The sequence below is a fragment of the Sciurus carolinensis genome, chromosome 1, assembly GCF_902686445.1.
Source record: "Sciurus carolinensis chromosome 1, mSciCar1.2, whole genome shotgun sequence".
Taxonomy (NCBI): Eukaryota; Metazoa; Chordata; class Mammalia; order Rodentia; family Sciuridae; genus Sciurus; species Sciurus carolinensis.
Genome location: NC_062213.1, coordinates 137,070,671 through 137,320,621, shown reverse-complemented (window position 1 = coordinate 137,320,621; position 249,951 = coordinate 137,070,671). Strand labels below are relative to the sequence as shown.

General features: G+C 38.0%; 2 protein-coding genes, 2 long non-coding RNA genes and 1 pseudogene across 6 annotated transcripts; 2 read left to right on the top strand and 3 right to left on the bottom strand.

Moving 5' to 3' along the window:
• Positions 1 to 2,526: 2,526 nt before the first annotated feature.
• On the bottom strand, positions 2,527 to 15,065 carry LOC124980245 (uncharacterized). Its single transcript, XR_007107763.1, has 3 exons — positions 14,933 to 15,065; positions 13,372 to 13,457; positions 2,527 to 2,658 (listed from the first exon to the last, which is right to left on the bottom strand). It is a non-coding gene; the product is annotated as an uncharacterized LOC124980245 (long non-coding RNA).
• Positions 15,066 to 55,630: 40,565 nt separating this feature from the next.
• On the bottom strand, positions 55,631 to 104,878 carry LOC124958479 (uncharacterized). Its single transcript, XR_007103893.1, has 3 exons — positions 104,643 to 104,878; positions 56,513 to 56,707; positions 55,631 to 56,400 (listed from the first exon to the last, which is right to left on the bottom strand). It is a non-coding gene; the product is annotated as an uncharacterized LOC124958479 (long non-coding RNA).
• LOC124958476 (small nuclear ribonucleoprotein G-like) lies at positions 78,309 to 78,532 on the top strand (annotated as a pseudogene).
• Positions 104,879 to 107,261: 2,383 nt separating the features above from the next.
• On the top strand, positions 107,262 to 110,160 carry Ccn1 (cellular communication network factor 1). Its single transcript, XM_047557386.1, has 5 exons — positions 107,262 to 107,560; positions 107,849 to 108,062; positions 108,411 to 108,764; positions 108,887 to 109,095; positions 109,208 to 110,160. The coding sequence occupies exons 1-5, from the start codon at positions 107,498 to 107,500 to the stop codon at positions 109,508 to 109,510; spliced, it is 1,143 nt and encodes a 380-aa protein (XP_047413342.1). The 5' UTR covers positions 107,262 to 107,497; the 3' UTR covers positions 109,511 to 110,160.
• Positions 110,161 to 112,301: 2,141 nt separating this feature from the next.
• Positions 112,302 to 226,796, bottom strand: Znhit6 (zinc finger HIT-type containing 6). Of its 3 annotated transcripts, none has more exons than XM_047560823.1 (10): positions 225,990 to 226,796; positions 224,826 to 224,891; positions 224,626 to 224,732; positions 224,455 to 224,540; positions 215,977 to 216,080; positions 196,096 to 196,164; positions 194,668 to 194,748; positions 193,150 to 193,227; positions 170,379 to 170,503; positions 163,180 to 166,697 (listed from the first exon to the last, which is right to left on the bottom strand). In XM_047560823.1, exons 1-10 carry the CDS (start codon positions 226,655 to 226,657, stop codon positions 166,657 to 166,659), a joined length of 1,425 nt encoding a protein of 474 aa, XP_047416779.1. In that variant the 5' UTR covers positions 226,658 to 226,796; the 3' UTR covers positions 163,180 to 166,656. The 3 variants fall into 3 exon arrangements, with proteins under 3 accessions (XP_047416795.1, XP_047416779.1, XP_047416786.1); XM_047560830.1 differs by lacking the exon at positions 163,180 to 166,697 and adding an exon at positions 168,193 to 168,956; XM_047560839.1 differs by lacking the exons at positions 163,180 to 166,697; positions 170,379 to 170,503 and adding an exon at positions 112,302 to 114,110.
• Positions 226,797 to 249,951: the final 23,155 nt, after the last annotated feature.

The window sequence follows — 249,951 nt, the reverse complement described above, 5'->3', positions numbered from 1 at the left end:
ATCTAAAGGTAATAACTTTCTCCCTTCACATTCTGTACCACACTACTCATTTTTTATGGGTCTTTTGTTGTTGTTGTTGTTGTTGTTGTTTGGTATCTGGGATTGAACCCAGGGACATCTAACCTCTGAGCCACATCCCCAGGCCCTTTTTTATTTAGACACAGAGTCTCGCTAAGTTGCTTAGGGCCTCACTAAGTTGTTAAGGATGGCTTTGAACTCACTATCCTCCTGCCTCAGCTTCCTCAACCACTGGGATTACAGGCATGTGCCACCATGCCCAACACCATATCACTCATTTAAAGATTGCTTACCGCATAAAATATTGGAAACCCTGTTCTCTAACTTCCTACCCAATGTCTTGAATTTCACCTAAAACCTCTATAACTGTCCTTGAGTCTTTACTTGAATATTTTAAATCTTGCATATTCACAAAGTCTACTCCATTTTTGAAGATCTATAATGGTCAACAAATTCACTTTAAGCTTAAATCCCACTGGTCCCAGTTCTGCTTTCTGGCATTACCTAAAGTGCCAACATTCTTTGACAAAATAGTATTCACATGCCTGAAGATAGTTGGAATATTTATGGTGCTCGCTTCCCACGCTCTATCTGACGCCCTCAGTCCTGGAGCCTGAACTGCCAGAAGAAAAAAAAAAGTGATTTGGTTTCTAAATCCCTTCAAGATTCTGGTAATCTTCCTTTTGATGTGCACCAATTTGCCTGTATCTTTTTTAAATCGTGGTATCGGAAGCAAAATAGTTCTTCATGTGTGGTCTGACCAGCACGACTGGAGCAGCACCCTTGTTCCAGGTGCTAGGCTTCTGTTATCACTGTCTAAGACCACGTTCACCTTTTCAGAGTTCTAGTGCCAAGTCCCAGGCTACAGTCTTCTTGCCAGCTGTCTGATCCCAGCTTTCAGGAAGCAAGTCTATCTGAGCATTTGAGAATGATTGTCCCAGCTGAGCCCAGAGAAGAAGGGATGTGCTTTCTCATCTCTCTCCCAAAGGTGACTTGAGTTTACAAATGACAGTATTTGCCAGCTTCTAAAATTAGGCAACTTAAGTGAAGGACAACTCTAATCCTGACACCTAGGAGGAGGATCAAAAGTAAAACAACAAACCTTTAAGACTAGGTTCTACTTCTAAAACAAAACTTTCAGGGGACCAAACCTGCCCTATTAAGTCCAATTTAATATCAGAAACCACTTAATGATATTCTCAGATAGAGGAGTCCCACAAACTTTTCAAAGGTGAAAGTTGACCCATACATTTAGCTTGCCCAGGTTAACATGTAGATTTTGTTCTCCTTTATTGCGACTTTATGAAACATGAGGTTCCATTCACTTCCATTTGGTCACCATCCAGCAACCTTCATTCATGCCTGTGCCTTGTTGGAGTCTGAATCGTTTGCCAGCCACTAATAGTTTGCTAGCCCTCATCCTAACTATAAACAGGGTTCTGTGTACCACTCTGGGCTCATATCAGCCTAGCATTCAATTAAAACCTTAAAGTCTCTCCCTGTAAATTGGTGTTAATCATGTCATCCCGTACTGAAATTGGACAGCTGGTTTTTAAAAATGCAATTTTGTAGTTATCCCTATTTAATATTATCTGCTTCATTCCAACTTATCTAGTTTTCGTTCTGTCATTTTGTGCATTTTTTATTACTTATAGTCTGTACCATCTGAAATTGGAAAAACATGCCTTCTGTCTCCTCTAAGGAGTTATTAAGAGTTAGAATGTGTATATTGGTGAAAAGAATAATAAAAATACCAAATCCAGTAAATTATAATTTACATGGCTTCGTGCTTCAGTAATGAAGGATGGTTCTTAGGAAAATGGACTTTATTGAACTTAATACACTTACAAGTTTCTTTTCCCTATAAATATTAATGGAAAATTCCCAAGGCACAATACCACACCATGCATTTTAGAGTCACACAGAAAGCATAAAAACATGATCTTTGACCTTGAAGAGCCCACACACTCACTAGGAAAAGAAGACATGCAGAATTGGAGCTACAATAAGTGCACATGAAAGGTGTAGATAGCAAAGTGCTACAGGAAGCTGAGAGAAAGAGCTATCACTGTGACTGATGGGAGTGGAAGAAAGGTACTTGATGGTGATTGCACTTGATTTAGGCCTTGAATAATGTTTAGAAGGTAATTGAAGGAGAGTATGTGAATTCCTAGAAAAAGTATGTGAAAAAGCAGAGGCATGTGCAAAGTACTATAGCTAGATCAGTTCGATTCTGGTATTTGTTGAGGTAACTCTAGCTGCTAAAAGAAAGAGAAAAGAGAGAGGGAGGGAGGCAGGGAGGGAGGGAGAGGGAGAAAGAGTGTGTGTGTGTGTGTGTGTGTGTGTGTGAGAGAGAGAGAGAGAGAGAGAGAGGGAGGGAGGGAGGGAGAGGGGAGGGGGCGAGAGGGAGAGGGAGAGAGAGAAAGAAGAGAAAGGGAAGGGAAAGGGAAGGGAAGGAGGAAACCTACTATATAATGATGCAAATCTGGCAATGCTTATCTCTTGTTTGTTTAAAGTTGAACACACACTGTTTGTTTCTCAGCTCTCCTCCAAACAACATCTAGGGATCCAGACTTCTGCTCTGTGACTCCAGCTCTTCATCATGTGGCATCTAAGTTCACCATGCTCACCTTCCTCATGCTGAAGGAAAGGGAAAGAACATACATATGGCACCAAATGTGAAAGGTTTATAGGCCAGGCCTGGCAGGGATGCATATCACCTCTGCTTACATTCCTTTGGCTACATTCATTCACACAGCTTCAACAGCTGTGAAGAAGGGCTGGAAATATAATCTATGCGCCCAGAAGAAGAAGAAACGAGATTGGGAAACCGCTAGCTAGTTTCTACCCTAGATAGTAGAGTGTAGGCATACAGTGGATCAAATAGGGAATAAAGGTAGGAAGGTGGGCTAAGCTTTCATCACGAGCAATGGAGACACATATGGTACAGAAATTAGGATCGTGGGTTTGGGAGCCAGGCCAGTGGGTGAAAGCTTGACTCTGCCATTTCCTTATTGTATGATCTCAGATGTTACTTAAAAACACTTTGCCTCACTTTCATCTACATCTGTAAAATGAGGGAAAATGAACCCATTATCTGAGGGTTATATTGAAGGTAATATTTCAAAGTGCTTAGAAAAGTGTTTAGAATAGTACCTGCTGCCCAGTAGGTGCTCAATGAATGTTATCCATTAAAACATTTTGAACAGAAGACTTTGAACATGATTTCTTACCAAAGGCCAAACCACATATCCACATCAGTGGAATTATCAGACTCATGCAGGTGTCCTAATGCTTTCCAACAGAACTAGTGGCCTTCTTAGGTGGACAACCCAAATCTCATCCACAAGTGCAATCATGGATTCAATACATATTTATTGAACCATTGCCACATGCTAGGTACTGTGCTAGGTACTGGGAATGTAATTGTGAATGATAATGTAGGGCTTATAGTCAAATTGCTTCTTTTGGGCTTCCAGACATTTCGACACCTTTACAACCAATTTTCTGTTTAAAGTTTCTTTATTTGAAATGTCTAGAGCTGTTTTTATTTTTCTGAACTGGATGTTGATGAATATAGAAGCAATTTTTCTTTTACATTGATGACATTGCTGGTACCTGAATTTTGAAGTCAATTTACATAGCAGATACAAGATTTACTTTCACTGAAGTTGGTGTTTGGGGATGGGGATGGGAATCCTAAAACAGATGGAAGATTCAATGGTGTTCTTGTCCATCACAAGTGCTAGAAATACTGAGAGAGTAAGCACCACAAATCTTACACTAAATCCTGAGTGTTTCAACATAATAATTATTACAGAAAGTTTTACTGTGAAAGAAAGCCATTGCTGAATATTTCCTTTTATACCCCCAAGGAGTGAGTGATGTTTTGTGAAATGAGCAGCAGGTGGTGAGTTATGGGTAGGGAGATAGTTCCAGAGTAACCAGAGCTTGAGTTCCTGAAGTCAAGACACATAGCCCCCAAACTTGGTTTCTTCAACTTTCATCTGGGATTTTATTCATTGTTTAAGTATTTACTAAGCAGCTACACTGTATACGTATGGTGGAGAAACACGTAAAAACAGTGGATGAGGCATGGGTTTTGGATGCAGACAAACCTGGTCCTGCTGCATTAACTGTATAACTTTCATGTGCTCAAGTCCAAGTTCAACCATTTTCTGTCTTGCTGAAAGCGCTGGAGAACTGACTTTCACAGACTGCTTCACCTGGAAATTCATTTTCCCTGTTTTTGGCTAATGGGGTTCACTTATAAAGGAAATTGAAGGTGAAAGGAGAGAGAGTTTGAAGAACTTACTCTTTTCTCTTCTTGATTTTCCATAATTCTAGCAACAATTGCATCCTTCTACAACCACACCTTCTGCTGATATCTTCTTTTGTGGTTCTGCTCTCAGCTGGATTCTGATAATGCCATTTTTCCCCATTATCCCTATCTCAGCATGGTATTAGTTTTCAATTTTTGATAGTCCCTGGGTACCTCAGTGTTCCTTGTTAGTTCTCTTTAACCAGTAATACCTCTAAAACCATTTCTTTTTAAAAACATTGTATTTAAAATTCTTAGTTAAGTACATCATTCGATTTTTACCAGGGACCTCCCCTTGGATGAGTCACTTGAATTTATTTGTAAAGTGGAAGTTATAATACTTTGTTCTTAGGGCTGTTATGAGGCTGAAATGTACAAAGGGCCCTAGCATTACTGCTAGTACACAGGAAGTATTCAGTAATTATCGCCACTAACATTAACAGCCATTGTACTCTTACACCGAGTGCTACGATGAACACCAAAGTATCCATCTGCCTCTGTATAAAATGTCCATTTCTACATTCACTATACCTAAGTTCTTCAAATGAGAAAACACATAAAGTGCTACCACAATGACAGGAACACTAAAAGCACTCAGTAAATGCTGTTGGCCCTTCAAAGCTCAGCCTTCCCTGCTCTCCACTTCTTCCCATACAAACAACATGTTCCTTCTCTGAATTTCCATAATTCTATTTCCCTTCTTCTACTATCTTATGGTTTAGGTATGAGGTGTCCCCAGAAAGCTCATGGGTGACCCAAAGCAAGAATGTTCAGATGTGAAATGATTAGATGATGAGAATTGTAACTTCCTCAGTGGATTGATTCACTGATAGAATTAACTGGGTAATAACTATGGGCAGGTAGGGTGTGACTGGATGAATTAGGTCACTGATGTCATGACTTTGGGGTTCATATCATATTTTGTCCCTGGTGAGCACAGCTTCTCTCTCTGCTTCCTGGGCTGTCATGAACTGAGTTGATTTCCTCTGCCATGCCGTTCTACCATTGTGTTCTGCCTCACCTCGAGCCCAGAGCTATGTAGCCAGTAGATGGTGGACTGAACTCCTGAAACTATGAACCAAAATAAACTTTTCCTCCTCTAAGTTGTTCTTGTCAGTTCTTTTGGACACAGCGACGCAAAAGCCGACTGAGACATACTGCTATCACTTTCTCTTAGCACAGTGCAATAATCCATGGCTGCTCAAGTACCTACCTCATTACAACCACATTAGAAGCTAATGAGATAAAGTATCCTGGAAAGTACAAAGTACCATACAAATGTGTTAAATTTTAACAAGTTCATGATTTATTATAAGGATATGCAGAGGTGAGCATGGCTCCAAACTTTCATAACTCTTTTTTTTTTTTTTTCAGTCTCAGAGTTTTTCATGACATTATCTTTCCGGAAGTATTTTTTAAGGATTATTTCATACTCGAATGTATGCTTGTGGGGAAGAAATAACTTGAGAGAAAAGACCATTCATATTTCACTACAGTTAGAATTGTCATATGAGTATCTACATGTTGGTACATGTGTACACACACACTATAGTGCTCTGATAACCTTCTTCATTTTCTTATGAAATGAACTTGCTTCATTTTCTTACAAAGACTGATGAAACATCAGATTTGCTATACCAGGATATTATCATGTTTGCACTTGTAGCATTAACCCACAATTATTTTAACATAGAATCAGTACACATGTGTCCCAAGATTTCTCCTTTGCTTTAATGATACTTCTCTTTCCTGGCTTCTTTTCTTCTGTCTGCCTCTGTCTCTCTCTATTTCTGTTCCATTGCTTTTCTTCTTTCCTACCTTTTAAATGTTGGTATTTCCCAGAATTCTCTGGCCCAGCTTTTCTTTTCTTCAAATTTTACATGCCCCTTTCTGTGGGTGAGCTAAACTAGTTGTATGACTTCAAATACCAACTTGTTGACACCAATGTCCAAACCTCTGAGCTTCAGAAATGCCTATGAAATAGTGCTGGTTGACTGTCCCACAGACAGTCTGAAGTCAACATGCTCAAAGCTGAGCTCATGTTCTACCCAGGATTTCTCCTTCCCTTCTTCCAGTCCCTATTCCATTGGTACATGTAGTTTCTCAAGTCAGTAATGCAATGGTTATCTTTTGCCTTTCTTTTTGCCTCCATGTTTAATTGAACGCCACTTTCTGATATTTATCTCTGAAAAATGACTCAAATCCACCCATGTTTCTCCATTCACTCTGCCACCCCCCCATTCTGAACGCAATCATTGGATTTCTGGATTTCTGCAACAGCCATATTATCCAATGTGGTCTTTCTAAATGGCAAATATAACTGTTTTCTTGCCTAAATCCTCCAGGGGCGTCCAGTACCCTCAGAATAAAGTCCAATCAGCCCCTTTGTATGGCCTTGGTACCATGAACAGGAGCAAAGACTTAAATGACCATGACTGAGAGTATCAAGGAAAACTTCCCTGCAGAGGTGACTTTTGAGCTGAGGATCAAAGATGGATAGGTGTTGATTAATGAGGACAGAACACACCAAACTGAGAGAACATATAAACAAAGACACTGGGTGAGAGAGAACTTGGTGCATTTGAAGAAGTAAAAGGAAAATCCAAGTGTTGAAATGTCAGGTTATCATAAACCTTGTTTTAAAACTTAAGGGTCAGATCCCAGCTGAGAGCCCTGACACATACAGGTGCTTGGGCTCTACATAAGTGTGCTTCTTCAGTCACAGGGCATTAGTAGAGAGATGTGGTCTGGCTTCTTCTAGTTATGAAGGACTTTTCTATAGTTTTTACAACTGCAGGAATGTCTACTACAATTTATATGAGAGTCAACCAGATTCAGCATCAAAAGCTAATGTACAAAAACATTGTCTGCAGAAAATACAACATATCCTGGTAATATTATAGTGTGTAGTTTGAATGTAAATAAAAATCAATTCATGCCAAGATTATCTAACTCTTTGGAAATGATATATGCCTCATACCACTATAGCCACTATGTGTGTGTGTGTGTGCTTCAATTTTGATGTAAAAGCTAGAGGAAAATAGTAATTTGTGTTCATACAGGTCACATATGCAACTACTTACCAAATTTTTTTCAGGGAATTTATTTAAATATGCCAACCATCAAATTAGTATATGCATAAATAAAAATGTTCTATAGATTATTCATAATTTGGTGAACCAGGATATCTTATGCTTTTATCCCATAGTATGTGAGCCTCAAGTCTCTGTTCAGTTATTTTATTGTATTTGCTATAACTGAAAAAAGTTAATGATGCCACCTGCCAACTCAAAAGTAAAAAAATAAATAAATAAATTGAAAGGCCTTTAAAGAAAAAAGACTTCAAAATAATAAAGAAACAAGGAAAGAGATGCCTTGGAAAGCAAATTTCTTTTCTGCAGGATTGCTAGGATAGATATGACATCTTAGAGGGAAGGTGGGCAGAATACTATAAAAATCAGAATTGCATGTTTATGGAAAACTTATGTGTTCCCACTAAAGATCATGTAATACATCTTTAAGAAGGAAAGAGGTTGCAACACTAATTCATATTTTGCCAAGAATCCTTTCCGACATCTTAATTTTAGGAATTATCTTTTCAGCTGGATTATCCTTCCCATTGTGACTTTGTTCCTATTTCTTAAGTTTTACAATACTCACCTTGTTGCAATATTTTTCTGATTCACCGGAAACTGTCATTGACAGGTAAGTTAGAGATTAGAGAAAGGAGAACGTTGTCAATGAAGAATAATGAACATTTTGGAGGACAGTCTTTGGGACTTTATATATTGTATAATTCTGTATACTATATAATTCTATGTCACTTCATAATATTTATTCTAAGGGGTATGTTGAAACTAATATGACCTTTAAAAGAAAATATATCTTCCTTGCCTTTTGATAGTCTAAACATAATTTTAAATTTATTTTGCATTTTGCTTTTTAAAGATTCATGATTTGCTTTAGCCCAAGATTTAGTGACTGAAAAACTTAAAGTAGTTAATAATCTGAGATTATTTTTCCTTCTTCTTGTTTTTCTTTTATAAATACACCAGATGGAAATTAACTGTCCAATTAAATTAAACAAATTAGGTGAACATTAATATTACCATGACCAGCTTCGGCACCACTAATTGCTTACTGAGTATTGCAACAGTGTTCACTAGTCTGAAAGCAGAGTAACTTTGCCACAAATCAAAAAAGGCAGTGTTAGATGTTACGGTAACCCGCCTTCTGGAGGTGGGGCTCATGTGAGGAGCATCAGAATACCAGGCGATTAGAAATGGTTAGTGGATTTGCTAGACCTCGTCCTGCTCCCTTTAGGGTAAAAATGGTGCTTCAAGCATCCATTTCCTTGGCCCTGCTTGAGAGAGTCATGCTGGGCCAGACTAACCACATCTTAGAAAAGTTCACACAGGTCTGACTTGGGAATTAATAGAAATGACTATACCCATCATACATATACTGAAATCTAAGAAGATAAAATTTCCTTGTCACACTGTTCTAAAGCAGACATTCAATTAAATTCAAAGAGCACATGTCTGCTCTCATAGGAATGACTATGAGCAATTAAAAGAAAAAACAGAACATGTGACAAAAGAGCTACTTCTTCAGAAGCGTGGGAGAACTAAGCCTTAGAGATGGTTCAACACTCTGTCAGTATGTTAAACTGTGACACGGTTGAAATTCATCTTAGAAATTCTTTTATGCTCCCCTCTCCCCACCCTACACACCCTTAGCAATTCCCTATCCCTCTCCTCTTTCAGCCCAGGCTTAATTACTCTCTTCCTTACCCAAATGTATCTACTCCAGGACTCTTCTTTCAAATTCCTCCTAAATGTCTAAACCTAATAAACCAATTCAGGCTAAAATCTTCATGAAAATAGCCAATTCAATAATTTTATATTAAGTGACTGATAGACATTGTGACTAATAATCTGATTCAAGCAGGTTCTCTCTTCATCATTTTAAAAATTGGAAACAATTGGAAAACCCTACAATAAGGGAGTAGTTATATAAAGTATAGTAGAAAAACCATGTCTGTGGAATACCTTATCTCTGGGTTATTCTGTAGCCATCAAAAATAATACTTTTGATTGCGGGGTATGGTGGCACACACCTGTAATCCCAGCGGCTTGGAGGCTGAGGCTGGAGGATCACGAGTACAAAGCCAGCCTCAGCAAAAGTGAAGTGCTAAGCAACTCAGTGAGATCCTGTCTCTAAATAAAATACAAAATAGGGCTGGGGATGAGGTTCAGTGGCAAAGTGCCCCTGAGTTCAATCCCCAGTACCAAATAAATAATGCTCTTGAAAACAACATTGAGTATTATCACAGTTTGAGAACATGCATAGGAAAAAAGACAATGAAATGTAATAGTAATTTAGGTTATTTTTTCAAAGTACAATTATATGTGATTTTTATTTTTTCAAACTTTTAAGTATTTTACAAAATTTCTTCAATATAATTTTCTTGTGTTATATAATCAGAAACAATGAACATTGTTTTTAAAGACAATTTCTCTCTAGAAGAGTTGTAAGTCTAGTCCAAATTGAAAGATTTAAAAGGAATTATTCCTACATTATTATAAGCATTATAATACAGTTATGTACACAGCATTATGAGAACAACTAACCACCCATATCAGAGATGTAATATTTAATATGCTACCATCCCCAGTGATTTTTTCAGAAGTCTTTAGTATTTTAAGGAAAGGTCTAGTTAATAAATTATTATCCAAAATCTTTTGTGCCACATGTATTTCAAAACTGACTTTCTGATAGTAGAGTGAAACAGACATTATTACCTCATGTACATATATGACTGCATGACCCATGTGATCCTACAATATATATCATCAGAAAAATGAGATTATACTTTATTTATGTATGATCTATCAAAACATATAAATGCATTCTACTGTCATGTACAACAATTTAGAACAAATTAAAATTTAATTAAAAATTAAAGAAAGAAAGAAATATTTTTGTTACATATTCAGAAAAGAACCTGACTTTTGTGGATTTTAGGAAAATAATGTGGTAAGCATATCTTATGCAGCAGTCCATAATCAAACACAGTAATATTCCTATTGAGTGAGGTGAGTCGGGATTATAAAGCTTTGTCTCAAATTTGGCCACCAAATTTGTTACTAAAAAGTACTCCTTTTGGTACTCCTTTGGATTTTTGAACTGCAGATAATGGATTGTGAAACTATATGAAATATGTGGGGACTCAGAGCCTATGAAAGACGCTTTCTTCCTTATCCATTCCCAACTCAACCAGCTCATTATGCTCAACACCAGCTCTAATTTTAGGAGTCAAAACTAAAATTCACATTAGCACATATCATGTTTGATCACAGACACACACTCCAGTAGTGAAAATGCTCTAATTCTATGTCTTAAAAACACAAGCACCTCAGGGACCTGCAGTTGTTTTGAAGGAAAAAGAAATATTACCATAAATTCAGTTTGTAAACATTTAAAAACATCAAGAGATATGTGAGTCATCTAGGTAGAAGTAATGTTAATGAAGCTAGAAAAATGCACTTCTTGATACATTTTAAAGATCATCTCTACAACAAATTCTTCTTAATCTCTTTTGGAAGAAAAGTAGGGGCAAATGACAAAAAGACTGTGGTTTCAGAACTTAACTCTAAAATGGCTGAATTTGTTGACGCATAGTTTGGGAGAGATTTTTATCTATCTACCTATCCATTTATCTACTATTCGTCTATTCTAATATATAATATTACTTACATATAACATATAATGTGGGATTTCTTTCAATTTTTTTTTTTTTTTTTTTTTTTGTGTAATGAATTATGTGCAATGTCTGAACTACCGGTGCATATCACTGAGGGCAAGTAGAAACTTCCAAGAAGTGACAGATAAGTGGTTTGGGTCAGGGTTGCTGCCAAGAATGATTCACTTGAAATCAACCTTGACAGTTTTCCTGCTGACGAGGCTGACAGGAGGGAGGACTAGAACAAAGGTTAAATTTTTCAGTTCTAAAAAACTGTGCTTTAAGGCTTGTTCCTTGCACTCTGCTAGTCCATTAAGATGAACCATTTAATTTCCTCATGTGGACACAAGATCTTCTGTCAAACGAACCATACAGAGCCTTTGACAGAAAAAGAATGTCTCCACAGGTTTGATGCCTGTTGATTTATTGATGCAAGCTGACCATCAAGATCTAAATTGAACAATGACCTCTAAAAGTAGTTTAGTGATCATTACCATCTTCTCTCTCAGCAACCCTATTGCCAGAATGACAAACTTACAGAAAATTGGCTAATTTAACCTCCTGGATATCTGTTCAGCTTCTGACTGGAAAAATAAAAGTTGAAATATAGCCCTTGAGCAAAAGCAGGTGAGCAATTGAAGGGACACGTGCACCCTATGAGTCACTGGAAGTTGGCTATTTTGAACATTTTCATCACTGTCTTCACATACTAAACTTCTTAGTAACTGATACAGATTACTGTGTGCTATGAATAGTACAAACAGAGCTTTGAAAACTTTTTTTCTATGTTAAACTCATATTTTATCAGCCTACTAGAATTTCCTGTTTCCATCATCATCATGCTAAAATAATTGTTCCCTAATTAAATTAATTAAATGTTAATACCATTTAATGCTATGTGTACTCACAAAAAAGGATATTCAGGTCTTGCCTTCCAATATCTTATAATTTTGTAAACACAATGATAAGGTAAAGAGACACAAGTTATGTGATAAATGATTGCATAAATTAAAGAGGTAAAACATTTGAGAACAAACAAGACACCTTAGGTAGACCTTTAGTTCATGAGTAAAGAGACAATTATAGGAGCAAACCACAGGAGAATCGCTGGAAAAGAGCTTTTCTTTTAAGAGAATCTCTTAAAAGAGCTTAATTAACTATTTAATCAAGACAGTGTTTCCTTAAGGACAGCAAATCTAGAGAGTTTGCAGATTCTGTGACTGTAAAATAATGAAACAGGTAGAAATATTCCAGGACTCCTATCACTTTTATTCTCAAACTTTGCAAGAAATGGCTTCAGAACTAAAGCCCAGCAAATTCTTTGGATTTGAGTTTTGCCTTCAGCCACATGTCACTAAGATCAAATATGCTACTTATTTGAGATTAGTGCCAGGCTTGTGCTCAAAATGTCTACTGAACTCAGTTCAATAGTGACAGTTCTCATTACTATAGAAAATGAGTACCAACACATTAGATATATCATTTGATACATTTTAATGGCATCCATAGGATAATTGAAGTTAATAGACATGTTTGCTTGTTTTCTGAAACTTTCACAATCTTTTAAAAGAATACCTTTGAGAAAAGCATCTAACTACAAAGTGGTAGAGTTCACCCAGCTGCCACTCTTGCTCTTTAGCGAGCAAGTGTGGATTTAAGGTTCTAGCTAAAGACTAGTTTCTATAGCGTGATTTCAATAGATGTATAACTACCAGAAATCATAAGAAATGTGGTATTCTGGAGATAAGAATGTAAGTCTACTGGATTGAGAGCTGTCATTAATGCTTCAGAATGTTAAAAGTAAAATGTTGTTAAAACATATGAATTCGTCAAAGAGATGCCTAGTAGAGTTTTTAAACCAAACACACATACACACACACACACACACACACACACACAATCTACAAAACCAAAAGCTTTCCAAAAAATGGAAAGGATCATGGAGAATTTTCCAGACAGATTTTGTTTCTTGAAAGTCAGTTCAAGGTTGAATAAGACTCTGAAAGTGCAGAGAATTAGAATCTTCCTGCCAAGCATTTTCCCCAAGACTTGGTTTTGATTTTGTTATAGGTTACTATAAAATTTCTGCCTTTAAAACTTCAGCCAGACTACATATTTATTCATTCATTCAACCATCAAGTGCCTACCGGATGCCAGTCTCAGAGATACAAAATGAACATGCAGTGACTCCTGTACTTCATAAGTCTGATGGACAGGAAAGAGCACATTGAGAATCTCAAAGGCATTCAATAAATATAAGGTGATACAAGGGGAAAAACCCACTTACCTCAATTTGGAGAAGCATAATATCAAAAGTAACAAACAGAAAGGTGGTCCAGAGAATGGAAATGGCATTTACAAAGACACAGAAGCCTGAGAAAGAAAGGTACATTAGGGTTAGGATAAAATAGCTCAAAGTGACTAAGTGGGGATAAAGAGATAGGCAGAAATGATCAGGGATTCCAATATCATATTCTGAAGTTTAAACTTCATCCTGAAACTAATGGAGACAAAATCATTAACAGATGTTAAACAAAAATGAAATGATCAGAGACCAGATGTGGTGGCACACACCCATGATCCCAGTGGCTCAGGAGGCTAAGGCAGGAGGATCACAAGTTCAAAGCCAACCTCAGCAACTTAGTGAGACTCATATAAAATATAAAAAGAGGTCTGGGGATGTGGCTTACTCAGTGGTTAAACACCCCTGGTTTCAATCTTCAGTATCAAAAAAAAAAAAAAAAAAGTGATCATTGCATATGAGAGTAACACTTTGGAGTAGTATCAAGTAATATACCTGATACAACTGGAGATTTAACTGGCCAAAGTAATTGTGAGAAGAGTTACATCTGTTTCCTTAGAAGAGACATCAACTTCTTTCAAAGTAAAGACTAGATACTTTTCCTAACAGCTTTTGTCCTTGTATGTAAGACCACCACCCAAAGCAAGTTGAAGGAGAAGGCTTTACTGTCAGAGACCATCTGGGAATTACTGACAGTACTTGAGATTTTGTGTTCATCACCTTCCAATCAAATGCATCCCACGTGAGGCCCTTTAAGCTCTGCTTGCAGTAACCCATGCAGATGCAAGAAACAGCAGTAGACAATAAGAACTGTCTACATGATAAAAGAACTAAGAAGCAATTTAATACAACTTTCTCGTAATCATTTATCTTGTTCAAATCATATCTGCAACAAAAGTAAACTGCTATAATTATTCTGGTAATCCACAATCTTCTTTCAATATAATCACTAATTTTATTCTTTCAATATAATCTTGTTTTTCCAGAAAAAAATATTTTTGTTATTACTGCAAATAATTTTTATTTATTTAGTTTCTTGAACTGGTAGCACATTTACATAGTTTGTTCAAAAATTAAAAAAAAAAAAAAGATAAATAGCAATGGCTCCTTTCCCCCTCTGTCATCTATCTGCCAAGTTCCTATCCCTATAAGACAGTTCACGCATAGTCTCTTCTTTCTTTCTCTTTTTTTTTGGTGGGGAGGGGACTGGAAATTTAACCCAGGGGCACTTTGCCATTGAGCCACATCATCCCCAGCCGTTTTGTTTTTTTTTATTTTGAGACAGAGTCTCACTAAGTTGTTTAGGGTCTCCCTAAATTGCTGAGGCTGGCCTTTAAACTTGTGATCTTTTCATCTCAGCTTCCCCAGCTGTGGGATTACAGGCATGCACCATTGCACCTGGCTCTTCTATTTTTTTACCCTAATTATGATATTATTTTGGCACTCTTCTCCCCACTTAAAAATACATCTTGGAGATGATACTAGACAGTTCAGTCTGCCATAACAAAATACCATAGACTGGATGGCTTAAACTACAGAAACTTACTTTCTCACAGTTCTGGAGACTGAAAGAGCCTGCATGGTCAGGTTCTGATGAAGCTTCTCTTCACAGCTTGCAAAAGGTTGCCTTCTCGCTGTTGTCCTCACATGATGGAGAGAGAGCCAGCAAATTCTCTGGCGTCTCTTCCTATAAAGGCACCAATTCCATCATGAGAGTTCTGCTGCACAGCCTCTCCTAACCCTAATTAGCTCCCAAAACCCATTGCCAAATATCATCACATTGGGTTTAGGACTTCAATACATGAATTTTGAAGACATAAGCATTCAACCACTAACAGAGATCTTTCTGAGTAAACACATAACCGACTTTGCTATTTTTTTCTTTTTTACAGCTGCATGGTATGCTATTGTTATATTAAACATCCTTGATGTCAAAACTGGGAAAATGAAACTTTCATTAATTATTCTTTGTTATTAGGAGCTGCAGAAATAAAATGAGAAGACTTGAATCCTAGAGATTGAAAACTGATGTTTCTGGTAAGATTAGACATAAACTGGAATTACATTCTGATGATTGATGGGAAAAGTATCAAAATTCAAGCAATATGTTCAGTGCATATTCATTAACACATCTTTATATTCTCAAAACTTCAGCTTTCTGAATCAAATATGATTGAAAAGTTTTGATAAGAAGATCTGACTGTATTTGAAGATGAAAATCATACTAACAAAGACATATAGCTATGAAATATATTTTTGTCATATTATTGCTTATAAGTAATAGTCAACTTACACCCAACTGCTATTTGCCAGGCTTGTTATACAGACCTTTCTAAACATATGTAGTGCATATTTAGGTTCTGAGAAAGGTATTAGATAGAAAAAGATTTAGTGCTTTATATAAATTAAGTTCAGATGGTTATTCAGTCCAGAAAAGAGAAAGAACCAAGACTGAAAAAGAGAAAAAGTGTGGCCACAAAATTCTCCTGGACAACCTAAGAGCAAAATGCAGAGGTCTGAACTATTGCTCTCTGAAGGCAGAGTGGGGAGACAGTAAAGTGAAGAAGAGAACAGCATATCCTTAAAATGTGGTTAGAATCTGATTCCTGGTTAAGGGAGAGAGAGGACCCATCTAAGCTCAGGTTTCCAGCTTAGAAGACTGGGTAGAAAAGTAACATTTGGCTGAGAGAAGGTGGAAAATATTTGTGTTAGGTAGGAGTTCGGGGACACTAAGATGGCAGAGATAGGGTATTAGAAAGAAAATGCTGGAGAACAAGACAATAAGTTCCATTTCCATGACAACTCCCACCACAGGTCCAGTATTTTAAAATGACTAATGGGGGTTAATTGGGAAGTATTCTAATTAGATTTTCTAAAGTGACCAATGGGGGAAAATTGGACAATATTCTAATCAGGTATCATAAGGTAACCAATGGGAGCACATGGAAGAAGGTCTTTAATCAGGTCTGCACAGGGAAGAGAACTCCTCACAGCTCAGGATATAAGATGCTAATTTCCAGAGATTGAGGCTTGAGCCTCTGTCTTTGTCTCTTTCTCTCTGCCCACTCTACTCTATCTAATGGAGAGCTATCTTCACCTTCAATAAGTCTGTACTTTGCCTGTTACTTGTGTTTATCTTTCTGAAGTCTTTCTTCAGGACACCAAGGACCTGGACCCCAACTGGACATCCTGACCATAACATTTGGAGTGGGGGTAAGAGTTTATTTTAATATACAATACATTTTGTTTGGGTGCTAGTGAGACTTCTAGGTTAAAACTACAAGACGACATTTAACAGGGGTTGAGAGGAAAAGAGATCTGTAGGTGGCTTCAAAGATTTATAGGAATGAGAAAGAGCAAGGACAAAATCATGGAAACCACTCACATTCAGAGGTAGAAGGAAAAGGGTGATGGTTGAAGGAGAGAAAAGAGTGTTCAGAGGGAAAGGAGGTCAACCAAGGAAGAGAGAAAACAGAAACTAAGGAAGGAGGGTGTAGTTAACTGCATCCAATGCTGGCAGAAAGATAACAAGAAGGAACTTCAACATAGTATTTAAGGAGGCAGAAGTCAGATTTCAAGATACTAAGTAATAAGTTGAACAGTGATGAAGTAAAATTAAGAAATATTTCATATTGACAATTTTTAGATAATTTTGGAGTGAAGAAGAAAGACAGGATAATGACACTATTCCATATTTATATCCCACTTTAGAATAACAGCACACTTTCCGAACATGATCTCATTCGATGATATCTCAAGGGGGTAGTCCTGTAGGTGGATAAATGAAGAAAGATGCAGTGGAGGGTGAAAACGGAAGATGCAAACAGAAGATGAAGTAATGGGTGGAGTAAGTTTCCTAAGGAGGTAGAAGTGAGAAGAATTTAACGTAGGAAAGAGTAGGAATCCATCTAACTTAGAAAAAGTGAGCTCATAAAAGGAAGGAACATTCTGAGGTAAAAACAGTTTAGAAAGATTCAGGACCAAAGACCTGAAACTAATCAAGGTAACCTTGAAGTTAAGGGCCAAACTCACAGGAGAAATGTGAAGCAAGTGGAAAATGATGATGTTGGCATAAAGAGTCAAGACACTGACTTGCCACCCAGTCTCTAGCCTTCTAGATCTCTATCCCAGTGTAATGATCCTCCCCCTAAGGTAATGGTGAGTGGCTGTTGATCCAGTGGAGACAAGAGCAAACAGTTCAATGTCTTAAATAACCCCAGCAAAGACATTAAGAAAAGCTCATGCACTGTACAATCCAATTTATAAGTCCACTCTTCGTTCCCACTCCCACCCCACGCTTCAGGAAGACAGAGTATTAAGCAATCTGTTAGAAAAATGCTTCTCAACAGGACAAGACATCCTGTAACTATTCAGATCACAGAGATGTCAGTCTGTGGTCCAGTCTCTTTGAAGAGTTCTGCTTTCTCTAAGATATTGCCTAAGCATCACAACTTTCTTCTTTAAAAAGTAGGCATAGTAAGAAAGAAATTTAAGTATTCAGTCGATAAGGTAACACATTTGGGAAACAGAAGTATGATAGGTTTTGCTTCTTGGCCGAGCAGTGCAAACATGTCCTCTCAGGCCTCAAGGTATCTCAGTTGGATATTTTGAAATTCTAGGGTCTTGGCTCTTTGAATCAATTCTACCTTTTAAATTAATTAATTTAATTTCTCTATTACATCTTCTTTTTTTTTTTTTTTTTTTTGGTACTGGGAATTGAACCCAGGGACTTTTAACCTCTGAGCAACATCCCCCGTCCCCTTTTTTAAAATACTTTATTTAGAAACAGGGTCTTGTTGAGTTGCCTAGGGCTTCACTAAGTTGTCAAGACTGACTTTGAACTTGATCTCCTCCTTCCTCAGCCTACTGAGCTGCTGGGATTACAGGCCTGTGCCACGGCACCCAGTTTTCTATTACATCTTACAGAAAGTAAATGTTGCTATTTTTGCTTGCTCATTATAGCTCTATCTAGCCTCATGACAAGGATGACATGTGCACTTAATTGACCCAATCTCAGAGTAGTCCTAAAAGTGTTCTTGCCACTGAATCTAGACATCCATGGGATCACCTTCCCACATCCTGTGTTTGGTTGATATCTGCCAGCAAACTCTCCCTTTTGTGTAAGCAACTTGAGATTCTGTCATTTGCAACCCACGCTGGCCCAAATGTACATGGAGTGTCTTTTAATTACTAGGTACTTAATAATGTACCTGCATATTGATCACCTGGTTGATTCAATGTCAGTTCTTATGTAAATTTGTTTCTGCACTTGTGTCTTTCACGCTTACTGTCAAAAAGACTTGGTTAAAACTAAGGTTAAAATTTACCTGTAATAACTGGGTGCCACCCATGATCCCCCACCCTGAAACTGGCCTAAGTATTCTGTGTTTCCCAGTTTATAAAATATGGCCAATAAAAATAGCAACTACTTATTTAACATCTACTATATTCCAGGCACTAGTCTAATATTCAACATATATTATTTTAATTCTTACAGCAGCTTTGTGTTACTTTGTGTGTAGAATGATCCCATTTTATAGCTGAGTAAACTGAAAAGCAAATGAGGTTAAATGAAGTGACCAAGATCATATAGCTCGATTGGCAGAATTCAGATTCATAGCCAGGTTTGTCTGAGTCTGTGCTTTTTCCAGTGTTCTTTGATGTCCTATTTCTTCAAAAGTTTGTGTGTGTGTGTAACAAGATAATGCAGGTGGAAGTGATCTATTATAGAAAATATTCCAAAATCATTCTCTAATTGACAACAAAAAATGTGAAATTGGACTCAAATATTAACAAGATTTAAGTTAAGGAGAACAATCTGACTACCCTAATTATGGTATTAGAAACAGTAATTGAAAAAAAATAAATGCCGAATCTCATCTAAATGAGACATTTTATGAAGAGGGAAAGTGCAGCCAAGATTCGGTTCCATTTCTGAAGCCTCAATAAAACTCAAATGACATTAAGTAAGTAAGATTTGCTCAGTTAGGGAAAACCATATTGCCTTCTCATCTTCCTCATTGGACCATTACTACCCAGGATCCCAGATTTCCTTTGTGACCTTATTGGTAAGTGTCTCTTATAAAATATGAACATTTTGATTTACTAATCTGGATGGCAGTATCAGCGGTGTTTGAGACAATCATATGTAGTTACACTGTCTATGCAGTATTATATATACTTTTTTATAAGTTTGTATAAGGTTAACTGAAACTTACACAAAGTAAACTTAACTCTTGTTTAAGTTGAACTGAAAGGACAAGACCACTTTATGTGTTAAATGATATTTTATAATAAAATCTTTATGTCCTTCAACCTATAACTGGTCCAATTTTAGAAAACCAACTGTATGAAATATATCTATAACTATATATGTGTGTACACACACACACACACACACACACACACACACACATAATGTCCGTTTTATTCATTAGACTCTAGGACTGAGTACTTTGGGTACACGAACTGTGTCCTAATCATCTTCTTACCCCAGACTCTAGTATAGTAAAATTTACTGTATAGTACTTTGGGTTGCACAGTGACTTTTGTGGCACCTGGGAACTTTTGTCTTCAAGGGCCCTTTCCTCCATTAAAAATATTAAAAATTGCATTTTATGACCATATAAATATAATTATAAATATATTAACGTTGTATACTCATTCCTCTGTATCCATGGGTTCTGCTTCCATGGATTCCACCAACTTGGATCAAAATTACTTTTTTAAAAAAATACATCTGTACTGACCATGTACAGACATTTTTCTTGTTCTTACTGCATAAACAATACAGCATAAGAATTATTTACACAGCATCGTGTTAGGTATTATAAGTAATCTAAAGATGATTTAACATGCAAAAGAGAATGTACATAGATTATACACAAATCCTATTTTATTTCATATAAGAGACTTGAGTATCTGTGGATTTTGAGATCCAGGGGTAATCCTGGAACCAATCCCCCAAGGATAACAAGAGATGACTGTTTCTGAACATTTTCTTTGACCCCAAATTTAATTTTTTTCTTATGATTTTAAAAGAAACTAAAACACTTTCATATGCCCCATAAAGTACTGTGAACCCCTGAGGCTATACCTACCTTCCTCATCTTCTTAGTCCTTTTTCTGTTAGAATACCACAAGCTCGATAATTTATAAAGATTAGAAGATAACAGCATTAATCTGTTCATAAGGGCAGAGCCTTTCTGAATAATCACCTCCTAAAAATCATAGTTCTTAAGACTATTACAATGACAATTGAGTTTCAACATGCATTTTGGAGGGAACATTCAAACCACAGTTCCGTTTTGAATTATGGATGAGTCAGTCCTGGTATGTATTAAATATATTTTTACTGAGTGAGTGAAATTAATAAATGACTTAAAGTTAACATTTACCTAGTAATAGTGATTCTTAGAGCTTCTATTCTGGAGTAACGTTCTGCTTAAAATATTTTTCAAAAAAACCTAATTAATAAAATCATCACAAATATTAATATTTTTTTAATCTGAAGCCAACTATTGAAATGTAGTAATGTAAACAAAATTAAAACTCAACAGCAAGGTAGAAGAAGGCTGTCAGAGTGGCAAAATAAATATTTTAAAATAATATCAGAGGTTGCTGTAATATTGAACAAATATAGCACACCTTTTAAATAGTGAAATCCAAATATTTTCTTTTTAAAATTCTGACATTCCAAGAGAGTAAGTTCATAAGGTAGATACTTTAAGAATGTGAATTTATACTTGGAGTCACATGGTTATTGACCATAATTTAGTTAAATACGTGCCCGGATTGCTAAACCTGTCGCCCTTCATGACATTGATTTTGGAACTTGGCATTTCTTCACTGTTGTTTCCAGAAATATCTTTTTTAAATGGGCAATTGATTGATGAAATCTTAGATCTGAATAAATGCTAGCACATATAATTAATTAAAATTTTGTCATTTTATAAGAAAGGTTTATTGGCTAACTATGCTTTTCTTCTAGTAATTCAAAATGTAGTGTTTAATTTACAGAATGAAATTCAGAAGCCAATGACTTAATTCATAGTTTGGTGAAACTGATTATCAAAATTATGTTTGGGAGGCAACCAATTTCACATCCATAGATCTAAAATGTAGGGTGTGACATCTGAGCAGTTTTCCCACTTTTGAATGTATTCAGCAATGTTCACCATATAAGGAAGTATCTTTGCATTGTCTAGAGTTAAGTATAGATTAATCTCTGGCTCATAATTCAGATTTACCCTTCCAAAAGGATATCATACATATAAAGTAGAGCCAATATTTATGTGATGGGCATTTACCAGAATAGCTTTTAAAGGCTACATAATAAAATTACATTAGAGCTGCCTAAATTAATTAACCACAGATTCTGGGTTCAGCTAATGGATTCTGCTTCTCCAGAGAGTGGCCTCTTTTTAAATTTTTTTTTTTTTTTTTTTTTTTTTTTACTTTTGTAGTTGTCAATGGACCTTTATTTTATTTATTTATATGCAGTGCTAAGAATCGAACCTAGTTGCTCACACATGGTAGGCAAGTGCTCTACCACTGAGCTACAACCCCAGCCCTCCCTCTTTTAATAATTAAAAAAAAAAAAAGGAAAAAACTCATGTTTTTCCTCCTCTTTTTCACAACATCTGACCACCTGACCAAGAGTGGGTAGGAGGGAGACTCCCCACATTCCCTGTGAGGCTGCAGGTCATCAAGTGACCACACTCTCGCTTCTCCTCTCTAAGGGCAAAGCAGCTGACACATCCTGCTGCCCTTTGAAACAGGAAACCAGTGTAGAGTTTCAGACTTATCTCCTGAGTTACATTACCAGATGGGTCAACTTTGCCAGACCTTTGTAAATGCCTTTTATAGTTGGAGGAGATGAAGGAAGGCTCCATCTGAGGGGCTGGTGAACAGGAGGGCATTTGTGTTTGGGAGAGGGCTCACCCAGGTTTGGCTATCTGCCATCTGTTGGATGGTTCTGGAGAAGAAACAAGGAGGAAGAGGACAAACAAGGACATTTGGTTCATCTCATGTGGGTAGGTAGGATCACGTGCCAGTGCCCAGTTGAACAATTAAGGAGTACTGTGAGGTTGCTAGTTATCCAAAGGCACATAATGAGAAGTCCCTAAGATCTAGGCTGTGGACTCACAAATTGGGTATTCAACTTGCTTTTCAGTGAAAGAAGCCCCCTGTTTTCCATTCCCTTACGATGTTCATGTCTTGCTTTGGCCACCTTTCTAGCAGTTCCAGCAGAGGGCAGGCAGGAGAAAGGAGCCAAACAAAGCAGCAGAGCTTGAGTCTTCTGAGCATGTTTAGGCAAATTTTCTGGACTCTTTAGAGTAAAAAAAGGTCTTTCGATTTATCCCCCTATCCCCGTATATCTGCCTATATGTGTTTCTAATTCTGAGGGTCTTCTCTGTCAAGGAATTTACAATCTGGTTTGGGAAAGCAAATTAAAACATGAAATAATGAGAAAGCCATGTTATAAAGCCACCCCAATTATCACATGAAGCTGAAAGTCTTAAGGAAAACAGGGCTTTGCGTGCTGGAGTTGGTGAAGGCATTTGTAGATTAAAAGTACAGTCTGTCTCCAGATCCTCAGGTTATGCATGCTTGGTTTCAACCAACTGCAGATCAGAAATATTTGGAAAAAAATATTGTATTTGTTCTGAACATGTACAGACTTTTTTGTCATTATTCCCTAAACAATGCAGTATGACAGCTATTTACATAGTACTTACATTGTATTAGGTATTATAAATAAGCTGGTGATGATTTAAAGTGTGTGGGAGGATGTGTCTGGGTTACAGGCAAATCCTATGCCACTTTATATAAGGGACTTGAGGATCCTCAAACTGTGGTATCCAAGGGTTGAGCTGGAACTAATCCCTAGAGAATTTGAAGGGACAGCTATAGCAAATTGAAGTGAATAATTAGTGCAGAGAAGTGAGACTCAATATATGGTCAAATGTAATTTTTGAAAATTCCCTGAGCAGGCTTGAGTGGCAGACTCACAGAGAAAATTTGAAAGCATCCTATTAGATTTTGGTTTCTGTAGGAAGGGTCTCATGAGATAACCAGTACCATCTTTGTGGCAATCAGCCAGAATGAATGGGCTGAGAAATTCAAGATTGGTTGCCATTTCAGGGGAAAATTATTCAGTATCTCTCCATATCATTCATTAAGGTTTGTGTGACAATGTCATGAGCAATTCACTACTGGGAGGTCTTCATCAGATAAACAGGGCTGCAAAATTCATGGCCAAGGAATGCAGGCTGGAGAGGCACTCCCAGCCCCAGCTGCTACCTGCACACCCAGGCTGGCTGGGAACCAAAGAGACATGCTGAAACCAGGAGCCCCAGCGACGAATGGCAACGTTACAGCGCTTAATCCTGAAATGAAAAGTAATTGCTTCTGGCTTAAAGAATAAAGGAAAAACAAGATCAGCCTTGGCTGAATTACATTTTTCTTTTCTTTTTTTCAAAAACATCCATGCCTAACACCAGGTTCTGAAACCTGCTTGGTATTTGAAAATGTGAGGAAATGAATGTTTTCTGTCAATATAATTTAAATCCATCCAGAAGTACTGATATATAAGAACACTTGAATGCAAGTACATTTTGATTAACATGATTAAATCAAATGTGTTTACTTTTAACTATAAGGGATGACATCTCAAAGGTAACTTACCTGAAGATAATTTTAGAAGGTCTGTCTTGAAAATAGCTCTTGGTTTATATTTTGAAGCATTTCCTATTGAAAAGTCTGAGCTGAAGCTACCAGAATTCTCTTTCTGTAAAGAGGAAACTGAAACAGAAATATGGAGGAAGGGGGAGGAGAAAGGCATTTCTACACTGCTAATATATTCCTGTGATGGATTGTCTCCTCTATAGAAAAAGAGAATTCATAAAAATGCATAAAGGAACAACTGCCAATTCAAAGTATTATTAGAAGATTTTAAACATGTCTTTAGCTCACAATCAAATAAGTAATATTTATGTTTTTACTTGCTTGCTTCTCAAGGGGCTACAGAATGGCGGATATCAGGAGATGTTCTGTAGGGAGTCTCCATTTTCCTTGAGAGCATGGGAGTAGTGATGCTGAGCAGAAACAGCAAGAATAAAAACAAAACAAATCTTGCCTTTCGAGTTTCGGTTTTTAAATTATATGTATTAATTTAAAATATTTGCAATGCACTCACAATGATATAGAGGGAACTAATTAAAATATGTCTTGTCTCCTAGAACTGAAGCTGCTTCATTGAACCATACCAAATTGTCTACACAAATAGCAATTTCATGTGGTTTAACATAAGACCATAAACCCTCACAGGAATATCATTAATCAAGACTAACCAGTGAGAAATAAAAACCCATCTTGTTTTCCAACCATATTCTGCACAAACACTAATATTATAAAACTAATATATATCTTCTTGCAGGTGTTAACATTGAGGACATTCTACATAAAAAGAGCAAAGTCTATTTACAGACCTTGCTCACAGCTTGAGTTTCTGCTTCATTAATTCAAATCAGAAAAAAATAGTTCTTATACCAGAAGTGTTTTGGATACCACCAGGATGATTTAACCTAGGAGGAGAGTACCATGACTCTGGCATCTGTGTGGGCTTCTCACAAGTTCAGGCCTGTGAATAGCTGGAAGGTCATCCAGACCCAATAGCTTGACACACAGCAGTCACAAACATGAGACAGAATTAGAATGAAAGGTGTCACACAGCCCAGGAGGTAAAGAAACACTGTCATAGACAGCTCTAAGAATGCAAAGAATGACTATGAGTTGTGATCTTTATTGGGATAAAACACGCAGTGTTTCCAAAGAAATACTATGAAACTTAGTAATGCTTTAAAGATTAAAAAGAAAAAAAAGAAAAGAAAAAATAAATAAAACAGTGCTTACATATCAGTGCTTTACCACTCTATGCCAAGAAAGGGTACTATTAAGATGGCCCCAATTTTCTTTTTCACACTGAGCATGATTTATATGTTAACAAGGTTTCCAATCTCATTATAAAAAAATTCTTTGAGATAAGTTTTCTGTTCTTATAAAATTCAAGAAAATCTAAATACAAATTTACACTGTCATGTAGACATATATTTTAATTGAGATACATGGTCATTGCAAACAGATGATTGGATAGTACATATTTAAATGCAGTTTCAACTCAAATGTGGTATTTGCAGTTTTAAGGCAATCTCCATTTTCTACATGAAATATAAGATCTCAAAATGGAATGTAATTACAAAAATATAATCCCTCATGTAATATATTATTAAATCATCATTGGGTACATGACCTCAAGAGGAACAAATTTCTTTCTGCCCTCAGAGGTTTTAAGTAAAGATTTATTCTTTAGTACCTGCATTTTGCTTTTTGGAACTAAAACAAGAATTACTGACAATTCAAATGGAATTATCAGCATCTCCCTGGATGAACTAACTTCGAAGTGTCTTACAACTCACTTTGTAAAAAGAAATATACCTCTTCAAGTTATACTTCACCAACAAAAGGGATGCTTAATGAAAAGTTTAGAAAACAGACAGCCTGGTCTCATTCTCCCCAGACCCTGGCCAGTATTTTCCCTCTCTAGCATCCTGCTTGCCTCTTTCTTCAGTGTGAACTTTAAAGACACTCTAAGGAATAGCCATCAGGACAGTAGCACTGACTTCACTGAAGGATTTCCTCACTGCAGGTTAGCAACATTAAGGATTTTACATGCTATGCTTGGGAAATACAGTAATCAGATAGTATTTGAAGGAAGTTTTCAGAATTGTTCCTACATCAATTTTCTTTCATTTTTAAAAAATATCAGTTGAATATTTAAAGCAAAAAAACAAAAAAATTTACTGTGGCACTTTTAACATACACAGAAGTATAATAGTAGTACGTGCTTTTGGATAAGTACTGGACAAGTTTGGGAACAAGAAGTACATTTTTGGAAGTTTTTTATACTACACGTTTTGTGATGTTCTGTGAAGTCATAGTAGATTCTGCTATGTTAAGGATGTGTCTTTCAATTCCTATGTCAGTCATTAAAAAATAAAATGGAAGTATAGTTTTAAGCCAGTAGTAGAAATAAAATGTCATATGTAAAAATTCTCAACAAGTCAAAAGAAGAAAGAAAAGGAGAAAAAAGGAACAACGACAAAACCCAAAAATCAAAAAAATCAGATAGGACAAAACAAATAGAGAAGAGAAAACAAATAGCAACATGGTAGATATAAACCCAACTTCAAAATTATGTAAAATGTAATTGGACTAAATATTTCAATTAAAAAGCAGAGATTATGAAATTGAGTAAAAAGAAGAACCAAATCTATACAGTTTACACAGTGCTTGATGTACAAAGTACAATTGTAAAGGTTAAAAGTAACAAGTTAGAAATGAGCGTTACAAAGTGATATATTTTCTTTCTATTCTGTTGATCTATTTATTTGTCTTTTTATTTTTTTATATTTTTTACCAAAACCACAAGCTTCAGTAATATGGCTTGCATTTAATAAGATTCCCAGGTGATTTCATATGCATATGAAAACTTGAGAAACATTGGCAGATAACCCTTTTAAGGTATTTGGCAATGATAAAAGAAACTATTTCTTGAATGCTTACCACTGAGAGAGGAGCATCCAGTGTTAGAATCCTACATGGCTCATGATGAAATCATGAATGGACTAGATCACAGTTTTCCTGACTTTCAGAGTATTGCAAGGACTACCAAGAACTCAGCTGTGCATCTAATTCTTACTCATTAAATAATGACTATGGAAAAAAGTAATTTCTGTTTACCCGCATTTACCACTTCCAGCCATACTAATTTTTCATGTCTATCTAAGTTTCTGTCTGGTATCACTTCCTTCAGCCTGAAGAACCTATTTCAACTTGTCTTATGATACATATGTATCACTGACAAATTTTCTCAACTTTGATATGATCAAGTTTCTCTCATCTCTTTCTTTTCTTCCCTTCACTCTCCCTTTCCTTCCTTCTTATTTTATTTCCCCTCTTCATAAAAAAAAAAAAAAAAAAAAAAAAAGTTTTTCTCAGTTTCTCTTTCCAGGTTAACAGGTTTTATTTCTTTCAGCCTGGAAAGATGTCCTCTATTGTCTTCTAGCTTGTTGAGAAGTCACCATTACTATTCCCTAGAATCTTGTGCAGAATGGGTTATTTTTCTGTGACTTTTTTTTTTAAGACCTTTTTCCCCCTTCTTTTCCTTTTTTGGTACCAGGGATCAGACCCAGTGGCACTTAACCACTGAACCTCATTCTTGGTCCTTTAAAAAAAAGGAAATTTTATTTAGAGACAGGGTCTCCCTGAGTGGTTTAGTGCCTTGCTAAGTAGCTGAGGCTAGCTTCGAACTCAAAATCTTCTTTCCTCTACCTCCCTGCTGGGATTACGGGTGTGCACGACTACAGCTAGCTGATTTTCTTTTTGATCCTTTATTTTCAGAAGTTTTACTACAATAACCTAGCAGTGGTTTCTGTTGCTATTATTGTTTTATTTTGTTTTCATCTTGTTTGGGGTTCACTGATATTCTTAGATTTGTGGCTTAATATTTTTCATCAAATTTGGATTTTTTTCAGCTATTATTTCTTCAGACATTCTTTCTGCCCCAGTCTTTCTCCTCTTGCTGGAACTTCAGTTTCATAAATGTTACACCACCTCATACTATCCTACCAATCAACAATGCTCTGTTCTTTTTCTCCAGCTTTTTTCTGTGATTCAACTCAGATAGTTTATATTGCCCTTCTTCAAATTCAGTGATTTTTTTCCTCTGTAGCATCCAATTTGTTGTAAAGTCCATCTAATGATTACTTTTCTTCATACCATGTATAGAATATTTTGATTCTAGACTTTCCAGTTGGTTTTATTTATATTTCCACGTTTTTAGTGAAAAATTCCCTCTTTTCCTTGAGCCCATATTTTCTTTTAAAACTTTAAGCATTTTATAGAAGATGTTTTTAAAATTATGATTATTAACATATACATAATTGTTACATGATGACATAACAATGAATTGATGGATTCACTGTGATATTTCCATACACATGTGTTATGCATTGATTGTGTCCAACTACCTTTCTCCTCCCCTCTTTTTACTCCCCTCTCTCTTCCCATCTTGAAAGCCCCTTCCCATTTCTATAAGAGCTTTAAAACAAGCCCTTGCTTGCTAATTCCAACATCTCTGTCATGCTTGGCTATGTGTTGATTGAATTCTAAAAATCTGTTGTAGTTGTGTTTCTTCACATATATAGCAACTTTAAAATTGTATGCTGAACATTAAATGCTATATTATTGGGTTTGGATTTAAAGAGTGTCAAAGGGTTGGGGATGTAGTTCAGTAGTAGAGCACTTGCCTAACCTGCCCTAGGTTCAATCCACAGAACCACAAAAAAGAAAAGAAAAAAAAAAAAAAAAAGAAAGAAAAGAAAAAAGAGTGTCGAATTTTGTTAATTTCCTGGTGGGGCAACTTGGTCTTTACAAGGCTGTTTTAAAGCTCTAAGGTTCTATTTGGATAAGACATGATCCTAGGGTTAGAGTAGCTCTACTTCTAAGGTGTGGCCTGTCTTGTGTCTTCACTGCAAACCCCAGGGCATCACTGTGATCTCAGAATGCCCACACCATTTCTGTGCAGCTTTGGAATCTCCATTCAGCTTGCAGATCCCTTGTAGTAGTTTTCTTGTAGGTTTTTTGGAGTCCCACCCAGATAACAAGCAGCTTAATATTCAGCCAAAGGCTTAACAGTGGCCTGCATGGACTTCGGGACCTCTTTCTCTGTGCAGTTCTTTCCTCCTCCTTACCCTGGCCTACAAATTCCAACCACTCAGCAGCCCTGAGTTCTGATCTGTACCTCCTCAGCTCAGCCAGGCAACTGTTATCAACTGGGGCTCTACTTTCCTGTGCCTCCAGAAAGAAAGACAGGGTGATCCAGGGTTCGTCTCACATGCTTTCCTTTTATCTGTGATCAAAGTCCAGCACTGCCTGATTTCGGGTGACTGAAAACAGTTACTTTGTCCAATTTTATGGCTATTTATGGCAAGAGGGCTATACTTGTAATTTCACCACAACCAGAAGTCCTTTGTCTTGGATACTTTAGATCATGTCTCCTGTTTAAAACTTTCCCTCATTTAACTTCAAAATCTCTTAGATTTTATCCTAAATTTCTCATTATTCCTTCTCTACCTCTTCCTTCTTTTAATTCTATTGGATATATTTGCTTCATAAAAGTCCAATACTTTTTGTCTTTGGTCAATAGTCTCCTTTCTGGTCATTCATTTACAAACCTATAACTCCAGGCCAGATCTACTTTCCAAACCCCAGGTCATAATTCCAGATGTCTACTAAAACTGTGTACCCGTGGTCACTAACCCAACACACCTGGTATGTTGAAAGTCAGCACATTTCTTTCCTTCAAAATTCACTTTTGTTCCTAACTTTGATTCTCTCCACCCCCACCCCCACCTCCTAATGGCATTTGGCCTTGGGACCACATTTACAGTCATTTTGGTTCCCTAATCTCTGGTTCCACCCACAGTTATTTGCTGAGCTCTGTTGATTCTATCTTTAGAGTGTATCATGTCTTGGTTCCTTTTCTCTAACTCTCTGAACCTACCCTACTTTGGATCTTTACTATTTCTAGGCTAAACAAATTCCGAGTCTCTTTGATAAACAGCTAGTCTTTATCTCACCCCAGACAACACTTCCTACAAACCACCTCTGTGGTGCATGAGCTCCTGCAGCTCAGGGATTTTTGTCTGTTTTGTTAATTACTGTATCTAGAACCCAGAACACTGCCTAGCACACAGCAGGCACTCAAACAGGTTGTTGAATGAAAAATTCTTTGGTTCAATTTTTTAAAAGTCCATTTTGAAAGTTTCAATCTCCTGCTCAGAAGGTTGAATGTTATTCCTTTGAGTAACACCTTAAATCTGATGTTCTAGATCATCTGTAACCTTTATCTGTCTGCTTTTTCCCCTCAGGATGTCTTCTCTCTTGCCTTATGCTTCAGTCAAACAGGACTATTTTCTATAGAAGTTATTTATGTGTTGTCTTTCCTCCATGACTAGTTTACACTATTCCTTCTATTTGGAGTATCCTTCACCCAATGTTTTCTTTTTTGTTTTACATTTTTAAAAATTTGTTCTAATTAGTTACACATGGGAGTAAAATGCATTTTGACACATCATACATAAATGGAGTATAACTTCCCATTCTTCTAGTTGTACATGATGTAGAGTTACACGTCGTGTAATCATAGACTGCACAGAGGAATAATGTCCCATTCATTCTACTATTATTCCTAGCCCATACCTCCTCCCCTTCCTTCACTCTCCTCCATCCAATCCAAAGTACTTCCATTCTTTCTAGCCCCACCCCCTTATTGTGAATTAGCATCTGCATATCAGAGAAAACATTCCGTCTTTGGTTCTTTGGGATTTCACCCCATTTTTTTATTGTTTGTTTTATTTAGTTATACATGACAGCAGAATGCATTTTGATTCATTGTACACAAATGGGGTACAACTTTTCATTTCTCTGGTTGTACAGCATGTAGAGTCACACCGTTTGTGTAATCATACATGTACATAGGGTAATGAGGTTTGTCTTATTCCACAATCTTTCCTTTCCCCTACCCCCTTCCTTCCCCTTATTCACCCCTTGCCCTCTGTTATGTATCAGCATCCACTTATCAGAGAAAATGTTCAGCCTTTGGTGTTTTAGGATTGGCTTATTTCACTTAGCCTGATGTTTTCCAACACCATCTATTTTCCTGAAAATACCATTATTTTATTCTTCTTTATGGCTGGGTAATATTCCATTGTGTATATATACCACATTTTCTTTGTCCATTCATCTGTTGAATGTCACCTAAGTTAGTTCCATAGCTTAGCTATTGTGAATTGAGCTGCTATGAACGTTGATGTGGCTGCAGTGTAGCATGCTGATTTTAAATCCCTTGGGTATAGGCCAACAAGTGAGATAACTGGGTCAAATGATGGTTCAATTCCAAGTTTTCTAAGGAATTTCCATACTGCTTTCCAGATTGGCTGCACCAATTTGCAGTCCCACCAGCAATGTATGAGGGCACCTTTTTTTCCACACCCTTGCCAACACCTATTGTTGCTCGTATTCTTGATAATAGCCATTCTAATTGGAGTGAGATGAAATCTTAGGGTAGTTTTGATTTGCATTTCTCTAATTACTAGAGATGCTGAACATTTTTTTCATATATCTGTTGATTGCTTGTAGATCTTCTTCTGTGAAGTGTCTGCCCAGTTCCTTAGCCCATTTATTGATTGCCACCCCATTCTTTTCATGCCCAAATTATACCCATTGTTCAAGACCCATGGCTCATCCATAAAGCTTACTTGGCCCCCACCTGGGCATTTATACCACCGACACAAACACTCCTGACTTTTTTGGCGCTGCTTTGGGCGGCATTTTTCATTTTTCTACCTTTTTGGTGGATCAGGTCCCTAGCATATTGTGAACTCTCTGGAGACGTGGGCAAAGTCTAACTTATCATTGCTTCCTCCAAAGAGATTAACAGTGTTTACCTATTTGACCCTAATTTTGATGTGACGCTGCTGGTGCTTGCCTGGCAATGAGAGGAAACAGCATCCCCTGGCTATGTCACATGCTTTGTGCTTTTCCTGTTATCTTGCTTCACCCTTGAGAATGCTACTGAGAGCTGACAGAACACAAATGATGGCAAAGTCAGTATGTCTGATGGAGATCACACGTGACATGCTCAGCTGTGGAGGTCCAGTTCCTTGAGACACTTCCTGCTACCTGGGAGAGTACAGGAGGTCAAACGCCCTCCTGGCCGCTGCATGCTCCTCCCTGAAATTGTTGCCCAATTCCCAGTCCTTTGTGGCTTGAGCTTGGTGGGAGACTGCTTCACAGGTCAGCACCTCCCGGAGATGTTCCTGTGGCACCACCATCACTACCTCCACCACTGTTGCCACTTCTACCTGTCACTGCCATCCTTCCTACAGTGCTACAGTCACTGGTTCAGGCTGCTCGGGGCAAGGAAGCGTCTCCTTGCATTAAAAAGTCCTCTTTTGCTGATTCTCCCCTCGTTCTCCAAATGACTGCCTCCCCTGCTCTCTCTGAAGAGCCATGGGGAAGCTCTCAGGGAGGTATGTTGCAAGAACATCCAGTGCCTCTTGCCTGCCTGCCCTTGTCCCCTGGGGTCAGGTTGGCTTCGCCTTTGGTCAGGTTTATCTCACTGTCTACATCTACTGATCAGAGGACGGATTTCCCCCTGGTGGTGGCTCTCATACAGCAAGAACTCTTGCTATGGATTTGCTAGAAGCTTTTTATATGTATAGGATTCCACTAATTGTCAAGAAAGAAAAAAAGAACCAATCAAATAAATTAATAATTGAAAACCAAACATTTTGTTAAGAGTTCCTTGTTTTGAAAAAGGTGAAATCTACTGGACCCTGTAGACATTCTTTATCTGTAAAGTTCATTCATCAATTTGACAAGTACATACCAAGTCCACAAAAGTAACATGTTCTGGTCCAGTGGGTAGAATAGACTGGAAAAGACAGACAAGATGCCTGCTCTCATTGAGTGTCCAATAAAGAAAAAATATAACTTCAGCTACTAGTAAGTGCAGTATTGAACAGATGAAAGTGATAAGAAGAAAATAAAGCAGGACAATGGAATAGAAACTAATGAAAGGAAAACATTAAGGAGGAGAGTGAAGGTCTCTGAGAAAGTGACATCTGGGTTGAATAGCATGTGAAGATGTAGGGAAAGGACAGTCCAGCCAGGGGGAGCAAAGATGTATTGACTGTTTTGTTGTTATTACTATAATGAAAACTGAAGCTGGGTGGCTTTATAGAAAAAAGAGTTTCATTTATTTCACAGTTCTGGATGTTCAAGGACCAAAGTCAGGCAGCACCACTAGTTTTACCTCTGGTGAGGACCTAACAGCAAGAGCACATGTAAGAGATTAGTAAAAGTTTATTTGGTACCAGGGATTGAACTCAAGGGTGCTTAGCCACATCCCCAGCCCTTTTTACTTTTTATTTTGAGACAGGGTCATGCTAAATTGCTTAGAGCCTTGCTAAGTTGCTGAGGTTGGTTTTGAACTTGTGATTCTCCTGCCTCAGCCTCCTGAGTTGCTGGAATTATAGGCACTCGTCCCTACACCCCGTGAGAGGAAAAGATCTCTCTTAAAACTGGGAAGGCATAGAGCAATTCAGGTGTGGGGCTTGCTCCTATAACAACTCATATCATGAGAGTTCAGGGATCCCATGAGTTCTACCTTAATCCTCTCTGAGGGTATGCTCCCAGTGATCTAAGGACCTCTCACTAGACCCCACCTCTTAAAGGTTCCACACCTCCCACACTGTCACACTGGGACTGAGCTTCCATAAACCTTGGGGCTACACATCATATCAAACCATATCCAAAACATAGCAAGTGGTGTGGCTGGAATATAATGACCTAGGAAGTGAATCTCAGGAGATGGAGTCAGACCAGTACAGATCAGAAAGTGCTTACAACTCCAGGGTAGGGAATTTGGATTTTATTCCAAATACAGTGAGAAACTTTGGAAGATTTTGAAATGGGAACAACATGCTTTGATTACATTGTTAAAAGCTCACTTTGACTGCTGTGTAGAGAATGCCTTATAGGAGAGAAAAAGGATAAGACCTCAAGAGTCATTAGGAGCTATCGTAACCTAAGTAAGAGATGATGTTTCTATAATTACATGAAATAAGTGTGTGTTCTATTAGATATGCCCCTGCTGATGGCCCACTATATAGGATATTAGCTCTACTGTATAGCAAAGCTCGATGGCAGGGTCATGGCCCTCAGAGACTTTTCTATAATTGAATGGAGATGACAGGTAAAATTAAAGTGAACAAATGGTGATACTTCACTGAGGCAGTAAAAAATTGGCAGAGGTTAGCAAGCTCTCAAAAAATAGTCTTTGGCAGAGGTAAAATCTTATGAGTTGCCCTGTCCTAAATAACCATGGTGCTACAGAAGAATGGAGGAAACCATCATTCTGACCTTGAATCATAGGAATGTAGCCAAGAAAATTACAAGCAAATATAAGCATAACTTTTCTAACATTTGCTGAGCACTCAGAATGTTCCAGGCACTATGCAGATGCTCTACCTGAATTGTTTACTCTCCAGAACAACTTTGTAACAGTGATTAACATCTCCATTTTCTAGATGAGAAAACTGTGGCTTTGGACTTGTTGACTTGCATGTGGTTATACACAGTAAGCACAAGAGCTCAGTTTTAAAATCTGATCAGTCTGAACCCAAGTCTAAGCTTATAAGGATGGTGCTAGTATTTTCCGGGGTTGCCTGATGGTTAGTATTGGCTGCCACATTTGTTATAGACAAAAATACATGTACTCATTCCCCACCTCTTGCCAGATCCTCCATATCAGCATCTCCAGAGGAGTCTGGGAAGCTATTACTTTTACAAAGGCCCTCAAGTGATTCTTATTATATTATCTTGTTCTAAATATTATAATTAGTCTTACTATCCTCTAGGCCATACCCAACAAAAAAGAACACCAATCAATGGAGAATACAATATAAGGAATAATCAAGGCAGATAGTATTTTTCAGACACTTCTTGGAAGAAATAAGTTTGGGGCTGGATTTTGATGGGAATGTTTAGTGAAAGGAAGAAGTCATTCTAGAAAAGAAAAACACAAAGGAGACAAAGATGAGTCAGGTGTGCAGGGCTCTGATAGGAACTGATGTCCCAGGGAGAGGAGGTGATTTGGTTCAGCAGACTCCCTACCACTCAATGAGGTTCAAGCAAGTTTAGAGCACTTGCTGGTGACTGAGGCTGTCTAGGTCCTTAGACTGATCTTGGCAGAGACTGTTCTGGAAAGACAATCCACAAAACAACACTGAATCATCATTCTCTTGAATTCCAAGTGTCAGAAAGAAAACTAACCTTGCTTATCCGACTTTCTACAACAGATAAGTGACCCTGAAAGACAATTTTACTTGGAATATAATAATAGGAAGGTTTTGTTGTTTTTTAAATGAGTCAGAGACATTCTTAAGTTTGTTTCCAACTGGATGTTTAGAAGCCATATCCTAAATTCTTCTACAGCATTACCTTTAAAACCCTGTGACTCAATCAACAGACATTCACCAAATGTTGACCACCAGAAATTCCGAGCAGTACAAAGACAAAAATGAATGAAATCATGAGGATTCAGAATCCAGTGGGAGAAGACAAGATAGCCAGATGTGTAATTCTATGACAATCCTGAAGCAAGATTGTGCAAATGGCTTGGGGCCTACAGCAGAGGGAGCACCTCCCTGGGGCAGTCAGGGCAATATGAATGGTTTTCCCTGCTGGGTTTTGAAGGATCCACAGGATTTCACCAGGAGAAGGAAGAAGAAAATATTCCAGGCTAAGGTGACAGAAGGAAGAATGACCCAGAGGTCAGTGCCTATTTCAGTCAGCTTTTTCATTGCTGTGACCCAAAGACCTGGTGAGAACAACATAGAAGAGGAAAGGTTTATTTGACTCACAGTTTCAGAGGTCTCAGTGCATCATCAACCCACTCCATAGCTCTGGGCCCAAGGTGAGGCAGAACATCATGGCAGAAAGGCATACCAGAGGAAAGCAGCTCAGGCATGGCAACAGACAGCAGAGAGAAAGAGAGCTCCACTCACCAGGGACAAATTATAAATCCCGAAGACAAGTGCCCCCAGTGACCCACCTCCTCCAGTCACACCCTATCTGCCTGTAGTTACAACCCAACTAATTCTTGTCAGTGGATGAATCTACCAATTAGGTTAAAGCTCTAAGCAAATCATTTTACCTCTGAAACTTCTTCAGTGGTCTTACACATGGGGGCACCTCATATCTAAAAGACAGTGCCTAAGAGGAAGTATTCAGTTCATGAATTATTTCAAAAAGGTCACATGGTGTAGTTCATCATTTTTTCACCCCTCACAGTGTTTTAAAAAATTAAATTATTCATTATCTTTTAAGATAGGGGATAATTCATAAACAAATCTTTATTTTTTTTACTTCTTGGAAACAAAGACTTAGCAACATTGGGCCCACATTCTCTAGTGGCTATACTCAACTGTTTCCTAGTAACAGTTGCTCCCTTCAGAGAGGGCTCCTGTTCCCCTGTCTACCTCAGACCCACACTCTCTAATATTTGAGTCTGTGACCCTGGCAGAGTACATGAGGCGGCAGGAGAATATGTTGAGCAGGATTACTGTGAGAGTCAAAGGTAAAAGCCTGGCTTGCTAAGCTTACTCACCCTTTACCCCAGGGGCGAAGAGGAGGGATGGCCACCAGCAGGTGGGGGCATAGTGAGAACTGACTTTTATTCTCTCACTCTTGACCTCTCTGGTAGATGACTTGGAGGCAGTTAGACTGAAAACAGAAATTATTCAGGAGACCACCACAATATCTCAGAGAAGAGGCAAAGAAGAGTTGTGGTAGGAGAGAGGCCATGGGAATAGAGATGAGGGGCAGAGCCATTAAACTTTTCTGAATTGTTTCATATGAAAATATTTAAACATCTAGAAAAATTGAAAGAATAGTAAAATAAATACCTACACAATCTCCACCTAGATTCCACATAGATTTAATAATTGTGACTATTTGCCACATACAAGTCTCCCTTATTCAAGGTTTCACTTTCTGTGGTTTTGGTTATCCACCACCAATCTTGGTATGAAAATTACAGAAATGAGCAATTCATATGTTTTAAATTGCACGTTATTCTGAGTAGCTTGATGAAATCTTACACCATTCTGCTCTGTCCACCCAGGATGTGAATCAGGCTTTTTTTCAGCATATCCATGCTGTGTACATGACCCAAAGTTAAATCACTTCAGCAGCTATTTTGGTTATCAGTTTGGTTCTTCCAGAACTGGAGTGCTTGTGTTTAAGTTATCCTTATTGTACTTAATAAGTGCAAAAGTGATACTGGCAATTAAATATGCCAAAGGGAAGCCAGAAGGTAAAAGAGAAAAGGTGAAAATTCTCAACTTAGGTAAGAAAAATTGAGATTGCTAAGACCTACTCTCAGATCAAAACACAGCATAGATAGCTAACTAGCTAGAGAGAGAGAGAGAGAGAGAGAGAGAGAGAGAGAGAGAGAGAGAGAGAAATTAGTACTATCTGCGGTTTCAGGCTTCCACCAGGGAGTCTTGAAATGTATCCCTCGGGGATAAGAGGGATAAGAAATATATATTTGCTTCATATTTCCAGACATGTGCATGAACTCATGTGCATACATACATGTAATAAAGTTGTTGAAATCATCACACTTCATATCTAAAAATGCATCTCCTAAAAATAAGAAATTTCTTACACATAACCAGTATCACATCTAAGAAAATGGGTATTGGTTCCTTAGTATCATGTAATATCCATATCAGTTAATATATAACTCATATTCAGATTTTTCCCAATTATCTCTATAATATGGTTTGTATATTAGGTGTCCCTCAAAAGCTCATGTGTGAGATAATGCAAGGTTTATAGGAGAAATGATTGGGTTATAAGAGCCTTATCCCTGTGATCAGTACATTAATACACTCAAATGCATTAACTGGGTGGTAACTGTAGGCTGATATAGTGTAGCTGGAGGAAGTTGGTCCCTGGGGGTGTACTTTGGGGTATATATTTTGTCCTTGATAAGGGGAGTCTCTCTGCTTCCTGAGTCACTTTCCTTCACACTCTTCCACCATGATGTTCTGTTTTATCTTCAGTCCTCAAGGAATGGAACTGGCCTTCTATGGACTGAGACCACTAAACCCATGAATCCCAGAATAAAACTTTTCCTCCTCTAAAATTGTTCTTGTCTGGCTTTTTGGTCACAGCAGTGCAAAAGTTGACTAAAACACTCCAAAATGTTTTTTAGTAGTTTTGATTAAGCTAAGAATCTCGTGTGGTTTATACATTATATTTGGTTGCTATGACTCTTTAGTTTCTCCTTTTTTTAATGTTTGGAAATCTATTATCTTTTTATTGTGCTAAAATACATCTATAAAATTTACCACTCTTAAATGTACAATTCAGCGACATTAAGTTATACTCATATTGTTGTGAACCATCACCACCATCCATCTTCACAGCATATTCTTCCCAAACTGAAATACTGTATCCATTAAACACTAGTTCCCTCCTGCAGCCCCTGGCAACCACCATTTAGCTTTCCTTTCTATGAACTTGACTACTCTGAGTACCTCACAGGTGTGTAATCATACAGGAGTTGCCCTTTTGTGTCTGGTGTATTTCACTTATCCTTATATCTTCAAGGTTCAGAAATGTAGAATATCCTTCCTTCATAAAACTGGATGATATTGTATTGTATGTACATGCTGCACTTTGGTTATCCACTCATCATTTGATGGGCACTTATGTGACTTCCATCTTTTGGCTATTGTGAACACTGCTGCTACCAGCTACCTGGACCTGTTCCATTCCCACCTTTCACTTCTTTTGGGTATATGCTCAGAAGTGGAATTCCTGGATTGTGTGGCAATTCTGTTTAATTTTTTGAAAACTGCCCCAGTATTTCCCATAGTGGTAGCACCAGTTTACACCTCCATGAACAGAGCACAAAGGTTCCCATTTCTCCACATCCTTACCAACAGTCATTAATTTCCTGGTTTTGTTTTTGTTTCATTTATTTTAGAATAGTCATCCTAATGGGTATGAAGTGATATCTTACTGTGGTTTGGATTTGCATTTTCCTAATGATTAGTAACGTTGAACCTCTTCAAGTGTTTATTGGCCATTAATATCTTCCTTGGAGAAATATCTATTCAAGTTCTTCAGCCATTTTTTAAAATTTTTAATTTTTATTTGTTCTAATTAGTTATACATGACAGTAGAATGCATTTTGATTCATTGTACATGAATGGAGCACAACTTTTCATTTCTCTGGTTGCATACAATGAAGTCATACCATTTGTGCAATCATACATGTACCTAGGGTAATGATGTCAATCTCATTCCACCATCTTTTCTTTAGTTTCTATCGATCTAGGACAGACAGCCTTCTCTCCATTGATCATGACTTTTGGAGAAATGCAAAAAAAGTTGTCTTGTAGAATATCTTTTATTCAGGATTATTCTTCAGGTTTTTTGTTTTGTTTTGTTTTGTAATTTTATCACTCATTGATTCCCTGGAATGCCTATATTTGAATTTATATCTGAAGACGTCATTGTATTTAGGTTCAACACTGTTGGCAAAAGTACTTCATAAATTCATCTGTGACTCTCATCTGCATCACACCAGAAGGATCATTATGTCATTTAAACCCATGTTATTGATTCTAAGGTTGATCACTCAGTCAAAGTGGTGACTGCCTGATGTCTCCTTTGCAATTGGGAAGTAACCTGTGTGTGACGATGCTTTGTCACTGGGTGTATGTCCTGTTCTATGGTAATCTTTTCCCACAGATGATCTTTGCCTGAGTCAATTATTACACTGAGAGTTGCAAAACAGTGACTTTCAAATATTATCACTCCTTTGACATCCTCTAGAGATGAGTTTTCCTTCATCAATTCAGATAATATGCAATTCTTCTTTAAAAGGCAAGGTAAATGTCTAATTCTTTTCCTTTTCCTTCAATTTAGAGTAAGGAGTTATTGAATAGTGTTCTCCAATGATAAGTGAGGTTCCCACCCCTCTTTCACTTTTTTTGAGTATCACTGTGAACTAAGATTTTTATATAGTCAGTGTTTTACAATCAATACAGACAGGTTTGAATTGTACAAAATTTGACTAGTGGGAGTTCTTCGGACTAGCTCCTGTGTCCTTGTAACATGCTCCCATAAGTCACTGAGTACTCTCTTGCTTTCTGACACAAAGACATGCCCTAAGCTTACCTTGTACTTTTCCTGTTCAACACCTGGAATTAGCAATTTCTCCAAAGATTCTGGTTGGTTTAAGTAGATAAGAATAAGTAGAGGAGCTGGGGTTGTGTCTCACTGGTGGAGCGCTTGCCTAGCATGTGTGAGTCACTGGGTTCGAGTCTCAGAACCACATATAAATAAATGAATAAAATAAAGGTCTATCAACATCTAAAAAAATATTAAGAAAAAAGAATAAGTAGAAGCCAAAACCTGAGTTCTAGGGGTGCTCGTTACTAGAGGGATGACATTAATTCTATGTTCTTTCAGTGGATAGAGCTATACATACTTTTACAAACATTTTAGCTCTCTATACATTACACACACACACACACACACACACACGTTTATATTTTAATTCATGAGCCCATATTGATGTTTCCAATTCAAATTTAATGTTATAGTTTAAAATTTAAATTTTTTTTCCATTTGATGTTTTAAAGGAAAAATGAACAGAAGTAAGTAATAAGTTAGATGTCAGAGGCAAGTAAAAAGAAGGAGCTGAGAATAACCTCTTCAGTTCCTAACTTGAGGACCTGAGCCTGGATGGATGCCATTTTATCCAAGACAGTGAGTACAATCCATAGAGTGGCAGGGCTGGGAAATGACAAACCAACTGTCTATCATTCAGTGTTTTATTACCTATAAAATCATGCTAATCTCACCTATTTGAAAACTGACATAAAAGAAAGAGAGCAGTGATAAGACAAGGATTTCATGGATGTACAGAAATGTAAGCTATGTTCAAAGTACTCATCAAGAATGATGATAGGTTCTCTTCAAATACATTAACAATTGTGAAATCTCTGTACCTCAGTGTGCAGATAAAGCTAGGTACAGAAGTATAACTTATTAGAAATCTAGCTCAGGTGAAGAAGGAAATAAATTTTTAAAAATAATGAAGATAAAGAACTTCTGGAAAGTAAGGGAGAAACTTTAAAACCATCTCAAATTTAAAACACGATGTATTCATTGACTTGCACTGTAATAACAAAATACCACAGACTGGATGGATTAAATAACAAATGTATTTTCTCTTGGTCTGGAGGATGGAAATTCAAGATCAATGTATTGACAGGTTTGTTTTCTTTTGACCCCTTCTCTTGTTGTCTTTCAGATGTCCACTCTTTCTCTTTGTCTCCTCCATGATTGTCCCCAGTCTATGCATCATCTGTGTCCTAATCTCCTTTTCTTATAAGGACACTAGTCATATTTGATTAGGGGCCACTTACAGCACTTCATTCTACCTCAGTAACCTCTTTAAAGACCTTCTGTCCAAACAAGGTCACATTCTGAGGTTCTGGGGGTTAGAACTTCAACATATGAATTCTGGGGTGGAGTGGACATCATTTAACTAGTAACACATAGGATAGAAAAAGCTGCCTGATAAAGATATACACTTGGAAATGTTAGCAAGTCTTCTCTGTGGCTGGTCTTGCTTCTAGCTGGACAAAGTTTGGTAGCATTATTTCTCCACGATGGCTTTAACACATTTGAGATGATGAATGATGAGTCATATGTTCATCCACATTTCTATGGTCAATGGTGATATACACAGAGAAAACTGAAGACAGAGGAATAGATCCACCCTGCTTCCACCAAGATTTTCTAAGGCTTTGGACTTGAGTCATTCTGCTTAGTTTGCTTTCTGCCAGAGGGTGGCATTTAATCATTGCCTTTTCTTTCTTTTTTTCAGGACAAGTGCCCCAATGCCAACTGACTCATCTGATACCAGCTTTAACTGTCACAGATGATATGGGAGTGGCATATTTAATCTATCTTTGTATAGGAAAAATTAAAGAAGAGGAAATTGAGTTTTGTTAAGGATGCTAGAAAACTGGCACTCTCACAAATGAAAAAACCCCTGGCTGGGCTGGTGAAATGACTTCCTTGCAGACTTGTTCAGCTTGTTGAAAATACAGCCAAGACTCACTCCTATCTCCCATCCCAGTGTTCTTCCTACTTCACCACAACTAACTAGCTCTGTGTTTAATTTTTCTGATTAAAGATATTCCTGGAAGTATTGCTTACCAATAATTTGAAATGCCAAAGAACACTGCAGTATAGTGGTTAGGAACACAGCCTGGTCCAAAAAAGCCCATGTTTGAATCCAGCTGTATCATTCCACTCCTGTACAGCCTTAGGCAGGTTATACAACTTCATGAAATCTCAATTTCATCAATGGAAATCAATTTCATCAGTGGAATGGGGGTAACAATAGCACCTACCTCACAGAATAGCTCTGAGGACTTAAGTGAATTTCTTAAAAAAAATTAGTAACGTTGAATAAACAGGTGTTATTGTTCACTATAATTGCCCTGAAATGATCAGAGTTCAAAATTTACATTCTGATTTCTTAGGTAAAATGAAGTAAAAATAGATAACAAATATCATGAATTAGGCATCTTTCCATTTCACAGTAAAGCGGATGTTTATTATAATGTCCCAGGATCAAGCAGTTGAACACAGGGCAAAAAGCAAGTATAACATGCAAAGGGTTCCACAACCCAACCCCAGTGATTAAAAATCGCTGCCTAAGGAGAAAACCAAAATCCCAGAGGCAGTAGTAAAGGAAGTCCTGGGGCAAAGGAAGAGCATGGAAAAAAAGAAAGAAAGGAAGGAAGAGAGAGAGAGAGAGAGAGAGAGAGAGAGAGAGAGAGAGAGAGAGGGAGAGAGGGGGAGAGAGAAAGAAAGAAAGAAAGAAAGAAAGAAAGAAAGAAAGAAAGAAAGAAAGAAAGAAAGAAAGAAAGAAAGAACCCTATAAAATCTACAAGCTCCAGCATTGGTGCAAGTCAGGAGTGAAAGAAATCACTTCCCAGCTTACACACCTGTCCCTCTCACAGCTGAAACCAAAGCAAAGGCTTTGAAAGTCAAGAAGGCCATGCTGAATGGCATCCCCAGTCACAAACAAAAAAGGTCACATCTCACCCACCTTCAGCTAGTCCAGGACACTACAGCTCCCAAGGCAGACCAGACACGTTCTGAAGAGCACCCTCAGGACCCACTGTGCCAAACAGTTTCCTCTGACCATTGAATCAGCCATGGAGAATATAGAGGAAAATGAGCAGCTTGTGTTCATTGTGGATGCCAAAGCCAAAGCAGGCTGTGAAGAAACTGTGACACCAACATGGCCAAGGTCAGTGCCCTAATAAACCTGCTCAGAGAAGGCTTATCTTTTACTGGTTCCCTATTATAGCATTTTGGATGTTAACAATAAAATTGAGAGCATCTACCCTGAGACCACCTAGCAAGTTCTAAATGCCAATTTTCTCACCATTTAACAAAAAAAATAGCAAGATCACTTTCCAAATAAAAGAATGAAGTTAATATACCCAAGGAAAGTAAAAGATGTTTTCAGTGAGGAAGACTCCCTGTCTTTCAAAGTCTGGGGTCAGTTAACATGAAGAGGTTTGTGCTGATGAAGGAACTGGCCATCCTCTTTCCTTGACTCACATGAAACACCAGCTAGTCACTGGGTCCTTGTACTTGAGTTGGCTGCTGTGTTAATTTTCATTAATATGTGATTTCTCTAACATTTGGAATCTAGAGCCCAGCTGGAAAAGCTGTCATTTAAAATTAATGGAATGCTAATTGTATTAGTATCTAATTGTGCACATGTGAAACTCTAGCCTCCGCTGAAGTAATATAGACCTTTGAATGGATATGTAACAAAAGGGATATTTACTCAAAAGGCTATTTATTTTTGTTAGTCTTCAATACTTCAAGGGTCAAAGAGCATGAGCCAAAAGTAAAAGTACAAAGAAACGAATTTAGAACAATACACAGAGAGAAGACAGCCAGAGGGATTTTTCTGGAACAGAGGTGGGCAGACTTTCTAGCTAAATTGAAGAAGAAAGTCATTTTTTGTTACGTGGCCATTTCAGATCTATGCTTTGCTAAAATGGTCATCAATGAACCACATCCCGAGACACATCCAGCCATATCCTGTAGATTTTGGTAATTCTTTTCCTACTGATTTTGGTTCTTGTCTATGAGCTGCATGGAACATTTTGCAAGGTGATGTGACAATATTTATTTTTAAAAATGTTTAATGTATATATCCTTTAACCCAATAATTTCATTTTTAGGAATTTTCCTACCAAAATTCTGATTGAAATATATAAAGATATATGAGAAAATCTATTCCCATGTCTAAAATACTATAAATTGAAAATAACTTAAATGACCATTAATATGAATTGGTTACATAAATTATGATTTAGCCATAAACATGCCTTAAAATCATACTGAGATCTCATTCACTTAAACTTACTAATTGTGGTCATCTGCATTCATTTTCTATTGCTGCACACAAACTACCACAACTTTAGAGCATAAATTTATTATCTTGTAGTTCAGTAGCTTAAAAGTCCAGTACAGACTAAAATCTGTGCGTTGGCAGAGTCATGTTTCTTCTTGTAAAGTCAGAGAGAATCTCTTTCATTGCTCATTCAGTTGTTGGCAGAACTCAGTTCCATGTATTTGTAGAACTGAGGTCTCTTTTTCCTTGATGGCTATCAGCTGAGGGCCTCTCTCAGCTCCTAAACTCTTCTCACTGGCCCCTGCATGTAAGCCCCTATATCTTAAAACAGCAACAGGGTGTTGAGTCCTTATCATGCTACCATCTCTTTAACTCTGTTTCTGCTGGCATATTGTCCTCTAAACCAGTGGGAAAGGTTCTATTTTTAGGGACTCAGGTAATTAGATTGGTTCCACACTAATGGTCTACAATACTCTCCCCATCTCAAGGTCATTAGTCTTAATCACATCTACAAACATATTCACAGTTTCCAGGGATTTGGATGTAGACATTTATGTTGGCTGTTATTCTACCTACTATACCTCTCAAAGCCTCAGCTTTCTTATCTCTAGAACAGGATTTCTTCGCACACTTATTGGTTGTGAACTTCAGATGAGACAAAGCCTTTAGTGCATAGTAAGTAAGGACTCAGTGAATGTCACTAATCACCAATTGCTATGTGTTCATTAAAATAAAAGAAATAGAACTACATTACTGACATAGAAAGATGTTCAAGTGATATAACAGAAAGGTAAACTATAGAAGAGTACATATAGTATATCCACTTTTTAAAAAAACCTTTATATTATTTATTTATTCTTATGTGGTGTTGAAGATTGAACCCAGTGCCTCACACATGCTAGGTAAGTGCTCTACCACTGAGCCATAACCCCAGTCCATATAGCCACTTTTTTTATAAAAGAAGGGGAAAATATATTTGTATTGGCATAGGGGGAAAATGGATGGATATCGACATATTAAGATGGAGAAAGTAGATATAGATTGGAAATCTTTAAAAATAATGTACAACTATTATCTTTGTATTTAAAGTGGTAGTAAGATAAGTAGATAAATAGAATGTTTATTTTTCAAACCAGTGTGAAAACCAAAGGAAACAAAGGAATTGTTACCTATAAAATGACAAAAGAAGAGAAATAAAGCATTGAAAATTTTTAGTAAATTAAAAAATTCCAAGTAAGGTACTAGAAATAATCCTAAACATATCAACAATCACAATGAATATAAATGTGTTACATCTGCTTATTAAGATATATAGGTGCTCAGTTTGAAGAAAATAAAATCCAAATGTGTGAAGATATCATCTAGGCACAATCTTAACACACAAACATTAATAAATAATATTGATTGTGAAAGATACATATTTAGTAAAAGACTAGGAAGAAGATGGACAATAAATGCCCTAATCTCAGGTTTTTGGTTGCATCTATGAAGAAAAGGAAGGAAATAGTGTGAGAGAAGTTCACAAAAGGGTGTCAACTATATCTGTCATATTTCATTTCCTTTTAACAAAAAGTAAGTATCTGAAACGTATATGACATGGTATTTTTGAAAATTCTGGTTTGTTATATTCTGTACTTTTCTGCATATATAAAATATTTTAAATAATTTTTCGAAGAACTGAGAAGTCAGAAATAAGTATGACATCTTGATGGCACATTTATTTGGGTTCCAGAGAAAAGGTCTAAAATATTAAATGCAAATATGAAATTAGGGCAGACAGATGGAAATGTATTGCCACTGTCTGTCCATTAGTTAAGGTTATCCTCTACTGAACACACATACCACCATTAGATACTACTGAAAATGCCTAAGTAATTACATGAAAATGTTTAATAAGACTTAAGCAGAAACATCTATGCAAATTTAATACAGTTCACAAATGATGTCAAGATAAAAAGAAGTAATTGGAATAGAGACTACATTTCTCAGAGAAATTTCATTTTGAGGCAGAATCTGAAGTCAGAATGTTTATGAATTTCTGAGAAGGAAAATAAGAAAGATAGGAAACCATCTGTGCCAAGGCACAAATAAAGAACCTCATCCCTAGAATGCAGGACAGCAGATCAATGTGACTGGAGCAGTTTCCCCTCCTGGATTTTTACAGAACTATGAAAACAGATATGAATATGAGCACAGAAAAACTTCACAATATGCAACCAAATAGAAGATGAAGCCTACCAGAAAAATAGATCTGACATCACAAATTTATATTGACTATGATAATCCGTTTCTACCCTATATCCTTGCTGGCTCCACCATAAAAATGTAAAGCATAAAGAAAATATTTATGAACTTCTTTGAAAGAAAAAGGGGGAAAGCTGATGGAGAACCATGAATGAGTCTCTGTTCCTTCCCTGTTGGAAGTGCTACAATGACCTCTCTAGGGTTACATACAATAATTTGAAAATTAACACAGACAAATATCCTTCCCCACTGAGGACAATCTATTTTGAAAATATTCTTCCTAATGTCATCAAAATAGTCTAATACTGGGCTAATTTTCACTTTTCTACCTGCAAGTTCAATTGAGTGCAAAGCTCAACCTGAGTTCTATTGGGGTGAAGCGGGGGTCATGACCATTAACTGGAAACCTGAGGTGGTCTAGATCTGTGGCTTCCAGCACAAGGGCACCCTGTGACCTGCCTGATCACTAGGTCTCATTGCCTCTTCTCTTCACCACCTCTCACATCCTGATTCTCACCACTGCTGCTCCAGATCTGTACTTATCTTGATTTGCAAGAACACTGAGGCAGCTTCCCCATCAATGGTCTCCCTGCCATTACAGATCAATTGGAACAGGTCCCTGCTGTGCTTAAAGTCTTCCCAGGCAAGGGATTGTGGGAGGGCTCACAATGGGATTGACTCACACTAATAAGTCTCTGTGAGTTGTGTGTGAGGTGGATCATTTGTTTCATATAATAAAGTCCCAAAGATACCATCCGGTCTGTATCACTCCTGGGTCTAGAAAGCCTTTCTGCATTCCTCAGTTACTGGTTCTGCTGCCTAGCAAATTCTTGACCCTCCAGCAGGCTCAACTCAGATGCTCTCTCCTCTGTGAATCCATATTCCTGACCATCCCCACCCAGCCTGCTCACTTCCTTCTCCAAGAGCTTTGCTTCGCCTTTGTATAGGTTTCCATGGAAAGAATGGTTTCCTTGCAATTGTTTATACAACTGTCTCCATCTCATTGTAAGCTCCTTGAGGACAGAGACCAAGTCTTAGTTCTTCTTACATCTCCAATAAAGCAGTTGCTGTACATCCAAGGCACACAGAGAACATTAATGTATGAATTAATAAATTAGTAATGTATTATTTTAGAATTCTAATTAATTTATTCATGTAAGCCGCTCATAGATTCCCCAGTTAATCAGAGCAACAATTTTTTTTCCCATTCCCACACATGGCAATAGAGAAAAACCTCTCTCCCTGATTATTTCATATAACAATGTTTCATTAAGTACCTGAATTTTAGGAGTAAAGACTGAACGAAGTTATTTTTCCATTATAAAATTAAAGAATTCAATTTTGGCAAAGAGAAGATACTAGATTCATTAGAGAATGGACTGGACTAGTGATTTTTTTCTGTGTTCCAGTAACTAGTTATGGATGAGTAATTAAAAAAAATTGGTATCCATAAAAATCGACCACAAACCAATAAGGATGATGAGTTGAATCATAAAAATTCCATGCTATTTATATTTCCTCCACACACTGTGCATTTATTCTAAATGGAAAAGTACAAATATTGGGATAAAAACATTTAAATGATAGAAACAAGAAACTCCAAATGCTAATCCTGCCTAAAGGGCAGAATTTAATTCTGTGCTGAACTACTGTATGAGGGATTAAAAGGCGTGGCTAACCAAACATTTGAGAACAAGTAATTACCACTGCGTCTCTCTATCGCATATTCGCCTTACACATAATTTACACAACAAGCCCACAGAGGAGAAAAACAAAATGCTGTTGAAACAGTTTTTCGGCCACATTTTTTTTTTTTTTCAGGCTTACTTTTTTTCTCCCTCATCAAAGATTTTTTATTCCTATGTTCTTGGTTTGGAGAGCAGTGGGACATTTTCTCTCTGCTACATAGGGACAGACAAATAACATCTCTAACCTATTATTCCTGGCTGTCACTCCTGCCAAATTGTGAATATCTAAAAGCGGAGATACACAGTCCTTGTGTTGGTTTATATAATATTTTTAGAGTGGAATGGACATGTGAAGGAACAGCTTTATTTATTCAATCATTTATTTATTCAGTGAACAGTTATAAGGCACCTTATCTGTGTTCACCTTATCCTTAGGACACCAGAGACTAAAACAGAGTCCCCACCCTTGATGAGTCTGCAGTCTAGGAGAGATAATTAAACCAATAATTACAACATAGAAGCATAGGAGCCATGGGATGAGCAGGGAGCTGTATAGCTCCTGACTGACACTTGTCCAGGACGGTCAGGGATGACTTCTAGCAAGAAGTGCCATCTAATTTGCTTCTCAAAAATCCCAAAGGTTTCAGGCAGTTGAAGGAGGTTCAGAAAGCAGAAAATTCAGAGCTAAGGGAATAGCCAGGAGAGATCAGAGTAAGAGATGGACAATTAAAGAGGATGAGGTAGGGCTGTGCTTACTGATGGAGCAGAGTAGACATTTACAAAAGTAAGTGAGTCTGAGTCTGTAGGCAAATATTTTCTGGGCTCACAAAGAAAGCAGCAGTTTCTCTAGCCCTTTATCCCCCTCTGTCTTGGGCACCTGCAAGAAAAGGCAGTTGAGAGCTCAAGTATATTGGAGAGGGCCACTGAAGCCTCTGCACAGCAGCATCTTGACTGTACTGATTCTGGCCTTTGCTTTCATTTCAGTCTTTTGAATGAAACATGGAGAAACGTGACATCAAACCATAAATCCTCTGCAACTCCAGCCTAGCTGTTTACAAGATGCTGTTTGTCAAGAGCTTGACCCGGAGAAAGGGAATCGACCTCATTGTATCTTAGGGCCTCACCTTTAGGAGAGACTGCAGCAAGAATTAAATAAGTGAGCATACATGAAGTTCTTAGAACAGAGCCTGGCTCAAGCAAATATCCAAAAAGAATTAGCCACAAGTATTTTACTTCTCATTAGGAAGTATCAGTGAAGTTTGTTGAACAGTTATTTGAATAACAAGCAGATTATTTATAGGAACTGGGTTCAGGAGTAATGTAGTTGCTACTGTTAATGTCTTGGCACTAAAATATTAGGAAAGTTAACCCTATGAACACAAAAGCTGAACTTCAGTGGCCTTTCCGGACTTAACAATGAACTTTTTGGTTTATTTCCATTGATTTGACATTCATTATCCTCACACTTATTGCCTACTGACTGTCAGGCATGAGGTTACCATAGTTGAGAAGGATTGACAATCTATTGATTATTCTCTCAATACATGTTTTCCAAGTGCCCAGGAAGTGCAAGTCGCTACTAGAGTCAAAATGATGTGTCAGGCTCTCCAGTAGCTTACTGTCCAGGGAGGGAGATAAATTGTGCAGAAATAACGGAGGCACAAGGCAGGGTCAATAATAATGGGCACTTACAGAATGCTTTCAGTACACAAGACTCTGTTCTAAGTGCCTTGTATGGATTATCTCAGAATGCTGTGGGAGTTGAAAAGATGGAAACATAGCTCCTACCTGGGGCAATCAGGAAAATTTGCTGGAGGTGAAGACATAACAACTAGATCATGAAAAATACTTTGCTTCTGGAGCGTTTAACTTAACCCTGTTTATACCGCCCAATAGGTCCAATGGCTTTTTCTAAAAGTACTCGATACAAAGTCTATTTTAAAGGAAATATCTGATAAAATGGGATTGTTTCTACTGAACTTTCATCTGGCTATAGAACAGAACTACTACCAACCTGAGTCAGAGTCCAGCGATTGCTTAAAAGTTAAAACTTCCCATTCCATCCTTGGGCCTGAGAGTCATCTTGCCTTCGTCACAATTCCAATTCCAGATCTCCCTGTGCCCTTCCTTCCCCATGTGTCACTGGGAAGCATGTTTGCGGCACACACTGGAATCCTGTTCCCAATTATTGGTTGTGTAATTTATTGATAAAGCAAAGCCAAATATGAGTAAGAAGGAAAGTTTAATTAGAAATGAAGTACTCAATGTCCCAACAAGAAAATTTCCAGGGCTCCAAAAATAGAAAATCAGTGATGCATAATTTCTTCTGTCACTGAAGAAATCATCTCAGTACTTAATAAGCCAGAAAATGGATGAAACAGATGGGGGGATGTTATCGGCGGCCACCTATGGAGAAATAGAATTATTCAGAACCAAAAGGAGTCTGGCACACACTAAAGAATATGTGTGTGTCCTGAAATGAATGTTAGAGAAAAATCTGTAGTAGGTATAAAAAGGAAGACAAAACCAGCCGCAAGAGAGAATATGGTAGACTACGGGTGGATATAGAAAAACTGGAGTCAATTTTCACTGGATTGATTAGCCAATGAAGTTAAATAGTTCACTTACCTGACTTTTTAAACTATTATTGAATTGACTATGTGAAGGAAGCAACCAAAAGAACAACTTTAATTATTATGAAGATGCAACTTCATTCTCATAAATCTTCCATTAAATATAAAGGAAGCCTTTTTTTTTCTTAACAGAAACCACTCCAATAGCATAGATATCTACAAATTCTTCTTTGCCTACACCTACCTATAAGTATTTCTAATAAGTTGATTATTGTCCCTTAGGTTAGCTGATAGGACATGTTCTCAACCTTATATGAGAAAATCACTATGTTTAAACATCTTTGAGGATTATAAGTCTAAACATTCAGTTTTAAGTGTGAGTGAGTTGCTGGATGATTCTCACCAGGTCACTTAACCTGTTTTCTAATTACTGCATCACACAACCAAAAGAATGACTTCCTCTGAATGGATAAAGAAAATGTGGTACATATACACAATGGAATATTACTCAGTCTTAAAGAAGGATGAAATTATGGCATTTGCAGGTAAATGGATAGAACCAGAGAATATCATGCTAAGTGAAATAAGCCAGTCCCAAAAAACTAAAGGCAGAATATTTTCTCTGATAAGTCAATGCTGATCCATAGCAGGGGATGGGTAGGGAAGAATGAGGAACTTTGGATTATGTGGAGAGGAGTGAGGGGAGGACTGGGGTGGTGGGAATGGGAAGGACGGTAGAATAAGACAGACATTATTACCCTATACACATGTATGGAAAAAAATTAAAAACAAAGACATAAATAGAAGTTGGTGCATGGAGCTTTCAGGAAAATTCCTCAGGAACTGAGTTGACTTCAGTGTGTTTCTTAAGGTAATGTTCCTCAGTTGGGTCTGCTCCTTAAAGGTAGAACTTCATTTTGATGTTATTCTTAATTGTAATCATAGGGTACATATTCAAAGAAAAGTATCTTTAGAACAAAATCACACCCTGAAATGCATTTGAATTATGAAAAGACAAGAAGATATAAAAATCATTCAGCCTCCTGCTGTATGTGGATGACTCTCCCAGGAAATGGAGAATGTTCTGACTCTACACGCATCTTTGGCATCATCTTACCTGAATCCCATTCAACATGCCTGAGGAGTCACTGGATACAAATTGGCTAAGTGCTTCTGTAGATGTTAGAGAAAAAAATATTGACAAGTCAAAACTTAGGTTCATTGCTTCTCTTTTATTGCAGGTAATTTTTGAATTATGGGGGAGGGTCACTTATTTGGGTTTTATTTTGTAGTTGCAAGAATTTCTATTGAATAGTAATTAAAGTCTGACTTAAGTGGGCAGGGGAAGAATGGCTTTCTCCCATTCCCCCGCCCCCACCACACACACCCTACTCTTGAGCACTGGACAGCAGACCAGTCATGAAGCTCTTACATCTGCAAGAAACAGAACTGGAGACAAGCAGGACACAAGTTCTGAGTGATGGCATAACAAGTTGCTATTTATACCCCATCTTCCATCCGCTGATGTGAACTAGGGGTCTTTCCTTGCCAGAAAGTAATTTTAGGAAATGAGCTTCCTAGTGAGCTCACAGCTTAACACTGCTTGTATCACCATCTTGAGTCAGCAGCAGATAATGCTGTGCAGAATAAACTAATTTTAGTCATCTGTGGGATCCTTGTAAACACTCTATAGTGACTCTTTTAAAAGTCAGTGTGAACTTGCTATCTCTGCTTTATTTCTCGCTCCCAGTAATCCATGAGGGGTATTTTTAGGTGACAACATCTCACAGGGCTTGTCTAGGTGATTGTCTCTGTTTCAGAATGGTCATCTGAAAATTCTGCTGTGGATTCCAAAGCAGAGGCCATCTGGTTAAATGGATCCAGAAAAATAGGTAACAAACGCTCTGAAAATGTAAGTGTGTTGCTCATGCCAGAAGAAAAACCACCTCTATTTTACTCTCATTTCAGGAACACCTTCAGCGAGCCCCATGGAAGTAGAGGCGAGGAAGCCAATGCTTATTCCTGAAGCTGAGAGCTTCCCTCTAGCTCTCATACTACACATCAAGAGTGTGAACTGATCTCAAAGCTTCTGAATCATCCCCTCATTTTGTGGTGCATCCCTGGACTCTGAGTTACATTTCATCCACAGTTAGTCACATACTGAATACAGAGCACCTGTAATTTGCTCAGTGTCTCATGGGTCACTGAGAAAGTATAGAGCCTAATGACTAATGCCCAGATCAAGGTGTGTTATTACAGTTTCTAACTGTTGACCCCAAACTCATATTTCATGGAGTGAGAATTGTGTGTGAGACCTTGCACTAGGGTTTGGCATTGCTGAGAGAGATGTTGGATTTATCAAGAAATGTGGGAGTCAGTTTGAAGAGCTAAGTTAGGAAGAAGGGGTAAGAATTTTAGGCAATTCAAATGACTGAGATTGGCAGTGAGTATTTTATTAGGCTGAAAGAGTGTGAAGACATCTAGTCACTTGTGAAAGAAGTTTCATGGATGTTTTTCTTCTTTTTTTTTTTGAAAACCTTCAACTCTGGAATGTTTGATATCCATTCTGGCTGGCCTAAAAAGAGGATGAGAGAATTTCAAACAAAGGGTATGTGAAGCGAAGTGAGGAGAGAAGGAAAGAGGGAGGAAAGAGGCAAAATGGGAAATATTAACAGGGAAAAAGAGGGAAATGATGTGTCCTGTAATATTTTTGTGTGTAAGAAAGGCAACTAATAAGAGTTCCAGTGTAGGATTTCTATTTCTTGAATTCATTAAATGTAATTTTGAGACTTTTGGATTTAGGGAGCAAGATTTTGCTAAAGGAAACTTCATTTAAATACCTGTTTCCAAAGAAAACACACATCATACCAAGATATACAACCTATGTGTAGCTTCACTGTGCTGCTGGAAATTCAGCCTCACTGATGGGATTCTTCTTTACTGAGGATCCCAGTGTCCTCGGCTACCCCTCTAAAGGAGAGTTTGATGGAGTCCTGGCCGAGCACAGCAAGCCTTTCAGAGGAGGGGAAAGGCGGCCGTGCTGTCTGCTAAGGGAAGGCTAGAGCAGCGGTCTCTGTGAACCATGTGGGCAGTGTTCTTGCAGGAGCCGAAGAAACCAACCTTTTGAGGAACGTTGTGTTAAGGAATGTCTGGAATGTTTTTAGCCCTGAGAGTTTCCGGGAAGCCTATATGGTCCATGGTGAAGAATGGGCAAAGCAGTATTGTAATGTTCAGCAACACTGGCTCAGATCAGAGAGAGAGAGAGATGGAGGAAGAAGTTATTAAGATGAGGGATAGGGTTGTCTCTCCTCAAGTGTTAACAGTTTGAGGATTTCTTTCTGGATTCCAGCTGCTATCATTGCAGGCTGAGGAGAGGGCTGCATGTCAATAAGTGATAACCTTTAGAAAAACAGCTATCTGCAATTTCTCTCATGCTAGCCTTTAGTTTAGAGTATATGAATTAGTGAATGCTTAAAATATCAGTGTACTTGCACCATAATTTTACAAGCATTCATAAATGCTATTTCTGAAATTGGGAAGTTTTATTTTTAATCATATCTTAAAGGTTTTAAAAATTCCATTTATAGATATGTGCCTCGATACATGTCCATATACACATATAGGAATATATGTTGCCTGAATGCCTCTTTTGTTTATTAGAACTATAAATCTGTTCAAGCTGAAGACATTGTTATAATAAAGATACATAGCATTAAAATCATATTTATTGTGTAATATGGTCATTTGTTTTTGACTTTTATTTAGAATATTCATCATTTTAGGATTTCTCTAAGTTTTTGTCTGCATTCCACACTAAGTAAATCACATGTATGTTTTATATGTTTTTATTAACATACATATGTAAGTGTATATAAATGCGTACATGTGCATATGTGTGTGAATATAAACCTGAAACAAAATTTCAGGAAACGAAACCTATCTTTACCAAGTGTGTGATAAATTTTTATATTTTCTAATCTATTTTGTGCTTCCTTTGTTTAAGCTATCGATCATGACTATGACTCATTTTCATTTTAATTTCCCTGCCCACTGACAGGTCATGACCTGGAGTTTGAGAAACACTGTTCTGCCTGGTTCTCTAAATGATCTCACAGTTGTATTAAACAAAATAAACCATTATAGTGCAGAAATATGGGTAGCTATTTAAAATGATTCAAGGAACTGAATAAATACTAATAAAAGGACTCTATCTTTGACTTAAGTTAGTTATGTTTATTTTTGTTACGTTATATCTGGTGAATATTAAGTTTTTAAATAAGATTGTCATGTCTCCCCTTTCTTCTTTTTATAACTTTTGTCACAACTTTTCAAACTTAAAAACTAAGCTATCTGCTTTCCTTAGGCTTCCCCCATACCACCCTGATTTTTTTTTTTTTTTCTTCTTCTTTTTTCTTTTTGTGGTGCTGGGGATTGAACCCAGGGCCTTGAGCAAGGTAGGCAAATCCTCTACCACTGAGTCACATCCCCAGCCCAACCCTCATTTGTTTTAATGAAGATTGTGATAATGGCATAGACTATGAAATTAAGAGTAAAGATCTGTGTTTTAGAGCGAGCGCACTTTCAAATTTTATAAGATGATCATGTGCAGCATGAGGACAAATACAGAATCAGGCCCTGGGCACTGGTGGTTTCTTAAAACCGATGTGTCAATCTAACTTTTGAAGATAAGAACAGATATTTATTACCCAAAAGGGGTGAATATTTGAAGAAACTTTGGTGATCACATCTGTGACGATGAAGAACCATCTGTAGTATGAATGCCGATTTCCTAGTTCAGAAGCCTTTTCTCTACAGTGACGGGCTGCTCAGAACCCAGAAGCCAAAGACAGTCATAGACCACATATGCTGCCTTCACATTTGATTTATTTTGATTTTTGTCTATTGAACTGAATTAAAATGGGACCCTGCCAGTACTTTCTCTTGGCGTTACCTGCAGAGTTCACAAACTTCATTGAGGGATACATATTTTAAAACCCCAAATAGGACAATATGAATTTCCTGGACAGCAAAACAGACAGACTTATCCAATAACAGTGACCTTTCAAGAATCTCCTTACTGAACCCATCCTTACCTAGTAGCAAGTAGGGTGAAATCACTGTACAAACACCAATCCCACTCACAGCAGAGAATTTCAAACACACACAACTCTCCATATGCCCTCTGTCCCTGTGCCCACGCGACTTTCTTCATATCACTTCCCAACTTATCCACCACACTTGATGGTAAGTTCCCTTGCCAGACTCCAAGCAGCATAGGACAAATGGCATAGACCCTGCTCACTGATGCATTCCCAACCTGGCACGATGAGCTGGGCTTCACCACAACATGTTGAAGGAAGGAAAACAAATGAGTGAATGGATATTAAATAATGCCTTGCTTTGACTGGTGGTCCCATTCAAGAGTCAGCCTTCTCTGTACACCTTACCCAATATGAAACAAGGGCAGACCTTCTCCTTCACTGAAGCCATCAGGGAAAACTCACTTCCAGAAAGGCTCCAGCCAGTGTCTAAACTCAGCCTTGGCTTCCTGGGAGGAACCCTGGGAGTCTCAGAGTCAGTAGAAACTGTTGACTCAGGCATCTGGAAAATCCAGAAGCAGCAAATCTGGTGGCAACCAGGATCTGAAAGAAAAATCCAGATGTCATCTTTTGGCTTATCTTCCTTCAAATATTTCAAAAAAAAGATTGCTAAAGTGAGGGGAAGGAGATAATAATTTTTCAGATAAATTGCTGTAAACAATGTCTGAAGTGTATAAGCTTTCCATAAATATTTGATTGATGAAGGTACAAATGAGGAGAATCCAGTCTCCACACATTAATTGCCCTCCTTCAGGTATTATCATGCAGGAGTACCTTAACCAGCTCGACTCCAATGGATTTGTCCTACATATTAATTAGAACCATATGAAATTCTTTTTTTGGTAGGGCAAAAATAGTCAAATATCAGCAGTTTCATTTAGTTCAACGTATTACACCTTTAAATGTGCTACCTCATCACTAAAAACAAGTCAAGACTAAATCCTGCTGATGATAAGAAAGTCTAAAGGATAAATCAGGTCATTAGCAGTCTTTTGGGAGAACAAAGAACCGAAATGGACATGAAGGATGCACTATTGCCCTTGGTCTGTTCTTCTCTAAGTGTATTCTAAGGCATTCTAGTTTCATAAAATGTTTTATGAGAACAAAAGAAAAAGATTCATTTGGGAAATTCTGCAAAAAAAATTCTTTTCCCAAAGTTTCACAATGCTTACTTAAGTATCACATTAGCATGTCAAAGAATCTGAGGGGTTCTACAATAAAAAAAAATCATTTAACCATGTTTAATCCAGGATATTCCAAATTTATTTGACTAGTGAAACGTTTGAAAGTATGTTTATCATCACAGTTGACAGTTTGGGATTAGCAGGACGCGCCTCTGCCCTGTGATCAAAGTGCCACTAGCCTTTCTCCATCCCTGACTGCCAAGGCCTAATTTCACCTCACATCCAACCCCATCTGAACACAGAGGCCCCTGACCAAGGTTCATTTCAACTCTTCCTAACTGTTTCCTAGTAACTGGAAGAGGGCAATCCCAGATACCCCATGTAGTAATACACAGATTGTACTCTACAGATTTTAGATACATGTGCATGTCTCATAGTACCATCAGCCCAGTACTGATGTATGTTAGTAAATAAAATTCGTGGAGATTTGGGGAATAATATTACCTACCGTTTATTGTACATCTATCTGTGCTCTTCACACTGCACTATGCCTTCAATTTTCTTATCTCTCATGTTTATTACATTTCTCACAATGTGCCCAAGACATGGCTGTTTTTGCCCCCATAAACAGGCAATCCTCAAAGTTTCAAGTTTATGGTCTAATATCCATATGTGGGATCAATGCCTTTATTCCCTCCACTGCATTCATAAAAAGCTAACACATAATATTTACTATAAACTAGACACTGAACTTTAACTGATTTAACACATAATAAACCAACAGGGGTATTATCACTATTGTTTTTTTCTGAAATTAAACAATCTGCCTATAATCACACAGGTAGTAAGAGGCAGGTTGGAATTTGGACTAAGGCTGACTAGTGATTGGTTCTATAATCAAGAAAGCTATTTAACTATGTTCAGACCAGGACTTTCCAACCTCTTTTGAGTAGGGAAGTATTGTTTGTAGGTCATGCCTATAATTACAGTTAGCAGTTTTGCAAACAGAGTTTGGGAATCACAGAGTTGAATCCATTTAACTTCTCCCAGGCTGCAGTCCATACTCCTTACTCTCCACACTCTTTGAGACTCCACAGTGTCTGTTTTCTGCCTGTCTCCTGGCTGTACAGGCTAGACGTCAAAATCTGCCTGCTTGTGCTCTTGTCTCTCAAAGAAACAAATCAATAAAACATGTTTGTAAAGTTCAGTCTAAAATAAATTATTATAGAACATAAAATATTTTCTCTTATGTCCACAGAGAGACAAAATCTTTTGTGCTTTGAATAACTAAAACTACCAAAAACCAAAAAAAAAAAGAAAAAACAAACAAAAAAACTACCAAAACCCCAGAAGTCTCTTAAACCATGAAGTTATGCATTACAATATGAATAGCAAATTCTATGAAGAATTGAGTTCAACAAAAGCCACCTTCAATTTCACCACTGTCCGGACAGATGAGACCTAACATTTACTCAGTGTTTCTTACAGGTCAAGAATTCTGCCATGTGCTTTGCATAGATTATCTTATTTTACAACATTTTTTAAATTTTGTTTTTAGTTGTGGACAAACCTTTATTTTATTTATTTCTATGTGGTACTGAGAATCGAATCCAGTGCCTAACACATGCTAGGCAAGCACTCTACCACTGAGTCACAACCCCAGTCCCTTATTTCACAACAAATTTATGAGATACATTCTGTTGATATTCTCATCTTACAGATGCCAAAACCAAGGCACTAAGAGTTTACGTAAATTGCTCAAGCCAACACAGCTATATAGCAAGTGATAGACTCAGAAAAAGGACAGGGAAAACCCAGCTTTTAAGTGTTCCCAGTTACTTTAAATGCTAACTCCGTGGTACACAGAGTAGAGTCAACCATGAGCCCCCAGGTTCTAACAAAGTGATTGTTTGCATTTTGAAAACCCTGCATTAAAAGGTACATAACATCTACAAATGGTTATCCTTGGGGAACCATCAGAATATGTCAACTGGAAATAAGATTCCCTAGGGGGAAACCCCAAAACCTTTAATTGCTCCAAGATGATATGTTGGTTTGTTAGATCTGGCTCATTTTAAAAGGATGTTTTTTTGGAAGGTATAACTGGCATTAAAGAAACATGATTCGAGTTCTCATCCTTATAAAATCATAGATGTCCTTTCTAGGTTTGCTGAAAACTCTGTTTTGTAGTCTCTGACTAAGCTCAAGAAAACCAATACTGTACACATTTAGGTACATTGTGCACTTTTCTTCCCTTTACCAAAGAACCTCACAGGGTTTGTTGTATTTTTAGATACTCAGAGCACCAGGGATTATTTTTCTCTATATGGATGTTAAATGAAAAAGTCCCTTTATATTCTAAAATAATTTATTTTATGTTCTCCTTTAAAATTTGCCACATTGATTTGGTCATATTGTAATGTCTTAAGAGAGAATCAAGATGGCATTAAGAAAGTATTGCAAAATCTAAAGTAATTGGAGATTTGAGTAGTTTATTGCTTTCTTTTTTTTTTCCCCCCCACCCCTCCTACCCCTCCCACCCCTCTTTTCCCTCTACACAGTCCTTCTTTCCTTCATTCTTACCGCTCTCCTTAGCCTAACTCTAAACCTAACCCTAAACCTAATGCTAGCCCGTCCCACCCCCCATTATATGTCCTCATCCGCTTATCAGCGAGATCATTCGTCCTTTTTATTGCTTTCTTTAAAAACAATTATAGATGAAATTCAAGGAGGTGAAAGAGATGAAAACAGAAGGTAAATATGGCAATTTAATGAGGAATAGAGGCAGCCTTACAAATTTACACCTAAACAAATCATTTAAATAAAAATTTAAAAAAACAGAATCAATCATCCTGGGAGACAATACAGCATGAGATTAAGAACAAAGACTGAGTTAAACAATCTGGGTTCACTCAGTAGGTATGTGACCTTGGGCAACATACCTGTCCTGCCTGTACTTGGCTCCTTCCTATTTAAATGAGGTGGCTAATAAGACTTACTCATTAGGTTACTTGCTGTGAAAATTAAATAAGACAACATATTAAAAGCCCTTGGACAATGTCTGTTAAATACTTCTTATGGTTTGGATCTTAAATGTCGCCCAAAGTCCCATAAGCCAAAGGTTTCATGACCAATCTGTGGCACTCTCAGGAGGTGATGGAATCTTTAGGAGGTGGAGCCTAATGAAAGGAAGTTAGGTCACTGGGGGTGTTCCCTTGAAGAAGATAATGGGACCCTCATACCTTCCTCTCTCTCTTTGCTTCCTGGCTGTCATGAGGTGAACAGTCTTCCTCTACCAAGTGCTCTCACCTCCATTGCCACCATAGGCCCAAAGCAACCAGTCCAAGTGACCATGAGCCAAAATAAACCCATTCTTTCACATAAGTTGAGTTTTATTGCAGTGACAGAAAGTCAGCAAATATAATGCTCAATAATTGTTAGCTATTAAAAGCAGAAAATGTCATTACAAAACACAGCATGCCTGGGTGGGTGTGGAGAAGGCAAATTAAACAGAGAAAAGTTAAAACAAAGTAAAGATGATCATAAGTGTATTGCTAAGGCCTAAGTAATAGCACTTTGTAGGTGCTTAATGAATATTGAATGAATCAATCAATCAGTGAATGAATTAATGGATGGAGTCATAGAAAGAAAAACTTACTCTTAGAAAAGCTAAATTATTTGCCTTCCATGGACTCCTTAATTCCCCTCTAATCCAGCCATAAGCGAGAAGTTGTTCACTGTAATTCAGAATAGGCTTTCTATGCCTCATGTAGCATCTCAGTTCAGTGCAGAACTTTTTTTTAGGTAAATCTATTTCTTTTATATTCAAAGATATAAACAATTATTTTCAAATAACAGTTTCCAAAACTACTCTGAAATATACACAAGTTATAAACAACTTTAAGCGATCTCAATGCTCTGACAGGAGAAAATGGTGTTTAAAGATGAAGTTGTACTTAACACCTTTTATCTCTGCCCAAGAAGTGTGGTTTGAGGTATATGAATGTGGTATGGAAACGCATGCACAAATAATATATATGTATATACACACCCAAAGATATAGTGCTACAAAAATAACTACAAAAGAAAAGGAAATGTGTTGGACAAGGGAGTGGGAATGGGGAGTCAGGGATATCAGTTATTTCCCTGCCACTAGGAAAGGTATTATTATTCTATGTTCCTTCAGTTCAGTTATGTACCTTCAGAAATTTCTTTCGGATTCTTTCCAATTCTGAACCATGAGCAAATCACAAACACATTTGACAACAATATGTTCCTCTTGCGTAAATGTCTCTTCTAGGCCACATACATAATTAAAATCCTGTTGACTCAGGAGTAACGTCTCAGAACTGAATGTCCAAACTCTGTAACTTGCTTCCTTTTCTAACCAGACAGCACAGCTGCCAAGAGCTTCTGGGCCCTCTGCCTCTTTTCTCCACGTATAATTATTTTACATTACGTATAGATAGCATATATTTGATTTGCCGAAGCCTGCCAAAAAAGGTTCTTGTGACTACTTATTTGAGCTTTTTTGTGTATTCATGTGACCAAAAACACAGTGTACCAAGGAAAAGAAAATGTAGAAGGTGGGGTGGGAGTGGATGTACTTAGCAATTCTTTTTTTCCATGTGATAGAAGCATTAAGGCAAAGATGTGTGTGTGTGTGTGTGTGTGTGTGTGTGTGTATCTTTGTAAAGCAAAATTCACTTAAGGTGAAAGAATATTTTCAAAATTAGTGATGTCATTATATAACACAAATCCTTGGTTTCCAACATTTGAAATGAGGAAATAAATTTCAAAAGTTCTTCAAAACATATGAGGCATAAAACAATGCTCTGTGAATTTCCTTCACCTTTGAGCAGTACCAGATTTAAATTAGACATAGAAATCAACCTATTTTGAAGACCTCTAGAGAAAGGTTACACAGTTCTTAAGTTGTTCCAACATCCCTCCCAGTTATAAAACTCTTACCTTCTAATTTAAACCCCTCACATTCGTTTCAACCATTTCCCTTTTCTCTGCCTAAGTAGGGTTGAAGAACAGTCTCTCACTTACAAACCAACATTATGAGAATATCCCTACTGCTGTGTACTTTCTTTTCAACAAGGGAAATTAAACACACAGCCTATAGTTGCCTAGATCTCTCCTATTCCTTCAAAAACATTTAGATATGATATTGGTTCTGTTTTGGTCTTCTGAAACTTCTCCATTTTCCCACAAATTTTCCAAAGATACCCGTCCATCTTTTGAAGTGTTTACTCAACTATTTTAACACATATCTATATAAGCTACAAATAATTGTAGATTTTTGTATATCTAGTTAATTTACGTTTTAGCTGTATAGCTTACTACTTGTGCTCACACTTATCACTTATTTCAGAAAACATTGATCCTTAAACATTGGAAGATTAGGGAAACTTCTTAAAAATAAGATGTTCGAGTTCTTGAATTAGACTTGATAAATTATAATCTTTAGGGCCTTGGTGTCTCTCATTCAAAAGTCTTCATCTGATTTAGTTACTGAGTACATTTTTTAAAAAGTTTATCAAAGCCATTGTTGACACCATAGCCAGATTGTGGAACCAACCTAGATGCCCTTCAGTTGATGAATGGATAAAGAAACTGTGGCATATTTATACAATGGAATATTACTCCGCAATGAAGAATGATAAAATTATGGCATTTGTAGGCAAATGGTCGAAATTGGAGAATGTCATGCTAAGTGAGATAAGCCAATCTCAAAAAACTAAAGGACGAAAGATCTCGCTGATAAGCGGATGAGGACATATAATGGGGGGTGGGAGGGGCTAGCATTAGGTTTAGGGTTAGGTTTAGAGTTAGGCTAAGGAGAGCGGCAAGAATGAAGGAAAGAAGGACTGTGTAGAGGGAAAAGAGGGGTGGGAGGGGTGGGGGGAGGGGAAAAATAAAATAAACATCATTACCCTATGTAAATGTAAAAAAAAAAAAAAAAAAAAAAAAAGCCATTGTTGAAAAATAGAAACAAAACAAAACAAAATCCAGTAAGCAGATTAGTATACTCTCTTTGTCTTTGGTAAAGCCAATTCTGATTTTGCACTTAAAAGTGACACATTCACAGAGTCAGGTATTTAGTGCTGTCCTGAGGGGAGACATCATAATCCCCATTAGCAGGAGAATCAAAACCAAACTTAATCCATTCCTACAAGTTTCCCACACCAGAGCTAAATGCACTGCCAATGGGCTATTGATGTTTAAACATTATCACATGAAAATATGATTATGGCAAATATGAGAGTACCACTGTCTACAAGCAGATAATGTGTTGTGCAGTAATTTTCTCAAAATCTAAGCTAATATATAAGGATATGAACTCATACAAAGGATTTAGAATGGCAGGGTAAATACAGAACTAATTACTGTATAAAATAACATGAAAACAGAAACAACAACATAGTGGGAAGAGCTGAGGAGGAGTTGGAAGGTTTTATGTGAAAGGCAACAGCATCTTTTCCAAGAAATTTTAAGGTGAATCCGTGTGGGTATGTACTCAGATCCTAAACCATCTGGTAATATTATTATTACTGTTGGCTTACCCTAAAAGTAGAACACCCAGGGGCCTGTCTCAATGATTTGCCCAGGTGGGCTTGGTTTCATTTCTTTCTCTGACATTCTTAAGCTTCAGTGTTGAGCTACCTTAAGGGGCTGCCTCAGATATGTGCTCTGTGTTTTCCCACAACTACACAAGCAAGAGGGGGAAAACCCACTCCAAACTACTAAAGTGACCACAAAAATGCAGGTCAGAATGAAAGGGCTCAGAAATTGCTGAGAAAGGAAAGAAGTGAAAGCAACAAAAGATGGCAACCAAATGCCAAGAGATCTTCAAGCACAACTCAGATGTGCAAAGAAAGAGGTCTCTATCCTGCCGATTTGCCGTTATGTCCATAAATGTGTGACAGTGGGATCAGTTATACTTGGCACTGTTGACCAGCTTTTCTTTCTAAATTCAGGAACATGAACTTTTTCTGGTTCTCCAAACTTTCAAGTCCATCTTTTTCTGGTTCCATTGTTTCCTTTTGAATGAATTCTACAAGTTGTTTTACTCCAGAATTTCTATCCTTCATCCTCTTTTCTTTTCCCTCTATTTTCTTCTTTTAAAAAAAACTTATCTGCATCCATGGTTTCAATTATCATCTAAATGAAAATCCTGTAAAGTTCATTCAGTCCCATTTCGTCCCCAGAATCAAGTTACAGATTTCTAAATGCTTCCTGGATATCTCCACCTAGATTTGGATTCTGTGTGTCCAAAATCCAACCTATCAGTTTTGCTTTCATACTAGCTGCTTCTTCCAGATCTTCTACTTCTATTAATAATAAAGTCTCTCATTCATACCTACTTCTCTCTGCAACACCCCATCAGTTGGCCAGGCCTGACGATGGCATCCTAAGGCAAGGCACATGTCACTCACTTTTATGCATTCTTCCCCAAATTATCCCTTCATTTACTCATCTAGTCTATTATAATAGTTCCCCAGGTGGCTTCTATCCTTTCATAAATTCTTCATATTGTTGAGAGAGTGATTTTGATGGCCGTATTAGCCTATTTTCCATCGATTATAATGAAAAACTAAGACTGGGGTAAAGAAAATCATTTTTTTTTTTTTTCAGGCTTGAAAGTTCAAGCACACAAAATTAACATCTGCTTGGCTCTGGTGGAGGCCTGAAGGTGATGGCATCAGACTAGTGGGAGCTGTGAAAGGAAGCGATCATAATGCAAAATAGGAAGCAAAAGAGAGATTGGGTAAACTGGGCGTGGTGGCCCACACCTCTAATCCCAGCGACTCTGAGGCTGGGGCAGGAGGATTACAAGTGCAAAGTCTCAAAATAAAAAATAAAAACAGCTGGGGATGCAGCTCAGTGGTTAAACACCCCAAGTTCAATCCCCAAAAAACAAAACAGAGAGAGAGAGAGAGAGAGAGACAGAGAGAGAGAGACAGAGAGACAGAGAGACAGAGAGAAAGATATCTTGAGACTGGGGTTCCAGGAGAACTGCATTAATCCTGCTGAGGGCACTCCCACTAAGGTCCCACCTAAGGACTTCCCACCAGATCCCAGTTCCTAAAGGTCCACTACATCCCCCACATGGGGACAAAGCTTCCAGTGCCTGAACCCTTGGAGACAAACCATATCCAAACCATAGTATTGACTCAGGCTCATTGTCTCTCTCTCTTTTGAAATTCTTTGGTAATTCTCCATTGCCATCAAACCTAGTTCAACTCTATTTTTGTACAACTAGTAAGTTTATTGAGTATACTATGTGACCAGTGATTTACATAGAAGATTGTATTTATTTATCCAAAAAGGTTATAAAGTAGGTATTATGATATGTTCTTGGGTATGAAATAGATTCATAATTATGAAAAATTAAAATATTTCCATTTACTATGAATGTCATTGATTCAATAACTCTTTTAGGTGATGAAGAAATATTAAATGTACATATTAACAGTAAGTTGTTTCTTGATATCAAAAAGCATTAAAATGAGGAAAAATAGTTTGAATTTTAGAAACACGGAAATAGGTTATCATCCCTACTTTGAAGTAATTCAGTGATATTTCCAATAGATTATATTCTCTTTCCTTGACCTATTTTTCCTTCTTCCTCTTCATGTTCCTTACACTTATTTACCTGCTCCTGTGTACTGGCCTTGATTGTTCCTGTACCAGGACTATGAGTCCCTCTTTTCTCCACATGTCCAAAAACAGTCCAGCTTCCAAGCATAGCTCAAAACCCCCTCTTTCATGAATACTTTTCTGATTCCCCCAAACTAAAACGATCTCTTATTCCTCTACACTGCCATACATTCTTCACTGTCCTACGACACTACTCTCTGTGGCTAGGCACACTCTACTAGAGGATATATTTCTCTGAGATCTAGATGGTAATTCACACATCTTTGCACAATCGCCTCCAACACTTCCTTCCTGTCTACACACAGGAAGACTAGCAACTAGCCAGGGCCTAGAGACCTCTCTTAACAGACTTTAAAAAATACTTAGGGGTTTGGGGCATAGCTCAGTGGTAGAGTGCTTGCCTAACATGTGTGAGGTTCTGGGTTTCATCCTCAGCACCACAAAAAAAAAAAAAAAAAAAAAAAATTATGATTAGATGACTAATCGGAACACATTTAATGATTTGTCTCTATTATTCATTATGACAAAATGAAGACTGCTGGTCCCCAAGCATTTCCACTGTTCAGTCAAGAACCAAGATGTTGTCCTTCAAGAGAAAGTCATTCTCCTCTCAATATGTCCCACTGACAGACCTACACAGCAGCACCTTCTCTGAAGGAAAGCTATTTTATTTCTCCAGAATCAAACTTTTTTGAAGAAGACTCTTTAAGTACTTAATACTTAGGCTAAACTCACCTTCCTTTTTAAAAGTATCAAATCCTTCTAAATAACAAAGAGAACTTCCCTGTGAGCTGAAGTAAAAATGCTATTTTGTTCTTGTCACTGCCTAGAGAAGGAGTTATCAGAACTCTAAATACACCTTGGTCCTGACTTTAGCACTTCATAGGAAAGTGTTACAGCTTAAATTAAAAAAAAAAAAAAAACAAGTATTTCACAGACATTTGTTTGAATTATTATAGTTGAAAACATTGGTAAATAATACTGTATGAGTTCTTGTATTCACTTGTTTATGTTTATAGGTTATGGCAGGACTTATGATAATCTATCACCAAAACCCTTCATTTGGGTGATTGAGTTTGCAAAAATATTTTAAATGTTTTGCTATAAACTGAATGTTTGTGTCCTCTCAGAATCCATTTGTTGAAATCTAAACACCAGTGTGATGGGTAGAGTCTTTGGGAGTGATTGTCATGAGGGCCGAGCCCTCATAAAGGGGACTGGAGCTCTTTTAAAAGAGATGCCTGAGAACTCCTCTGGACCTTCAACCACATAAGGGCACAGTGAGAAGATGGCTGTCTATGAACCAGGAAGCAGACCCTCTCCACACGCTGAGCCTCCTAGCACCTTGATCTTGGACTTCTCGCAGTCTCCAGAACTGAGAAATAAGTTTGTTGTTAAAGCTACCAGTTTATGGTATTTTTGTTATAGCAGCCTAAGTGGAATAAGACACACATTTTCTCACTTAGTCCTCAAAACAACCCCTTGATGCAGACATTAATATGCAAACTTTACAAATGAATAAAGTCTCAGAGTCTCAGAGTTTTTAGAAATCCTTCCGCCCAAGATCGTAGAGCTAATGGATGGCAGAAGTTGGTTTTCATCTGGACCACTTCATTCCAGGGCCTGAATGTTGTCCATAATATTATAGGGAATTCAAATCAGAACGGGACCATTCACAGAAGTCTGGCAAGCTGTTATGGCATGACCTTTGAAAAGCCAACAAAAGTGAATATTCCTGGAAGAAATTCTCCACCTTCTCAAACTTCCCCTATTTCCAGATATCTGGCCAGGAATTCCTGTCACAAGAAAACATGCAGTTAGTGTCACCTTGTATCTCAATTTCTAAAAATTTCCCAACATCATAAATTCTGATAAATAGGAATAAGACTCAAGGGTCCCGGGGGTGGATGAATAGTTTTCCATTCATATTCACAGGAAATCACCCTGTGCCCATTCACACTCTCAATCAATATACTGATGTGTGAACAGTCACCCACAAACAGGGAGAGAGTGACAGCACCAATGCTCAGACCCACTGACTGACCCCAAAGTACACTTTCATAAGTATGCCCTCCAGCCATCCTTCAGTCCCTTTCCACCATGGGTAAGGTTGCTATTTGGTCAATAATTGTTAAAGATGAAAAGAAGAGATAAGGGTTTTCAAACCACACCAAAGAAATCTTTGAAACAAACCTATGTGGGTTAGCTAACACTGAGTGGTTTCACAACAATTTTTAAAAAAAGTTTATAATTAATCTTTATAATGATCTTGAGAGATGGGCATAATTATTTCAATTTTATGAATGAAGATCCTGAGGCTCAGCAAGGTTAAATATCTGATCTAAGATCACACAGCCAGAAAAGCAAACTCTTTTTGAGCCTGGGGCTTCATGCATGGAAGGCAAATGGTCTACCACTGAGCTACACCTCCAAACTTGCTACCCTACTACTCTTTTTTTTTTTGAGACAGAGTCTCATTAAGTTGCCCAGGCTGGCCCCAAACTTGGGATTGTTCTGACTCAACTTTCAGAGTAGTTGGGATTACAGGCATGCACCACCACACTCTGCTTTAAGTCTTTTCCTTCCTCCTCTCTGAAATTACTCTTAAATTCATATATAAAATCCATATATGTCCATATCTATGTATATATAGAGAGAAACTTTTTTAAAAAGTTCAGACATTCTATTGTTTTGAAGAAAACAAATACAATACATACAGTATGTGCTGTGCTCTACCTAATGACCAGTTTTTCCCAGACTGATGTGAAGCAAACTTGCTCATAAGGTACCCAGGAAGCCAGCAACAGCCTCTGAACCTGTCTTCCATCAGCTCCTGTGGCTCTGGACCACTGACCAAGTCCAAAAAACTGGTCACTTCAGGAAAACATACCCACAACAGCATGCAATCTTAATATCTGATAACTCCTGGAATGGGTTAGGCAGGTTGAGGGAACACTAAAGAGAAGAAAAGCCTAAGTCCTCAAATTGGTCATGGTGAAACTGGATTTTGGCAGGTACAGCTGCTCTGTCTGGGCTGCATGCACCATCTTTATACAGGAATACTTGCTATAGTAATGGTTTGAATATTTTGATGAACTTTGCCCATATACATCTATAAAACTGAGTCTGAAAATGGAAAAATAAAAACTGATGCTATTGATAAGAAGGAGAAGTCACCCAAACCTAACACTACTAGGTTGAAGATGAAAAGCCAAAGCAGAGTTGGGTGCTGGTCCAGCTTCAGTCAGTATTCCACATGACCAGTGGTGAATAATAATAATTAAATTAAAAAACAGATAAAATACTAGAAATGGGCAATTATACTCTCTCTAAAACCAAGATATTTTCAGGGATTTTATAGCACTTTTAGTTCTTTGGTACTAGAACTATATTTATACCATATAAGTCCATTATTTGGTTCTTGCCGATTTTTCACATTTTCAGGAATGTGTTATGTACCGACAAACACAGAGGACTGCCTGTACCTAGTGGTTTTGTCCCTACCCTCATTCTTTTAAGGTAAACAAACAAATTGAATGTCAGAGTGATGAAGACTGCAGAACAAGCAAAAGAAAACTAAAACAACTTTAGATCCAGGAGCTGGGGCCAGCATCCAAATGTCTGCACAGGGAAGAGCTGAGGTTAATGCAGCTGCAAACCAACACCCAACAGAGGCACAGACACATGCACACAGCACCGCTTGACAGACGGCATCAGCCTTTCCAGGATTTTGCCTTCTTTCAGATGTTGTGTACATGAATTGCATTTAACTTCATATTTTAAAAAACAACTCCATAACTACCAGAGCAGGCCATCCTACTCCGGTCCCCAGAGATATCTTGAATTGGGATGAATGCTTGTCCGTGAGTGGCCAATTCTGTCCCCCATCTGCAGTCAGTTTTTTCTCTTCACTCAGACACCCAGAAACCTTGTCAGGTGTGATTTTGTCCAGCCAGCCCTACCTATCACCATCAGACTGTCTTCCCTCAGTAAATAAAGTGGAGAGGACATTTCTAGCCACCCATTCAGCAGGGCCTTCGAGACCCAACTCTCATCCCACAAAGCGTTGGAGTGGAACACGAATCCTTTCAACTACCTGGGTACAGTAGCTGACTATCAGGAAACTGCCTGTGGCCTCCACACATTGCTGCACTATTTACACAGCTGATGGAAGTTTGCCCTGGTTGAGGAATTTGGCTCTAGAGGATTCCCCTTAAAATTCCCCAAGGGCCTGTTCACCCTGTCACACCCTCACAGGCGCCTGTGGAGACAGCTATAGTGGGTTCATTCTCTAACCTTCTCTGTACACAACTAGAATTCTACACATTTATTTAAAAGTAGGGGGTCAGAGAAGAGCTAGGGGGAGCTACAAAACCTAACATTATAGGAGATATTTTCAAGTTATATTTTAAGTAAAGTCAACAACCCCTTTCCTCTGCCAATCAAACATTCCTCTGCTTCACCAGCAGCCTAAACTCTGCCCTCCTTTCTTACAGGCACAAAGCAGAGCTGAGTCTCAACTCCTGACAGAAGGTGACCCTTTCCCGGAGCAGACAGAGCCATACTCAAAAAGTCAACCAACTCTCAAGGCAGCGGGGACAGAAGCAGCAGCAGAGAAAAACCCTAACATTCTTCTTTAACCATTGAGAGCCCTCTTCTTGCTATCGAAGGAAAAGAAAATATCAGGCTGGTGATTTTGTCATGACAGTAAGACACAGCAGTGGTCCTAAGATGGAAGGAGTCATTTCCTGAAGCTTTTATGCTTTATTAAAGAAAAGGATCGATTTTTATTCTTTTAGTTGTTAAAATGTGTTAGAAATGTCAGTGAACTATTAATTTGCCCAACTCACTACTAACTGCATGGCAGGGGCAGCCCAATCCTGGCAGGCCTGGGGCCTGCTTTTCCTCACAGTGAATGACTTCTTTCACTAGGAACATTGGTCAGGAAACAACTCTCCATTTGAGAAAGAAGCATATATGAGATGTAAATGTATTTTCAAAATGTTTCCTTTCTTTGTTTCCTTCCCTTGCTCCTAGTTTTCTTCTGGTCTAAATAATTAATTATTTAACATTGTTCAAATAAACCCCATTTAAATACATTCCATCTAAAGGAGAAGAGTGGGGAGGAGGAGGTTGAAGAGGAAGAGGAAGAAGAAACAGATCTTGCTACATATTTCCCACTTCTTTACTTCGGGGAAGGCAAAGGTGTAGTTTTGAGTTTAAGGGCTTAGGTTGTGTGCCAAATACTCTCCGAGTTTGACTGATTCTGCTAAAGAACTAATTGTATGACTTTGGGAAAATCACTTTCCTTACTTATAAAGTGGTAAAAAGAGTAGTTCCAAACTCCTGGGGTGGTTGTAAAGATGAACACCTCACACTTTGAATAATACCTACAACAAAATCAAAATTCAGTAACAGTTCATGGTGACTATTTGCTATGGTATTCCTATGTCCCCCCAAAAGCATGTGTTAAGTATCAGGTGGTGGGAACTTGGCCAGAGGGCTCTGCCATCACTGTGGGAGTTAACCAGGGGATATAGAGGGAGTGGCTTCCTGAAAAAAGGATGAGTTCAGCCCCCTTTGGGCTCTCTCTTGCCCTCTGGCCTTCTGCCATCTGATGTCATGAAAGAAGTCCTCACCAGATGCCAGTGCCTTGCTTCTGGACTTAGCATCCAGAAACTGCAAGCCAATGAATTTCTGTTCATGATGAACTGCTGGTCTGTGACATTCTGTTACAGCAGCACAAAGTATACCAAGATATTATTTTTGGCTCTTCTATCTCAATTCTATTAGATTCAAGGCAGACCAAGCAGGGACAGAAAGCAAACAACACTGACCAGAGAAAAAAGTGAAGCAGAAGCAAATGGAAAGTCAATATAGTCATACTTCTGTTAAAAGTCTAAACATAATATACTGGTAGTTATTTACAGGCTTAGGACTTCCTGGAGGTGGGGGAAATGTTTGTTCTCCATATGTGACAATAGGCAGAGCTTTATCTGAGAAGTTAAGGTGAACTTAGAAAAAAACAATTAAAAATGACTAAAGTATTTTTAGAGGGAGGAAAGAAAGAAAGAAAGAAAAAGAAAGAAAGAAAGAGGAAAAGAAAAGAAAAGAAAGAAAGAAAGAAAGAAAGAGGAAAAGAAAGAAAGAAAAGAAAAGGAAGGAAGGAAGGAAGGAAGGAAAGAAGAAAGATCAGTGTATAAACAAGGAATTGACTTCATGTTCAGCAGATCTCCATAATAATGCTGGTGCTTGGGGACAGAAATAACTTCATATTATAGGTTTTCTGGGATTCAGGGAGGGAGCTGCACTATAAATTACCACATACTCTGAGGATTCAGTTAGACCCACAGTGTAACTCAATCTCTGCCCTCATCCATTTCAGAAGGTCCAGCTCAAACCCTTCCCCATCCCCTCAAAAGAGAAATCCTGGCTTATGATCAAGAGCAAAGAGGCCAGAGTGGAGAAACCCTCATGGGAGCACCAGAACCACCAGTCACTAGCTCTGTGTTAACAGGCTAACAAACTCTCTGAGCCTTGATGTCCTCACCTGAAAATACGTCTACTAACAGTGTGCACATACGTGGCTGTGTGAGCCCTCAGTGTGAGAAGGTATGCTGGCGGTAAAGGTCTCCCATAGTGAGCTGCATCTTGCAGAACCCAATCCAATCTCATGTTTTATGGTCAAGAACACTGAGATCTAGAGAGATTGTGATAATCCCAAGATCATACAGTGAGTTTGCTTCAAAACCTGGAAACCTAAATCAGAGCCTAAATCTTGATTCCAGATTCAATATTTTGGCACTGAACGTGCTTTCTTCTCAGAGCTTCGCAAGTGTTCTCCCACACTGGTTTTGAACATTGGGGGCATTTTCATCCAGTGCCATCAGTATAGCATTTAGATACTCTCTAATCGTAAATGTGTTCCCCTGACTCCATTAAGTTCGTTGAAGGGACAAAGCAAATTTAACATGTCTTTTGTCTATCCATATCTACTCAAATACTGGGTGTATCATTTTGTTGTTAATTTCTTTAGGAAGAAGTTTTCACTTGGAATAAAATATTACAGTGAGGAAGATGCTGACCAGTTAATCATCTAAGTCTGCAGAAGATTAGACCAAAGAAAATGGGTTTCAAACAGACACAAAGAAACCCATAAAAAATTACTGCAAAGGAACTTAAGCACAGGGTTAATGGAACAAAGAAGGTTCAAGACTCTTTCCCCATGTACATTTTTTTTTAGAATAGACAATCTATTTTTAGACAAAATAGGTTGACACAGGTCACTGGTTCCTAATCTGTCTTCTGTAAACCCCAAATGTTACAGTTATTCCCAAGAATCTGCAAATTTATCTGCACATCACATATTGTGAAATAATAAATAACATTTCATACCTATATGCAACACATTTTTCCCCAAATGCATATGAAGAGATGTGCCTATTTTGATTTAATAAAACATGATTTCTTTGAAAGAATTATGGGTGTTGTTACGACTTTTGTTCATTATGTATTTTTAATCAATCAATTAAAAACAGCTAACATCATTGAGCATTTATAGCGAATTTTTTTGTTTATCTCTTATTATACCCAGGAAATAGGTACAATCACTATCCTTATTTTATAGGCAAGAAATTTGAGATTTAGAGAATTTAAGTGACTCATCCTTTGGTTTTGCTGACAGAAAGTAATGGAGCTGGAATCTGACTCCAAAGCTTATCCTATTTTTGCCCTGTGCAAGGCTACTTTCTAACTGATTAGTGTAAATCATTTCACCTATTTTCATTCATGTATACATGTAAAGGGGGTGGTATTTATCCCTGAGATTCTATTTTTTAAAAAAGATTCTCTGTTTAGCATGAGTGAGATCATCCTGGGTTTAACACCTAGGACCAAGGGGTTGGGGGAACATTCTCATATTTGCAAGGGTTAGTAGCAGCACAAACTGTGGGTCAGAAGTAGTTCCAGAATAATGAACTCTGTGACTTTAGGTAGGTCAGGTGGTCAGAGCTAAGGGATTCGAATGGTTGAACTCTATAGATGGCTCCAAGCCAGAAGTTCTAGTATTCTATAATTTAGATTAACATTTTCCAAAATGAATTCTTCAGAATTCTGGTTCCAAGAGATGCTCCACATAAAGTTTCCATGGTTAAACAAGTTTGAGATACACCATAAACTAAAAGACCAACCATACACAAAAAAGAATATCCTCCTTTTGAGATTCATAATTACACATATATATTAAAAGTGCCAAGAAGTCAGCACTGGATCACACAAAATTATACAGGTTCTCTTCTAGTAATATTTCTTAGTAAGCAAAACTTATTTTTGTTTTGTGTAGCTCAGGGTACCCTAAAACTATTTGAACATTAAACCCCTTTTAAATATAAACATTTCTTGGAATGAGTTCTTTAGAACAGTTTAGGTTATAACTCAATTTGGACTGTTAAATCATTTCTTATATGCTGTAGGCCACAAAAAGTGACCTTTTGAGATTCTTCCAAAACCTCATTCTGTGAGAGTATTGGCTTTTGTAAAGCTCTTTAGTAAAAAGGTATATTTATCTAAAGATTATACAGACTGCTAATTTTTTTTTGTTCTGTCTTCAAGCATGGAATAAAATTTTTATAACAATGACAGAGCTAAACCACTCCACAGGCCATGTCTCTCTATTCTTCAAAATCCATTCTATGCCATCATCCAAATCACATGGAAGGCTTTCTAAAATGAAGATTGCTAAGCCTAACTCCCAGAGTTGCTCATTCCAAAGATCAGGAATGAGGTCTGGGAATTTACACTAACAAATCCCCAAGATGACGCTGATGCTACTGGATGGGGACTATGCCACTCATCTAGACGTTTTGTATTTTGTTTCAATCATGAAGTAGAACATGGAAGACACTTGTTTGGTCTCTGCTGCATCATCAAAGCTTTTTCTTTCTGTATGCCAAATATCTGTGGCATTTTCTTTGTGCTTTAAATTCTTAAAATTGTTTTTAAAAACTTCATGAATAAGAAGAGGAAAGGAATTAGTAGAATAGAGAGATTTTTTTAAAATCAAGCTTTACTAATAGAGGGGATTTTCTGAAAATATTCAGTATTCATTTCTTTAAAAGTTAATCCCTTCTTTTTCATCCAATCATGTGGATTAAATTTAGTAGAATAAATTTGTTTTTCTTGCCTTGGAGGAGTGAGTAAGTAATAATTTGTAAACGGAAGTAGACTGTTTTTACATCACTGACACTTGGGCTGGTGTTCCATTCCCCAAGATCAATAGCTCTTCTAAACCATCAAAATCTTCAGTAGAAGATTCTATGATACTGGAGAATTTTATAGCTTCACAGGACTCTAGAAAAACAGTGACTGTAAATGTAGTTACAGAGTCATGAAATCATGGCAGGTCTGCTATAATAGATGAGTTTGCAGGAAATTTCAAGTCAAATTGTCATTAATTGGATCCTTTTTACAAAATTTAACTTTAGATATGAACAATTGACACTACTTCCTAATCCTTTAGCTTGAAATTTCTGCTCCTTTTGTCCCTCCCAGACCTAATGAACTGTCAAGAAAGCAAGGACAGAAATTAATCTTTACTGATTATCTTCTAAGGACTACATCATTTCACCTATACCAAATCTCTGACAAGTATTTAATCCAAAGAAAGTTGGAGGCCCATAGAGGCTCCTGTCACATGGATTAGTGGCAGTGCTCGGAAAAAAACCAGCAATGACCACTCACTCCAAGGCCACTCTCCTTTCACCCCTCCTTACCAACTGCTCGGCTCCAAGTCCTAGTGATCCTGAAATAAGAGAGCTCTCCCTTTAAAGGACAACAGTAAGCAAGGATTCTTTGGTGTCATAGTGAAGGATCCATAGTCTATAACTTTTAAAATATATATATTTTTAGTTGTAGACGGACACAATACCTTTATTTATTTATGTGGTGCTGAGAATTGAACCCAGTGCCTCACATGTGCTAGGCAAGTGCTCTACCACCAAGCCATAACCCCAGTCCCATAGTCTTTTAAAAATTATTATTTTCATATATAGGTATGACACCTTAGAGGTGAAAACATCTAAAAGTGAAATTGAGAGAAGCAATGTGGGTGCTAATAGGTAAAATTAAATTAAGGTGTTTTAGGCAGAAGGATGTAATATGTGACGCTTTTACAGACTATTTAATAAACTCTGTGAACTTTCCAATCAAGCAATAAGGGAAGGATTTGGAGATCCTCCACGAGCACATATACACTGGGGGCTTTTGAAGGCACATGCAGCGTCTGTCTGCTCTGGCCACAGTGAAAGCAACAGCGACTTGCTAACACTGACTTGGTTATATAAAGCAGTTCATGGCAGGGTTCTGGGTGAAAAGGAAAACATCCCGTCTCCCCAGGCTCTGAAACCCTATGCAAACAACATTCTCCCAAGGAAGCTGAGCTCTGCCCACGGAGCATTCTTGAGGGCTTAGTATATATATAAGCTGAGTTCCCTGCTATTATCCACATAATGTCAGGAAGGATTTTATGAATGCATGACCTTAGGTTTTAAAAGGAGACCACAGAAGTTGACAATGACCTAAACTACCCGTGAATGTCAGTCATTCAGGGAAGAGAATGTTACTAACAAATCCAGGGGACACACGGGTCTGCTCTGCGCTCAGAAGCCAGGCAGGGAACTGCCAGTTTTAATAGTTGCTGGGGTGTGAGAGACATGGCAATTGGGTCACTTATGGTTCCTCTGGGAAACAGTTTGTTAGAAATAAACAAGGTTTGTGAATAGAGCTCTACTACACTGGGATCTGCTGGTTTTCCCTGGCTGATTTCCCAGCTTACTTCGGTAGCTTTATGTCAACAGAAACTCAGCATCTTCTGACCAGACTTAAACACCACTGTTCTGCACAGTATGGTTCCAATACTGCTCATGCAGAGTCAGGATTTCTAGAGCAGAAACACTGGCCAAAATCAGTAACATGAAGCTCCTACTTGCCTTCTTTCACATAGCATTTACTGATCACCTACTATGTACCAGGTCTTAGGAGAGACACTTGTGATACAAAGAGGAGGTCCCCCCAAGAGGCTCAGTCTAATGCACAAAATAAACATTAAACACACATGATACAATGGGATTGGTGTTAATGACAAGAGAGAGAATCTGGTGGGAGATCAGAAGGCAGCAGCCAACTGCATCATGCTCCCCAAAGGCCACCTTTCAGCTAGATGTTAAGGGATGACTAGGAAGGCAGAGATGACCCTAGTAGTGTGATGGAAAATGACTTACTCACCACGGAGTGGTGAGAAGTTCTGTTTGGTGGTAGCAAAGACAGTTTGAGGGCATGTTGGAAAAACAACTGAGAGTTGAGATTTACTTAGCTAGGGCAATGGTTTTGCTTGGACTGGGGAAACTGAAGGTTTCCAGGGCTGCTGAAGCATTAGATTCACTAGGATAGGGGACTGGGTAGTTGGGTGGCATGAAGTCTCTAGGGGTGACTAGTCCTACCCAGTAAACTACATGAATATATCTGGACATGTCTTTGCTGAAGTCTAGTCTATGCCCAAGTCTAGTGATGAATGGTACCTACCAGTTTAAGAAATCATCTCTGGAGAGTTATAGCTACTATTTTTCTTAGAAATCAGAAGAGAAAGAAAGCCCTCTCCTTTCCACTCAATAAGAATGCATTATTTCCATACTGTCTTAGGCCATTTTCTGTTACTATAACAAAATACTTGAGTCTGGATAACTTATAAAGAATAGACGTTTATTTGGTTCATAGTTCTATATGTTGAGAAGTCCGAGAGCATCGTGCTGGCATCTGCTCAGCATCTGGTAAGGGACTCTTGCTATATTATAACCCTGTGGAAGGTATCACATGAAAGACAGAGCAAGCAAGCTAGTTTTGGTTTCTCTTCCTCTTCTTAGAAAGCCACTAATGCTATCCCAGGGGTGCCATCCTCATGACCCTATTCCCTCCTAGAGGCTCCACCTCCAAATACAATTTTTTTAATTGCTATTTTTTTAAAAATAATGTTTTAGTTGTGAATGGACACAATACCTTTATTTTATTTATTTTATTTTGATATGGTGCTAAGTAAGCACTCTACCACTGAGCTAATACAACCCAACCCTCCAAATAGTATTGATATATGACTTTGAGGGATTAAATTTCCATCACATGAATTCTGAGAGACACCCCCAAACCAAGGCTCCTATGCATACTGTTCCTCCTTTGTTTTCTGAAATCTTAACTCTCCACTGCATCTTCCACACTGCTGCTCATCTTAAAACACAGCTTAAAAACCTGGCTTCTTGGCCAATTCCATTTCAAAGCATCTCTGAACCTACAGAGTAGACAGCATGAGCAAAGCTCACCCTCCCAAGCTGAAAAAATTATGGACAAGAAGTTATCATTGATATTAAATGGTGGCAGACATGTCCAAGGAATATTGCGGGGAATTGACACCTTCATGAACCTTGTGATGGATGAATGTGTGGAGATGGCAACTAGTGTGCAACAGAACAGTATTGGAATGGTGGTAATACGAGGAAATAGTATCATCGTGTTAGAAGCCTTGGAATGAGAATAAATAATGGCTGTTCAGAAGAGAAATCCGTGTCCTCTCTCCACAGGCTTGTTTAACTGTGACATAAAAATTGGGTCATGTACATTTTCATATTAAACTTTTTGTTGAATAAACTTTAATAATAAAACAAAACAAAACAAAAAGCCTGATTTCCCAGTGGCGATCGACTCTAAGTCCCCAATTCTTTAGCAGTCTGGACTTTTCCTCATACAACACATGTTTCCACACTTCTGTGCTTTTGCTCCTGTAGGAATGACATGCCTGCATCCCATATTCTCAGCCTATCAAAATGCTCCTTGTCCATCTGTGTCCAGCACAACAGCCACCTTCACAACGAAGCTTCCTTAATTACTCTTATCATGATTAGTGCTTCCTTCCTGACCTATATCATCTTGCTGGTTCCATCCAAGCCTTTGCACTCTGCCTTGTCTTTTAGTGGTCTGTGGCAAGCTTCTTTGGAGTCAGACAGGGTGGAAGGAAAAGAAAGGCAAAGGGAAGTGAGGGAAGAAGCTCAGCATTTGAGCAGACACAATAACTAACCACTAGACAAGACTCAGGTATTCAGAGGCATTGGAGTGACAAATAAGGAAGAAAGGGCCAAAGGTCAAAGTAAAAGATTATGTTTTCTAAAGATAACCTCAGCAAAGCTTTTCTATCATGTGGTCTCCCATCAGGAAATGGAGCCCAATTTCCCATCCCTTGACACTGGAATGGCTTTATGATTTGCTTGTAACCAATAGAATGCTGCAGAGGCAATGCAGCAGAATTTTGGAGGCTAGATTTAAAAAAAAAAAAAAAAAAAAGCCATGCAACTTCTTCTTTATTTTTTTAGAATTTTTGCTCTGAGGAATGTCAGGCACAATTAAGATACCCAACTACCAGAGACCATGGTGTTAAGGAGACCAAGCATAGATGCTCTAGGAGATAGTGCCAGCTGAGCTCACACTTCTAGTCATTTCTTCCTAAGTACCAGACGTTGAGTAAGGTCATCATGGACACCCTCATCTAGCTCAGCTGCCAGCTGAGTACCATAGAGTGACTGACTGCAGTCCTCTCCAGGAGGAGTGGGGCTGGCCCACACTGCAGCCCACAGAATCCATAAAGTAGGGTTCAGTGGACACTATTTTAAGTTACTAAGTTGGAGATAGTTTGTTACATAGCAGTAAATATTAGAAAAGCCAGGGAATGATTTTCTGCCCTTGCCTTTTATTCCTAAAGCTAACCAAACTTCTGAAAGAGTCATAATCATCAGACAATTTGAAATGAACACTTCTGGAATTTCCTGAAACCATGTCCAGTGCTGGGTGAGAAGCAGGGAGTACTTCAGGTCCTACTGTGAGCACGAGGCCAGAAGTGACTGGGGGCCCAGCAGAGGACAGGACTGCCGACCTGACCGGTAGAAAGTGTTCCTGCAGATACTCATGCACTTTGTAGAAACACTTATCAGAGGTTAGAGGAATAAATAGATTCTTTATGCCTGGCCATCCGTGGAGACTAGAGATTCCATAAATGTTTGTTTTATGAATTGGTTGAATCCAGAGACTGTCAGCAATATTGGTGATACTGTTTCCTGTTCCAGCAGTGGTGGGCCCCTGAGGTGTCCCACATGCCATAGTGAACCTGTGCTTAGATACATGATGCAGATCTGGACTCTCCTTCCTTCTGAGACATTTTGGTCAGAGTGCTCAAGGGCTGGAGAGTTGAAGTGAGGCTGCTGAACTCTGGATTCTGTGGAGGGACGTTGTTAGGATCCTGTCTGGGAGTTGTGTGTCTTGTCCTCATGAGGTAACCCAGCTCTCTGTGCCTGTCTTAGACAACTCAACTTGAAGGCTGTGCTTGTTGCTCACATAATGTTGCATTTCTTTTCCCACTGTCCTGTGGAACTCCTCAGCTGAATATCACCCACAAGTTTCCCTAATAGTTTTCAACCATTATTCCAAGCACTAGATGAACCATTACTCTTTTCTAAGCTCACAATAGCTTCTTTTTCCTAAGAGCCATATTTAAGATCTCTCACGCTGATTTAAATCTACTAATGCCTGAAGGAGAGGCAGACTCAAGACCAACGTACAGCCCTCATAGATTTCCTGAAAAGGAAATTGTGAGATTTCTCATCTCTAAAGCGGCTTTCTTCTCCTGGGAGAAGAGATCAGTATCGTGTCCTATATTTTCATAAGAACTTTAATATTCTCATCCAAGGAATATTTTTGAAGCCATAATCCTGCCTGAGAATGTGTTCTAAGTTAGATTTTTACAAGAGTTATGATTTTGTTGTAACTTTCAAATGACCAGAAATTTTCTTTAGCCAGATATTTTCAGATATTTTAAATTTACAACAAAATGAACAATTTTCAGGATTATAACTGTGCCTATTTCCCTCATGTTAGGATTCTTCGGTCTACCAGAGAAATCTCAACTTTGTCTCTGCTTTTAGAACAGAATCAAAGATTTACTACGCTGCAACTAAAATGTTAAACAAAAGATCCTTTCACTCAAGGAGTCAGGCAAAGAAAGCCTTGAATCAAAACAAATGAAGATATTAGCTTTGGAGCCAGACAGGATCAATTGTTTTCAGGTCAATTTTGGTTTAGTGAGTCTAATGAAGACTGATCACTCAGCAAGGACTGGGATGAGTGCACTGTCAGTCACTGTTAGTCACTGCAGGGCCTCAAAAATCCTGACTTGAGTCAGAACACCTTGACTTTCCCAAGCATTTGGCCATATTTTTGATCAAAGACATACATTTCAATTAGTTTATTAACAGACTTGTGCATGTTAATTAACACATACATTGTTATTTAAATGTTTAAGAGGAACTGCTAAATCACTTTTTAATGACATATTATGCTCAATTATGCAATCATTTGAAGCTAAATTAGAGAAGCCAAGCAGTGAATTTTTCAGTGGTTTATCTGCACCTTGTACTCTAAGTTCCTTGAGGGCAGGATCTGGTTATGATTCATCTCTGAATGCGTCTTGGTTCCTGGCACAGTGCCTTACACACAGAAGTGACAAAGTAAATAGTTTGGAATGAATGAAAAGAAGCCTCCTTGAATAGGATTCAGCTTGAAGGTATAGACTGGTTCTCTGACAACCTTGTGATTGAAGAAACCATTTGTGTCTCAAAATAAATGTACCTCAGCAGTAGAAGGTCCCAAGGTTCAATCTGTAGTACTGAAAAAAAAAAAAAAAAAAAAAAAAAAGAAAAAAAGAAAAGAAAGAAAAATGTACACAGCACTGTATAGTTGGCAAACACTTCCATACATTTATTGTCACAGACACATGTTAATTGTCTTATTTTACTATTGAGGAAATTGACCTTTTTTTTTTATTGTAAACAAATGGGATACATGTTGTTTCTCTGCACATGGAGTCAAGGCATACCATTTGTGTAATCATAAATTTACATAGGGTAATGTTGCCTGATTCATTCTGTTATTTTTTCCCTTCCCCCCCACACCTCCCACCCCTCTTTTCCCTCTATACAGTCCTTCCTTCCTCCATTCTTACCACCCTCCTTAACCCTAACCCTAAACTTAACCCTAACCTTAACGCTAACCCCTCCCACACTCCATTATATGTCCTCATCCACTTATCAGCGAGATCATTCGTCCGTTAGTTTTTGAAATTGACCTTTTTTAAAAATTTTTTTTTTAGTTATAGATGGAAACAATACCTTTATGTATTTATATGTGGCGCTGAGGATCAAACCCAGCACCTCACACATGCTAGGCAAGTACTCTACCTCTGAGCTACAACTCCAGCCCTGGAAATTGACCATTAAAGAGTCTATGGGCCAGGTGCTGTGGATACCTGTAATCCAAGTGGCTCAGAGGCTGAGGCAAGAGGAACCAGAGTTCAAAGTCAGCCTCAGCAAAAGCAAGGTGCTAAGCAACTCAGTGAGACCCTGTCTCTAAATAGAAGACAAAATAGGGCTGTGATGTTCAGTGGTTGAGTGCCCCTGAGTTCAATCCCCAGTACCAAAACAAAAACAAAAACAAAGAGAGAGAGAGAGAGAGAGAGAGAGAGAGAGAGAGAGAGAGAGAGACTGACTATGGGATTTAAGCCAGTTCTTTTGATTCCTTTTGTTTATGGAATTAGAAAACAAAACACACACACACACACACACACACACACACACACACACACACAAATGCCAAAATTCATTTACAACATACATGCTTTTAAGAGATCTTCATTTACCTACCTCATTATTGTCAAAGCTAGATTTGGAAAGGAGGGGTTTGGACAGTACATTTAAAATGTTAGTTTCTTCAATGGCAGTCAGATACACTTATACCCCACCTCACAAAACTCACAAGTGGCTATTGGAACCTGACGTGGTTCAATCTATCTATGTACTTGCACAAAAATTCAGTGTTTAGCAACACACACTTAATAACAAGGTGCAACTTAGACAATGTAAAGTCAATGTGAACTTGCAAAAGATAAAAGCCTGGTCTACAAGAAAGCTGAAATAAAGAATTCTTGATCAGAAAAGTTAAGACCTTCCTTGTAGTATTAGCAATATGGCAATAAAAAAAAAATTCCCCATAATGTTACTTGTCTTGACATGACTTTCAGTATTTTATAGGCACGCTTTGCATCAAAATGATTTAAAGGCAGTCAGCACCCAGGACTGAAAAATATGCTAACCACCCTCCCACCCCCTTGAATTTCCAACAGGCTATGAGTGACAAGTAGAACAGAAGGCATGAGAAGGCAGGGGACAGCTCCCCCACACACCTCCTGGGAACCAGAGCCAAAAAACGTCCCTCCTCACCACTGGTCCTTTGATCTCCTGCTCTCTATTTTTAGAACTCTTCTGTCCAACATCCTCTGCCCCATTGCCATGACCTTTCGTGACACACTTCTGGTGGTTATTTTGGGATCATATTCTTTTCCCAAAGTATTACTACAGCTAGAATTAATGTATGAGGTAGAAGTCCTTGCTTGGAAAAGTACCCAAAGCACATGTTCCCACATGAGGTTGAGTGAGCTAGGGTACAAAGGGCAGACACAGCATCCATATTTTTAGTCATCAAAGCATTCTAGAAGGATTGCTTAATTAATTAGATACCACAACCTCCCAAGACAGCATTATGTAGCTGTAGAATTTGGATGCATGGCATTAAATAATCTTCCCAGAACAACTAAAGGGGTATAAGTGTGTGTGTGTGTGTGTGTGTGTGTGTGTGTGTGATTTAAGAGAAAGAGGAGATATAACCATAAAAGAGACAGAGGACTTATTACTTGAGCTTTCTTTTTCAGACTTTACCTCTCCCTAAATCTACAATCACACGTAAGAATCAGTGCCTATAAGAGGAAAGGTCAGGGAGATCAAGCATGCTTCAACTGTTCAGTATTCCTTAGGAAAGTATTTCTACATAGGATTTTTTAAAAGTAGGGACCAAAGCTTCCTCACTAGAAATCAGACCAACATCTAGATGAAGAGGAATCTCTCTCTCCAGTGAAGAGACAGGAGCCACCTTTTATGTTTGTGGCTGTATCTCCTGTGTCAAGTAGAGTTAATGGAATAACTACATTAATTAGGTAATCTGATACAACAATAACAGTTAATCTTTACTGAGCAGTTAGTGTGTGGCAATGTAACAAGCCCTGTTCTGTGACTTCTGCATAAATTAAATCCTCCAATGCTTACAATGACGCTATGAGATATATACTTGTATTGGCCCATTTGAGTGATAAGGATATTGAAACCAAGAGAATCTAGATATCTTGTGCAAGGTCAAACAGGTCTTAAGAGAGTCAGAAAGCAACAGCAGGCACTTTGGACCCAGAACTTTTGCCAGAACTTTTGGAGACTTCTAGCTTCCAAAATTTTGAGAAAGTAATTTTCTATTGCTTAAGCCACCCAGTCTGTGGTACTTTGTTTTGACCACCCTAGTGAACACATTCAGTGTTAAAATGTAAAACAGGAGCCAAGGAAAAGGCACTTGGTCCAAATTAGTCAAAACAAATATAACCAATCCAAGACAGATGGTCCTTCCATTCCACGGATGTAAGTTGGCCAATTATATATAGTTTGCAAGTTCCCAGTTAGGTGAGATGTTCTGTCAAGACATTCTTTCCAAGACCCAAACAGCTCCTTGATGAAATCTAGAGAAAGAAACATACAACTCCAGTCAATGTGGTGAGAATATGGTTTCTATGTCTGTAGGTTTTCTTGTCCTCAAGTATTTCCATGTTTAGAGTGTAGCCTTTCCTTTTCAAAATGTTCATTTATCAGATGACTCAGATTTCACTATAAAAGATTTTGAAGTTACACAGGAAGTAGCATAAAAATTTTACTAAAAGAAAATAATGAGAATATAAAAGTCATCATAATTTCATTATCCAAAGATAAATGCTATTAGCATATGAAAATATAATCTTGATGTGCATAGAATTTATAGCACTAGTTTTGTTTAATTAACATTGATATGAGAGATTTTCTACCAGTCATTAATTAAATTATCTTCAAAACTTGATTCTCATTGGTTACAAAATTCCTTCTAAGAGATATACTTAAATTTATTAAACTCAAAGGTAGCAAGGGTATTATTGTAAGGCAGGCACTCTTCTCCTTTTTTTCTTTTTGTAGTGCTGGGATGCAACCCGGGGTCTCATGCACTCTAGGCAAATGCTCTGAGCTACATTCCCAGTCCAAGCAATCTTCTAAATTTTTGGTAGAAATATAAAGCACTATGATCTTCTGAAACAAGTTTGACATTATATGTCAATATTAATTTTTTTTAAAATCCATACCCAATGCTCAGTAGTGGACGGTATAAGAGAAGTATTTATGTACAACTGTTACCTTCTCAGTGAAGTCATTCCTGATCATCTCATCTTAAATAAATGCCTGACTTTTCTTCTTTTGACTAGCAGAATAGATATCTTAGTGATATCCTAGATCATTCAGTAGAGGTATCAGTATAGTGACACTTATTGGGAAGGTCGAACTGTCTCTTGAGTGCGGTTCCACTAGTCCTATTCCAGAAAAGCTTAAAAATAGGTCTCGAATGGGCAAACAACTGGTCTGCATGTAATTTAACTACTTGACAAAACAAGCTCAACATTGCTTTCAAAAAAAAAATCAATAAACTCAACAACACAAAATTCATTGCACTCAGCTTCCAACATAAAATTCCTAGACATGAGAAGAAGTGAAAAAATATAATAAAATAAGGAGGAAAATAATAAAGTAAGGAGGAAAGTTAATCAATAGAAAGAGACCTAGAAATGACAGATAATGAAACTAGAAGATACCATTAAAACAACTCTTAGAGCTATGTACACAAATGTAAGGTAAAATATAAATATAATGAGAAGAGAATGGAAAAATAAGAAAGTCAAATAGAACTTCTAAGGATATAGTATAATATCTGAAATTTAAAATGTTTCATCGAATGAGTTTAATAAGACACTACAGAAAAAAATCAGTGACTTTGGGGGCAAAGCCAATTAGAATATTTCCCCCATTGAAGCATACAGAGGGGAAAAAAGAAAAAGAAAAAAAGAGGGGGGGGACTATAAAAATTAATAAGACTTTTGGCTTGTGGAGTAATAATAAGCAACCTAATATATGTGAAATTGAAGTCAGGGGAAAAGTAGAGGAACAGAAAAATATATGAGGAAATTATGATGAGAAATTTTTTCAAATTCAATAAAACACTATAAACCCACAGATCTAAGAATCTTAATGAATCCCAATGAGGGTTAAAACAAATTAACACCAAAACATATGATGATCAAATTGCTGAAAACCAGCAAGAAAGAGAAAGGATCAAAAGTAGCCAGAAAAAAAGACTCATTTCTGACAGAGGAACCAAGATGGCAGCAGACTTCTTTCCAGAAGCATGCCAAACAACAATGGAACAGCATCTTTAAAGGGCTTATAGAAAGAAGAAAAACACTTGTCAGCCTAGAATTCCAAATGGGAAACGGTTCTTCAAAAAGGAAAGAAAAATAACCACCATTTTATTTTTTATTTATCTTTTGAATTATGCTTTTATTTTTATTGGTGCATTATAATCATACACAACAGTGGGATTCATTATGCCATATTCACACAGGAACATAATGTGATCAGTCTCATTCCCCGGTACTTTCCCTTCCTCCTTTCTCCGCATCTGCTTGCTCTGCTCTATTGACCTCCCTTCTGTTCTTATTGTTATTAATATTTTAATTAGTGCATTATAATTATAAATAATAGTTGAAATAAACACCATTTTTAGATAAACAAAAGCAGACAGAACTTACAGTCAGCAGACTTGAACTATAAGAAATATTCAAGGAAGCTCCTTTAGGGAAAAAAAAATCATATAAGATGGAAATTGAATCTACAAAAAGGAATTATGAGTACCGGAACTGATAAATATATGAGTAAATATGAAATACTTTTCTCATTTTAAATTTCCTTAAAAGACAATACATTGAATCAAAAATAAATTATAATGCACTGTGGAGTTAATAACACATGTAGAAGTATATATGATACAATAGCACAAAGGTCCACAGGGGGGAAAATCAAAATACATTGTTGAAGGTTCTTACATTTTGCATAAATCAGTATAAGAGTACTTGAAGAAAGACTGTGACAAGCTAAAAAAATGCATTTTGCAAACAGTAATCGATTTAAAAAAATGAACAGAACTAGAATGACTTTTATACTGCAATTATACAGAAAATAATGAAAAGAATGAGACTTAACTCCCTTGGAGAAAATAAGAATCAATTTTAACTTACTGATTATTGTTTATAAAAACATTGTCAACCAACCATCAAAAAGTGTTTGATATCCAAGGAATATCTTTAATTATTCTAAGTCATATTAGTATATAACTTTGTATACTTCCAAGTAATATTAGTATATAAATTTTGTTATGTTTCCTATTAATTCTGTATTTTGGGTGGAAAATAAATGAATGGGCATCTTGAACACAAAATTAACTGAGGTTTTTTAAAAAAATACATGTTTATACAATAAAATTTTATGATGTTATTCTGTATTATTAAATATCAGTTTACTCTTTCTCACATACGACTATAACAAAAAGACAACATCACTGCATTTCAGGTATTGTACCATTGTGATTTGCATATAGACCCTAGTCCCTGACTGCCTGACTGCCTGGGTTCCAATATCAGCTTGACCACTTACCAGACATAAGCTTGAGCATGTTTTAGTTCCTGTGAGGTAAGGATAATCGTGCCTACCTTACCGAATTGGAACCACATGAATTAAAATATTAAAAGTACTTGGAAATTACTAGAAAGAGAATGCTGAGTGTTAACAATAATTATTCATGAAGATTATTATAATGTTGAAAGAGAACTGAGATTCAAAGAGATTATAAATATAGATGTTGTAAAGAAAACTACTTGAGACCTGTGAGAGTAGTTTTAGTTCCACTCTATCACTCACTAGTTGTGTGGCTGTAGACATGATACCAACCTCCTTGGGGCATCATTCATTCATTTTGTCTTTCCTTCTTCAATTTTCTGCTGTCATCTCTAGTATAGATATTTACTGAGATAGTATATTAAGTACCAGGATATTTGTTCTCTCAAGATTCTAGGTAGGAAGAAAATCATATTTAAAATCAAAACTAAAATAGTGCAGCATATTAAAAGTAATGAGGGTGATCTCAGAATTGCCTTCACTACAGAAAGTCTGTGCATTCACAGGCATGATTAAACACTTATTGTTACACTAAGGAAAGTCTATTGAAACTGTAAACTTTTATGACCTCTATTTTGATCATGCCTCCATCACTGGTATTAGCTCATAGAACTACACTCTATTAGCTGCTGGAAGAGCAGGTGAATGATTCCCTCTGTGGCTTTTTTTTTTTTTTTTTTTTAAAGAAGTTATAAATGGAACCAAGGGTCAGCATCTTTGACTGAGTTGCTTCTAATCCCCCCAAATAATGAAGCTATAATTGACTACATATTTTTATCCTTAGGCAAAATGATACTTTAAGATAGCATCACAGCAGCTAACCTCTACAATTCCCAGTTTGAACTCCTTCTAACTCCTAAATATCCTTCAGATAAATCAGAATTCCAAAAACAAATAAACAAACAAAAAAACCATTTTTTAAAAATAGCAAAAATGAGAAATTTTAAAGCAATAATCTCACTGTTTTAACAAATCATATTTAAGAAAAGATAGGTCTGGAGCTTATTTAGAAATTAATCTGTCATAATACTTGAAGATATTTAAAAGCTGATTAATCATGCAGGGTATTTTAACAGTTTACTGCAAATACCAGTCATCTTTGTTCCTCTTTCAGATATTATTTAATCATAAAGAACACAATTTTCTGTTACAGGTTGAATTGTGCCTCCCCTCTGCCAAAAAAAATATATGTTGAAATTCTAATTCCTGGCACCTGTGAATGAGATCTTATATAGAAATGGGGTGTTTGCAGATGTAGCCAAGTTAAGATGAGGTGATATTGGTTTGAGGTGATTCCTAATCCTTTGGACACAGAAACACAGGTGCAGAGGAGTGGGCCATGTGCAGACAGACAGACAGATTGGAATGAATTTTTTCCTAGAAGCTTTAGAGGTAGTGTGGCCCTGCTCACGCCTTGATTCCAAAACACTAGCCTCTAGACATGTGAGAGAATATACGTTTGTAGTACTTTGTTACAGTTGTCTCAGGGGACCAATGGTTTCTTTAGCAAAGTTCCATTTACAAGACTTCCCCTTTCAGCCGAAATGGAGAAATGATGGCTAGACTTACCTTCCTGCATGAAACAAAATATCTTTTACCCAGACAAAAGATATAAAAAGATATAAAAACATTTTGCAGGCATAGGACATCAAACAGCACAGGACAGTGATTGCTTCGAGGGGGGAAATAAAAGAAGTAAGACCTACAATCACTCCCAGTCGACTGCTTGAAAATTGTACCTGGGCTGCAGCACAGTCAGAGGGAATCTGGTCAGCCATCAGATTAGGCCAGCTGATCAGAGAGCTGGCTGCTTGAAGCCAAAGTGTGTAAGTAATGGCAGAGTACTGGACAAGAAAGAACCGCACACAGAAAAAACTCCACAGACCTGAAAAAGACACCCCTCATGTTTTCAACTAAGTATCCATCAGTGCATCCGGGTGAGGAGACTACCCTAGGCTGGGGGACAAATTACCTAAAAGAAACAGAGGAAACAATACTTGGAACACAGATAGAGTTGGAAATATTTTGTGTTCCCAGCATCCAGAATGGAAAACTTCATAAACTATGGGATATCAGGTGCAGTATTCAGAAGAGTTTTGCCTTAGTAGTGGGGACAAATTAACCCTAGACTAAATGCTGCTCTGTCTCTAACAAAGCTTAGCAGCAAAACTTGAAAGGATTAAATCGTTTCCAAGAAACTTAACTGTGTTCCAGAACAAAATCCAGGATAGTTTTAGGAATGTAAATATACCTAGCACTCAATAGGATAAAATTCACAATGTCTGACAGCTAGTCAAAGGTTATCAGGCATGCAAATAAGCAGAAAAAATATGTAAAATAAAAGAAAGTTTAATCAGTGCAAACAAACGTATAAATGACATACACAATAGAATCAGTAGACAAGTACATTGAAAGAGTTATTATACATGTATTCCATATATTCAACGAGGACATGGAAAGATTCAGCATGTTAACTAGCAACATGGAAGATATTTTAAAAGATCTTAATCAAGCTTCCAGGGTTGAAACTATAATGTCTTTGATGAAAAATACAACCAAAGTGATTAATAGCAGAGTTAATCACTGCTGCCATTTAAAAAAATAATAATAAGGGCTAGTGCTGAAGATATAGCTCAGCATGCACAAGGCCCTAGGTTGAATTTCCTGGCACTGAAAAAAAATAGATAAACTTGAAGACAGAGCATTAAAATTATTCAGAATGAAACACACAGAGAAAAAAGAAAAGGCTAAAAGTAAAATAAACAGAGTTTCAGTAAGCTAGTAAAAACTATGAGAGACCTAATACACATGAAATTGGAGTTTCCAAGTGCAATCAAGGGAATGCACTTAAGTAAGACCCAAAACTGTTTGAAAAAAGTAATAGCTGGATTTTCCCCAAATTTTAATAAAAATTTAAAGTGTACAGATCCAAGAACACCAAGGGCAAAAACATGAAGAAAACTGCACCAGGGCACACACCATCATCAAATTGTTTAAAACTGGTAATAAATTAAAGTATTTTGAGGGCTGGGGCTATAGCTCAGTTGGTAGAGTGCTTGCCTCCCATGCACAAAGTCCTAGGTTCAATTCCCAGCACCATAAAATAAATAAATAAATAAATAAAAATCTTATAAAGAAGAATAAACTTTTGAATGGCAGCATATTTCCATTCAGAACAACACAAGCCAGAAGCAATGGGGCAACATCTATAAAGTAATAAAAGAAAAAAACTGCTAACTTAGAATCCTATATGCAGTCAAGAATGAGGGTGAAGCCGGGTATGGTGACGCACACCTGCAATCCTAGTGGCTCGGGAGGCTGAGGCAGGAGGATTGCAAGTTCAAAGTCGGCCTCAGCAACTCAGTGAGGCCCTAAGCAACTCAGGGAGAACCTGTCTTTAAATTTAAGAAGAAGAAGAAAAAAAAAAAAAAAAAAAAAACGGACTGGGGCTGTGGCTCAGAAGTAAAGCATCCCTGGTTTCAATCCCTGGTACCAAAAAAAAAAAAAAAAAAAGAAGTTGATGAAGGTCTGTAGAATAGTTAACAAAACTACTTGTCAGTTTCCTAGCTTTGATAACAAATAAGATGCCACCAAGGAGAAAGCTGGATGAAGATTACACAGAATTGACTCTATGTACTGTTTGTGCAATTTCCTGTGGCTCTGTATTGTTTCAAAACAAAAAATTAAATGAAACAAAACATTCTTAAGACATGCAAAAGGTGACAGAGTTCATCACCAGCATACCTGCACAAGAAACATTAAAAGAAGTACATAAGGCAGAGGCAAAAATAATATCAAGTGGATCCAAACAAAGGAATGAAAAGCACCCGAGAAATGGCAAGTTGATGGGTAAACATAAAAGACTTTTTCTTACTTTATATATCTTTCAGAAGATAATTGACTGTTTAACAATTAAACAATGATAAAATATCTAAAATGTATTGTGGACTCTATAATCCATGTAGAAATAAAACACAAAGCAAAAACTGAAAAGGCTCCCGTGGTATGGTCTTTTTATGTGAAACAGTAGATGTCATTTGAAGGTAGACTGTGACAAACTTAAAACGCATACTACAAACCCTGAAACAACCACTGAAATATTAAAAAACTTTACAAAGTAAAGTTTGTAAGCCAGTAAGAGGAGTAAAATGTAATAATGTAATATTAAAAAATTCAATCCAAGAAAAGTGAAAAAACAATAAAAAAACAGATAGAACAAATAGAAAACAGAAATAGGATAATCCTAACTATATTAACAATCCCATTAAATGTGAATGGTCTAAACACTTCAATTCAAAAATGCAAAACATCACTTTGGGTAAAAAGGCACAACCAAATTACAAGAAACTCACTTCAAATATAAAGATACAAGTGGGTTAAAAATAAAGGAATAAACGCCAAAAGAGAACCAGAGTAGGGAGCAGATTTCAGAGTAAAGAGTATTGCTTGGGATAAGGAGGGTGTATAGATTAGTCAGGGTTCTCTAGAGAAATAGAATCCAAAACGTGTGTGTGTGTGTGTATACAGTGTTATGGTTTAGAGATGATGCGTCCCCCTAAAGCTCATGTGTAAGACAATGCAAGAAAGCTTAGAGGTGAAATGATTGGGTTATGATAGGGTTAACTTAATCAGTGCATTAATCCACTGATAGCAATTAACTGGGCCATAACTGTAGGCAGGGAGGGTATAGCTGGAGGAGTTGTTCCCTGGGGGGGTGTGCCTTTGTGGTATATATTTTATTGAGCAGAGCTGTCTCTCTGCTTCCTGGTGTGATGTCCTGAGCTGCTTTCCTCCACTACACTGTTCCACCATGAGGTCCTACCCTGAAGAATGGGGCTGTCAGCCTGAGACCTCTGAAACCATTGGAACCCAAATAAACTTTTCCTTCTCTAAAATTGTTGTTGTCAGATCTTTTGGTCACAGCAGTGAAAAAGCTGACTAAAATAGAGAGGTAGACAGAGGCAGAGACAGACAAAGGCTTATTACAAGGATCTAGCTCATGCAAGTATGAAGGCCAATAAGACCCAAGATCAGCTGTTGGCCAGTTGCAGCCCCAAGAGAGCTGATGATGTAGTTCCAGTCCCAAGGTCAACAGGTTTGAGACCCAGGGAGAACCAATGTGTCAGCTTGACTCTAAAGACAGGGAAAAAAATCCATGTCCCAGCTCAAAGACAGTCATGCAGGAAGAATTTTCTCTATCAGGAGGGTCAGTCTTATTCTATTAAGACCTTTAACTAATTGAGAAAGCTCCACCCACATTGGAGAGGACAATATGCTTTACTTAGTCTACTGACTTAAAAGTTAAGTTTATCCCAAAACATCCTCACAGACACACCCAGAACAATGTCGGATCAAATAACTGGGTATCCTGTGGCCCAGTCAAGTTGACACAAAAATTAACTAGCACAGAGAATACACTGGCTAATAATTGTGGAGGGCTGGGCATGGTGGCACACACCTAAAACCCCAGAGACTTGGGACACTGAGGCAGGAGGACTGCAAATTCAAAGTCAGACTCAGCAACTTAGCAAGGTCCTGTCTCAAAAAAATGTATATTTAATGGAGATGAATTTTGGAGGATTGCTGAATTTTCAAGAACATCATAATAGCTTTAATGAACAAAGAATATGTCAAGAGATGCTTTATTCAAAATAAGGTAAAACCAAGGTTGGTGGCACATGTCTGCAATCCCAGTTACTTGGGAGACTGAGGCAGGAAGATCACAAGTTTGAGGCAGCCTCTGCAACTTAGTAAGACCCTGTCTCAAAAATAAAAATAAAAAGGGTTGGGGAGGTAGCTCAGCAGGTCGAGGGCCTCTGGGTTCAATCCCAGTACCAAATAGTTAAAAATAATAATTTAAAAGGGGTCAATTTATCCAAAGGACACAGTGATTCTAAATATTTATGCATCTAGGAACAGAAGTTGAAAACACATCAAGTAAAACTGACCTGAGTAAAAGGTAAAACAGAAAAATTCACAAATGTAGTCAGAAATTTCAATACTCCTCTCACAATTATCAAAACCAATAGGTACATAAAAAAAATCAATGAGTATATAGAAGACTTAAACAATACTATTTAACAACTTAAACAAATTGACATTTATAGAACACTTCACCCAAAACAGCAAAATAGACATTTTTTCAAGATAGACCATATTCTGGGCCATAATACAAGCATCAAAAAATGTAAAAGAATTCAAAAAATATATAGTTTATTTTCTGATCACAAAGAAATTAAACAAGAAATAAATAACTGACACATAGAAAGTTTCCAAATATTTGGATCCTAAGTAACACACTTCTAAATTCTCCAAGATTCAAAAATAAATTAAAAAGAAAACTAGAAAATCTTTTAAACTGTACAAAAATAAAAGCATAATATATAAAAATTTGTGAGAGGCAATAGAAATAGGAGTAGAGGGAAATCTATGCATATTTTAAAAGGAGGGAAAGTGCTTGAAATAGAAATTAAAAAAATTAAATCAGTGCCTCGGTTTCCACATTAAGAAAATAAACAAAAAGAGAAAATTAAAACCGAAGAATATGGAAGATAGGAAATAAAGCTAGATAGTATTCATAAACAATGGTGGAATCAAACAATACTTTTAAAGGCCACCAAGTGTAAAGGAATCATGGAGTGTGCCCATATGCACTCCCTTCTTGTCCATTTCCCTTGTGACAAGGTTTCTAATAACTGGATTCACCTTTAAAACAATACTACAGAAACTGAGTTTCATCATGCACCACCTCAGGTAAGGCCAAGAGTATAAGTCACAAGTCCACTAGCTTCAGTTTGGATACAAGTTTACCCAGAAGGCTACAAACATTCAGAGTCCTAGAGTGCTTGCTAAGGAAAAGTGGAAAGACCCCCTTGGATAAAAATATCCAAACCCTTAAGAATGAGAGGCTGTTAGAGGATCCTTAAGTCTCATGCTGATAACTGATCTAAGCACAGTCAAATCTGAAGCAAAGAAAAACGTAGCTTGCCCTTCCAAGCTCTACAGAGAAAACATTGGAAGTTCAAGAACAGCATTAACCAGTGTAAGAAGACTGCATCCCTAGTGTGGGGCCCTGCTCAGCTAAGAATCCAGGAGCAGCTCCTGTAATACTGCACCTTTATGAAATCACCCACTACACAGTATATATATATACACAGTATTTACACCAGTTCTCACACCTCTAGACTGTGCCTTCCTCAATGTCAGAGACCACATTGTAGTCAACTCGGTATTCTCAAACCCTAGCACCATGCAATCATTTCATAGATGTGTTTTAAAAGACAGGCGTGAACCCTCCAGAAGTCTGAAGGGTCATAGATATCAGCCACACTAGAGACTGGAGACTGCAGGAAACAAAACTAGACTTCATATCCAAGTAAAAACCAAAGAAGAGGCTTGTTATCTCTTTTCCGAATTCAATTAGATTTTAAAAACCCTTTCTAATGTGTGTTTCCAGCCTTCAGTGAGAGTCTGGGTGGGTCCAGGTTTTATCTGAACTGATCTGCCCATCCCTTTCCCACGGTCCTGCGGGAGGAAGCAGACGGGATGACTCACAGCTCGGCACACTTCTAAGTTCCTATGAACCAACACCAAGTGTGTTCCAAAGAGGCATTTTCAAAGGATCAAAACCTGGATGTCTCTGGCCCGAGGATGTGGGTCATGTTGTAAGATTTCCAGCGTGGTGCTAAATTAACCCCATTTGGTTTCAGATGGTTAGCAAGTAATAATAACTGGAGAAGTAATTTCAGATGGAAATGGTCATGATTCTCACTTCAAGTCACTTCAGAAGTCTTCCGTGAGGTTGTTTCCACTCCCATCCTCCTCCCTCCCTAGCCCCAGCCTTGCAGCCCTTGGAAACAGTGTTTGCAGAATGGCAGTTCTGAAAGCCCACCCTTTTGGTCACCTTTCCTGTGCTGGAACTCCAGGACTTCTTTTCTATTCAAAACAGTAGAGCCACAAGCCTAGGAAATGAAAGGAAGATGGAGTGTAGATGAGTTGTAACAGAAAGGACCATGTATCCAGGGGAATGTCAGAATTCATACTGCTCTTCTCAGCTTGGCCTGATTTTCAGAACCTCACTCCTACTCAGTCTGTCCTTCTGCCACCACCCATGGCACCCATGCTCACACCAACCACTCACCATCTCTGTTCACTACTGAACACTCACCTTTCCAAGGCTCTGTGGGAAATTCAGATTGAAGCATGAATCCCAGGCTGACACATTTATTGGGCACATCTCAGTTTCCGAAAAGTCAACCCTTAACATTTCACTCAATCTTGCCAGTAACTCTGAGATATTATTTTGCCTGGATCACTGCTAAAGAAACTAAAACCCAATAGTTAACCTGAAGCCATCCCACAGCAGGAAAGGTACCCATTGAACTTACATGTGGCCTCAAGACCTCTAAAAAAGCTCAGTCTCTCTTCCCCTAAGTGCCTGATACTTTCTATTTTTGTTCATGAGCCCTTACTCCCTTGCTCATTCCACACCTCCCTCCTTACCTCCCTAACACACACAACACACGAGTGTACACACACCTCAGTGCACTGTTCAACACCCTCTTCAGACAGCCACCTAACTTCCTTCCCAAGACACTCTTCCAGGTTACACCACAGTACTCCGCCCAGTACAGCACAGTACTCGAGTGTAGCTTTCAGCTGTCACCGAACCTCCTATCTGTCTTTCAAATACAACATCCCCAAATCATGCTTCCTTTGTTGTTTCTAGTTATACTCCACCACATTTTCTGCAGCCTGTCATCTGTTACTGGAAAACAGATATCACTACTATCTAAATCACCACATATGGTGTCCTAGCAAAGAAGCAGGTGTGAGCAGAGACTTAAGATTACCAGGCTTGTTCTGTTGACAGGACAGCAATGATCCCATTCACTTTAATTTGCAGCTTTTAGAAGCTGAAGAGTCATCCAGTGACTCAAAGACTTCAAGACTCAACACCAATGGATCTGAAAGTGCTAAAGCAAGTTTAAAGGGTTGGCTCTATAAAGGCAACTTGGGGGTAGTGATTTTAAAAAACAGGAAAAGTATTCACAAAGGTAGGGGAACTTGAGTCTTGGGGTCAGACAGGCCCGGTTAGATGCTTGTTCAGTCATATTCTAATTCTCCGATCTTGACCAAGTTTCTAAAATTCTCTGAATCTCCATTTCCTAAAGCATAGAAAGTTGTCCTCATCTCAGAGGAGCCTCTTTTTTCCCCCATATATATATTTCTTAAGTCAGACACCAAAAGCCATGCAAGAGAACTCTATTATAAGTGACAGAAGAGTGGAAGTGAGGTGAAAATAAATAAAAATCAAAGTAAGGCTCAAGCAGAGAGTACTCTTGAGAGAGAATGGGTCATCTACAAGCAAAGAACAAACTTCCCCATATTTTTTATTGGTGATTATATTTATACATAATGTTGGAAATCATTATTATGTATTTGTATGTGCACAGGAAAATTACAGTACAATTTGGTCAGTATCATTCCCCAGTATGTCCCCTTTCCCTTCCTTCCTCCTTCAGTAGAGTAGAGGTAAGGGACTCTCTTTATGACTGAATAAAACTCTGTTTTAGTCAAGTTTGCATTGCTGCTACCAAAACCCTGACAAGAACAACTTAAATGAGGAGAAGTTCATTTGGAGCTCACAGTTTCAGAGGTCCCAATCCACAGACTGCCAATTCCATTGCTTTGGGTCCAGGGTGAGGCTGCCCATCATAGGGGAAGAACCCAGAGGAGTTAAGGTGCTCAGCCCCTGGCAAAGTCAGGAAGCAGGGTGTGTGGGCATGAGGGAAAGGGGAAGGGGTGGCAGGCAATACGAACCCTGCCAGGGCATGTCCCAGTGACCTACCTCCTCCAGCCATAGCCCACCTGCCTACAGTTAACACACAGTCATTCTGCTCATAGTTGGATTATGTTACAGCTCTCATAATCTAATTATTTCACCTCTGAATATTCCTGCATTAATAGGAGCTTTTGGGAGACACCTCATATCCAAGTCATAACAAACCAGCCTGGTTCCATAGTTTGGTTATTGTGCATTGTGCTGCTATAAACATGAGTATGCATATAACTGTAGTATGCTCACTTTAATTCTTTAGGATAAATACCAAGGAGAGGGCTGGGGATATGGCTCAGTTGGTAGAGTGCTTGCCTTGCCCTGGGTTCAACCCCAGCACTGAAAAAAAAAAAAAAAAAAAAAAAAAAAAAAAATACCGAGGAGAGTTACAGCTAGGTCTTATGGTGCTTCCATTTCTAGTCTTTTGAGGAACCTCCATACTGATTTCCATAGTGGTTTTACTAATTTACAATCCCACCAACCGTGTTTTCCTTCTTCGCCACATCCACTCCAGCATTTGTTGTTGTTTATATTCTTGATGGCTGCCATTCTGACTGGAGTGAGATGAAATCTCAGGGTAGGTTTGCTTTACATTTCCCTAATTGCTAAAGATGTTGACTGTTGTTTCATGTATTTGTTGACCATTTGTATTTCTTCTTTTGAGAAGTGTCTGTTTAGTTTATTTACCCAATTATTAATTAGGTTATTTGTTTTGTGTGTATGTGTACATTAAATTTTTTGAGTTCTCTATATAATATTCTGAATATTAATCTTCTTAATCTTCTGTCAGAAGAATAGCTAGCAAAGATTTTCTGCCATTTTGTGGGTTCTCCTTTCACATTCTTAATTGTTTTCAAGGGAATCTCTTGAACATTAAGTGAGATAACCTATAAAGCATTCAGCTTATGGCAGGTGCTCTGTAAATGTCACTCGCCTTCCCATAACCCTCAGAAGGAAAGATTGGTAGTGATCATAATTTCCACCAGCACCCAAAGGATTGGTCTCCTCTGTAATCAACACATTTGAAGAGGCTCTCTTGAAGGTTCTTACTTTAGGGGTTTACTAATCTCCCATGAAGATGCACATATTCTCTGCAGTCACCATCTCCAAAGGGAACATGTGTATTAGAGAGTAACCGTGGCAGACTCCTCTCATTTATCAAAATACACAAATCAACCAAGACTTTGCATCTTTAAAGGGTGGGTCTCAGAGGTAGACCTCCCTTGTCAGCACTTCCAAAGTTGCTTGTGGAACATCCATTCACCACACTGTTTTATCTGTTTAAGCATCTACATCTGCCCTGGGCTGTGAGAATCACCATGGCAAAGCCCAGATATTCCTCTTTGCATTGATATCTAGCATGAAGCCTGCCACACATATCACTTTTATTACATTGAACTAAACCATCCATCTTCTGGTCAACAATTCCCTAGTATATATTCCACATTTTATAATTCCCCTGGCAGCATTTCCTGGAACCTCAAAAATTTCAAGCATATTGTCTTTATCCTTTAGGAATTAAATGTTTAAAAACATTTTGTTGTTGTTGTTGCTGTTTGTTTGTTTGTTTTTCTTTTCAAAGTTAAAACCTAACCAAAGGAGAGAGGGTAAAATATTTCAGAGAAGTACCTGGGACTAACCTCAAATTGCTGTGTGCTTTTTCTTTATTGCGAAAACCTAGGGCACCTCCAACCTCAACCCCAAGGCTTAGGGGCACCTTGTAAAAAAGCACACACATGGTGTACTTGGCTGGTGCCTGGAGGGCTCTGTGCTTAGTAACCGTGTTATGAGGGTGACCACAGGTCGTGGGAGGTAGCAGCTTCGTCTGCCTCAGGTAAGAAAATGGTGATGACTAAGTTACAACAGAAGTATCTCTCAATCTCTGAGAAGTTCCTCCTCCTCTGTTCTGACACATTTCTGTCCCTCTCTCTCTCTCTTTTTAGAGGAAATAGGTACAAGCTCAGGCAAGGGCCCAAGGGAGGGAACCCATTTTTATTATTTAACTCATTTATTACCAAACACTCATTAAGAAATGAGGATCCACAATTGCTGAAAACACAAATAAGCTGAAGACACATCTAGAAAATATCTAAGTGACAGAGTTACATTCAGGTGCTAAAGGAAAGTTAAGAAGCTTCAGGCAAGTTCCTAAACTTAAGTAGATTCCTGGAGGGCAAATACCATGTTGTTCCTTAAAAGAATGGCCTTTGGAAACATATACTGCTCTACCTAAACAGCTTGGTGCCCTTGCACCTAGTTACTGACTTTCAGAAGCCTCAGTTTTTTCATCCTTTAAATGGAAATAAAATACCCTACAGAGTTTTTATAGGGATCAGCTAAGATCATGTATCCTAACTACCTAGTTCATGGTAGGCAAAACCCATGCTCCACAGATAGTCCCAAATGTCCCTATGGCTCCCCAGTGCTAAGGCCAAGTAGCAGCTGGCACTGATCCTTAGGCACTGCATTTTTTTTTACCTAGCTGATTCTTTTGGATGCTTGAGCTGGGCAATCCTATTATTTCACAGATGAGGAAACTATAACTGCTGATTATAGGCAAAGTGGCAATGCCATGACAGGCAGGGCCACTTGGATGGTCACTGGTGCTCTAGTGCAAGCCCAAATACTGGGATGGATGGATCATTGTAATCAATCACGAGTCTACCACATATCAAAGAGATGTACCAATTTTATAATCAGAGTTCACCTAAAGAATAGAGAATATTCTCTAGAGAAGGTTAGCTCATTCTATGCTAATTGTGGTAAAAGTAAGGTAATCATGGTGCTTAGCAGTAGGAGTCATTATAATTTATTAAGCACTTATTATGTGTCAGGCATTGTGCTGAATGTTAAATGTATCTTATGTCTTATTACAGTAATCAGCCCAATTGCTGGATTTCTCCCTTATACTTAATCCCTGTAACCTGCAAAAAGTTAGCACAAATAAATGGCTTCAATTTCTCTGTAGAATCTGTGTGCTCATCTTCTGTTCCCAAATCAAATCCTTTCTATATTCTGAATGTGGTATGTGTGGTTTTAAGTGGGCAATTAAGAGACAGGTATCTCCAGAAATAAGACAACACAAGAGCTGAAGGTTAATTCTTGATTCCTTGCTGGAGCCAATCTACTTGATAGTGACTTATAATTACTGTATTTTATATTGCTCAATCAGTTCTAGAAGATGGATTGCAGGGTGGGGTGGGAGAGGTGCCTTCCAGTTCTTTCCAATGAAATGTTTCTGTGTTATCACAAGACAAGAAGTTCTGTAAGGTAAGGGATTTAGATAGAAATGCCTGGCTTCCTGTGGACAGATGCCAGGTGGCGGAAATAAACAGATACAGTTCCCATTGGATACGGATGCCCTAAAAAAAATTTTTTTAAAGGTGCTTCCTATCATGCTGCCAAGGCAATGCCAGCTGTTTACAACACTAATTCAGGGGAAGAGGAAGAAGGCAGACTGACTATTATTTGGGGAGTGAATAAAGTAAAAATAATAAAAATACACTTTTTCCAATTTGGTTGACAATCAAGAGCTAAGTGGCAGCTCTGATTTTTAAATAAAGTCTAGTCCAACTGACAATTAAATGGATACCAGGTAATTGGGAGTTACAAAAGACTGAAGCAGGACAGATTCTTTGAGATATGCCCTCTGGAGATCACAATTGGCAACCCAGATACTGATTTCTTTGGTTTTCCAACAATCAGCTGGGATAGTGTTTTAATATTTCAATTAATAGCCAATATTTTTAAAAATGTGAAAATGTCACACAATACACACACACAAAATCCAGGTTATTTCCTCTTAAAAAGAGAAAACAGGCCTATATTTTCACCTGGCAACCACTCAGTCCGCCTACTTATGGTTCCCAACATCTAGACCAAGTTAAGTTTGGCACTAATCTCCAGGCATGATATTTTGTTACAGAGCTTAATCCTTCATGAACTTGTGTGTGTGTGTGTGTGTGTGTGTGTGTGTGTGTGTGTGTGTCTTACCTGGGACAATCCCATTATCTTACAGATGAAGAAGCAAAGGCAAAAACCTCATATGGTTCATCACTGCCCATAGTCAACAACCCAATGCCATGACAAGCAAGGCCATTGGCAGAAGGTCCCAGCTGACCTCTCTTGCCAGTACTCCAGAGGAATCGTATGTCCAACCACATCAGACCAGTCAAGGCTCTGTTCCCTCTTCCCCAAATGTTCTTGCCTGCTATCAGACACTTGCTCATCCTTTCAGACCCAGACGGGTAGTTCCACCCCAGTTCTTGAGGCAGTGAAGCACGCAACACACCATATCCACTTCTTCAACAGACCTTGGAGTCCTCTAAGGGAAGTTCAATGTTAAAAGCTCTCTTTTTTATGTCACCAGTGCCTAGCATTCACGACATATCACGAGCTTTGAATAAATCGGGGTTATGAAGAATCTGTCCTCAGAACCAGGTGTGGGGGTGCATGCCAACCATCTCAGTGACTCAGGAGAATGAGGCAGGGGGATCACAACTTCAAAGCCAGCTTCAGCAACTTAACAAGGCTCTGAGCAACTTAGCAAGACCCTCTCTCAAAATAAAAATAAAATGAGCTGGGGGTGTGGTTCAGTGGTGCAGTGCCCCTGGGTTCAATTCCCCATACCAAAATTTAAAAATCTGTCCTCAAATATATAGGTAACTGTACTCATATAGTTTGGGGTGGGGGAGTGGAAACAGGTTAAAAGCTGCCTCCATCCTTGAGGATCACTGAGACTGATGAACCATCAAGTGCAAGACGTAGAAATTTTAACTCAGTGACAAAAGCAGTTAATTCTCAGCAGGCCAAACCTTACTCAAGTAAAAGGGACTGCTTGATCAATATGGCTTAGGAGGTGTCAGAAGAACCCCTGAGGTACTTTTTTCCCCACTAGCCTGCCAAGGTGCCTAAAAGTTCACTCTGTAAACCTGTTTGTATGAAGGTTTTTTCTGTTAAATGGAAACCCATTCCCTCTCCTGAAACCCCCTACAATAAGCAATTCTTAAGGAGTAGCAGCTTCAGTTAATTTATCAACTATTTTTCTAGCTGAGGCATTTCTCCTAGACTACGTGGATAAATTACGATTAAGTTAAATAAAGGGAAAGTTCCAGGAAAGGGGACAGGCCTGAATATCTGAGGTAAGAGATAGAGGGCAGGCAATAAAGTCCAGGGGTTTAGTGCCACACCTGTTTGAACTAAGATGTGTTGGGTCAAATCCAGTTCTGCTACCTGCTAAGTGAGTGACTTCTGTATAGACGCTTATTTTCTGTGCCTCCATTTCCTCAAATAGGTAAAAAAATGTTAGCAAGAGAATCTGCCTCAATAGGGCAGGGGACAATTAGAGACAACATACACAACACCTTCAAAACGGTGCCCATAGAGTGAGCCCTGTACAAGTGTTTGATTCCTCCATGGGGCGGGGTGTTTTGGGGTGGGGAGACAGAGAGACAGAGACAGAGACATGAGATTTAGTTCTGAAAGGGACTGCTCCAGTTTTACTACCTGCTACCTCCTTTCCTCATTTGCTTATGAACCATACAAGATTCAGAGACGATGAGCAGCTTACCCAAGGCTACAGGGAACTGAGGAGGAAGAGAGGAAGGGTTGTGGAAGACCAGGAGAAAAAAGCATGTATCCCTCTAGCTTGTATTCCTTCGAAGACAATAGAAACCACATCCTTTTGGAGCTCTCCCCCAAAGCAACTCCACATCCCTGCTGGGGTCACTCAGTGACTGAGCAAACGCTACCGTCAGACACAGAGCCCCCACACCCCTCCGCCTGGGCGTACCCTCTTAAGTCTGGCACAGCGCGGCAACTCGCTGCCCCGCTGGGAGGACGAGTCAACAGCAGGGTGGACGGGAAAAGTGACACAATCGGGCCGAGGCGCCCTCCGCGCCAGCCTCCCACGCAGCGCGGGGCCTCCTTCGAATCCCCCAGGAGTGCGGGTTGGAGAGGGTGGCTGCGGTCTCCCAGGCTGCCCGCAGACCCGCACGCCAGCCACGCTCCCTATCCCGCGCGGCCGGAGGCCTGGGCGTGGGCGGCCGCGGTGCACTTTTCAGGAACGCTACAGCTGTGCGGGTGCCCTGCCCGCTCCCAGGGCTGCCGCCGCCGCCCCCCGGAGCTGGATGACGGAGTCTTGAAAGACTTTCACCAAATATGGGCCGGGGCTGGAAACGTCCTGTGCCGCGCGCCGCCGGAAACCTAGAGTCCTGGCAACTGCGGGGATTGCCGGCGCGCAGGCCGGGCGGCCGGCAGGGGGCGGTTGCAGCAAGCGGCCGGCGCCTCCGGGTGCTCGCGCGGGTCCTTGTACTCCTGCTCCGCGCCCTCCCACTGCGCGGACCCGGCTCTCTGTCTCCGCCGGGATCCCGGGGCCGACTTAGTCCTACCCCCGCGTCTGCCACTCAGGTCCCGCCGCCGACGCCACCATAATCCTGGTTTCCGCTGGTTGTCTTGGCGATCACGCCAACGAGAAGAGGGCACCAGGGGAGAAAGGTGTTGGAAAGCAATGGATGGCGCGGGGGTGCCGCCTTAAAGCTGGATGCTAGCAAACACTATACACTGTTCTGTTATTTAGGTGGCTGTCAAACATGGAGTTGTGCGACTGGCTGTGCAGGCCAATTTCTGATTATAAACACACAAATACACACACTTCCGTTGTTCTAGGTAGTGGTTCCCAGGGTGTGATCCCGTACCGGCGGCATGCATCTCCTAGGGACTTGTTAAAATGTAATTGATCACAAACTCTGGGGTGGGGCCTAGCAATCAGCCTACCAGGTGCTTCAGATGCACACTGAAACTTGGGAACTATGGCTAGGAAACTGGAGTCACCAGGCTTAGGGTTATAGTTGTTTTCAATTGCTGCCAGTGAACCCTTTAGGTAATCTAAAATTCACCAGCAGCTGCGAAAGGGACTCCCCGATCGCTCAGCCCAAAGTCAGTAGCCGCAGAAGGAACAGCCCCTTCTCCAAGGCTTTTAACCCAAGGAAACAAGGCGGCCCGTTATTCCCTCCTGGGGCACCCACATTGGGGGAGGGAGCAAAAAAGAGCCATGCAGAATTAAGACCCGAAGTAATACTTACTCATAAACATTTCCACATTTCCCCTCCTATTTCTCAACACGAACTGATCCAGCGCTCTCAGCCGAGAAGGCGACGGGACGTCCGGGGTTTCTGCATGGTCCTTAGGCAGGACGTGAGGATCCGCTGTTCTTCTTGCCTGGTGTAGTCTTTTACTAGCAGGCGTACCAGGATATGGTATATAGAAAGACTGAGCACATAGGTTACACCAGTGTCTTCGGTTCCCCCACCTCCTGGCCCTGAAGCTCCAGCTTCCCATTCCCCTCCCACCACTTACTCCTTGCTTTAAATGGGCAGCTGACGGTAGTTTTCTAAGTTTCTCCTCTGGGGCAAACTCATTCTCCAAGATTCCCTGTTGAAGTTCAGAAGGAAAACCCCACACACCCTTGTTAGAAAACTTTAATCTGATTTTTAAAGGAATCTCTGGAATGGCGAGTGTGTTTGAATGCTGGGCAGTAAACTGAATCTCTTTGCTACTTCCCCCTCCCCCCAATAAAGGAACAAGGTATATAGGGCCAATTGGATCATCCACTGTAATTTTATTTGAAATCATGATAGACAGATTTGCGTGAAAAACAAGGAATTCCAAAGCATTTCCTGCTCTGGGAACAGAAGTTAAGTCTATATTTAACAACATTTGAAGCTGTCAAGAATGCTTTGTGGTTGGATAACAGAGGCAGAAAAATGTTAAAAACGCAGGCTACTGCTATACCCAAATATGGAAATATTGTTACGTCTGGTGTCTGATTCACCATCTGGAAATACTTACAACCATGAAGTCAAATAGAAAAGACGCCACAGCAGAAGCCAGAAACCCTCCTCTCCATTCTCTTTCTCCATCACCTCCTCCCACCCTGTACTGTGCCCGACACCCCTCCCTCCACACACACACACACACACACACACACACACAATGAAACACTAGGCAGAATGAAAAAAATATTTTCTAATAATTGATGAATTGGCTTGTCCTAGGGGGTATGGCCCAGACTTTTCTCTCTTTATTTGCATAACACCTGACAATTCATAGTCTTGAAAAGTCCCCACCCCCAGAGAGCCTACTCCCTCCAGCAAATACCTCTTCAGTTTATGAAAGGGCACTTTTGAATGAATGAACTTAACTCTTTCCTGCAACAGTTCTCTTCCCTGGAGTGTTTTCATCCCAATAGCTTCTCATAATTTACAGAAAGTCAGCACTGTAGGCCTCCTTAAGCAAGACTGAAAAAATGTGAGGACTGAAGGGCCCTAAATATTATAAAGAGTGGTTATACTAAAGCATATGCAAAGGGGAGCCTGACATGCTTTTCTTTAAGTTACACAGGAGATAGTTTTTGAAACTTTTAGGAAAAGTAAACCACACTAACATACTGATGATGTTCATGTAAATTGCCTTGTGAGGGGTCATCTACTGTGTGCATCAGGGTAGAGCAGGATCTTAAAATCTATTGGCATTTTTATTACAGAAGGCAACATCCTAAATTCTTTATTTTTGTGCACTTAGAAAGGCATTGCAATTGACTTGAAATGGAAGGTTTCCATGTGTTCCCAAAGAAAGAAATTAGAGATTCTGCAAAACTTTCAGCTTGAAGATTCTGCCTTTTCCAGAGATCTATCAGGGCATAACCATACTGCTGGAATCTGTTTTGGCCTGGCAGTATTCGCAGGTGATGATTTCAAGCCAAATCACTCCACGGTGGTCCCCTCGACTTCTGGCTGGCTGCTTAATTCACATCGCCGGCTGCCCGCGGAGGGAGGCTGGGAGGGCTTACCCGGTCTCCCGCATCCGTGAGGAAGTATAAGTCAGCCTCCCGGAGAACTCCCAGAGTTAGTTTCCTCTTGGACTTCCAACCCAGGCAGTGGGCTGGAACTAAAGTGGGAACCTCCAAAAACAAACAAGTACTACATACCAAGGAGGGGGGTGGTGGAGGGGGAAGACCTCTGCCTGGGAATTTGCCAGACGATGAGGGAAGTTGATGTTTTCCCCCTTCTCATTCATAAATGCCACTGTGGGTATTAATTTGCAATACACTTAACTTGGCTAATGAACATCATGCCAAAGCTTTGGGACTTGATCCGAGCATGCCTCTTTGAAGTCCACAAATAGATTTCTGGCTCAGAGACCCACTCCCCTTCCCCGCTGGATTCTCAATAGATAACTTGATTCTCACCTTCGCTGTAAACAAGCAAACAGCTCTCTGCTTTCCTGGGTATGGGCTTCCGTGACTGCCCGGTCAACCCGGCATCACCAAACAAAACGACTTTTGTTCCTCCCTCTCAGGTCCTCCCACCCTCCCAGTCCTGGCAAAGTTGTGAACTATCCCCTCCGCCCCTCTACGACCCTTCCATCACCATCACCACCATCACGGCCAAAGGATCCCTCCCAAATGGAAGTCGTTATTTAAAGTGGAAAAAACGGATTGTTTTCTTGATGGGTTCGGGATCAAAAAAAAAAAAAAAAAAAAAAAAAAAAAAAAGGTGCAATGGAGCCAGGGGAGGCGCTTGGCAGCAGCCCGCGCCAACCAACATTCCTGAGATGTTTGAGAATTCTGGAACGCGCAGACAGAGCCGACGTCACTGCAACACGCGGCGCCGCCGCTGGCCGGTATAAAAGGCGGGCTCCGGGAGCCTGGTCAGACCGCGAGCGAGAGCGCCCCGGAGCAGTGCCCGCACCCTCTGCGCCTCCTCGGCAAGGACCTCGAGAGAAGGACGCCCTCAGCCAGACGCTCAACGCTTCGGCCCTCGCCTCGCTGCCCACCCGGCCCACAGCCCAGACCCAGCTGCGCCGGGCCTGTCCTCTGTGCACCAGCTTGTTGGCGTCTTTGCCGCCGCGCTCGCCCCAGCTCCTTCTGCGCGCCACAATGAGCTCCCGCACCGCCAGGGCGCTCGCCGTAGCCGTCACCCTTCTTCACTTGACCAGGCTGGTGAGTTGGACTCTTTTGCCACCGCTTCCCCGTCGGCTCTCCAGTCCCTTTCCCTTGTCCCAGATTGCCCACGTCAAGAAAAAAACTAGACCAAAAAGTTTGGAAGCGTTTAGAAGTAGCTGTTTCTTTAAGCCCCCAGAAGACGTTTTGGGGCCTTTCAGTGGGCGCAGCCGCTGGGGTGGCCGGGAGGGTTGGACAGATCAGAGACCCCCTCCCCTTCCCAGGGCAGCCTCGGCGCTTCTCCTGCTCACCGCAGCGAGGCTCACTTCGTTTTTTCTCCGCTTCCAGGCGCTCTCCACCTGCCCCGCCGCCTGCCACTGCCCCCTGGAGGTGCCCAAGTGCGCCCCGGGAGTCGGGCTGGTCAGGGACGATTGCGGCTGCTGCAAGGTCTGCGCCAAGCAGCTCAACGAGGATTGCAGCAAAATGCAGCCCTGCGACCACACCAAGGGACTGGAATGCAATTTCGGCGCCAGCTCCACCGCTCTGAAGGGGATCTGCAGAGGTAAGATGCTTGTGGTTTGGCCCCTTTAAAAAAATAATAGTCCCCATAGTCCAGAAGTTTAGTAATTTTGAGACCATGTATGGTGATGCTTTGTTGTTGGTAGCTTGGCAGAAAGGCACATGATTTCAGCAGTCTGGAATGCAATTCAGTGTGTCTGGGCCCAACGAAAAGCGCATACGGAAAAGTGATTCCTGACTAACTTATTGTTCTGGTCTGGAGTCTCGGGGGAATTGTAGGGAACTTTACTATAAATTGAATTTAACAGCAGAAAATATGCATGAGTTTCAGGCCATGGTTGCGAATCTTAACCTTATCCTCTCTCCCTTTCTCTTTTGGTGATCTTTGCAGCTCAGTCAGAGGGCAGACCTTGTGAATATAACTCCAGAATCTATCAGAACGGGGAAAGCTTCCAGCCCAACTGTAAACATCAGTGCACTTGTATTGACGGCGCAGTGGGCTGCATTCCTCTGTGTCCACAAGAACTGTCTCTCCCCAACCTGGGCTGTCCCAATCCCCGACTGGTCAAAGTCACCGGGCAGTGCTGTGAGGAGTGGGTCTGTGACGAGGATGGTGGCAAGGGCCCCCGGGACCACCAGGATGATCTCAGCAAGGGGCTGGGATTTGATGCCTCGGAGGTGGAGTTAACGAGAAACAATGAATTAATTGCAGTTGGAAAAGGAGGCTTGCTGAAACGGCTCCCTGGTAAGTAGACTGAGCCCTTAAAATACTGTACTGAAACATTCCTAGTCTGAAGTTTTAGGTACGAGTACTTGGATCTGTGTGTGTCAACATGCCTCTGAGAAATTCGTTTTGTTTCTCTCTAGTCTTTGGCATGGAACCTCGGATCCTTTACAACCCTTCGCATGGCCAGAAATGTATTGTTCAAACAACTTCATGGTCCCAGTGCTCAAAGACCTGTGGAACTGGTATCTCTACACGAGTTACCAATGACAACCCTGAATGCCGCCTTGTGAAAGAAACCCGGATCTGTGAAGTGCGGCCTTGTGGACAGTCTGTGTACAGCAGCCTGAAAGTAAGTTCCTTCAGTGCCTTGGAGACTGTTCCTGCAAGCGGGTGGGATGAAAACCCGTCTTTCAAAAAGAGAAATATTATCCCTGACTTGCCTTTCTGCTTCTTTCTTACAGAAGGGCAAGAAATGCAGCAAGACCAAGAAATCCCTTGAACCAATCAGGTATACTTACGCTGGATGTTCGAGTGTGAAGAAGTACCGGCCCAAGTACTGTGGCTCTTGCGTGGACGGTCGATGCTGTACGCCCCAGCAGACCAGGACTGTCAAGATGCGGTTCCGCTGCGAAGATGGGGAGACGTTTTCCAAGAACGTCATGATGATCCAGTCCTGCAAATGCAACTACAACTGCCCACATGCCAATGAGGCAGCATTTCCCTTCTACAGGCTGTTCAATGACATTCACAAATTTAGGGACTAAACTCTACCAGGGTTTCCAGTGCAAGGGTGGACAAAGGAGAGTTTGGAGTGTAAGAGTCACGGAGACTGGGTGGGGGCGGTGTGGGTGAAGGGATTCTCGTAGAAGGGATGCCTTGCTCATTCTTGAGTAGCATTGAGGTATTTTCAAACTGCCAAGGGGGCTGGTTCAGATGGACACTAATGCAGCCGCGATTGGAGATTACTTTGCTTCATAGTATTGGAGCACATCTTACTGCTTCATTTTGGAGCTTGTGGTGTTGATGACGTTCTGTTTTCTGTTTGTAAATTATTTGCTAAGCGTATTTTTCTCTAGGCTTTTTTTCCTTTGGGTTCTACAATTGTAATAGAGATAATAAGATTGGTTGGGCAGTGAAAGCCTTCGTTTGTCCTTTGCCAGAAGTAAATGGGAGGGCCTTCCCTCCCTTCCTGAGGGGGACACTCTGTGAGTGTCCGTTAGAGGCAGCTACCTGCACTCGAAACTGCAAACAGAAATCAGGTGTTTTAAGAGTGAATGTTTTTATTTATCAAAATGTAGCTTTTGGGGGGAGGGGAAATGTAATACTGGAATAATTTGTAAATGATTTAATTTTATATTCAGTGAAAAGAAATTATTTATGGAATTAATCATTTAATAAAGAAATATTTACCTAATATCTATGTGTATGCTGTTAAATATTTTTAGAAACCATCTCAAGTTATTGGGAGCAATCTAGCTGATGTATTCAGTCTTCAAACAGGATTTATTGAGTGCCTACCATATGTCAGGAGCTATCTTAGGTGCTTTATTGGGATATAGTAATGAATTAAACTATGAAAGAAAATAGGACAATGATTGTCTCTGAAAATCTTTTGAGAAAAATCTTCACATATTAAGTAATCTGGAAAATATATACTGAAAATAGGCATTGTATGAAACATAAGAGGAAATCTGAAACTAAATTAGTGATTTTTAAAAAATGCTTTATTTTCATAAGAATTCAAAGCCTCTCCATCATTCTGTGAGATAGATGTGGTAAAATTGATCATTTTAGTAATCAGGTTATTTATTGTACGTATCAATTCAAAAGAGGCAAGAGAAACCCTTTAAATGAAAACAGCCCATAATATGGGCTGCCCACATGTAAATTCATGAGCAAGACAAAGTATGACTGACTAGCGTATTATAACAGGTCATTTATTTCTAACTTTATATTTTACCAGAATGTCTCTTCACAATTAGGGCAGCTACTTAAAGATTCACCCTTGGCCGATATCAGAGATAAAAAACTAGGAATCTATAGAAGTCAGTTTGTTTTCAAGAAAAAATTTGAAGCAATGGCTTGTGTTAATCCTAATAAGCCAGTGATTAGGCAAACATGCTGTTAAATGCAAAGGAATGCAAGGAATTTCAAGTACTTTTCCAATAGCTGAGGACTAAGCTACCCATCCCCCTTTCCTTTTTATAATATACATTATATTGATGGGGGAGGGAGTAGTTAGATAGACTTGGCTTATCCAGAAGGTCAAAGGCTAGACACAGCATTCCTAAGAGAAAAGGACCTGAATCATGGGTTTAGGGGAGGTGGAGAGGGCTGCATCAATGTTTGTGAAAATGTTGGTAGCCTGTATTAGAAAAGTCCACATCTTCAGAAAGCTCTGACAATAAACCTTTTATAGGGAGAACTTTTCCTTTAATCGTCAGCCTTGGCTCCTGTTCAAATCCATAGTGAAATATTTCAGTCTGCACTTGGTTAAGAGAGTACTTGAATTTTTAGGCATAAGAGAAAGTGCTTTAAGTAAGGGGGAGGGGTATAGCTCCTGGGATTCTATAAGGGATTTTTCAAAATAATTAATTAATATTGATATTTAATGAAGACAACAGAAAAACACTGTTGAAGCATCTGTTTTAAAAGCCTTATGAGATGCATAAAGGTTAATGTAAATGTGCTAGAAAAATCTATGGCCAAAAGGCTGATTTTTGACGTGTTCTGCCTGAAATTTTACAACTTGTGCCTACTGAATAGTCAGTTTTTCTTGCCTGAGGCATTCTAATTTTAAGGTATTTGGGATTTAAACACCACCTGGCCCAGTCTTGGATGCAGTTAAACTTGTCAGTGCAATATAACATATGAAACATAATAAAGGTGTGAGGTTTTAGTGGTGCAATCTTGTTGAACAGACAGCGAAATCCACGGGCAAGATTTACACATTCCCAGGCACCAATCCCAAGGTATTGCCTTCCAACACTAAAGCCAACAAATTGCTTCTTATGCAGGGATCAAGGAGCAATATTTTATAGATCCTTTAAGTGTGTGAGGAGGTAATACCTGTTCAAATAAGCTCAAATGTGAAACAAAACCTAGCATGGGAAAATATTGGATCTTTGGGCCATTAATCTCATTCCAGTAAATATAATTAGAGTGGCACAAATGCCAATTCTATTTACAATAAGAATGCTCAATTTATTTAAAAAAAGATGAATAGAAGCAAATTATTGCATTTTATTTGGCTATAGAAAATATTGAAGAAATTAAAAGTAGTTAAAATGAAATTAAAATATTTAGAATATATAAATTTTACCTATGTGTGAAGTGGAACTCTGCCCAATTCAACTATTGGGAAAACAAAAATAAAAATCATGCATTCATACGTATAAAATAGAAGTTGCATGTACAAACATTGGCTGTAATATACATGTAACTCCACTGTCTCCACTATGTACAGTAAAGACCAATTTGCTTTTCTTACTTTCCAATCCAAAAGATTCTGGTGATCGTGAGCTTTTTTTTTCTTTTCTTTTTTTTTTTTTTTTTTTTTTGGTACAGATGTAAGAACAGAGAGTTACAGGGTGACAGAATCTTAGGCTGTCTGTGAATTTTAAGAAATAGTCTATGACACATTTAGTCACATAGTAAGTGGTCTCACTGTAAGGATGTTTCACATGAACGTTATGTACTGTCAGTTCCACAGAGAGATGCAACTGAGTCAAATTAGCGAAACACATTTTAGAGTTATTTTTCCAGTAGTGGGAACAGGTATGATTTGTTTACAACCTCTTCTAGCAGCCTCTGGCACTATTCGAAAGTCCGTTGAGCAATAGCAAGGGTTCAGTATGACCACAGTACAGAGCAGAGCTGTGTTCTGGGCAGAATGGCAGGTGATGCAGTGGAAAGAATCCCATAGTGGAATCAGGATTCCTGTCTTTTAGCACCAACTCTATCAATAACTCAGTGGGTGAATCTGGGCACGTTTCTGGATAATTCTTTCATGTAATAAACTGGGAAAAGAGCTCCCAGCATTATTGTCTCCCAAGTGTGCTCCTTTTTCACATACACTGGTATATACCTTAAACATTATCTTTTCACTTAACCAAATGTGTAAAGTAAAAACTGCCCAGATCTTTCTGTGGTCAAAAGCACACATTTCCATGAAACCTTTGAAAATATAATGTTGCTAGACCCTCTTTATCCTCTGAAGCACACTTAGTTATAGGACATGGCAAGCCCTGGCCATCATAGTCTACAGGTCTACACTTACACCTCATTTTATATCTCTGATATCCAGGCCTCATTAACTCCTTGCCCTAACAACCCAATGCATTAAAACAAAGCACATTTTTGAAGCATGACAATCATGTATACGTCCTATGAAGAGATCACATGTATTTGTGACTGACTTTTGTTGCTGGTGGGTAACACTCATCCACGTAATCTTATAGAGTGTAATTCAATTGACAAACACTTGGATGCATTTGTTAGTGCTTTATAGTTCCTATATCTCCTGTTATACCTTCTGAATCCACCACTTTTTCTTCTCCACTGCAAACAGACAAATCGAAGTAGCCATCAGTTCTTGCCTGAATTACTGGAGTGGCCCTTCACTTGTCACATATTGTATTTTCCAAAGTTGGCGTCAACAGTATCTCCCTCCCTATCATGTCTTTCTGTAAAGTGACTTTGCACCCCCAGGGGTAAATGAGATCTATTTCTCCACTCTCTTTAATCTGGGTGAGCTCTTTAACTGCTTTGACCAATGAGCATGGAGGAAGTAAAGCAATGTGGGACCAGTTCCAAGTGGAATACTGGGTAGGGTTCCTTTCTCTTAGAAATGAGTTTTCATGTAAGAAATAGAACTTCCCTGAGACAAGCAGACTGTGAGAAGCCATATGAATAGGACGTAGAGAATGAGTTGCCATGTGAAGGAAGAGAAAGGTCCAGAAAAGGGCATCACACCTGTGTAAGAAGAAACCATCTTGGAAGTGGATCCTTTGGCTTCTGTCACCCCAGCTATCATGAATCAGAGATAAACTGCTCAGTTGAGTCCTTCCCACAGTTCCTGGCCCACAAAGCAGTGAGAAAATTAACAGAGTAAATTTGAGGTAGTAATTTTTAGATGTGGCTACATAGAAATAGACAACCAAAACATTATTGATTTCTATTGTTACCACCCAATGGTCCATTCTCCTTAAGGGAACCAGACTGACTCTTCAAAAATGTAAGTCAGAATAGGTCAATCCTTGGCTTAAAGGCTCCAGTGGCTTCCCATTGCCCTTGCAATAAGGTCCAGCTTCTTACTTGGCACCCAGGTCCTGGACTCTGATGACCTGAGTGCATACCAGCAGTCTGTAAAAATAAAAAAGATTTTAATAAAAAAATTATCACTCACTCACTATACTTCCAAAGGCCTTTGCCTCTTCATTGAAAGAAATTAAACAAAAGGTACTTCAGGTCTCTTGTACTTACTATTCTGCCTCAAATGTCCCTCTTCCTGATCTGGACTTCTTGTCATTCTGGTCTCAGCATAAATGCTCTCTGCTATAAAAACCTTCTCTCACCACCCAGTCTAATGTAGTTCATTCCATCAAGAAGTTGTATTCTGGGGCTAGGGATATAGCTCAGTTGGTAGAGTGCTTGCCTAGCAAGCACAAGGCCCTGGGTTCAATCCCCAGCATGAGAAAAAGAAAAAAAAAAAAAAAAAAAAGAGAAGTTTTGTTTTCATCATAGGACTTAGCACTACCTGATATACTCTCGTTTATTTATTATGTCTTTCCCTTGAAGTACAACCTGTATGGGAGCAGACATTTTTGTCTGTCTTTTGCACTACCATAAGAACATCACTTGACGTTGTGCCTGAAATAGAATAAATGCTCACTAATTTATAGAATTAATGTTGTCTTAAAGTCTTACGCTGAAGTTAAATTAGAAGGGATCCCCCCTTCCACTGGCACAAAGTCTTTTTCACTTCACCTTGGACTTCTCTCTAGTCAATTGTTAGCCATTCATTCTTTCTTTCATTCATATATTCAGTCAATAGACACTTGCCTGGCACCACTATGTTCCAGACACAGTGCTGTGTTGTCATTGACAAGGAAGCAGGGATTTTATACTTCATAGGAAGGCAGACATACATGTAAGCAAAAATGAGCTCATATTAAGTTCAGCTACAAGTAAGAGAAAATCCAAGCACCAATAGCTTCAGCAGCATACAAATTTATTTCTCCCTCATGTGAAAATCCAGGCAGGCAGAGCAGAACTAATATGGTACCTCAAAGTTTCAGAAACTAAAATTCCTGCTTTTTTTTTTTTTTTTTTTTTTTTTTTTTTTTTTAACTACTGGGAATTGAATACCCAGAGGTGCTTTACCATTGAGGCACATCCCCAGTCCTCTTTACTTTGAGACAGAGTTGCTTAGGGTCTCACTGAGATGCTGAGGCTGCCCTCAAACTTGTGATTCTCCCGCCTCAGCCTCTTGAGCCCCTGGGATTACAGGTGTGTATCACCACACCCAGCAGTTTCTCCTGTCTTATTGTTTTACCGTGCCTGGCCTGAGTTCCCTAGTTCATCTCATGGCATGTGGCTAGGAAACATGGTTTTATTCCGGGCTGACAAGCATCAGTCAAAAGTCAGAGGTAGAAGAGCAAATAGATAACAGGTGATAAATGGTAGTCTGTACCACACAGCCAAAAATAAGCTATACCAAGCATAAGAAGGTACAGAAGAAAGTGGAGGAGTCTTGCCTGGGGTTGGGACCAAGGAGAACATCCTGGAGGACTTGTCACCTCAACTGTGTTTTTGAAGATAAATAGGTTGGAAACTGTTTAAAAACTGTGGTGCTCAAGGTAAAAATTTCTGAAATAACCAGAGATACCTTCCCCATTTCCGTTAGGGAGATGCTCTTAAGAGCTCTAGAGAAGGCCTGTTCTGCATGGACACAGGACAGAGTCCATCACTGCACACAGCCTGAGACAGATGAAAAGTGAGTGTTCCTCGGCTATTCATGCAAATCTCCAAGGTGACAATATCATGGCCATACTGGGATTTGCTGCCTGTTTCCCTACTAGGTCAAAATTCCCTCAAAAGTGGTACCAACCAAGAATGGAATGAATGAATTTGAGAACTACCTTTTGGCATCTCCAGAGTTTCACTGGAGAAGAGAGAGCAAGTTCATTCTACATTGCCCCCAAACAGAGGTCCAAACTGGTGGTTCAGGTGAAATGTGTCAAATAGACTTGTTTGTTCAATCTGTACATGGTTTATAGAAACTGGACTGGTTGCCAATATTTGAAAACTGGGAGGTAAAAAAAAAAGTCAAAATTTCTGACTTCTTTTAAAAAAATTCATACACAGAGCAATACTGGACTGTAGTTTCTACTTGAAAATTTCTATATGGTAGGAGATTTCACCTTCAGTGAAAATGCTCTACAGTTCATCAGCATGGAGAATGATGGAGAACAGGTGTGTGTGTGTGTGAGTGTGTGTGTGTGTGTGTGTGTGTGTGTGTGTTTGAGGAATTTAAAGCATAGGAAGAGATATTCTTTAAAAATCCAGATTCTTTCTTAGAAGGGACAACTTAAACCATCCCTTTTACCATAAAAGTGCTTAAAAAAAAATTGAGGCATGAAAATGCTGTTCTAAACCCAGGAAGGAATAAAGGCCACTTCAAATTATCATGTTGCTGAAAACATTTCTCCATCCCCCAGCTTCTTTCTACAATTCCAGTCTGTGTATTTTTGTGGAGACATGTACCTATTCCATTTATAATACCTTGTCACATTTTCCAACTGACACCGGATAAGTTAATCAAAGATACACACTGCATCCTGAACCTGCCCTGAATTTAACCATCTATTTTTATAGTAACCAAGGAGAGTTCCCAGGGGAATTGCTACAGATAGCCAAAGGGTTTGATCTAGATTTTTTTTAATGACTCTAAGTTCTTTCTTCAAATAAATAATACTTATTTTTTTCAGGCATCATGAACTCCCAAGTGTTAGAGGACTTGTCTAAGTAGATACAGTTAGCCAGTAGCAGAGCAGAAGGTGAATCTCAGAGGACTTATTCTCTGAGATTAATCCCTAATAGAGACATTTGGAGCACAGGAAGGTACTTGAGCTACAGGGAGGTCTGGTTATGAGATAGGTCTTAGTGTCTACATGGCTCCTGAGAAGACTTCCACCAATGGAGTTCTAGAGGCAGTCAGCTTCTGCAGTGTCCCATTCTAAGGGTGACATGTTTCCCCAGCAAATGGAGAATGATTCAAAATGGTAAAAACCTGGATCTTCTATTAAGGCGATTTGCTAGTTAAAATAAAGGAGCTTATCCATGGTAGAAGTTTAAATTCTGGGTACATGGGCAAACTTTCTGAAAGGTCCCTCCTATATTCCAAAATTAGTTTGTCTTGGAAAGGAGCCTGTGTCTTAAATGCTTCTTGCATTTAAGATGATACTTGGCCATTTAAAATGTTTCTTAATGTTTGAGTTTTCTCATTGTTGCTTTGCCTTTGAAAAGGAAAGCATACTTATACAAATTTTTACAAGAAATACAGAATGTTAAAAAGATGAAGATCCCAAGCCAGGTGTGGTAGCCTGTACCTGTAATCCCCGCTATTTGGAAAGATCACAAATTCGAGGGCTACCTGGGCTACTTAGTAAAACTCTGTCTCTAAATAGTAATAGGGGTAGTGATGCAGCTCAGTGGCAGTGTGCAGAGTTCAATCCCCGGTATAGAAAAACAAAAGAAAAACAAACAAACAAAAAAATGAAACAACAACAACAAAAAAATAAAGAAGATCCCCAGTAAACACTTTCCGCCCTCCGCACATACACACAAGCACAGAGAGCCCTGTTAAGTGTATAGAGTACATTTTTAAAGGTTTTGGGGTGTGAAAAACCTGGATTTTATTAATAAATAAGATTTGACTATAGAATTTTTATGATTTGGATGTGAGGTATCTCCCAAAAGTTCACAAATGAGACAATGCAAGAAGATTTGGAGGAGAAATTATTGGGTTATAGCTTTAACCTAATCAGGGCACTAATCCCTGATGGGATTAACTGAGTGGTAACTGGTGGTAGGTAAGGTATGATTGAAGGAAGTGATTCCTTGGGGGTTATCGGGTATATATTTGTGTCTCGCAAGTGGAGTATTTCTTTCTCTCTCTGCTTCCTGATCATCATGATGTGAGCTGCTTCCCTCTGCCACATGCATCTGCCATGATATTCTGTTTCACCTTGAGCCCTGAGGAATGGAGCCGGCCTTCTATGAATTAAGACCTCTGAAACTGTGAGCCCTCAAACTTTTCCTCCTCTACAATTGTTCCGGTTGGGTCCTTTTAGTCACAGCAGTGAAAAAGCTGACTAAAACAAGAATTTTACATTTATTTTATCTTGGAAGTCATTTAATGTTGACTCATGTAGTTCTCCCCTCAGTCTTTGTGATAGTTTCAAAGACTTTCATTCTATTATTAATGTGCCAAAATTTACTTAAGTATTTGGTGTGGCAGATACTGTTAGATGCCCACTGACAGTCAATGCCCCATTCCCTTGAGTTCTTGCTAGCAGAACCTCAATTTTGTTTGAGTAATCTCCTTCCAAGTGTTTAAGGAAGGCAATCCCCTATCTCCACCTGCACCCCAAGAACTGCATCAGGGCTGGCTTAGTTCACTGTGATGGTCTCATTTCCTTGTCAATGACTGGTTGTGAGTTAATCTTGATCAAAGATACTGAAGGAGAAATCTGGGAGAGGGAGGGGAAGTTCCTAAGAAAGGTTATACATGATAATAAAAAGAAGACACCAGAAGAGGAAATGCCTTTCTTCTTTGCTGGGCATTGCCCTGCACCGCCCTAGGAAGGAGGTATCACTGACACTGTGAGGATTGTGGAAGAGGAAGGGGAAAAGCCTCTGGAAAAAGACCTGAGCTGCTGAAACACCTAGCCCTCTTATTGAGTGTGATTATAAACCTTTTATTATGTAAGTTATTTTCCTTAGGCTGTTTGTTACTTGCAGCTAAAACCATTCTAACTGATCCACTTGAATCTTTTTGATGCTTATGAACTTTATAAATAACACAGCAATGGCCACTTCCAAAGGAAAAAAAGTACTTTTAGATGTGAATGAATGGACCAACAAACAAATATTTGGCAGGAATATAATTCTTTCATTCATTTACCTAACATTTATGGAGTATATAGCACATGACAGGCTATGGGTCCGCCAGACATGGTTGACAAACAAAGAAATAATAAGATATGTTCCCTGGCCACAAGGATGTCACAGTTAGCAGTGTATTCAAGTAATACTGGTGCATAGTAACAGTGCCACAGTACCTAGTAAAATGAGAGGATAGAGGGTGGTCAGAGAATTTTTCACAGAGGACAAAGCATCTGAACTGGGTTTTGAAGGATGAATAGAAGTTTGCTATTTAGGGACACCTCCCAAAATAGAAAACATTACAATATTTGAAGCCTAGGAGTAATCTCAAAGTCAGCAAATTAATAGCCTTAAGCTAGACCTGGGTAGTAACAGCCATTTTGCATCTTGGTTTGTATAGCTAACAAAAGGAAAAGCAGCCCTCATCAGGGACTTGGAGAACATGTGCCTTGATGTTGGGGACAGGAAGTCCCTTCCATGAGTTACCTTTGGAAATTCCCCAACACACTAATGAGAGCTGCCAGCTTGAGGAGGTGAGTTAGCATTGGCATCACCACTTGTGAGCTGGGTGTTTGAGTAAGCAGTACATCACACCATCAGAAGACAGGAACAGTCTGCTGTCCGCACAACAGCCTCAGCATGGCAGGTTAGTCTTAGACTGACAGGACCCAGCCTAGGTCTGATCCACACTGTGTGTCCCAAGGTAGCCCCAGTGACTGCTTGGACCCAGCAGCAAAGGCAAAGAGCCCAGAGAGAAGAAGCCTGGATGACTTAGTTTCTGCCACCTGACACTCTTGTATTTGTGCCATGAGTCAGATTCCCTCAGGTGGCCAGCCCCTTAATAGCTTCCGGTTCCTCCTGGAATATTGCTTGTCCTTACCACTAGCTGCACAGGGCTTTCTTGATGTGCTAAAGCCTGCAGTAATGTGACATGTAAACAAAAGGCCTAAGCGCAGCTCCAGGCTGGATCCTTAAACCTCATCTGTTCCTCCAGGTGCATTGGAACTACCATGGTGGCATTCAGGATCCAAGTCAACATCAAAGAAGGCACAACTGCACAGCAACTGTCTTTATGTTTGGTTTGGGCAAGAATAATTAAGTAATTCACAGTTTTTATTTGGTAATAATAAGTGAATGAGAGGATTTGAACTATATTATTAAGCCAATGCACATGTTCTAAGACACTCCAGGTATCTGACATATTCCTAAGAATATATCTCATCTCCAGACTCTGCCTGGAAGGTGCACTTTCTCTTTATGCTCTCACAATTTAGAGGCCAGGTGCCTTGGCATGCTATGTAAACACAGCCGTTTAAATAACTAGGACATGGCAATGGTTCAGCACCAGCAACTGGAGACACTGCTGTTTTGGGTGAGGAATGGGGAAGCCAAAAAAAAAAGAAAGGGAAGAAATCCCCTGTAACATTAGATAGATTGTAAGATTTTTTTCTGGATTTTGGCCAACAAGTCAAAATTAGTGGTCACATTGTATTTTTTTTTTGTAATAAAATTTTGGACTTAATCACATAATTATTCATTTGCATATAACTTTATGTCTAAATCTGCACATATGTACATACACACACCCAGTTGTTTATTCCTGTTACAGGTCAGGCACTGCAAGGGGGCCTGGGAGGTACAGATGACCAAGGACTTGTCATCAAGGAGTCAGAGAATCAACACCAATTTCATGATATCCTCACCCTGAAGGGCCACCGGCTGTTTTGCTCCTCTGTCTTCCTTATGGCCTGTATGAATGGGAATCGAGACCAGGCCACTACTACTTCCTGCTCTGAGAGTGGTGAGGCCACTTCCCTGGATAACTGTGGAAAGGAACCTAATTTTAAGTTTCTGACATGTCCTCTCTGCAAAAGGAAACCCATGAAGTATGTTTGCAGACAAGGTCAATTTTTAGGCTGAATGTTTTCCCTGGTAAGTGAATGATGATACATAGTGGGGGTGGAGAGTGGGGGGTAAGAGAAGAATGAAGGAAATTTAGATTACGTAGAAGGAAATGAGAGGGGGGAGGGGGTGGAGGTATGAAAGATGGTAGAATGAGACAGACATCATTATCCTATGTACATGTATGATTACATGAATGGTATGATTCTACGTTGTGCACAACCATAGAAAAGAAAAGTTGTACCCCATTTGTGTGCAATGAATCAAAATGCAGTCTGTAAAAGTTTTTTAAAAAATAAAAAAATATATCAAATCCCACTTGGACTCCTGAATCATTAACCATTGCTTAGCATTTTCATATACCCTATTTCATTTGTGTAAGAAATTGATGATTCCAAGATATAATATCATTTTACATAAGAAAAACCCAGTCAATTAAACTGGCACACCCCCTGCGGTAAGATGTATTCTGATTTTAGAGCTATTAAAGAACTAGACAAAACCCCTAAACTTTGCAGAATCAGTGAGTCTAGCGGCTTGTGTGTCCTACTATTTGGTGTTCTCCTAGAGGGTGGGGAATATGTCTTTCAGTCTCTTTACTTTGCTAGACCTAGCATGGTGTCATGAATGTGGACAGTACACAGTAAACAACTGAATGAATGAATGAATCAGTGAATAGATGATACAAATCCTATGTTCTCCCTACAGGCAAGGGCACTGAACAATTAGCCCATTCAAATAGAGGTGGGAAAGTTCAGATTGGACTCTGCTCTTCCTATTCCACTGAACACAGAACATCAGAAACAGTCAAACTCTTGGAGTCTGCACTGAGTTCAGGGGTATGGGGAGGAAGCTTCCTGACCATGGCTCCTCTGGCACTTAGAGCAGCTCAAGGCTCACTCACCTTAAAGCCTGGGCAACAAGCTATGGCCAGACATGCTGCTATGCCCGGCTCCCTGGGGCCCTATTTATGTTTCTCCTGAAACCTAGTGTGTAATATCAAACTCCTGAAAATAAAATTGCAGGTCCAGTGGACTTTGGGAACTGGTACATAGAGACGGCGGCTGGCAAGCTCTCTTGTAGAGTCAGTGACCACCCCAGATCTATTTCATAACTCTGGGTTTGTATATCCTGTTCCCTGAGTGCAAGGCACACCCTCGTATTGAGTTTCCCCACAGTAGAGGCTTTGTGCTAAGTCAGTGGCTTGAAGGGTTTTTGCCATGACTGGCCTCTGTCCCTTGAGGGTCTCTAGCCTGCTCAGCTCCCCGTTAGACCAAATCCCTTTCCCCAGGTGTTCAGACTTCCCTGTTGTAGAGGGAGTCAATGGAATCCACATTTGGCTTTGTTTCATTTCCTTTAGAATACTCTGACAACAGTTGTATTCCAACTTTTGTGAGATGATCCAGAGAGACAGTGCATGTGTGTGTACTGCCCAGAGTCAAGCAAAGTGAGCATGCTGCATGTGTGCAGAGGGAGAGGGAGCAGACTTCCTGCATTCAGCTGTGTGGCCTGAGCATCAGTGGCACTTCAGGTTCTGAACCACCTCTTAGGTGGATAGATGAACAAGACTCATTTCTGTCCTGAAGAACTCACATCTCTTCACAGTGACCTGTGCAACAAGATATGAGACAGTTCTCTGGGCTCGGGCTCAGTTTCCTAGGCCGAGTTGTTGTGTGGGGCTCTGGGGAGTTTTTTTACATGGGCAGAATCTGCAAGTTGGGTATTAGAAGGGGAAAGGGCAGCCAGGAAGTGCGACAGGATGTGCGAAGGCACAGGTATGGCGAGCATGGGGAACCTAGCGAGTGGTTGGCCAGAGGGCCCTCTGCAGTCTCCCTGTCACTCCCATCCTGAGCTGCTGACAGTGAGATGGACGGCTTTCCTTGAGTGGGCCCATCAGTGCAAGGTCCCTCTCCTGGGAATTCTTAACTTGACCTCTGAGTTCTCCTGTTTCTCACAAACCTACAAGTTTGCAGTTCCTTCTCTAGTCCTGGTGCTGTTGATACAACTGCACTCAATGGCAAGAAAGGAGGCCAACACCCCTAAAAAAGATTTTCTCCCTGACAGCTTTTGCAGGCTAGAGGGTGAGATGCAGGAGACAGCTAGTTAGGAGCCTTGATAAGGGTTCCAGGTATTACGGCTGTAATACACAGAAATGCTTAGTCCTCTTTTTTGGTCACATGCTTATAAAATCTGCACTCTCATATTTGCTGACCTGCTTCTCTGGGTCTGCCTGCAGCACATGATAAGTAATCCTCAGAAAACGCAAGTTCTCATGGACCCTTTCAAAGTGGTGAGAGACATGACAGGCAGTGCTGTGTGTCTCTCTGAAGCTTCAGTTCTCCTCCTGTCCCTAATCCCTGGGCTCAGTTTCCTAGGCTAAGTTCTTGGACCTGGAGTTGAACCCTGTCATCCTGTGTAGACAACTCTCCTACTCACTATTGGCAGGTAGGAGTCAACATCATAATATTACTTAATCAGCATAAGGATGACAGAAGTAGAGGGAAGAATTGTGGGACCTCACTCTTGGGAGAGACTTAGAGAATCATGATGTCACCGAGTGGCAGAATCTTTTTCCCACCTCCTCAGCAGGATGTGATTCAGGCCTTTGACATTGGCAGAGCTGGTGTCCATAAAGCCCTTTCTGTAGCTCCAGCTGCAGAAGCATTAGCCATTCTTTTCCATATTAACTGGAAACCCATCTCCCTATGACTTTTAGTCCATTTATGGTTCTCCTCTCAGCACTGCTCAGAATAAAATTCAATTCCCTTTCAGATGTCATGTTTAAGACTAAATCAAGTTGCCATACCCAGCTGCACTATCAATGTTCTTTTCTTTGTTGTTTTGCCCCTATGATAAACACAGTGGTACAATTATTTCTTTTCTCATCTGGTCTTCAGGACTTCCATTTCGCTGGTTGCTTGCTGCCAGACACACTTCATTTGTCGAGGTCACTCTAAAAATGGGATATTGGTGGGTTAAAAGAATCTTCCAGATCTTCCCTGAGTACCACCTGAAGAAAGTCTATCAGCTCCCTCAGGGACCCTGAAGTGTTCATTTATATGCACGTCCATCTCCAATTCTCTTGGTTCCCAGAGTCCCTGCTATGTTTTGGATAAATGTCCTCAAAAGATCCATGTATTAAAGCCTTGGTTCCCAGCCTATGGCACTACTGAGAGGTGGTGGTAACTTTAGGAGGTGGGGCCTAGTGGAAGGAAGTTAGCTCATGGGGGGTGATAATGTCCTTGAAGGTGATATTGGGATCCCCATCCTTTTTCTTTTGCTTCCTTGTTGCCATGAGGTCAACAGGTCTTCTCATAAAACAAACAAACAAAAAAAAACAACAGCAAAAAAAAACCCAGGTCTTCTCCATCACACACTCCTGTAATGACATACTGTGCTGCCATGGCCCCAAAGCGACGGGGACAAATGACCATGAACTGAAACCTCTGAAACCATGAACCAAAATAAACCTTTTCCCTTATTAAGTCAACTCTCTCAGGTATTTGTTACAGTAATACAAAGTTGACTAACATAGCCCCCAACGCAAATGTACACTAAAATTTCAGAAAGTAAGAGATAATTCCCCAACACAAAATCTGATGACCATCAGGCACTCAATAATTTTGCATTTGATTAACGAATACATTTACTTAATGAAGGCAGGGTAAGCTTGCCCTTAGTTTCTTGGCAGCATGTCAATGTTTATAGCTAACTACAATCTCAGGGTCTGTTTCAGATGATCTTCTATAAGGAGAATGTGTTGTTTCTGCTAGTATTGTTGACTTTCCCTTGACATAAATTTAGGACTTAGCATTTGCATAACAAGTCATTCTGAAATTTGGTGACTTAAAATAACAATGATTTATTATTTGCCACAACTTCATTTGTTGATGAGACTTAGCCAGGCATGAGGTTACTCACTAAGCCAAGAGCCTAACTGGGGCTGGAATGTCCCAAATGACCCCTCCTCCTCAGGGGTCTTTCTTCTTGTAACTTCTCATCACTGCATGTTCTAGCCATGTATTGTATACTGTAAGCCAGGTTGTTCTTCACATCACTCATAAAAATCCCAAGGACAGGGGCTGGGGCTGTAGCTCAGTAGCAGAGCCCTTGCCTCGCACGTGTGAGGCACTAGGCTTGATCCTTTGATCCTCAGCACCACATAAAAATAAACAAATAAAATAGAGACATGCTGTCCATCTACAACTACAAAAAAAAAAAAAAAAGAAAAAAGAAATCCCAAGGACAGAATTAATGTTTCCATTTTAGAGAATTAACATTTCCATTTTAGAGATTTAGGGAATCTCAGAAGTTTCTCATAGTCTCACTTTAGCTGAAGGCAAGATTTTAAGCTAGGACTCTTAAATTTCAAGGCATTTTTTCCCACTGTACCATGCGGTCTGAATGTGCACTCAAAGAAACATAATTCCCGTGAAAAAGTGTTTTTCAAATTCTAATAAAGAACTAAAGTGAGAAAATGCAAACAAAACAAAACAAACAAACAAACAAAAAACAAATCTCTGGAGTTCTTTGCATGTTTTGATCTCATTTTGTTCTAGGTTATTTTGGATTCTTTATCTTTATATAGTTAATTCCCTGAGTAGTGAAGGAGCCCTAAAGTGTTCATATAGCAGGGCTGGGATGTTTAAATATGTGAAAGAAGGTTCTGATAAGACTTCATATACACAGCTATAAGGCATGTTTCCTATACAGAAAAAAAAAAAAAAAGTGAGTTTGAACTTGAAGTTGATCTTAACTCCATCCATACTGTCTGAATTGCCAGCTAATTGGCCTCCAACTAGAGAACTATGCTTTTTTCTTTATCTACTCTGGTAAATTATTAAAGGGCTCTTCTGCCCAGGGGGAGATCATTAACTACCTGGGAGGTTACAGAAAGCATCTGGCAGTGGCACCAAGGTGAATGAGAGCAGCTCTGGTTAGGATTGTGGGTCTGAACTTCCTCAGGTAGCTTCCACTGGTCAGCCAGAATGAGAGAAATGTCACCACTAGGCAGAAGTGGGGTGGGGCTGGGGCTGATGAACCAGAATAGGGGTAAAGATGGGATGGGGGAAGAGTGCCTCCCTTGCAGAGCCTGCAAACATTTCAATCTCACTAGGCAGTACCAGTGCTACTTCCTTGATTGTGTGTCATATCCACCTGTACTGGTGCACATCTCTGCCTCCTTTCTTGGAGGGTGAAACTACTGGGTGACAGCTGTGTTACTAAGGGAGCAGAGGCTGGTGCAAGTCTCACATTGGTCATCGGAGAAATGTTTGGGTGAATGACAGGAGAGCAGAAGTGAGCAGGAGTCATGGGATGAGAGCTCACCTTATCACGTGCTCAACCTCTTCATGATACAGATGAGGTGACAGGTTACACGAGATGGCCAAGGTCATCAATTTCCGCGGTGCCGGAGATGAGACTATAATCCACATCTCCTACATCCAGGTTGAGGTCTTTTTTTCAGCATGGTTGCTGTGTCCAATTTCAATGGCCGTAAGGTATATTAGACACATGGTTGAAAGCACTTTTCTCTAGGGTCAGGAGACTGGAGAATCTATATCTTGGCCTTGGACCAATAATCCATAAACTAGTTAGTTTTATTTCCTCATCTGCCTTTTCCTTTTTGTTCTTTCTGGAAACTGGTACAGCTATCAGAGTATTCACGTGCCTGTGAATCTGCTCTCCTAGGTTCTCTATCCACAAAATAGGCCCAAGGACAACCATTTACTCCTTCCCTGTTCACAGATCTTGGAAGAACTTCTGAGGTGATGTTCATCTTGTGGGACATGATTCACTATGGGCTGAACTCAACCTGCATAGCAGTCTCTGATTTGCTCTGCCCCCAAACACACACACACACACACACACACACACACACAGAAAGTACCTTTTTCTTTTTTGACTGATACTTTCCCTTTGTGGATTGCTGTACCTCAGGCCTGCCTTGGGGTTAAATTTGTGGGAAAAGAAATGGACAGATACAAGCTAGGGAGAAAGATTTGCCCACGATTATTTTAACTTACTTGAACTTTTTGGCCTACTCCTTCTGAGAGCAATGACTGGGATTAAAGGTCCCTGGATTTAGGGAGGTTACCATGTATGAGAGAGGTAGATAAAATAAATCATTTTAATTCAAGAGGACTCTAGGTGTGGGAAGTGTTGTGGCATGGTTGAGGCCAGAGAAGGGACTAGCAATCCAGGACCAGGTTGTTCCTGGAGCTGTTGCTAACCTTAGTTGGTTTAAAGAGTGTGTAGACATGTCATTTTTTCCCCTAGGGGCCAAGAGTTTGGTGGTAAGAGAGGTGTGCTCAAAGCTCTATGGAGGTAGATCACAGAGCCCCTGCTCCCCTCTGGAGCAGCCAGAGAAGGCCACACAAGGGCTGTCTTGGAGGACAGCTGACAAGAGCCTAGGGAAAGGCATTCCAGGAGGAGGAAACAGCCTGGGTGAAAGCAAGGAGGCACTGTCAGCAGGCCTGGTTATATTCTTCAGCCTCACATGCCCACAGGAATCAGGCACGGGAAGAAGTGCAGTGGGGCAGAGGGCCGCCCTCACGTTCTTCCTTGTGGGGGCCTCCCAAGGACATGCTGCTTTAGGTTCTTATTGTCTGAGGTCACTGAGCCTCCTGAAAGTATTTCAGGAATGTGGAGGCCTGACTCATTCTTCCTTGAGTTCACAGTCTGAAGTTCATAAAACCGCTTTCCCCTTTAGTCATTCTTATTCAAACACTGGCCCACATGCTTTGCAGATGGAGCCGGCAGGAGGAATCTTGGGACAAATTTTTTTGCTCAGGATGTGAAAGTAGATGAGGAAATTGAGATCAAGGAGTGACATTTACTGAGAGCCCTGCCCCTTTAGCAAATGCAAAAAGAATGGCCGACTTGTTCAGAGAGCAGAGACCACCAGCAGAAAGGCAAACTACGGAAGCTAGCCTCTGTGCCTCAGTTTCCTCATCTGTACACGGAAACAATAACCATACCTACTTCAGAGGATTGTGATGAAGATTGAGTTAACCCTTAGAAAATAGTTAGACTACTGCCTGAAACATAATAGATATTTAACAAATACTAGTTTTTTAATTAATATTACTGCTCTCTGTTGACAAAGAGTGATGTTTTATAAACACTAAGTGGTGGAGGAGAGAGGAAGTCTTGCTAGAGTGGGACTGCATGGATCAACCTGAAAGGAGATTGCCACTGCTGGGTGTGAGCCATCTGGGTGAGGAGGACTCAGGACATACCACACAGTGGGAGGGCAGCACCAGGCTGGGAAGGGGAGCAACACAAGGGGAAGAGGCACATCTAGAAAGAGGTCAAGAATTCAACTGATGTATTTCCTCTGATTGGAAAGTTATCCCAACGTTCAGGGAATAACCGAAGGGAATGCAGGAGAGACACTTGGAATGTGGGCTGGGCATGAAGCAGCCGGGTGCCAGATTCCAAAATGGTGGTGTTCACCTTATTTCTCCCCTTGGAGTGTAGGTAATGAAATTATCATTGAGGTAAGTCAAGAACAGATCAGATGCTCTGTTTTTCTTTTTCACTTCAGCTCACTTTAGAGAACTGGAAATGCCAAGAGATTTCCTGACCAAGCATACACACACACTCACACACCGTCTGCATTGTCCTCAGAGCTAGTTTTGAAATCTCTTTTAAAAGATGTCATTGGTTGTCTTGATTCGAAGGTCTGAGTCTGAGCAGTCTTAACCACTCCTAGGACTTCACATGGACAAGGAGACTGTTTCTCTGCCTTTCAGAACATTCTGAAAGAGGAACCCTTATTCCTCCCCAAGTGAGACAAGATCTGGGAAGCCAAGGAGAGACTCTGAGAAGTTAAGCAAACACTCCTAGGGAGCTCTGAAGGCATCTTGCAGGCATGGTGCTTATTTCTTTCTTTGATGTTAGCCTGTCTCAGTCCCCATCCTCTGGCTACATCTAGATCCCATTGAAAACACTAAGCACCTGTCTCTGTATGTGTCTAGCACTGCAATGACCAAAAAGGAAGTATCTCACATGAATTTGAAAGGTCTTTTTAAAATAGTAAAAATATAGTGGGTATGATGGTACACAACTGCAATCCTAGCAATTCAGGAGGCTGAGGCAGGAGGATCAAAAGTTTGAGCTAGCTGCAGCAATCTAGCAAGACCCAAAGGAATTTAGTGAGACCCTGTCTCAAAATAAAAAAAATAAATAAATAAAAAGGTCTGGGGATGTACATCAGTGTTAAATCACTCCTGGGTTCAATTCCTAGTACCTAAATAAATAAATAAAATAGTCCTAGTAAAAAACATGAGTCAGGGGCTTCATTGAAGGGAACTGGAAAAAACTCTTACTGGATTAAAGAAAATGACGCTGAGTTGAGGGAAGGTAATGTCTGCCCTATTTTCAGATATATGAGCAGAAAACATTAACATTATTCTTTCACTTCATGAAAACTGGAGTTGAGACAAGGTGATTTTTGAAAAAAGGAAAGATTGTTGGATTCCTTATTATTAATTATTGAACTTCCTCAATTTTTATCAACTAGTTTTTCATTTCTAACAAGAAATACAAGCTTGTTATAAGTAATTCAGATGGGAAAGAAGGGAATGAGGTGAAAAATAAAAATTTTATCTATTCCAAACCCACTTCCCACACCTTCCCAAGCATCATTCCCTAGCAGAAACCACAACAAACAGTTCCCTTTCCATCTTCCTAGAATTGTCTGTTTATTCTAAAACTTTTTCATGCTACTCTCCTTTTTACCCACAAGAGGCCTTTCATGCTACTTCTTTTGACAGATCTTCTCATCTTTGCATGGTTGGCCTTTTCCATATTCTTCTATATACTACTCAGAATTGTTGCTTCATCAGAGAGGTCTCCCATGACCTGTCTATTTAAATAGTGTCACCACCATCACATTCTCTTCCCTGACACTCTGTGTTCACCACTCTCCACCCAGCCCTTGGTACAATGCCTGGAACAGAGATGGCATTTGCTGAATATATGACAGATGCCTAAGTGAGGACATTAGGTGATCACACGCACACGTGAGCACACATGTTCTATCCACAAAATATAAATGGGTTGGTATTATACACAGAATCCTGCAATTTGCTTTGTACTTCATATATATTATAAAATTAATATAATTGATAATATTAAGAAATTATTATTACTTAAGAAATTACTAATACTTATGCACTTATGTTCTAAGGACTGTTCTAAACATTTTACATGTATTATTTCATTTAATTCTTACAACAACTACATAATACTATCAGACATCTGAGATGAGAAAACAAAGAAAAGGAGACACAAGAAGGTTAAACACTGGGGTGGGGGTATGGCTCTGAGGTCAAGCACTTACTTAGCATGCTTGAGGTCCTGGTTTTGACTCCCAAAGTAAAAAAAAAAAAAATAGTGTTAAAATACTTCCTACATCGTGTACAACCACAGAAATGAAAAGTTGTACTCCATTTGTGTACAATGAATTAAAATGCATTCTGTTGTCTTGTATAACTAAATAAAACAAACAAAAACCTAATGTCACATAACTCACAAGGCAGAGCCTATATTATATATGCTTAATATATATTATATAATTATATATACATATAAATTATGAGATAGAATTACATATATAAGATATATAATTTATATTAATGTATGAATATATACATTAAATATATAATATAAAATGCACATCATTGATGTATTATACATAAGTGTATATGTAATTATATATGACATAATTTTATAAGATATATATAATTTATATTAATCTTAAATTGTTGTTTAGCCTTAACTAATAATTGAATTTTACTTTGGTAAAATACACAAAGCATAAAGTTTATCATTTTAACCATTATTAAGCATACAGTTAGGGCATTAAGTACATTCACAATGCTGGGCAGCCATCACCACTATCCACCTGCAGTACTTCTTCATCTTTCTAAACAGAAGCTCTGTGCCAGCTAAATGATAACTCCACTTCCCCCCTCACCCCAACCCCTGGAAACCACAATCTTACTTTGCATCTTTATTAATTTGATCACTCTGGGTCTCTCAAAGAAGTGGAATCAGATAGTATTTGTCACTTTGTGACTGGTTTCACTTAGCATAATTTTTTTTTAGTAACTACTAATGATGAATTTTATTGAATAAAATATTTGAGCAAATGATGCCAAATCCAAAAGACACAAAAAGACATAGAGTAAAAAGCAAGTTCTCTTCCTACCTCTGTGTCCAGGCACCCTGGGGGCAACCACTCTTACTAGCATCTTTCCAAAGGTGTTCTATGCACACAGTTATATACCTACATATATTTCTTACACAAGAAATAGCATATTATACACATTGATCTGTTTCCCATTTATCTACATTGGAGACAATGCCTGTCAGTGTACATAGAACTGTCTCTCAGTGAATAACTTTCATTGAAAAATATATAATATGCATATCGAAATATCCAATATAATATACTGTAAGTGTACAGTTGGATAAATCCTCACAAAATGGACACACCTGTGTAACCAGTACCCTAATTAAAACAAAACAAAAAAAAAACAACCCAACAACAAATATTCCCAGCATTCCCAGTTCCCCAAAAGTCCTTCTCATACTCCTCTTCAGGTACCTCTTGCCCCTTCAACACGGACAATTACTCTCCTGCCTTCTTAACAGACCAGATCAGTTTTGCCTATTTATGTAGTTTTTATCAAAAGAATCGTGCTGCCTACACTCATGTGTCTGGTACATTTTGCATGTCACTGAATCTCACTTGACACTTGAAGTCTTTGAATAAGTAAAGGCCCTTGCTGCTATGGATGAGCCCATCCCTATGGGCTTGAAGGCTCTCATGTTGTATGTCCATTTTCTCAGCCTCGCTCTCACAGTCCTTGAATTTCTTTAAATGCCTTTGCAAATGCCTTAAAGTTTCCACATATAGCCAAAATTTATCCCCAGATGTATTCAATGATGAAGACCAGCAGTTTTGTGTAAAAAATTTTGTCAGAGTGAGGAGGGAGAAAGGAGCAGCAGCCTTCCTTTCCTATCAGCATCTTTGCAGCCAAGACTCAACAAAGCATGCTTTTTGAGACCTCATTCACTCAGCCAAAAACTTAGGTCTCGAATTCCTCAAACATGAGGAATCATGACAAAGCATTCCCTTTGTAAATGTTAGAGTTAAAACTACTTCCAAACAAAAAGCAAAGCAGCTTTAACTAATATCAGCAAAAGGCCCTAGAAAAGAGATGTGGCTAATGTATTCCATCTGTGTTTGCTTTCTTGGGCCCTAAGGTTCAGGGCAAAATAGTTTGGGAAAGGAGTCAAGACACATGTGTCAGGAACAAGGTACCAACAGGGGGTTGGGAGGCACAGTCCAGCTTGGGGTGTCCATTCATGAATTTGAAATTCCGAACTTTTATGTTAGTCCCTAGCCTCATCCCCATGCCTTGTGTGGCAAAGATAGGAGCATCTATTTCCAGAGATGAGCTGTTATGCAGAAGATCCAATCTGTACATTCATGTGGGGGCCAATCATTGCTGCTCCAATTGGCTCAGCAGGCAGCATGCAGGGCTGCATTCTTGTGGTTTGCCCTTCCAGAAAGGCCTTTCCCAAGCACCACATGTGGCCTACACTGGGTCCAGCAGAAGAGGGGAAGGCAAAAGATGTGCCCTGTCTTACCAGAATAATACTATTCTTGCTTTGGTTCATGGAATTCATATTCCCCACATGGTCTTCTCTTGAAGACCTTGTCATATAGACCCCAAAGACCTCTCTTATATTTACCTGTAACAAATAATTACAATGGCCTCTAGATATCTCTCCAAACTGGTCATGATTTCATTCAGTTATTCTAGCGGGAAAAAAAAAAAAATCATCTCCTGGCTTTCATTTAGGATGTGGAAGGAGAGTAAAGGAAGAAAGAATAAGTATAGCAAAAGAACAGTAAAGAGTTTGTGGGGCAAGTTGAAAGGATACATTAATCCAAGTCAAAGAACTTTCCATATGCAGTTGCTTTATAATGATTCTCTTTGATGAGCAGTAGAGTACTGCATAAGACATTTTACTTGTACTGCTTTTTAGTGACTTTTCAGTCTAGTATCAATTGAAAGGTGTTTTATACCCATTACAGGCAAGAAGAAAGGGTGTACACAGAGACCACATACTTTCACCACAAGTAAGGGTTAGAGAGAGTTTGCCAAAACCAGAGTCAGCTCTTAGTCCATGTCATCAGGGACTACTGTCTCTGGCCCAGGAACCTGTGAGGGATACTCCAATATATCTTCCTACCCCTTTGTTCAGCTGTTTGCATGCAATTATATCACATTCCCTCCTAGAAACTTCTCCAAAAAGAGAACAGAGATGAGAAATATCCACAGAGAAGGCTTTCACAGGGGCACATAAGTTCAGCTGGCTGAAATTTGAGGAGCACAAATAAATGAAATATTAGCCCCAGATGATTGAATAGAAAATAAACAAACATCAGGTAACAGAGTAAACACACAGGAGGTATGATCTAGCTACCCTGGGAAAGCTAGATTTCTTGAATTAGTCTTTACATGGGAGGAGCTTCTTCCCGACTCTGGGGTTTGAACCTAAGTCTGAGTCAAAGCTTGTCTGGATTTCTGGAGGAACAGTATAAATATAAGCACTGAGAATTTCAGAGCTGAGAGTGTCTGAGAATCAGTCTCTTATGAATAGAAGTTCCAAGAGTCAACAGTAGCTGGCAGTAGATAACCTCTTCAGGCTCTGGGATGGCAGAATCCTTCACAGCTAGTCCACTAGGCATTCTAGAGATGGCTCAAGGCTGATCCTTTGTTTTTCAGATGAGGAAACTTAGGTCCAGAAAGGGCAAAAGGATTGCCCTAGGTCAAACAGCTGGTTAATGAGGGCAGAGCTGGGAGCAGAGTTAACATGAGCTGACTTCCATTCCCACTCCTCCAACAGTGTATAATCCAGTATCAAATAGTTGAGGGTGGGGGTGGAGAGAAAAAAGGAAGAGTTATGAATTTTAAAAGTCACTAGTAATCCTGTCATTAGACACAGTTAATATCATTTACCAGATAAACCTGCTAATGTCCTAAATGTGAGCAGCACTATCCATTGAATAAATGACATGACCATTAGCCATTTGTGGCAGATGTTTTAAGTTTAGCATTTTAGTAATAATATAAACATATCACTTATATATAAAGAATACTTATGTGGTCTGGGGTTGTAGCTCAGTAGCATAGCATTTGCCTAGCACATGTGAGGTACAGGATTTGATCCTGAGCACCACATAAAAATAAATAAATAAAATAAAGGTATTATGTCCATTTACAACTAAAAAATTTTAAAAAAATACATTATGTGTATTTTGTACTTAAGAGATTTCCACAGTATGTTTTCCATTTAAACACACACTTGGAACATTTTGCCAAGGGAAAAAAGATTTCATTTGCAATATGGACAGAATGAGGACACATTTATGAGACTTGTATACAAAATACAAAATTGCTTAGGTCTCCCCACCCCACCTTTTTAGTGTTTATTAATTTTTAAAGGAACACTTGAGTCACAATAAAGGCAATGCAAAAGGAGAAGATAGACAGATGTCCATTCAATCAGCACTACATCTGCCCTCATGATGTGAGGAACAGTTTGTCCACCCGTGGAGTCTCCAGGCTGGGGCAAGGAAGAAGTACTGGCCCAGCAAAAGCAAGGGTGAGCTGGTATATTTTAGATGCTTATTTTGGAGGCTCCTTCAAGGGGTTAAAATAAACTAGAACACTTGGGTGAAGGAGAATACAGGTACAGGCTTTTTTTTTTCATTGCTTCCTAACGTAGGTTAGAACCTCAGCAATTTAGAATAATGGAAGAGACTTCCTGTTTCTGTTCAAGATAGATGAATGACACACAGTTATAGCCAGTTGGGTCTAGAAGGATCTCACAAGCTACCTAGTCCAGCATCTTTATTTTCCAGATCAGCAGAGGCCCAGCTACCTCTGATTCAATCCAATAACTTGATTGAAGTTAACACAAGCTTTCAAAGTGTGCTTTGCCTACTTCCAGTGTGTGTACAATAGAGGCAGACAGCATTCCAAACAGGTCTCTGAATATTTCCAAGTGCCAGTCATACAAAAGTGTGTGCAGAGGATTTCCCTGCCAGAGCTCATTGATCTACATGAGTAAACTTGAAAATGAAGACTTAAGAATGTTACAATTATAATAATCATCTAGTCCTGCAAAAGTGTTTATTCAGAGTAGATAACAGGTGTAAGCACTTTAGAGATGGGTCTTCTTTCCCCCAAAGGTGCTAGGGCCTAGGAAGGCGAGACCACTACTGGCAATGTGTGGAGTAGGAAAATCAAAGTCAGATATTAAAAGGCAACAGCGCTGCACATGGCAAATATCACCAAATTGCAATGCAACATGGTTTCCGTGGCTTGGCACCCCCATTGTTTAGAGCGAACAACCTTTCAGTTACCTTGGCAGTTGAGAGTCTATACTTTTCTGTGATCATCCAGTTTGATGACAACTGTCCACATAACCAAGTTTGATCAGCACTGAAGATCTTTAGCATCCCCAAAGTGCTTCAAGCCGCAAGGCCCAAACTGCAGCACAATCTTCATGGAGTTTTCCCCTCTAGTCAGGACAGAGCACATTTCTAAGCATTTTTAGACCATTTGATGAAGGAGCCCCAATCCTTGGAGCAAAGCTGGGACTGCTGCCACCACTTAGCATTTATTGAGCACTTACTATGCAGAGTACTCAAGACCTATCATCTTGTTTCTATTCTCAACAACAGTGATGCACAGTAGGGGTTGTTGTTTTATGTTTCAGAGCTGAGGAAAGCAAAGGTCACCCACAACCCAGTAACTTTCCCAAGGTCTCACAGGTAATAAGTGGCAGAAGTGGATTTAACCCTTGAATATTCAAGTCTAATACCCCTATTTTCTTGATTAGAGTCCAGGCACACTCAGTTAGGATAACTGGCACCCATGCATTTATGTTTTAAATTTTAAGTTATTGTCAAGAGTCATCTTAATTCCAATCTCTGTTGGGAGGTCTGATTACTGAAACTTCATGTTTGTCATGCATACATGACTTCCTTCAATTTCTCAGCAGATTTCCACCAAATAAAACCATATGCACTACCATAGCAACACTGCGACACAAACATAGTGTAATCTTTGTCCACCAGCTTGAAAGGTTTGTTGATTTTTCTTGTTGTTGTTTGTTTTAAATAAAAAGAAACTGCATCTGTATGCATTTGAATGGAATCCCATGGCAACACATAGACATAAACTTGAGTTCTTTTTCTTTAAGTCTTTTCTTCTCTATTTAAAAGGCAATAGTTTTAGAACGTCGGAAACTGAGTTGCAAAGCTTGTAATTAAGCAGGGCCCCTATGCAGTGACCAACAAGCCGCCAGCCCGACGCGGGCCTCCTGCAAGACAATGGCCGCTGCCCCAAGTGCTAGCGTAGAGCGCCAGGTTTGGGAGCTTTCGGCACTGGCGCTTGACGCATGCTGACACCCTGGGGACGTGCCCCTGGCCTTGTGGAACCCGAGAGGCTCCCGATGAAGCCAGGTCAGGTCCCGGCGGGAGGCCCGGCGCGACCGGTCCTGTAGGACTGCACGTAGCTGCCGGGGGTGGGGGTTGCCCCTCCTGGCCAGGCCGCTCCTGCGCAGGGACTTGGTAATGTCCATACCTGCCGTCAGTGTGCGATTTTTCTGCACGTCCCATTTTACCCTCCCCAAAGTCGTATTGCTATCAGCCACCTTTTACAAATGAAAACCTGCGGCTTCAGGAAGTTTAGTAACTTGCCCAAGACCACAGGCTAGGAAGGGCAGATTTGAATCCAGGACTTTTCTTCTGAGTTTTGTTTTATTCTACTCCACTGAGCTGCTTGTTGTTCCCAGGGCACTGTGGAACTCATATGCACCCAGGATCACTTATCTTAACCTGTTACGATTCCTTCCCAAGCAGTCTCTGGGTGCAGCTCCAGGGAATGGGTAGGGCTTGGGGAGGCATCCACTGCCCCGAATGATGCAGGAAAGGCAGGCTTGTCTTTCTGCAGCCCCAGGTTCTCACCTCCGATTCTCCCTTCTCTCCCCAGCCTCAGGCTTTTTTTTTTTTAAGGCTTCATATGCTTTCACAAACGGAGACAAAATGAAATGAGGAAATTCTCAAGCCACACTAAGCTTTGGGATCCTGTGGTGATTTGCTCCTGATACTACAGCCTAAGAGCCAGCACTCACTAGCTGAAGGTGAGAAGGGATTTCACAGAGTAAATGTCCTTCTCCACTTTTCATAGTCCTTTACCCAGTGAAACATATCACCAGAAATGGTCTTTGGCTGCTTCCTCACTGAATTTCTGCTGAGCTCTCCAGCAGCCTCTGGGGTGAGGGGTGGGAGGCTGAAGGACAGCCAACAGGTGATAATAAGAAAACTTACCATTTCTGGAGTCCTTACTAGGTGCTGGATACTCTGAGATGCTCCCAGCCTCCTCACAAACTCAGAAGGCCAGTAGCGTTATTGCTCTCACTTAACACAACAGAGACCCAAAGCTTTAAGAGGTCACCCATCCTGTCCAATATTCTACAGTGGCAGAGCTTGGATTCCACTTGGAGCTTCTTACCCCAGAGCCCGTACAGGAATGATTTCCCCATAGAAAGGAGTAGGGGCTGCCCAATGGATAAATACAATTAAGACAGTATCAGGAGAGACCAGAGTTCCCAGACTCAGGCAGACTCTATTCAGCTTTAGGATAAGGAATGGGAGAAGAATGGAAACACCCCTCCCCCTTCCTTGTTCAAACTCAAAAGAAGGGAATCCAAGGTTCAGTCAGGAAGGCTCTTTGTTTAATCAACTGTTTTTTTTGTTTTCAGAACCAAAGTGGAAATGACCCAGTGAGGAAGGAACATGAGCACAGCCTGCCCTGGTCACACAATTAAAATATATACGCTGGCCAAAGGTACATCACTCCTCCACCCATCCCTTCAGAGAGTGAAGGGCCCTATTTGACCTGGAAGTCTATTAAAGCATTCCACTGGGGAAGTCCCTGCCCTTCTGAAGGGACAATGTGAGAAACCTTGTTCCTTAGGATGCAGCCACACAAAGGGTTTTGTGCAAATACCCACCCATTATTCTATAAATGCAAAGAAGCACTAGGGATGGTATGTGAACAAAAGTTGGACAGAGAATACATGCCCAGATGGTGTCTTGGCCAGGTTGCAATTTGAATGATCTAATGTTTTCTGGCTCCTTCTTGCTTTGCTTTTCCAACTTGGTTTGAATATTTGCATTACTGTATTAGTTTCCCTGTACAACTGCCGTTGTCTGTACACAATTAGGTCATTTTCATACTTGGGTAAGGAGATACTTCAGAAGTGAGATGAGCTACAGCTGGTAGTGGGTTCTGCATTGGGATGTACATTTAGAGCCTCTTCCTGTTGGTCCCAAAGACTCTACTTGAAAACAGGATCTAAAAGTTTTAATAGAAAGAACCACATACCCCTTTGTCATTGTGGGTAAGCACGTTTTGTTTCTAGACACCTCTGTCATTGTGCATAAGCACGTTTTGTTTCTATAAGTTTTGGATATATTCGCTGCTCTAATTGTTCCTTGGACCAAATCTAACCCCACATTGGTACGTTCCAGACAAAAGTCAATTTTCTAGTGGTCTGTGCATTTTTTGGTCCATGGAAGTTTTGCTGAAACAGACCCTGGGCAAGGTAGAAGGAAAAGGAAGTTATGGAGAGGAGGAAAAGCAAGCTTCCCCCATGTGTGAGCCAAGAAATACATGAAGCTTCTCAAAGCTACATTCACAAACTACCTGCAGCTCCTCACTGATGTAAAACTTCACCCATACACACCCTTTTCCCAGAGCTCCACAGTTGGAGACTTCTCTGATTCGTCCTCACCTAGCTGATCTGGATCTCTCAATCATCTAGAAATTGTGGCATTTTAGGCATAGCTAAGGCTAAAGTTTACTTTTGAGCTATCTCTGAAAAGGGTCTGCTTCAGCAAAACTTCCATGGACTAAGAAGCCATACTCCACTGGAAAACTGTGCTTTTGTCTGAAGCATAACAATATGAACTGAACAAATGAAAAGAATAGGTTGCATGCCGGGGAAGCCTTTTTTTTTTTTTTTTTTTTTTTCTTTTTTTCCTGCTTGACTTAAAACACTTCATAATCACACATGAGCACATCCTGCTCACTGAATGAATGTGTCATGAAAGGGTAGGATCATCTCCCTGGCTAGGCCTTCTCATTGTTTCCTGCTTGCTTCCTCTTTTGGTAGCTTAGATCTGGAGATCTCTTTTTTTTAAAAATTTTTTAAAATTTTATCCAAATCACTCACTCATCATTTATTCAATAGTTATTAAACATTTCCATGTATCAAACATGTGCTAAATGTTAAAGTTGTAACAAGTAAAAAAGGAATATCTGCTCTAAGGGAGTCACAATCTACTAGGGAACACTGATGATAAAATGTGATGGACAGCATGTGAGAAGAAACCCATGTCCAAGCACTGTGATGGCTGAATGATGAGGTAATTAACACTCAGAGAAATGAACACATGGCCCAAGTTCTCTCAGATGGCTGATGACAGGGTTGGAATTAAAGATATTGTCAGAAACTCCTTCCACCATATCATTTCTAAGTCTCCCAGAGCCCCACTGCTGGGAGTCTTCTCGGGTTCTTCCTCATCCAGTTTCAACAGTTCTCAGCACTGATCAATTTTACTGATCTATCTCAGTAGAATTCACACTTAATCACTTAAGCCAAACACCTGCTTTATCTCCCTCTAAGGATTGATGTACTGACAGACTGAGTTATACAAGTGAAAGTGCTTTGAGAGTTATACTGCAATACAAACCTAGTACCAAAGCCATTCTCTAAATATTAATTCAACAAATGAATCAGTCAAAAGATCAATCACTAATTATACTAGATTCTATGGGGGTGAGGTCTGCCTTCATGTGTTGCATGTATTCATCCCTAAGGAATTTATGGGTAAATTGGTGGTGCAAGATTAAAGACAAAAGAAAGTTGGCATTTATTGAGTGCCTACCATGTGGGAGACACTGCTGTCTGCTTTTCCTCACAGTATCTCACAACAATCTTCGTAACAATCTGGGAGGCAGTCTATGTTTTCAATGTATGGATGGTATATCCTCCCCAAATCCCTGTTCAAGCATAATATAAGAGAATAGCTAAAAAAACAAAACAAAACAAAAACAAAAGAACAGGTGCAATGGTGCACACATATGATCTCAGCAACTCGCAAGGCTGAGGCAGGAGGATCACAAGTTTGAGGCCAGCCTTAGCAACTTGGTAACTACTTAACCCTAAGTAACTTAGTGAGACTCTTGTCTCAATAAAAAAATAAAAAGGGCTGGGGATGTAGCTCACTGGCAAAGTACTCCTGGATTAATTCCCTCAAACCAAAAAGAGAATAGCTAAAAAAGCAGGGTTCAAACTGCTTGACTTTGTATCCAGATACTGTCAATTACTTTCTAAATGACCCTGTGAAAATTTATTCAAGTTTTCTGTGCCTTAATTGTAAAATCAGGATGATAAGAGGAATACCAATTTTGCACTTTGTTAAAAGGCTGGGTGGTCATACATGTGACATACTTAACACAGTGACTATGAAGTACCACAGTGGCTGGTCCACAGTAAGCACTAGATGAAAGTACTCAGTAAAAATCCCTATCTGCAATGAAGGAAAATAAGGAAACTTGTATGTTTTGGCCTGGTCTCATAAGATGTTAAAATCACAGAACTCTCTTCACACACCTGGGAACCTGGAAGCAGCAGCTCTTCTCTGGAAAGATAGCCACTCAGGACTCATAGGAGTCTAACAAAGTACCACAAAATATGAGATCACAATCTCAAGTTACAAACTACGCTAGGAAACAAGCTACCATGAGTGAAAACCAGTAGAAACCACAATGAACAGAATTAGACCTTATACATAACAGTTAAAAAAGAATAAATTAAATCTAAAAGGACCAGGCAAAATTGAGAAGAAACCAAACAGTACTTATATAAAATATAAAACAATTATTATATATTAAGGATATATGTATATCTATTAAATTAGAAACAGTGAATGAGTAAAAATAGAGACAAATGAAGAGAGAATTAGAGAACTGGAAGATAAAATATGAAGAAATTTTTTTAGATACAGAAAGAAGGACTTGTAGGGCAATGAAATGAGAAATAAGATGTTACAGGGGTCAGGAAATAAAAAACAACACAGAATGTAAGAAAGGCAATGTTTATAGAAAAAAGTTGAACTACTTTCAGAATTAAATGCAAGAAAGAGATATTGTTTAATCTTCAAATACAGAGTACCTGGCATGTGAATGGTACATTGTAGATTCCCTGAAATGTTCCTTGAGTTGGACAGACCCGGGTGCTCTATCATTTGTTTGTCTTTTATTTCATGTTTATTTAATTAAAAAAAATACCAGAGAGCCAGTGATGAACAAAACAGACAAAATCCTTGTCTTCACTGAGCTTGAGTACTGAATAAAGATGACAAATAATAAACAAGTGAACAAATTAATACTGGAGATACTTTTACATTATAAGAAATTCTGTGAGGGAAATAAAAAGGTTACTTAATACAGATATTGTAATAGGCTTTCAATTAAGAAGTGAATCAATGATAAGAAGCAAAAGCATTCCAAGTAAAGATCTACAAAGTACAAAGGCCCTAGGTCAGAAATTACTTACCATTTTTGAGGAAGAGATGAGGTCTGAGAGGTGGGCAAGAGGCATTTTTTTTTTTTTTTCTTTTTCTTTTTGAGAGCATTAGAAGTCAGTGGAGGGTTTTAGGAGCAAGAGTGATGTGCTCTGTTACTCTGGCTACTTGTTAGTAATAGAGTGTAGTGGGAGCAACAATAGAATCAGGGAGTCTGGTGATTTCAACTGTTCAGGTAAGACTTAACAGCAGACTGAACTAGGATGACTAGAGGTAAGTAGATGTTTTTAGATATATTTTGAAAGTAGAAAACAATGTATTTGAAGTAAATATAAATGATGAAGGAAAGGGAAGGATCAAAGTTGATTTCTAGAGTTTTTTTTTCTTTTTTTTTTTTAATTGAGCAACTGGGTGAAGAGTGGTACCCTTTTCCGAGATAGAGAAGAGTCAGAAGAGTAATACTTGGGTGGGAGTAGTGTGGGAACATGATACAGGTGCTCTATTTTGGGCATGTTAAGCTTGAGATGCCTTTCAGGCCAAGTAAACAGTTACGTATAAAAATGTGGAGAACCTAAAGAAAATGAGTTCAAAGTCAAAGACTACTCATATTTTGGGGCTTGTGCTTCCTTCAAGATCTACCTATAGTGTAGGCTTGGACAGGTATATGCATAGGATACTGACTATTTCTAGCTAGAGACTGTGTGAAAAGGGTCAGTGTAGTTCCTGAGTTCAAGAGAATCTAGTTTGGTCCCTTGCCCAGTCCAGAAGTGCAACATGGGTTCTTCCAGGTCTATCTAACCTTGATGTTTTTGGAAGCTGCTGTGGTTTTAAGACAATGTGCTTCCTGAGGGATGCCAAAAGACTGAGTATAGAAAGTGACTTGGTAACAAACCTAGGCGGCTCTTGAGTGTGAAAGGGTGGAGAAATCATCATGAAATCTGGCTCCCACCCACTCCCACCCACCAGCTGAGAGCATTGTGTCCAAGAGATCCAAGGGAGTAGAGTAAGAATATGACGCATCAGGAGCTATAAAGAAGGAGATCCCAGCATTAGGTAATGACTGAAAAATGCCATAGCCCATTACATAAGCGAAAGTGAAACCTGAGGAACAAATAAACAAAGGGTGTTAAATTGATATAAAAATACAAGAAGCTCTCTCTGTGGTTGCTGACATACATCACTGTGGAAACAAATCATGTCCAAAATGACGATGGTTAAACTTGGAACCACATGACAGGAGCTTTAGGAAGTTCCAAAAGAATTGAGAATTGAAAAAACTAGCAGATCTTTTCAGGCTTATGCTTTTGAGAGAAAGGACAAGTGTCTTTGGAGAGAAGGGACAATAATTCACAGGGGAACAAGAAATTCAAGGTAATCTCTTTCCTTCAAAGAAAGAAACAATTGCCTTTAAAAAGCACTGATAAGTTGTTTGACATCTGATATTAGTCAAAATCAACTCTCTCAGGGCTTGCCTAGCATGTGCAAGACCCTGGGTTTGATCCCTAGCACTCAGGAGAAAAAAAGAAAAAGAAAAACATTCAGCTCTCAAGTCTATTTATATAGAAGGATAGTTTTCATCTACCTATACTTCTATTGACATATCCACTGAGAACCTCTAAACAACTGTCTACTTTGCAGAGGAAACTCAGAACCAAACTGTGGCCCAACCTTAATTTTTTAAGTACATAAAACTTTAGGTAGCATAAAGCTTTGGTTTAACCTCACTGTTGGCTTAATCTTCATTTCTATATCCTTATTTTTCTTTCATTCCCATTGAAAACATATCATATTTGACATACCATGTGTTGTGGAATGAAGTAGAATATAAATAAATAAACTCTCTGCCCAAACAAGCAGCATGAAAAGCAAGCACCTGGTGGGTGTTAGGATATTTCAATGAACCAAAGAGATTTTAATTACTGTCTGTTGACACCCACGTCAGAATCATTAAGTTCATTAGACAGAATGGAATCTTGCGTTAGCCTTGACAGGATGGCAAATTACATGTTCATGGACAAAAGGAGGAGGTATTCAAGGCAGATGGGCAGAGCCAATAAAAACAATCAAATGTGCAATTCCAATTCCTGTGTGGACTGATTTCCATGAGAGCCAAGAAAAGCTTTCAGGAGGAGCTCCTTTGGCCTGCCTTGGTGGGTTACTGCTCACAGACACTCAGCCATATCCTGGGCATGGATGGTGGCTTTACCTTTGACCCACAGCACAGAGGGGTAGGGAGTTGGGAGAGAGAAAGAACCAAGAAACACTGGGACAAAGGGTATAAATTCACTGAATTTTGACAGGAACTCCCATAATATGTGTTCTACATATTATGAAAGTTTCTTTTTGTTCACATTCTCACCAACAATGGATATTGTCAGTTTTTTATCTTTGGCAGCAAGTGTAGTACTCAATTTACATTTACCTGGGTTGGTAGTAAGACTGATGCTCATTTTCAGTCTTTCCTTTTACTATGGATCAAATGAAGGCAGAACTGAAAATGTAGTTTTGATTTCTTTAGATTTGAATAACCAATCCAACAAGTGATATTTTGAGATACTCATTCCTATGGAAACTCATGTTTGAATGTTATACACTTTCATGTTAGGAAAGTTAGTCATAATTGAACCAAATTATATCTGATGTTTATTCTGGGATTCATATAATAGCTTTGGTGGCCCAAAGTACTGAAAGACATCAGAACCATATTCTGACAGTTTTCTTTTCTTTTTGGCACTAGGGATTGAACTCAGGGGTGCTTAACCACTGAGCCACATACCCAGTCTTTTTTATATTTTATTTAGAGACAGGGTCTCGCTAAGTTGTTGAGGGCCTCATTACATTGCTGAGGCTGGCTTTGAACTCAAAATCGTCCTGTCTCAGCTTCCTGAGCTGCTGGAAATACAGGTGTGTGCCACCACACTCAGCCTGATAGTTTCTTGTACCAACTTTATCATACTACTAGTTACAAGTAACAGAAACAACTCTGATCAAATTATGGAAAGAGCAATTTATTAGAAGACAATCAGGAGCCTACTACTGGGCTAATTAATGGATGACTGGGCACCAGGAATCACCATAGTGGTCTCTAGGCCACCTCTATATAACATGTTTTAATTTTCTTGGTCTCTGGGCTCGAGTGTCTAATTCTAGGAAGAAAACACCTCATTAGAATAAGGTGGGCTTCAAGGTAAGTCTGGCTCTTAATTACAGTTCCAAAAGACTTAATCCAAGAGGAAGGAGATTCTCCTTCAAAAGGAAATTGGGGATATTATTAGGAAGTGAAATGGAAGCTGGCCAGCCAAAACTAAAACAAATAAAATTATCTCCTACACTAAACTTTCCAATTAATTGCCTTTTCTTCTTTTTACCTTGTAAACCTGCCAGTTCCCACAGTCACCACAGACAACCTGACGACAGGCAGTGTGCTACTTACACTCAGAATGCAAGCCTGTAATGCTGAATCATGGAAACCATCCCATGTCTTATGTTTTGTGCAATGCTTGCTTAAGTATGTTGCACTATGCCAGCTCTAGGATCAAAATATCTATCCATGAATAAGAACAACTATCCTGAGAAGTTTTCATACTGACTTTCACTCATTCCCCATTCTCCTATTACTCTTGAATGCATAGAAGTCTTGTGCTAGTTCTAGGTGCTAAGGGAACAATAGTGCAGTTGAAAGACAAGGTCTCTGCCCCAGCAAGAGATTAGGCTGAAAGGAATAAGTAGGATATAGTTTGGATTGTAGATCTCACCTGAAAATAACAGAAAGCTACTCAAAGGTTTTGGGCAGACAAGAAACATGATCAGGTTACATTTTATATACATTATTCAAACAGGTATATAAAGAATGGGTTTCATAGGGATAAGAACAGAGGTCAAAAGATCAGCAAGAGGACCAATGGAGTATCTACTGTAATGGTAAACGGAAATTTCTCTCTGCCCTCTGAAGATTCACTGGAATAGAATGACAATAAATACATTAAATAGGAGAAAAGGCACACAAATTTGTTAATGTGCAAAAGCAGAAAAATGACAGCATAGGGGACAGTCACAGGAATGTGATTATCCATTAGCTTAACATTATTCAGAAATGTATATATCCTTTTTCTTATAGGGAGAAAGGGGAAGGATGAGAATGTAAAGTTTCAGGGGAAAAGAAAATGACTTTCAAGAGAACTCAATGGGCTTGGAGAACATACAATGGTCTGGGACAAAGTCTTCTTTGGACTGCAGAATGAATGGTTTGTAAATGATTCTCTTTGGAATACTAAATAGGACCAAAAGAGAAGACAATGATATGTAACAAAGGTCTGTCCAGGTGTGTTGACATTTAGTCTTTCTTGCTGTGATATGAATTTAGTGTTCTCTGGTTAATTAAGTTTCTGTGAAAAGACTGAAGGCAATTGTGTTTCCCTTTTGGTGGGTCCCAATTCGGTCAAATAGATAAGGGAACTTTATAGAAAGCCTCCCCTTATTTTGGGGAGAGGGAAAAAAAAAAAAAAAAGGAAGATCAGAGGGACCTTGATTCTGAAATAGATTCTAGGACCTTTCAGCAAGTCAAAGTGCCAGTCTTTGGGGTATTGTTTTCTGAGTCTCAACACTAGATGAGAAAAGATGGCAGTGTAGTGACTAAAAGATAAAAAGAGTTGTGGACAAAAGAATTAACAGGTAGGCAGTGGTAGTATGGGAAAGAGACAAGGATGAAGCTGATATTTCTGGCACAAGCAACAAGGTGAATGGTGATTGCAATGGGTAACCCAGGAGGACCTGGCTAAAGGGCAGGTGGAGAAACAGTGAATTAGCTTCTGGTCACACTGTGTACAAATGTGACTTTCATGTTGAATAAGCAGCAGGATGTCTGAGTCTAAACTCAGAAGAGGTATCTAGAATATGGAGTTGCCAGCAATCACAAAGTTAAGGAGTTAGAAGACATTGCCCAAGGACAGGGTACAGATCAAACAGAGATAGTTACCATCACTGAATTCACATAGTTTAAATGAAGGAACTCTGAAATATTTTGCTTCAAAAATTGTAATGTTTGGGTTGGGGGTATAGCTCAGTGGTAGAGTGCACATTTAGCATGCAGGGGGCCCTGGGCTTGATCCCTAGCATCCCCAAAACTAAAAACAACAAAACAAAACCCCACCAACCAACAAACCAACCTAAACTTCTAACTTCTGTATTCCATAGAGCCCTATATCAATTCTCCTCTCCAAGAGTTTTCTATGGTCCTCAACAACCAGTCCTTCCATTAAAGTTAATAACTGAAGCAACATTATTGGTAGATCATTCTTTGGTCCAGCTTACAGAGACTCCCAACTAGCTCTGCTCAATCCTACCTTGTTTGGAGAGAGAGAGATGCTCCTCAACATGCCCACATCTTTGAATAAATTGTCCAGATTAGTCCCCTACCTTTGGTTCAAGAACTTATAGTTCTCCAGGGTCATTGGACCAAGCACTTCAAGGTTAAGGGGTACTGGGGGTGGGAATGGTAGGATTCATGCTTAGAAAGCCCAGCTCTGATTGAGTCCCTTCAACTCTGTTTCTTGGATCCTCATGACAGATTTGAGGATGCTATTCCTATCACACAGTCTTCTCTGCTTCCACTTGCCCCTCTGTTGCCTCCTTTCCTTACCCATATCTAGGTTATCCAGTCACTAGACATGGAAAAAGACAGTGTACTTAGTGGATTCTTTGAGTCTTTGTTTCCATCTTAAGTACCCTTAGGTATCGGGGGTGATAGCAGATGAGGAAGGAAATACACCAAAAGCACAATAGGCTATCAAGAACTCAGTCACTTTTGGATGACAGGTTACTTACAAACAAATGTGTCAGGGATCAACCAAGCCCTGGAGGACTGAATATAGCAAGAGTGCTTTAGAAGTCTAGGAATATGGGGAAAAGATCAGACAAGCTGCTAAAACCCACACAGTTCTGGTAAATATATGCACAATTTAAAAAGCATATTTGCAAAAATCTAGGTATCTCCGGTTTAGTTTTTCTATTAATCAAAGGAATTGCTGAGCTTCATGGCCCAGTCTATGATCCTAGCTCTGACCACTGCTGCCCATGCAAGCCTCAATGAATTCCTCTCTGAGCCTCCAGACTTCCTTGGCTGGCAACTTGTTCCTCTTGGAACTGCTTTTGCCTGAGCTGAGCGGCCTGGCCCCCAGCTGCGCTAGGCCCTCTCTCCTGTAAGAGGAAACGCTTTCAGCTTAGTCCATTAACACAAACATTCAAAAGCAAACATTCAAAAGCCACAGATCATGTTCGCATAAATAAAATAGGATTGAGAAAAGTTTTGCCCCAAGAAACCAAAGGGGTGTTTAAAAAACTACACTTGCTTTCCAAGTAGGCAGGCGGCAAAGCCACAGCAATTCCAAAGTTCTGTGTGCTTAGGAGGAGCTGGGTGGCTGCGGCCACAGGCCTTTGAAGAGGAAATGCCATCCCTGGTACAGGCAGGCGGCCAGTCCTGAAAGTACCAGGAGAAGCAGTGAAGGGGAAGGGGGAGCAAGTCAGGAAGTGAAAAGGGGGAGGAAGGGACCAGGCAGATAAATGAGGAGATTCTTCCCATCTAAGGTCTCCACCCTCAGACTAAAGAACCACTGGATAGAGCAATTCACTGTGCCCATGAGACAGAGCTGGGCCTGGTGAGTCCTAGGTGGCGGGCACAGCCCAGAGTGACTAAGACAGCAAGGAGGGGTGTGTGTTGTCTTGAGGGGTGGAGAGGGGTGGTGGTGTCTGGGCTGAGAGATGCCTGTGCTTTGAAAGTTTCAGAGGAAATTAACTTTACAAGGTGCCTCCCTGTCTCCCAGAGTTATTAAAAGAAAGGAGGGAGCAAAGAAGAAATGGAAAAATGGTAATACCTCAGGAAGGGCTGTGTGATCCCAACTAGAGGAAATGGGAGGCAGATTAAGTGACAAATGTGCAATCTCTCCTGAGGGAGGAAGAACTCTGAAAGTGACCTTGTGCAAATGGAAAAACAAAAAAACAAAAACCTAACCCAACAACCACCACTGATGTGGCCAAGGAGAACATACATGCATACAAACACACACAACCCTCTGAATTTCTAGAGATGAATGACTAGTCAAAAAAACCTCTAAAAGTCCCTGTCAGTACTATCTCCATAAAATGACATTGAATGCCCAAAGAATGACAGTGAATGGGAGAATTAGTGTAAATCATGGTATCACCAGAAGGTATAAATTTGAGAGAATTTAGGAGTCATGATAGTGTGGGTCACAGATAAATATCTGGGTATTGTTTAGTCTTTCATTGAGGAAGGGAAGAGGGTGGGAGAAGGACTACATCTAAAAATTCTTATAAACCTTAAGTGAAACAAAATAAAAAGGGGGAAGCTAACTAAAGGTACCTATTTCATGGGGTAGGAAGCCAGGTGTTTTCTTGCCTGTCAAAAATCTGGAATTTAATTTTAAAAATTCTCCTGCCTAATAATCCTCAGATCAGGTAGGCCAACTTTGGCAAGTCCCGTCAGTGTTTGGAAGTAAGCACAAACCTTGGAAACTTGTGCCTGCCCAGACACATGCACCCAGAAACTTCTTCACATTCAAAAAAAATGTGTTCAGCTGGGATGGCACATCACACTGGTTAAAAAAAAAAATGCATTGCAGAAAAAAACAACTCATCTGTTGCTTTATTTCTAAGCAGTCTTTCCTCCTGAACCCTTGAGTACCTTAAGGTTCCTTTAGATGGCAAGTCTAGGACTTTGATGGCTTTGGAGGTGACACAGTAAGTGGTCTAATGTAAGGGACATTTCTGTGTCTTCCAAACAGCTTTTTAGCTACAGGTGAAGGAAGTACCTCCAACTAGTTTCTGATTGCTCTTGCATCAAACCTTCTCTCTTAATTTCTCATAGTTATGTTCCTTCCTAGGAGGGTAGGGATTCTCTTCACCAATTTATGGAGTACTTCAGGATAGAAACAAATATACAAAGTCATGAGTGGATTGCTGTAGCTTTTGTAGGCTAATTTCATTTTTAATTTGTATAATTATTTTGAGTATTAGGTTAGAAACAATTATGCATGGTTGTTTTGAGTGCTGATGTGGCAAATGCTTTATATACATTATTGTGTATAATTCTTATAAACCTATGAGATAGGTACCATACTGTTTCCTTGGTTAACTCAAGTTTGGAGAGGCTGGACAGCTTTTGAGAGGATATATAAAGAGTAATCACAAAGTCAAGATTTGAACTCAATTCAGTTTAACTCCCAAATCAGTTTCTTTAACTTGTATACTGGATTGCCTCCCAGAGCCAAAGATGTGTCTACTTCTGCTGCAGGGAGAAACTGGTAAGGAATTCCATGCTGAGTTAGATTCTTGACTGGTGTAAGAGGTTTGTCTGATATTGATCAGCAGAGGTATGGTTGGACAAGGTCAGGATATTTTATTGGAGAAGTTAATTTACTAAATATATTTAATTTCTCATTGAAGATTCAAGTGGTGATAAGCTTCCCATCCTTGGAGGTAAGCAAGGAAAGGCTTGAGGACTTTAGAGATACACTGGAGAGAATTCTCACACTGAAGATGGATGAGGGTGGGAGGTGACTTCAAGATTCCTAGGTTCCCTTACAGTTTTAAGATTTCACAGTAAATATATCTTACCCTTCAATTACCAATGGGTCAATCCCTTCAAAGGACATTTATTTCTTGAAGCTTCAATTTCCCCTTCAATGAATGCATTACATAAAACCTGTGAAATCACAGATTTGGTATGAAAATTCTAGTTATATTTTTCTAGAATTCATTATATTATTATATTTATTAAAATAAAAAAAGTTCATGAATACCTAAAAATCACCTTGCTTACCACCACAAGGCATATTGGGAGTACTGGACTAGTTGATCTCTATGATCCCTCTGGTTCTGAGATTGTGCAGTTTTAGCAGTTTTCGATCACATACTGTAGGGGGGTGGGAGACTCTGAAAATGATGACCTCTAAAAGGAGGTGATCAAGGGGCCAGGGTTGTAGCTCAGTAGTAAGAGTGCTTGCCTAGCATGTGTGAAGCACTGGATTCAATTCTCAGCAATGCATACAAATAAATAAAATAAAGGTCCATCAACAACAAAAATAATTTATTTTAAAAAAGGAGGTGACCACTTGGAATTTCCTCACATCTTCTATATCACTTGAGAAACTTTGTTGCTCTTGTTGCAAATGAGGAAGAAACGTTCCAGATGAAGACATAATGAAAGCCAAATATTGTTACTAAGATTCATCTTTGTTCAGGGTAGCTTTCCTTGTGGCCCCACAAATGTTCTAAAGTTCACATCCCCACAGGAGCAAGACTGATGAGAAAGAGAAGGTTGAATTCTAGGATTCCTAAAAAACCCCTAGAAGCTCACTTTGATAAAGATTTACATGTCCATTCCTGAAACAATTACTGTGGCTGATAGGGGAGAGCAGACAGGGGGATGCTCAATAATACAGCTGAGAATGAGGGAAAGTGATTCTTAAAGGAGTATGAGAGAAGGAAGAGTAATGTTAAGACAGTCCAGCTTTTGACTAACAATCAGCTCCCACACATACAAAGGGAGACCATGTAAAATCTCACTTAGCTCCCGAAGATCCAATTCTAATATTTCCTGCCAATATGTAAATCATACGAAGAGATTCTAAACAGTTCAGTGATCTGCAGGTAAATATTTTTAACTATACCTTATATGTAAAAAGAAAAGAAAATAGAATACTAATACTGTGAAAAATCCATCAGTCACCTGTCCTCATCTATATTCCAATCTTTTTAAAAATAAATGATGACTTGCTGTTTTGCAGGGAACAGATCTTGGACTGTCTTGGTTTCACTTTCCAAGAGTATTGCTCTTGTCCATTATTTATATGAAAATCCCTTCAGAAGACTACACAGCCCCCACTTGTTGGTTGTTGTGATTTGGAAATGAGGTGTCCCACAAAAGGTCCTGTGTTAATGCATGAATATCGAGGTAAAATGATTTTTATGAGAACTGTAACATGATCATTCCATCTTAGTTTGAATGGACTAACTGGGTGGTAACTGTAGGCAGATGGTATGGCTGGAAGAGGTAGGCCACCTACGGCATGCCCTGGAAGAGTACATCTTCCCTGTTGCCCCTGCCCTGCTTTCTCCCTGTTTCCTAGCTGCCTTCAGTGGAGTAGCTTTCCTCTGATGTACCCTTGGGCCATGATGCTTCACCTCACCTCCAAGTCCAAAGCAATGGAATTGGCTGAACATTGACTGAACCTCTGAAACCATGAGACAAAATAAACTTTTCCTCCTCTGAGATGTATTACCAGGTATTTTGGTCACAGTGAAGAAAAGCTGACTAACACATTGGTATGAATGGGGATGATGTAAATTGGGGAATGGGATTCTAAAACCTGGCTTAGGGGTTAAGCATTCACGGAGTATTGTCAGACCAAGGGGGTTCCCTTATGATAGAAATACCTTGTGACTTTGGTAGTTCCTGCCTAAGTGTTTCTGGTTGTGATGGTTAATTTTATTTGTCAACCTGATCAGGTTATGAGGCCCAGATATGGGTCAAGCATTATTCTGGGTGTATCTGTGGGAATATTTTTGTATGACATTGGAAGACTAAGTAAAGAAGACTGCCCTCCCTAATGTGGGTGAGCCCTATCCAATTAGCTGAAGCTTGCATAAAACAAAAACGTTGACCATCCCCTCAGTGGAAGATCCTTTCTAATAGTGTCTGAACTTGGAGAGACCTTTGGACTCAAACTGAAACCTTGGCTTTCTTGGGTCTTTAGTTTGTCTACCAACCCACAAATCTTGGGACTTGCTCCATGATTGTGAGTCAATTCCATATAGTAAATCTCTCTCCACATGTGTGCATCCCATGAGTTCTGTCTTTTTTTCTGAAGAACTCTGATTGATACACTGGTCAGCTTATGGATAAAAAAAGTTAAAGATCTAGATGATTCATAGTTCTTTATTTAAAATATAGGTTTGGATGGCTTTAAGTTAATGGCTTTGGCTTCTAGATTGGGAGTAATACAAAATGACCTAGACAGGGGAGGAATAACTACTCTCCCCTTGCTGGATTGCTACATACAAGCTGCATCTTTTCAAGGGACATGGAAGGGCATAACAAGAGCATTAAATAAGAGGATTGTGGGAATCATACTTATCCTAGGTCACCAGCTTGCCTTATTGTACTCCCTTCTTTTCTTTTATTCAAGCTAATTTAGTTTTATAAAGGAATCTGGCTTTTCAATGATCCAGATCATTATATGCAGTTGACTTGGATTGCAGATCACAGGCAGGAAGTATTTTTTGGTAGCAGAATTCTATTTCATTCTCTCTTATTCTTTAAAGGCATTAATTTCAAAGTAAATCAGTTTCAGATTCAAAAAGGTTTCAACCTATAACCAATACATTCCTACAGCTGAACTTTTGGTCAAATCTTTTAAGTTGAAGCCTAGGAGGCAATGGGTGAAAGGTCCCAATACACATTAGACCATAGAATAACCAGCTATTATACTACTACATGGGAAGAACTGCCAATTGACAACTGTGGTAAAACTGTAACTTGTTCCACAATATCCATATAATCTCCTTATTGGTAAGAAAACATACAATTTTTAGTTAGGCACATTGTCATGCAGAATAGACTTCTTTCCATCCCCACATTGCCAAGTTCTATAAAAGGGATGTAAACTGAAGTACTGTGTTCAACTTCCAGAAAGTTTTTTTAAAGGTATAGTGACAATTATGCTTCTTCTGTGATCTAAGTTACTCCTTACTAATATTCTGATCTGGAATATGAGATTCTTTTTCACTATTTTGATTCAGTGACTTCTATATACAGAGACTATGGTGCCATATTTAATTTCCTGGTTATCAAAATTCTGCTAGAATTAGTTAACAAAACAAACAAAGCAAAAACAAAACAACAAAAACCCATACTGGCTAATAGTATTAAACACTTCAAATATTCTTCACAGGAATAGATGGCTTGGCTTAATCTAGACTCAATCAGATTCCTCTGATTCATCACCAGGGTGAGCTTTCAACACAGTGTTAAAAATGTACTAACCTCCTTTTAGCCTCACATCTTTATAGTAGTGGAGTCTGTGCTCTGCCTGTCCTCATTCACATTTATTTTTGAAGTTCCTGAAGACTACACTAGCTCAATTTCATCTAAAACCAGAAAGCTGAGAACAGGAGGAAGCTGGTGGTTTCCTAAAGAAAGTTAAGGTATTGTTACCAGAAAGAAGGAGGATACATGTTGGGCAGCAAACAATATATTGATTTTTATCATGCCATTTAATACAATTAATACAATTTAGACATTGTACCATCACTTAGCCTAAACTTGAAAGATTTATTACTCTTCATTGGAAAAATACTAAATAGCACTGTAGGAGATTAGAGACTATCATAAAGTACTTTTGGTGGGCCAAGGACTTTTGAAGGGCTATAGGAATTGATACTTAACTTGTTTTCCCTCTCTTAAGGCACACTCAAGTTGGTTAGGGGAAATAACTGCTTTTAAAATATCAAAATCAAACTTCACAACTAAGAAAGCAAAACAAGAATATCTGGATTATTCTCTCCCTTTGACTATCCACATCAGGTCAGTCACAAACAGTAGCTTCCTTCTTACAGTCTATTACCTGGAAGAGTGGACGCCCACTCTCACTTGGCTTTCTTCACCATTTCAAGTTTTCCATTTCCAATCCTTAGAAGTTTTGTTTGTGAGGGTCCAAATGTGGCAGAAACTATTATAGACTTCTAAGTTGCAATAGCTGCAGAGGCCAAGGACATTGGCTGAACAACTGACCAACCTTTCCAGGGAGAGATCTGAAGCAGAGGATTTTAAAAACATCTCCCAACCTGTCAGGAACATGGAAAAAGTTCCTGTCTCTTTTATGTTGGCGAAGGCCCTAAATGCACAGTATCACAGTGTCTGGTTAACCAACCCCCAGTACTTCAAAACACAGAGATTGAACTCTACTGTTTTTCTTTAGGAACAGAGAGCTGCATAGGGCTCTAGGAAAAACAAGAAGTTATTGGGCTGCAGGGACTGTCTTTGCACCAGATTTATACCATATGGACTTAAACTGTTCAAGAAGCCAAAAGAAATCATGATACTAAGAGGTAGTATGTGACAGTTTCTTCTAACAGTAAAAATAACTCAGAGTGCTTAAAAGAAACCTGGGAGAAATGAAGTTTTCTGAAATAAAAAGTGAAACTACTATGTAATACTCTCTGATTACCTGAAGTAGATAGAAAACTTTCCTTTTAAAAACATCACATGGTTCAGTTTTCTTCTTGGTTGTAGATAGAGTTCAAAGCATGAACATTTGCTTCCATTCCCCAAAATTAAGACTCACATTTCGAAGGCCTTTCATTTGTCTGCTCTGGTGTTTTCAACTATCTCATTTCCATTTTTGAAGCCATTCCCAAGATTTCCAACTTGGGATTTATGAAATTATACTTCTTCTCATGTGGTTGCACTAGTTACCCCCAGCCTGATTCCTCAAGTCTGCCCTGTCTAGAGTCAACAACCATTAGCTGAGCACGTGTTCCTTCTGCAGAGTTCAAATTTATATCAATATGACAGTCATCAATGGTTCTGTTTGCATCCTGCATCCTTCCCACATTGGCCCCCTTAACCAGGTGGTCTTGGATAGCCAAGTCATCTGAGGTCTGCTGCAATATCTTTGAGTAATAATTTAGCAGTGTATAATTCACAATGGACAATAAAAAAGACCTGATACAAATATCCTGGAACCCATTGAAAGAAAGGGTCATTAAGATTAGCAGTTGGTTTCAAAGTAATGTACTAATTGATTAAAGTTGTCATGCCCAACTAGCAGAGTATGTAAGTAACATGGATGAAAGACTCAAGTTAGGAGCTAAACATGCTATGAGAAACAGCTTGTTTTACATCATTGAAAAGTCTCTAAGCAAAGCTGTCTCATAAGAAACTATCTTTTACAGACACAAAATGTGCTAGATAAACTATTAAAAATATTTTTTTCCATTTTAACATAGCAGTAAACTATGGTATTCACTCCAAATTATCAGGAAAGATGTATGAATTCGGGATGGCCTATAAAGATTAGGAAAGAGTCCTAATCTTAACCTGGTGGTTAACAACGTGACCTATGAAGCTCAACTAGTCTTGGCTAGTTTGAATCCTGCTTAGGCACACTCCCCAATCTGGTTGGACCTCATTTTCCTTGCCTATATAAAACAGATGATGGTGCTTTACTTGATTCCAGAGCACACAACTTGACATCTCTGAAGCCTTTGGAGTCTTAAAATTGTGGCTGAAGAAAGAAACAAAAATACCTGCTATTGGCCAGTCCAGTCATGATGTAGTTGACATTACTTGTGCATATGTATACTTGGTGTTTATTTCTAGTGGCACAGTTGGACAATTGCATTTCCTCAAAATTTTAGTCCACAGTATTATTCTGATTGTTGACCTAAAACCTTCTATTAACACCTTCTGATCAAGAAAACACCAAAAATCCCACAAACAGTGGCAGAGCACCAAATGACAAGAGAATGATATTGGAATAGGAGTTCCCCATGTAGAAATACTGACTAGCCATTATTCACACAAGAATGACTTTGAAAAATCCCAGAATCCAAGGATCAGAATGAAGCACCCCTTTGGAGCACAAAAATCAAAAAGAGGCATTAGAAAGGTAAAAGTGGTTTCACTCTGACCACAATGCCCTTCCCATAGGCTGTCAAATCCTCATAGAGGGTCTACACTCTTGAATGGGGGGATAAAGCCCAAGGTAGACATCCAGTGTCCCTAGCAATCCAGAGTGCTTTCTGAGAGATAAAACAGAAATGGACTCTGCACAACCAGAGTCCAGCCAGTGAACCACAGAGCACAGCCAGCTACTTCACCCAGACAAAGAAGCCAGCCAGTGACTCCACCCAACTGGAGCACAGCCTGAGGCTCCACCTGATCATGGAGCTAAACCTGAGCTTTGCCTGAGCGTGTTGTGTAGTCATTGGCACCACCTGTGTCCAGGGAGCACAGCCTGTGACCTCACATGAGAAAGGAGGTTGCTGAGCCTACACAGCAGCCCCACCTGACTTTAAAGCATGGGCAGTGGCCCCTATTGACCAGACACCTGTCAGAAAGTCCTTGCCCATGGAGGCTACCAGCTAGGGTCCATCCACAACCCTAGACTGGGATGACTGGCATAGGCCTATCCCGCCTACATAGATTCCTGTATAGTTTGTTAGAGGCAACTGCTTCCTCAAATGCACAGATATTAATGCAAATACAGGGATGATTAAGAATGAGAGAAATATGACAGCATCATAAAGCTAATAACTGACTCTAAAATAAAACCTCTGAACTACAAAGAATTAAGAATAATCCTCTTAAAGAAGTTCAGAGAACAAGAAGAAAATGAAGATAGACAACTAAACAAATTTAGGAAAATAATGCAGAAAAAAATAAGAAGTTCAACAAAGAAATAGAAACTTACATAACTTTCAGAGCTAAAGAACACAACAAATGAAGTAAAAAAAAAATTCAACAGAGACCTTCAATAATAGACTTGAACAAACAAAACAAAGAATCAGTGAACTCAAACACAATCTTTTAAAACTATCCAATCATAAGAGAAAATGAAGATTCAAGAAAGCTCAAGGAACACCATCAAACTAAGCAGTATGTGCATTATGGGGGTTCCAGAAGGAAAATAGGGTGAGATTGAGCATTCTCCCTTCTTTTAATTTTAAAGTCTACTTAAAGAAATAATGAATGACGATCGCCCAAATTCAAAGAGAACTAGACATCCAGGTACATGAAATCCAAAAGTCCCCAAACAGGCTGAACCTGAAGAGGTCTGCTCAGAGACACATTATAAGTAAATCGTCGTAAGTCAAAGCATTTGAAAACTGTGAAGAAAAGCAATTCATCACATACAAGGGAATCCCCAAAAAACTATCAACAGATTGTCAGGAGAGAGTGGAACAATAAATTCAAAATACTGAAAGAAAACAATCCTGCCAACAAAGAATACCTCGCAAAGCTGTCCTTCAGTAAAAAAGGAGGGGGGTGGCTGGGATTGTAGCTCAGTGGTAGAGCACTGGACTAGTATGCATGAGGCACTGGGTTCGAGACTCAGCACAACATAAAAATAAAGTACTGTGTCCATCTATAACTAAAAAAAAAAAAGTAAAAAAAAAAAAGGGGGGGGGGCAACCCTGTCTCAAATAAACAAAAGCTGAGGGAGTTCAGTACCACTAGTCTTGTCTTAGAAGAAATGTTTAGGCTGAAATGAAGACACAAATTAATAACATAAAAATACCTGAATATTTAAAATTCACTGATCAGGGAAACATAGTCAAATTCGGAGTTTTCTAATATTTCAATGATGTTTGCAAATTACTTTCAACTCTAGTATAAAAGTTAAAAGACAAATTAAAAATAACTATAACTACCATAATTTGGTAATGGATACACAATATAAAATATGTAAATTGTAACATCAATATTCTAAAATGTGTACCTGAGTGTACAAGAGTGGGGGAAGAAGTAAAAGTACAATATTTTTGTATTAAATTGAAATTGTTATCAACTAAAAAGATTGTTATAACTGTAAAATATTTTCTATAAATCTCATAGTAATCACAAAGCAAAAACACAAAAGATAAAGAGGAGTTAAAAGAAACTATCAAAAAAAGTCATCAAAGACGACAAAAAATGGGAAAGAAAAGAGCTATCAGCAGAAAATGATTCAATTAGCAATAGTGATTCCTTATCTACCAAGAATTTAACTGCATGTGAACTAAATTCTCCAATCAAAAGACAGAGTGGTTGAATAAGGAAATAAAACTCAACTATATATGCTGCTTATAACATACTCAAAGCACTGTTTGTGCCCTAAAGATAATATAATATGTAGGCAGAAAACAAAGGGATAGATAATGACATTCCATGAAGATGACAAACAAGAGGGATGGGGTGGTTATACTTACAGCAGATGATACAGTCTTTAGATTAAAAAAACTGGCACAGCCGGGCACAGTGGCTCATGCCTATAATCCCAGTGACTTGGGAGGCTAAGGCAGGAGTACTGCAAGTTGGAGAACAGCCTCAGCAACTTAGCAAGACCATAGCAACTTAGTGAGACTCTGTCTCAAAAAAGAGGCAGCAGGACTGAGGATGTGGCTTAGTGGTAAAGTACCCTCAAGTTCAATTCCCAGTACTTAAACAAACAAAATCCAAAAACCAACTATTCCCCCTAAAAAACGGATCACAAAACCCGTCATATATAATGGAAAAGGTAGTTAATTCATCAAGAAAATACCGATTTTAAGTATATGCCCAATACTGGAACATCTAAATATACAAAAGCAAATATTAACAGAAATGAAGACAAATAAGTAGCAATAAAATAATAGTAGGATATTTTAATAGCTTACTTTCATCAATACAGATTATCCAGACAGAAAAATCAAAGGAAACAATGAACTTGAATAATACTATAGACTAAAAGGACCTAATAAACCTACACACAATATTTCATCCAACAACAGCAAAATGTATTTTCTTCTCTTGTGCATATGGACATGACAGATCATATGTAATGTCATAAAATAAGTCTTAACAAATAAGTCAGTAAATCTTTTTTTTAAACATTTTTCTTAGTGGTTGATGGACCTTTATTTTATTCATTTATTTATATGTGATGCTGAGAATTAAACCCAGGGCCCCTGTATATAAGGCAAGTGCTCTACCACTGAGCTACAACCCCAGTCCAAATCAGTAAATCTTAACAAATGTAAGAAGACTAAATATCAGATACCTTTTCCAACCACAATGATATAAAACTAGAAAACAACCACATGAGGAAAATTCATAAATATGTGGAAATTAAAAAACATACTCCAAACAAACAAAAGAGTCAAAGAAGAAATCAAAAGGGAGATTAAGAAATTTCTTGATATAAATTAAATGAAACAACAAAATACTAAAACTTATGGGCTGCAGCAAAAGTAATTCTAAGAGGAAAGTTTACAGGAACAAATGCCTCATTAATAAAAAAATAAAGATCTCAAACAACTTACTATAAACCTCAAGGAACTAAAAAGGGAAGAACAAAATAAGTTGTTAGCAGATGGAAGGAAAAAACAAGGAGTCTCACAGAAATAAATGAAAAAGAATATAAAAATAATAGACAATATCACCAAAATTGAGGGCTGTTTATTTTTTAAAAAGATAAGCAAAACTGATATACCTTTAGCTAAATCAGAAAGTGTAAGACCCTGGGTTCAATTCCCAAAAGAGAGAGAGAAAAAAGTTGTTTTTCTATATACTAACAATGAATATTGAAAAAATTTAAAATGCCATTTACATCAGCATCAAAAAAAATTAAATGCTTTTAACAAAAGAGGTGAAAGATCTACATATCTAAATTTATAAAACACTGATAAAAAATGGAAGGCATTAATTAAATGGAAAGATATATCATGTTTTTAAACTGCAATAATCAATACTGTCAAAATGTTCACACTATCCAAAGTGGTCTATTTACATCCAATGCAATCCCTATCAAAACTCCAATGGAATTTTTCACAGAAATAGAAAAAATCCTAAAGCTCTGTAAAAGCTCTGGAACTGTAAAAGACCCCAAGTAGCCAAAGCAATCCTGAGAAGAAAAAGCAAAGTTGGCTATATCACATGTGTTGATTTCAAACTACATTACAAAATTACAAAAAAATATAAATAAAAAACAGCATTGCATTCTCATAAAAACAGACACATCAAATAATGACACAGAATAGAACTCAGAAATAAACCCATGGATATATGGTCAACTATTTTTGACAAAGCCACCAACATGACATAATGGGGAAAGGATATAAAAGGTGGTGGGAAAACTGGATATTCATGTAAAAATGGACCTTTATCTTTTGGGGTGAAAAGAAAAAAGAGAGAGTAAGTGAGGAAGCTGTAAAGTTAAGTTAGTTATCAAAGTACCAAAGGTCAGGCTAAGAATTTTGGGTACTTCATTCAGCAAGAATATGAAACTGGAAAGTGGAGTTGTACAGTCACTTATCAAAGACTAAAGGATGCATTTGGTTCTGAAGTTCAAAACAGCAGTCTACCATATGCCCGAATGGAGAATGTTTACATTATGGTAATTTAAAAAAATATGCACACATACGTTATAGTTTTTAATGACTAAATTTGGAAGAAAATACTTTGAAGTGATGTTCAGAACCCCAAAGGTTTATTTAAGGTCAATTTTTATTTACACAGTCTTCAGTTTTGAAGAAAATTCCCTTTGTATAACTTTTTTTTTGTATCAGGAATTGAATCCAAGGGTGCTTAACCACTGAGCCACATCCCTAGCCCTTTTTATTTATTTATTTTTAAAATTTGAGACAGGGCCTCACCAAGTTGCTTAGGGCCTCGAACATGCTGAGGCTGGCTTTGAACTTGCAATCCTTCTGCCTCAGCCTCCCAAGCTGCCGGGATAACATGCACACCACTGCATCTAGCTACAACTCTAATTTCAAAACCAAGTTTCTCCAATTTTGATGAAACTGGAAAACTTTTCCAATTGGTGATGGAACTGGATTGGTGCTGTGTGCATCTAGTCAAACTAGCAGTAACATGTTAAACACAAATGGATAAGGGGAAGAAAAAAAACCCATAATTTAAAAAAAAATTTAATTGTAAACAAATGGGATACATGTTGTTTCTGTTTGTACATGGAGTAACAGCATACCATTTGTGTAATCATACATTTACATAGGGTAATGGTGTTTCATTCCATTATTTTTTTCCTTCCCCCCACCCCTCCCACCTCTCTTTTCCCTCTATACAGTCCCCCCTTCCTCCATTCTTGCCCCGCCCTCCACTCCCCATTATGTGTCATCATCTCCTTATCAGTGAGATCATTCGTCTTTTGGATTTTTGAGATTGGCTTATCTCACTTAGCATGATATTCTCCAATTTCATCCATTTGCCTGCAAATGCCATAATTTTATTATTCTTTATAGCTGAGTAATATTCCATTGTATATACATACCACAGTTTCTTTATCTGTTCATCAATTGAAGGACATCTAGGTTGGTTCCACAATCTATTGTAAATTGAGCAGCTATGAACATTGATGTGGCTTGTATCTCTGTAGTATGCTGATTTTAAGTCCTTTGGGTATAGGCCGAGGAGTGGGATAGCTGGGTCAAATGGTGGTTCCATTCCAAGTTTTCTAAGGCATCTCCACACTGCTTTCCAGAGTGGCTGCACTAATTTGCAGCCCCACCAGCAATGTATGAGTGTACCTTTTTCCCACATCCTCTCCAACACCGCTTGTTGCTTGTATTCTTGATAATCGCCATTCTAATTGGGGTGAGAAGGAATCTTAGGGTAGTTTTGATTTGCATTTCTCTTATTACTAAAGATAGTGAACATTTTTTCATGTTTGTTGATTGCTTGTAGATCTTCTTCTGTGAAGTGTCTGTTCATATCCTTAGCCCATTTGTTGATTGGGTTATTTGTATTCTTCATGTAGTTTTTTGAGTTCTTTATATATTCTGGAAATTAGTGTTCTATCTGAAGTATGAGTGCCAAAGATATTCTCCCACTCTGTAGGCTCTCTCTTTGTATTGCTGATAGTTTCCTTTGCTGAGAAAAAGCTATTTAGTTTGAATCTATCCCAGTTATTGATTCTTGCTTTTATTTCTTGTGCTATGGGAGTCGTTAAGAAAGTCTGATCCTAAGCCAACAAGTTGAAGATTTGGACCTACTTTTTCTTCTATAAGAAGATGCAGGGTCTCTGGTCTGATTTCAAGGTCCTTGATTCATTGTGAGTTGATTTTTGTGTAGGGTGAGAGATAGAGGTTTAATTTCATTCTATTGCATATGGATTTCCAGTTTTCCCAGCATCATTTGTTGAACAGGCTGTCTTTTCTCCATTGCATATTTTTGGCACCTTTGTCTAAGTATTAGAAAATTGTATTTATTTGGGTTTGTGTCTGTGTCCTCTCTATTCTGTACCACTGATCTACCTGTCTATTTTGGTGCCAATATCATGCCATTTTTGTTACTGTGGCTTTGTAGTATAGTTGAAGTTCTGGTATTGCGATACCCCCTGTTTCATTCTTCCTGCTAAGGATTGCTTAACTATTCTGGGTTTCTTATTCTTCTAGATGAATTTCACGATTGCTTGATTTCTGTAAGGTACATCATTGGGATTTTAATTGGAATTGCATTGAATCTGTATAGCACTTTTGGTAGTATGGCCATTTTGACAATATTAATTCTGCCTATCCAAGAACATGGGAGGTCTTTCCATCTTCTAAGGTCTTCCTCAATTTCTTTCTTCAATGTTTTATAGTTTTCATTGCAGAGATCTTTTACCTCTTTAGTTAGACTGATTCCCAAGTATTTTATTTTTTTTGAGACTATTGCAAATGGAGTTGTCTTCCTCATTTCCCTTTCAGCTGTTTCGTCGCTTGTGTATAAAAACGCTTTAGATTTATGCGTGTTGATTTTATAGCCTGCTATTTTGCTAAATTCATTGATGAGGTCTAGAAGTTTTCTGGAGGAGGTTTTTGGATCCTCTACATATAGAATCATGTCATCAGCAAATAGTGACACCTTAAGTTCCTCTTTTCCTATTCGTATCCCTTTAATTTCTTTGGTCTGCCTAATTGCTCTGGCTAGAGTTTCAAGGACAAAGTTGAATAGAAGTGGTGAAAGAGGACATCCCTGTCTTGTTCCCATTTTTAAAGGAAAACCCATAATTTTTAATTTTACTTCTTATCAAAAGTCTCTTGCTACTGAAATTCAAATAGGGTGTAATGGAGGATTATAACTTTTATTTTCAGTAACCATTTTTCTTCACTTGCTCCTTTCATCCTCCCTTTCTCCTAGTATTTTCCACTTTTCTCTGGGGAAAGTTTCTTCTCCTGATCAGCTCAGAATGTGGTCCAATATAGGTAAAATCAAAGTTTACTTCTCCAAAATTTTACATAGCTTACTGTCAAGCTTTGGTTACCATGAAGAGGTAAAGCTGAAATTGTCAATTATCATTGCCCTCACCTCACCATCTCTTACCCCAAACAGAACATCCCCCAAAACAAAGTCTTCCTGGAAGAGAAAACCAATCTAGAGAAAAAAACAACAAAACCAGAGTCAGAGTCAAGTGTGAGGAATGGCAGGATGACTTCTTTTTTTTTGTTTTTGTTTTTGGTACCAAGGATTGAACCCAGGGGTACTCTACCACTGAGCTACAGCCCCATCCCTTTTTATTTTTTAGTTTGAGACAGGATCTCACTAAGTTGTGTAGGGTCTTACCAAGTTGCTGAGGCTGGCTTTGAACTTGTGATTGTCCTGCCTCAGCTTCCTGAGTTGCTGGGATTACAGGCGTGTGCCACCATGCCTGGCTGGCAAGATGATTTCTTTGAGTGCCTAGATATAATCATACCCGTACTTCCCTAAATATAAGACAATAAATTGCTCTTTATGCTGATAATTTGAGTTTGAGTAATAGTTTGAGTTTCTATAACTTACAACTGAAGGGTTAATAATCAAAGATGCCTTAACAGGTTGTGAGTATAGCTCAGTGGTACAGTTCTTGCCTAGCATATGCAAGGCTCTCGTTTGACCCTCAGCATCACCCTTAGCCCCAAAAGTGCATTAATATCTACTTGAAAATAAACTTAACACACTTTAGTACAGTAGTGTACAATTAAATAAAAATAAATCTTTATGTAAAATTTAGTAATATTAAATAGGATAAAACATGTGAGATAATAAAAGTGGAATAATGAAATTCAGTTCTATATACAGTTTATTTCAACCTGATTAAACAAAATATACAAAGGAAATTTATGGAATTACAGTTATGTGCTTAACATTTTATCACACTTTTGAAACCTGGATCCCCTATTTGAACAGGGAAACAAATTGGATCTATTGGCTCAATGATGCTTTAGAATCTTAAATATCTATTATAGTACCTCTCTAATTTATATTTATAATAGGAACAGGTACAAGATTTATTTACTGTAATTTATGGCTATTAATCCCATATGTAATAATTAATGATTATGAAGAGCCTATTTTCCCTTAGAAAAGTATGTTTAAAAAAATAAAGAAGACCAGGTGAAGATTTTCTCATCTTAAAATGTGATTAACAAAATGCAGGATGTTGAATTTAATGTGGGTCAAGGAGTTTGTTTACTTTTTAGAATCTGTCAAGAATTCAAAAGAAGGCCTCTTTCAAAAGAAATTGGGTCTTAACATTACAAAGTTGTAGGAATCTCAGTGAAGTATTTAAATTTCACTCCCTCCAAATCTTTGACATGGTTATTCACTAAAACCATGTTTATTATAAAACCTGTGGGAATAAATGTGTATTAATCAAATGAGATGAGAGTTGTATTTAGAACTGTGATAGCTAAATTCTTTCCTAAGAAATAGCCTATTTCTGGAAAAGTCTAATTCTAGATAACAGAGATGGCAAAGATGCATTACAGCATGGAGATTTTCTTTCTTTTTCTTCTTGGGCAAAGGAAAATAGATGATAAATTCTTTGAGTTTTGTCCAGTTTTCAATTTAAATTCTAGCAGGGATGGAGTTCAACATTTTTCTTAGAAATGGGACTACATCCTACTTCACTATCAGGAAATTCCTTTCCACCCTGATATTCAAGTCACATTCTTTTGGGGTACTTTGTTCCACTTTTCCCAACAACTCTATAACACATTTGATCAATTCATCCTACCTCTTCCCTGTTTCAGTAAGACACATTACACTTGTAGATAAAATCTGAATTCCTTAAAATTCATTTTAGTTGTCTATCTAGTAATATTATAAACAACACAAGTCTACATAAATCTTTTACCATATCAGATTTCTGAAATTGCTTTAGAATGTAAATATTTTTCTCAAAGTGCATTTGTAGGAAACCTATTTCCACTGGTACTTTTATACCAACAGTCTTTCTGGCATTATTGTTTTTGAACTTTCTTCTTTAATTTCTATCCCAGGTTATATGGACATTTGTGTTCTACTAATTTTTCCTATACTCATTATCTTTTCATATTTCTAATCCTTCAAAGTCTCTTTAATGCCTCTGGTTTTGTTCTGGTCTAAAACTTATTCTAACTGTAAACCAAAAATGAATTCCATTAATGTCCAATTTTATCATTGTTTTTTAACCATTAAGTACATAGATGCAATACAGATACAATAATCCTTTACTCTTTTATAGCCACATTGCAGTTTCATAACTATATAAATTCCAATAAAATTAGCAAACCATAATTTCAATATGTGAACTGCCATAAGGTATAAATTAAGCTATGTATATATACAAATACAAACATATACATTTCACTAGCACATTGAAGAGTTCCAAGTGGTTTTCCCCTTCTTTACTGCTAGATGTATCAAAACAGAATCAACATGGTCATCACAACACCCATTTGTGTGGTAGTGGGAATAGACTGGGTCTGGATGAGGCACAGAATTCATAAAACATAGCTCATTGTGTGAATAGTAGTCAAGTTCATTAGCACCGAGCACTGATTGCTCACACAACGTGTAGCTGCTGATTTTACGAACTGAATACAAGAAATAGTAGTTAACAGTACTTATTTAATCAAGCCTTTCCACAATACAACATACTGGGAGTTTCGCTAGTATAAAAGCTGTCTTAAGTGGGGATAAATTACGTATATACTCCAAAGACAAGAATAGGCAACTGAAGAAGGATCAGTTTTCCTTAACAAGATGGTACCTGGCACAACGGTTCTCTTTAGTGAGATGCCACTACAGAGAATGCCAACTTTCAATGCACTTGTTGACTTTAGTGGTCTTTAGATATGGTCTTGCATCAAACTAACAAAAAAGTTTCCAGCCTATAGGAGTAAACATATTAAAAACTGAAGTCTAATAAAATCTATGCTGATCAGGCTCAATAGGGTTCATACCATGAAAAAAGGCTCTTATATAAAGTCAATTTATTAAAAGAAAAAGTTTAGATTGTGTACTTTTCAGACAAATCAAAAATTCCAACAGCCATTAATAATACCCCAATTATCCAACAGCCCATCAATGCATAATTCTTTGCAACTGTTGGAATTTTCACCTTCTTCTTCCAAAAGAAGTTCTCAATTTTCACTGCCAAGGTTCTTGGTAGATTCACTTTTCACTGGGGGGGAAAAAAGTAAATAGTCAAATGTTTATACTGTTTCTGTTTAGCTTGTTCTGTTTTTCCCTCATCTCTCCTCCTTTCTGATGCGTAGCAACAGCACTGCTCACAGGGATAGACAAACCATGTTATGTCCCAGGCAGCTGGGATATACAATTCTGGTCAAAATAAATAGAGAAATGATGTCTGAAAGTAGCAATCATATATTGTGAGGTAACATCCTTCCTGACTCTGTGGAAGACTTGGGAATGGGCATTCACAGTGTGGTTATAATATCATACGTATGCTTCTGAATAGATCACTATTATCACACAGGCTGGCCACATGTGGTTGGAATAAAATTTTCCATGATTTTTTTTTAAACTTAAAATTAAGGGCCAGTATGTGATGAATGAATGTGGGCTCATAAAAGACTAGACAGCCAATTGACATATCCTTCCTGTCACAGGAAAACAGACACAGAGTAGAAATGAAGCTCCTTTTAGGCTTTTGTCTTGCTTAAGGTAAGCAAGATGAAACTCCATTATCTCACTAAAATGAGCTTCTTGAGAACAGAAACTGGACTTTTCCTCCCTGTATCTATTCCCAGAATGCAGAGCATGTTTGCTCAAGCACACCATTTTTTATTTCTTCTTCTTGTTGTTTCTAAATCTGTGAAATGGGAACCAGAGTAACTGCTGTATTTATTTCATTGTATACAATATAAAAGGAAATAATACATAAAAACCCTTTGAAATTTCTGTGCAAGTGAAATACACATTATTTTGATCAAGGCTTATAGCTATTTATCTCCTCTGGGTAGATAAGGAAAATAAAGGTCAGAGAGGCAGAGTAGATACTCAAGGGTCAACAGCTTACAAAAACTGAGGCTAAAACCATAAATCTGGGTCTTTGCCTTGTATTCCAACCGACAAGTTCCTGGGTTTGCTTAGATTTCAGACTGTATCAGCAACAAAAATGGTATTTATTGAGTCTTTCTATGAGTAAGGCACAGAAATAAATTCCATCCAATTTTATAAACTCTAGCAGTCTTTTAAGTGCCTCCATAACATTATAAGCTAACTGGTTTCTCCTATGGCTTTCCTGCATTTTACATAAACTGTTATAGTACTCACTGTACTATAAAGTTTACAGGTATGTTCATGTGCCTCAGATCCCATCTCTACCCATGCTATATACACTAAAAGGGAAAAGAAGGATAAGGAGGAATGAGGGGAGGAGACAGAAGGAGAAAAAAAAAAAAAAATCAAAGGATTTATTGGCCTATCAAAGGAAGTTGCTATACTAGGTATTTTAACTAATTCAAATTCAAATAATCAATTTTGGAAGGATGTCTTCTCTAAAAGTAGAGGCATTTTCTAAAATTTAGTTATAAGAACATCAGAAATACATTTTGCTCAGATTTTTAAATTAATGTGGCTTTGTAGCAGTGTAAAGAGCATTTTTCCTTTCTTTGCCTACTAAAACTGCTTAGTTTTTTTCCAACAGGATTCCATTTTTTTTTTTTTTTTTTTTTACTTAGGACTGAAATGCAGCATATTTTTATTAAATCATTTAAATCTGTTAGTCTAACTTTGGCAAATAAGAAACTGAAAAGTCAATTTCACCATTCTGAGCATTACCCACTGGATTAATATAAGGGATTAATCAACATTGTGTATCTCCAATCTAGTGAGCTACCTTAATTGCTTAACCTTTTTACATTCCTTAAAAAAGAAAAAAATAAAAGCCAAAAAACCCCAAAAAAACCCAAAACAAAAACAAACAAACAAAAAAACCTTGCCCACTGCTGATTAATTCAGGTAGACTTTTTGAAAAATCAATTATGGCAATCTACAATCACAACAAACCTAACAACCATAAAGTGTGGAAACTACTGAATCTCAGCCCAGAAACACATTTCCCCCTAAACTAGAAAACAGACACCTTGTGCTATGAGCTCAGGATCCAAATCCAACTTTTTTCCAGTTTCAGGAGAATTTCAAGGCTCTCCAAAGAAAATGCTCTAATCCCACTCCTCATCAAGTGACCACCCTACAGAATATCAAATGCTATGAGAATGTGAAAAGAAACAGGCACCTTGGAGTGCTTATGAAAAGAAATGCATGTACAGGAAGACCTGGCATTATTGTTAAGGTGTGTGTACTTATGATGTGACAACTCTGGTATGATCTTTAAATTCTGTCAGATCCTCTTCAGTTCTTTGCTCCAGCAGTTCTAAGTAATCCTTTATACTGAAAACACTAGTCACCTATATTCCTGTAAAAAAATCAAACAAAATTATGTTTCAGAGTACAAGATTTTACCTAAGGTTCCAAGTACACTATCCAAGTATCTTTTCTTATTGCTTCATTATAGGAAGACTTAAGTGAATGTGTATTCCTAAACAAGGTGAAAGAGGTGCTGTGTGTGCTGTGTTTATTTATACAGACGATGTTTGCCCTGGCTAGTAACTCACATTACTGAACAACTTTCCTTGAAGCTATTTAGAGAGAGCATTATGTAAATTATATTAAAGAAAAAGGTTTTAAAGTTTAAAAAAGTGAAACTGATACTTTAAAATTAAAATTTGTAATTTACTTTGAGAAAAAAAAATTATATATTCTCAAATGAAAGAATACACATAGGATTTAGAGGCCCAAAATTCATTATTAAAAACTTCATGTTTGCTAAATTTAAATCTAGTTTCAAGTTGTGGTGTGGACAAAATTTTGGCCACCTTAAAAAAAATTTCTTCTAATAACTTGTGCCAAGAAAGAAAAAAATTTATATCCTTGTACAGAGAATACCTTACAACATAGGTTACTGCCTATCACAGCTATCAACAATAAAACCTGAAACACTTATGTCAATTATACTATTTAAAAAAAAACCAGAGATCAACCCAAGGCAAGGATTCCATGTTCCTCTGTGTTTTTTTTTTTTTAAACAATGAAACTTGGCCTGTACAATTTTTTTTTTTTGGCTGAAAATGTTATCTAACAGTTTTGAGTTAAGGTGAGTAATCTCTCTCACCTTTTAAAAGTAATTACTGAATTTTATTTGTCCTCTAGAATCTTGTACTCTGAAACATAATTTGTTTACTGTAGTAATAAATGCAAATATGGATAAGCTATTTTATGCACTTATGTATACCTTTATGTATACCTTTTCCTAGTTCTAATACTTTCCTATATGGTCAAGTATTCTGGGCATAAATGAAATGAAATAAAACCAGTAGGCTTAAAAAGAGAGGTGAAGGGTCAAGACATGTACACCATGTCTTTTTGCTGTCAAAATTTTATACGTGTTCCTTTCAACATTGTCCCTTGCTATAAGGTAGGATATTAAAAACACCTTGTAATCTCTCATTTTAGGAGTCTTTCAAGAAAGTTTTAACTAGAGCATTAATTTATCTCATCATGGAAAACTCCAATAGGGCAAAAAACATCCTTTCAAAGTCAGACATTCAATTTGATTCATTCATTTAAAGTTGGCATTATAAAACTTACATGCTTTCAAACAGGACAGAAGTAACAGTTGTTTATCTGATTCTTTATATCATTAACTGTAGCTATAGAATAAATTCTTATAACTTTGTAAATATACTGAAAAAAACAATATGTAAAGAAATAAGGGCAGTCACATAATTGCTTCAGTTTCTTTAAAGTTACTGTAAGTACTAAGAACAAATTTACTTACCTTGGTGAAGAACTTTCATGTCATTACTAGATCCTTTCAATACCACATATAATGTTGGGTATTCAATGATCACTTTGTTCCTTAAATTGTCTAGGAGACTTTTATAAGGATCCAGTTCATAATACCTTAGTAGTTAAAAAAGCAAAACACAAACAAAAATACCCTTAGCACTCAAAATGACTCATAAATAAAACATACATAAGAGAATCTCTTACATTAAATATTTTAAAAGCGATGACATTAACTCAGTAGCCATTTTCTTATAAGTTAAAGCCTTTTGAGAAAACCAGGTAAAAGAACTATTATACAGAGGTTCCAAAACTAAATCAAAAGTGGGGATATAGCTCAGTTGGTAGAGTGCTTGCCTCATATGAACAATGCCCTGGGTTCAATCAACAGCACCACACACACACACAAAAAAAGTGTATCAAATATTCTAATATTAGGAAGCCTTTTAACAAGTCACTAATTTTCATATCAAGCAGGAATAAAGACTTTATATAATATTTGTGTTTAATGTATTATGATTTTATCTTGGAGAAAAGAATGACTAGGTAAAAATTAAAATTCCACAATTATATTTACTTTGAGCCTTAAAAAACACATTATGATAAATAATTTCTAATAACATATGGCAGAAAATAATTGGCTATAAAATACTGTAAAAAATAAATTATAATTATAAATGGTTTCTAGAAATTTATATTGCCATAAAATTAAATTTTGTTTTTATTCTGAAATTTAAAAGAATAGGTTTAGGTTTCTGAATGAGGCAAGAGCACAAAATTTAAGAATTGCAGAGATTATCAGTCATGGTACCATGACATAACTGTTGACTATGTCACAGATAATTAGATACAAATATTCATTAAAGTATGAAATTTTCAAGTTGTTACTTCATAAATTTAAGCTGAATAAAGATGCATCTCTTTTTCTGTAAGTAAGCTTTTGCTTGCATTTTTTGGGGAGAAAAAGGGCTAGCATTTCAGCTAGCTCACTATCAGAGGCATATACAAATTTCTGGCACATTAGTATCATTTCAAGTCAAAGAAGAAAAAGTTGAGAACATGTTCACCAGTGTAGTGCAGAAGTTCTTCAGCTTTCTTCTCCTTCTCTATCAATGACAGATATTCATACGTAAAACAGTTATCCATGATACTTCCCCCTCAAAAAAGCACACTGGGATACAAGTGTACAAGAGTGAGACTCATCAGGATACACTTGAATCTGCTGTAATTTCAAGCAATTGTGAATGATTTCTTAATTAATAACAAATCATTTACATCCTAACTCATAGCTGAGTCTACAGCACACTATTAAGAACTCTAGTGCAGTGATTTCTCTAAGTTCTAAGTTTGTTCTGGGCAATAGTTTTCAAATAGGGGGAAACACAAGGTTTAACACAATGTAAAGCCAAGCCTACTATAAAAACTGATATCTTTTTAAGAAGTAGGTGACAAAGCAAACTGTAAACCAAAACTTCATTATGTTCTTTTCTGATCACTCACTCCACCCCTTGAATTTAAAAGTTAATTTTAGAATCACAGAATATTATGTTGAGAAGAAACTTGAAACAGGTTTCTAAACCAGTCATCCTAGTGTCCACAGACCATAGAATGCATATATCATTCTTTTCCCTGTGTAATATAATACAGATGTGCTTAAAATACTTTAAAAGTAGTTCCAGCATTCCAAGATTAATTGTTTCACATCTTTTAAACATTATTTCTCCTTGAACATGCAGGCTTTTTCCTTATGTTAACAGTAATTACACGAAAGAGAAAAATGAGATTATATTAGATACCTGAGAACAAAATTTATGAAGTAAAATATAAAATGAGAGAAAACAAGACTTGAATTCACAAACAGGAAATTTTCAAATAGTAACCTACAAACATGTGCAATAACTAATTAGCATATTTGAAACAATCATAAGCCTTTTATTAAGAGACATTTTTCAAATAAGGTAATGTTTTCTTATTTCAGGTTTTGTAAATAATTTTCAGCATATACTTAAATGCTTTAGGTGTTTTATTCTTTTTTTTTTTGTTGTTGTTGTTGATTGACCTTTATTTTATTTGTTTGTTTATATGTGGTGCTGAGAATCGAACTCAGGGCCTCACACGTGCTAGACAAGTGCTCTACTACTGAGTCACAACCCCAGCCCAGGTGTTTTATTCTTTTTGGTAGTATTAAATCCGCCTGAAGACTGGAGTGCCCAGCTGGTGACTGAAGACTGGTCTGCACCTCCCACTGCTCAGGCCACTGAGTGGGTAGGAACAACCAAGTGGTCTTGAGCTGTTCTGCAGACACTTATTAAGCAAAATGGAAATAAGGTTATGGAAAATAAACACTAGTTTCTTAAAAAAAAATCTGCATGAGTTTCTCCAAAACTAAAACAATAAGAAACAAAAAAAAGAGTTCTTTAAAAGCCACATGGGAATCAGAACTTAATATTATTGTTGATATAGTATAAAATATGTGCCCAGCAGAGGAATGTTCAAATATATAAAAAAATTACAAGCATGTAACAAACTACATGTGCTTTCACCCCTAAAAACTAATTATTATGCTTCCTTACTTAAAAAATTGGGTCCCTATTTTATGTGCCAAGATTGTAAAGCACATTAAGATACAAAAATTTTTTTAAAAGACTTGTCAACTCAAAGAATTGTTTTTAAAATAGTTTATTCAATTGCAATAAATTATGGTTATGTTAAGTGGTTATGTTGAGTGGTTCTCATTAGAATCACTGGATTTTAACTGGTGTTTATTCTAAAATGTTGCAAACTTCTAATCATAGCAATATTGCTTAGGTTCTAGTCCACAGCTTTCTCTGTTAACTGAAGAAGTCGGAGTTCACTAAAGAATCTTTAAGTTGAAATCCTGAACTTCTTAGATTTTTGTACTATTAGTGGTTACTTAATCTACTGTTATCATTTATCAGCTATTCAAAGATACATTATGGAAACTATTCATAAAGAAAGATTCATCAGGGACTGGGGATATGGCTCAGTGATAGAGCACTTGCCTAGTATGGATAAAGCCATCTGTTCAATGCCCAGCACCTACCCTCGGCCCACCTTTAAAAAAAAAAACAACAAAAAACCCAAAAAAACCAAAAAAAAAAAAAAAAACAGTGGGGGAAGGAGTTAACATTACTTATGTACTTAGAATTTAGTTAAATTAAGCAGTAATTTTTAGTGGTTGCTTAGACTTGGAATCTAATAGTGAGTTAATATTCTGCTTCCAACATTCACTATGGTCTGTTATTCTGGATAAGTTACTCCTCTAATTCCCAATTTTCATGTCTGCAAATGGATAATGACAGTACCACCTCAGAGAGTTATTGTGAGGGCTAAGTGATCAAACACAAACTTCTAGTTCATTTTATTTAAGCCATGAACACACCAGTTTTTCATTTGTATTCACCTAAAACAATACATTCTTAAAAACTTTCAGAACAAAGTTACTGGACTTTTTTAGCAACAAAGAATGGCACTTATTATGTAAGCACTGAAGTACACATCTGCCTTTATATACATTTTGCATTTTAAATGTAGACTTACAACTTTCAGTGCAATTTTATTATATTATTATCATGCTTACTTCCAAGCCTCTGAAAGTATTTTGAATATTTCTGTTTCCATTATCTTGAAGATGGTTTTAAGAATTCAGCTTTGTACTGCCTGAAACATTTAGGCTTTAGCTTGTTTGCAAGACATTAAGTCAATGAATCCCAGGGGGCATCTATATCTTTTTGAAAGTTTCACCAAATCTGGTATTTCCATTAGTAGAATGATTCTGCTACCATAAGACAAACTACTTAGGTTTGGAAGAATTAAGATACCAACATTTGTCTTTCTTCTTACCCTCAGGGTCCCCTCAGACATTTCCTCTTGTTATTTCACTTGCTTACTAACACAGGCCTCTCTAGCTGACCCTGCTCCAGACAGCTTCACAGGGGCATTATGAGGGCAGCAGGGCTCCCAAACTCAACAGGTGTTACAGTGACTGACATTATATAAATAAATGTCCTGATACCCAAGGGCGTGCTTTTAATCTTGGCTCTCTCCTACTAACTTTCAAAGAAACTGGCTAAGTTCTTGAACTTCCTTCTTTGCATTTTATTAGCAAATAAAAGTACCTTTTCTTACTTTTCATAACTCAAAAAGAGTAAAAACAGCAGGGACTATAGGGTGGGATTCACGAACTACTTCATTTCCCATCTGATCAATGATGATCCTTGAATCATCACACCTCTACTTCCTAAAAAATAATAAAACCAGGTTTGGGGTTTAATAATCTAATAGCCAGATTTAATAATCTAATAGCCCTGAGGCCACAGTATTTTTCCACCACAAAATAAAATCACTGGATGGGGTGATCTCCAAGATTCCACCAACTCTAAAATTCACATTTTTAAATTTTATCTGCCAAAGTTAGCACTTAACCCATACTCTAGTATAGTTGTATTTATTTTCAATCTAGGTTTCTGGGTTAAAAGTGTAACTACCTGATTCTCAAAGTACAAAGTTGAGGCTTGGCTTAAAAAAAAATCTTAACAGCATAAACCAGTTCATTGTTAACTGATGGCTAAATATTTTTAAAGAATGGCTCATTCTGGCATAATGGAATTCATTAAAGTTTTGGAATCAATTACAAACTAAATATTAGTGATTCACACTTACCAAATTCCTTCAAAATAACACAAAAATTAAAGTACTACACTTTAATAGAGTAGAAAGAATGGATTAAGTGAACAAACCGACTTTCAAAATCCAGTGAAAAGGAAAGAAACCAGAATGTTAAAGAAGACTCAGAATAAAGAGAGAAAAACAGAAAAAGTCAAATTAAAATACATAAAACAAAACTAAGTACAGGAGGTCATCAGTTTTAAATATTGCTTTTTTAAAGGTATTGTTTAAAATGTGACAATCTTTGCAACTCATAATAGCAAAGACACATTACAAACAGCTCTTATCAAAGTTATTTTTTTTTTATTTTTTTTACGTTTACATAGGGTAATGATGTTTATTTTATTTTTCCCCTCCCCCCCACCCCTCTTTTCCCTCTACACAGTCCTTCTTTCCTTCATTCTTTCCGCTCTCCTTCGCCTAACTCTAAACCTAACCCTAAACCTAATGCTAGCCCCTCCCACCCCCCATTATATGTCCTCATCCGCTTATCAGCGAGATCATTCGTCCTTTAGTTTTTTGAGATTGGCTTATCTCACTTAGCATGATATTCTCCAATTTCGACCATTTGCCTACAAATGCCATAATTTTATCATTCTTCATTGCGGAGTAATATTCCATTGTATAAATATGCCACAGTTTCTTTATCCATTCATCAACTGAAGGGCATCTAGGTTGGTTCCACAATCTGGCTATGGTGAATTGAGCAGCAATGAACATTGATGTGGCTGTATCTCTGTAGTATGCTGATTTTAAGTCCTTTGGGTATAGGCCAAGGAGTGGGATAGCTGGGTCAAATGGTGTTTCCATTCCAAGCTTTCTGAGGAATCTCCACACTGCTTTCCAGAGTGGCTGCACTAGTTTGCAACCCCACCAGCAATGTATGAGTGTTCCTTTTTCACCACATCCTCGCCAACACCTATTGTTGCTTGTATTCTTGATAATCGCCATTCTAATTGGGGTGAGATGAAATCTTAGGGTAGTTTTGATTTGCATTTCCCTTATTACTAGGGATGTTGAACATTTTTTCATATATCTGTTGATTACTTGTACATCTTCTTCTGTGAAGTGTCTGTTCATTTCCTTAGCCCATTTGTTGATTGGATTATTTGTATTCTTCGTGTAGAGTTTTTTGAGTTCTTTATAGATTCTGGAAATTAGCGCTCTATCTGAGGTATGGTTGGCAAAGATATTCTCCCACTCTGTAGGCTCTCTCTTCACATTTCTGATAGTTTCCTTTGCTGAGAGAAAGCTTTTTAGTTTGAATCTATCCCAGTTGTTGATTCTTGCTTTTATTTTTTGTGCTATGGGAGTCCTGTTAAGGAAGTCTGATCCTAAGCCAACAAGTTGAAGATTTGGACCTACTTTTTCTTCTATAAGATGCAGGGTCTCTGGTCTGATTCCGAGGTCCTTGATCCATTTTGAGTTGAGTTTTGTGTAGGGTGAGAGATAGGGGTTTAATTTCATTCTATTGCATATAGTTTTCCAGTTTTCCCAGCACCATTTGTTGAAAAGGCTATCTTTTCTCCATTGCATATTGTTGGAACCTTTGTCTAGTATGAGAAAATTGTATTTATTTGGGTTTGTGTCCATGTCCTCTATTCTGTACCATTGATCTACCTGTCTATTTTGGTACTCAAAGTTATTTTTTTACTCAATCTATTAGTTTTCATATTTAAAAAATATAAAGCATATGAATTAAATAAACATATTGGTGTATTTTGTTTTGGAATTTTTATGTACCCAGGTCAGTGAAGATTATACACACTAAACAAGGAGTATAGGTCATGAGTTGTGCAGTACAAAGTATAAAGCTCAATAGTTCAGATCTTCACTAGTATATTATGAAAACTATGGATATGGTACACTAATTACACATTTTAAAACATGCTCTAATGAGAGGCTTCTAAGAGCTGACTTGTTTAGATATTGTTTCTTGAAACTCTTTTCTGATTGCCACTGGTGAGTTAAAGGGGATTTAACTTTTCCTCATCTGTAGGAAAAATATCTATTCATGATTTTTTAAATATAAGTGAAAATGTTTCTAAACTAGTACCAATAATAAGATTTTATACTCCAAAAGTAATTTAGCTTCTCTAAGCAGGGAAATGACATACTTATTAGAAATTATATTTATGACCTATAATGAGTTTAAATCTTGGCCTTATAACTGTAACTTGGTTTCTTTGAGTAAATCAATTTCTTGGGGCCTAAGGTTCCTATCTTGTAAAGATATACTACACACTTTATTAAAATCAATGCATGTTAAAACAAACACACTGGCTGGCATTTATTCTTCGAATGATTTTTCAAATAATTATTTAGTGTCTACCTTAGATAGCAATGCACAGAAATAAATCCCATAGTGACATGAGATACCAGAACAAAGCAATTACTTCACTGGGATAAATGTCAGGAGAGGAATCTAAAGCTAAATACTCGGTAGACATGCTCTCGTATTCTGTATCTACCTCCAAATGTTCTTTCAGGCTGCAGTGCTTTCTGTGTAGGTACTGGATATGATAACTTTAGCTTTCCCTTCTTCTACTTATTAGGTTCTTTTGCTTCTTTTATTACTAGCTTTATTGAGGTATAATTGTCAAGTAGGAACTGTATACACTATGTGTACAAACTGATATACTAACATGTTTATACTGTGAAATGATAACACAATCAAGCTAATTAATCTATTCATAACCTCACATTAGCATTTTCTTTCTTCTTGCTAGGCAAGTGCTCTACTGCTGAACTGCAACCTCAGTCCTCTCTAAAAATATTTTGAGACAAGAGTCTCACTAAATTGCCAGGTTAGACTTGAACTTGCAGCCCTCCTGCCTCATCCTCCAGAGTAGCCAGAATTACAGGTGTGCACCACTATACCTGCAGCATTTTCTTTTTCCTTGTGGTGAGAATACTTAAGATGTATCCTCTTAGCAAATTTCAAGTATACAGTACAGTATTATTAATTGGTTTTTCAAATCCTTTCTTCTTGCATTTTCTTCTTATTAATGTAGGGTATTCTAATTAGCCTTACTCCTGTTAACAAAACAAATTCTCACTGGGTTGAACTGAATGCAAGAGTTTGATCAATACAGACTCCTACATCTACAATCTTTATTAGGATGTGTCATTTTGCAAAATCTGATTAGATCCCTTAGAGAACCTTTCACTAAATGGTTGACTAAATAGTTCATGAATTAACTACATCTTACAATGATACTACTTTAGAGTTGGCAGAAATTTTATCCAGTTTTTTTTTAATCTTCTTAGTGAGTATACTGAATTCCCTAGAAGTATCTTGCTCAGGGTAACTCAAAGAATGTAGAATTGGGACTAGAAAGCAGATCTTGTGAATTCCTACATTAACTGTTGCTTGTTTCACTCATCAACATATATTTACTGAGCCTACCTTGTTCCAATACTGTTCTTAGCATTGGGAATACCATAGTGAACTATATTGTTTGCTAGAGCTGAAAGGACAAACGCTATCTAAGAAGAAAGTATGTGGAAGGTAGAGACAAAAATACCCTAGGTTTATAGTACTCAGCAGACAGTATGACTATGGTTAATACACATCAAATTCAGACAGCTCTGGTGCTTACAAGTTACAATGAGAGGTCTAGTTAGAGCATGTCAAAGCTATTTGGCTAAAATGAAATATCTGAATCACCTAGAAATTTCAACTACTGTCATTATTTCCTCCAAGAGAATACAAAGTTGGCCATAAAAATATTCTATAATGTAATTACAATGGATAAACTTAATAGATTAACATTAAAGTATATCCCAAGTTAGACAGAAAATTCTCATTTCTGTGTAATATTTCATGATTCCCTTAAGAAAGATCAAAATAGTATATACTTAAAATAAGACTACTGATATGGAAATTGTAGACTTATACTCTGCTGAGAATTTCATTACTATGTCACTTTAGATATACTCTGAAGGACAGTCTTTCAAACTGTTTTCAAGTTCAAAGTCACTGAGATTTTAATAATTGTGTTTAAATCTGTCTTGTAAACACTCAACCAGCTGTGCCAACTAGCTGAACCTCAGCTTCCCTAGAGATAAGTTTATAATTTTTATCATAAAACCACTTTAAGAAGAATGCTACTTGTAAAGCTCATTCTATCCCTGGAAGAGTGTCATCCCTGACATGATAAAAATGTTTAGTATCCCTTTCTATGTAGTTCCTTTATGTGTGTAGACATACTTCAGGTTTATCCTAACATTTTCTAATCCTTCAAAGATAAACATATTGCCTTTGTTTTACAATCTAGATCCAAACTATGGTCAGGGCTGGGGTTGTGGCTCAGTGGCAGAGCACTTGCCTGGCATGTATGAGGCACTGGGTTCGATCTTCAGTACCACATAAAAATACCCTTAAAAAAATAAAGATGCTGTATCTATCTAGAACTAAAAATATTTTTTAACAAAACAAAACAAAATATGATCAAAGTTTAATACTATACTAAGAATATACTTATCCAGACCATTACTACTTTGAAATAATCAACAATCCCAAATGTTTAACAAAGAACTGTTCTTGGGTTTCACATAATCTGAGAATATGCTTCATGGTCATTTATAGCACCAAGAGGCATGTGCTATATTGCAAAAAACATGTTATAAAGCTTTGCAGGCAGGTAGGCAGGCTGGCAGGCAGGCCGAGATTTAGATCTATGTTCCACCACACAGTGGTTATGCAGCTGTAAGCAGGGCTCTCCATGCAATTATATGTTTTAATGAATATATAACATAACACAACTAGAACGTATATAAAGTACATAACGACACCTCAATAGTAGTTAGGCAATCAATGCAGGGTTGTCATACTCCATATTCCATGAGGACATCAAAAAGTCTCTAGATTTAACCCTGATTTTAACTCATTCTCACAGCAAACATTTTTTGTGTGTGTGTAAACTAGCCAGAGCAATTAGATAGAAGAAAGAAATTAAAGGGATACAAATAGGAAAAGAACTCAAACTATCCCTATTTGCTGATGACATGATTCTACATTTAGAAGACCCAAAAAACTTCACCAGAAAATTTTTAGAGCTCATAAGTGAATTCAGCAAATATAAAATTAACACACATAAATCAATTGCATTCCTATATACCAGTGATAAATCAACTGAAAGAGAAATTAGGAAAACTATCTCATTCATAATAGCCTCAAAGAAAATAAAATATTTGGGAATCAATATAACAAAAGAGGTGAAAGACATCTATAATGGAATTACAGAATTCTAAAGAAAGAAACTGAAGATGAACTTAGAAGATAGAAAGATCTCCCATGCTCTTGGATAGGCAGAATTTACAATGTCAAAATGGCCATACTACCAAAGCACTATACAGATTTAATGCAATTCCTATTAAAATCCCAATGATATTCTTTATAGAAGTAGGAAAAGCAAGCATTTTTCACTTGGAAAAATAAGAGACCCAGAATAGCCAAAGCAATCCTTAGTGAGAAAAGTGAAACAGGGGGCATCACAATAACAGACCTTAAATTATACTACAGAGCTATGGTAACAAAATTGGCAAGGTGTTGGCACCAAAACAGACAAGAAGACCAATGGTATAGAATGGAAGACACATCACCTCATACTAGATAAAGGTACCATAAATATACATTGGAGGAAAGATAGCCTCTTCAATAAATAGTGCTGGGAAAACTGGAAATCCATATGTAATAAAATGAAATTAGACCCCTATCTCTTAACTCTGCACAAAACTCAAAGTGGATCAAGGACCCAGGCATTAGACCAGATATCCTGTGCCTGCTAAAAGAAAAAGTAGGCTCAAATCTCCATTACGTCAGCTTAGAAAACAAGTTTGTCAACAAGACTCCTAAAGCACAATAAATGGGATAGTATCAAACTAAAAAGTGTCTTTACAGCAAAAGAAACAATCAAGAATGTGAAGAGAGGGCCTGGAAAATAGGAGAAAATCTTTGCCACCTGCACCTCAGATAGAACACTAATCTCCAGGATATATAAAGAACTCAAAAAACTTAACACCAAAAAACCCCAAATAACATATTGAATAAATGGGCAAAGGAAATGAATATCCACTTCACAGAAGAAATACAAATGGTCAACAAATATATAAAAAAATGTTCAACATCACTAGCAATTAGAGAAATATGAATCAAAACTACAGAGATTTCATCTCACTCCAGTCAGAATGGCTGGATACAAGTAACAATAAATGTTGGTGAGGATGTGGGAAAAAGGTACACTAATACACTGCTGGTGGGACTACAAATTGGTGCAACCACTCTGGAAAGCTGTATGGAGATTCCTTAAAAAGCTTGGAATGGAACCACCATTTCACCCAGTTAGTTATTCCACTCCTTGGCATACACCCAAAGGACTTAAAATCAGTATACTACAGTGATGTGGTCACATCAATGTTCATAGCAGCTCAATGGAACCAATGTAGGTGCCCTTCAATAGATTAATGGATTAAAAAAAAATGTGGTACATATACACAAGGGAATATTACTCATCCTTAAAGAAGAATGAAATGATGGCATTTGCCAGTAAATGGATGTAATTGGAAATGATCATGCTAAGTGAAATTAGCCAATCCCAAAAAACCAAAGGCTGAATGTTCTCTCTGATATGTGGATGCTGACCCACAATGGGGGCGAGGTTGGGGGAGGAGTGGAGGTTTACCAGATTGGACAGTGGGAAATGGGAGGACGGGAGGGGAATGGGATTGGAAAGACTGCAGAATGATTCGGACATAAATTTCCTATGTTCATAAATGAATACATAACCAGTGTAACTCCATATCAAGTACAACCACCAGAATGGGAAGTTATACTCCATGTATGTATGTCAAAATACATTCTACTGTCATGTACAACTAAAAAGAACAAGTTTTTTAAAAAAGGAAAAAAAAAAAAGAACATAATTTGTGGTGTATTGTAAGTTTTGATGACTTAAAAGGAAACTTATGTAATTTTTAAGTAAATTCACTAGAATCTAAAACCATGCAATTTGGTATCAATAAGATCCATTTAAACATACTATGGACAAGCTCTTTTTTAACAGTTAGAAATCCTGTTCAGTTTCTTTTTCCTTTGAACTCATATTTCCATTCCAATTCTCCCACAGAATTCTATTCTAAATAATGTTTATGCCTGAAAATCTTTTACTGATTACATAATTATATTTCTCTGCAACAAAAACGTGTATCTAAAATTTTAATTTTATTACCTATGACTTCAAGGCTTTAATTTGAAGATTTCTTTTGGACTGAATAATTTTAAGTATTATCAGTATAAAACTGACCAAAACAACACAAACATATCAAAAATATTTAAAGTAAAATTTTATGCGAAAAGCATTTTTTTTTTTTTTTTTTTTTTTTGTACTGGGGTTGAACCCAGGGATGTTCAAACACTGAGCCATATCCCCAGACCTTTTTATTTTGAATCAGATTCTCACTAAGATGCTTAGGACCTTGCTATATTGCTGAGGCAGGCTTTGAACTTGCAATCCTCCTACTTCAGGCTCCTGAGTTTCTGGGATTACAGGTGTGCCACTGTGCCCAGCAGGAAGTCTATCTAATGATGGCATTTCCACTAGTTTTTATTGATTTTTCGATTATATCCTTTCATTTACAAATCCATTAACAGAATCAAATTCCAAAAGGAATACAAGAGAAAGTTTAATTTCATCTAGAGAGCAAGACCTTGTTCTTTACTAACCTTTCCTTCACTACAGGCATTTTTAACAGATATACCCAAAAGATGCAAATGATTATTTATGGAAGAAAAGATATTTGAAAGTAATTAATACTGTTCTTAGAAATTCAGGAATTTCTTCAGTATTCTCTAATATGTATTTAATTCTGCCCCCTTACTATCAAAATAATTTTAACTTTAAAGATGCTCAGTTGATTTTTGAATGGCAGTTTTTTTTTAATCTTAACTTTTAACATACATATTATAAATTTCCTATTTAGAATATCTTCAAAGTACATTTTTTCTATTATTCTCTGTAAGATTAGAGCAAGAGCATCTAATTTTCCATTTCTAGTTCAATTAGACAAAGGGTAGAGACTAGTTTATTTTTTATTTTACTTGTAGACGGACATAATACCTTTATTTTATTTATTTATTTTTATGTGGTACTGAGGATAGAACCCAGTGCCTCACATGTCTGGGCAAGCACTCTACCCCTGAGCTACAACCTCAGCCCACGAGACTAATATCTTTAAGGATGTAAACATATGGTTTAAAAAATCAATTCTAATATTAAGTGACATATTTCTTTATACAACTTCAACAACTCAACTGAATAAACAACTACCAAATACTTATACAGAAAACATCATATACTCTATGGGGTCCAAAAATGTCTTTGAGAAGTTTACCACATGGTTATTGTTTTTCAAAGTGTACTCCAAAGAATAACTTACCAGTATCCCCAGAGATGGTTAAAAAAAAAAAAAAAAAAAAAGGTAGGTTTCTGGGTTCTGTATAGGATTTACTAAATCAGAACCTTTGTGGGTGGGCTGGAAGCCTACATTTTCAACAAGTATCCTAGATAATTATGATGGACACTGATATATGACAAAAACTGTATGAGAATATATGTTAGGCTGGAGAAATGTCTATGGTGCAGGAGAAAAACTGGCTGATAAGAGCATGGGTTAAGTGAAAACCAAGGAGGGATCTGGCAGGACTATGTGGTGAGGCAGGCAAGAGACCTGGCTCTTAAAACCAAATAGGGTTGAGAGCTGGTATGCTGGCAAGTAGAATCGAGAGTCCACTTTGATTCTGCACAAATAAAATGAATTAAGGGGTTAGCTGCACTCTACAACAGAAAAAGGTCTTTGCTTGCTGGTGAGTGGGTGTTAGTGAAAGCCAAAGAGAGATCAGTTTGAGCCTTACCTGAGGCTACAAAATCAATTTCTCTTTAAGGGCAAAGGAAAAAGTATCTTACCTCTTAATTTCACAGAATATGATTTAAATCATGTTAAAGACCTATAAAGATCCAAAGAAAGTAAAGTAACCTGTGTTTTTTATTTAAAAAAAACACCCTCTTGGCATGGAAATAAAATCATCCAAAAGAAATAGTTTGTACTTTTTCTGGTTGCTTTTCAAACACAAAAGTGCTCCAAAATTATTAACTAAAACTAGCATAAAAGGAAACAACTAATAAAATATGTGCAAGTACAACAGGGTAATAACCTTTTGAAAAATGATGGTTTCTGTGATATTCACAAAACCAAAGTCTAGATAATTCTTAAGTTGTGGTTGGGTTTAAAGCATATACCTTGGACTTTACATGCCAAATTTTGGAAGCAAAATGAAGGCAATGGTTTGTGCTTTCAGTGAAAAATAATTCTGGGAGCTGGGGTTGTAGCTCAGTGGTAGAGTGCTTGCCTGGTGTGTATAAGGCCCTCGGTTCTAATCTCAGTACTGCATAGAAATAAATAAATAAATAAATAAAGTCCATCGACACCTAAAAAATTATTAAAAGAAAAAAATTTCTGGGTATCCATTGCAAAGATGCTCAAACCCTCCTTTAGGCGCTGTGCTAGTCAGTTTTTCCTTACTGTGACCAAAATACCTAGCACAAATAAGAAAGATTTATTTTGGCTCATGGTTTCAGAGGTTTAGGGCCACAGTCAGCTGGCTCCATTGCTGTGGGCCTGAGGTGAAGCAAAACATCATGGCAGAAGGGCATGGTGGAGGAAATCTGTCAGCTCATGGCAATGAGGAAGCAGAGAGAGAGAGGGAGAGAGAGAGGGAGAGAGAGAGAGAGAGACAGAGAGAGAGAGAGACAGAGAAAGAAAGAAAAAGAGAGCATGTGAGGAAGGGGCCAGGGATAAGATATAGTCCCAAAGGCATGGCCCCAGTGATCTATTTCTTCCAACCATGCCCTACCAGCCTATAGTTTTGGATTACATTCCAGTAGTCCCTTCAGTGATCAATGATATATCCATAGAAGAGTCAGATTCCTCATGATCCAATCATTTACCAAAAGCCCCACTTCTGGACATTGCTATATCAGGGACCAAGTTTTTTTAACACATGAGCTTCAGGGGGACATTCCAGATCCAAACCCTATTAGGGAAACTCTGTGTCTTATATTTTAAATACATTATCTACTACACTTTTTATCACATATTCATCTCCCCTCCTAGAATGTGAGCTCCATGAAGGTTAGTCTTTTAGATGTCTACTACCTTTAAACTTGGAACTATGCTGACACATAGAAGGGGCTCAATGAATAATAACTGAATAAATGAATAATACAGACTTGATTAATCTTGAGGTTTTTTTGTTTGTTTCTTTGTTTTTTGGCACCAGGTATTGAACCCAATGGTGCTTAACTACTGAGTCACATCCCCAGCACTTTTTATTTTTGTTTTGAGACAGGGTCTTGCTAAGCTGCTGAGGCTGGCTTTGAACTTGCAATCCTCCTGCCTCAGTTTTCTGGTGCTGGATTACAGGCATGCACCACCAGGCCTGGCAAAGACTTGATTAACCTTGATTCACTGATACTTAAGGACAAGTTCATATATCAAAAAGTTTGCCCTCTGAGGTGGTTACTTTTTTCAAAGCAATTTCTTAATTATACTGGGACCTTGTTAAAATCTTTCTCATTTTGCATATTGAGAACTGAAACTTTCAATTGGTTAAATGATATAAAATCATAAACAATCAATTACAAAATCCTTTAGAGGAGATATCAACACACTACAGCTAGTAGATTAAACCCAGACCATTGTGTTTTCATCTGTGTTGTTTTACTGGAACAGTTATGCCCATTCATTTACATAGTTCATAGCTGCTTATGCACTATAATGGCAGAGTTGATGAACTGTGACCATATGGCCCACAAAGCTAAAAATATTCACTATCTGGCAATTTACATTAAAAAGTTATCTACATCTTGCTTTAGAATATAAAACAGCATCAAGAGCTAGTATACAGGCAACACATTTAAATGAATTAGTATGATACTTATTAAAAATTAAGATTTAAAAGCTACTATGGGAAAATCACTGACACAGTAGAGCAGGAAAGAGAGATGAAGGTGTCTAACGTAGTCACTATCTTCAAAAGGGAGTTTATCATAATCATATAGGTTAAGTTTTACTGTGGTAAATATGTAATAGGATTGTAGGAACCTACAGGAAGAATATAACATCTTTTGAGGTGTAAAGCATAAGAAAATTATATCCAGCTTGGAGGAAATGAATGTGTTCATTACAGACACTGGTAAACAATAGTCTAGCTAGAAAAATGGAGAAGAGAGGACACATAAAAGACTAGTAAGGAAGTCAAATAAGTATGGAAGAATAGCAAGAGAGAAACCAAGAAGTCAAAGATGCTTCTGGCTTACTAGAAGAAAGACCATGCCAGTAATAGGAATAAGTACCATTATTTGTTGATTGTTTAGTTAATGCCAGGAACACAGTCAAACCATTTAATACAATATACACACACTAGGGGCTGGGGAGATAGCTCAGTCGGTAGAGTGCTTGCCTTGCAAGCACAAGGCCCTGGGTTCAATCCCCAGCACCCCCCTAAAAAAAAAATATATATATATATACACACACTAGGCAGAAATAGGGTACAATGAGATCTAGATATACTGAACTTAAGACAATTAAATATGTAAGTGAAGATAGCTGTACATCAGGATTTGGTACTTGGGGAAAAGGCTAAAAATACATTTAATCTGGGAGTCATCTGTACAGTAATAACAGTTGATAACATCTTGAGCTCCTAAAATTTCATATTCTTCCAATATACAATTTATGTTTAAAAAAAAAAAGGTATAATTTACATGACCTGCTCCCTTGTGGTCAGTGGTGACTAGCCTGTTGGGAATATAGCTAACACTGAACATAGAATGTGTTTCAGAAGTATAAGAAATTATTTGGTTGAAAGAAGCTGCTATTAAAAAATAGCATGATATATTTATCTGCCCACCATGTGGAACTTTTTATTTTAAACAGATTTCTTCCTTTCACTAAAGAAGTAATCTCCAGGATTTACAAAACAAAACAACTACCTCTTGTGTTCATTAAGTCATTTCAATAAATGTATCTCTAACTACAACTCAAAATACTTGATTAATAACCTATTTACTGAAAGGGCTTTGTTGTATGTCAGGCACTATGTATGTAGCTGACACGTATAACTCAAACTAATGTTCAAAATAGTGTAGTATCGGGGCTGGGGAGATAGCTCAATTGGTAGAGTGCTTGCCTCCCAAGCACAAGGCCCTGGGTTTAATCCCCAGCACTGGGGGGAGGGAAATGCAGTATAATTAAAATAATGCAGTATCATTCCTGTTTCAATTCCAGTTTTCAGATGGGAAGATAGAAGTTAATAACTTTCTAAGGTGTTTATTAAATTTAAAACACTATCTTGACTTTGTAGAAAATCTTTGATGTAAGTGTCTGGATAAAATAAAGAAGTTATTTTGGAATATCTCAATTTGGATTAGGTTTAAGAAGCAATGACTTAATTGTTTTTGTATTTATATTTATTACTTAATAAACTGAATATTTATAATTGTGAGACTTTTATTCTACAAAATCTAATATGGAATTTGTAAAAGTAAAAGAAGGCAGTCTACTTCTCCATACATTATATAGTCTGGAAGGATAATATTACTATTTCTTATTGGAATATCATTTTACTCTAAAGGGATCCTAATAAGGATTAGTAAAGAAGGTAATTTTTCTTTGAAAATAATGTTCCAGAAAGCAATGCTGCATCTACTTGAAATTCAACACAACTTAAATCTCTGCAGGTGTTACTTTCATCTCACTGTAAACAGCATCCATGCCAGAAGCTTCAGTCACCCTTGCTTGCTATTCACTTCTTCCTATAGCAAACTAGTCACCAAGATCTAATCAATTTTTTCTGCTTAACTTTTACAGTTGCCTACTGCCAATGAGATGAGATCCAAATTAGCATTTAGTGTTGGGTCCTGAACTAACTCATCTTCACTTAAAAAAAAAAAAAGTTTTAAAATCCTGCTCTGCACACCTGTATAGACTCCAACCTCCTTAAATCACTTATTTGACTTTTTTTTACGTGCTCTTACATACCCTGGGGTCTTCTATACCCTTGCCATGGACTATTCACCTTTATTAAGGCTCAAACATATTCACTATAATGCCTTCTCTAGTGATTGTTGGTATACTCCTTGTAAGCCTGTTAACAAGTAACACAAGCCTATGAGAGTATATATATGTGTATCTGATTTCCCTGCTAAACAGAACTGTATCTTACTTATTCTTACATAAACTACAATTTTCCTTTACATGTCTCGAAGACTGAAAGTGCTTAACAAAACCAGAATCAGATGTTATCTGAATGCACCTTCCTTTAATGATATAACAGCAATTATGTATGCAATCAGATTATAAATGCTCATCTTAACCTATCAAAGTATTATGTTGAGAACACTGGTTTAAAAATCTTTATATTTTTAAAATATAGCAGGATGCAGTGACACATGCCTGTAATTCCAGTGATTCTAAAGGATAAGGCAGGAGGATTACAATTCGAAGTCGAACTCAGTGACTCAGCCAGAACCCACCTTCAAACAAAAAATAAAAAGAGCTGTGTGTGTGTGTGTGTGTGTGTGTGTGTGTGTGTGTGGTGGACAATAGAGCTCTCCTAGGTTCAATCACCAGTATTACAGGGTGCAGTGGCGCACACCTATAATCCCAGTAGCTCAGGAGACTGAGGCAAGAGGATGGCAAGTTCAAAGCCAGACTCAGCAACTTCTCAAGGCCCTGAGCAACTTAGTGAGACTCTATCTCAAAATAAAAAGTAAAAAAGGGGCTGGGGATGTGGCTCAGTGGCTAAGGGTCCCTGGGTTCAATCCCTAGTATCAAGAGGAAAAAAAAAAAAAAAACTAAACAAAACACCAGTACTAGGGGGGGAAAATCTGATTAAAAAAAATTCTATGTCTAAATATGTCTGTAATCTAATTTCATTATTCATGATTAGAAAATAGGCATAAAAATTGAGAGGTTCTTTAGAATTTAGGATAATTATCTCTTGAGAATGACTTAATAATCAGAAGTGTATAGATGTACCCCACTCAAATTTAGGTCCACCTTCAGGATAAAAGCTACTGTAACTGGAACTTTTCACATTATTATTGGTTTGATCAAATGGGGAAATCTGGAGGACAGGCTTTCTACACATATAACATAGAGTCAAAGTTCTTTTCATGTTACTCAGTCTGGCTCAAGTACAGCATTGAAGTATTTTAGTTATTCCTTACACTGAATACTATTCATCTTTTATTTTATTGATCTAGCATTCTCTCTCCTTTAGGAATTAAAAGGATATCTGAAGGTCCAATGTGATTCTCTTCTGGACCCTAAAGAAGTTAAGGTTATAAAATTAGAGTAAAGGACCTTACAGGAAAATTAAGCATAGAGAGAAATTAAATGCCCACAATGAAGTCATCTAACCTTTATTTTGGTGAACTTCTTTGACATTTTTTGGGTTTAGAACTGCCCCATTTTGGATCTTTGTTAAAATAAGTCTTACCAGTTTGAGTGGTATCTTTCTGAGTTCTGGTCTCTGGGCAGTTTGATTTTTTTCTTTCTATGCAATAACTGCACAAAGCTGTTTCAATTACTGCACTTTTTATCATGTCATCTAATAGGCATTTCTGGCACTCTCTAGAAAACCTTGGTCTGCCAGGACAAGTGGAAATTTCCATCCTCATTGTCTCTTCAGAGATGTATAGTACAAATTTTTTTTTTTTTGCACCAGAGATTGAACCCAGGGGTACTTAACCACTGAGCCACATCCCAGTCCTTTTTTATATGTTTTATGTAGAGACAGAGTCTTACTAAGCTGCTGAAGCTGGCTTTGAACTTGTGATCATCCTGCCTCAGTCTCCCAAGCTACTGGGTACAGTACACATTTTTAAGTTAAAAATAAATACTAACTGGGCCCAAGCAGTCTGACCTGTATTCTAACCTCAGTATCCTAAGTATACCTTTTATCACACAAATTTTGAATTCCTTCAGTTTTGGAGGAAGAGGATATTTTGTCAGAGTCAAGTCTGACTGGCTTAGTGAGCTCACACATTTCTTCATTAGCTATACATAGTTCAATCCGCCTTGACTTACATGGACATATAATGAACCCCCCTTTTCAGTTAAAGGAAGAAATAAAATGAAAATAACCAGCAAATGAAAATAACCAATGAACCAACAAAACCAAAAGAAAAAAAAAATAAAATAAAACCTTTGGTTCTTAGGAATTATGTAAAAATGATATAAATTGCTTTCCTCAGCTTTGGTAAAGAAGTTGAAATATCTAAGAGAACAGGTAAATAAGGTGACTGTGGTCAAATGGACATCAAAACTGACCAAAATAGAGATTATCTGTTACTATAAGAGTAATCTGGTATTTCAAATACATGCCTATTAATTTATAAAAGAAATAATTATCCCATTCATGTAGTCATTAAATTAATACCTGATGACTACAATTTGCAATTAAGAACAGATAAACACAAGCAAAGGAAACAATGAGGCATTCAGTTTTATTTTCCCTACTGCTCTTATGAGTAAAAATTTCCTTAAATTGTTCTATTTTCTTAAAACAAAACTAAAGAATAAATTTCTATAATAAAAAGACCAATTACATGCATGAAAAATAAAAGAATAAAATTTCCTCATCCAATAGGGACAGTACTTTTACTGTCTTCCTTCCACATTCCTTCTGAGCCATTTATGTTACTCCCATACTGGCAGTCTATGATAAGGAGTTGGCAAGTATTCAGAGTGGTATAGCAGTGTTCAAAATGACTGGACAGAGACTGTCACCAGGTTGTCAGGAGAAGACTGGAGGAGTATATATTAGTTTTATGGCTTGGAGAAAATGAAAGAACTAACTAAAAAGCTATTTTATTTTTCATAAAGACTCTCAGAGGTGTTCTCTTAGTAGCTTTATGAGACTAAAGTCATAGTATACCTATCAAATGCACACCATGGTATAAAACATGAATAACACTTAAATGAACTAATTAGATAAAATATAGTGCATGTTAAGAAGGAACTGAACTTAGAAGAGGAAACAGAAAATAAAAGAAGGGAGAATAGAATTATTCAATGATTAACCAAAAGTCAATTTAAAGGGATGGAGGCAAATCTGGTTTAAAAATGAATTATATGGAATTCCTTTTATGATTTTACTAAAAACTGAAACAATGTTATCCTTTATATCAGAATTTCGTATTCATTACCTAACTGTTTGAGTCCCAATTTAAGAACTAATGACTTTGGTTAACATGGATGTTTTAATTCTGGATAACTATCTTTGCAGAAACTTTCTATCTTTCTTTCATTTGGGAACCCACATGAGAAGGAAGGGAGCACAAACTCCATGTAAATACACTGAATTGAGAGGCCTAGGGAAAGAACTCTATGATAGATAACTTGAATTTTTTTATTACAGAACCATGATGAATGATATAAAGTTGGGAGCATCTGAGCTATTTTGGTAAGAAAAGTGGTCAGATTTGTTTTTTAAGATTCTTTGTTAGCAATAAAAGTTTTTTTTTACTATTTCATTTTATTAATCATTAAAATTTTCTTAATAGTACTTCCTTCCTGAAAACATACTTTCCTGAGTCCTTTGGTTATAATTTGAAGTATTATAATTTAGGAAAATTGCTGGGTTTTTTTTTAGAGATGGGGTCTCACTAAATTGCCTAAGCTGGTCTTGAATTTATGATCTTCCTTATAAAATCTTCTAATATGTGCAGATCTTTTGTAAGAATACATTTATCAGAACACTACTAGAAATACCAGTATTAGTAGTAATACTAGTAACAATAAAAATATGCATTTATCATGTTAGTTATTTCAATTTTAGAGGAGAGGAAACTAAGGCAAGTGATGCTGTGTAATTAACTCAAGTTAAACATAATTAGAAAAAGGAGGAGCTGGGATCCAAATCCAGTGGTGCTTTCATCGTTTGAATTCTTAAACCTCTAAACTAAACTAGCAAATCATAATACAGAAGAAACCGATCAGATTTAATTTCATACAGATCTAGTACTTTTGTTAATTAAACAATGGGAAAGCTTGGCGCAGTGGTGCATGCCTATAAGCTCAGCAAGCCTCAGAAAAAGCAAGGTGCTAAGCAAATCAGTGAGACCTTGTCTCTAAATAAAATACAAAACAGGGCTGGGGATGTGGCTCAGTGGTCGAAGTGCCCCTGAGTTCAATCCTCAGTATCAACCCCCGCAAAACAAACAAACAAAAAACAATGGGAAACACAAAAAGATCAGTGTTTTGCAATTCAATATGTCAACATATAATTGGCACTTAGGAAAATTTTGTGGAGACGCTCAGAGATTATTTATACTAGTCCAATTAATCATCCCATTAATAAGGAATAAAATCCAATGATATTTTTACTTTCTCAACTCGTAGTTTGCTAGAACCCTGCCTTTTTCACATTTCTCTGTAGTGTTCTTCCAACTACAATATATGCAGTGGTCAGTTGTATATATATGTTTTCTTATTTCTAAAGATATAAACTTGAACACTGGAACTCATCAGTTATATAGAACACTTCTTGAAATAAGATGGGATTTAGAAATCTTTTAGTTGTAACTGGTATTTCAAAATATTTTAACTAGGTTGATTTTTTCACCAAATTTACACTGTAAAAAGTGTAATTATTTAGGAATCTTTATCTGAAAGTTATTATTATTATTTGGTACTAGAAATTAAACCTAGGGCACTTATCACGGAGCTACATTCCCAGTCCTTTTTATTTATTTATTTATTTATTTTAAATTTTGAGATAAGGTCTCACTAAATTGCTGAGGCTGGCTTCTAACTTATGATCCTGTGGCCTCATCCTATCCCAGTGGCTGGGATTACAGGTATGTGCACATGTCCAGCTGAAAATTATTTTTACAAGTATAGAATGACATCCAGATAATTACATAACTAGCTACATAAGGTAATCAAGTCAAATTAATTATACACGGAATTAGAAAATATTTAAAGAAATGGGGGTGCAATTTTACCTTACTAAGTTTTGTTGCATATGTTCAACCTTCATTAAAATTTGGACCCCAGTCTGAGAGCGAATGTAGGCTTTCAACCTGAAATAAAAACATCATATGAAGGAGGCAAAATTAATTTTTAGTACTTTTCAAGATAGTTTTTATAAAGACTAAGCATTTATGAATAGCTAATAATATTTAAAATTCATCAATCTAAGCACAGAAAAACGTAAAGATGTTTTCTAACCAAGGATCTGAAAAATAATTACTTTTTTTCTCTTTGTTCAATTAAACACCTTAAATTTAAACATACCTGCTTCAACAAACAAGTGTAAAAATAATAACAGCTACTTTACACATATTTTTTCTAATATGTATCCAACTTAGTGACAGGTATTTCATCTTATTGACAAGTAAATGACTATTGATAACAACTAAGATTATCAATTATAAAGAAAGAACTCAACTATAGGTACTGCTTGAAATGTGACAAGAGTTTGGATCATTCTGGACAATACCTTTTATCAAAAGCAGAAAAATGAGGTTTAACTAGAAATGGATCAGATCAAACATTTTAGAACCTACAGTCTAAATTTTGAACACCAAATTACTCTGGCACCAATTCAAGCATTCATACTCAAAGCAAGGACCATCTGGTGAAAATAAAGTCAACTGGGTTCCTGCCCAGGAGCACTAATAACTCACACACCAATAATAGTTTCCTTTTTTGAGCATTGTCTATTATATGCTAGGCCCTATACTAGGAACTTTTAATGTGCTATTTCTTTTAGGGTTCATAACAACCCTATCTAGTAGGTATTACCATTCTCATTTCATTGATGGAAAAATGAAAAGCATGGAAGTTAGGTAATTTCATCTGATCGCACAGTTAATAAAGGGCAGAGCCAGCTATTTTAATTTGGATATCCATGACTGAATCTTTCCACTATGTTATGTTAACTACTTTTGTCCATACCATATTTCTGGATAGGAGGCAAAGTGTACCTTATTTAGTTCTATGAAGACTTGGCTGAAGTAGGATTTCCTGTCTTTAATAGTTACTTGGAAAGTTTTAATTTTCAGAGTTTTTGGTTCAACTTGAAAGGCAGTTTAGTTTAAGGGTTAAGAGTACAAATTTTGAATCTGTACTGCCTGATTTGAAATCCTGAGCTTTCGTGTTTTTTTAGTTGTACAAGTTTACTTAACCACTTTAAGGCTTAGTTTCCCAGTATGTTAAAAGGGGCATAAAACCACTAGTCTACCATACAAAGATACTGTGAGGATTCAATTTATTAGCATGTTTTTTATTATCTGCTTTGAAGAGTGTCTAGGATATAGTAAGAAATAATGAGTGTTAGCTACTGATGTTACTTATATTGACTGAATCTTAGCAAACACCATGGAAATAGGACCAAAAGTAAATTGCACTAACGTATCACATTCCAATACGGCCACAGCTTTCCATAATAAATATGCAACTAAAAAATTACTTCAAAAATTTTAATTACTTCAGACAGTTCTAGGATTTTTTAAACATACCTTTGACGAATTACAGGATCAGACTTTTCAGGATCAATGTAAGGTTTTAGAATTTCATTAATAGTTTTATCATCTGGTACTCTTTTCAATAAAGAAAAAGAAAACAGCTAGATTATCATTTATAATTTGCTGTTAAAGGTGTTAACTTAGAATTACTAAATGTTGTGGGGTTTTTGTTATTGTTTCAATAACTGAACAAAGACCTTTTACTTTATTGTTAGCAAAATAAAACGTCCTGTCAAGCAAAAATTACATAGGAAACAAAGGTACAAAAGATTTCTTGGGTACACTAAACAAGTTCTTTAAAAAACATTTGACAAGTTATTTATAAATCAATTATAAAAATATGAAGCCTCTTTTAACACATACCTGTGCACAAACATGAAAAAAAGAAGTCAATATGTAATATAATGAAATTTCAGAAATAAAAACTAAATGGAAGAATGGTTTCAGAAGATGCTAATTTCAGTGAAGGTTCAAGTTCATCATTCTAAACCATAAGATCAGGTTAAAAAGTTGATATTAATTTCCCTGGAATTAAAATATTTTAGGTTTTCCAACTTTCCTATTGTACACTATTTTAAACTTACATGTAAAGCTTTATGAACAAAATTAAGATACTTTTGATATAGTAACCTTCCTCAACCACTTACACATATCCATTTATATTACTAGCTACATATTCCTATCTGTAAAAGTCCTTAAAATTTGGCATGGAGATTCAAATAGCAAAGTTCCTCACTAAAACACAATTACAAATCGAGGACATTGTGTATAATGTGGATATATGCTAAATATACTACTTAAACAGCAACTTTAAAACTCTCCTAAACCAAGGAATCAAATTTTAGAATCATTAAAATTTTTAAATAATACTTGAAAATGTTCCTAATATGAAAAAGTAGGACAACAAACTTCATACAAATTAATTCCAATTATGACTATGTATATCTAAAATAATGTATTTTCTGAAGAGTATGCTATAATATCAATAGTAATAAACTTTGCATAGTAGGATTTTGGGTCATTTTTCATTTCCTATATAACCACTCTGCCTAAGAAACATTTTCAGTCCTTCTGATTCTCCTTGTACTCTACTGATTTTTGTGATACTATTTCTTTTAGAGTTCTTCCACTTTTGTTGGTATTCCTGAAAAATACACTATTTGGTTTTGGGGGTGTTTTTCGATATCTTCTCATATTGTATACATTCTTCTTTAACTTGTATTTCTCACTTAACATTTTTTCTGAGGTTCATCCATGTTGATGTGCCAGCCAGAGGTCATTTATTTGCAGTGCTGTTTAGTATTTCATTATATGACATACCACAACATATTAATTCTGCCAGACATATGTTAAGTTTATTACAATTACAGAGCCTTAAAATAAAAACAAATCAGTTCTTAATAGAAAGTGGTGATACCATACCGTTTTTCTATGTACACAGCTTGACTTTGAGGAAACTGGAGCTTTACATGCCAACAAAACTGTTGTTTTCTAGGAGAGAAAATGATCATATGAGGATCAAGGTAGATAATAAAAGTTTAAACACAAATGAAAATTTTTGAATTGAGTAGTAATTCTAAAGTTATTCTTAAAATTTAAACTCTCTTTCCTGTTAAGAGTTATTTGGTCTTTTCTAGGATTTAAGAAGCTATACAATTAAAAAAAAAAATATATATATATATACTTGGAAGTATTGTTAAGAGAAAAAAAGAAAGTGAAACATTTCTGAATTCCAGGGACTTCACATTCCTGAATTAGAAGGCTTTCTCATAGTTCAGAGGTTTGGGAGATCAATGTGCTACTACTTGAAGTTTATAAATAAATTTCCTCATGACTAAATACAATGAGCTGATGTCTTTGCCTGACTAGTCTGGAAATTAGGTGAATGAAATATTGTCCGGTTGAGTCCAGCTGGCTGCAGATATACTTCTCAGGCCTGAGTACGTGCATTCAGTAGCAAAACAGTAGACAACAAGCCGGTTGCTAGGCAAAATGCACTCAGAGCTACAGTTTCTATGCTTTTAGAGGTGAAAACTTTAGTTTGATATAAGGTCAACAGTAAAAATATACTAAATGCTTGATTTCTAGAAAAATGACTATATATTCCATTTAGCAAATTTAAATTTAGTGACCCAACACCAGTCCCTTTTAAGAGAAAGCTAATGCTGAAAACATTACCACTACTGAAATTTATGTCTTCATCACAGGATTTTTACACAATGTTTTCTGTCTTAGAACAACCTATCGGCAAGTGAATAATTGGCAGCATCTCCTCTAAGCCACAATTAGTGAATTCTTGAAATCTATCTCTTAGAAGCAAAGTCCCAAAATCTAAAAAAATTTTTTTTTAATCCAAGCTAGTTGTCACCTTACACCAAATATCTATATGATCTAATCAATTTTGTCAGACGATACCATAAACCCAAGCAAAATTCCTTCCATTACAGTTAGCATAGATCTGAATATAGCTTTCTTTATAATGCTTTTTGCCATTAGCCAGAGAAAAATGTTTGATTATGCTTATACTAATAGTGCCACTTATCATATAAGAAACAACCTTGCTAGGGATTCTTTTATGTCTAAAATCTCAGAGGAAAAGAACTTTAAAAACAAAAACAAAAACAAAAAAACCTCTGTATGCAGATCCAACAGTTACTAGGTTTAAATAAATAATCTTCTAAAACAAAATACTTGACAATGTTTCTTATCTGTAAAACAGACATACAGCCTAGTATTACAATGAATATATAGTAGCCCAGAACTACTATATTTCTTTCTTTATAAGAAATAAACTGATTTTGTTACTCTAAATGAATAATATGGTTTTTTTCTAAATACACTTATTTTTCCATATTAATTTATGCAAGGGGAAAAAGGAGTACCAACTTGTCATCTTGTAGAATTGTAAATTATAGTCAATCACCCCAATCATTGCTTGGGTAACAGCAAGAACCATTTACCTTTCTTAACATTCAGACAACCCTGAATGCTTTCAGAAAGTACTTAACATTCCAAATACAAGAAGAAAAAGAGCCCTTGGAAATAATTTTATTTGCTTTAGTTAACTAGTTATAATTCACTGCTATTTTATCATATATATATTTTGTTAAATTATGACAACTACAAAAATCTTTTTATATTGCCCTCAGTTCACAGATGAACACATTTCAAAAGAAAAGTATGTTTACTTTTAAAATGCAAGTTGTAATATTTTAAGAAGAAAAAGAGAATATAAAGAACATTAACCATACCCAAATTTAATACTTACATATTACCATATTTTTGAGATTTTTTTTTTCTCCTAAGAAATAACATACATTTTTTTCTCCTAAGATTGCTGATTTTTTAAGTTAATACAAGGCAGGCAAAAAGAAGTTGAAGGGTGTTACATAAAGAACTGCCAAATAGCCAGGCACATTGGCGTATGCCTGTAATCTCAGCAATCTGGGAGGCTGAGGCAGGAGAATCGAGAGTTCAAAGTCAGCCTCAGCAACTCAGCAAGACACTTAGCAACTCATGGAGACCCTGTCTCTAAATACATTACAAAAAAGAAGGCTGGAGTTGTGGCTCAGTTGTAGAGCACTTGCCTGGCATGTACGAGGCCCTGGGTTTGATACTCAGCACCACATGTAAATTTAAATAAAATAAAAGACCCATTGACAACTAAAAAAATATTTTAAAAAAATACAAAAAAGGGCTGGGGATGTGACCCAGTGGTTAAGCGCCGCTGGGTTCAATCCCTGATACAAAAACTAAAAACAAACAAAAGAAGAATTGCAGAAATGGGTAAATTAATTTTCTCTAAAGTAATTTTCAATTCTTTTTAGTGTTCCTGAAATTCATTTAAGTCCTCATAGGCAATCAAATCTCTTGCTGTGACTTAAAGAATTAAGTTTGTTACCCATTTTTCATAACTATATATTGTGATATATGTCCCATTTTCAAAATACATATACCAAAATTCCAGTAATGTTACCTGGATTATTTTTTAAAGATAGATTCCAAGAAGTATAATCATTAGGATAGCTCAAGAGTTCTTCTTGTTATGGAGGGACTTTCCTGTGCATTATAGGATGTTAAGCAGCATTCCAGGCCTCCATCCACCAGTTGCTACCAAGAATATCCCATTCTCAGCTCTGACAACTAAAAATGCTCCAGATATTGCAAATGTCTTCATGCATGCAAAATCACTGTTTCAGACCCACTGGGATAGAGGTTTGAATATGTACTATTACTTCAAATGCATTACTATTACTTCTAACAATACTGTTCCCTGAGTTCAACAAAATGTCTTCAATCACAACAATTTCACTGTGCCCTGTGCATACTAACTTTCTTAAGAATGGAAATATAGTGCTTTGAATATTCTAGGAAACTTAGGTAGTCCAAGGCATATGTTTAGAGTTTGATAATGGGCTGGTGATGTCATGGTGGCAATTATTAAACCCAATGTTCCCTTTGGACAACTGAAAAGTAACAGAAACAATGACTTTTTCTCTGAGTTCCATGAAACCAAAGTAACTATTCATGCACAGCAAAGCTTCTTCTGCTTTCCCCCCAAATATCAATAAGTACATACATGTATGCCTGCTAATGAGAGCAGTATTACCCCACTGGGGTAATATATTAATATGGTGTCCAAATGTCACAGGGGAAAATATCCAAAAAGGCTCCTTAGAAAACAATAATGCACAATGGAATATTACTCCGCAATGAAGAATGATAAAATTATGGCATTTGTAGGCAAATGGTCGAAATTGGAGAATATCATGCTAAGTGAGATAAGCCAATCTCAAAAAACTAAAGGACGAATGATCTCGCTGATAAGCGGATGAGGACATATAATGGGGGTGGGAGGGGTTAGCATTAGGTTTAGGGTTAGGTTTAGAGTTAGGCTAAGGAGAGCGGTAAGAATGAAGGAAAGAAGGACTGTATAAAGGGAAAAGGGTGGCAGGGGTGGGGGGAAGGGAAAAAAAAGAAACATCATTACCCTATGTAAACGTAAAAAAAAAAAAAAAAAAAAAATGGAATGAATGCAGTAACATAGTTCGATGCTCTGCCCACTGATAATGTCACACTTGAGATGTAATATGAATAATCATATCAAGGTACCAAGCACTCCTTAATCTCTTTATATGTGCTCAGAATTATAATAGTTTTCAAACTGCATAGAAATCTAGATAAAGGACTCAGAGATTTCGATTTTAATAAATCAGATGATGTTTGGGAAAAAAAAAAAACAATAATGCAGAAAAAAACTGAGAAATAGATGACATATAATAAATGAGGGAAATAAATATTATTTTATACATATTTTCACTGATTTATACAAGGTACTTATTTACTAATTCTTACTTGTTAGAAACTGTTAAGGATCATTCTTCTGTTTATTAGAAACTCAGAAACTCTTAAGGTCATTCTTTCCCATAGGTTCAAGAAAATAGTATGTGGATGAAAACACATTTTGGAGGTAGGGGTTCTAGGCCTATATACTCAATTATCCTTCTGACTTCATGACTCAAATTTGTCATTTTGAATATCTGAAACACTACCAGAATCCCACAGAAAAAGATGCAAATCCAGTCATCAAACCCTTTTAATAGTACTGCCATCATGTTTGAACTCATTAAAAAGATATTTTTACCTATCGGACTTGCAGAGATAGTGTTAAAAATTAGAAATACGAAGGAAGTGTGGCAAAACGGACACTCTCCATTGCTGAAAGAAGTATAAACTAACATACACTTCTGGCAATTCAATTTCATAAAAGATATAAAAAAATGAGAATTTACAAAGTATATATTTTTGCCTCAACAGTTTTTTTTCCCCCCAGAAATTTACTGCAAGGAAATATTTGGGCAAGTAATAAGATGCACAAAATGTCCACTGTGCTACATTTTATAACAGGAAAAACTTAGAAACAACCTAAATGTACACCATCAGAAAGTTAATTAAATAAATTCATTACATAGGTCTACATAATGAATGTTAAGCAGTCATACAAGTGGGAGAACTATATGCACTGACAGAAATATGTGTATGTTTATTGATAGTATTTATATTTAAACTACATATTTATATATCACGTATTTATAAGTATGAAAGTACATCCCAAAGTTTTAACTATGCTATTTCTTGACATTATAAAAGGACTTAATTCCTTGAATATGTCTGTAGTAAAAAAATCTTTCACATAATGATTTGCTATTTTTTAATAAATCAGTAAAGTCAGAGATGTTTTCATGAGGAAGCACAAGGTAAGTGATAGAAAGAACAGGAATAATTTTAATCTTTTCCTCTAAATTTAAATGCATTTCCTTATTAGAATTATTCATTTAAAATGTCTCCTTTTTAATCTGGGAAATAACTACCCAATGAGAACTGGGGTTACATATCTAATTATTTTTGATGGCCTAAAAAAACTTTTTAAGAAAAACACCGCAATTAAGAGTTACATGTGGAAGCTATATTTTAAGAACTAAGATTTCTAATACAAAGTTTAAAGAAGCATGAATATTCCTGACTATATCCATATAGGTAGACATCTTTTTAGGACAGCTAGTCAACCAACAATCTTGGGGACTGCATTTTCCCTTCCATTTCACAATTCATATGAAAACATCCTGTTTTCTTGATGTACACTAAAAGAATGCTCAACATACTACAATGCCTGGAAGTAACATAGAGAAGTTAAGTGGACATAGTGTTTGAATTTCTAAAAATTTATTACTTAATATGATCCTGAGCAAGAAACTTGATTTCTCAGTCTTCTCACAATAACATGGGTACAACAAGACTGTATCACAAGAATGAATGAGTAAATATGTCTAGAGTTTACAATACAACACTCAAAATGTTATTGTTATCATTGTAACTTTACATTCAATTCTATGTCCTGAATTAAGAAGCTTAGAACAGAAATATCAGTTTCTGTAACTTATTTTGCCATGAGTTCATAAGCAGACTGTACTTACAATGAATTCAGTTTAGTGGCTGGAGAAGAAATTACACATGTACATTAATGCCATATTATAAAGGGCTCTCAATGCTCTGTAAGTAGTATGGATTTTATACTATAGTTAATGCAACACAAAGGTTTTAAAGAGTGAAATTAAGGATTTAGAGGGAAATCCATCATCCTATTATTTAATTCTAATAAAAGTGTGTTTCATGGTATATTTGGGATATTAACCTTTCAGTCTTTGTACTTAAGACTTGAGAATCACATCAACATATCATGTGAGCTCGAATATGCCTGTTCAAGTTTTGCACTTCTTATTCTAAAATGCAAGTGACTCCTGACTCCATGCTATGGTGTGAATGTGTCCTCCAAAAGTTTATGAGTTGGAAACTTGGTCCCCAATGTAGCAGTACTAAGAGGTTGGATCTTTGGGAGGGTACTGAGCAGTGAGTGCTTTGCCCTCATGAATGCATTAACCCATGAATGGATTAATGGATTATTGTGGAAGTGACTTTGTTGTAAAAAGGAGCTCTGTCTTGACTACCTTGCTTTGTCTTATCATGTGCTATCCTCCACCATGTTATATTGCAGATGGAAGTTCACAGCAGTTGTGAGCACCATGCTCTTCCCAGCCTCCAGAATCATGAAAATGGATCTCTATTCTTTGAGAATTACATGTTCTCAGGTATTTTGTTACAGCAAGAAAAAAGACCAAGACACTCCATGAGTTAAGTGAAAGCCAGACTTTCCACATGTCTGATTTTCATAATACTACATCACTAATTAAGTTAAAAACAACCAGAGGTTATAAAATCTACCAGTAGATCCTTTTATCAGAAAACACTAGCAAGTAGTAATAGTAATAACAACAGTTTTTTGTAAGTGCTTTTTATATGTCAGGCATGGTTCTAAACATACATCTTTAATTCATTTAATCCCTCTAACACTATGAAGTAAATGTTATTATTTCATTATTCAAAAGAGAACACAAGATAGAAAGAGGAAAGTCATTAAGATCATTATTCAGCTGGAAAGTGATACAGTTGGTATTTGAACCCAGAGTATCATAACTTTAGAGTACACATTTTAAGCTACTATACTAATATGAACTTTCCAGAAATGAAAGCTCAATAATGAACCATATATTTTCTCTACTACTTATTTAAATGCACCACAATTATTTCCTACTTTGAATATTTGCCTCCAGATTTTAAACTCATTTAAAAATATATAGTGAATATTGTTTGCAAAGCAACTATCCTTAACTCCACTACCATTCTTTATAATCCATAACTATACTTTGATGAATGGACCTATTCCTATCCTCCATGGGTATGTACCTATTAGCTTAACAACATCAGTATATTTTCCTGAGCACAACAGCTCAGGACTAGGCACATGACCTACACAGTTTAACTGTGGTGAGTTTCTGGTTTCCTATATAGTTCTGCTTGGAGAAAAGCACTCCTTATGGATATTTGCTGTAAACCAAATTGTCACTAGTAGTAACCTACAGCCATGAGGATTAAGCAGACACCATGGAAGATCTAATAAAGAATCAGAAATGAAATGGTCCTTGATGATATTAAGAAGTCATTGTGTCTATTAGTCCTAAAGTCTACCCTCCCTCTGGACATTCAGTCATAAGAACCAAACTGCGTCCATCTCTTTTTCTTTCTTTTAACTTTGATTCATTATACACAAAAAGGGTACAACTTTTGTTTCTCTGGTTGTACACTGAAGTAGAGTCGCAACATTTGCGTAATCATACAGGTACATAGGGTAATGATGTTTGTCTCATTCTATTATCTTTCTTACCCCCCACTCCCTCCCCACCCCTCATTTTCCTCTATACAATCTATCCTCCATTCTTGCCTCCCTCCCACCCCCCACTATGTACCATCATCCACTTATCAGAGAAATCATTCGGCCTTTGGTTTTTGAGGATTGGTTTATTTCACTTAGCATGATATTCTCCAGCTCCATCCATTTACCTGCAAATGCCATAATTTTATTCTTCTTTTTGGCTGAATAATATTCCATTGTGTATATATACCACAGTTTCTTTATCCATTCATCTATTAAAGGGCATCTAGGTTGGTTCCACAATCTAGCTATTGTGAATTGAGCTGCTATAAACATTGATGTAGCTGTGTCACTGTAGTAGGCTGATTTTAAGTCCTTTGGGTATAGGCCAAGGAGTGGGATAGCTGGGTCAAATGGTGGTTCCACTCCAAGTTTTCTAAGCAGAATCTCCATACTGCTTGCCAGAGTGGCTGCACCAATTTGCAACCCCACCAGCAATGTATGAGTGTACCTTTTCCCCCACATCCTCACCAACACCTATTGTTGTTTGTGTTCTTGATAACAGACATTGTAATTGGGGTGAGATGAAATCTTAGGGTAGTTTTGATGTGCATTTCTCTATTACTCGAGATGTTAAAGATTTTTTCATATATCTGTTGATTGCTTGTAGATCATCTTCTGTGAAGTGTCTGCTCATTTCCTTAGCCCATTTATTGACTGAGTTATTTGTATTCTTGGTGTAAAGTTTTTTGAGTTCTTTATAGGTTCTAAAGATTAGTGCTCTATCTGAAGTGGGTGTGGTAAAGATTTTCTCCCACTCTGTAGGCTCTCTCTTCACATTGTTGATTGTTTCCTTTGCTGAGAAAAAGCTTTTTAGTTTGAATCTGTCCCAATTATTGATTCCTCTTTTTATTTTTTGTGCTTTGGGAGTCATGTTAAGGAAGTGGTCCTAAGCTGACATGATGAAGATTTGGACCTACTTTTTCTTCTGTTAGGTGCAGGGTCTCTGTTCTAATTCCTAAGTCCTTGATCCATTTTGAGTTGAGTTTTGTGCAGGGTAAGACAGAGGAGTTAGTTTCATTTTGTGCATATGGATTTCCAGTTTTCCTAGTACCATTTGTTGAAGAAGTTATTTTTTCTCCATTGTATGTTTTTGGCACCTTTGTCTAGTATGAGATAACTGTATTTATGTGGGTTTGTCTCTGTGTCCTCTAATAGTTCAAACCAGTTTGAACGGGGCATTCTGTTTGATGCAGCATAAAGCATCTTAACTGATATAAGAGATTCAAGTTTTCTTCTTTCTAGGTTTTGTTTTTCACTTACAAGCAAGAGCAAAAGAAGAGACTAAAATTGTCAACTGTTACATTTGGAAGCAGCAAAATAATACCTGATGGAATTTGAAAGCATTTTGTTCCAGTGTCAACTATAAAAATCTTATTTTAATTTAAAGCTGAGAGAAAATCTAGCAAATCTGGGAATATTCCAAAGAAAATTACAAATGTATGAAACATCTACAAAATCCTTCATTTGTAAGCATTTAGCCTTTTAAAACATATTTTGTGATGAAAATTTAAAGTCTCTCAAAAAAAAGCAACTATTCTTCATAAAAATTATTCATGTTATTAGAATTAATACCATGATAAGTGTTTTTGGAAGCATAAATACAAAGGATCTGTTTAGTTACTTAGTATGGATTAAAATAACTAAAGTTTGGGAGAATAAAAACCACAGTTTTATGTTTCACATCATTATGAAAATACTTTGAAAAGTTCCAGTAACATATTTGCCCTTTTAAAAATTAGTATCAGGGCTAGGGATGTAGCTCAGTTGGTAGAGTGCTTGCCTTGCATACACAAGGCCCTGGGTTCAATCCCCAGCACCACAAACAAAACAAAACAAAACAAAACAAAACAAAACCCTAAAAATTAGTATCACTACTACATGATAATAGGAAACACATTAGCTATGTGGTATTGGCTTTAGTAGAGTACTTTAAGAAAATGGATGTAGCAGGTGAAGACTGAAATGAAAAAGAATACTTCGAATAACTGATAAGAACTTGAGCACTTAAAGTGGTTCTCTACTGGTGGTGGGGTGGAAGTAGGGGCATTTGGAAATGGGGAGGCAGTTTTAACTGTTCCAAAACTGGGAAACACACAGAATTTTACTGGGCATGGACCAGGAATGCTAGCCTTCCTGTAATGCATAAGAAAGTCTGCACAACAACAAAAAAAAATGTCCATTTCAAAATGCCTATGGAACTCCTATAAAAAGTAGGAAGCATGTAGGAAGGAGAGCAGATAAACACATTCCAAAAATAAATACCAGTCCTAAATATTGGCATCTGTTTCATATTAACTGTGGAAAAAATATGTACTATAGGAACTTAGGCAAAGGAAACATAATGGAGAAGATGAACTATCACGTGTACTTTCACAGATGTCTAGGAAATGTGCAAGAGGAAAACATTCCACAATTTACAAGAAGGAACAGTATGTGTACATTCAGTTGAATATCTAGTGGAAATCAGGTAGGAACAGATTATAAAGATCCATATTTGGATACGGTCGCTTGTGGGAACAGGAAGATTTCTGCTCCAAGAAAGATTCAAACTAAACTTTCTGGCATGGTTCAATGGGCCTCTCTCCAGCCTTATTCCCTATCACTCATCAATTCCGGCCCTACATTCTAGACACACCAAACTACTTATTATTGTCCTAAATTGCTATTCTTTGCTTTTGCATCTGATTTTATCACTACCAGACCACTTTCACCTCTGCCTGGAAAAAATCTAGACAGAAACTGTTCCTTGTTCTTCCAAAATATGTTCAAGTCCTATCTTTTCTGGGAAGTCTTTCTTGTCACCTGCTAGCAATGAATAACAATCTTCCTCTGTCAGGGTTGGAGCAGTCTTCTCTGTTGTGCTACTACTGTAACCTAAGTGTACTCTCTCAGATCATTAAATATACAATACTGTAAGAGTCTGCCAACTTGTCTTTCCATTGACTGAACTGAGAATAAGGCCAACAGTCAGTGGTTTTTCAGTTAAAGGTAAACAGCAAGATAATCTGGTGCTTTTTAAAAACACAATGCCCTAAGGCCAACGAATTAGCAATTCTGCTAGTTTCTGCATTGTAAAACTGCCTCAGTTAATTCTGATATGAACTCTAAATTGAAAACTACTACACACAAAACCAGTACTATTACAGTCTCCTCTTACAGATAAGGCAACAAAGGAAAATAAGTTTTCAAGAAAACTCTAAATTAAATTTGGTCATGCTTAAACACAAAATAAACATTGAAGAAATGACCTATATTATAATTTCTCTTTTAACAAGAAAATACACAAGAAAACTCACATTATTTTGCTTAATGAGAAATACTTGAAATGGATATTTCCAACTGTCTCAAAGGTAGCAATTTCAAATGGGGGGGGGGGGAATGAGGAGAGGGTATTCGTTTCTGATCACAGAAAGAGTGCATTTGAGAGTTTCGGATGCTGCAAAGGCAGGGGATGAGATGACAAATTTTACCTACTGGCAACTCTGCCTATGATTAATGGTGCTATCTGTTAGCTAATGAGTACTGTGAGCACAGAAGCACTAATATTCTATTGGGTGACTATTATGGCAAAAGCGTGTTTTAGAAAGATATATCTAGGAGCACTAAATGACTTAAGTGAGGAATCATCAAGGTAGAGAGAGCACTTAGAGGTCCTAATAGTCCAGAGTGAGACCAGAAGGGCTTGCACAGAATGCAGCTGAAAAATGCTATACATCAAGGAAATGGAAAAGAAAGGGACACATTGTAGAGGCATATAATGAAAGATCAGATTTGGAGACTGGGAAAAACACTTCCCTAATGCGATCAGTTGGGGATTCCATGATGATCAGAAGTGTTTGGTTTTCCATTTCCACAAATGTTAGCTAACTGCTGCTGTGGGAAAGGATACCTTCTGTGATACTATGTCACTGGAACTTCCATACCACTATTTGCATGACTGTAGTAAGGCCTGACCTAGGAACTATTAGGTTTCTATTCTTCCACACTGTTCTCAGTCTCTTGTTGGTGCTTTGAAATTCTTCCATCAAACTATATCAAAGCTGTTAACAGCAAAGAAACCACAGAGCTTAACATTTTAGTTTGTACTGAGCACCTACTAGGTAAACCTCCAGATCTCACTGCAAAATTCACTTGTCCCTGCATGACCACAACTGCTAACCACATCATTATATTTTCCTTTGCTCTTTTCTAAAGTTAGTTTGCAGCAAAGTACAAACCTATACTACTTATATTTATAAAGATACCATGTGGAAAAAAGAAATCCTGTGCTTTAAGAAGAATACCTCCACACAATTGTTTAAGGAAAAAAGTACTCTGACATTAATTAAGGGGTGGGTGAGTATATCTTTGCAATATAATTAGAATGCTATAATTTTGCTCAAAGAATAAAAAGTAATTTTTTGAATTTATAAGTTTTTTATTTCTTTACAAGAGGGACATCTAGTGGCTAGCTTCTAAAATAGGACTGAAACTCTTAAATATTAATTCACACTGTTGTTTAACAATGGGCATACTTCTAGTATCTTAATCCTCTAAGTAAAAGAGAGATGCATAGAGAGTGCACTAAAGAAACTTGGGTCAAACGAAGTTAAGAACTCAAGTTTTAAGCTAATAGAAGGACTGGGTTGCTTGGAATTGGAGATTGAGATCATGTGGAGAAACATTAGGGATGGGGGAGAGAAAGGTCAAAAGTTGGGGTCCTGTTTGGGGAACAGGTGGTTAGTACACACAAGAGTCCAAAGTCTGAAGCTAAGCTGAAGATACAGGTTGGGCATTATTAACGTAAAATCTAAAATGCTCCTGAAATTCAATCCTTTTTTTGTTTTGTTTTTGGTACCAGAGATTGAACCCTGAGGAACTCAACCACCAGAGTCACATCCCAGCCTGCCCCTTTTATTTGAGACAGGGTCTAGCTAAATTGCTGAAGTTGGTTTTGAAATTGGGATCCTCTTGCCTCAGCTTACTGAGCCACTGGGATTATAGGCATGCGCCACCACGCCAAGCCTCAAAACTTTTTGAGTGTTATTTTAGTGCATTTCAGATCTCAGATTTTCAAATTAGGGAAGCATAACAGGTAAAGTCTACACAAATATGCCCAAATCCAAAAAACCAAAACCTGAAACACTTTGGTTCTCAAGCATTTCAGATAAGAATATTCAACCTGTACTAGTGAGGTGGGTTCCCTTAGTTCAATTCATTCCTTCAATTTATAAGTTAAAGTGTATTCCCTCTGCACTTGATCTCTGAACAAAACAGGCAGGAAAATAAAATGAGGAGTTTATGCAACATGAGACATGTTATCCACACACAATTGCCATCTCTGATCCCTTCACCCAATTTCCCTCATATGAATGTGTCCCTTAGAAGTTCACATACTGAAAACTTAACCGCAAAACGAATATGCTGGTGGTGTTTGAAGGTTGGGCCTTTCGAAAGTAATTAGGAAAAGATGAGGTTAGGAAGGTGGGGTTCCCATGGTAATAGTGGCTTTATAAAAAGAAAAGAGATCTGCTCTACCATGGTTCCTCTGTCTTATTATGTCATGTCTTCTGCCATGTTATGGTTCAAGGCCCTCATGAGAAACTGAGCAGAAGCTGCTGCCATGATCTTGAATTTCCCAGTTCCCAAACCATGAGACAAAAATAAACTTCTTTATTTTAAAAATTACCCAATCTGTGGTATTTTGCTTTAGCAACAGAAAACAGACTAAGACACCTTCCATAAAGGTGTCCTCTTTTTTTTCCCCCAATTTTATTTTGACAAAGGGTCTCACTAAACCAGCCAGAATGGTCTTCAATTTGCAATATTCCTGCCTCAGTCTTCCATGTAACCGTATTACAGGTGTACACCACAGCAACTGTTAAGAGAATAAAGAAACACTACCTACCACAACAATGTTCACAACAGTGGTTAAAAAGAAAAAAAAGAGGCAATGGAATAAATAAATGAACTTACTAATATAAGTGTCAAGATATTTTATAGGCAGTTAAACTATCATTAAAACATAAGGCTGACCTAGATAATTCCATATATATGAAACTTTAAAACAAACAAAACAAATCTTCAGGGGAGAAAATTAGAACAGGTTATCTCTAGAGAGGAGAAGAGTTAATTAGCAAAAATCTGAGGTGATGGCAATGTTTTAAATATTCGTAGAGACAGTTACAAAGGTGTATTTGTCGAAACTCAACAAATATACACTTAAGATTTATTCCTTTCTCTGCTTAAATTTTACTACATCAAAAGGAAAGAAAATGGAAACAGCTATTGAACTCTAGTTAATGATGCTGCAGTATTCAGGAACCAGTGGAATGACATTTGTAATTTTGAAATGTACCCAAAAAAGATGGGTTAACTGATGGATAAAAATGTGATAAAGCAATTGCAGAAAATGTTAGACAGAATCTAGATAGTGAGTATATGGGTATTTACTGTGCAATTTTTCTACTTTATGTTGAAACTTTTCACAATAAAATATTGAAAAAAATTTAAAAAGACAAAACCAATCCATCAGGTTGGAAGTTAGGGAAATAGTTAACATTAGGGGGAATTGGAGGTAGAGATTCCCATGGGAGACAGTAAAGACTTCTGGGGTGCTGGTAATGTTCTTTTTCTTGATCATGGTACACTAATGTTTTGTGTACTTTGTGTATACTACATTTCCATTAAAAAATGAAAAAGAATAAATGAAGGCATATTCAGACAAAAACTGAAAAAAATTCTAAGACTTCACTAAAAGAAATTTGAAAGGAGGGAAAAAAATGACTAAACATAAGGTCTGAAACTTAAAAAGTGAACAGAAATATTGGTAATATGATTAAATTAAAATAATGTCCATGTTAAAGACAAGGAAAAGGAGGTACAGATAATGAGGGATCAATGTCAAATCTAGTAAACAGCAGAAATGAAATCTGAAACCACAGTATCTTTTTATCCCCTCAAAAGACAGCACTTGACCAGAAGAAACATACCTGAGAGACATTTCTCCCATGGTTACATATGATTACATTTACTTAGCACACTGTGCAGAGTTAATATGTAATGCCCATAGGATTCAAGGAGATATTTCTTATAAGGTCCTCAATACAGGTAAACAGCTTTAATCCAAACTCCATTACTGTAGAGGAGGACAAAGCAATGTAATTAGTGTATGCAGCTTTTCTTCCCTCCCTCCCTTCCTTCCTTCCAAGGGATACTGAGAATAGAAACCAGGCATCCTCTATCACTAAGTTATATCTCCAGACCTTATTTTTTTATTTTTGAGATAGAGTCACAAAATTGCCCAGGCTGGCCTTAAACTTCAGATCTTCCTTCCTCAGCTTTATAAAAGTCACTGGGATCAAACCATCTAGTTGTAGATTTTCTAACATGGACTCACCTAAAATTACATACCAAATACTTTATGGACATTTTTCTGGTACTAGAACTCCTATAACCAGAGGAGATTCTGATTTTCGAAGTTTCAAAGAACTACATAGCTCCATCTTTCAGACAGCTATTTAAACTCACACATTTTTTTTTCAATAAACATATCATGGTTATCATTTCACAGCAATACTTTTACACTTAATTCTGTTTTTATTTAATGTCCGCAAGAAATTCCACTGCATAAAGATATCATCACTTCTTTAACTCACTCCACACTGAAAGATACTTTAGATTATTGCCAGTTTTTACACTATTAAAAAAAAAAAAAGCCTCAGTAGATACACATGTCTATTTCTGTGAAATTTTACTAATACTTTTGGAGGCTAAATCTTTTGGTATTTATAACATTTTAAGACTTATAACATTTTAAGATATATTACCAAACTATCTTCTAAAAAGACTACCAACTTATGCCTTGAGAACAGCAGAGAAAGAAAAGGGCCTGGTTTACCCACACCTTCACTATAGCAGCTATCATAAATTTATCAGCCACATACAGTCAGTCCTCCCTGAGAAATCCACATCTACAAGTTCAACCAACCTTTGATTAAAAATATCAACAACAATACCCCTGCCAATTGTGTACACTTAACATGTAGATTTTTTTTGTTATTATTCCAAAAAATAATACAAGTAACAACTATTTATGTAGCATTTAAATTACATAGGTATTATAAGTGATCTCAAGATGACTTAAAGTAGATCAAAGAAGTTTATATGGAAATACTATGCCATTTTATATATGGGTCTTGAGGATCCAGATATTTAGGTATTGATGGTCCTGGAACCAATATCACATGGATACTAAGGGAGACTTGTATTGTGTATTATGTGTGTGTGTGTGTGAGAGAGAGAGAGAGAAAGAAAGAAATGAGCATATAAATCTCATTTATTCAAATTCTGAAAGTCATTCAGTAAAATTTTTTTTTTTTTTTTTTTTTTTTTTGTGGTGCTGGGGACTTGAACCCAGGGCCTTGTGCTTGCAAGGCAAGCACTCTGTCAGGTGAGCTATATCCCTAGTCCAGTAAAGTTTTCTTTACATAGGTCTTCAATATTTTTTCAATAGTTTTTGATTAACGCTAAGTCAAAGTGTACATGAAGTTACAAACACTACGAAGAGATAAGACAAAGGATTTACTGAAGGAAGTAATTTTCTAAAGAAGTAGTTTGAGATAAGCTCCAAAATTAGGTATGGAAGCCTTCTATTGAACTCGTTTTCTTATCAAACTCGTACATTTTTAACAGAAATTGTCAATCCTAAATCCTGCTTTGGCTCAAATTTCTTTTTTGCTTTTCCTTCTTCAGTATCCAAGACTGAACCCACAGGCACTCTAACACTGAGCTATATCCCCAGTCCTCTTTTTGGAGACAGGGTTTTACTAAGTTGCAGAGGCTATCCTCAAACTTTTGATCCTCCTGCCTCAGTCTCCCGAGTAGCTGGGATTACAGGTGTGTGCTCCCATGCTCAGCTTCAACTTATTTTTAATCTTTTTTTAAAACGTATTTTTTAGTTGTAGATAGACACAATATCTTTATTTATTTTACATGGTGCTAAGGATCAAACCCAGTGTCTCACACGTGCAAGGTCTTGCAACAAAATGAAACTAAACCCCTCTGTCTTACCCTGCACAAAACTCAACTCAAAATGGATCAAGGACCTAGGAATTAGAACAGAGACCCTGCACCTAACAGAAGAAAAAGTAGGTCCAAATCTTCATCATGTCAGCTTAGGACCACTTCCTTAACATGACTCCCAAAGCACAAAAAATAAAAAGAGGAATCAATAATTGGGACAGATTCAAACTAAAAAGCTTTTTCTCAGCAAAGGAAACAATCAACAATGTGAAGAGAGAGCCTACAGAGTGGGAGAAAATCTTTACCACACCCACTTCAGATAGAGCACTAATCTTTAGAACCTATAAAGAACTCAAAAAACTTTACACCAAGAATACAAATAACTCAGTCAATAAATGGGCTAAGGAAATGAGCAGACACTTCACAGAAGATGATCTACAAGCAATCAACAGATATATGAAAAAATCTTTAACATCTCGAGTAATAGAGAAATGCACATCAAAACTACCCTAAGATTTCATCTCACCCCAATTACAATGTCTGTTATCAAGAACACAAACAACAATAGGTGTTGGTGAGGATGTGGGGGAAAAGGTACACTCATACATTGCTGGTGGGGTTGCAAATTGGTGCAGCCACTCTGGCAAGCAGTATGGAGATTCTGCTTAGAAAACTTGGAGTGGAACCACCATTTGACCCAGCTATCCCACTCCTTGGCCTATACCCAAAGGACTTAAAATCAGCCTACTACAGTGACACAGCTACATCAATGTTTATAGCAGCTCAATTCACAATAGCTAGATTGTGGAACCAACCTAGATGCCCTTTAATAGATGAATGGATAAAGAAACTGTGGTATATATACACAATGGAATATTATTCAGCCAAAAAGAAGAATAAAATTATGGCATTTGCAGGTAAGTGGATGGAGCTGGAGAATATCATGCTAAGTGAAATAAACCAATCCCCAAAAACCAAAGGCCGAATGATTTCTCTGATAAGTGGATGATGGTACATAATGGGGGGTGGGAGGGAGGCAAGAATGGAGGATAGATTGTATAGAGGAAAATGAGGGGTGGGGAGGGGGTTGGGGGTAGGAAAGATAATAGAATGAGACAAACATCATTACCCTATGTACATGTATGATTACGCAAATGTTGCAACTCTACTTTGTGTAAAAAAAGAAAAAATAATTGTACCCCATTTGTATACAATCAAAATAAATGATTTTTTTTATTTTGTATGAATCAAAATAAAAAAGAAAATATAAAGAGAAGGAAATATCAGTGGTCATATCTTGGAGAGTGTAATTATCGGTGCTATTTTTCCTTTAAGCTTTCTCGTGATGCACATGTATTATTTTTTACAGTAGCTACTATATACTGATTCCTTCCTATATACAAGTTATTCTCCAGATCCATTAATATACTAAAAGGGCATAACCTATAAGGCTCCATTTTCTAGATGAGAAATAAGCTAAGAAACTGACCCTAAAGCATATTACGCACTATGGTGCAAATGTCCTCAGAAGAAAATACTAAAAATATGTAAGGCCAATTCCAAATCTTTGAAAATTTATGAGCAAACAGCTGAAGCAAGAACAGTTTGGGTTTACCATTTCAGAGACCTGGGGTGTTCCAAAATATAAATTTAGTTACTAAACTCAGGAAATATACTGAGAGGAATATTCTTGGAAAAACCTTCTACACATATTCACATGTATGTGCAGACATGAAAATGTTATACTTGGACTCATATGCTTTTTAGTACTGAGAACTAATCTTGGATGACAATCATTCTGAATGGTTTCCTTCATAAAACAGAACACATTTATATTTAAATTTCAAACAGACTATGTTGATTTTTAAATATGTTGGTTTCAAAATGCACAAAGGAATCATCTCATACTTGATAAGTCCAAGGAATTACTTTACTTTTGGAAGACAACCAGGAAAAAGGAATATCACTTTTACAAATATTTGTCTTGAAACATACAATAAATGGATAACATCATCTTCTAATTATATATTATCTTTTAAAGAAAGTTTTATTAGAATAATTTTGATGGCCCCTTTTATTCATTTTGTGGCATAGTAAACTGGAAAGAACCTTAGGAGTTCAATTTCCTACACTGTAAAGATGAAGGTCAAAGGGTACAGAGGGATGTACCTACAGTCTCTGGAGAAGCTGAGATGGGAGGATCACTAGAGCCTAGGAATTCCAGACCAGTATGGGCATACAGACCAGTATGGGCATAGTGAGAACCTACCTCAAAACAAAACTTAAAATACACACAAATAAAAATAAAAATAAAATGAGACTCAGAGAAAAAAAGTGATTTGTTTAAGACCCCACAATTAGTATGAGGCTCAAAAGGAGAGTTTTTTTTTTTTTTTAATATCCAGAACCTTGACTTATGAAAGGTATTATCCAATAATTTAGTTGGTTACAGTTCAAGTTTCCCTTGATATACATAAGGAATTGGTTCAAAGATCCTTCTCAGATACCAAAATCTGTGAATATTTATACAAAATGGCACAGTATTTCCATACAACATATGCACATCCTTCCATCTACTTTAAATCACCTTTAGGTTACTATATTGTAATACTTCATGCACTGCAAATGCTGTGTGAATAACTGTTACACTTACTGGTCAGGGAATAATGTCAAGGGAAAAAAAAGTCTGTACATGTTCAGTACAGATGCAGGGTCCCCCAGCCCCACCTCAGTATTTCCTTTTTATTTTTTATTTTTGCAGTGCTGGGGATTGAACCCAGGGACTTACGCTTGCAACACAAGCACTCTACCCACTGAGCTATCTCCCCAGCCCCCACCTCAGTATTTCTGACATGCAGTAAGTTGAATCTGAGGATGTGAACTGGAATGACTCTACTTTGGAATCCTATTCTCTGTACTCTTGGGGCCTTTTCCACCCAAAACTTTCGTAGAGCAGCAAAGTAATTCCTGTGGTATTATCTGTAAGGAAAGCTAGGTTGCTTTGATTAAACAGTACAGCACTCCTGCTTTGATTTACCACTTTGTACCTGAAGCCTCTGAAATACTCTGATGGTATCTTAGGTTCTCAAAGAAAGAGTTTATTTCTAATGTATGAAAATGTTCTAGGGCACTGCTACTCAAATGATCAGCATCCATGGTGAGCCTAACAGAAATACACAATATGGAACTCTAAGCCAGGTCTACTGAAATTAAATCTCAAGCATATTTAACAAGATACTTGTGGGGGTGACTTTATACATTAACATCTGAGAAACTTTTCAGAGGATAAAGAAAATATACACAACACATGTCAAATTTTTTTAGTCACATGAAAGCAATTATCACAGTTATCTTGTCATCCAAAACAGTTTACATATTACACTTAAGCAGCAAGACTCAACGGTAAACCAAACCTTAAGGATACTCCTGATGAAATCAATGCTGATATACTAAAAGAGTTAGAAATATACCTCTTATCAAAAAATGTTGAATTCTCTTTCCGCTTGGTGAATCCATTGGGTAGAAGTTTTAAGTTAATACCTTGCCTTCGAGCACGATTTTTCATAAAGTACATCTAACAATCAAAACCAAATAGATAAAATTAATTTTAAAATGCTGTACATTTTATAAGTAACAATATTTTCAATAGTTTAGCTTTACTGACAAATTATTATGTTTTCCAAACAGCTGTTAAACAATCTCAATCTTTACAAAAACACTATGAGATAGGTACTATTACCACCCTCATTTTAGCATTAAGAATTAATGAGATTCCAACCTCATGCAACTATCTCAAAGAAGCAGAACCTATATTCAAATGCAAATCTGTTTAACTTAAGAGCCTTTTAACTATATGTTCTATAAGTCAAAGGAAGAATTTCACCAAGATTTTTATTGTTTTTGCAATGCTGTAGTACCCAGGGTCTCATGCGTAGGCAAGTGCTCTACCACTAAACTACATCCCCAGACTTAGAGCTTTTTCTTTTACTGATGGTTTCACATCATAATTAGCTGATTACACCTGATTTTATTACTAGAGAGGTAGCCCACTCAAGGGAGAAATCAAGGCACTATCCAGAATACGGTCTAATTAAAGTAGTCACTGTTGTAGGCAGTATAAAATGGCATATGAAAACATCTGGCTCTAACATGTGTTTCTCCATGGATCACATGGGTTGGTTAAGCAGAACTAGGCAACTTCAGAGAATTGTAAAGGCAGTGACATTATCACGTCTCTATTAAGTTAAAAAAGACAAAAGATCATTCAAAGAAAGGGTAAAATATAAATTTTTTGGCTAAGTGAATGGGGATTTAGAATTTACAATGTAAAGTTAGATAATCAAGTCATAAGTCAAGGGAAAGAGGGAGAGGAAGAGTCAGCTATCACTGGCAAAGCAAGAAAATTACTTAAGAAATTATGTATAAATTTATAAATTAGGGAACCTTGACTTTAATAACGAGATTTTATAAAGACAAACCTTCCCATTGAAAATATCTAAGAATGCCAGATAATAGGGGAAATATATAAGTGTAAATAAATACATTTAAAAAATCACCTTAAAAGCATTTAAGAACTAACAAAAACCAGGAAATAGAATAATATATAATGAAAAGTGAAAATTCAGTGAGTTAAGAAAAGCAATAAAGACATTTCAGTAAATCTGATATTATTTCCTTTGTTAATTCTAGCAAATATAGGTTTCTCTTTTCAATTCCTTCTCAGCAAGAGGGTCATAATCAAGATCCAATAATCTACTAGGAATCTCTTCTCAAATTAAGCTGAATGCCAATAATATAGCCCTAGTATGTACGTAAACAAGAAACAAATCTATCCCCAGACCATGCTAAGAGACTTGTATTATTTGACTGGAACAGGGGAAGGTCTAAGATGATGACAGAAGGAATAAACACAAATGAAAAACATGAAGATAAAATATACACTGGATAATAGAGTAACTATTATATGGGGATTTTTTAAAAAGTCAATTTAGATACCTGAAAACAATAAAACAATTCAATACAGGGCTAAATGGTTCCCTGACCCAAATCCAGCCTGCTGCCAATTTTCATAAATAAAGTTTATTAGAATATAGCCCAGCCCATTTGTTTATGTGCTGTTTATGTCCTCTATTTTGCTGCAGGAACAAGTGCTTCAGGACCAAGAATGAAGTAGTTCTTTAGTCACTGGAATGGTGAAGAGGAAGATGAGGGGAAGGGTTTTTTGCAAGTATCTCCATTCTGGAAGAATCTATGGCTCTAGATTATAACCATAGATCTATACGTGCAGTTTTGGTAAAGAACTTGTGCTTATTGTGCACAAAGTTACTTTATTTCATAACATCTAAGTTTTCTAAGTGTCCTGAGGTGACAGTGTATCATAAAAAGTAGATCTAATGAATTAGCCAACTTGTAAATATCTTTTTGGTACAATTGATAGGATAGATGCATCATGGACATGAAATTGTTTTATCTTTGGGCAGTGCATATTATGACTTGTTTATTAGGCTAGCAGCAGAAAGGTAGAAGGAAGCACACAGTAAAGATGGGAGCAAGTGCTCATAGGTTTACATTCTGATGTGAGCCACTGATATGTGTTCTGACTGTACTACAGGAATATTTTAATTCACTGGGAACATGCTTTCTTGCTAATATTTTAGTAGTAGAACTGATAATGAACCCACTTAGAAACATTATGGTTGGTGTATTCTGTTGCTTTATGTCTCATTTAAAATTTTAAGGGAACGCATTAATTTAGTTGTAACTCTGCTGATATGTCTATCTAGAGGCCTGTTACCATTTCTGTCTTTAGTGAAATTTTTGTCCCCAGGAAAGGCAGGATTACAATTTTTTTCTGATAGACTGAGCTGCTATGGTGTATTCTGGGTTATCAAAAATACTCATGTAGCTTTGGGATTTTGAATTGGTGAATATTCATGATGTGCAGAAAAGCACGATACATACATTTTATGTGATCTCAATCACATAAAATGCGATGTTGCATATGAATATGCAGGTTCTAGAAGGACATGTCCAACTAAGCTGCTTGTGACTAGATGACTTTATTTTTTGCTTGTGTTTTCCTATTTCCTGTAATGCGCATATTAACTTTTAAAAAATATAAAAGCTATTTAAAAAAAGAATGAAGTAGTTTTGACAGAAATCATATGGCCTAAAAAGACAAAAAAAAAAAAAATCTATCTGACCTTTTACACAAAAAGTGTGCCAACTCCTGTTCTGAAGTCCTTGCAAAGGCTAGGTACAGGGTTATGATACTACTTAACTTTAGACACTGTTAAGTCAAGTATGCATACTATGATGTCTACTAGCCTGACCAATGATAGGACACAAACTGGACTTATAAATTCTAAACTGATAAGGAGAAAAATTTTTCAAGGGGAAAAACCTATTCAATTCCTCCTGTCTACTTTAAATCATTACTAGGTTATTTATAATTACCTAATACAAAGTAAATAATTGTTAAGAGATAATCTTTAAGGAATAATGACAAGAAAAAATCTCTACTTCTTCAGTACAGATGTAATTTTTTAAAAAAATACTTTCAATCTGCAGTAGGTTGAATCTATGGCTTTGGAACCCACAGATATGAAGGACCAACTATACAGAATACTATATCTAACAACTACAGAGTACTTAGTTCTTTTCCCCAAGCAACCACAGAGCATAATAAAGCCTGACCACATGCTGGGTCATTGGGTGCACTATAATTATACATAATAGTGGGGTTCATTATGCCATATTTGTACATACACATAACATTAAAAGAATGAACATAGGGGCTGGAAGTGTAGTTCAGTGGTTCAGCACATACTTGGACATACTTAGCATGCATGAGACCCTGGGTTAAATTTCCAATAACAACACCAACAAAAGAATGAACTCAGAATATGTTCTCTGACCACAATGCAATTAAGCTAAAAGTAATACAATGTCTAGAAAATTGCCAAAAGTTCAGAAATTAAGAAACTCCTATACACTTTAACCATCAATCAAATTAATAAAAGATTAAAAATGTGTGAGATACTTAAAGGGAACTTTATATATCTTTATATAGATAGATTTTGGGGGGCAGTACTGAGGATTAAACCCAGGGGTACTCTATCACTGAGAAACGTTTCTAGCCCTTTTTTATTTTTTTCAATTTAAGACAGGATCTCTCTAAGTTGCCAAGGCTAGCCTTGAACTTGGGATCCTCTTGCCTTAGCCTCTTGCCTTAGCCTCTTGCGTTGCTGGGATTACAGGTATGTGCCACTGTGCCAGACATGGCAATTTATATTCTTGAACGTATATATTAAGAAAGAGTAAAGATTAAAAAGCAATAAGCCAATTGTCTACTTCAGGAATTAGAAAAAGAACATCAAAATAAACTAAAAGAAAACAATATAAAATAAGTGGAAAGACATTAATAAAACAAAGAAACAATATCAACTTATCTAGAAAAATATAAGACACAACCAGCACATGTAAAGGAGATTATGAAGAACTTGATGCCAATAAACTTGAAAATTTAGATCAAGGGACATTTAAAAAATATACACTGATAGTGACTCAAGACACACAGAACCTGAACAGTCGCATAAATAGGAAAGAATACATCTCAGTGGTCCAAACTCCACATTGCTTCACTGATAATTTTTACAAATTCCCAGGGAAGAAATAATTCCAATATCAGTCAATGTGTCTAAGAACAAAATAAGAACAATCCAAGCTAACTTTATAAAACTAAAATCATATACTGATTCAGAAACACGAGAATATCAAAAAGGATATTCATAAACAAATACAAAATAAATGGATGGAAAATATACATATATAATACAACTATGTATTCACATTATATTATATATGTACATAATATCTATATAATACATATATATAACATAATGCAAAGTTTAAAAAGCATGATAATAATACACCATGCAAGGTTAGCTTAAATAAGAGAAATGAATTAAGATTATACACATTCTTATTATTAGAGTAGATGAAACAATGAAAAGGAAATAATCAAACACAGAAAAAGCATTACTGATGATAAAACTTAACTGCTATCTAGGAATGGAACTTCCTTAATCTGATAAACTATATCTACAAAAACTATAAAGGCAAATACCATACTTAGTAGTGACATCTGGAAGTTTTCCCTCTAAGAGCAGAAGTAACCAAAGATATACAGAAGAGTTAACATGGTCCACCTGAAAATGGTGAATAGCTCGCTATAATGACAAAAAATTTTCCCTAAATGATAAGCTTATTACTGTGCTTAAACTGTACAAACAATTTGGCTTATGTTAAATTTGGTATGGGCACTTGACACTTGGATATTGCTATCTAATTTGCCTTTCTGGTAGAAAATATTTAACAAGTGTTACCATAACTCCTTTTTAGAAGAATTAACCATATATGTGTGATTCCTATGGGAAAGAACTCTTGGAAACTTACGCCTGGTTTCCTCCATATTTTGTCTCATACACTTTTTCCCTTTCCTGATTGTGCTCTTTATCATTCACCATAATACACTTTAGTTGTAAGTACAACTATATGCTGACTCCTATAAAACTTTCTCACAAATCATCAAACCTGAGGTGGTCTTAGACTTTCAACATAGATATCTCTGATCATCACTACTATTTGATGTTGAATTGGAAGTCTTAGATATTCCAATAAGGCAAGAAAGAGATTTTTAAAATACAGATTAGAAAGAAAAAAACTGTGATGAATTGTTTATAGAGAAAATTTCAGTGACAACAAAAAATTAAAAATGCTGTTTAAAATAGCATCAAAAGGGCTGAGGATGAAGCTCTCCAATAGAGTGCTTGCCTAACATGCATGTAGCTGTGGGTTCAATTCCCAGCACCGCAAATAAATAAGTAATAAAATAACCAGCAATAAATTTATCAAAAAAGTATTAGCTTTCTACTGAGAAAATTATCTATATATAGGTATATTAAAGAAGACTCAACTAAATGCAGATACAACAAAAGTCAAAGTTCAAGGATTCAATGTTGTGAAGAAGTTAAATCTCCCAAACTTATCTATGAAATAAATACAACCCAAATTCAAAATTCTCAAGAATGGAAGACAGGGCTGTGGAATTAACAGGCTGATATTTAATACTGGTATAGAATTGTAATAATTAACAATAAATTATTTAGATTTCAAAATAACTAGAAGAAAATTTTGAATGGCCCGAACATAAAGGAATGGTAAATGTTTGAGACAATAGATACAATAATTACTTTAACACATAAAAATGAAAAATTATTGTGTATCAATTTAAAAATTACTTTGTGTTTTTAAAAAACACATTGCAATAACTGAGAGTTTATAATATTTATGCAGGATAGACAAACGGGATGAACTAGATAGACTAGAAAAATTACCCTAGCATATATGGATGCCTGACACATGACAAGGTGGTCCTGTAAAGCAGTAAAGACAGGATGAAATTTCTAATAAATGGAGAGAGGCAAAGTGGATTACCCATACATAAAGTTAAACAGGACTTCACTTTACATGATGCTAAAAATCAATTCCAGGTAGTTTAAAGACAAAAACGTGAAATGCAATATGATAAAGCTTTTGGAAAATAATCATGGGATAATATATTCATAACTTAAAGGTAGGAAAGGATTTCTTTATAGAACATATAAAAATACTAACTATAAAGGAAACAAGGTAAATTTGACTACATTAAAACCCTATAGCTCAGCACAGTGGCAAAAGCCCATAATCCCAGCTACTTGGGAGGCTGACGCAGGAAGGTCTCAAGTTCAAAGCTGGCCTGGACAACTTGGCCAGGTTCTGTCTCAAAATAAAAAATAAAACTAGGCACAGTGGCACATGCCTGTAATACCAGTTACTGAGGAGGCTGTGAAGAGATGGAGATGGAGATGTAGCTCAATGGCAGAGCTCCCTGGGTTTGATCCACAGTATGATACACACAAAAAAAGGTCACTATCAAATGAAAGGACAAGCCATAAAATAAGTGGTATTTATAACAATTATTGATTAGCATTTAAGAAATACAAAGAATTCTTATAAACCAGTAAGAAAAAGAACAGAACAATGAAAAGATGAACAAGACTTGAACAGTCTTCACCACAAAAAAGTTCACCACACAAGAGGAAATCCAAATGTTCAAAAAAAAAGGACACTTCAACAGAAATCAGCAAATTACAAACGTAAAAACACAATAAAATCACACAGTCATCAGATTAGAAGTCTGACTGAAACAAGTAAGTATTGGAGACAAGGTGACAACAGGTATGCTTACACACAACTGGTGGGAGTAAAAACTGGTATAACTACTTTAGAAAAAATTCCAATAATATCTAATCAAACTGAAGATATGAATACCTCACAGCAAACCAATTCCACTCTCAAGTAGAAACTCTACAAAAACGTGCATACACAAAGCACAACAAAAGTGTGAAGAGTAGAACTATTTCTAGCACACAATACATAAACAAAAATACTAACAGCAGCATTGTTTTAAAATCTTTTTTTTTTGTTTTGTTTTGTTATTACAGAATACCCAAAGTCCATGAACAACAGAATGGATAAACTATGGTACTGTACCAAGATAGAAACTATGCAGATAAGAGAATAGATCATGGTAAGGCACTAGAAGGTGGCAGGGAATGTCTGTGAAGCTGGTAATGTTCTAATTCTAGATCTGGGTAGTAATTACATAGGTATTCGCTACATAATTAACCATTATACTATATTTTCATTTTACTAATCTTTTTACATTCTTGCTGTATTTTATAATAAAAAGTAAAAGTATTTTACTTTTACTTAAGTAGAATTTTAATTATGCTTAATTAACCTTGAGGAAAAATGAGTTGATGCGTGTTAATTTTATTTCTGACATGTGAGATGTTATATGTGTACACATAATACCTATAAAATAAGGTGTTTAAAAGGGTATTTAAATTTTGCAACTTCAGTATTAAAATGGTCTCTGAAAAATGAACATTAATCTGTGATTTGATCAAAATATTTAAAAAATTATAAGATACCAGTTGCAAAATATTTCAAATATGAAAGCTTTAGTTTTGTATAGTGCTTAAGGAATGAAAAAGGGATGCAAGCATGAAAATTAAGTGTGTTCAAACAGCAAATCCTCTTGGCTCTTCCATCAAAACTAGAATCTAATCACCTCCTAGTTAATTCTAACAGTATGACCCAAGTCACCATCATCTCTCATGTGGATACCACTAGCCTTGTAAATGGTCTCCCTACTTCCAGTCTTCCACTTTTAACCCTAAACTGCACACAGCAGTACAAGTGATCTTTCAAATAGCAAACATGCTCAAAATCCTCCTGTGGTTTCTATTTTTCACTTGGAATACATGTGGGAACCTTTACCCTTTTCTCTAATCTCATGTTCAAAATTCTCTTTTTCACTGTGATTTAGTGACTGTGCCACTCTTAATTTCCAAACACGTCAATCTTGACCTAACTCAGGTCTTTACTTTTGCTTTTGTCTCCACCTGGATAGACAAAATCTATCCAAAGTTTCATATGCTAGTCTCTTTCCTATCATTCAGACTGTTGCTTAACTATCATCTCTCAGAGAAGTTTTGGCTGACCACTGTAATAAGAACAATACCCTGACAACATGCACTCAGCAAACACCATTTTCATTCTTTTTGATCTCCTGAATTTTATTTTCTACAAGCTCTTAGCTCTATCTGAAGTTTATATCTGTTCTCTACACATCTCTTGTCTTTCCCATTCATCTTTTATCTTTCCTACTACATGACAAGCTCCATGAAGGTTAGGACTTTGTTTTCATCACTGTTATATCCCTAGTAACTAGAAGAGTCCCAGATCATGGTAGCTGCTTAATATATTTGTTAAGTGGAAAAATGAATCTAATTGATCAGAAGTAATTCTAACTATAAGAACTTAGAAGAAATACTTACATGTTTATTACTTATTGGTCTTTTCAAGAAAACATCTCTAGAAATATGGTCTGCTGTTCTTGCCACATCTTCTAAGAAGCGGTAATCTAAAAATTTCAGGACAGACAAATAAACAAGTGACACACACTAATATCCAGGAACTATTAATCTGCTATGCGTAAGATGGCTTACCACTTAGGAGATTCATTTCAGTAAACTGTTGTATTGAAATATAAGCAGTTTTATCTCGAACTCCATTACATGTCAGTTCTGCTTTGTGTTTCTTCACACAGGGCAAACTGAAGAAACAAAGAAACAAAAACTTATATTTTGGAGAAGGGTACAGATACAGGTAATAAGATAATAAGTTATATATATATATATACACATACCTGCAGGAATATCGCATACAACGTGGACATCTGTACTTTGCTTCTTCTGTACCACAAGTTTCACACCTACAAAAGGCCACACATAACACTATCAAATATTAATTCTACTTATCTAGTTATAAACTTGGCTGATTCAATGACTTGTCACAATTTAGACAGGTAGTAATAGTGAATAAAGTATGTGCAATTTTGATAAAATGCTTCATAGCTGTCAAACACTGAAATTTCTCTATGAAACCATCTCCCAATGACTACATTTACAATGTCATCAGTGCTAAGAAAACATATTAAAAATTTTAAAAGTCAGACTTTTTCTCTGTACTTTAATCAGAAAATGAGATCATTCACTGTTATTTGTGACTTGTATTCTGGGCAATCTGGTAACAACTTTGTAATTGTATGTAGAAGTCTATTCCTGAGCCATGTTCTGATATTTTAAAAGTATACACGCCAGAAAAAAAACTGTATAAAAGCCAGTTATATTTAAAGAGAGTATTAGTAATGTCTTTTTCTCTTAGCTCCATACCTAACCTAAAATGAGCATCAAAATAATCTAGAAATACTATTACCCGTCATCTGTCCTCAACTGCTCTTCCAGGATCTTGGAATACTGACAATCAAATTACTGCTACTTCTATATGGTTCACCATGTTCTAAACAGTAATAGTCCCAAGAATATGACCACAACTTGATTTTGTATGTTGTCACATGAACACACACTAAAAACAAAAGGAAAATTCAAAATACCCATACAGAAGTTTGTAATTTAAAGTCAAGAGCATTTTTGTTAAATTTTAACTCAATCCACTTTGTCAAAGTTGGTTTTATAAGACTTTCCTTCAACTACATCTTCTTTCAAAAGACTACTGAGTCAAAAGCATATTAAAGTTAGTCAGATCTGGTTCCAAAGATTCTAGTTCCCAAAATTTTCACTTCCTCACTTGACCAGTACCTACAGATCATTACCACTTCACATATTTTCACGGAATTTGTTATCTCACAACACCCTTCCCTTCTCGAAACCTTTCTGCACAACATCACTCTGACTCCAGGGACCCAAATTTGTGCCTATTTTTCACATTTCACCTTCTGTTAGTGTAGGTCCCATCACTAAACAGAGGATTCCACACTTAATTCCCCCAGTGGAATTTCTCCCTGCCCTACCTTGACATGGCCAGTTTCCTCTTGCAGCCCAATGGGGGATTTATCTCAGGCTCTTCTTTCATCTTTGTGTCTTCCATCATTTCTTTCTTCATAAAATCTTTCTCTTCTTTTACACAGGCTCCATTCATCATCTCCTCTTTTATTTCCTGATCGACAAACATCTCCTGTTTTATCTCCAAGTTATCCTCCTTCTCGTCCTTCACTTCTGGCCAGTTCATTACTTCTTCCTTCACCTTCACTTTCTCTTCCTTTACCCCTAGTTTATCCACCTTCTCTTCTTTTACCACCAAATTACTATCCACTTCCTGCTTCACCTCCAATATGCCAGCTTTCTCATCCTTCACCTCAGGTGCATCCTCCTCCACCTCCTGCTTTACCCACTGGCTATTCAACGTGCCGCCTTCTGTATCCGACCAGTCCATGACTTCTTGCTTCACAAGTGTTAGGTCCATTCGCATTTCCTCTGCTCTTTGCCCACTTCCTTCTTCTGCATTCTCTGTCTTCTTCCTTCCTGTAAATCCTTTCCCCTTCTTTCCACCACGAGCCTCCTCCTTCCCTGCTAAGTCCCGGACTCCCTTCCTACCAGACTCGGGACTAAGCCGCACCCCCTCAGCTACCCTCTGGAGAACTCCTCCCGGAATTTCTTCATCTTCAGCAGCAAACTCCATCAGCAACGCTGCCACTCTATCCTTCGATGTAGCTGCACCACGCCAACAGTGAGAATTACTGGGCAGAACACCGACAGCAGCACACGTGGGGAGAAAAGAAGTCGGAAGCTGGGAACGCCTGTTTGGCTCAATCGCCGGGCCCGCCGTGAAGCAAAGCTTCCGCGCCACGACACTTCACGACCTGTTGAGTTCTTTACGGCCCTAACGGAGGTCCTGCCCCATCGCCTTAGAGAATCTCCTAAAGCCACGCCCGGGGTGAATCATATCTCACCCTTGCCTGAGGAGACTTCTCACCGCACGGTCTTTAAAAAGAGTAGGGAGAGCTGAAACTTTTCTGTCTTTTAGCGGTTAGACCCACCCTAATCTGTATGAACTGTTAAATCTAATCTTTATCTTACTTTCTTTCTTTCTTTTTTTTTTTTTTTTTTTTTTTTTTTTTTTTTTTTTTTTGGTACCAGAGATTGAACCCAGGGTGCTTAACTGCTGAGCCACATCCCCAGTCTCTTTTATTTTGAAACAGGCACTTGCTAAGTTGCTAAGGGCCTGGCTACGTTACTGAGGTTAGTCTGAATTTGCACTTCTCCTGCCTCAGCCTCCCAAATTGCTGGGATTAGAAGCGTGTGCCCCCACACCGGGCTAAAACGAATCTTGTTTGAGAATGGAGGACACTCCATTGTCTCTCCAAGCTTCAGTTTTTTCACCTATACACTAGAGATGCTGGTAATGTAAACCTCTTAATTTATTGCAAAGGTTACATGAAATCATGAAGTCAGCGGTGCCTCACACAAAGTATCTGGTGGCTGTTACTACAGGGAATCTGATAGGTGTCAGGTAGGAAAGGGGTATTGACTTTCCTTCTTTCAATTCAATAACAGTTTGTATCAGCTTGTTCTCCATTCTCAGCATTCTACAAGACTCTTAGAATATATTCTTAACATATACCTCTATTTAAAGACTGGGGCGGAAGTTAAATGCCCAGGAATAGACCTAAACATACACACACTCTCAAACGAAAAACGAACACTACCCTTGCATCATTTCAAGGATTTAAAAAAATTTAATAATTTGAGCATTAGGCATTTTCACCTAGTTTTCACTTAATGTCTCTCAAGATATATATATAAAAAAACCTGTAAGTAAATTACCAAAAAATCAACAAAGTAGAAGGAGGGGAGCAGGGCACGGAAGGGGGGTGTCAAAAGTGCTAGGGGCAAATTATATTTCCTGCTTTTGTGATTATGTCAAAAAATGTATCCTAATGTTTTATATAACTAAAAAGAATAAAAAATAAGAAAAGTACTTTTCCTCCTCGTGTGAGGAAATTTCAGAGAAATGACTTCTTATGTGTAGAATGCTTTGGGCTAATCCTTCTGACCCTGTTAATTTGCAGGACCTGACATAGGTCAGGGAATGGAATTTTGAATCAATGAGTAGAATGAGGAAGAGAAGTAACCGTTGCTGCAGTGTTAGGGAATCAAACCCAGGACCTCACACTTGCTAAGTATACAACTCTACCACTCTAGCCCTGAGATAATTTTGAAATCTTGAACCACTACGGATTGAATAGCACTGAAAGAAGCATTAAAGTAAGTTTGGTAAATTGAGTAAAATCCCCTTTTGAGTTTTGAAGAGGGAGTTTCCAGAGGAACCATAAGGTCAGTTAGTCTTCTTTTGGGGATACTTAAAGTACCAGTTGCCCCTGGAGTCAAAGAGAACTTGACTGGATATTTTTTTGTACTGAGGATTGAACCCAGGGGCACTTTACCACTGAGCTATGTCCCTGACCTTTGGTGTTTTTATTATTATTATTATTTCAAATTTTCAGATAGGGTCTGTCTAAGCTGCTGAAGCTGACCTCAAACATTCAGTTCTCCTTCTCAAACTCCCAAAGTCTCTGGGATTACAGGCATTCACCACTGTGTAGGTCTTCAAGGTAGACCACTCTTTACTTTAGAAAAAGAGTTTAAATGAAAGAAAGCATTTATGGTGTAGCATGTATTAGTAGTTTGTTCCTTTTTATTGATGAATAATATTCCATTATAGGAATATACCACTTTTGTTCATTCATGTACTAGTTGATGGACATTTGGAGTTTCCAGTTTGAGATATCATGAATAATTAATCCTGTTTCCACACTGATATACAACTTTTTGTCTGGATATTTGTTCCTTGAATAGATACCTAGGAGTGGTGGTTGGTCATATGATAAGCTTATGTTTAATTTTTAAAAAATGGCCATATTGTTTTTCAAAGCAGCTGTCCCATTTTACATTCCACTGGTTGGGAGTTTCAGTTTCTCGTGTCTTTGTCATTGGTATCTTGGTATTGTCATTTTTTTTTAATTTATTTTTTATTTTTTTATTGTAAACAAATGGGATACATGTTGTTTCTCTGTACATGGAGTAAAGGCATACCATTTGTGTAATCATAAATTTACATAGGGTAATGTTCTTTGATTCATTCTGTTATTTTTTCCTTCCCCCCATCCCTCCCACCCCTTTTCCCTCTATACAGTCCTTCCTTCCTCCATTCTTGCCACCCTCCTTAATCCTAACTCTAAACTTAACCCTAACCCTAACGCTAACCCCTCCTACCCCCACATTATAAGTCATCATCCGCTTATCAGCGATATCATTCGTCCTTTGGTTTTATGAGATTGGCATATCTCACTTAGCATGATATTCTCCAATTTCATCCATTTGACTACAGATGCCATAATTTTATCATTCTTTATGGCAGAGTAATATTCCATTATATATATATGCCACAGTTTCTTTATCCATTCATCAATTGAAGGACATCTAGGTTGGTTCCACAATGTGGCTATGGTGAATTGAGCAGCAATGAACATTGATGTGGCTGTATCTCTGTAGTATGCTGATTTTAAGTCCTTTGGGTATAGGACGAGGAGTGGGATAGCTGGGTCAAATGGTGGTTCCATTCCAAGTTTTCTAAGGAATCTCCACACTGCTTTCCAGAGTGGCTGCACTAATTTGCAGCCCCACCAGCAATGTATGAGTGTACCTTTTTCCCACATCCTCACCAACACCTGTTGTTGCTTGTATTCTTGATAATCGCCATTCTAATTGGGGTGAGATGGAATCTTAGGGTAGTTTTGATTTGCATTTCTCTTATTACTAGAGATATTGAACATTTTTTCATATGTTTGTTGATTGCTTGTAGATCTTCTTCTGTGAAGTGTCTGTTCATTTCCTTAGCCCATTTGTTGATTGGATTATTTGTATTCTTCGTGTAGAGTTTTTTGAGTTCTTTATAGATTCTGGAAATTAGTGCCTTATCTGAAGTATGAGTGCCAAAGCTATTCTCCCACTCCGTAGGCTCTCTCTTCACATTACTGATAGTTTCCTTTGCTGAGAGAAAGCTTTTTAGTTTGAATCTATCCCAGTTGTTGATTCTTGCTTTTATTTCTTGTGCTATGGGAGTCCTGTTAAGGAAGTCTGATCCTAAGCCAACAAGTTGAAGATTTGGACCTACTTTTTCTTCTATAAGATGCAGAGTCTCTGGTCTGATTCCAAGGTCCTTGATCCATTTTGAGTTGAGTTTTGTGCAGGGTGAGAGATAGGGGTTTAATTTTATTCTGTTGCATATGGATTTCCAGTTTTCCCAGCACCATTTGTTGAAAAGGCTATATTTTCCCCATTGCATATTTTTGGCCCCTTTGTCTAGTATGAGAAAATTGTATTTATTTGGGTTTGTGTCCACGTCCTCTATTCTGTACCATTGATCTACCTGTCTATTTTGGTACCAATACCATGCCATTTTTGTTACTATTGCTTTGTAGTAGAGTTGAAGATCTGGTATTGCGATACCCCCTGCTTTGCTCTTTCTACTGAGGATTGCTTTAGCTTTTCTGGGTTTCTTGTTCTTCCAGATGAATTTCATAATTGCTTGCTCTATTTCTGTAAGGTACGTCATTGGGATTTTAATTGGAATTGCATTAATCTGTATAGTGCTTTTGGTAGTATGGCCATTTTGACAATATTAATGCTGCCTATCCAAGAACATGGGAGATCTTTCCATCTTCTAAGGTTTTCTTTAATTTCTTTCTTTAGTGTTCTGTAGTTCTCATTGTAGATGTCTTCCACCTCTTTTGTGAGATTGATTCCCAAGTATTTTATTTTTTTCGATGCTATTGTGAATGGGGTAGTTTTCCTAACTTCTTTTTCTGAAGATTCATCACTTACGTATAAAAATGCATTGGATTTATGAGCATTGATCTTGTAACCTGCTACTTCACTGAATTCACTTATGAGTTCTAAAAGTTTTCTGGTGGAATTTCCAGGTTCCTCTAAATATATAATCATGTCATCAGTGAACAGGGATAGTTTGAGATCTTCTTTTCCAATTCATATTCCTTTAATTTCTTTGGTTTGTCTAATTGCTCTGGCTAGAGTTTCAAGGACAATATTGAATAGAAGTGGTGAAAGAGGGCATCCCTGCCTTGTTCCAGTTTTTAGAGGGAATGCTTTCAGTTTTTCACCATTTAGAATGATACTGGCCATGCGCTTAGTGTAGTTGGCCTTTATAATGTTAAGGAATGTTCCCACTATCCCAATTTTTTCTAGTGTTTTGAGCATGAAGGGATGCTGTATTTTATCGAATGCTTTTTCTGCATCTATCAAAATAATCGTGTGATTCTTAACTTTAAGTCTGTTGATATGGTGAATGACATTGATTTCCAGATGTAGAACCAACCTTGCATCCCTGGGATAAAACCCACTTGATCGTGGTGCACTATCTTTTTATTATATTTTTGTATGTGATTTGCTAAAATTTTGTTGAGAATTTTTGTGTCGATGTTCATTAAGGATATTGGTCTGAAATTTTCTTTCCTCGATGTGACACTGTCTGGTTTAGGTATCAGGGTAATATTGGCTTCATAGAATGAGTTTGGGAGGGTTCCCTCCTCTTCTATTTCATGGAATACTTTGAGGAGTATTGGAATGTGCTCTTCTTTAAAGGTTTTGTAGAACTCAGCTGAGAACCCATCTGGTCCTGGACTTTTCTTTGTTGGTAGGCTTTTGATGACCTCTTCTGTTTCATTGCTTGAAATTGATTTATTTAAGTTGTGTATGCCCTCCTGGTTCTGTTTAGGTAATTCATATGTCTCTAGAAACTTGTTAATGTCTTCAAGGTTTTCTGTTTTGTTGGAGTATAGATTTTCAAAATAGCTTCTAATTATGTTTTGTATTTCACTTGTGTCTGTTGTATTATTCCTTGTTCATTCTGAATTTTAGTAATTTGAGTTTTCTCTCTCTCTTCGTTAGTGTGGCTAAGGGTTTATCAATTTGTTTATTTTTTCAAAGAACCAATTCTTTATTTTGTTAATTTTTCCTATTGTTTCTTTTGTTTCAATTTCGTTGATTTTGGCTCTGATTTTAACAATTTCCTGTCTTCTACTACTTTTGGTGTTGGTCTGTGAAAGACGACACCGCGTTGTCGAATCGCCGGAGAAGTTCCGCTTTATTGGGGGAAGTTGTGGGTTTTTGTAGACATGGGCAAAAAGTGATTATCATAAAGGGTGTTGGGGCTGTGAGCGATTGGGTGGCATGCTGGAGAGATAGGGTGTTAGTAGCTGGTTGGCTGTGCCCTAGCCGCCGGCGGGAGTCACCTAATGGGGAAGAGACCCAGGAAGTCGGCCATCTTTGAGGCCTTGGGACCATATGGACCTCTTACAGGCTTACATTCCCCCCTCTTCCTTATTGGGATTGGGTCGTCGGGTCGGTCTGGCTACTTCCTGCTGGAGTGGGGCGAAGTCAAAGGGGATAAGGAATTGGGGGTAAAGCAGGCTAGAAGGAGGGACCACAATAAAAGTGAGTAAGTTTCAATTTCGGATGGGTGGAAATCAATGAAGGTTCCCTGGGCCCACAGGATGGAGGTTTGCTTGATCCATTCTGCGTGAGTGGAGATGGGAGACAGCAGCCAAGAATCCTCTGCGAGGCACTGGAGGAAGAGCTGCCATCTTTTAGCCAAGGGGCAAGGCATTGCTTAGCAAGTTGAGGTGAGGTCCTGCGTTGAGTCGGTGGGTTCCTCCGTGGCCAGGAGCTGGTAATTTCTGAGGAGAAGCTGGTTGAAAGTTTGGTTAGAAATTTTTCCCACTTGATTCTGGAGGAATTTGATTAAGCAAGGTAGGAGGAGACAGGCTAAGAAAAGAATGGTAAAGGGTCCAATGAGGGGCCATAACCAGGTTAAGAGAGGATTTTGTAGAATGGAGAATGGGCTATTGTGAGATTGGGGTCGAATACTAGATGCAAGGTCAGTGAGTTTGACAACATTTTCTTCAACTAGTCCAGATTCATTGATATAGTAGCAACATTCTTCTCTTAAAAAAATGCAGGCACCTCCTTTCTCAGCGGTTAGGAGATCCAGGGCCCTGCGATTCTGTAAAGTAACTTTGGCTAGGGAGGTTATTTGTCTCTGAAGATAGGGACTCGGCCGTGGAGGCAATGGAATCTCCTAGTTTGGTGGTATATCAGTGGCTGCCCAGAGGGAGTGAGCGAGGGCTCCGCTGGCTAACCCGGCCAACACAGCGGAGGAGGTGACGGAAATGCCCACCATGATGGGTAGAAAGGCTGCTTGTTTCTCTCTGGTAGGGGGATTAAGGAGATCAAGGATTTCAGAGTGTGAATAGAAGGTGAGTTGAGGAACTAAGGTGACGAGGAGACAGGGAGAGGTGGTAGAGGTGTTAAAGGTAGTTAGGAGGGTGCCGTTACACCAGAAAAGAGTGCCAGGTGGGGCAGAAACTTCGGTTAATGTGGAATTAGAGGTACACAGGAAGGATGTAGCGGGGGGAGTTGAGGTTCCATAAAAGCAATGGCGATGGGTTTGATTGTAGTCATCCTCGGTTTCCCAGAGAGGAATTCCAGTGGGGAGATTGTGAGTACCCGAGTCCGGAGAGGAAGAGTTAAAAGAGGGGTTGGTGATGTTAAGGGGAACAGCAGCCAGGAGAGGACGCATGAGAGATGCACACAAAAAGCAGTTCTGGGGTGAAAAGGGAGATATAGACTGGTTGAGGAACTTTAAGGTGGTAGATAATAGGTGTATCCATGTAGAGGAGAAAGGAGAGGGGGAGGTTTGGGAAGGCGTTTCAATGAGAGAAGAAAGTTGTTCTTCCTGTTGTAACACATTGGTGGAGACATGGGAGATAGAGGGGCGGCCAAGAGACACATACTCCTGAGAAATGGACAGTGATCTGCAGGGGGTGGAAGAGTAACCATCGCAGTACCATTTTCCAGTGACCCCCGTGGCCCATCGTGCCTCCCAAGGGTCCGGTATATAGAGGTGTAGCGTGCCTGGGAGATGGCGTAAGATGTTGCCTCCTATGTTAAGCTGGTGTGAAATGGGATCGTGGAGCACACACGACCAATATGCACATCCCCCATAAGTTTCAGGCCACTTTTTGCAGTATGAGTGACGTTGGTCAAAAAGGAAACATAGGTATGGTCGGGTAGATTGCGGGATTAGTTGGCTGAGTGAAAGGGAGATATTTATTGGTTTGGAACATCCTGTGATTGGACAGTCGGCCGATGCAGCGAGGTGGGTGATTCGGGTTTGTTTTTGGGTGTAGGTCTCTCTTACCTTAAACCTCCAGACATATGCATGAGGGAGGGAAGGCGACGAGAGGGAGATGGAAAGGTGTAGGGAGAGTAGTATAAGGGAGAGAGAGATCATGGTTCGTGTTCTGGAGTCACAGGTAGCGAGGAAGAGCGAGAAATGCATAACTTGAGAGGATTGGTGGGATGAGGTGTACAGTGCAAGTTGGGAAGGGAGGGAGCTGTCTTGACGAGGGCTGTTTCTTCGTCGGCGGAGGGTGGATGTCCTAGGAACGGCTTTAACCTGGAAATATGAACCCAAGGCATGATGCGGTTATCAGGAAGTGTCAGTTTAGCAGCCGTTGGAGTGCTAAGGATAACAGGGTAAGGTCCTTCCCACTTCGGGGATAGGGGAGTTTTTTGTCCTGGAGGATTGAGAAACACCAGTTGGCCAGGTTGTAAGGAGAGAGGGTTTTGAGTCGATGAGGGGTCAGGGAGGAGCCAGTCTTGATGCTTCCATAGTTCAGTTCTCAAGGAAAAAAGGAGAGGCAGAGAAAGGGAGTGGGGGATGAGGGTACCAGTTGGGGTAATGCCAGGCAGTAGTAAGGGACACCCATACATGATTTCAAATGGAGAGAGGTTAGTGGGCCTTTTTGGGAGAGCTCGGATTCTTAGGAGAGCTAAAGGGAGTAGGCGGGTCCAGTCAAGATGTAGCTCTAAGGAGAGTTTAGTAAGAATATCTTTGAGAATTCTGTTGGTTCGCTCCACTTTTCCTGAGGCTTGTGGGCGGTAAGGGCAGTGGAGTTGCCACGGAAGGGCAAGAGTCTGGGTTAACTTCTGTATAACCTGTGCCATGAATTCAGGGCCATTGTCTGACTGGATCGAAGTGGGCATTCCGAACCTGGGAATAATCTCGGATAGGAGGAGTGAGGCCACTGTGGATGCATGTTTGTTGGAAGTGGGAAATGCTTCAACCCACCCTGAGAAGGTGTCGACAAAGACCAAGAGATACTTGGTCCGTCTCACAGGAGGCATCTTAGTAAAATCAACCTGCCAGTCCGCTGCTGGGGTATGCCCTCAAGCCTGGTGTGCCGGAAAGGGTTTGGGTTTTAAAGGAGTGTTAGGGTTGGTACGTTGGCATATGGAACATGATGAGGAGAGAGTGTGTATAGAAGCTTTATCAGCTGGTGATAAAGGAAAGAAGGTCTGGAGCAAATATGTTAGTGCCTGGGGGCTTGAGTGGAATAAGTCATGAAGAAGTTGGAAAAGGTGATGTTTGTTTTCAGGACAACTAGAGGTCGGGTTTTTGCCCGTGTTATGGGAATTGGAGTCCACGGCAGGGGTGAGAGTGAGAACTGTGGGGTCGGAAGGGGTGAGAGGGCTTGTGGCTACGGCTGCCATTCTGGCGGTAAGGTCAGCTTTGTTATTACCTCGAGTGACGAAAGAGTCATCCCTTTGGTGTGCCTTACAGTAGGATAATCCAATTTTCTTGGGTAACAAGGAGGTTTCAAGTAGTTTGGATATTAGTGCCGAATTAGTAACATTGTTTCCCTTGGTATTGAGGAGACTCCGCTCCTTCCAGATAGCCGCGTGGGACAAGAGGATGTGGAAAACATATTTGGAATCAGTATAAAGGTTGAGAACCTTTCCCTCGGCCAGGATAAAGGCTCTGGTGACTGCTATAAGTTCCGCCTGTTGATTAGTGGTTCCTTCTGGTAAGGGTTGTGCCTCAATGATTGCCTCCAGGGAAACTATGGTGTATCCAGCAAAATGTTTACCTTCCTCTCGAAAGGATGATCCATCAGTGAACCAGACCAGATCAGCATGTGGAAGTGGGCCCTCGGAGATTGAGGAATGAGCAGGCATGAAGGCCTGGAGGGTTTCCAGGCAATTATGAAGTGGTGTGTGTGGTGGATAGGGTACAGGGAGTAACGTCGCAGGGTTGAGCGGTGGACAGGAAAGGAAAGAGGTGGGGTTTTCCAGAAAAGAGGTTAAAAGGCTGAGAATTCTAGATGGTGATAAAGATTGTAAAGCTTTGTATGCCAGAAGATCCTTGAGATGGTGGGGGGAGAGGATAGTGAGAGGGGCTCCAAAGGTTAGTTTAGAGGCCTCCTTTTGAAGGAGTTGTCCTGCTGCTAGTACTCTTAAACAGGGGGCCCACCCGCGAACAGTGGGATCCAATTGTTTGGATAGATAGGCTACGGGGGCAAAGGAAGGGCTGATGGTTTGTCCCAATACCCCTAAGGCTTGTCCCTCATTTTCCTGGACATAAAGAGAGAAGGGTTTGGTAAGATCCGGTAGATGGAGCGCTGGCGCCTCCACAAGGGCCTGACGTAATTTGAAAAAAGAAGTTTGGGGCGAGGAAGAGAGGGGTTCATTAGGGTCCCCCTTGGAGAGATCATAAAGAGGTCGAGCAAGGAGGGAGAAGTTGGGAATCCATGCTCTAAAATACCCTGCCAGTCCCAAGAATGAGAGGATTTCTGTCTTTGTTTTGGAAACGGGGAGGGAAAGTATGAGGTGTTTGCGGTCAACAGTAATTTCCTTTCTTTGGGGTGACAGCTGGAAACCCAAATAGGTAACAGTAGCAAGAGATATTTGGGCCTTATTAGGTGAAACCTGATAACCCTTGTCTGCTAGAAAGTTGAGGAGAGAGGCAGTGTCAGATTGTGACCATTCCCAGGATACGCTACAGAGCAGAAGATCATCCACGTATTGGAGAAGAACGGAATCAGGATGAGAGGTGTGAAAGGCTTTTAGATCTTGGGCGAGGGTCTGACCAAACAGGTGGGGGCTATCCCGGAATCCCTGAGGAAGGACGGTCCAAGTGAATTGTTCTGAGTGTCTAGTATAAGGATCCGTCCAGGTAAAGGCGAAAAGGTCCTGAGAGGATGGATGGAGTGGGATAGAGAAGAAGGCATCTTTTAAATCCAGAACTGAAAAGTATGTAACAGAAGCAGGGATGAGGGATAAGAGAGTGTAGGGGTTGGGGACCAAGGGATGTATGGGGACAACGGCGGAGTTTATGAGGCGAAGGTCCTGCACCAGGCGATAGACGCCAGAGGGTTTCTTAACTGCAAGGATTGGGGTGTTGTAGGGAGAATGGGTAGGGCGGATATAGCCCTTATGTCGAAGATCCAGAATGATAGGCTGTAAGCCCAGGAGGGAAGTGGTGCTAAGGGGGTATTGGGCCTGGTGAATATACTGAGTGGGGTCCTTAAGTTTGATGACAACAGGGGAGCACTGAACTGAGGTGGGGGAGGTGATATTCCATACAATTGGATTTACAGGGTGAGTTAAAAGGGGAAATCTTTCTGTGGGCTGGTGTGGATTTTTTTTGAGGCAGGGTATCGGGTAATAGAGCGAGTAGGAAAGGGGTTGTGGGGGATTGGAGGAGGGGTATGGAAATAGTTACTTTGAGGTGAGAAAGTAAGTCCCTACCCAAGAGAGGGACGGGGCATTGTACTAAAAACGAGTGGGAAAAGGAACAAAGGGTGCTAGGGAGGCTGCAAGTTAGAGGAATAGTTTTATGTGGAAAAATCTGTTTATCCCCTACCCCGACTATAGGGGAGGTGCTGGGGATGGTGGGCCCTGAAAACTCCCGCAAGACTGAGAAAGTGACTCCGGTATCTAGGAGGAAGGAAACAGGACGACCATCTACTATGATTACAACCCTGGGCTCTTGTTTTGTGATGGAAACTGTCGGGAAGGACCCAAGGCCTCGTCAATCCTCGTCTGCTAGCCCAATGACGGGTGGTGAGCGTGGTCTAGGGCTGAATGATCCCTCGCTCCTTCAAGTGAGGGGACAGTCAGAGCCCCAATGACCTGGTTTTTTGCATTTAGGGCATGGGGTGGTGGGCTGCCGCGGAGAGGGGCAGGCCTTGGACCAGTGTCCCTCCTTGCCACATTTGAAACAGGCTCCTGGTGGTCTGGAGGGTCTGGAGGATCTGGTAGGGTTGGAGGCGCCAGGTTTAATGAGCTGGGCCAACATTTGGAAGTTGGCCTGTTCAGCCCTTAGCCTGCGGCGGTCCTTTTCCTCCTCCCGATTGTGAAAAACTTTAAAAGCCATAGATAAAATTTCGGTCTGAGGGGTAGCAGGGCCCTGTTCCAGCTTTTTAAGTTTGGCCTTGATGTCGGGATAGGATTGGGCCATGAAATACGTCATAAGGACTTGACGGCCCTCATCTGATTGAGGGTCTAAGCTGGTGTATTGTTAGAGAGCTAAAGTGAGTCTGTTTAGGAATTCGGAGGGGGTCTCATCTTTTTTCTGTATTATTTCTTGGACCTTCTGGAAATTCACTATCTTTCGTGAGGATTTTTTGAGACCTACAAGGATGCAGTTGGCGAAGCGGTCTCTAGCCTGAATGCTCTGGGCGGTATTGTAGTCCCAGTTGGGCTCTTGTTGGGGGACAGCATGGGGACCAGGGGGATGCGTGGGATCTGTGCAGTGTGTTTCATCGGCATGAGTTTGAGCCCCGTCCCAAATGCGACGACGCTCTTCGGGAAGAAGGGTATTAGCTAGGAGCATGTATATATCATGATGTGTGAGGCTGTAGGCCTGTAGGACCCATTGAAATTCCTTAATATAATTGGTAGGATCCGTGGTATATGAGCCCAAACGTTTTTCCAGTTGGGTGAGGTCGGTGAGGGAGAACGGGACGTGGACACGGACAACGCCCTCAGCTCCTGCCACCTCGCGAAGGGGGGCTAGGGTAGCTGGTGGGACTGTTGTTTGAGTAAGGGGTGCACGGGACCGAGTATGAGGAGGGGAAACGGGAGGCGAGAGTTCTTGGGGCGGGGAAGGAGGGGGAGGAGGTACGGGTGCCGAGGGCGGAGGGGATCTATAAGGTGGTGGCTCGTCTTCTGGGTCAAAGAGAGGTTCTGGAGTGGCTGGTGCGGGTAGAGGGATGGGAGGTTTGCAGGCAAGTAAGACCTGAGGTGTGGAACATGTGGCACAAAGGGAGGGATTCTGGGCTAGTAGGCGAAAGGCTTGGGTGTATGGAATCTCCTTCCACTTCCCCAGACGCCGACAGAAGTTAAAAAGATCTTGGAGAATGTTTGGATCTAGGGTACCCTCGGGGGGCCATCAGTTACCGTTGTCAAGAGCATATGTTGGCCAATCCTGAGTACAAAATTTGGTAAGTTGTTTTGGTTTTATATCTGGTTTAAGGGAAAGGGTATTTAGGTTTTTTAGAAGGCACTGGAGGGGGGTGTCCCCCGTAGGAACAGATGTGGAGGTTCCCATTTTGCGTCATTCGAAGAGGAGAGAGAGAGAAAGAGAGAAGAGAGAGAGAGATAGGACAGACAGAGAGAGGGAGAGAGAAATAGACCTTCGGCCGGAGGAGGTAGAGGAAGTTCACAGGGCGTCCCCTATAAATTCCTCAGGCCTCCTGGTGGCACAGTAGTGCCGGGTGGAAAGAAGAACGTAGGTCGTCACCTAGGTTCAAACTTTCCTGGGCGAAAGCCGGGCCGGAAGGCACCTGGTACCAGGGATTTTGGTGGGGAAAGAAGGGAGGAGGAGAAGTCTTCAGTGACGTTAGGGAGCCCCCTTTATTCCCCGCTAGGGAGATAATCTTGATGGCCCTGAAAGGAGCTGGGAGTCCGCTGTCTCCACGTGAAGGCATAGGCGGGGTGTTGCCTCCCCTTACCCCAGGCATAGGAACATTGCCGGACGATCAACGGTCAAGTGTTCCCCGTAACCTAGGTGTAAGTGGCTCCTTTCCCCGGGGGTACTTACCTAGAGGCCGAGACGATGATGAGTGAAAGGAGTGGCGTCAGGTGAGGCAGACGAGGGCGAAACAACAACGGGCGACCGGTCCGCTGAGAGGAGAAAGGATTGAACGTCCTTATCTCCTCCCGGGTTTCGGCACCACTGAAAGAAGACACCGCGTTGTCCAATCGCTGGAGAAGTTCCGCTTTATTGGGGGAAGTTGTGGGTTTTTGTAGACATGGGCAAAAAGTGATTATCATAAAGGGTGTTGGGGCTGTGAGCGATTGGGTGGCATGCTGGAGAGATAGGGTGTTAGTAGCCGGTTGGCTGTGCCCTAGCCGCCGGCGGGAGTCACCTAATGTGGAAGAGACCCAGGAAGTTGGCCATCTTTGAGGCCTTGGGACCATATGGACCTCTTACAGCCTTACAGTCTGCTCTTCTTTTTCTAGGACTTTGAGCTGTAGTGTTAAGTCGTTTATTTGTTGATTTCTACTTCTTTTGTTGAATGTGCCCCATGAAATAAATCTTCCTCTAAGTACTGCTTTCATAGTGTCCCAGAGATTTTGATATGATGTGTCTTTGTTCTCGTTTACTTCTAAGAATTTTTTTATTTCCCTCCTGATGTCTTCTGTTATCCATTCATCATATAATAGTGTATTATTTAATCTCCAGGTATTAGAGAAGTTTCTGTTTTTTATTCTGTCATTTATTTCTAATTTCAATCCATTATGATCTGAAAGAATATAAGGTAGTATCTCTATCTTCTTGTATATGCTAACAGTAGCTTTGTGGCATAAAATAGGGTCTATTTTAGAGAAGGATCCATGTGCTGCTGAGAAGAAAGTGTATTTGTTCTTTGTTGGATGGTATATTCTATATATGTCGGTTAAGTCTAAATTGTTGTTTGTGTTATTGAGATCTATGGTTTCTTTATTCAATTTTTGTTTGGAAGATCTATCCAGTGGTGAGAGAGGTGTGTTAAAATCACCTAGTCTTATTGTGTTGTGGTCTATTTGATTTCTGGAATTGAGAAGGATTTGTTTGACGTACATGGATGAGCCAATGTTCGGGGCATAGATATTTATGATTGTTATGTCTTGCTGATTTATGCTTCCCTTAAGCAGTATGTAATGTCCTTCTTTATCCCTTCTGACTAGTTTTGGCTTGAAGTCCATATTATCTGAAATGAGAATGAATACTCCAGCTTTTTTGCTGTGTCCGTGTGCATGGTATGTTTTTTCCCATCCTTTCACCTTTAATCTATGGGTATCTTTCTATGAGATGAGTCTCTTGCAGGCAGCATATTGTTGGATTTTTCTTTTTAATCCAATCTGCCAGTCTATGTCTTGTGATTGATGAGTTCAGTCCATTAACATTCAGGGTTATTATTGTGATATGATTTGTATTCCCAGTCATTTGACTCATTTTTGTTTTTTGACATGATTTGGTTTCTCCTTTATTTGGCTATTCCTTTAGGCTAGTTCCTCCCATTGCTGGTTTGCATCGTTGTTTTTCATCTCTTCCTCATGGAATATTTTGCTGAGAATGTTCTGTAATGCTGGCTTTCTTTTTGTAAATTCCTTTAGCTTTTGTTTATCATGGAAGGATCTTATTTTGTCATCAAATCTGAAAGTAAGTTTTGCTGGGTATAAGATTCTTGGTTGGCATTCATTTTCTTTCAGGGTTTGGTACATGTTGTTCCAGGCCCTTCTAGCTTTTAGGGTCTGGATTGAAAAATCTGCTGATATTCTTATTGGTTTCCCCCTGAATGTAATTTGATTCTTTTCTCTCGCGGCCTTTAAAATTCTGTCTTTATTTTGTATGTTAGGTATTTTCATAATAATGTGCCTTGGTGTGGGTCTGTTGTACTTTTGTATATTTGGAGTCCTATAAGCCTCTTGTACTTGGTTTTCCATTTTATTCTTTAGGTTTGGGAAATTTTCTGATATTATTTCATTGAATAGATTGTTCATTCCTTTGGTTTGTTTCTCTAAGCCTTCCTCAATCCCAATAATTCTTAAATTTGGCCTTTTCATGATATCCCATAATTCTTGTACATTCTGTTCATGATTTCTTACCATCTTCTCTGTTTGTTCAACTTTGTTTTCAAGGCTAAATATTTTGTCTTCAATGTCTGAGGTTCTGTCTTCCAGGTGTTCTATCCTATTGGTTATGCTTTCTATGGAGTTTTTAACTTGGCTTATTGTTTCCTTCATTTCAAGGATTTCTGTTTTTTTTTTTTTTCAGTGTCTCTAACTCTTTATTGAAATGATCCTTTGCTACCCGTATGTGCTCTTTTAACTGTTGATTGGAACGATCATTTAATGCCTGCATTTGCTCTTTCGTCTCCTCCTTCAATGCCTGCTTTTGCTCTTTTATCTCCTCGTTTGCTTCCCTGATTGTTTTAATTATGTACATTCTGAACTCCCTTTCTGTCATTTCTTCTGCTGTGCTGTCATTGGGTTTTATTGATATAGTATCTAGGTTTGTTTGGGATATTTTCTTCCCTTGTTTTCTCATATTGGTCAGCTGTCAGTGGGACTCTGAGATATTGCGGATTTCCTCTATTGGCTTATAGTGTCCCTATAGATTTCCAGTGTGTCACCTCCCAGCCTTCAGTAGCCTGAAGTCTTGGAGGAACTTGATAATGCAGTGCTTCTGAAGAAAGCTGCCCCTAGACTGCTACTGGTTCTTGGACTTGGAACTGGCTCTGTGCGGAAAGGCTGTCACTGGGCTGTCTGCTCTGAGAAGCTGGCCATGAAAGGAGGCTGCCGCCAGAGGGAGCAGGGCTGCTTGGGAAAGTCCTTGGCTGCCCTGTCCTGGTCCCTGAAGCTGCCTGCAGGCCGGAGCTCACCGCTGGCTCCTGGGACTTGGAGCTGGCTCTGTGCAGAAAGGCTCTCACTGGGTGACCTGCTCCAAGAAGCTGGCCGTGGAAGGTGCCCACCAGTGGAGGGAGCAGGGCTGCCTGGGGAAGACTCTAGCTGACCTGCCCTGCTCTGAGAAGCCACCCCTGTCCAGGCCTGCTGCCCGGGCTGAGCTTCACAGGGTGGGAGAGACTCATCCCTTGACTCTATGTTAGTCCGAGTCTCTCAATGCCTCCCCTTCTTGAATCCTGGATTCTGGAGCAACTGGAGATGCAGTCACCCTCTAGTCTGCCATCTTGGATCAGGTATCATCATTTTTTTTTATTATGGGTATGTAGTGGTATCTCATTGTAAATTCAATTTGCATTTTCTTAAGTGTTGTTGACATCTTTTTATTTGCTAACTGACCATTTGTCTATTTCCACTAGTGAAATGTTTATTGAAATATTTTGCCTATTTTAATTGACTTGTCTCTTTATTATCAAATTATAGTAGTTTCCATATTTTATGGATAGAGATTTGTGGTAGACAGATAACAAGATGTTCCCTGAGATCTCAAGAGGCTAATCATACCATTGTGTAGAAAGTGTGTACTTTATTCCAGGATTAGTCTGTTACTGATTATTGGATATGGAAAATGAAAAACCCCAAGATAGTGTCACCTGGGAAAGGGAATGAAAAAGAAAGCCATACATTGATAGCTTTTGTTTCTTTCAAAATAAATCCTTTTCAGACGCTGGCCACAGGTGGGGAGAAAGTGTTTCATTAAACCTAGAATGATAGTCTCTAGGATACACTAATCTCTTCCAAGATAACTCCTTTCCAGGTGCTGGCCACTAACCCGCAACCCAAAAACTCAACTTCTTGAGTGCCCAAATGACATGCTCACTAAATCACCTCTCAGTGTAACCTATATAAGTCTAGTCCCTTTCTTTGTTCAGTGACTTATTTTCCACCAGGAAAATGGGTCCCTCAGAGGCATGTCCCTGCACCCGCTCTTTCCTGCATGAAACTTCATACCTTAATAAAAGAGCTGAGCTGATTGATGAAGTTGGTATCCAGCCCCGTCTTTTGTGCTAACACTGATAGTATAGAACAGAACATTATGTTACTTGTATGTGTTAGTCAGCTTTTGGCAACTCTGACCAAAATACCTGACAAAAACAACTTAGAGAAGAAAATTCTTATGGTTTGGGCTTGTGATTTTAGTGGTCTCAGCACATAGGCAGCTGACTCCATTGCTTTGGGCCAGAGGTCAGACAGAACCTCATGAAGGTAAGGTATTGTTAGGTAAGAGTTCAGGGACATCAAGAAGGTGAACATGGGGTATTAGAAAGAAACTACTAGAGGACAAGACAAGGAGGTGAATTTGTAGTATAAACAAAACAAGGAGATTTGTTTATAATAAATCCCATTACCCTGACACCACTGAGAACTTATCACCATGACAACTCTTGCCAGAGGTTCAAATTTTAAAATGACCAATGGAAATAAAGTGGGCAGTATTGTAATAACATTTTCTAAAGTAACCAATGGGGGGAAATTGGAAAATATCCTAATCAGGTATCATAAGATAATCAATGGGAGAAAATGGGGTAAGGTCTTCAGTCATATCTGTATAGGGATGAGAACGCAGCACAGTTCAGGATATAAGACCCTAATTTGCAGACATTGGGGGCCTCTCTCTCTTTCTCGGTCTACTCTGTTTTACCTATTGGAGTGCTGTCTTCACCTTCAATAAATCTGTACTCCATCTGTTACTTCTGTGTTTCTCACTCAATTCTTTGTTTGGGACACCAAGGACCTGGACTTCAACTGAATGTCCCAAAGGTAAAAGTATTGCAGAGAAAGCTGCTCAGCTTATGGCAGCTGGGAAGGCGTGAGAGGGAGGTGTGGAGGGAGTAGAGGGGAGGGCAGTGGAGAGGCAGGAACAAGATAAGTTCAAGGACACACCCCAGTGAACTATTGCCTTCAGCCATGCCCACCTGCCTACAGGTACTACCCAGTAGTCCATTAAAATTATTAATCCATCAGATGGATTAATTCACTGATGTGGTTACAGTTCTCAACATCTAACCATCTCTCTCAGCATTTCTGCATTGCCTATCACATGAGCTTTTCAGGGGGCATTAAAGATCCAAACCCTAAGAGTAAGCTTTCTGTTACTGTAACAAATGCCTGAGGTAATCAAGTTAAAAGGAGGAAAGGTTTATTTTGGCTCACTTAAAAATAGAAACAGTTTATTTTAAAGATTTCAGTCCATGGTCAGTTGGCCCATTACTTTTGGGCCTGTGACGAGGCAGCATATCATGGTGAGAGCACATGGCAAAGGAAGTTGCTTAGCTAATGGAGTTTGGGAAGTGAAAGAGAGAGAGAGGAATAGTCCAGTGTCCCACAGTCCCCTTCAAGGACACACCTCTAATGACTTAAAGCCTTCCACTAAACCTCACATCTCAAAGGGTTCCACAAGTGTCCAATAGCACCAAGTTGAGAAAAAAAGGTTTTACCATATGGGCCTTTGTGGGATCATTCAGATTCAAACTATGGCTTTCTGAAATTAGGTTTGAGAAAAGGCTATGACTTATGTCTTTCACACTTGCTTATTTATTCTTTCTCTTAGAGCACTCACCCCAGAGGAAGCAAGCTGCCATATTGTAATCTTCAGAGAGGTCCATGTGGAGCTGGAGACTGAGTGTTACAGGATCAAAGAATCCCCTAAAATTTATATGTTGAACCCTAACCCCCAGTATATGTCAGAATTTGACCCTATTTGGAGATAAGGTCTATAAAGGGATGGTTAAGTTAAAATGAGGCACTTAGAGTGGACCTTAATCCAATATGACTGATATCCTTAAAAGAAAAAGAAATTTGGATGTGAAAAAGAGACATCAGTGATGAATGCACATAGAAAAAAAAGACTGTGAAGACACAGTGAGAAGGTAGTCATCTACTCGCCAACAATAAAGGCCTCAGGAAGAAACAAATAGGCTGATACCTTGCTCTTGGACTTCTGACTTCTGGAACTGTGAGACAGTAAATATTTCCTTTGCTTAAGCTATTCAGTCTATGCTATTTTGCTTAGCAACCCCAGTAACTAATACTACTAGCCAACAATGTGCAGGGAACTGAGGCCTGTCAATAGTCATGAAAGTGACCTTGGAAGAATCTGTAGTCCTAGTCCTGCTTTGACATGATGGCAGCTGAGGCTAATGGCTGCACCCAGATTTCAACTTTAAACTGCTAAGATTCTGGGTCATTGCTTCACAGTAATAAATAATTAATGCCAAGTCATTGTATGGTTTGCAAATATTTTCTCCAAATCAGTGGCATGTTTTTCATTTTCTTGGTTGTGGTTTTCAAAGAACACAAGTATTATATTTCAATCAAATATAGCATTGATCTTTTTAGTGAATTGTGCTTTTTGTGTCATACTAATAAATTATTTTATGCATAGCATGAGGTTCCGAAGATATTACCCTGTATTTCCTACAAGTTTTATCACTTTAGCTTAGTTCATTTTAGCTTATTTAGAACTAGGATTCATTTTGAGTTAATTTTTGGATAGAGTGTAAAATAATGGAGTAAGTTCTTTTCTATGTATAGATGTCTTATTGTCCAAGCATCATTTGTTGAAAGGATTATTTTTCCGTTGAATTGCCTTGACATTTTAAAAAATGAGCTGACAACGCATACAAGGATTTCTGGAATTTATATTCAGTATAATTCATCTATATGTCTATCTTTATGCTTTATACCAGTATACACTCTCTTGATCATTGTAACATTTTTTCTTTTTTTTCTTTTTTCTTTGCTGTGCTGGGAATTGGATGCAGATGCCAGACAAACAATCTACCCCTGAGCTACACCCTCAGCCCCTACAGTAACTGGGTAATATAAGTCCTTCTTTCCTTTTTTTGTTTTTGTTTTGTTTTGTTTTTTGGCAGAGAGAAGCAAGGGCTATATTCAAAGCATTAAGTGAACCACTGTTACATTTTCCCACTGTCAATTTCTACATTCCATTTCTATGGAAAAATGGGTAATGACCTCTCCAAGCTGCTTCCTACTGAGAGAGGGTGAAGTTGGGGGAAGTAACCTGAAGTCATTGGTCACAGGACCTGAGGTCCTGTGTCTGGAGGGTATGGAGTTTAAGGGTATTCAGCACCAGGGCAGTCCAGAGAGCCATGGTGACAGTTGGTGGGTGACTGGGCAAGGCATATGTAGGGAAGGGATCATGCTAAGAAAACAATAAACAAGACAGCAAGGCACTACTTTTTTGTAAACAATTAGCACAAAGGCAATTAGTATTTCAGTCAGTCTCTGAAAACCATGAAGATAGTAACTCATAATCATACCAGTGAAAAACAGATCAAATTTATCTATGTAGGAGGTTAGGAAGATTTGTACATCTCTGAGATTAGGTTCAAATTGACTTAGGAAAAACTTGTGACTTTAGAGTCCTTTTTGGTCATTATTATTAGGTACTCCCACACAAGAACCCTCCCGTTATAGCCTCCAGCTTTACTTACTTTTGGTAGGACTGACACAAGTGTACATCTTAGGTTACATTCAAAAACACCATTTTCTTTCCTTTTAAATGGGCTTGTATGACTGTGCTTTAGCCATACTCTCCTGCCAGGTGTTTAAGACCAAGTTGTTCAAAATTGACATGTTCTTATCTACTTTTAGGGTCATCTGAGACGCTTCAGAGATCACGTTTGGGAACATGTGAGAATCTTCTTGACTTCTTTAGCCTTCCTTTACCAGTTGTGCCATCTGCCAGGGTGGGTCAGGGTCTTACTGACCATACATGGCTTCTCTTGAAAGCATCAGGGATATGTATCTCCTCAGTGACCCTCATGTTTGCAGAATGTGCACTGGTTGGCTCCTGTTCTCTAAGGTCCTTTTGATCCCCCTGATTTGGAGGTTGAATGACTCAGTGGAGCTGCAGGGCTCAGAGTGGTCCCATCATTTCCTGACTCCTCGTTGACCTTGAAGTGCACTCCTTTGCTGTTCTTGGAAACTGTTTTGGCTATTCAAGGCCCTTTACATGTCTACGTAAATGTTAAGGTCAGCTTGTCAATTTCTACAAAAGAGCTTGCTGGAAGTTTGGTAGGGGTTCTGTGTAGATCAATTTGAGGAGAACTGGAAATGTAACAATATTGTGTCTTAGATCAATAAAAATAGAAGGCCAACTAGTTATTTATATTGTCTTTAATTTCAGTTAAGAATACTTTGCAGTGGTGGGGCACAACTCTAATCCCAGCAACTCAGGAGGATGAGGCAGGAGAATTGTAAGTTTGAGGTGAGCCTAAGCAACTTAGTGAAACCCTGTCTCAAAATAGAAAATAAAAAACTCTGGGGATGTAGCTCAGGGGTAAAGTGCACCTGGGTTCAATCTCCAGAACTGGAAAAAAAAAAAAAGAGTGAAAGAATATTTTTGTAGTTTCAGTGTATAAACTTTTCCATGTCTTTTGCTTAAGTTCTATTTTATTTTTATTTATTTATGTTGTGGTGTAGGGGATTGAACTGAGGCCTCACACATGCTAGGCAAGTCTCTACCACTGAGCTACATCCCCAGCTCAAGTTTTATTCTTTTTGAGGTGATTTTTGAAAGGCTTATTTAATTTCATTTTGAATTTTTCATTGCTTGCATATAGAAGTACAATTGGTTTTTGTATGTTGATTTTGTGTCCTGCTACCTTACCAAACTCATTTATTTTATAATGTGTACATAATTAGATTTAATGAACAAAAACCTTTTTAGAAGTTTCATCTATATCTATGTTATTAGAAACATTTGTCTATATACAAACTGTCTCTGACATGATCATCCAGGTTGGGATTTTTTTACTTGACCATGATGCAAAAGGGATACACATTTAGTGGAAATTGTGTCTTGAATTTTGAATTTTTATCTTTTCCTTGACTATTGATATATGACATAACTCTCTTGCCACACTGGGTAATGGCAGCAAACTATAGCTCCTAGACAACTGTGTGAATGCAAGGGAAAACAACCAGTATTCCACAAAGTGCTATGTTACTAAGCTATGATGCTCTGCAGGGCAAGTGTATTAAATGCATTTCCACTTACAATATTTTCAACTTATAATAGGTTTATCAGGACTTAACCTCATTATAAATTGAGGAACATCTAATTTCTCTTTTCTTTTAAGGTTTTGTTATCAAGGTTCTCTCCATAGCTTTAAAAATTTGTGTTTCCCCTTTCTTTATTGATTCCAGATACTTTCTGGAAGAGTTCCCTAAGTAAGTTCTAACCTCACTATTTTGTATTTCAAGGTATACAATCTGTAACCCAGCCACTAATTTCATTTCGATCACTGCATTTTTTCATAACTAGTATTTTCAGCTTATTATTGCTACATATTTCTATTGTATTTTCTTATCTCTCTGGTGATATTTATTCTACTCATTTAAATTCTTCACTTTTTTTGTCCATTAACTCTATTCCCCTGGTATAAATTATCCAGATTTTTAAAAAAGATTCTTATGTAGAATTATACTTCTCAGATGTTGTGATATATCCCCTGTGATCTCATATTCTCTTGGGAAAATCAGTAAGCACAACTGTAATTCATATTTGTAAGGTAGGATCAGAAGCTTAGGACTCAGATTGTGATCTTCTGGTGATGGGGAAAGTATGTAAGGGGGAAAATGGATAAACCTCAGGGTAGAAACCTGTACTTACAATCAGGGCTATACTAGGCTCAATTTGCCCTCCAATGAAAAGAACGTGCCCTTCAGGTCAACTCCCAGGACCCTTGCATTGCTATCCCTTTTCCAAGACCTACTGTCTTCTGTGGTAGTCACCTAGACCTTATTTAGAAGGAAGAAATGAGAACAGTTTCAAACCAACCCATATGCATAGCTACCAGCTTGCCAGATGCTATCCGACCTTCTTGAGCAGATGCTGAGCTGCCCCTGCTGTTTTTATGTCCACCTTGTGGGCCTTGATCCACCCAGAGTAATGTGGGGTATAAAAGGGCACATTCAGAGATTCTATCCTTTCATTTTACTCCCTAACTCTATTAGTGTTCCTCTTTGACCCCAGGCTTTCCTTTTCTCACCACAAGAGATCCAAATTCCTTTCATCTTTTAGTCATTTCTCAGATTTTCTTAATCAGGCTGTATTAGCCACCTCCCCCACTC

What these genes read in the sequence shown, in the direction of transcription:
- Ccn1 (XM_047557386.1), top strand. Translation starts at nt 107,498, where the DNA reads ATGAGCTCCCGCACCGCCAGGGCGCTCGCCGTAGCCGTCACCCTTCTT. An exon ending in TTCTTCACTTGACCAGGCTG is followed by an intron (nt 107,561 to 107,848) that starts GTGAGTTGGACT and finishes CTCCGCTTCCAG; the next exon opens with GCGCTCTCCACCTGCCCCGC. An exon ending in TCTGAAGGGGATCTGCAGAG is followed by an intron (nt 108,063 to 108,410) that starts GTAAGATGCTTG and finishes TGATCTTTGCAG; the next exon opens with CTCAGTCAGAGGGCAGACCT.
- Znhit6 (XM_047560823.1), bottom strand. Translation starts at nt 226,657, where the DNA reads ATGGAGTTTGCTGCTGAAGATGAAGAAATTCCGGGAGGAGTTCTCCAG. An exon ending in AGGAAACTGGCCATGTCAAG is followed by an intron (nt 224,892 to 225,989) that starts GTAGGGCAGGGA and finishes GGCCTTTTGTAG; the next exon opens with GTGTGAAACTTGTGGTACAG. An exon ending in GACCAATAAGTAATAAACAT is followed by an intron (nt 216,081 to 224,454) that starts GTAAGTATTTCT and finishes TTTGATTGTTAG; the next exon opens with ATGTACTTTATGAAAAATCG.